The sequence below is a fragment of the Martes martes genome (genome assembly GCF_963455335.1).
Source record: "Martes martes genome assembly, chromosome: 3".
Lineage (NCBI taxonomy): Eukaryota > Metazoa > Chordata > Mammalia > Carnivora > Mustelidae > Martes > Martes martes.
The window spans coordinates 58,821,893-59,068,085 of NC_137890.1; the positions used below are offsets into that span (position 1 = coordinate 58,821,893).

Here is a 246,193-nt window from a genome sequence, read left to right on the forward strand (position 1 = left end):
TTCCTAAGAGATTTTTCAGATTATGACAATAGCTTAGCATGATGACAATGACCACAGGTCTTGGAATTAGACCATTTGACTTCAAATCCTGGATTCATCAATTAATTTCTAACCTCTCTATGCCTCAGTTTTCCATCTGTGACATGGAGTTCATAAGATACTTGCATAACTTTTATTTTAACTCTGCGTTAATACATAAGTATATATAAAAATTTTTAATTAAAAAACAAATAAGTACATAAGAGCAACACATATACTAAAATTGGAATGATAAGAGAAGATTAGCATGGCCCCTGCACAAGGATGAAATGCATTTCGTGACGCTTCCATATTTAAAAAAAAAAAAATGAGTATGTAAGAAAATAGAGCATTCGTGGCAAAGAGCATAGGCTGTAGAGTCAGACCTGGAATCAGAATCCTGATTCTGCCATTGAACTGCCTACCAATTATACTAGTTATCCCACACCATGTAACAAGTCACCCCAAAACTTTCTGGATTATGACAGCAATAATCATTTTTTACCTTCCACGGTTTCTGTAAGGTCAGAAATGTGAGAGTTTTATATTTGGCCAGGTCTCTGATGAGGCTGCAGTCAGATGTTGGGAAGGGTCACAGATGGCTAAAGACTAGACTGAGGCTGGGAAATCTACCTCTAAGACAGCTCCCTCAAATGACAAGTTGGTGCAGGCTATAGGCAGAAATATTCAGTTTCCTTCCATGTGGGCTCCTTAAGCTCCTTCAGTGTCCTGATGAATTTGCACCTGGCTTACTCCAGAATGAGTGATCCAAGAGAGCAAAGCAGAGGCTGCGAAGCCTTTATGACCTTGCCTTGCAAGTTACGTACCATCACCTCTGTTCCATTGGTCACACTGGCCGCCCTGACCTAACGTGAGAGGGGACTGCACAAGGGCACAGACATCAGGAGGTATCGATTGCTGGCAGTTATCTTGGAAAATAACTACTGCAAAGAACTCAGACCAAGGCTTTTTAAGCCTTAGTCTCTGATTTGTCTCCGGCAGTCAATATACTCCCCTCATAAGGTTGTACAAGAATTAGATGAGACGATGCATGTGAAGTACTTGGTATGAGCTTTGAGTAACGTAAAGAACTGTTGAATCACTATATTGCACATCTAAAACTAATGTAACACTGAATGATAAGTAAACTTGAATTTAAAAAATAAACTAGGGGTGCCTTGGTGGCTCAGTGGGTTAAAGCCTCTGCCTTTGGCTCAGGTCGTGATCCCAGGTCCTGGGATCGAGCCCCGCATCGGGATCTCTGCTCGGCAGGGATCCTGCTTCCTCCGCTCTCTTTCTGCCTGCTTCTCTGCCTACTTGTGATCTCTGTCTGTCAAATAAATAAAATCTTTAAAAAATAAACTAAAAATTTTTAAATAAAAAATATATATTTAAAGTACTTGGTACGTCAGTATTCAAAAACATTACTTAGTATTATTAAAAGCCAGTAGTAGTTATTAAAAGATTCCAGGGACAGTCCTGAGAAAGAAAATGTTATTCTGGAGAGCAGCTACAGCTATAAACTCCCTCCTTCGTCCCCCCATTCTTACTTCTTCTGGTGGACTTCATTTTCTCTCATATGTATTGGACCTCTTCATAAGATTTTCACTTGAAGCTTAAAAAAAACATAAAGCATTGCTGTAAGTCATATTTATTGCAAATATTAAGAACTGTAGGATAGATAAATATGTATATATGTATGAATATATGCACATATATGTATAGATGCATGTACAATAGATAAATATGTATACAAATATTTGCATATCTATATCTATATATAGAGAGAGATGTAGATAGAGAGATAAAATTTCCATATAGATAAAATTGCCTAGCTAATAGAGCTATAATGTGAAAGCAGAAAATGTCAAATTGAAAATCCCATAGGAGACCACCTTGTTAAAAGCCTTAAGATGGTGAAGCCACTCATTTTCCCCACAGCAATCACGTGGAAGTGCTGATTTAAGGCTCCCAGATGAACAGATGGAGTAAACTCCTGCACATCCAGATGGTTCGTCCCTTCACCATTGCATTTATACAAGCATGTGTTTTGGACATGCACTGTCCTAACTGCTGGGTATAAGCAGTGAACAAGATAGATAGAGTCCCACCTTCTCCTTTTGTGAAGGAGAAACATGGACTAAACAAGTAAATGAACACCACAATCTCAGGCACCAAGAAGTGCTATGATAGTAATCAAACACAGCAATGTGGTAAAGTGAGGAGTAAGGGGGCTGATTTAATAACAGTGGTCAAGAGTGTCTTCCTCAAGGAGATGATACTTGAACTGAGACAGAAGTACTGAGAAGAAACCAGCCATATCAGGAAATGAGAGAGGAATTCATAGAAATATACTAATATGGCAAGATGGAGCCATTAGACAGCCTCATTCCGATGAAATTCATTAAACTCATTCGCTGTTCATTAAAGTATTTGACATTTTGTTTGAAGACCTGTGTGCCTTTGATGCTTCATCTGCATAAGGACATTTGGCTAAAGTTACTGTCCAGAGCCAATCTTTCTGGCAAAAAAATCAATGGAATTGCCAATGATGATGGTGTGGCTGAAACTGACACCTCCAAGTTAAAAACGAGGCCTGAATTGGGGCCATTCTAAAAATATTCTAGACTATCTGGAAGATCAAATAAAACATATGAAAATAGAAGCAGTAGAATGAAGACCAAATTATTCAAAAGATAGCCTATATACTCTTGTCTACTTTCCCCCAAATCTTTCAACACTTATTTTTCACCACCGGCTGATACATTCAGATTGTTGGGTTGATTGAAAGAAATAAATGGGATGCATAAGTCTGAAAGAGAAAAGGAGTAGGTTACAAAGTAAAAATCAAACTATGTTGGAGTTGGAAGAGACCCAGACATGGTCCTGTCTATCCCCTCACGTTATTATACATGACCAAACTAAGCTTCAAAGAAATTAAGCAACTTCCCCAAAGTACATAGTCAATGGCTTTTGGCAATTTCCTCACATGCCAGTGGAGGTGGCAGGAGTGTGTTGGAGGGGCAGAGAGGGCGGGGAATCCCTTATTTCCCATACAGCCTCATCTTCATATAGGGTGAGCAAGGACCTCTCCATCCTGAATTCAGGGAGTGCTCCATCCCCAGATCCCCTTTCCCAGCAGGTAAGATGCCCTAATTTACAAGAATCTCCTTCTGGAACCTCTGGGGCCTGGAATGGCAATAATAATAGATTCTTTTACCAAGCACCTTTCTTATACCATTTTTAGTCAATTCTTGCCTTGCTCATTTCTTTTCTGTCTTCTTTTCTTCTTTCCACAGGTTGAGTGCCAGGGATATACTAATAAACAAAATGGCTACAGTCCCTATTTTAAAGAGCTAAGAGTGCAGGAGGAAAACAAGCAATCAAACAAGTCTCCAAAATAAGTACTTTACAGTGGTCCCCCCCTTATCTGCAGTTTTGCTCTCTGTGGTCTCAGGTCCCCGCAGTTTCAGTCACTGGCAGAAGATCCTCCTGACATACCGTCAGAAGGTCAGTAATAGCCTAACTCTATCACAATGCCTCACATTTCACCTCACTTCTTCTCAGCACATAGGCATTTTATCATCTCACACCATCACAAGAAGAAGGGTGAGTACAGCACAGTAAGCTATTTTGAGAGAAAAAGACCATATTTGCCAGTTTTTGTTATAGTTTATGTTCTAATTATTCTATTTTATTATTGGTGATTGCTGTTAATTTCTTACTCTGCTTAGTTCATAAACGTAGCATAGGTGTGTATGTATATATATGGGGTCTAGTACTATCTGTGGTTTCAGGCTTCCACTGGAAGTCTTGACACACATGCTCTGGGAATGGGGGTCAGGGAAACTCCTCTACTTGGGGAAGTATGGGGCATTATGGGACTGCTGGGCAGAAGCGGCTCACCTGGTTCAGAGGAGGGTGGGAAGGAGGAGAAAGTCCCAGCAGAAATGGCATTTAAGTAAAAGACAGTAAAGGGAACTGCTCTTTTAAAGCCTGAGTGGAAAGCAGGTCCATGGCACATCTCAAGCACTTAGAGCAGCTCAGTGACGTTGTGGTATAAGATACAATAGGGCAAGTAGCAGGAGATGAGAGGCCTAGATAGAAAGATATCGGTAGTGTGTCAAGAGCAAGGATGGCAAGACAGTTAGAGGTTGGCATTCCCAGAACATGGTGATAAACTGAAAATGCAGGGAGGCAGAAGGTAAAGTCAAGATACTGCTTAAGCTTCCAGCTTATGGTGTAACCAAGAGGGGCACTTATTATCCAGGAAAACTGCACAAAGAGTAATGTTTTGTTTATTGGAGGTAGGGGTGGAGATGGGTTTGGTTTGGGACCAAATGAATTTGAGTTGTCCATAAAACACCTCCATAGTGTCCAAGAGTAGTTGAACATAAGGATAGGGACCTCAGGAGAGAGAGCTGGACTGAAAGGTGGATTCATGAGTCATCAACATATTACCTCCTGCTTTTAGATGATGAATCTGAGACCCAGGGAAGTGAAGTAACATGCCTGGGGTCATACTAGCAGGTGCAGAGCAGAGATTTCAACCCTCGTCTTCCCAATACCCATATCTGTGCCCTTCCCATGGAGACCTGCAGCTGTAGTTATATGCTTAATGAGGAGTGGCAGAAAGGTGCTACAGCATAACCCATACTCTTTCATTTTCATTTCTAGAATATACAGGGAAATACAAATATATCTCGTGTGTGTGGCCATACATGTTCTTCAGCCGGTGCAGCCAGCAAGTTGCCTGCTGACAAGCAACCAGCTCGTCCTTTGGATACATTTCCAAGAAATATCTGTTGAACTGAGAGAAATCAAATCATGTCTTCCAAAAATTCCCTTTCTTGTCCCATAAGCTACCCAAAAGAGTATAAGGGGCCAGGTGTGTCCCCCTTTGACAGCTACCTCAGGCCCCCTGTTTTCTGTGCTCCCCGACGAGTCCATGTGGGATTCCTTTGACCCTGCTTTCTTGTGTCTAGAATTCATCTCCAATATCTGTTCTTCATCAATGCCTTCTCTGACTGCCTTCCCCCAATTGTCAGTGGTACCGTGCATGGACTTGCCCTTTGTGGTACTTCTCCCAGTTCATTATTTTACTATACAGTTCTATTACTTGGTTCATGCCTGCCTCCTCCTCTAAATATTCACCATTTTATCTAAGTGTTTATCCCAAGTTGCCAAGAGTGCCTGGACATCGTAGGAGGTAATTAATAGATAATTGTACATTGAATGAGTGGATTGCTATTCTCGGCCCCCAGATCCCCTAATTAAAAGAGAATCCCTACTTTACGCCTCTTTCTCTCTCATACTGACTATGGCCTTCTGAAAATGAAGGTGAGAAATTTTAAGCCACTTTGTTAAACAGGTCCTCTGTATGTAACAACAGCCATAATTCCATGTTCCAGCTTTAAAAAAAAATAATTAATGGATACAAAAACTGGCAACGAGAAGGAAAATGAAGGTGGATGTGAGAGAGGCTAAGGAAGGTACGTGTTTTGACTCCACAGTAGACAAAAGTAATTTATATGTCTTTTCTTCATCCACACACCATTTGGTTTCAGAAATTGGAGTCAAACTAAGCACTAATAAGTGTGATGTTCACAAGTCATAATGAAATTTTTAAAAGCGCTTCTCTCCCCTGCCCCCACCCCAGTCAATGAATTTATTTTAAAGCTCTTACTGAAAATGACTTACGCTAGGTTTTAAAAGTTCCCAAATCTATTTTACCTACGGCATTTCTGCGAAAACCAAAGATGGGAATGAGAGTGATCCTGAGCTGGGAAAAACATTCATAGCAAATACAAATGCACTGTCTGTCCTTACATTTGGCCCTACTGAGGGATGTGATCAAAAAGGGATTATCGACATTCCTGCTCAGTTGTATTGAATTCCTCTGATAGGAACTGAGGACAAGAGGCGGTATAGAGATCCAGAGATGGAGAGAACATTCGAGTAGGTGACAGAAGACCAGAATTCTAGTTTCCAGCTCCACCGTGTTAACAGTCATTTGACAAAGCGTTCACTCTTTCTGTGTCCAAGATTCAGAAACTATAAAATGACAATGATGGAGCTTTGGTTCAAGGGGACAGACTACGCACGTGGGCTTACCTCACTCCCCTCCCAGACATCCTATCAATCAACAGTAAAATATATGAGAGGGGACACACCCGTAACAGTACTCACAATTGTAGGCCTTGAAATGGCTCGTGTTGAGAAAGGAAGTCACAGTCCAGGACCCACATAGGAGACTGCAACACTGGCAGTGGATACCAGGGAGAGTAAATTTTTCCTTTTAATTTTGTAACCATAGGTATGGTTGGAGTGTTTTCTGTCCCCCACATGCATTGCTTTGTTTTTGTCATACCAGCAAAAATGGCAGTAAGAATACTTTCTGGCCCATTCCATCAAGTAATTAAGAGGATTAATTAAAATGATGTATAAGAACACCTTAAAAACTCTTAAGCGCTGAAATAAATGTGAAGTATTGTTAAGGGGGCAGTCTTAGGCAGTTGAAGATTGGGGAAGGAATGTAGTGCTTTCCTTGATCAAGCTCTATTTTTAAGGTGCCAAGATCCAAATTAAAAAGGAAGCTGTTTCTAAAACGCTGACTGTAAAGTATCTAAGGGAATAAATGTGCTGAGAGAAAGTGTTTGGAAGAATGACAAGAAGAAAATTTAAATAGTGAGTGATGCAATAGAACTATTGGGTTTCCATCAAATTCTTTCTCTAAACCAAAAACTCTGTGATGAACTGAATAGCAACAGAGGTACTAGCGTCTTAGAAAATTCCACAGCAAAAACATTTCTTGTGAAAATAGAGCCTTATCGTGTCCTTATGTCTGAAACCATTTCCACATGCTTTTGTAAACAGTCTTATAATTAGCATCCCAAACATTTTCGAGTACTGTGTTTTGTAACTTCTTAATTAGGCAGATAGATCTGATCAATAATCCTGTTAGGGTATTGAAATAAAATTGTTAGTTCATGCACCGGTCTCCTTTGCAGCTGTGGGTGCTCAATGAAGGTTTGCTAAATGAATAAATGGATGAAAGAACACTTTCCAAAAAGCTTTTTTTATTATCTAAAGCATACCCTTGGTTTGTCCATGATGAAGAGGACATACTCTTCAGATACTGTTGGGTGCCTGACTTCTCAGAGACTTATCTAGAAAATGAAAATAACGGTATGTACCTAAGAGAGTTGCGATAATGACTTACTGATATAATGTATGCAAAATTCTGGGCACATAGTGAATTTTCATTTAATGGTTGTTGTTGTTGTTGTTGTTGTTGTTGTTGTTAGCAACTGCTATGACTGAGAGCCCACTATGTGCAGACACCACCCACCGACCTGATCAATAAAGACAAGCAAGACTAGGACCTCACCGTCCAGTAGGGGAAGTAAACAAGCTACTGGGTCACCCTCCCATGTGTCACTCCCTCCCTGAGCCTCATGGACAAGCTCCTTGAAAAAACTATTCCTTTTGGGCAAATGTTCCCTCCTGGATACTTACTAGGCTGCTGGCCAGTAAGAGAGGATACACATGATAAGAGGCCAAGTTACAGAAGAACTTGCACTAAATTCTTTGCAAAATCCCATTTTTCCCCTTTAAATGTACTGAAGAACAACAACAACAACAAGAAAATGTCTTTTTATCTCTGTTCCTCCCAGTTCCCTAGCAGGCATGTCCCATGGAGAACTAAATGAATATCGGCTGCGTGGCCCCAAGTTAGTCACAGCAGTGGACTGAACAGTGGAGAACAATCTAGAGTCAGTAATTCACTGTGAAAATAGCATGGCGATCCCACAGGTTCGAGGGAGTCCTGGTCTTACCACAGGCACAGAAGTTCTGATTCTACCGGCCCCCAAACTGCCCCCTAACAAAGAGGCCAGGAGCAGGTCCTCACTTAAATGATCAGGCTTAGTATCATGTGATCCTTCCATCCTGGCTTCCACACACCAGACCTGAGGGTCGGTGACCAAGTCTGAGGATATGCAAATGAGCAAGGAAGTGACACTGTGGGCTAGGGCCTCTAGTAAAGACCCACTTTTGGGATCTCCAGGAAAAGATGAAGGAAAGACCCATCTCCACCCCCCACAGCTCGTACATTGCCTTCTGTCTGGGAGCCACAGCTTTACATTCCTTGGCATGTACGAAATGGCAGGAAGAGTGACCTCTTCCTTCTGGAATCTCTTCAGTTCTGCACTTCTGCTGATTGCATGGTAAATATTTTCTCTTTATTTTCTCCCGTCATTTTCCTGAACTCAAATTTTGTTTTTTTTAAGTGGGAGAAAAACACACACCAAAAAAATGGCAAGAGGTTGACATTTTATAACTAGATTCAGTTTCTTATATCACAAATGTTTCCATTGTAGAATGCTCTGTTTGGTGGGGGGAGAAAGATTTGAAAGACTGTGAGAAATTGAGTGGGCAAAAATTTTGTGACTCTGAAATACAGAGAGTGCCTCAGTATATCCTTTCTCTTGAGTTCGTTTTGCAGCTGGGCGTGGGATTGAATATGATCGCATTCTCCACACTTCTCGTTGGTATACTTCATTCAGACCCTTATCACACAGCGCAGTATCAATGTCTGCTGATTTTCCAGCACCCCCACTGATTAAACAGCTAGGATCATTTTTCCTGGCCCTGTAATGATTTTGCAGTAAAGGGCAGAATTGATTTCAGAGCTATGACTCAGGGCCTGGTAAAATATTGGCCAAGAAGTGGGTGTAAGCAGCCACTGGCGTTCTGGAGATTTCTGTACCTTGTTAGCAGCTAAAAATACTCACGTAACCAATTATGCTAATTTAAAGAAAACGTCTAAGTTATTTGACTATTTACAGCTTTCTTCTTAAGAATCTTCAAAAGATTTTGCTAATTTAGTTTGCTAAAGTAGTTTACTATTTTAATACTCTTCATTCAGCCATTTGGTGAGGAAGAAAGCAAGCTGGTATCATTAATAAGGCCTTTTGTTTTGCAAGCCTACTATGTATTTATCACCATATAGGGATAAACAAAGGAAACATAGTAATTAACTCAGGCCTTCCAGGATGTATAGTCCAGCTTAAGAGGCTGGAAGCAGCTTGTCCATTAGGCAAAACCTTCCAAAGAACGGTCAAAGTGGCCAATGCCACTGGGGCTCAAGAATGAAGGTTACTGTGTGTCCTGTTGTGTAGAAGGTGGAGAAGATGTTTCCACATCAGGTGAACACAGGCCAGGCTGGGTCACCCAGACCCCTGGGGCTTCAGCCATAGGCACTGTTACTGTGACCTCCCTGGATGACAGGGAAGCTGGAGAGAGCTTTTTGTGCAGAGCCCCTGGCTCGTGGCTCCCCCTTTCTTCAATCCCGTGGATGAAGCAAATGATTTTCAGCTTTGGGCTCCAACACTGGATATGATGCAGGAGCAATAAGTTGCCCCTCCCCCTCACCTCACTGCCCACCTGTGAAGCCCCAAGCATAGCACCAAAGAGCCTCAGTGACCAGCCCCAAGCCTGCCTATCCATATGGTCTTCCCAAGGACATCTCTCCATATCCTTGCATGCCTCCAAACCATCTTCTTCTTTTTTTTTTTTAAGATTTTATTTATTTATTTAATAGAGAAGTCACAAACAGGCAGAGAGGCAGACAGAGGGGGAGGGAGAAGCACGTTCCCTGCCAAGCAGAGAGCCCAATGCAGGGCTCGATTCCACGACCGTGAGACCATGACCTGAGCCGAAGGCAGAGGCTTAACCCACTGAGCCACCCAGGTGCCCCTCCAAACCATCTTCTTGACATCTGTCCTGTGTCTGCTCAACCCTATGCCTTCAGACTCACTGTTCTCTCTACCCGGAAGAGCCTTTCTTACCATCTTGCCCTGTTGAAATCATACCTATCCTCAAAACCCAGCTTCAGTACTCTTTGCTAACAAAAGTTTCCTTGGGCCTCTAAGCCCAGATCTCGAGCTGAAAATAATCTCACTCCAACTATTCCAATAGCATTTTGCTTGTAGCATTTATCACAGTCTTCACATTATACCTTGACCTGAATTCTCTGTGAACATCCTTCTCTCCCTACCAAAGTCTTTGGGGAGCAAGGAAATGCATTCTTCATCTCTGCCTACCCCCAATTTCCTTGCATGTTTCTCCCATTGAGTACTGAGTAAGTATCTGTTGCATGGCCCATTACATTAGTCGAGGCAAGAGCCTGAGCAATGTGGAACAATTCAGAAAGAGGTGGTAAAGGAGGCTCTGGCTTTCAGCAACGTGTTCAGAAGTGGTCCATGCCAAGGCTTTAATTATTCATTCTAATGTAAGATGTTGCTTGCCAGCATCTTTCCCATTAGCAATGATTCTTTTACATAAACAAATGGTAGTTAAGTATAAACATGACTTTGAAAATGCTTTAAATTTTCATTTGAAGCTAAACATAGAACTGTCTGGTTTAATGCAAGCCTTCCTCTTGAACGTGATTCCACTGTCCAGCAGCAGACCCCAGCTCAGCAATGTGCCCACTACAGCCCCGAGCTTGGAGATGGCTCAGATGGGCAGGAACGAGGCTCTGGGCCTGTATCTCTGTGGGTCCTGCTGGCTAACTGCTTGGGTTAAGAAGTAAAGATCATTAAAAGAGTTTTTAAAATACTATCTTTTAAAAAGGCAAAATGTAAGTAGTAATGATTTTCAATAATATTCAATAAAACCATAAAACCTGAATTAATAGAGCTGGATTGCAGCCTATTTGAGGTTACAACAGGATCTTTCAAAAAAAAAAAAAAAAAACCGTGTAGCTACTTTAGGTAGCAATCTTTCTAAAGTTAATTATAAACTGCTTTCTAAGAGCGCACGGAACTGAATTTAATCTCCTTTGTAAACAACCTGTTATCATCACCATGAACATCAATGCAGTTAGTTAACTGTGTAGAGCCGACCAAGGCATGCCAACTTCTTTGCATTTTCACTCACTGTTCCTGGACAGTTGTGACTGGAGCTGCTGAGCCACTGCTGGTTTTTCTGGCTCCTTCCATACTTCCAGCATACTAGAACTTTCTTACTATTCCTGCTAAGCCTACTTGAACAGCTTCTCGCTTCGCAGCCTTTCCTTACTCTCATTCCCGTATGACTGCCTCTGAGTTGCTTTGTTAGGACAATGTCCATAATACCTAGAAAGAAGCACTGAGTGATTCTTCAAAAAACAGAGAAACTTTGCAATAACATTTTTGACTACTCAGATTCCTTTGTTCACTGGTTCTTGGTGTTCAGATGACTGGAATCCAAGTGAACTGGAATCTGGATGGGAAGAGCTTACTTTGACATCATTAGTCAGGTTATATCTCATGATAAATGAGAAAGGAAATTCTTTCTTTGATAATTCTTGATAACGTTCGTTTAGTACTCGGAAATCTTTTTTAAGAAAAGAAAGTTTACGTGCTGTTGCCTCCGCCTGAAAGGTTTCTCTTTTTTCTAGCTGGCAAAATTCTACTTATCTTTTAAGGCCCGAGCCCGAGTGCCATCTCCTTTGGGATATCTTCCTTGATTCTCCTTGGCAAAATGAACTTTTCTACCCTTCATACTCTCAAAGAGTGGAAGTATTGACCAAGTAGACTGTGAGCTATTTGAGATATGGATGAATGTTTTATTCATCTTTGAACACCAAGGACCTGATATCAGCACTGCTTCTCAGTGCTTACAATATTTGTGAACAAATGTCTGTATTTTAGATTATTCCATTTTGTGGCCATTTTAAGGTGTGACAAAGATGTATAAATAGTTCAGAAGGGTACCAGGAAAAAATAGGTGTGAAAGGGAAATGGGCAAGAAAGTCAAGAAATAGAGAAGGAAAAAGATAACATGAATAAAGGGGCTGTGCTGAGGAGTACCAGATTTGAAGTTTCTAGACTGTTAGATTTCCCACTCTGAGTGACTTCCATTTGTTCAAGCCATCCATTTCTAACCTAGTTCCTTTCTTGCCTGTCCTTTGAGATGCTACTTTGCTTTCAAAACATTGTTCATAATCCGTCGTTTTTCCTAACCTTAATTCCTAAAGCTTCAAGGCTATTTACCCCTCACGTCTACTCTTGTGACTCAGAGTTCCAAGTCTTTTAACCCAGCTCTCCTGGGTTATCGCCAGAGTAGTATGTCGGACTGCAGGAAACATTTCTGTGCCTAGAATATTTCAGATGGGATGAGATGGAGAAGTTACTTAAGGACTTGCAGCTTATCCTTGATCAGAAGAAATTTGTTGTTACCATCACCAGAGGAAATAAGTCTCACATAATTCTTTGATATGTATTCAGTATTTAACAAGTTACCCCTTTGGGGTGCCCAGATGGCTCAGTCTGTTAAGCATCAGACTCTTGATTTCTGCTCAGGTCATGATCTCTGGGTGTGAGATCGAGCCCCAGGTCATGCTCTGTGTTGGGCATGGTGCCTGCTTGGGATTCTTCTCCTTCAACCTCTACCTCTTCCCCCATGCTCGCACCTTTCTCTTTTTCCCTTAAAAAAAAAAAAAAAATAAAAAAAAAAAAATAACATCTAGGAACCTTTTTTTTTTTGAAGATTTTATTTATTTATTTGACAGAGATTACAAATAGGTAGAGAGGCAGGCAGAGAGAGAGGAAGGGAAGCAGGCTCCCCGCTGAGCAGAGAGCCCGACGCGGGGCTTGATCCCAGGCCCCTAAGATCATGACCTGAGCCGAAAGCAGAGGCTTTAACCCTCTGAGCCACCCAGGTGCCCCAACATCTAGGAACCTTCTAAAAAAACAAAAACGAGTCACCCCTTTGCTTGAAGAGGAGGATAGAAAGGAAGGGGGGGGGATGAAGTATCAAAGAGCTTATTTCTATGATATAAATTCAAAAAGCAAACAGCAGGGAGTCACAGAGAGCAATCTGGGATTTAAAGAAAGAAAATATCAAACTTATGAATTCCATGGTTTCAAAACTAATTTATTCACCATGAGCCAATCTTACCATTCATTAGCTTCCCCCAGAGACAAGATTGAATGTCAACTATTTTCCTGACCTATAAATAATAGGTGCCACACGCTTGGAAATGAAACCTAGTTAGGGCATAATAGCAAAGTGAATCAATATGATTGTTACAACGCTAAAAAAAAAAAATAGCAGGCTAAGTCCTGAATCTTTGGGGAGAGAGAGATTCTCATTCCCTGCTCTTTAGGGAAAAAATTTTTTGACAGGAAAATTGAAAAATTATCCTTTAGTAGCACTAAGTTTGAACCAAAGAACAGTCCAAGAACGAACACTAAAAATTCATACTCAATCATTTGTTTAACCTGAATGAATAGCTGGGAGCAATGATATTACCTCATAAGTTAATTAATGATGATGGTGTGCAGGTGGGTATGGCAAGACTGAGTTCCTGACTATGGAATGTGAGTAGAATGTGTGCCCTTCAAGGCTCGACCCTGAAAAGCCTGCCGTGCATGTTCCTCCATGTCCTTTCTTCATTTCTGCTCATGGGGATGAAGATGACTGGTGACTTGGAAACCACTTGTTCACAATGGCAGAGCTTCCGTCAGCATGAGCCCCTGAATGACTGCATGGAGTAGAGCCCCCACCAACCAACCTGGAATCTGGATTCTGAGCTGTTACACGAGCAGCAGTTGACCTTCTAGTTCTCTATGTCATTGCATTCTGGAGTTTTATTTGTTAGAGAAGCCTACATTGATGTGTGTGTGTGTGTGTGTGTGTGTGCGCGCGCGTGCACACGCGCGTGCGTGTGTGTGTGTGTATTATTTCATCTTTTAAAATTTTTCAAATAAAAATAATACAGACTCATTAAAAATGTAAATACAGATAAGTCAAAACAGAGGAAATAAAAATCTGTAATTATCCAACATGAGATATACTATAACAAAACAGGGTTCACATTTTATTAACCATTTTGTAGGACACTTTTTTCACTTAAAAATATCATGAATGTCTTCCTTCTGTGTCATTAAGTAGTATTCTGCCACATAATTTTTAGTCAATGCATGATAAAAGTTACACAGCTCATTGGAAAGTAACAGTTGAATAAATAGCATTATTTCTGTTCACCAACCATGGAACCTAAAATATCTCTAGAAACAGTTGTTCTCAAGATGCTTAGATACTGGATTAATAGGTGACACTTAGAAAATCATATTTGGTTCTGGTACACAACTTTTGAAACATTTGGTATTATGGTAGAAGTTAAGGTACTATAACAACAACAAAAATCTTTGTCAGAATGCAGGAATTATTCCTGTCATCAAAATCCTTCAGATGGAGTAGGGGGGAGTAGTTATTTAAGGACCACAACTTATCCTTGTTGATAAGCTGAAATTGTGAATAAGTTGAAAAGCTACCAGAAGAAATTTGGTAGCTCTGTCTGGCAAATTCATGCTGGCTTGGCAGCTCTACGCTCCCCCACAGGAAGAAGGGAGATCCAGGGTAAGCAATTTTTGATAGAAGCTGCAGACATGCCTTCTGTTCATATGTCCTTGGTTAGAGTTCAGTTTCACGGCCGAATCTAGTTTCAAGGGCAGCTGGAAAATGAAGTCCAAGCAGAGTAGACCTAGAGTCACCAAAAACTCCATGATATGGAAGAAGGAGAGAACAAATTGGGGTGTTGGGGGTTGGGCAGCAGTCTGCCACATCCTCCAAAGTCAGCACAGAGCACGGTGTTTGAGAAGAGGAGCTCCGCCTCAGCGGCTTTCTAATAGCGACTCCCACCTTGGCTAATCATTAAACTGTCTGACCTAAGACTATTACTTAACCTTGGTTTGCAAAACAGAGATGTTAAAATTCACACATTGGTTACGGGGATTAAGTGATTTAGTTCATACAAAGTGCTTATAAAATGCTGCCTATAATTACTTTATATCCAGAACCAACAGAAAACGGACAGCACGTGGTCAGAAGAGAAAAGTGAACGTAACCCAGCAAGAAGCAACCGCTGAACCACACTGAGTATGGTGTGGCGGTTGAAGCCAGAATGCCCAGATCTGCCACCGTGCCTCAGTTTCTCCATCTGGAAAGTGGGAATTATCATTGGTATCCACCTCACAGGGCTGTTGTGACAATTACAGGAGTTAATGTGCGAAGTGGGTCACGCAGACCCTGGCACATAGCAAGCACTACATAAATGTTGGCTTCTACCTATCGTTAGTGTTGCCATAGAAAAGTGATACTCACATATTCACCTGAGTTCCTGCAGGTGACTTGCATCACCACACATGCTGACCATCACACTGTATATCACACCATTTTCAGTGCTCATTTCCAAGTACTAAGGTCTCTGTGCTTTCCAAAATCGGTGGACTGGTATTTTACAACTTGGGAGGTGGGAATACATCCATCAACCAAACTGGACAGGAATCACCTCTGCTCCCAACTTCTTTTCCTTCAAGAGAGTCATGCATGTTCCCATACATCTTCCTTGGCTCCATAATACAGGCTTCCGAGTGCATGAAAGTGTGCTTTCAGGTAATGCATTTTCTCAAAGAATGTCCCTGTTGATTCCAAGACATTAGGATTGAAAGTTATTTTCAGAATCCAGAATTGAATCAGGCTTTGTCTTTCTTTTCCATTATTTTTATTCACTGCATTCTTGAATAATGCCAGATAGGTGCTGGAAAAAGCTTCAGGATGGTGACTGTATTTTCGCGGCAATTAAACTTACCATTTAAATTAATGATGATTTATAATCAGAAAAAAAAATCAAGATGGCAAGAACACCTCCCTAAAAGTCAGATTCTTTCATCTATTTTGTCTTTGATAAATGTGATTAGTTTTGTTTGCTTTCGTGGAAGATTGCTTTTCTAGAAAAGGCATCATAAGTCAAAATTACATAAGCTGAAAATTATTTTTCCACAGACTTAAAGTCATATTAGGGTATTAAATTCCTAATCAAATGTTCAATGTCTACCTTTTTACTCAAACAGACCTAAAAACTGTATTTAGTCAATTAGGAGTTATATACCAAATACATGCTACAAAATGTCATGTGCCAAATTTTACCTTCTGCATAATTTCTGCCTTCCTTCATTGCGTAAATCTAAAGGTGAAGGAATACCTTCATTGAATTCACAAGGGCTGTTTCTTTTCTACGTTTTATTTTGAAACAATTTTAGACCTACAAAAAAGTTGCAAAAATACTACATGGAGTTCTAGATGCCTTTCATTCAATCTCTCCTGATTTTTTTTTTTTTTTTACATAACCACAGTACAATTGTTAAAACCAGAAAATTAATATTAACAAGTTAAGACTAAGTAACCTCCAGATCTTATTTTAATCTCACCTGTTCTACTACTGTTGTTTCTCTGGCCCAGGATTGAATTCAGGATCCCACATTATATTTGGTTGTCCTGTCTCCTAGTCTCTTTAGTTTGGAACAGCCATTCAGTTGTTTATGAACAGGACAGGCCAGTTATTTTGCAGAGTATCTCTGTTAGAATTTGTCTAATTTTTTTTTCTCATGATTAGCTGAGGTTATGCATTTTTGGTGAGAACCCCAAGGAAGTTCAACCACCTCAGTTCGTCACAGCAGGAGGTAGGTGATATCTGTTTTATTATGGTGAGGTTGATTTTGGTCCCTTGGTCACAGGGATGTCCACCAGGTTCCTATTCTATAAAGTTACTATTTTCCATTTTAATTAAGAATATCTTGAGGGGGATATATTTGAAAACTATACAAATACCTGTTTCTCACGACAGCTTCCACCACTAATTCTGGCATCCCTGGATGACATTGGTTACAACTCTTACAGTGGTGTTTGAGAAAGAGTGATCTATTTCCATCATTCATTCTACATTTTTAAATTGGTATTCCACTGTAAGGAAGTACAATCCTTTCTCTCTCCTTATTATCATTATTCAGTTACTTGTTTACAGGAATATAGACCCTTGGATATTTATTTTATTCTATGGGTCCTATACCTACTATTTTGTTGGTGGTGTCATTATTTATTTTGTCGTTCAGAGTGGCTCATTTTGGCCATAGGGAGCTCTAGAAGGGCTTAAGTGTTTCATGACTGTCTCGAAGGAGACTTGCAGAGGAAACCTAAAGTCACCTGAAGCCTTTTGAGAAAACTGCTCAGAGGATGTGTTTTGTCATTCTCTTATTCATTGTGAAAATTTCCCCTAGCAAGCTCTGTATTAAAGACGAAGCTTTGGACTCTGTTCAAAGCTGCCTAAAGGACATCCACTTACATGTTTATTGCCAGAGATCCAGGAAGTATTAATGTGGGTAAATATCCTTTGGAGCTTCTCCATTCTAACATACAAAATCACTTTCATCCCTTTTGGAAAATCAGAGTCTCCCGTAGATGAAGGAGTGTCCAATAACACTTCTTGTTCTTCTCTCCGAGGTATCATTATAAGCTCCTCCCCAAAGGGAAGGCGCACTGCCAATCTGATTAGAGACTGAATACTGATTGGGTTGTGTGTTACTACTGCGCAGGCTCACTGCGCCTCGTGAAAGACAGCTGCAGCCTGCTTCTTCCCTTGCTGTTACCTTGGTGTAAGCTAGGGTGCAAGGCTCGCCTCTGGAGCAGCCTAGCCAAGACCTCTCTCAGGTCTGTTCTAGATAACCACAGACTTGGCCTTTCGATTGTCGAGGAGAAATGAAACAAAAGCTTTGTTGGAGATTCCTAGCCTAAGCCACGTTCAAAGATGCAGCTTTTTACTGCAAACCCTTGGAGAGTATTTGGTGCTTGTTCCTCTGTTAATAATCAGTACTTTGTCTTTCTTTGGGCAATTGCCTGGGCAATGCAGGCTCTTGGGGAAGAAATGTGAAGAGTGGGGCGGGGGTGGGCGAGGAGGGAGGCGGAGTAAGCCCTAAATCCCAACATCCTTGAACAGACATGTAATCACCCTCTACCGCCCCATTCCATGCCTCCAGTTACTTGTTTATCCCAGATTACCACCCTGACAAGCCTCACCGACAGTGCAGATGCATTAGCCAATCGGAATGGAGAAGGAAAACTCACCGTGTGGTCTGTGGCCCAGCCATGTGGGAATCATCTGGCAAAAGTGCACATTTCCAGGCCTCATCCCAAATGGACTAATCAGGATGGTAAGTTCCAGGAGTCTACATTTTATAAGGATTTTATTCATTCATTCATTCATTCATTCGAGAGAGAGAGAGAGAGACAGCGCAAGTGAGGGGAGAGGCAAAGAGAGAATCTCAAGCAGACTCCACGTGCTGAGCACAGAGCCCAATGCAGGAATCAATCCCAGGACCTTGAGATCATGGCCTGAGCCGAAATCAAGAGCCAGCCCCTTAAATAACGGAGCCACCCAGGCGTTCCCAGGAGTTTATATTTTTTAAAAACAGATGCCCAAATGACTTCCATGTGCGTTAACTTTGAGAATCATAGCTCCATTGGGAGGGCTTCGATTTAAATCATCTTCTTGAGAACAGGTGGTCCAGTCAGTACTGGTCTCCCCAGCCTGTCTTCCTTCTTGCCAACCAGTCTGGGCTGGTCCCTGTTCTTTATGTAGTTTCTCAATGTGTAGTATTCCCTACCACCAGTGTAAATTTGTCTAGAAGACTAGATTTCCTAACCAAACCCCTTCCCTCTTAACTACCCCTTCTTGTCCTGCCTCATACTCTACCCAAGTCTAAGTTGAAGGCATGACATTAAAACACAAATCTCTTGGGGACCAGATCCTACCCCCTATCTGACATGCCACAGCCTATAAACAGATTTTCCTGAATCACACCATGCAGACTGCCTGACTTCCAAGCAGTCCACCATTTCATGAATTCTCCTGTGCTAACGCATACCCATAACTCAGTATTTCAGGGCACCACCTTCAGATCTGGAACTAGATCCCCTGAACCTTCCCAATGTACCTGGCCAATTCAGGGGCTCCCCTTCTAAAGGTAACTTCCCTGACTTCAGTTGCTCCAACTTTTCTTGCCCCTACTTCAACCTGCTCCCCACCAGATCCATTTAAAAGAAATCTCAATCTGCTCTCTGTTCTCCCTCCAACTGTATGTAGAAGAAAAAGACCAAACTCTGGCATAAAGGATTACTTTCCACCTACTTTTGACCAAGCTTGTTTAAAGCAGAGACCAAGTCACATTATATTTTTTTATAATCCCATGGTATAATCCCTATAGTCCCATAGTATAATCCTTATAATCCCCAGGCATCCTGCCTTGAAATTTATAATGCTAAACCATATTGAGAGGCTCCAGTTTCAGTTAAGATGGAGTAAACAACACTCTACCTGTATTTCCCACAAAATATAGCTATGGAATGCATGGGGCTGCAATTTGAGGCTTCTGTAACAGTAGCAGGCAGATTAGGGAAGAAGATAGACATGAAAATACCATCAGACCCACAGTGAGTTTCCTATATTTTATATTATATAAAATATTTTATATTTTTCTCCTCTGGCCTGGACTCAAGGCAGTCCCAAACCTGGATGTGGATATGGACGTGGACCAAGAGAGCTCCAGGAGAAGCCCCACAGTCCTGGCTCAGGAAAGGGTATGGGTCTCTGGACAGTGACAGCCGATATAGTGGGGGCTCATAATGCCTAGTATATAGTTGGTACTCAAGTGACTAATAATAATAATGAGTAATAAATTACTTAATGATAATAGCAATAGCTGGTATTTGTTTTTTGTCAAGAACTCTTTTCAGCACTCTGTTTATCCTTATAAAAATGCCATGAAGTAGATATTATTTTCCTAGTTCGAGGGTCTGCAAACTTTTCCTGTAAGGGTAAGATAGCAAATAATTTAGGCTTTGTGTCTGTTATAACTACTGTACTGTTGTAGTGTACTGTGATACATACCGTTGTACATGTTGCATAGATAACATGTAAACGAATGGCGTGGATGTGTTCCAATTAAACTTGACTTCTAAAAACAGACAGCAGGACAGGTTTGGCCCAAAGACCATAAATTGCCAACCTGTACATGAACAGACATTTCTGCAAGGAAGACATCCAGATGGCCAACAGACACATGAAAAAATGCTCCACATCACTCGGCATCAGGGAAATACAAATCAAAACCACAATGAGATACCACCTCACACCAGTCAGAATGGCTAAAATTAACAAGTCAAGAAATGACAGATGCTGGCGAGGATGTGGAGAGAGGGGAACCCTCCTACACTGTTGGTGGGAATGCAAGCTGGTGCAACCACTCTGGAAAACAGTGTGGCGGTTCCTCAAAAAACTGAAAATAGAGCTACCCTACGACCCAGCAATTGCACTCCTGGGTATATATCCTAAAGATACAAACGTGGTGCTCCGAAGGGGCACGTGCACCCGAATGTTTATAGCAGCAATGTCCACAATAGCCAAACTGTGGAAAGAGCCTAGATGTCCATCAACAGATGAATGGATAAAGAAGATGTGGTATATATACACAATGGAATACTATGCAGCCATCAAAAGACATGAAATCTTGCCATTTGCGACGACGTGGATGGAACTAGAGGGTATCATACTTAGCGAAATAAGTCAATCGGAGAAAGACAACTATCATATGATCTCTTTGATATGAGGAAGTGGAGATGCAAGGTGGGGGGGTTGGGGGGAGGTAGGAAAAGAAAAAATGAAAAGATGGGATTGGGAGGGAGACAAACCATAAAAGACTCAATCTCAAGAAACAGACTGAGGGTTGCGGGGGGGAGGGGGGACGGGAGAGGGTGGTGGGGATATGGACATTGGGGAGGGTATGGGCTATGATGAGTGCTGTGAAATGTGTAAACCTGGCTATTCACAGACCTGTACCCCTGGGGATAAAAATACATTATATGTTTATTAAAATAAAAAAATTTTAAAAAAATTGCCAACCTGTTTTGTAATTTGAAGATGGGAAATTAAATCCCAGGAAGGTTAAGTAACTTGCCCAAGACCACAGAGCTGATAAATGGCAGCATCGAGGTTCAGTCCTGGTTCTTGAGTCTCATTCTTAATTGCTATGGTACACTGGTATTTTTTAAATGAAATGATGACAGAGAATGACCCAAGCAGTATCTTTGGTATGAAAATTTTCAGAGTCTGTGGGTTGATGCTAAATATCCGAATGTGCCAAGGAAGATAAAACTACAATTCTGAATGAGAGTGTGTTAGTTTGCTATTGCTGCTGTAACACACTGCCACAAACTTAGTGGCTCAAAGCAACACAATTATCTTAAACTTCTGGAGGTCAGAGGTTAGGAAATCACTCTCATTATGCTGAAATCAAGGTGTTGGCAGGCCTGCATTCATTCTAGAGTATCTAGAAGAGAATCTCTTTCCTTGCCTTTTTCCTCTTTTTAGAGGTTCCCTGCATCCCTTGGCCATGGCCCCTTTCTCCATCCCCCAAATCAGCAGCTTTGCACCTTCCAATCTCTCTCTCCCTGACTGATCCTCCTGCTTCTCTCTAATAAATTCTTGATAATTACATTGGCCTACCTGGATAATCCAGGATAATCTCCCCAGCCCAGGATCCTTGACATGCTCACATCGATCTGTAAAGTCCCGCCTACCACGTAAAGTAACATTCACAGGTTTCAGGGATTAGGACAGGACCTCTTCGAGGGACTATTTTTTTTTCCTTCCTCCCTACCACGAAGGCTTTCAGGACAAATAGCACTGACCTGGCAGGTTTTCTCCACTCATGTCTGCTCCTAATTTCTCTTGCAAATGGAGTGGGAAAGCAGAACTGACACGGCACAGTGCCGTCATGCCTTTATGCAGGAGTGTACTCGGCACAAGCAATAGTCAGAGGAAAAATACACAAAACACTTGGGGACCTGAGATAAACCCTAAATAAAAGAGTGGATCATGGATCACATTATACAGATCTAACCACTAAAATAAATGAAAGCTTAAGCCTTTCTCTAAAAAAAAAAGAAAATGGTGATGTTAACATTTTCTTTTTCTCAGCAAAAATCTCAGCTCTGACATTGTGCTGACATCTGAAGACATCAGTTTGCAGGGAAGCAGATGTTACGACAGAATTGGAGGTGCAAGTATTTACTGGAGGAGATGCTTGCGAATGCTTGGGGGGCAAGAGAGCAAGAGGAGGCTGGGAGACACTATAAAAGGAGAGGAGGAAGGAGGGAGTATTGTGTAGACAGAACATTAGCTTCAGTACAGCTATGGGAAAGTCTCAGCTGGGCCAGCCAAGAGGGAGCTCCCAAGAAAAGACTGCTCTTGAGAACAATGGCCAGATTCTAATTCCCCAACTGTGCTTAGTCATCTGCTGGGAGCAACCCAGGGAGAACTTGGCCTTGGTGGGAAGGCTGCAGCAGATCCCAAACAGGTGGCAAAGCTGGAGCTCTCTGCTAATTACTTTTTTCCTAATAGGGTCTCTCTCAAAGAGAGAGACGGTATCCCTCCACAACCGCCATGTCTTCACAACCGCCATAGTACATCACCACCTTTGTGGCTATGATAACCGTGTGAGAAATTTTCCTACTGTCAACTCCAAACAGACTCACTGTCAAGTATATAATGGTAATGATATTGTAGCTTTTCGCCTTTAAATAGCTGGGTCTTTAAAAAATTCAATAAGCTGGTTCTTTTAGAAACTTCTTTGTTGGTTTCTTTGTGAGTGAATTTATTTCCTTCTTAAATGGTTTTGTCTCAGAATTTTCCTTTGACATTTGTTATGGTAATGAAGAGGGGTGTGGGTGGGAAAAGAAACGAAGAGGAAAATATGAAAATATTGCAACAGAAGGAAATTTTCACTTGTTTGAGCTGGGCTGCTTACAGTGTTGCTCCTTTAACGGCATCTGAACCATGAGGCCAAAGCGCACCCCTACAGATCTATGAGCTTCACGAACCGTCACCCTGACATCGTTCGAGGACTCCACGAGGCAGCAGGTTCCATAGGGGTGAATATGTATTTATGCGCCAGTTTTTTCTAAGGAGGATTTGAGGAGAGGACAAGATTTCAGGATATGAATAACTTCAAAATTGATACTGGTCTGTGAATGTAAGGTTTTACTGACAATCATTTTTAATTGGGGCACTTATGTAATGACCAATTTGGAAAGGTGGTTGGACAGAGGCACAGTCTGGGGGAAGGGAGAGGAGTGGTCTCTCCCACCCCACCGGGTATTCCCGAAGCATGACACAGTCCTCCCTTCACAACCTCACTTTGAACTTGGCAGAATGCCTTGTAGTGGCAGGTGCTTAATACCCATTCACCAAGCTGAGTACTGTAGGCAAGCTCCTGCTACCCTTAAGATGATGGGAAAATGTCAGACAACACAGTAAAGCACACAGTGAAACATCTGAAGAAAGATCAGGAAACTGAAAAGAAGTCAAAGGGTGGGTCTTTTCTGGGGACTTCTCTGTCGGTCCACAGCACAGCCTTGTCCCCTTCCCTGACCTCCTAGGCTCTGGGGGTTACTTTGGAAAATGAGACAAGCCAGAGTCAGGGAAGAGCGGTGACAGCAGTGAGAGAAGTGGATGCACAGAGACAAGTTCAGGTGGTCAGAGTAATTGGGAAGGAGGATAAATGAAGAAAGATGAAGAGAAAGATGGGGGAAAGGGAACAAAAGCAACTGCTGACTTGGCAGTTTTCCTTTATTTTTATTTGCAACTATCTCCTCTCCTGTTTTGACCTACCCTTTAAATGCGGCTCTGGACTCACCTGAGCAGCAGCACCTGGGTGCTTAATCTTATGGGTAAAACCAGAAGAGAGAGAAGAAGAAGAAGAAGAAAACGCCATGTCAGTCAGAGTCTAGCCAGGAAACAATTTGAAACAGAAGGAATTTAATGGATTAAATTGGTTAATAGGTGACGAAGGAGACTGGGAATTCAACCAAGGAAGAGTGAAGCAACCAGTGATTAGCAGCAATGAGAAGCTGCCACCAGCCCTAGCCTGGAGGCACAGAAGGAGGGGGAGCCAGTGGGAACTGCAACCACTCACAGGCCTGTCCTGTAGAGGCTGGAGAGATGCGGCCACTTGGGGAGACACTGTCAGGATAGAGAAGGGAGAAATATCCTGGGTTCTCCTTCCTCCTGCTCTTCTATCTCCCACCACTCCCTCCCATTGGCCAAACCCAACCAGAGTCCCGCTTACAAGAAAGCCTGGGAGATGCAGCCTTCAGGGATCACCCTCAATGATACAGAGCAGGACAGAGAAAGAGAAGGGCCAGCCAGTCTAGGACACATTCAAGCCATGTGTCCTGGTCAGTTCCTATGAGCCACCTAAATAGCTTGTAAGGGAAGAGACTATCCTGAAGACAGACAAGGACACACAGACTGGAAGCTTCTTATGTGATGTAGCATCATTTTTCAATAAACTGGCCTCAGATGGAATTATAAGCCTATGAGGGGACTTTTATAAACAATTTGTCTTCTCTAAATGTACAGATTATCTTTATCATACTTCTTTGAAAATCTGTTGTTGATTATTTCATATTATATAATGGTTCATTTGCCAAATAAATATGCAAGAGCCCTTTGAAACTATAAATTATAATAACCATATTTTCCAAAGCATGGGGTCCTTTTTTTTTAAGATTTTATTTATTTATTTGAGAGAGAGAGACTGAGAGAACGAGTGCAAGGAGGGGCAGAAGGAGAAACAGACTCCCTGCAGAACAGCCTCCCCCCACCCCCAACGCAGGACTCAATCCCAGGACTCTGGGATCATGACCTGAGCCAAAGTAAGATGCTTAACTGACTGGGCCACCCAGATACCCTGCATGGGGTCTTTCAAAGGAATTTTGTGCCTCTTCAGGATTTAAAATAATCTAGAATATTCAAAATATTAGAATCCTCAAGGGCAATGGAACAAAATATTTGAAATCATACAATTCTTGAAAATGTTAAAGATCTTGCTCCAATATTACATTTGCTCCCAACAAACGGAATGCATGATTATAGGAAAATGCACTGTAATCCAGCTCAAACACCAAAACACATTTCTATCCCCTACAAAACTTGCAGTGGGATTGCTTCACCAGTTTACAGGTTACTTTTAGAGCTGAAGATCCAAGTAGATAAGGAAATATTTACCTTAAACAAACACTATCTTCATCAATGTATGAGGAAATGGGCTAAAAATAGTACCATCATGTGAGTAGACCTGTCCTATGGTGTTGACTAACTCATGGTCCTTAAAAGGATACTCAAAAACCAGGTCAAAGCACTAACACTGGTCAAGTCATAACTTGGAGTACCATTAGAAGTATTCACTTTTGTGTCAACAGCCGCAGATTTTTAGACTTATGTCTAGATGGGCACTTCTCTCCTTTTCCCCTGGACCTGGATCCAACTCTGAACATTCAGGATCCCCTTAGCCATTGGAAGTTTTAAACTTCTCAGATTCCTGCTTAATTTATTTCCTCTGGTTTGGCCCCAGTCATGGATTCATATTCTTGATTCATTATACTGATTTCATATCCTCCTTCTCATTCTTACCAACCTTTGTCCCTGAGTGAGCTTGCAGCTCCCACCCCTCCTGGCTTGGCCCACCCTACCCCACTGTCCCCACAATCAGATGTCTTATATCTGCACAAGTTAATGTAACTTTCCAAACAAGGAATGACAATGGGCGCACTGTCATGTGACAAAGCCAACCACTTAGTAGTGACTGCTCAAAATCCACTTTTGGAAAGTATTCTGAGGCTAAAAACTGCGATGTCTATAAATTGAGTTCTGGACCCATTTCCACTTGATGATGGAGGAGGGGTCCCCACACTTCCAACAAGCAATGCTCCAGACACCTACAATTCAACTAAATTAGAAAACCATCTCCCCAGGGATAGCATTAGACCCCACAGGTTAAGGGTTCAGTCCTGTAAGACAGCTCTGCTCCCATGCACACCAGATGCCAGGTGCAAGCCTGGATTGTTACCAATGCTTCTGACTGACCAACTACAGGTTGGAAGTTCCCAAACCACCCCACCCCCCAGGTTCCATTAATTTACCAAAGCAGCTCATAGAACTCAGAGAAACATTTTGCTTCCTAGATTACTGGTTTATTATAAAAGGATACAACACAGGAACAGCCGGAAGGGGCAGATGCACAGGGAAGGTATAGGGAAAGAGGGAGGAACTTCCACACTCTGGATGCATCCTCTCCCAGCACCTCCACTTACATGTTCACCAACCTGGAAGCTCTTCAAACCCTGCCTTTTTGGGGTTTTATGGAGACTTCATTGCATAGCCTTGGTTGATGCAGACATTGCTGTCGGTGGTTGAACTCAATCCCTTTCCCCTCCCAGAAGGTTGGAGGTCAGAGACCTACAAGTTCCATCCCTAATCACATGGTTGTTTCTCTTGGTGATCAGTCCCCATAGCTAGGTGGGGTCCAAAAGTCACCTCATTAACATAAAAAATGACATCTTTGTTGCTCTTATCACTTAGGAAATTCCAAGCATTTTAGGAGGTCCATGCCAAAAATGGGGAGGAAGACCAAATACAAATTTCTCATTATAAATCACAGCATCATAGCATACCAGCATAGTTTTAGGAATAATGGTGATGCCAGCCATCATCTGAGCTTCTAAGGTTTGAAGCCTTGCTGTGCAGTAGGCCCTGGGTATAAGCATTTGCCTGCATTCTTACTTAATCCCCATAATGAAGAAAGTGAGGCTCTAGTTGCCTAACTAAGCAACTTCCAAAAGTCACACAGTAAGGGGCAAACCTGAGACTTGAATTCAAATCAAGAACCCTGGCTCTTAGGTCAAATACATCCTAGTATTCTGAGTAAGACTCTGAAGGGCATCTGTTCCTATGGATGGGCTTGGGAGGAGCCTTATCACTCATCTGGTATCCAGCCATCACAAATCCTGTGTGTATCAGTTGAAATCTACTTACTCAGGGTTATAAGGAAACTGAAGGGGGGAAAAATATCACAGGCTATAACTCTTAACCAATGTGGTGGAGCACTGAACGAGGGGGCACCCAGTGCCTCCGTGGGTTAAGCATCCGCCTCTTGATTTAGGCTCAAGTCATGATCTCAGGGTTGTGAGATTGAGTTCTGTGTGTGGATTCACACTCAGCGCAGAGCCAGATTCACATTATCTCTCTCCTTTTCCCCCTGCCCACCCACCCCACTCATGCTCTCTCTCTCTCTCTCTCTCTCTCTCTCTAGAAAAAAGAAAGAAAAGAGAGATGGCATAAGAAAGATTAAGAGGAGAGAATAGCTGATATCCTTATTGAAATACAAATGCAGAAAAATGGAATGGGAAAAAATCAGAGAGGGAGAAAAACCATGAGAGACTCTTAACTATGGGAAAGAAACTGAGGGTTGCTGGAGGCAAGGTGGGTCGGGAGCTGGGTTACCTAAGTGACAGACATTAAGGTGGGTCTGTGATGTGATGAGCACTGCGTGCTATATGCAACTGATGAGTTACTGAATTCTACGCCTGAAACTAATGATGTACTATATATCAGCTAATGAATTTAAATTAAAAATAATTAAATGCAAGTGCTGAGAACAAAACATTCATTTTACACCCTCAATCACTATATCATGTGTTGGACGCAGTGAGGCCCTAAAACTTGGGAAGTTTCCCCACTTCAGGTACAGGGTTCCCTAAGAGAGAAGTAAAGGAGCTTCAATTTGCAACTTACTATCTGCTTACCATCCAGAACTTTCTCTAGCTCTACTCAAACTCTCCAGCACCACATGAGGCCACCCAGCCAAGGGGATGTCAACAGAACCCAGAAAGAGTATAAAAGAGTACAAAATCCAGGTCTGGTTCTACACACTAAGCTGTGTGCTCTAGTGAGGGCTCTGTCAGTCTTGAAGGAAGGGTACCTTTTTTCTAATTGGCTCACCCTGGGGGCATATGTTTTTTTAATTCAGGTGATAGCTAGCTACTGCCCAGCTTCAACACTCGATTTTTTTTCTTTGCCTCACCAGATGAGATTTTTATCTATCCTTAAAACTTTCTGTGGAAACCCAAGGAGCTAGCCATGTGGCTTGTTTATGTTGTTACTTTGATTATTTATTAACAGCTTCAGGAAAGAAAGACCTTGGTAGAATCTCTAGAAATCCTCTTGATGTGTCTTAAAAACACATTAAATGGTTACCGATAGGTCCAAAAAAGTTGATAGATTCCTAACAAAATTAGGAAGAAACAAGAAAATTTTGAGTAATGATTTATCAACTCAAGATTACAAAATCCCAGAGAGAGAACCATTCTCCTCTGTAGAGATGCACTTCAATGTCTAACAACATTTTTAACAGCAGGGGGTACTACAAAATTTCACAAATAATTATGGAGTTTCTACCATAGAGAAGTGAGTGGAGATAACTCTGCCAAGTAACTGCTGAAAATGGGAGCAGAGAAATGCAATGATAGTTGGAGGGGCTGTGAAGATTGCAGGAAGATTATTTGTATGGAGGATATTCACATGCTGATGAGAATGATCCAGTGGAAAGGGGAAAATTAATGATGCATGAGGGAAGGGGAAGATTTCTGGAACAAAGTCCAGGAGTACGAATGAGGGGATGAGGGCTTTGTGCAGCTGAGAGGTTGGCCTTGATAGGAGTTCAAGCTGGGCTCTTATCTCCCCACTCTAAGAATAGATAGGAACCTCTTACTGATATACTTTGACCCTCTTTCTTCAGCCACCCAAGGCCAACCAGTTTCTTCCTACCTGCCCACAGCAACTCAGACTTGTAACCTCCCTTCCCCCCATTTCCAACTGCTGACCCTGTTGATTTTCCTTGATTTCAACCACTTTTCTCCATCATGATTCCCTTGCGTCACTGGTTCAATTCACTCAGCAAGTATTTAATGTGCCAAACGTTGAGCTGGTTGCTAAGAATACAAAGGCAAAAGACCCAGTTTCCACCTTCAAAATTCTCACCGCCTAGTTAGGGAAGAAAAACAGTGAATCAATAATGATGATAGAGAGTGATGTGTATTAAAATAGAGCCTGAAGCACAGTATAATGGGAGGAACATGGAATAGACCAGAGAAAGCAACAATGAATTCTATCTTCATGGAGGAGTCAAGCAAGAACTGACAGAGGAGGTGATATTTGGTGATTTGAGGAACACAGAGCTGAGTACTGGACCTCAGTCACAAGGAGATGAATTGATTGTTCCCATCAGATTATAACTCCTTTCTTGTTTTGCTTTCTCTCCTTTATTCCCATTAATTATTCCCACATTCTTCTCTCTCATGAGTATTTACTTTAAGGTATTTGATATTTGTTCTTGAATACATATGCATACCTATAAAATTGGAAGTATAATTTTGGGTGTATACATGCTTATAACTTACATAAATGGCATTATGCCATTGATCTATCCTGTTTTGTACTTTTTTTTACTCAACTATGTCTTTTTAAGACCTACCAGTAATACTGCATCGTACATCTAGGTCATTGCTTCTAATTGTTGTATGATATTCAGCCACTGAACTTTCATTTCCCTGTAGGACACAGTTTGCTTCCGGCTCCTCACTACCTCAAACAGCAGTGCCATAAATAGTCCCATACCTGTCCCTCACAGACTGCTACACGGATTTCTCTGGACTACACACCAAGAAGTGAACTGCAGTGTCAGAAGGCCCATGCATACTTATTTCACTAAAAACTGCCAAGTTGCTCTCCAGAATAGCTGAGTTTAACCCACCAAGAGAGCATAATGGTTCCCATGTCTCCACATCTTTGTCAACACTTGCTATTACTCATGTTTTCAATTTTTGCTAAAAAGGTGGTATTTCATTATTGTTTCAATTTATATTTTTGTGATTATTAATGAGATTGAACCCCTCTTCGTATACTTGTCATCCAGTTGCATTTCTATTTCTCTTCATATCCTTTGATCATTTTTCAATTGTCTTTCTTATTGGTTAGCAAATAATAATTCATTGATGGTTTTTGACATTGCAATTGCCTTCTCTTGGTTTGGCATCAGTTCTACTAAATCTATCAAAGTGGTCCTGTGTTAGATAATTTTTACACAGTTAAATCTATCATATTGCTTCACGGTTTAGGTGTGTTTGTATCACAAAGATAATCTCTTACATGTTCTTTTATTAAGTTAGTAGATTTTTCTTTTACATCTTTAATCCACCTGGAAGGCACCTTGTCTGTTGTATAAATTCAGGGTCCAAGAAGGTGACAACTGAGCCTGAAGAATATCTAATGTGCATTTGTAGCTCTCCAATTCCCACTATCCTTAAGTCACTGAAAATAACTACCATCCTGGAATTGAAGGCCTAGTTTAAATTATCTATCAAGAAGGAAGTCAAAGTGAAGACATCTTCATACAAACAAGCACAGAGAATTTGCCACCAGTTGGCCTTCATGGAAAGAAATCCTAAAGGATGTACTTCAGACCAAAAGAAAGTGATTGCAAATGGAAAAAATGAAGAGCACTAAAAATGGTATATGGTATCTATGGGGGTAAATATATCTGAGAATCATATAAAACAATAATAATATTATCATATAATGTTTAAAACAAAGCAAGAATTAAAATATTTAACAACTACATCATATGCCATCTCAAGGAGAAGTTTGAATTTTAATCTGAAAGCCATTGAGTAATAGTTCTTTGAAAAACAGCATTTATTCCACAGATACTGGAGCAGATATTGGAGCAGCTTCAATATACCAGGCAATCTGTGGCTGCCTTAGAACAAGACAGACACAGACCTCACCTTCCTGTTTCAATCAGAATCAGTTGGTGAGGGGAGGACATTGTGGGGGCGGGATGCTGGTATTTGGGTAGGGCCAATCAGCAGATAGCAGTGTGGGGGGACTGAGGTTACAAAAATGAAGCAATGTAAGTAAATGAAGTAAAAGACCCAACCAGTGGGAGAACTCCACAGCACGTTAATAAGGCCTGAACTAGAATGAGGCAAGCAAGGAATCAGGGGTCAAAGTGTAATGAGACACTTACTCTTAGGCTTATACAAGTGCAGGGTTCACACCTGAGAATGAAGCCTTCCTTAAATTTTTCTTATAAATAATAGCTTTCTTAAGACACAGTTTGCAAGCCTGGGTGGCTCAGTTGGTGAACCATCTGCCTTCAGCTCAGGTCATGATCTCAGGGTCCTGGGATCGAGCCCCAACATCCTGCTTCTCCCTCTCCTTCTGCTTGTGCTCTCTCGCTATCTCTCTCTCAAATAAACAAAATTTAAAAAATTTTTTAAAAAGACACAAGTTGTACACCATTAAGTTCATCCTTTTAAAGTGTGAATTTTGCTTTTTAGTATATTCAGAGTTGGGCCTCCATCACCACTAACTGCAGAGCACTTTCATTGCCCCCCGCCCAAGGAAACCCCATTCTCATCAGCAGTCACTCCCTTCTACCCACCTTCCCCCAAATCCCTGACAACCACTAATCTGTTTTCTGTCTCCATGGATTTGCTCAAGTGGGTATTTCATATATATGGAATCAGACAGGGTGTCTGGCCTCTTTCACTTAGCATGCGTTCCAGTTTCATCCATGTTGTGGCATGTATCATTCTCCTTTATTGCTAATTAATGTTTCATTGTATGGCTATAAATTTTGTTTATCTATTCATGGAAAATGGACATTTGGGTTGTTTCCACTCTTTGCCTATTATGAATAACGTTGCTATGAACATCCATGTACAAGTTTTCATGTGGACGTTTGTTTCCAGTTCTCTTGGGTATACACCTAGGGGCATGTGGTAACTATGTTTAACTTTTTGAAGAACTGCCAGAGTGTTCTCCAAAGCATCTGTACCACTTTGCATTCCTACCAGCAAATGAGGATTTCAATTTCTCTACATTTTTTACCAACACTTGTTATATTCCTTCCTTTTAATGACTTGGTGTGAAGTATTATCTTGTTATGGTTTGGGGTTTACATTTTCCCAATGACCAAGGACCTTGAGAATCTTTTCGTGTGCATCTTTTTAACCCACTTATCACCTCAACCATCACCTTGGAATTGAAAGAAATGAGGGAGTTAGAGCCTCTCCTCTTCAGTAATGTAGCAGACTCTGGGCATAACTGTCCCATGTCTCTCCCACACCCAGGAGGAGCTTAACTTCTCTTAACAGAAGTTCAGAATTTATTCATTTTTCCAATATGAAACCAAGCATTTTCAGGTTTTGGTCGTAGGCCCTGGCTTACATCAAAATCAGCCTGTAAGGGGTGCCTGGGTGGCTCAGTGGGTTAAGCCTCTGCCTTCGCTCAGGTCATGATCTCAGGGTCCTGAGATCGAGCCCCGCATTGGGCTCTCTGCTCAGCAGGGAGTCTGCTTCCCCTCTCTCTCTGCCTGCCTCTCTGCCTACTTGTGATCTCTCTCTGTCCAATAAATAAATCTTTTAAAAAAATCAACCTGTAATATCATTTATCACGATTTCTTTAAAAACAACTTGTCCCAAAAGACCGTTAGAAAGGATGCCTCTTTTAACCTCCTTATTTGGCATAGCAAAAACACCTTGTGTTCCCAAGAAGCCTTCAGACACAGGAGAACAAAACCAGGCTTTTGTGTATGTTTTCCTGAGTTGAGCTTGAATGTCAAATACTCTCCATACAGCAAAAATACTTGCCAGATTATCAGGCTAACACAGCTAAACTTAACGTTCACATGTGATTTATTTGGTAGTAGAGTAAATTATACAACTTGTTTATATCAGCCTTGTCAACAGCAAAATGAAGCCATTTACCCAAAAGCCATATTGCTAGAGGATGCTTCTATAGCACAGGACTGAATTCTGACTCAAAGATATCAAGAAACACCATCTGTGTTATGATTTATGACAATGCTAAAGAAAATGTCTGTTAGTCTACTTTGGAAATACTAAGCACATTAAGGCCTAAATTTGCTACTGTATTTGGTTATTTGAATGCATTTTAAGCATGTCTGCCTTCAAAATGCATTGCAGTTTCAGAGAAAAAAATATTTTTCTTAGGTCTGATTTGTTTTGAATGAGGACAATCATGGGAAAGTTAGACATCAGCCTATTAAAACTTAAGCCAACATTTAGAACAGTTTAATTACAGAGAATCCTTGCAATTAGACCCCATAGGAAACTTATCCCAACTAAAATGTTTCCATATTTTCTTCCTTATTTTTAAGGCCAACTTCATCAGCCATGAATCTATTATGAATCACTGAATTGGAACAAATGTTTGTTAAGTTAAAAAGAGAAAGAGCTTCTTTTAACCAGTGAGGTATCAATTAGATTTGAATTTTGTCTTTTAAAAGAATGTTCTCACAAGAACAGTCAAGAATTTTTAAGGAATCAATAGAATATCAAATGCCTACAAAGAAAAGAATAAGGACACAAGTACATTTTCTGTTTAAACTAAATTTCAAATTGTATTTTTTAAATTATTTTTCCCTTCTAGTTAAGTCATTCAGTCCTACCTTTTTCTGGCTTTCAGTGTTTCCATTACCGGGATATGAATTCCAATTCTTACAAGCAATAGACACAATCTTTTAAAGGCTTTTTTTTTTAATGTTGGACTTCTGAGTAAATAGCTACCCTTACCAAAGTCATAATTGTTTCTAATGGTTTGTAAATAAATGTTTCTTCAATTCTTTCATTGCTTTGTTTCCTCATATACTCAGAGTATTAAGAAAATTGGAGGAAACAGAGTCAATCAGGGGTCAAGTTATAGGACTGTCTTATAACTCTATACCCACAATGTCATTCTCTGCTTTGCGGTGCTGATGCCAGGACCCTGCAAACCCCATTTCTGCTTTGTTAGCTGCCTCCATGTCAGACTTTGCTATGAGGCAGCACTAGAGGGAGACTATAAGGCTGGTGGTTGAAGAGGGACTTTCACTTCTTGTTTGCTTCCACTGATTCTTGCCTGCTTATGTTCCTGTGAGTATCACCCTTCACCTTGGTCACTGCAGTCCCTCCCACAGCAGCACATGGAGCCAGTTTGCAATCTTCCCAACCCTTGAAGGATAAACAGAATTATACTTCCTCAGAGACACCAGCACCAACTGGCTATGTTCCTGCCTCAGAGATTGGGTTCCAGCCCCACAGGGTTTCCCCTTCAAGTTCAGAGATGACGGAGACAGTCAAGCTGTGCCCCGTACTCAGAGGTCTCCAGTTCCAGCTCTGGGGGAGTCTCTTCTCCAAACTTTTAAGTTTTGATAATTCCATCTAATTTCTTTTGTTTGATCTCATAGCCGTAAGGATGGTAACGGTTCCCACAGTTTCTATCTTCATGATATATTAGTGTTCTCTTTCTGCCTCTTCAGTTACCTAATCAGCAATTTAATACTCCATTAATAACTCTTCATGTTAAATTATCTCTGTGAAAATAACTGGTATGATTTCTGCCTCCTGAGTGGACACCAACTATGCATGAATTAATACCAGGAATATTTCATGGGGGGGAGTTTAAAAAATATGATTTGGGGGGCTGTTTTGGTTGTGTCCTTGTGCTTGAATGCAGTGCTGAACTCCTTGACAATGGAATACTAGTCACCCATGCATTGGCATTACAACTAATCAAATTATACCTGTGGTTGATTATGATGAAATTTTTAATGCATTAAGGACTTTGGGGAAACAAATGATTGCTTCACTTTACTGCTAATGAAGTAATGATGACTACAAGGATTGTGACATCGAATGGATTCCTCTGATTGCACATGAACACTTACCGAAAGAAAAGTACAAGCTCAGGTCTTTACACACTCAGTTTAAATGACAAATTACCATAGAATTTCTATTACATCTCTAAAATAATCTTTTTTTTTTGTATCCACAGGACAAGTATTATTGAAAACCAAACACAAAATTTAACTCTACAGGTTGCATAATTACAATGTAAATTGTTTTCATTACCTAAGTCTCTCATATAAAAGTTAGGACATTGATTGGGTAGGAGTTGGACTTGAAACTTGGAATAGGGGCATCCACTTGGGTTCAGAAGACATTAAATATCTTAATAGCCCCCACATTCAACTACCACCACCACCAAATCACTGAGCTACCCAGGCACCCCTTACAGGTTGATTTTGATGTAAGCCAGAGCCTACGACAAAAACCTGAAAATGCTTGGTTTCATATTGGAAAAATGTATAAATTCTGAACTTCTGTTAAGAGAAGTTAAGCTCCTTCTGGGTGTAGGAGAGACATGAGACAGTTACGCCCAGAGTCTGCTACATTACTGAAGAGGAGAGGCTCTCGCCAATGGAAAGAGTTTGTCGTGCATGTCTAAGGAGACTATACTATATATTCCTTGCTTGAATACCCTGTAATAACCTCATCTGAGTTATTGCCTTGGTTTATTGCCTTACAGGGAGGCACTCATTCTCCTGAAGACTTAGCCTGCATGTTCCTTGTTGCCACCAGGTTCATAATGAAGATCTCCTCTCAGCATGCTCAAAGAAGGAAAGAACACAGTCTGATTTGGGAGAAAAATGGCTTATAAACTAGAAGACAGTTGGGGTGCCTGGGTGGCTCAGTCGGTTAAGCATCTGCCTTCGGCTCAGGTCATGATCCCAGGATCCTGGAATCAAGCCCTGCATCGGGGCTCCCTGCTCGGCGGGAAGCCTGCTTCTCCCTCTCCCACTCCCCCTGCCTGTGTTTCTTCTCTTGCCGTGTCTCTCTTTGTCAAATAAATAAATAAAATCTTGAAGAAAAAAAAAAGAAGAAGAAGAAGAAATGCAAGGGTTGACCATTATATTGATACAGACCCGGCGAAAATGCAAATGAGAAGGTGGGAGATGAACTCCCTGAAACTTCAGGGACCCACCATCTCAGAAAAGTTTCTGGATTCCAATGATCTAGAACATGCCAAAATATCCCTCCCCTCTAAGAAGAAAAACATCAGTTTGGTTACAAAATACACATTACACTGTCAGTTCCAAATGCAGACCCTGGCAAAATAGCTCTAAATCCAGTCCAGGCTGATGTGCCTGCTACTCTCCCAATGGGGCTTTATAACGCAGCATATATAATAGTTTTCAACTAACAGACAAGAGAATATAAGGAAGTGAAATTACAGGCCAATTTTATTCAAAAGCATAGACACAGAAATTATAAACAAAATTTAGCAAACTCAATCCAGCTGTGTGTAAAACACTGGCATTATAAGCTCCATGCAGGTAGTAATCTCTGGTTGCTTTTTTTTTTCCCATTACTGTATCCCAACACCTTGAAAATCACCTGGAACACAAATAGGCATCAATATTATTTTGTAAATGAATGAATGACCAAAATAGGTGTACCCTAGGAACTCAAGATTGTTTAAGAAAGGCAAATCTGCAAATGTATTTCACCACATTAATTGATTATGGAAGTACACACATATGATCACCTTAATAGATGCAGTAAAAGACTTTGATAAAATCCATTATCCAGGGGCGCCTGGGTGGCTCAGTGGGTTAAAGCCTCTGCTTTTAGCTCATGTCATGATCCCAGGGTGCTGGGATCAAGCCCCGCATTGGGCTCTCTGTTCAGCGGGAAACCTGCTTCCCTCTCACTCTCTGCCTGCCTCACTACCTACTTGTGATCTCTGTCTGTCAAATAAATAAATAAACTCTTAAAAAAATCCATTATCCATTCGTTTAAAAAAAACTTCTTAGCAAACTAGAAAACATAAGTTAAAAATAGATGCAAGCTGTAATAACAAAGAAGCAGCAGCTTAGGAATAAATCTAATGCAAATCTACAAGAACTTAATGGAGAAATTTTCAACATGTTGTTAAGATGATTAAAAAATACTTATGTAAAGGAAGAAGTAGTTCCCCAAGCACAGTTCTGAGACTAAATATGTTGAAGGTTATTTGTCTTTTTTTTTTTCTCCTGCGTATCCTTGGCCCTGGAGGACTGCTGGGATTCCCATGAACTTGGAGAGACATAAATGACCCAATTCGGTAAAAGTGCATTAGCGTCTGTAAACCATATTTACAAGTCCTACTGCTTTTATCAAGTCTTCAAAAGCCCCTCAAGGAATGTATGCTACACTCTTGCCCTAGGGGCAGAGGTTCTGGGCTTCATATGATTTCTGCAACCACCCATATCAGGAGGGGCAATTTATCTGCATGATATTCCTTCTCTTTCCTTCTTCTTCCCCTTTTAAAGATAAAAAAAAAACTCCCAAGCAAAAAAAGACAAGGGAGGTTATTATGCAAGTAATCACAGTAGGGAAAAACTAGAAACTCAACCTGAACCAGAAGTACCTTAATAATAATTGCTAATACTTACTGACCTCTTACTGTGTGTCAGGTTTTGTGCTAACCACTTTACATATATTATCTTATTGAATCTTCACAATAATTCTATGAGTAGGTAGTGTTATCCTCTTCATTTTCCAGAGACAGAAACTAAGATACAGTTTAATCCAGATACAGGTTAATCCAATGTCACACAGCCAGTATATTAGTTTCCTAGGGCTATCATAACAACTTACCTCAAACTTGGTGGCTTAAAACACAAATTTATTCTTCCACAATTCTGGAAGCTAGCAGTCCAAAATCAAGTTGTCAGTAAAGTCCATTCCCTCGGGAGGATCTGAAGGAGAATCCATCCCATGCTACTCTCCTAGCTTCTTAGGGCTGCTGCATTCCTGGGTGTTCTTTGGCTTGCTACATAACTCCAGTCTCTGCCTCTATTTTCATGTGCCCTTCTTGTACATCGATGTCTTCTCTTTTTCTGTCTTTTGTAAGAATACTAGTCGTTAGATTTAGAGTTCACCCTAAAGCAGATAATCTCATCTCAAGAGCCTTACCTTAATTATATCTGCAAAGACTTATTCCAAATAAGGTCACCTTCTGAAGTTTCCAATGGACCTATCTTTTGGGGACCACACTTCAACCCACTACACTTAGTAAATGGTAGGACCAGGGATTCCAACACAGTTCTATTTGACTTTAAGTGCTCAGTATCTCATCCCTTATTCTATATGTCTCTTTTTACTGAGTCTTACATATAATAGATGCTCAATAAAAGGTTAATGGCCAAATAAGAATTAAAGAATAAATAAGGCACTTGGCCAGTCTTGGACTTCGTTGTACTGGAATTTATTCTGCAGTCATTTCTCAGAAGACCGCTTCTGAAGAATCACACTGTGTGTAGGTACTACTTCTTCTACAAAGATGTCACTAACGTGCCACTTCCTCCTTGTCATTATCCAGTTTCTCTTTGATCCCTCACAATCTGTTGTTTTAAAAGCAGAAACCAAAAGCAAATTACAAATACACTCAGGAAAGAATTAAAGGGAGAGGTGTGATCAGAGTGCTCCACTAATGAGGTTAAATGGTCAGTACCAAGCTTCACTCCCACTGATCAAAAGGCAGAATGAGTGGTCACAGGCCTTTTTCAGTGTCTCTGGTTTTACCTCTCAAGTAAACCTTGGACTGTAACATGAATCCACTTCTCATGTTTTCCAAGAACTCTCTAGCAGAATTCCTAGAATAAAAAGGTAGCAGGGTCATGGGTTTTCTTGGTCATTACTGTGATTTGAGCCCCAGGACGTTTCTGAGGTAGTTAATCTTTCAAGTCTATGTCCTGGAAGAATAGGGCATGGAAACAGAAGAAGGATGAAAAACAAGATTTCCATCCTAAGTATTTTTTAAGTGAAAAATGCGGTCATATGAATGAAGAATAAAATGTATGAGATAAGATTTGTAATGAATGCTATCAGCTTTCTTTCAAAAATTATGCCTAAAATTTTATGTAAAAAAATTATGTTTGAAACCATTAATCATGTGAGATTTCTTTAGTTCTATACATTGAGGATGAATGGTGTATTTCCATAGTCAAAAAAATAAAAACCTTTAGAAGTAAATTCAGTGAATATGTGTTATTGTAATCTACAATATGCCAAAAGCAATCATGTTCTTAAACGATGACAACAGGAAAGGATTTTTTTGGATATACTGCATAAAATCAAATTTTTCTCAAATTGTCTGATTGCCCTCTCACCCCTACAAAAGCAGGGATGTAACAGTCACTTCCGCACTGATGACTCCAAATCTAGCTATTGCACCTATCTCAGTGAGAGACCAGGAAGAAGCAAAGAGCAAATCCTGCAGGATCAATGTCAAAAATCAAGGAGCAGGCAGCGAGTTTAGTCCATGACCTAAAAAGCAAGGGTGAGGTTAAGCAACCAATGTCTGTACAAGGATGCCACTTGGAGTCACCCAGAAGACTCTCAGGTTTCTTTTTGACCCCTGAGTGATTGACAATCGTTACCTGAGGAAGGGAATACAGGTGGAGGAACAATTGTAACAAACATGAGAGGTGGCAAGAGAATGTGTTTGACTTTGGGATCTTTCCAGTTGTGTACCAACAGGACAGCAAGTTTCTGTCCAGAAAAGAGTCAAGCACACAAGACTGAAACTCAAGAGAGAAGCGTGAAGGTGCAGAATTCAGAGTTGGCACTGTTGACATAGGAGCTGAGTCCTAAACTAGGACTCAGCCAGCAGGCACGTGTCAAGTGTCCCTCAGCAACTCCAGATAAAGGAGGCCAAGGTAAGCTACTGTCTTCTTCATTGTGACACTAACTCACTAATTTGGTAAATGCTGTTGCTGCTTATGAAAGCAGATAAGTTAATCCACAGGAGACAGCAGAACTGTGCCCTACGTGCTCAGTGCTGGGAATCAAATGCTAAGACCTTTGTTCCTACAGTAGCTGCTGTGGTTTTAGCCAACTAACCTTGTAACTTTAGACAGTTTGATTGAAAGATAAGCAGCTCCCCAGTAAATGTAATCCAAGTCAACCACCAGTTTAAATAAATCTCAACATTCATTTTCAGTAACAAATTCTTTTATCTGAATTTCAAGAACAGCTGTTCTACGCCCACTAAATTTTTTCCATTAAATATTTTTTGTTGTTTTGGCAGATACAGTTACATTTCAATCAAATGCATTATTTATGTTTTCACTTAATGGATTTACTTCTTAAGTAAACTTTTTAATTTTGAAATAATTTTTGTGCATCCAGAAAAATTACAAAGATAGTACAGAATTCCCATATACCCCTCATGCAGTGAACCCTAATGTTAACATTTAACATGATAGCAGTGCCTTTGTCAAAACTAAGAAACCCGACATGGTACATTACTAATAACTACATTCCTAGACTTAATTTGGATGTTACCAGTTTCCCTACTAATGTCCTTTTTCTGGTCCAGAATCCCAAGCAAGACACTATGCTGCATTCACTCACCTCCCTTCTGTGACACTTTCTAGTCTTACCTTATCTTTCATAAGGTATTGATGAAAGTTTTGAAGAGTATTGATCAGGCATTTTGTAGCATGTCCTTCAATTTACATTTATATGATGTTTTCTCATGATTAAATTAGGCTTATGGATCTTGGGGAAGAAGACCACAGAGGTGAAGTGCCCTTCTCATCACATCATATCACGGGGCACACAATCTACATGATTTACTGCCAGTGATGTCAACCTTAATCATTTGGTTAAGGTAACATTGCCAGATTTCTCTGTGGCGTTATTATTCTCCTCCTTTCCTCTTCTATTCTTTGTCAGTGAGTCGCCATCAAGTCCACACTCAAGGGAAGTAAGCTCCACCCACTTTAGGGGCAGTAACTACTTATATTATTTGGAAATCTAGAAGAGAGATTTGTCTCTTCTCCCCCATTCGTTTCTTCAATCATTTATTTATATCAGTGTGGACTACTGCATGTTTATTCTATATTTGGGTTGTAACCCAATACAGTGTTGTTCTCTTTGTTATTCAGATTGTTCCGGGTTTGCTCCTTGGTAGCTACTTTAGGGTTGGCTCCCGTGTGTTGCCATCTTTTATATATTTAGCACCTCATTGCTTTCTTGCACGACAGACACCCCAAGCTCATCTTGCATCTTCTCTGCTAGAATCACCCATGTTTTAGCCATTTCAAATAAAGGAAACAGTTTGGCAGTTGCTTCAAGTGTTAAACATATGGTTATCACATGACCTAGCAATTTCCTTCCTAAGAGAATCAAAAATATATTCCTACACAAAAACTTGTACACAAATGCTCATAGAAGCATTACTCATGATAGCCAACAAGTGGAAATAATCCACATGTTTATCAGCTGACAAATGGATAAATCAAACATGGTATACCTATACAATGGAACATTATGCAGTCATGAAAAGGCACGAAGTACTGATAAATGCTATAACAAGAATAAACCTTGAAAACATTATACTAAGTGAAAGAAATCAATCACAAAAGGCCATGTATTGTCTGATGCTATTTATAAGAAATTTCCAGAATAGGTAAATCCACAAACACAGAAAGTGGTAAATCCACAAACACAGAAAGTGCAATGAGCTAGGGAAAGGAAGAACAGGGAGTGACTGCTAGTAGTTATAGGGTTTCTTTGGGCGATGTGAATTTCCAAAATTAGATAGTGGTGATAAGTGGCATACTTTTGTGAATATGCTAAAAACTACTGAACTGCACACTTTAAAATGATCAGTTTTAGGGATGCCTGGGTGGCCCAGTTGGTTAACTGTCTGACTCTTGATTTCAGTGCAGATCATGATCTCAGGGTCATGGTATTGAGCCCCACATTGGTATCTGCCCTCAGTGTGGAGCCTGCTTGAGATTCTCTCTCTCCCTCTGCCTTTTCCCCTCACAGTCTCTCTCTTTCTCGCTCATAAATGAGTAAACCTTAAAAAATAAAATAAAATAAAATAATCAATTTTATGAAATGTGAATTACATCTCAGAAAAGCTATTACAAAAAAAAAAGAATAAAGCACTTTTTATGATTGTCCTTTGGACACTTAAAGGTCTTCATCAGTATATAAATATTCTAATATATTCAGTAAGTAAATCTTTTAAATATTGATTGAACACAGCAATAATAATGGCTACTTTTAATTTATCATGCACTATATACCAATCTGGACCAAATAAAATTGTTGACATTTGGCTGTCTTTGAGATACAAAAATAGCAATTTCAAATGAGTGAACTAACTCAAGACCAAGCCTCTGAATGTTTATCATTTGAAACACCAGAAATGTCCTTGCCAGCTAGGAAACAGGCCCAACAAGATTAATTGAGTTGCCTAAGGTCAATGAGTACCTGGTAAACCAGAATTCGAATCCAAATCTGCCTATTGCAATGCTGAGCTCATTCTATTGGCCCAGTGGGATCTCATGGTAAATGGGGCTCTTGAATTTTACACATAATGATTCTAACTATTATCTTCATTAAAAATTAGCCATTCACATTATACTTGTTTTTAAAGGGGGCAGGGAGAATTGGACCACTCATTTTCAACTTGAAGTAGACTCCTGGTAGAGCTCAAATTAGAGCCCAGTTCCTTCTGGGTTAGACTTTTCCATTAAGGTGTTTCTGCAGCTCTTCTATTGTGAATAGTCCTGACACATTCAGGCCAGCAGGACTTCTTATTTTTAAATCTGTAACGGTTTTCTAGGACAAGAGAATGAAAGAGAGAATCCAGGAATTTTAGGCAAAACAGAGACAGCCAATGGTACACAAACTGGCTAAGACAGTCCAATCTGAAACAACAAACTGGTTTTAATTTTACTCGATTTCTTTCTAATTTCATCTCAGGATTTCTCTACCCAAATCTGGTCTTACCAAAAATTCCCGGTTTGGTGTATGAGTACAAGCTTTTAATGACAAGAATTTTTTCTCCTCTGTCTCTAGCCAGTTAGTTTCCTCTCATATTTGATATTCCTTATCTTTGTATTTCCTCCAATTTTCTCCATTTAAGAGTTAGCCTCAAGACTTCTGTTAGTATTGGTTATGTGAATGCTGTGAAAAAGTTTAGACCGCATCATTAAATGTTTATTTATGGGTTGTTGTTTTTTTTGTTTTCGTTTTTGTTTTTTGGCAGGGGGTGGGGAATTGGCATTTTTCAAGGGGAAGAATACATGGTCTTACAGAGTACAGAATCAGAACACGTGTGCAGCTGGGAAAAGACAGAAAATAATAGCTCTCCCACTCAATCCCACATTTCCAACCCTACCCTGTTTTGTTTGTCTCCTTAGAACTTAACCCCATCTGACATAATATTTGTTTATGTTTTTCTACCTCCACCTTCAGAGGAAAACTCTATGAGGACAGGGTTGTTTGTTCCCTGCTATGGCCCGAGTATCTAGAATGGAGCTTGGGCCATTGGAACCTCTCAATAAGGATTTGTCAGATTAAGAAATTAACAACATAGCCAAAGTAAACACAAAAGAAACAATTGTGTCAAGTAGAATGATAAACTCTTTTTTCTCTAAGATTTTCTTTAACATAATTATAATATGGAACTTAACAGCAAATAAAGATGAAAGAAAAGAATGCTTATTGTATTTTATTGTTATAACGCTAAATGCAGATGCTGACAGCCTTTATGAGACTGGCTGACTGGTTTGAAACTTGAGAGGAGGGTAGAGATTAAATGATTTATGTCGGGGAGAGGGGCGAGCATGGGAGCCCCTGGGCAGGAGGGCTGGTAATGAAACAAGTGGAAGAAAGAGAAGCTCATCTGATAAGAGTATGGAATCAAGTTTTCCTCCTCTCTTTCTTTCCTTGAAGCATAGCTGATGTCTTTGTCTTAAAATTAATTTCAATAGTTAGAGAAGACACTAATTAAGAGCAAATTCTGTTTCAAGCAGCGTGAGTACATTACAACCCTGTTTAAAGGAACCTGTGGCCTTTGGTTTGGGGAAGAGGTGATTCTGAATGGCCGAGGGTGTGAGGCCACAGGCTCACAGCCAATTAGATTTGCTGAATGTCCAAAATTTAGCAACCTATAGTTAAATAATAAGCTTTTTTTTTTAACTAAATGCCTAACCACCATTTAAAGACAAACTCCTTATTATAATGAGGATTTTTTTTTTAGTAACTATAACCTGTCATTCAGCAAAATGACACTTTAAAAAGTCAATTTCAAGAATCACCTTGGCTGTCATTCAATCTCATAAATCTTTCTAAATCCCCTTAGAGCCAGCCTGACAGCACAGCCTCACGCAATTTGGGATATAACTCAGCTACACCTGTTGCCTATAAAATGTGGTTTATTACAACAAATACAATTGTAAACCTATATAGCCCAATGCTGCTTTCATAACAAAAAGCAAGCACTCTTGCCTCTTGTATCTGATTCTGATTCTGTTGTTCTTGTCTAGAACAACACACAACATTCGAAAACTCTCAATAACTCTAGAACAACACACAACGTTCGATAACACACAGAATTCAATAATTCTGGTAGATCGTAAACTGTACTTTTATGAATTGTGGCTTCCCTAAGATAAACTGTATTGCCTATGAAATGATTAAAAAGTAAACAAGTCTGTCACATGATCTCTTAAAAAGCCTTGCATTTTTCTCAGATAAGAATACAGCATCTCTCTGATATAAGTTTCCTGACCAGATTACAAACCTAGTAATTATATCCTGACTCTATAAATCTACCCCCTCTCATTTCAAAGCAGTGAATTATACTCATCTCATCTTCAATGCCACGAAGATCTGCTCTGCACAGTTAAATTGCTGCCATCCTTCTCCCCAGATAGTAATAGTAATTTGCATTTGTTTAACTCCTCACAATTTGCAAATTCCCGGCTCACAAAATGTTTTCTTTTACTCCCTGATGGAATATCTATTATTAGCCCCAGTTTTACAGATGAGGGAATTGAGGCTAAGAAGAGTCAAGTAATTTGTAAAAAGTTAGACAATGACCATGCTCCTATCCATTTCAGCCTTGGGCAGTGCTATCTTTCACCAGTACTCAGCCCTGTCCGGTTTCTGAGCAAGGCAGAGAACATAACACCGCATGCGTTAGGAACCCTAGGCACTAGCTAGTAGGGCCTTGTAGCTGGTCTTACTGCAGATCTGAGTCAGCTAGATCTGAGCACGCCAATGCCCTTGGACCTACTGCTCATCCCTAACCTCTGCCTTAGCCCCAACCCCAAAAGTAGTTTATGTCTCAGTTCTGTCACAGGCACTGGAGCTATAGTGAAAGCCCATTTCTTCTTATCTTGGCTTAAGACCTGAAAACACACCTAGCCTGTTCCAGCTTCACATCTTTAGGAACCGGACCCAAAGCTCTCCCTTGGCTGTTGGCTGGAAACGCCCTAATCCATAGTATTCCTCTAAAACTATGACACAATAAGGCTAATGCTCACATGTACTGAACAAGACACTCTCTGGAGAATCCTGCTAGAGTATTCCAGATACCAGATGAGACATGGTCCAGGAGAAGCCTGGGGAAAAAGACTAACTATATCAATAGCTCCTAGAAAACAAGTTCTTACCACACAATATTGAACATATTCCTGTTGTTTAAGAGTTGATCGTGAAAACTGAAACTTGCTCTCAGTTGTTTCTTGGCAAATAATAGAATACCATGTTCTTGAGAGATTGCCATCTCTTACTGAGATCCTTCAGACATACATATATAGAGCAGGAAAACCCTCTGTATCTGTTCAGATTAGGTTCTGCCATAATATTAGAAAAATTAGTAGTAGCCAAAACACAAAACTTTTTTTTATATTAAAAGTTCATAATTGGCACTATAGAGTTGGTATGGAATCCATAAAGTTCTAAGGAACCTAAGTTCCTCCAGCTTTCTGTTCTGCCATCCCTAATGTATGGTCTTTGTCCACCTGGATCACAATGGCTGCTTGAGCTCCAGCCAACACTTCCATATTCCAGCTACTAGCTAGAAGGAAAAGATCAAGAAGGATCTACTTCAACTTCAGAGACTTCCCAGAAGTCACATATGACACTTCCACTTATATCCCACTGGCTAAAATGTAGTTACAAGACCACATCTAGCTGCAAGGGAGGCCAAGATTTAGTCTTTATTGTAGTTCCCTATGTTTCTCGCTGAAAGTTAGGTTCTGTTACTAATCAGAAAATGTATATGGATACTGGGAGGTGAATGAAAGGGTTTTTTTGTTTTTTGGGGGGTTTTTTTGCCTTATTTCCTTCCTCAAAAAACTATTAGAACTCCTCTCCAAACAGGAGGATTCCTTACTCTTCCTTTCTCCAGGATTCCACATCTTACCCTAAGATCTCTCTCCTATCCAATTCCTGCGTCCTGGGATCCACAGAGCCCTTTACAAGCCAGTGACTAGAACTGAGTCCCCACTTGGCTTCAAAAGAATCTCTTGAGGAAGCTATTTAAAATATAGATCCTGGGGCCTCAAAATTTGAGACTGATTCAGTGCATCTGAAAAAGCATCCTGAAAGCTGTATCTTAAAAGCAAAATCCAAAAACTCTCCAAATGATGCTGGTTAATGTGTGTGAGATCAGTTTGTGCAAATTAATCAAGTTTACACCTACAATATATGAATTTTTCATTATGTGTGTTATGCTTCAATTTTAAAAAGTGGGGTTTTCATGTTAAAAAATATTTCCAGATGATTCTCTTGCACATCAAGCTCTGGGAGCAGAAGAAAGAGATTTGACCAGAGCTTAATTCTACCCAGCTCCTGGAGTCAGAAACTTTCCATATATTATTTCCCCTGGCTAGACTGCCATAATTTTTTACACAAGTTTCACCAAAGGAAGCATTCATTTGCTCACCTGTTAACAACTGAATCTAGGTTTGGGACAGATGAGAAGAGGATATGAGATGAAATATTATCCTATCATTTTTTTTTGTAAAACCTAAATTTATCCCACTACTTTTCAGCATATCAGAAGCATTCCAGGATATGTTTTGTTTATATTTTCCTCTTGGTTTCCAATCATTTCCTTGCTTCCCTACTGGCTTCTCTTCTCTGTCTCTGGGTCCACTTATCGCTGGGAGAGAAACCAGCCATCATCACAAAAAGTGGTACAAGTAAGGGAAAGGTCAAATGGACAGGAAAATTAGAGCTGTGGAAAAAAAGACCCCATCCAACTAAACCAGTCTAGCTCTGCCTGGATGAGAGATTAACGCAGCTCTTCTTGCTACATGAAATAACAGGAAAATTGCCATGGCAAGGTCTTACATTAGGAATTCTGAGCTCTACTTCTACTTGAAATGGTAAAGAAGGCACTGTAAGAAGATACAACACAACATAGTGCTGTCTTGGAGGGAAAAATATGCATTAGAAAATCCCCTATAACAGCCAGCATCCTGAGCAAAGATAAAATTATCTCATATTCCGCCAAGCCTTGCTTTTCCCCCTTAAAAATTATGGGTGGAGATGTTTTGAAATATTTGCCTATCTTATCAACCACAAATAAAACATTCACGGCAGTCATAACGGTTTTTACCTTAGATCCATTTTGAAATGTTTGCTGATGGTGCAAATGTTCCTCCCAAAAATGTGCTTGCTTTTAAAACAATGCCAAATAAAACAATTTTCTGTGCATATAGAACATTTTATTTTGAAAATCCTTGCTGATGTATGCAGGGTCTGTTCAATGTCAAGAAACATATTTAATCAAACATCCCTGGGAGAACAGCTTAGTACCATTAACCTCATTATACAGATAAGAACACTGAGATCTAAATAGGTTAACTAGGGGTTGCAGAATGCTTCGTAACAGCAGAGTGCTCTAAAAATATTCTGTGTACAAGGAAGAAAAATGTGATCTCTTGTAGGAAAGGGACCGGAGAAAACAGGTCGGAGGAAGGAGAATTTATATTTCTGTTTTGAAAGCTTTCATGGCTAATGTCAAAAAATACATTGTTCTCCTGAGCCACGTACAATTTTCTCATGCAGTATTTTGGGGAATTATGCTACCTCAAGCCCAGAATTCTAGCAAAGTAGATGTATATCCATGGCTTTCCTGTGTGAAGCACAAAGTAGTAAGAAAATTCTGGTTATGTTATTGCTATAAATATCGTGAGCCGCCAGCACATTGCTGATGATGCCAATCTCACGTAAACCTAATAAATAAATTGCAGGTACTTATCAATTCTCATTTTTTCATTCACCAAACATTTATTGAGTAGTAATTCTGGATCAGTTGATGCGCTAAGCCTGTAGATATAATGATAAGTAAGACAGCCCCTACTTCCAGTAGCTTAATATGTAGAAGGAAAAAAACCAAATGTAACCAAATAAGAAGATAAAAAGGAAATTATTTATTTTCAAGAAGATAAAAAGGAAATATACAAAGTACCCTGGAAGCACAGAGAAAAGTACAACCTGCTCTGCCTGGAAAAAAAAAAAACAGCAAAATAATTAGAGGATATGATACTGGAATAGTGTCTTAAAGAAAGGCAAACAAGGTGAAAATCTTTCTATGCAGATAGAGTCATACATGGAAGGGCAAAGAAAGACAAAGGACATACTATGTGACCGGGGCATACAAAGTACAGATGGGAAATGAAGATGGAAGATAAAATGGAGGGCTACATCATCAGTGATGAAGGCTCTAAAACAGGGAAGGGACATGATCACACTTGTGTTTTGAAAGGATTCGTCTGTGCAGAGAATGGACTGAAGAGGGAGGCCCTGGAGGTAAATGGGGCTAGTTAGGAAATCGGAGTCAGCGCGGTGGTCCAGGCCAGAGGTAATAAAGACCAGGAGCCTCTTCAATGTCTGTGAGCAGCACACAGGTTGCAAAGATGTTTGGGTGCTGGGGTCAGTGTGATTTGGGGGTCAGTACTAGTGTGGTGACTTGGGTACCACATGTTCCTGGTGTCATTACCTAAGAATTATGCGGGAGAAGAGCAGGTTTGAGAGAAGATAGCAACTCAGGATTTTATGTGTATATGATTTTCTTTCTGAGTAAACAGGAAATATAACTGAATCCTTCATTGATTATCTCGCAATACTTTACACTCATTGACCTGAAATGAAGAGCTCTCCATTTCCATCAGTACATTGTAAGAATATGAATTCAGAGGCACTTGTTTTGAAGTCTCCTTTTGCTTGCCTTGAGAAAGAGGCTTCCCTCCTTAGGCCCAAACATAAGTCTTGCAGACTTATCTCTTCGTTGTGTAAAGCCTGTTGGGAAGTCGGGATAGCAAAGGGCTGGCAAAATGGAAATTGAAAGAAACAACTCAAGGCGTGCCTTTCCCTCTCTGGGTGCCCAGCTTCTTGTTGAAGAACTGTACACGGGCCATGCTTCATATTTAATAAATGAATAAAATTTAAATCTCATTATCTTCTGCAAAGATCTGTAGAAAGTCAGTATGGGAGGTCCTTGTTTTGACCACTGAAAGGAGTTAATGAATCAGATTTCGAGATGCTGTTTTTTGGGATATGGCTTCAAAAGGAAAGGTTCTAACATACTGACTTTGTGACTGACACTGGCCATGGACAAGTTTAAGCATAAATGTCCCTGGCTAATCACAACTGCATTTAATAATCTGACCCAGAAGTTACTGTGGCATCCTTGTTCCTGCCTAATGGAAGAACTGTTTTCAGTTCAGACCCCAATTAAGAAATTATTCTACCCATTCCCACAATGCAGCAGATCACAGCAGCTGGCCAGAACAATTTAAGACAGAAGAGGTAGAGAGCCACACAGAGACGATAACTATTCCCAGGTAATGACTAATAAGTAGTGAAAGGCGTTTTATAGATCATAGTGAAGGGAAGTAATTTCATTTGCTTATCATCAAAATAACATACTGAAACTCAGAGGAATCACATAAGCAAGAATTGAAGATTTCTGGCAAATAATAAGTTCAGTTTTTAAATAGAGTTATTTTAATTGTTAATTTGATTAAAGTTTTGAAATTAAACAGCACATGTAGCTGAAGACTTCTCTCAGAATTATTCAAAGCCTGCCCCAATTAGTGCACTGTGGTACTTACCTACCTGTTTCCCTCACTTACCTTTACAAGTATAATTTCATATATAAGGATGCAAATGTGTTCACTCTGTTCTTCAAAGGCAAAATTCTCTATTCCCATCAAAATTCCAATTTCTCAGTTCGTTGGACATTCTGTCAAAAACCTAGACCTGCAACCTTTCTCAAGCTTCAGATCGGTGTTTCTCAGTTCATTATTTTATTCTTGTTTGGGGGGTAAAAGGATTCATGTACAATTAGACATTTATTGATTATTGTCATATTATTTACCTCATGGAGAAATCTGTCAAGAACAATATAAATCTATAAACTTTTTTCTTGTCTTCATCTTGCCTTGGTTTGAGAAAACAAAGAGCTGGTTAAGGACCATGCAACATGAACACAATTCTGGTTATTGATCCTTATATACAGTCTGCATTTTAATATTACTAGTAACATGGAAAATCCCCTTAGAGTTTGCACAAGAGAATTTAACTTATATTTCAATTATTTGAATGGGTGGCCTCCACTGTCCTCCAATAATGCCTCCGATATTTTTATTTTGTTTTGCTTTATTCCACTTGTTTACTTACTTATTCTACTTAAATGTTTCTCATGTCTGATTACCTTCAGAAAAGCAGATTTCCTAGAAGTCTTTGAAATTAAAAAGCATCCTTAATACATCCTCTAAGAGGTAATTGACTTATATGTCCCAATTTCAAATGAAACATTAATCCATTTAGTAACTTGAATTATATGGTGAGTTCACCAGAAAGTATTTTGTTCAAAAAAAAAAAGAAAGAAAGAAAGAAATATTCCATGGGAGCGCTATTGAGATTTTTCTTAGCCAAAATTACTTCAGTCGTACTCAGTGGAGTAAAACTTCGGAATTCAATCCTATATTTGTTCATGGGCCAAAGAGGACACACTCCTTCTTGAAGAAAACATTTTCCCTGGAAGTTGCTTTTGATACTGAGTCATCGGCATCACCAACTTTTTCTGTCACTTGTTGGTCTCTCCTAACTAGAGTTCAACACATGCACTTGAGGTTAACTGATGTTTCTAGATAAGCTCTTACTCACATCAATGACTAATAATTTTTTGACATAGATTCCATTTATCAACTGTGACTTTAAATATGCCCCTTTAAAAATAGCCTGTCCCCTTTCAAATGAATAATGTCATTGCAGACCACCTCCAGAGCTGTGGCTACGAACTCAAGAGAGAAGCCACAAACATAAATGCTTCAGCCTTTTAGAAAGAGATCGTTATTTGGTTCACTGTTACATTCACTCACGTTTGTATCTGTTGTAGGCAAGGATCTAGCCTACCAGTTTGACTTTATGAATAAGCAAAATAGTTTTATATTTTTAGTGAGATATTTGATTTGAACAAAGAAGTAACTGTGGGGAGGTCTTCACAAGGATCAGTTAAAGAGCAAGTTACCTTTCTTGGAAAAGTCGTGTGTGGTAAAAGGAAATGGCTATCATCCTCACTTCAAACTATTCCTAGAAATGTTTTACTTGAGTATGCTAGTTAGTGGATTTAAGGGGGAAAAAAAAGATTGTTTCAAACTTTTCCAGGAGAAATAGGAGCCTGGTCATTCCATCTGGAAATGGAGTCGTTTTACAGTCATTTAGGCCCCTAGACGCAGAGGTGCTCTACGGTCCACATCTTTGTTCTCTACCACAAGGCAGGACCTTGTGCTCAACCAGAGGAGGGGGTGTCTGGATCCCCGTGAACAAAAAGAAGTCATTTATGGCTCAGAGTTTACATAATGCATGTAACCTACCAGTAGGTCTCTTTGCTTTCACTGAGCTATGACCTGTACTGAAATTACATGAAGTCTATTCTCTTGTAAGACAAGATGCTTATATCATTAACAATCAGGGATAAAAAGTACTATCTCAAAAATATCACTTCGATTCAGTCAACATAAAACCGTATCTATCTATTACTTCTTCTCAGAAAACATTGTGTTAAATCCCACATTTTAAAGGCTTTTGAAACCCATAGATTTAGGACCTTTGGGTCACTAATTTTTTTTTCTTTTCTAACTCAGTAATCTTTCCAGTTTATGTCTATCAGGTCATTTATTCATTCATTCGGCAGGTACTTATGGAACCTCTATTATGTGCTCAGTTCCGTGTTAGTACTATGCAGTGTTCAAAAGAGGTATGAGAAAAGGCATACTCTATTAAATATTTAAATGGAATAATACAAAATAAGATTTAGCACCAAAATCAGTAAGAAAAGGAGTTCAAGAGAGAAAACTATCTGCGTGGGCAGTAATCGTCTAGAGTAGCTTCATTTTTGAGTCATCTTAAAGCAAAAATTGTCAAGTAGCTCCCTCCCACTTCCTTCCTTTCAGCATCTCTGACTCTAGGTCCTCACTGTCTTCCCTTGACCTTCCTCATTCCTCCTTTAGGCACATAAAAATACAACACCAGTTAGTCCAGAAAACCAAGGCTAACTTGAACTTCTCCTACCAAGCAGGACACATAAGATCTTTTCTCCTTTCTCCTTTTCCCATTGCTCATCCGATCTTACCTATGCAGTAGACTGTCTTCTCCTTGGGGTCTTGTTTTCTGCTAGCAGACTCATATCTTAATAAAAGATGTACATTTACCCAGTATCATATGCTTTGGGGAATAATTCAAGGAAATGGTTCGATAAGGAAATAGTTTGAACACCAGCTTAGGTGAGATGGTGGTGGTAATATTTTTGACCAGAAGGACAATCCAGATAGCCACGTGTTCTAACAAGGCATAGCCCACTATGACGATTTCCGTGTCAAACTGGCTTTCCTGAAAGTAGGGATAGATGAGATGTTGATTGAAATAGATGAGGTATTGATTGCAAAGACCTCACTTGGAGCGTGCTCTCAGGAGATACACATGTAGGGCAGTGAAGAACTGATCGAGGACAAAGGAGCTGACTTCCACCTTTGCAGTTTGAGCCTCAGCCAATCCTTTGAGGGGCTGACCCCTCAGGATTGTCCCAAATTGAGGCATGGAGGGTGAACCTTTTATCCCCATATCATCCAGTCATTGGTCACAAGCTGCCCCTCAGAGGTAGGGGTTCCTCGGTCAAGTCTCCTACAATGGAGGGCAATTTCCTGGAAGAAACATAGGGTGAGCTGACAGCAGCCAATATGCCCAGCTGCTGGGGGATGGAAGTGTTATTCCTGAAGAATCTCAAAGGGGACCAAAGTATGAAGGCAAGATTGGGGGAGTATCTGTTAATATTAGGTTTCCCTTATCTCCCAAGTTATTTTTAAGATCAGATTTCTACACTAACAGAAAGGACATTTATGTTAATCCCTATACCTACCATCTGTTCCTCAAATGATTAGCAGTAAAACCAATATGTATATACACATATCTATTATGTATATTCTGTATATATGTATCTATACAGATATAAAAATAGATACATTCATTCTATGATCAATGAACTAAGTTTGGTAACTCAAGATAGTTGTCTTGATCACCTTAACAGAGCCCCCAGGTGATAAGAATATAGTGTAAGGGACTCCCTACTAGCCTAAAGGATGCCATCAAGTTCTTGATGACCTTCTTGAGGGATCCAGTAAACTCTTAATTGAGACTGCTATTAAGGCTGCAAAAATACTAGCGTACCATGAGTTCAGGTTTTTAAACTATACATTCAGAAGGAAATTATATTTTTATTATCCATGTACTGAGACAAGAAGCCCAGTCTTTATGGAATCTATACACTTACTCACATGGAAGCAAAACAGCCTTCTGAATAACCATGATTTTGCAAACCCTTGCTTCCTCAAGTAATTAAGGATGGAATTTCATGCTTTCAACTTAGTACATGGTCTCAATTTTAATTTATCACAATATGCCCCTAAAAGTAAATCTCAGAAAGAGCACAAAGGTCTGCATTTTAGAACAGGTAATTTAACATGATGCCATTTCATTTGAAATATTCAGACTCAACCGTCTACCAAAAATAACCAGTGTTGAATTCAAAACACATCCCACTGGGCCAAAAATAAATTATATCCTCTAATTATACAGTCTAAATTTGTGATGGTCTTAGTTGAGTCTCTAATCTGTTTAGACATATTCTTTTTCAAATCATTGTACTTGTGACAGATATTCAAAATTGTTGTTTGGGACTCCTTAACATCATTTTGAAATTCAATTTGTAACCCTCAAAATATCAATCATATCAACTTGCAAGCTCTTTGGCCAATTTAAAGCTAAATGAGTTTGGAATTCTTACTCAGGAAGTTGAAAAGTATGGAAGATGGCTGGAAAAGCATCAAGCATACAAGTCATAAAAATTGACTTCATGCACAGGGTCTGATAATTCAATTAATTCAACTGACAATTGTATTAAGACTGTTACTAATTCCCTGAAAAAGAATAAAAACTTCCCAGTAACTAAACTCTGATGGTATATTTGATGACTTTTCCTGGAATGGTTATTATACTCAGAGAAATTTACACCACCATATCACAGTTAAAGGACATGGCACAATGCTTTCTGAGGCCCCAAACTGAACAGCCCCATGTTCTTATAATATCCATTCAATTTGGGGGGAAGGTAGTGCTGCTTATGGGAATATTGTGAAACCCCATTAGCAGAAGCAAACTGGTTTCCCTAAGATTATGTGTACAAACAAACATGAAGAGAAGCCCTGTAATAAACGTGTTTATCAGAGCTAAAAGGAAAATTAGAGGTTGGACTCCTGTCTCTCTCTGCATGTAGATTCGACTGAAATGTAGTGGTGAGGGCAATGGGGACATGTAGGAAAGATTAGATGGTTTGGAAATAATTTATCCTTTCCAGTTTAATTGGAAATACTAATAAGGACAGGTCCCTTTGTCTTTCCCTTTGAGCTTTTAAAAGGCAGGATGTTCATAATAATGCTTAATACTTAAATAATACCTTTCTTCTTCAAAGAGTTTTAAATACAGTAACTACCTGCTAGATTCTGTTCCCAGCAGGCTAGAAGAGTGCCTTACCTCAAATCCAGCTAAACTGTTGAATGGCCCATTTTAAAGTACAGAAGTAGTGGAGTCAATAGGAAGAAAATAATTGATCCACAATCACCCATACCATAAGATCAAAGAGTGACAGGTTAAAATTCTGAGCCCTTTTATATCTTTTAAGACTGCCCACATTTTTCAATAAAATTTAATATTCTTTCTTTCCTTATTACAAAAGGAATGCATGTTCATCGCAAAAGGCCTGGAAAATATGAGCGGGGAGGGGGGGAAGCAGTTTAGTTAATTGATAATTCATTTCATAGGTTGTGATGGTGGCCCTCTAATCTTTATCAGTTCTTTGTTTTTACAGAGTGCAATGGGTCACAGTGAAATATTGGAAGTTTAAACCTGAAAGCAGTGCTAGCATAACTAGAGAACATGATGAATCTGCAAAGAAATGAAAAATAGCAAGGTACATTTAAATCAAGCAACTGGATTTTTTTGTCGTTGTTGTTATTTCAAATCATCTGTTCTTAAGAAGGTTTTGTTTCAATTTTAACAGCCAAAATATTTACCAAAATGTGCTAGTCAGGTTTTGCTTATTTTTTCTTCTAAATTATTCTTATTCTTTATTCATATATTTATTCATTCAGCAATTAAGTTTGAGAATATAATATCTGAACAGTTTTGCACTAGGAGCTAAAAAAAAGTATTTAATCAGAGAAAAGCCCGAGAACCTCACTTCTTGGTTTCTGAGTTGGATTCATCTGATTTCTAACGGTGTACGTAACTAATGCCAATATTTGAAAGACAGATTTAAACATGTACTTAGAAAATAAAACCCTTTAAGGATCTCAGATTTCTCTTATTTCATTTATAAATGTAGTATTTCACAACAGATTCTAGATCAAGCTAATTTAAGGATCTATTTTTCATACCACTTGAATCTTACCTGAACTACATAGACCTGCTTTTTCCCTTGAGAAGCTAATTACAATACCTCATATTTAATACCTCATATAATATAAATTTTACCCTGAAGAGAATCACTATATAAATATGGGGTACAGGGAAAAAAGTTGTGCATATTCTAGATAGAAAGGTGAAGATTGAGGGGAAAAGGGTAAACATGTTCCAACCAGCTAAGTCTGTCCTCCTTTTAAGGGTTTTCCTGGAGATCTTATCCAATAATTTCGGTTCACATCTCAGAAATAGGACAGGATTGACCTTGTCTGCAAGGACAACTGGCAAATTTTTATTCTGTTTTGTTTTTGTGCCATGTATGTAAGAAGAGGAGAATATGCGTTAGGTAGGTAACTATCTCTGCCAGAATAACTAATATGGGGCATTTTTGGTACATGCAAGTGTATGTATGTCACATTCCCAAGAAACTTGATCTAAGAGAGGAAAAGATAAAATGAGCAAAACTTTTTTAAAAGATTTTATTTTTTTATTTGTAAGACAGGGAGAGAGCAGAAGCAGGGGAGCAACAGGCAGAGGGAGAAGCAGACTCCCTGATGAACAGGGAACCCGAAGTGGGCCTCAATCCCAGGATCCTGGGATCATGACCTGAGCCAAAGCCCGATGCTTAACACACTGAGCCACCCAGGTGTCCCAAGTAAAACTTTTATACAGATCATGAGGTTCTCATCTACAAGTGATCGATTTTAGAATTAAGGCTATGAGAATTCTCAGTGAAAAGAGAACTTACTCATTTTCATTCCAAGTTAACAAGATTGTGGGTGGGATCCATGATAGATAGAAATAGTTCCTGCCCCCAAGGAATTCAGCCTAGTGATGCAGATGTTTAAATAAGTAATTTTAAAATAACATAAAATCCCAGTTGTGCCGAGAAAGCATAAAGGAGTATGAGAGGGACGGGAGAGCTTTGGGAAGGAGTAAAAGTAGAGGAGTCTACATGTGCTCTAGGCTTAACAGGTAAGTAAAAGTACATTAGGGGGATGAAACAAGGGAAGGACCTTTTAGAGCAATGGAGCAGTAAATTTCAACGTGTATCAGGAGATGACTGGCGAGAGGGGCATGCACAGCTCAGGTTGCTCAGAGTTTGGTCTATGAATCCATATGCATCCCAAATAAGATATTCCACCCCTACTAATTCTGATTCAGTTAAATCCGTGTTTCTGAATATGCTCTTCAGAATTCTTAGGCACACCAAAGTTTGAGAACCCCATGTTTAACTTGAGGCAAGAGAAACTGGGTCAAAGAGACTGACACCAAAGAGACTGTCAAAGAGACTGTCAAAGAGACTCTATCATTAGCTTCTGGCATTCCTGTTTTGTACCAGTTCAACTGTATTTCTCCAGAAATATAGTTTAACTGTATTTCTGAGTTACGTTGATTTGTGACTCTTTCTCAGACACTTCTCTTGGCCACACCCTCACTGAAGTTCTGGCTTTTTACCTATCCCATGAGGCCAAGTTAGAACAACACAAAGATGTTGAAGCCCTGGGTCTGAGATTTTATTCGTTATTTGTGTACAAGACCCCTTCAGTAATCTAGTGAAGCTATGGACTTCACTTCTAAAAATAATGTTTTTAATGCATAAAATAATATACATAAAACAAAGCAAACCAACTATATTGAAACACATTTATCAACATATTGAAAAAAAGAAATAAATTTGCACTACTATTACATGCTTCTTTCTTAATGCACTAAATAACAAGCAAATATATATATTATAGGCAGAGATATATTAATATGAGGTTTCTGTTGCTTAGCTTGAATATGAGCATTAAAAGCAACATGTTCATCATATCAAACATGGAAGCATATTTTTTTTCCATCCACATTCATGGACCTCCCCTCCTGAAGACATACGGGTTTCTGTGGACCCCACATTAAGAACCCCATCAGGGAGATTACCTTCAAATGGAACAGTTGTCCTTAAATGGAGCAGTACTGTGCATCTGGAGGCAATTTGAGTTATCACCATAACTGGGGGGGGGGGGGAGGTTGCTACTGGCCATTAGAGGGGAGGAGGGCTAGGAAAGCTAATGGCCTGCAATGTACTGGGGAATGCCCATAAAACAAACAGTGTTGTGACCTACATGACTCTCCAGTGTCTTGCCATATATACAGGTAGGTGAAAATCCTCTCCATAATCAATCATCTTAACCTAAAATCTGTCTCCGTTTTACATAGAACACAAAGTAATACAAGCCAAATTATCCAGGAATGCAACTCTGATGCAAATTGAGAGACAATTATAATTTGCTTTGTTTAAAACTTTACGAAGCACTGTTTGCCATTTTATTTTTTAAGGTTTTGTTTTATTATTTATTTTAGAGAGAGAGAATATGTGTGGGAAGAAGGGGCAGAAGGAGAGGGTGGGCAAGAGGGAGTCTGAAGCAGACTGCCCAACAGAGGGCTCAGTCTCAGGACCCTGAGATCAGGAACTGAAGCCAAGAGTCAGATGTTTAACCGACTGCACCACCCAGACACCCCGGTTCACCATTTTAGAAAATTATGTCACCAACAGCAAGGCCATGCAAGGAATTTGAGTCTCAAATAACAACACACCTGTACCTTGCATCTATTGTATTCATGGTGATTCTATGTACAGATGTGTGTATATGGGTGTGTATATACATATTTAGCCTCTTTAGAAAATGTCAAATATAAAGTAAAAATAAAATAAGTGGTTAAGTTAGATAAACAATAAAATATAAAGTAAAAATACTGATAATATAGAATATTGCTTTACTTCTCCTAAATCCAAACTTCAGCATTGTAAGTAGATGTACACGTGGCACTGCTTCACTGTGTCTTCTAGTGTGGTCATGTTCAAACATTTATTTACACATCAAAATGTACATTATTTTTGATAACTTAATTTCCTTTTACCGATACATTATATAGCAGCTATAGCATTGTATTGATTGCTTAGAAATTTTATATATTGTTATCATATATATAAAATGTGTATATACTTCATGATAAAACTTCATTACAAAATGTTTACCATGGAAAGATGTATCTGGGTCCAATATGGTTAGGAACCATTTAATCCAGTTTAAAATCTTCACAAACCTTCCCTAAAAAAGCTACTGGAGTATATGCTTCATTTCACAAAAAGAAAAGTGAACCTGGAAGGAAACTCTAGGAAAGGAGAAGTAACAAGGAACACAGAAATAGCTAAAAAGTATGTTAGTAAACATAAATGAGTATATATTATTAATATACATTTTTTATGTTTTTTTAAACATTTTATTTAAAAATACATTAACACTTCAGATGTAACACTTCAGTGCCTTTGAGGAAACAGTGGAGTTGTATATACAACAGAACAGAGTATGCCAAACTGATATTGTGTTCAGCAGGAGAACAGCAATAGAAACAAATAAATAAATAAATCCATTAAAAGAATAGAAAAATAATATATAATTTCTAGGCCAGCAGAGAAAATTATAGTGCAAGTAGAACTCTTTATTTAACCATTAGGAAGCAGAAATGGAAAGAAAATACAACTAAAAGTGTAGAAGTATGTCTAAATAGATGGGGAATCACAATAAATATAAGCAGATTATAGCTATAAAACAATAGAGATTATCAGAATGCATAAAAAACAAAGTCTAACTCTATGCTGCTTATATATGACCCATCTAAAATATAACCACACAGAAAGACTAAAAATAAAAAGATAAAACATGATAAATGCTGAATAAGATGGATAGAAAAAAATTGTAATTGCAAAAATAAAATGAACCAAAATAGAATTTAAGGCAAAAAGCATTAACAAGATAAAGAGAAACACCGAATAATACTAAGAATGATTCAGCAAGAAAATCTGCCCATCTTTGAAGTATATACTTAAAAACATAGCACCCCAAGACATAGAAAGCATTTACCTTACTGAATTACTAAGAGAAATGGACAAACTAACAATCTCAGTGAGAGATCTGAGACTGAGAGCTCAAAAAATCAACATAAAATAAACTGAAAGCTCAAATTGATTAATGATTAATAAGATGATTAATGATTAATAAGAATGATTACTATTGAAGAGTGGAACAACAAAATTAACCAGCTTGATCCAATAAATATGAATAGATTTGTGAACCAAATAGAAAATATACATTCTTTTCAGTATACATTCAATATACATTCTTTTAAAAACTTGACCACGTATTATATCACCAAAGAGAGCTCAACAACTTAAAAGAACAGCTATTCCATAAAACATGTTCCCTAACCATGATTTTTAAAAAAAATTGAAATTCAAGAGTGAAATGTAACTTTAGAATGTTTGGAAAGAAAAAAAAATGTACCTAAATAACTCTGTGGGTAATAGAGAAAAGCATAATAGAAATTAAAACACTTGTAGCGAATCGAACTGCAATAAATGCATTACACATAAGGCTCTCAGGAAGTACTTATTGAATGAGTAAACTAGCTTCCAGAGCTCTTGACTCCCAGGCTGATGGCTTTCAACTGTCATTATGAAGAATACCAAATTGAAGTACATGAAAAACTATAAAAATAAAAGACCAGGTAAACTCTAAATAAAAATAATAATTTTCAACCTGTCAGGCTAAAACTTCAAAAGATACTTAGGATGTCTAAAAGAAGAAATGTTTTTAAGGCCTCACTGTAAATGGTATTATTCCTACTAGCTATATGATAAATGGGCCAAGAAGAAATCTTGTTTATAAAATAAGCAAACAAACACAATTCCAGGAGTAAAATAATAAGGGACCCTTCGTTAAGAAAATCAGCACTCATTAGTTTACCTAGCTGACAGAAAACCAGAATTTTACATAATACAGAGTGCCTCCTGAACCTATCAGCTATGAGTTTAATGAGCTTAGCTAAAGTCTTCAATAAAGTATGAGATGATGGAAGAGAGAAGTATTTCTTATTTTGTTGTATCTATTTCTTGTTAAAGAGGAAAGAAGAAATTACTTGAAAGAGTAAAATTAACTGAAAATCCGATCAAATGTTTGATATCATTTTCCTGAGCGGCAGGCATTTTGTCTTTGTGAAAAGAGACAAATTTTAACACTAGGTATCGTTTAAAGGTCTTTGCCAGCATCTTTTTGTATACTGTCAATGGGAAATTACTGCAATAATCTTTATAATTCTAGTCTAGAAAAAATTTCACTTACAGTATACAAATGTCATTATTAAGGAAAGTTTAAGCAGGCATCTTAAGGATGTCGACTCAGTTCTTTACTTTGTGTTACCTTTGCATTGTAGAGACAAACTGTATGCAAAAGAAACAACAAATGCCATCTTCCATTATATAAATACATATTTTCTAGTTCATCATTTTACTCTTTCCTCTTGTAGACAAAATTTTGCCTCCTCATAATCAGGCCTTTCATGAGAAAAGTTATAGGATTTGCCTTTTCTTCACATCAGGTATGTTACTTTTTTTTGAAATCCCCTTTTCCCAAATAAGGTATTGGATTTGAAAGAAAGATAACTAATTTGAACTCCTCTAACTAATTTGGAATCCTTTGCGATTCAGTGGAATTAAAGCCCTGTTTATAATAGACAATCTACATTCAAAGCACAGGCAGTCCCCCAGTTGCAAATGGGTTATATTCCAAAAGTTAATTTCAAAGTCTGCTGTTTAGAACCTGCAAAGGCATTTTGCCATGGAAACAAAGTTATAAATGACAGTTGAATTTCCAGGCTAGCCCACAGAAGCCTATCTAACCCGTAATGTGTTTGAATCCAATTGCTTCAAGGAGAGGTTTGTAACAGAACATAATAGTCCACTGACAGGCTGATTGGTGGTCCACTTGTCCGTGTCTCTCGATTTAGTGTTGTTGGCTTGTCATTTTAATATTTCTTCATTTTATCCCCTAAAGATGTATTAGTCAAATAATAATACCTTTCTATAAAAAGTGTTTAATTCATTTCTTATGGCTATGTCGATTATTTTAGGAATTTGATTTATCTTAAAGCAAGGAACAAATAAGTATTCTTTTTTTCTCTGTGAGAAAAATCCTAGTTTCTTTCTTTAAAAGGTTTTTTTGTTTTTGGTTTTTTGGTTTTGGTTTTTTGCTTATCCTGAAATTTATGCAAAGTCAAAATTCCTTTCTAATCACTTGGTTTGATGGCAGTAATCCATAAAGGTTTTTCTCTTGTTTTGTTTTAATTTGCTGGTTATTTTAAAGATTTTACTTATTTATTCAACAGACAGAGATCACAAGCAGGCAGAGAGAGAGGGAGAAGCAGACTCCCTGCTGAGCAGAGAGCCTGATGCGGGGCTCCATTCCAGGACCCTGGGATCATGACTTGAGCGAAAGACAGAGGCTTTAACCCACCAAGCCAACCAGGTGCCCCGCTGGTTATTTTAAAAAGCCTTTGATAACAACACTTATCAAACAGCAGTGGCTTGACAAATATCAGTGATGAACTCCATTAATCAACAATACCAAACAGCATTTCACTTTTGCTGTTTCACATCTCTGACCCCTGATTAAAGATAAGTGGTGCCTGGGGTGCCTGGGTGGCTCAGTCAGTTAAGCATCTGACTCTTGATTTCAGCTCAGGTCTTGATCTCAGGGTTGCAAGTTCAAGCCCCATGTTTAATTCCAAGTCCAGCTCACTAACTCCCTCACATGTCAGCCAAGGTCCCTATTAATCTGGCTCCAGCCCACATATTCTGCCTTGTATCTCCGTACCTTCCAACTCAAACTTCTGCACAGGCTTATTTGTTACCCCCAGGCACACTTGGCATTTTCCCCATCTCAGCCTTTGTTAGCTATTGTTCCCATTAAAGTGCTCTCCTCTGACCATTTTATTTGAAGCCTATTCTTCAAGGTTCACCTCCTATTTCAACCCTCCTGAACTAACATGGACTAATAGAAAGACTGTGTTAGAGTCAAGCTATGAATCTCAGCTCTGCTGCTTTCTTAGCTGTATGTATGAGAATATATGTTCAGCCTCTCAGAACCAAAGTTTCTCATCTATAAAATGAAAGTAGTAGTAATTTGATCACAGTGTTGAAGATTTAATAAAAGAAGTGGAATTTAAAAATCATAATGCCTGGGGGCACCTGGGTGGCTCAGTTGTTAAGCCTGATCCCTGATCCCCTTGTCCTGGGATCCAGCCCCACATCCGGCTTCCTGCTCAGCGGGAAGCCTGCTTCTCCCTCTCCTGCTCCCCCTGCTTGTGTTCCCTCTCTCGCTGTGTCTCTCTCTGTCAAATAAATAAATAAAATCTTTAAAAAAAATTTTTTTTAAATCACAATGCCTATGTTTGATCATCCCATAACAACTGATTACTTGCCTTTTTGAACCCCTCTAGTAAATTTTATCTGAGCTATTCATTTCAAATGTTGTATCTCTGGATGTCTTTTTGCATGAGTATATTGTGTCTCCCTCACCAGGTATTTTAAATCTGGTTAAAATCCGTCAATCAAAAGCCAGGCAGGAAATCAGAAACCACATAGTTATTTAAAATAGAGGGATTTAATTCAAGGAATCAGTCACATAGACACTGAAAAACTGAAGGGGCAAATGGGGGATTCTGGAGGAAGTAGCTAACGTCTGCTGGGCTTCAGGGGACAGAGAACTAAATGAGAGAAACCTAGTTGTTTGGAGGAAGGGGGTCCTCATACAGTTAGTGCTCAAGTCTCTGAAGGAGGTGTTGCATGGCTAGTGGTTATGCTAATGAGGGGACACAGCCGGGTAGCACAGGTAGCCTTGAAGGGATGTGGCCCAACCACTGCTAAATATGCCAAAAGACTGAGGCTGTTTTGTAGCTTTTAGCTTTTGACAAGAATTACAAATAGGAAGAAAGTCCTGTCTCTCCTTTACCTGCCTTCCAGTCTCTCTAGTTACCACAGCCTCCATTGGCTGATCCTGACAGGAAGGCAGCTGATGAGGGAATATGGGGAATGTAGTCTCCAGACCTAGCCCTAGGATCCCAGAACACAGTATAAAAGGATGGACTTGGGGCTGAGAGCAAAAGAGAAATAATCAGCACAAAAAGTAAATTTGTTAGGGTCAGGTCACTTGTTCTTTGTACAGAGCCTTCTATATAAAAGGTAAGTCTATAAATGTTTCTTGATTTATTCTCTCCTTTGCTATGTACCCCTCTCTGAAGCATATTTGGATTATCACTTTAGATTCTTACAAGAAAGGAGTTTGCTCTTATTCTGTGTTGAGTAAGACATCTAGCCTAGTATTAATGTTCAGTAGTATTAAGAAAATTAATATAGTAAATAATTTCATTAACATCCAAGTCCCTCCTCTGAAATACTTGATTGTTTTTGTAGCTGGGGTCACAGCTTGAGCTCAAACCATTTTATTGCCCTAGGATTTGAGCATGTTTGGGCATGTCTGCAGAGCTGGTAGAGCAGGCCTATTTAGAGAGGAAGAAAAAAAATCTCATCCTAAGTGAAGAGATATATGAAAAGTTTGCTTCAAGTTCAATTACCCACTATTAGAGGAAAAGGCTTAGTGGAACATATTGCCTAGTCCATGAATTCATGCCTGAATCCTAGAGCTACAAACAAATTATATATTTATCTGGTTCACTATGATATACATGGGAATTTGGGAGCTGAAGGCAAGAGCAACAGGAGAATGTCCATGGAAAACTGTATCTTGGTACAGGAATGGATGCCCTTCAAGTCAGGCATTGGTAGTCTTAGCACAGATAGCATTGCAATCAGGGAAATTTGTTGGTTTTGGAAACAACAGAAGAAAACACCTCAATAAGCCAAAGGACAGAAGACAGTGAATGTCATGGAATTGCTCAGAGGACTAATTCTTGGAGTGCACCTATAAAGATCCCTGGGGATTCTTAGAATCATCTGGAAGAAATTTGATTATGGATGTGAGAAGAGTGTGAGGCTACTCTTTGAGCGCTCTACCACAACCCTATTTTTATTCTCAGTCTGCTGTAGCTTGGGAAAATGAATACATTTCAATTTCCCATGTTTTAAGTCATGAGTTTCTACAATCTAAAGCTGAGTATTTATTTGACAAAGGTCATCTTCTGTTATATATTTAAATAAAGCTTCTTTATTTTACTTTGTTCTAGCAATGGTAATCACTATTAGTAATTAATTTTAGTTTTTGTCTTTTCAATGCAATAGTCTGGGTTTATATCTTATATGTACAGTATAAAGAGAAAATAAGATCAAAGTTCAGAAGTGCCTTGGTTTTCAAGAATTTTATGCATAAAAATTTGAAATAAATAAAATTAGTATTTTATTTATTTCAAATTTTTATTTTATTTAAATTAGTATTCAAATACTAATTCAAATTAGTATTTTATTTACTTCACTAAAATTATTCAACTTATAAACAGTTTCTCTAGTGTTTCTTATTACTCTAAGTCATTTTCTTTATCTAAAAGATGCCTGGCTTTATTTGTATACTATGTGTGAAAGTTAAAGGCAACTTATATAAAGATATTCACATAGCATAGATAAATTGTCTACTAATTCTAAAATGCAATTTGGTTTGAATGTTTACTTCTGAAATTTGAGGAATAGCTTTAAGTTTGGTGACATGTTAGATTATCTGATTTCTCATTTTCTACTTCATTTAAATTTTATTTTTTCCAGATTAAAATCTCATTATTTTGTTGATAATGTATTGCTCTAGTTTTGAAATTTGCTTTTTTGAAGGAGAAAAAGACATGTAGTTTGGGAATAGCTTTTTCAAATCCCAAGTCATCTTCTGCCTCATTATCCTTATAGATGCCTATCTCCTTCTTCTGTCTTTAAAATTGATTCATATGTCAACTGGTTATGCTGGATAATGATCCTGGTGTGTTCAACCCCAGGGCTGCTCTCAGAGCCTCCTAAAGCTGTACAAAACATCAAAGAGCTGTTGACAGTCTAAAAGTCAGATATAGAAACCTTATTTTCTCAACCTAGAGAAAATCCTTATAATCTGTCTATTCTTGTAGAGCCCCTCCAGGTCAGGAACCTATTCAGTGAGTCCTGACCAGTAACCAGAGAAGACTTTCCCCTCTGTGGAAGTAAGACTGTCTCTATGAGCATTACTTTGAAACCGTATCATTAACACTGACAAATTTGAACTATTAGGATTATCATTTTGTGATTAAAGAATTCCTTAGTAACCTAATTGGTTACTAAGAACAAATAATATAAAAGACGTGAACCACAGATGAGCAGTTTTTTTGAAAAACTGAGTCAACCCTAATTTAACTCCATGTCACAGGGAAAGAAACCATCTATTTGTGAAAGTTGATGCTGTTTGAGCTGCTCTGAGATACTCAAAGTATGGCCCACAGACTACCCTCATCAGAATCTCTTGGAGTGTTTATAACTGCAGATTCCTGAATCCAAATCTTGGTGTGGGGGATACCTAGTAGAATCACTATATCTTAATTAAGTACCCTAGTTGGTTTTTATTCAAGCAAAGTTTAAGATCTACTTCTCTATAACAGAGTTCTTTTTTAGTATGGAAAGTCACTCAAATGGATCTTTTTTTATTTTGAAAAGAAAACTAAAGCTTCCAAGGAAAGAGCCAAATTGCTCTGAATAATAATAAATTCACAAGATTTTGGGAATTTTCCTCAGGTAGCTTTAAAGGGAGCTTTAAAGGGAGGTAGCTTTAAGGGGTCCCAGAAATTTAGAAAAATGTGGAGGAGATTCTTGTTAAAGTAAATCCATAGCAAAATAGTGACAGGGTGGTTTTTGAGGAGAATGATGACCAGTGGGAGAAATTCCCTCTAGTGGTAATGGCCAATGATCAGTGTCAAGTTGCTTTCTATTTTGTGCCTTGTTTCCTTTGCTCTTAGGGAAAGAACTGCTCCATCCATGGAGTAAAGCATGGCTGGGAAAGCACAGTGAGGAATGGAGATTACAACAGGATCAAGAATTTGGAGCAAGACTGACTGTAGCCAAGTTCCTTCCTGTGTATCTTAGGAAATATTGAGGAAGGTTCTGGACTTCCCTTACCTCACCAGGTCACAACTAGTCAGGACAACTAATTACATAGCTATCATTTATTTACTGGGCATCAGGCACATACCAGGCATTTTCGTGCATTATGCCATTTAATCCTGCAAAGTAGGCATTTTATCTTCATTTTTCAAGTGAGGACATGACTCAGAGAATAACGTGCCCAAGGATAACCAAACAGTCGGTAGTAGAGCTGAGATTCAAGCCCAGATATACCTGACTCTCCACACACACACACACACACACACACACACACACACTTTATACCGCACTCCTTCTCAGAGACAAAGGGTGAAAAACTTCTGACTACTTTAACTGGTCTATCTCCTGATCAATTGCTTTCACCTCCCTCTCTTCTACCGGATGTATAGCACTTCTCCATCTGGAAAGAAGAGCAACAGCAGTAGTCTTTTCTCTGACTCTGCCCAGAGTTAGAGCCCCAAACGTTGCTCAGAGGACTCAGTCGGCACAACACCTCCACCTCGATCTGCTTTCCTATCTCTCTTCCTCACCAAACTTCTCCCCCAGACTTCTTTAAAGGCAAGTTTCCACTTGCTCTTTGGCTTCTTTATCTCTTTCTTTCTCTTCAACCCACCGTATCTTGTCAAGTGTTGTGACATGTCTGAGATTTTATGTCCCTTGCAAGCTAATAATTTAGCCTGCTACAGTTTCTTGGGTGCTAGCAGAAGACCTGAGTCTTCTGGGTCAGAGGACTGTATTACATATGACACAGCAAGCAGCACCAGCTTCATGTTCACAGCATTTCCCTTGTCTCCCAGCTTTCACCTAGGGACAACATGGAGTGGACCAGGGGATGTCACATACGCAGTAGGTCTGCTTCACAGCTGAGGAAGGCAAGCTTAGAACTCCCCAATCTTTTACAATGGGTTGCAAACAAAGCTGTTCAACCTTCACCACAAAAAGGTGACATTTTCAGGCTAAATGGTTAAAAAAAAAAAAAAAAAAACCTCTATTGCAGCAGTAGGAGACACTATTTCTACCTTCCAAGGCTGTCTGTTTATACAAACATCCTGGAAAAGACAGATGATCTGGAACCAAAGCTGTTTCTGCCTCTGCTCGTGAAACATACAGAAACATGACAGTTCTATGGAGAATTGTCTCCTAACATGTTCTTGAATCTCTTCCCGTTAATCATACACAAGATGGCTGTCTTAAAAGTGCTCAGTAATCTCCTTCCTAATTATATGATTCAATAACCTTCTAGAATCCTTGAAGTGACCTCCAAGAACAAAGTCAACCATTCAGGAAGTATGTCCTCAGCACATGCCAGGCACTGGGTAAGCAAAAATAGGCACAGTCCTTCTCATCCTGAAGAGAGCAATGGAAATATACCCAGTATTCACACATACCAAAATGTTGCAAGCTATAGGGTCATTGAGGGAAAGTATACCCACTGTAGGGGAGCGGACGGACTTGAATAAGGGGTATTGAACTCCTCTGGGAAGTCAGAAATGTTTTTCCTTACTCCCATGAGTAAGAGATAAGATGGTTACAAGGGAAAAGACTGGGATGTGCAGAGAGCCTGTGGCTGCTGGAATCACAGCACATTTGAGAAAAGGAGGTCAGGAGTTTTCTATACAGGAAGCAGGGGGAGAGTGGTAGGGGATGAAACTGGAAAAAGCAAGACCTCATGCATCTGGTAGGCCACCTTAAGAATTCTAGTCATATCTTAGAATAAAAAGGTGTTTAAAGGTTTTAGATGGAAGTGACATAGTCGTACTTGCTTTTAGAAAGATCATTTTGGCTGCAGGGGCACCTGGGTAGCTCATCAGTTAAGTGCCCAACTCTGGATTTTGGCACAGATCATGATCTCAGGGTTGTGGAATTGAGCCCCACATCGGGCTCTGCGCTGGGCATGAAGCCAGCTTAGGATTCTCTCTTCCCTCTGCCCCTCCCCTCATTCTCCCTCTCATCCCCTCTCTTAAAAAGTAATAATAAAATAACCCCCCAAAAAGATCATTTTGGCTGCAAAGTGGAAAATGAATGAAAGGACTTAGATTGTATACAGTGAGGCCAGATTGCATTAGTGGCAATTGGTAAAAAGTGGACCAGTTTGAGAGTTTTGAAAGATAAAATTGCCAGGACTTGAAGCTACAATAAATATGGAAAATGAGGGTGAGGGAGATACCAGGGATGACTATTACATGTTTGATCTGCACAACTGGTTAGATGAGGAGAAAGGAATACAAGAAGAGTTTATAAACTCAGTTGAACCACTCTTTGTAGCTGTAAGACATTAAGTAAACATGTCAATAAAAGAGTTGGTATCAGATTTGAAATTTAGGGGAAGGGTCTGGGCTAGAGACACCTATGTCTCTAGTCCAGCATATATTATCAGCATATAGATAACTAAAGCCATTGATAAAGATAATGATGTTTAGGCCAAGAGGTTATAATGAAAACAAAAAGGAGAGGAGAAGGAAACTGCACAAGAATTAGAGACATAGTACTGAGAAGTGCAGGAAAAAATGCCAAGAGTATAGGGCCAAAGGAAGAAGTAATATCCAAAGAAATAATTGGTCAAAGTGTTGAGTATTGATGAGAGTTTAAGACAGATGATTGAAAATGACCCTTATTTTATTGAGAAGAAAAATGAAGTACTGAGAAGTGACTTGTTCAAAGCTGACGTAAATTCTTTTGCCTTTCTAGATTCCCAGAGAATTCATACTGGTGCCTGTGTTAGGGTTATTTATGTGTATGATTCATTCTCTCCACAGGACATAAATTCCCCAGTCCTCACTTGACTCAACCTTCCAGCGTTGCATATTGTTGACTACAATCTTTATATCTACTTCAGTGATATTCTGGAATTATGTCTTAGTCTCCTTCAAAATAGCTGTTCTTCTTTGTTGTGCCTATGCATGTAGGAATGCCCAGGATACTTTTTAAAAATACAGTGTTTTTAAAAAGGCCATTTCCTGCTCCCTCTCCCCTCCTCAGACAAAATCTTAAGGGGTAGATTACAAGATTCTAGCCTTTTAAAAAACTCCCAAGAAGGAAGCTTTGGAAATTACGAGCTTAGAATTAGGTTTGGAAACCACTAGCTTAGTCTCAAACCAAACAGAGCTAGGGTAGCAATATGGAGAAGCCACCCAACTTGGCCATACTCTGATAAATACTCATATTTTAAAACAATATACAGTTATGCTTCAGTTACTCAGAGATCAGCTTTCCAGCAATTTTGTCTGGAAGAGGGCCAAAACTGGAAGTTAAAGAAAGAAAACACCTCTCACAGGGAAAGAACTTTTGATAGTGAACAGCAATAAAAATATCTCAAAATATCACTTGATATAGAGTCACTGTCCTATTTACTGATGGGAAGAAAAGGATTCTCTCCTTAGTTGGCTGCGGATATAAATATCTGATCAATCATCACCTGGAGCCAGAGAAAGGCCATCAAGAAAAAAGAGTAAAAAGTAAACAGTAGAGTAGAAAGGATGAGGGGAAGTCTCAGAGTGGATAAAGAGACAGATGAGGAGATGAGAAGCAGTGACAGATTATTAGAAAAGGTGATGAGAACATTCCACAGAGAAAAAAAGAAGACATCACCAAAATGGGGATCCTATATACCTCAGCAATCCCCTGGGACTTCAGCATATGGCCAAGGTATCATTTTTGATGGTCAACCGTGAACAAAGGGTTTCATTAACCATTGTACTCTTTAAGAATGTAAGGAGTAAGATTTTAAGAGGATTTCTGTAGCAGGGTTAAAATAAAAATACTGCTATATTAAAATGCAGCACAATTAATAAAGTGAAATAAAGCTAGAACACGGAGCCTGGTTACATTCATCACTGTTTTTGAAGGGACAGTTACTGGAGTCGGACTCTTAGTCCCAAAGACTACCCTCTTCCCAAGACTTTTAGTGGAATCTGCAAAAGTAAGCAGCCCTGGCCAGCCCTCGGGAATTATTGCAGCGCCCCCAGTTGCTGGAGGTTTAAAGGAATCTCTGCTCCGTTCACTCGTAAGCTTCGCGCTGTTGTAGAAATTAAGGTAATGGGTTTTCATGCGATTTGGCTGGGGAACAGACCAGGAAACTAAGCCCCACGTTTTCAACTGAAGTAATTATCTCAATATTTTTGCTTGCCGTAGAGATCCGGGGCTCTAAGTGTTTAGGATGGAAAATATCCAACCCACTTCGCTTGGCTTCCTATTCCTTGGGGGAGTGTCTTTAAAAGCACCTGCCAGCGTTAAGTTCTTGTGCTTTCCGAAAGAGGCTGACCCGGCGCGTCTTAGAGGGAGCCTTTTACAATTTGGACTGAGAATTGCGTGAGTGGCCCTAGGAAGTCAATTAACTCCACATTTCCCGAGTGTTACTCGCAGGCTGGCCGCGGCAGATGCTAAGTCGAACCTGGCGCAGCCAGGCCTCAGGACAGAGCGTGCAGCCCCGGGAGGGCGGTGGGCGCCCTGGGAGCGGTAAGGGGGCGCTGGAACGCCCAGCGTTAGGGGCTCGGCGGGCGACTCGAACTCCCGGGAAAGACCCGCGGGGCAGCAGGCTCCGGAGCGGGGCGGGAACGCGGGGTCCGGGCCGGCCGGGGGCGCCGTCGGCGAGGCTCGCGCAGCCGCACTGGGCGCGCCGATTCGGGGCTCCTCCTCCCGGCTCCGTAGTAAGCATGGCGGCGGCGGCGTTCGTGGTCCCTCGGGTGAAACAGAAAGCGGGAGCTACGCGGAGAGGGAGCGAAGAGCGGGGCTGAGGCGGCGCCGTCACTGCCGGAAAACCACCCCAACAGTCAGTGCGCCGGCGGCCGCAGCGGCCCCGAGAGCTGGCTCTGCCCCTGAGGTAGAGCGAGAACGATCAGGAACCCGAAGAAGAGGCGCCAGGGTAGCCGCCTTCCTCCGCCTCAGAGCGGCGTGACTCGGAGGTGAGAGCGCGGGCGCTCCCATCGGGAAAGGCGGGGGAGACCGAGCCGTCCCATTCCCGTCGCGGAGCAGGCGCCACGGAAACCGTTAGGCTGGGTCTGAGGGGCCGCGGCGCCGAGCGGGGATCGGGCCCGTCGAGGGGCCCGGCCCACCCCGTCCTGTGGGCGCGCTGTGGGCAGGGGGGAGTGGGGCCGGGGACAGGACCCGTCAACTTGTCGGCCACCTGCCGGGTCCGAGTCTCGCCCAGGGGCGCTTGTGGGGGGCGCGACTGCGGCCCCGCCACCAGCCGGAGGAAGCGGCGCGGGGGCGCGGGCGGCCTTCCCTACGCCCCCCCCACCCCCCCAAGCCGGCGGTGAGCAGCGCCGCTCGCGGAGGCTCGGGGTCGAGTGCGCAGCCCGCCGGAGAAGATCGCCGAGCGGCCGCCGTGTCTTAGGCTTGGGCCGCCGGGCAGTCGCCGGACTTGAACGTTTTTTTCTGAAGAGACTTTCCCCCGTTCATCTTGGGGTTAAAACCTCGAAAACCCGCCCTGGTGTGTTTGATCCTGTTTGGCTGGTGCCAGTACCTGGCCGTTCCTCTACGCGGCTGAGTTAACCACCTGTTCAGTCAGGAGGTTGACTCGAGGCTGCGGTCCTCGCCCTGTTTAACAACCTGGATCTTTGAACTTTTGACACGGCTGTGGAGGGACGCCATGCGTTAGGTAAAGGAAAATGAACAAATAATTTTGTCATACAGTCGGGAGCACAGCGGGGGCTGTTGTAATTGAGGTAGTCGTTGATCGTTCCTTTATCAAACAGCGTTGAAAAAACCTTGGGATATTTGGGGGTGGGGGGGTAATGGTTGCTGAGGTGCTAGGGATCGTGAATTCAGAGATTTTCTTTTGTGAAATTTTGTGTAAGTTTCTTTGGCCACCTTTGTGTCTGAGCATCTTCTAACTAAGAATAATGAGGTGGTAAGATTTTTTTTTTTCTTTTTGCCTTGTAATCCTCATATGTGTTCGGTATGGACTTCTAAAACCGAGCAACGTAATTGTTTCTTATTGTGGTCTCAGTTTTTAGTTCTTGTAACCAAAGTTGGAGTGTTTTTCTGTATTATAAGAATGAAATAACTAAAGTTGAACTGTTACTGTACTATTTTACCACTGTGCTATTAACCAGCACCAGAGCTAAACATATGCCACTCAAGAAGTTGGAGCCATATGTTAGGCAGCAACTAATTGAGATTTGTGGTTGTGATCTTGTATTTGGATAAATATTTAGTTTTTGTGTATTTGCTAAATCTGTAATTCTTGCCATCATGTAAGTTTTGTTTGAATTACCTAAAAATATTCCAGAGGAATGATTCCTCTGCCTTTTTGGTATTTTCTTGGTTGAATTGATTTCTCTCGAGTAATGAGATAAAGTGCCTATTAAGACAGATGGTGGGCTTAACAGAAAACAGTGATAAAAGGATTTTTAACACATCTTTTGTAACGTAGGACCTAAAATTTCCTTTCAGCTTTTGGCCCACTGGTAGTTCTTGCCATCACTAATAATTCTAGTTACTGGGAAGAAAGGATAATTTAAGAGGAAAAAAATATCATTAAAATTTTTACAAATAACATTCTATTTAAAAATTTTAGCACTGTCCTGGTAAGTTTTACTGGTTTTTTTTTGTTTGTTTGTTTGTTTTCATTTTCTTCACAGATTATTTCTCAATTTTCTTATGTAAGTTGACAGAAAAATTGTTTTATCCCAGGCTGGTTGCCATTAGCCACCTGTATGCTTTTGAATTAACTCCCTCTTTTTCCCTTTTGTCTCTCCTTTCAAAACCTCAAAATCATTGAATGTTTAGTGAATATAAACATTCTGGTTATTACCCCTGGCCTCAGTCAGATGTAATCATAAAGGCAGTTTCCTTCTTCCAAATTAATGATATGCATTTGAAAAAACTGATGCTAGGATTATCATTTGGTGTCATCTGTGTCATCACTTCCCCTCATCATGTGAGTAATTGAGAGCTGATTCATTTTACCTTGCATTTAATAATTAATTTTTTATTGTAAAATTTCTACAGTATAATATTAGGCATATTTTATTACTAATTAAGAAAACGTTCCCTCTTCTCTGACCAGCCAGGCATAGGTCAGGACTGAGAGACTGTAAAACCCAGGACAAAAAGCAGGAATATATGATTAATATTCTCCTTGCCTTGTAGCTTTACTTAGGTAAAGAGCACTTAATTTATAATATGCAGTATTTTTAGTTTAAACTCATGGGTAATGTATATGATTGTTTTAAAACATTTGTTTTTTATGTTCATACATGCAAGTCTTGTTTACCTTATATTTAATAGTTTGATGAAGTACTAAAAATTTTTTTTTATATTCTTGGTGCATTTTTTGTATGAAAATGAGTCTAGGTGTTATCATTAAGAGTGATGTAGGGATGTGCCCATGCTTTCCAATTTTATTAGCCAGGTAATCAATTGATAGGTGATTTGTTTTTCTCGTTATCTCTAGCATACTTCAAATAAATTTAGAATATTGAAGAATCTAAAGAGTTAGAATATAGTGTATGTCTATCCCATTGAATCGTTCAGTGCTTCATTTATCACATTGCAAAAAAAAAAAAAGGTCCTTATGATATCAATGTCAAGAGCTGCTTGTTAAAAGGAAATTAATGGCCAGTAGTATTGAAAGGCAAATTTTGTTCTTTTAACTTATATTGTAAGCTTTTATAATTTTCTTAATATTCTGATCTCATTTCAAACTATTATTCAGTGATCTTTTAATCTCTTGATCCTTATCTCTCTGTCCTTCCAGTACTACAGTTTTGTTTGTCTTTCACATACACTTTCTAAGCTTGCAGTGTAACTTACCTTCTTCCATCAAGTTATTTTGTGGGTGTTATCTTTTGGTATTTCCAATCACTTATCACCTATTACCAGTCCTCCGGTTATTTTTTCTCCAAGATGGAGAGGTACAATTGGGAGATGACATGGGCTTAGAGGATGATCTATTATTAAAGGTAAAGATACCTTTCCTTCAAGTTGTTTAGAAAATAGTTATGAATACTAGACTAACACACAGAAAATCATTAGCAAAAATATAAGCTGTTATTATTAAATTGTGTGGAAAAGACTGTAATTCGAGAGAAGGTGAGGCCACTGAGGGCTGGAAGATCATAGAAGGCATTTGAAAGAAGTCAGACTTGAAGTTTGGGGAAAACTTAGCAAAAGGAAAGACATTCCAGAAAAGACTGACATCCAGGGCTGGAAGTAGGAACAGGGAGACCAGTCTGAGAGTGTCCAAGGGTAAGTATTAAGAGGAAGAAAGAGAGAAGGTTGCCCACAGATTTTGGCTAAGCTCCAGGGCATGATCAAAAGGAATAGGCAGGGCTGGAGAAGATAATTTGGCTGTATCCTTTTGAACTCATCACTGAAAGAACTGTGTCTACTTTGACATATTAATAGCTTAAGCTTTATGTGTAAGGGATAGCTATATATGTCTTATATGTGTGTGTTTTATTACAGCTTAGATCAAGAATAGCAGACTTTTTCTGCAGAGTGCCAGATAGTATTTTACACTTTGCAGTTTACTTGTAGTCTCTTCTGAGTATTCTTTTTTGTTTATTTTTTAAATGAGTTTTTATAAATAAAAGAATCATTTTTAACTCAAGGGCCAAACAAAAACAAGCTCTTTGTGGGCTGTATTTGGCCAGTGGACCTAGTTTGCTGACTTCTGGCTAATAATTGGACTAGGTAATTGTCCTTACAGCACATGAAGTGAGATGCCTTATATCATTTGTCTACATGGTTGTTTGGTGCTGTTTGTTATGACTGTCATTTATATTTGTTCCCTCTGTTATAGTAAAAATAAAGAAAATATGCAGAAATAACTATTACTGTAATTGTTATTTTGTGGCCAAACTTCTAGCAACAAACAACCACTAGGTCTCAGAACTAGGAAGTGAAAGAAGAAAAACCTTTGAGCCAGGCCTTAGAGCAGTGAAAATAGTTACATCATGGCTTGATTTAAAATTTTGTAAGGCTAAGTATATCAACTGCCTTTTCTGATTTTACATAGTTTAAACTGAAACTGGCATTTTACAAACTTTGGCCAGGGTACTGGTGGCTTTTAAGTGATAATAGGGACCTGGTGGTAGGAAACCTTGTCTTTAAAAGTAGTCTAGGATGAGTTAGTGAAGAGATAAACAGTTAAGTTAGACACCTTTCAATAACTCCAAGAAGAGTCACTGTGTTACAGAATAGGCTAATAATTGATATTTACATTGATGAGCTTGAGTCATCAAGAAAAGGTGTCATGTGCAGATTAAGGCAAAGAAGACCTAGAAATCGCTTTTAAAATATTTCCATTAAGGGATGCCCAGGTGGCTCAGTCAGTTAAGTGTCTGCCTTTGGCTCAGGTCATGGTCCCAGAGTCCTGGGATTGAGTCCCACATTGGGCTCCAACTCAGCGGGGAGTCTGCTTCTCCCTCTGCCTGCTGCTCCCCGTGTTTGTGCTGTCTCTCTCTCTCTCTCTCTCTGACAAATCTTAAAAAAAATTTCTTTTATTTTTTCCATTAAGATTATTTAAATATAAGTTATGGTAATTTAAAGGATAAGTATCAGTTATTTGGGAAAATTCATTTACATGGAATAGCTCTGTGAAGTTTCTAAATTTATAGATGTGTATTTCTGAAGCAATTATTTCCTTCACATTGTGTTTCATATGCCATTACCAGGTGAATAGTGGTGCCTCCTGGTTATGGTTGCATGAATGAATTGGCTAGTCATCAAGAGTAATGACATCATTTTGTGTCATCAGGAGAGGCATAATATGGCATAGAACATTTTTTGATCTGAAGGCATTAGTAAATATGTTCTATACATGAAGGATAGTATTAGGTGCTGGAAAAAGCAAAGATGAATAAGATGGAGAGTGGCCTAGGTAAAATCAGTGTGTTTTCTTTTTTCCCCCCTTAAAAACATTAAAACCAACCAAACAAAACTTAAAAACTTAAGTTAATTTTTGTAATTTATTTATATTAACTTTTTTTATACTTTGTAAATGTATATACTGTCTTATATTGTAGGGTAGTACAAACCTTTTGAACGAAATTTCAAACTAAATTTCCATCATGAATTGCTACGTAATAAAAATTTGACTTTTTAAATTTTGCTTTAGGGGCGCCTGGGTGGCCCAATGGTTCAACCTCTGCCTTCGGCTCAGGTCTTGATCTCAGGGTCCTGGGATCAAGCCCTGCATCAGGCTCTCCGCTCAACAGGGAGTCTTCTCCTCCCGCCCCCTGCCTGCCTCTCTACCTACTTGTGATCTCTCTCTCTGTCAAATAAATAAATAAAATCTTAAAAAAAATTTTTTTTTGCTTTAAAGAGAAATTAATAGTTCGGTCTCCAACCTCCCTTTTGCCAGAGCTTAAAACAGCTGGATCATTCCAGCTGTTTTGTTTTTTAGGAGATTACCATGGATCTTAGTTCCAGCTTTACCCTTATTAGCCATATGATCTCAGATTAGCTTTTTTTCATCTTAAATTCCCAGTCATTAAAATTGAGAATAATACCTATCCTGTTTTCCCCACAAAAATATTGTGAGCACCCAAAAAGATGTTGGAAACCATGTAAACAAAGTACCAAATAAGTGCTTATATTAATCCTGCTATATTGGAAGCAATGCAATTTAGTTTTTTGGTGTTTTTTGTTTGTTTGTTTTTGTTTTTTGTTTTCTTTTTTTTTTTTAATAAAGATTTTATTTATTTATTTGTCAGAGAGAGAAAGAGAGCGAGCTCGAGCACAGGCAGACAGAGTGGCAGGCAGAGACAGAGAGAGAAGCAGGCTCCCTGCCGAGCAAGGAGCCTGATGTGGGACTCGATCCCAGGACACTGGGAATCACGACCTGAGCCAAAGGCAGCCGCCCAACTAACTGAGCCACCCAGGCGTCCCTGTTTTTTGTTTTCTTAAGTAAGACCAGAATGAATTCAAGTTTTATCCTCCAAAGTTCTGCAGATGTGCTTCCACTAAACATTTAGTTCACTCAAAAGTTTTAACTGCTTTTTTGGCAAACAGAATGCATGTAAAAGCTTTCTTTCTATTCTCATTAATCTTTCATTGTGGTCCATATCCAATGCCTCTGTTCTTCTTGCAAGGGAGTACTGATCTTATATTCCAAACAACTTCAGCTAGTCTTTTCTGGAGTTGGATAAAAATATGCAAAAGGGAATTCCTTAAGGTTTTCTTTTTTTTTAAGTGGAAGAAAGACTATTCCTGTATGTGGGGTAATAATATCCACTTGTTGAACTCTCATTGGTGTTTAGGCCCTGTACTTGGTAATTTTTTAAATCCTATACAGACATGCTGGTTATGTGGTAATACTTTTATTTTACGGATGGAACTATTACTTCTGATTCACTTTCATATCTCTCTTCCTTTCTAGCTTTTTGAGATCTCTTCTATGCTTAGTCAGAAATAAAAAGTAAATTTGATATGTACTTTGAAATAAACCTTGATATAAAAGTTACCTAAGTTTGATAAATTAGATTGTATTAATCAGCCTCTAGCACAAATATCTAATAGATATTTTCTGTTTTCCTCCTTTAGAATCCACATTTCAATATACATTTGAACAGAATAAGTTAGAAAATTTAGGTGATTTCTTTATTATTTAATTCCTCAGAGAGAAAAAAAATCTTCCTACTTTGGGGATTCTATACAGGTGTTCACGTGCATTTTAAAGCACAGTTAAGACTTCTCTTTAAAAACTAATGATATGCTTTCTTTTGCAGAAATAGATGTTCTGTACAACAACTACTTTTGAGATCAAGCTTGAAGGAGTAGTCATTTACATCAAAATCAGTTTTTCTTAAGATTTGCTTACATTTTTAAAGTGAAAATATTTATAGTATGTGATTTCATTGTTTTCATTTTCTAGGTTTTTTTTTGTTTGCTTAAGATAGGCATTCTCAATTTGCAATTTTGTTGTTAAGACTTGATTTTTTTCCATATAATATTTTCATTTGCAGTATATGCTTTTTTCTTACACTTTTAGTTAATAGTTTTTTATTTCTTCTATCAGTGTTGGGACCAGCAATTTCTGATACTTCAGATCAGTAGGTGCATTACTATTCTTCAAATACCACTGTGTGCTTGCAATTATATTTTTTATAAACATTTATGTATTTATTTTAGCGGGGAGGGACTGGGGTAGAGGGAGAGGGAATTCAAGCAGACTCCATTCTGAGTGCTGAGCCTGACATGGAACTCCATCTCAGGATCCTAAAACCGGGACCTGAGATGAAGCCAAGAGTTGGATGCTTAACTGACTGTGCCACCCAGGAGTCCCTGCAGTTATAATTTTTAATCTGTTACTTGAACCTTGTTAAAATTGGCCTAATGTGTGTGGTAGAGTAGCCTTTGGAGAAAATGTAGGTGCAGTTTCCCTCTAATCCATCTTTCAGGCTGCTTCCGGGCTAGTATTTTCAAAAACATGAGTTTTATTCAAATCATTGCTCAATTTTAGATATTAAAATCATACCACAATTCTGTTGCATCAATTCTAATGTCTTTGGTCTCTATTTCAAAGTCCACTGATATACTGTGACTATATTTATTCCCAACTTTGTAGTAGAAAGAACATACGTTTTACAGTAGGCAGGTAGAGGTTTATTTGTTGGCTTCCTCCCTTATTGGCTGTATATAAACATGAACATGTTACTTACCTCTATGAGCCTTACTTTCTCACTTTAAAGAGGGGTAATAAGAGGCTCTAACACCTAGATAACCTGTTGTTCTTTTCCATTTATTCATCTATCATTTGTTAATTCTTGAAATGTCCTAGATACTATGAATGTCACAAAGATGAATACTGTACTCCCTTCCCTCTAGTAATTCACAAACTGGGATGAAAGGTAAAGACATATAAACAAATGCATATTTAAAAATAATTAAGGGTAAGTAAAATACCTCTTCTCTTGCCTTTTTTTCACTTGTATGAATCCTTCTTGCCATTTAATACTGAACTGCCATGTTTCTGTAATACCCTCAATATCATGATTGTGTACATATCATACTATAGCATATATATTTCTTATCTGTCTCAGCTATTAGATTATAAACTTCTTGAGTTGGAACAGTACTGCTGTCATTGGCATTTTTTTTTTTTTAATAAAGGGGCAGATAGTAAATATTTAAGGTGTTTGGCTGTATGGACTATTACAACTACTTAACTGTGTTGTAGGAGCATTAAAACAGCCATAGATAAGTTATAAACATGGAGTATGACTGTGTTCCAATAAAACTTTACAGAAACGGGACCAGATTTGGCTCACAGGCCTTCGTTTGGTGACCCCTGCCTGCCATGCTGCATACCCTATGCCTGGCAAATATAAGGCACTCAGTAAATAATAAATTAACATATATTAAATACTTTCTATGTTCTGACTGCTATTCCAAACAACTTTATGTATATCAGTTTACTTAATCCTTGAAACAACCCTCTGAGGTAGATAATATTGTCATCATTTTTTAAAAAAATGAGGAAACTGAAGTAGAAAGTAAAATAACATGACTAATATCACACAACTAGTTAGTGAAAGATTAGGGGTTTGAACCCAGGCACCTGACTCCAGAGTCTTGGCCAGTTCCAATGTATTAAATCCCAGGAGTATAATATTGATTCAGTATTAGGAAACATATTGACATAATTCACTATATTCATAGATGAAAGAATAAAACTATATGATTATCTCATTAGTGCTGAAACTATCATTTTCTAAAATCAGTGGTCCCTAATAACTGTTAATAGGAAATAACCTTGTAAAGGGTCTCTATCAGAAGCCTGTATTAAATGTCACAGTGAAATATTAGAAGGACTTCCATAAAAAGATAGAAACGTAACATTTGTCCTAAAGTCTCAGCCAGTTCATTAAGAAGCAAGAAAAATAATTAACCTCTAAATAAGGGGTGTATGTGGGATAAGGTGAGATATTATCACTGTTGGTATTTGCGGTTGGTATGATTACCTACTTAGAAAATACAAGATAGTCAACAGAAAATGATTTGAGTCACAAAGAGATTTCAGTAAACTAGCTGGCTATAACTTAGATTATTTAACTTTCTTATACACCAGCAGTAGCCAATTATGAAAACAAAAAAGTAGAAGCTAAAATTATAAAATACTTTAGAACCTTCTAAAATATGCAACAGCTACATAAAGAAAACTATAGGAAGATCTGAATGGATGGAGAGCATACTGTATTCCTGAATGTAACAACTTAATACCATAAAAATGGCAGTTCTCACCAAATTAGAAAATAGTCATTATAATCCTAATTAGATTATGGTAGGATTTTAGAATGGAATTTGACAAACTGATGTTTCAAGTTTTGAGAAGGTGAAATGCATAAGAATGGCCAAGTAAATTTCAAAAACAAACATAACAACAGTGAACATACCTATCAAAAGTCAAAACATACTATAAAATTAGTTTTTTAAAAAATAAAAATTTGGAGGAGGAATGAGCATGTTGATCATACGAACAGAATATAGAATTCAGGAGGAACTCCATGGATACAGGAGAATGTCTTATGTGATAAACTAGTAATGGAAGAGCTAGTCTATAAATGGTGTGGGACAATTGACTAACCAGTTGACGTAAAGATAATTAGGGACCTTCTTGTGGTGCTATCAAAACTAAAATCTAGATGGGTTAAATATAAGTAAATAAAGTGGCAAAGTTTTAGAAGTGAATTTTTTTAAACATTTTGGAGTAGAGAAGGCCTTTCGAGTGAGACATCAAACTTAGATGCCATTAAAAAAGGCAAGCAACTGAATTGCCAAATAACAGATTTGACATGTAATAGACAAAGCTAATATTCAGAGTATACAAGGTATGCTCTCAAATCAGTATGAAAAAAAAAAAAACCTGATAGAAAATAGAGAATGTAAGTAGGAAATTCATAGAAGTAGAAATAGAGATAGCCTATAAAGTTTTGAAGAGTTATTCAACCATGCTAGTATTCTGAGAAATTCAAAGGAAAACATCAGTGAGATAGGATTTTTTTAAAACCTTTGTAATAAAATTAACAAAAACTGGACAACCTTTATATTACTAAGTAAAATTGGAAAACAAAGTATAAATAGTCTCATCTTTTTTGAGGAGAAAAGTTCAACAGTACCTATGAACTTTAAAAGTGCTTTACTTCTGAACAAATTTTTTTTTTTTCTGTATAAAGATACTGTCAGGGTCATGTAGAATATTATATGGTTATTTCTTGCAGAGGGGGAAGTGTATGGAGAAAAATGGAAGCAGTTTCATTGTTCAACGTTAGAATAGTTAAGTTATGATATGCCCTTATACAGTAGAATATTAGGCAGCCTAGAAAAGAATGAAATAAATAACAAATGTACTTCTTTAAGAAAATATTACAGTACTTCACATGAAAAAGAAAGACACTGACTAAAACATGTCATTTGATTTACACAACAACCAAAAAAATCTAGAAAACCTTATATATACATAGGTAAGTGCAGAGAACAAGCCTGAAAGGGTACCTTCCACTGTGGGTAGCTGTAGAAATGGAAGTTGAAATTAGGGACAGGAAGAAGAATTTAAAATGATGACTATACTTATGTTCTTAAGTATAAAATGTACAACTTTTGTGAGGTAGCAAAAATAATAAAACATAAGAAAGTTTGGATTTGGCAGTTATGATTAGTCCTTGTTAGAGCCACACCTTGTTGGACAGTCTTGAATTATGTCTCTTTTTTCTGTGTAATTTTTAATAACACCCCCCTTCATCCATAAGCTTTCCATTTGATGTCTAAAATCATTGGTGCATTTAAAACTAGTACTTTCAGTATAGCACTGGGTCAGAAACTGTTACCATAGATTAAAGAAGCAAGAATTATAGATAAATGATTCTCAACCTTTATAACCTTACCTGCAAAACAAGACAATTTAGTGTACTTTATTTTCTGAATATCTATTATAAAAGCAATTTTTTCAAATGTAAAATTACAATATTGAATATCGTTTTCAATATTCAGTATAGTTTTCAAGTCTCATTTGTCTAGATATTTTTATTCCTCAACTCCTTTCAGTATTAGAACCTAATATTTTAAGAAAGTTGGTGGTAAATTCTAGGATTGATGTCATCATCTAGGATTGATGTCATGAGCTAAAGGTAGACTAAAAAGAAGGAAAATTAAAAAAAAAAAAAAGATGATTTTCCCCCTTCACTTTTCCCTTTGAGCCTGGTGGTGGGTTTAAGGAAGACATGTATTGCATGGAGCACTGGGTGTTATAGGTAAACAATGAATCATGGAACACTGCATCAAAAACTAATGATGTGTTGTGTGGTGACTAACATAACACAATAAAAATTTTAAAAATAAAAACATTTTAAAAAGATGAGGGAAGATGAGTGTGTTTAGAGGCAATAATATTTAACTCAGGCATAATAATAGATTTATAAACAAAGAATCTGTTACTTCAGAAAGGGCAGTGCTAAAACACTAGGTTCTACAGACAAATTTTTCTTATAAGAAATACAGAAATGTTTCTTGATTTTCTCATGATGTCTTATAAAATTCTCTATTTAAAGGAAATGTTAAATACGGTGAAATTACAGTCAAGCTACTTCAGTAGCTTTTACAGGGGAATACAAACCCTTCTGTTGTGGACCTAGATGCCAAGGCATTAATTCTGGTCAGAAAATATTCAGAAACAAGAGGCTTTAGTCTTTAATTCAAAGTCATTCTGATACCTGTAAGCAAGAATTTGAAATTTTAAAAAAGCAAAGTGAATATAATATATAAGCCAGCACATTTTAAAAGGGCAATGAAGTATTTGTAGATGAAAATAGAATTGCCCCAGATATAATTACCTTGGGCTCTAAAGGTAACCCAAGTGCTCTGAAAATATCAGCTGGAACTGTAAAATGGGATTTAAGACAAGGGCACTTAGAAAAAAAAATGTTGGTCTTAATTATGTGTACACTCTCTGTCCTTTAACAGATTGGGGTTGATTTCTTAGAAGCAACTCCTGCTCTCAGTTCCCATGGTTTCCTGACTGGATGCATCTTTTTTATGTCTTTTTCATCAGAAGTGCCTTTGAAGTCTATTTTAACCAGATTTTCATGTTAGTATTAAGATGTGATTTCCTAGTGAGGGGGATGGGAGCTATATCTCCTGATGGCCTAATTAAATTAAGTTATATATAATGTGTCTGGCATTGGAGAATAATGGTAGTGGCCATCAACTTCTCCTTCTTTTTTTAAACCTCTGTTCATTTATGTGGGATAAAAGACTGAGACCCACCCATCCTACACATTTTACTTCTTCCATCTTTCCAGTGGACAAGGAATTAGAAAATAAGTTATAGTAAATTTGTTGCTAATGATCTGTATAAATTACCACCTACCTTATAAGGAAATGTATTTTATATACAAGATAATGTATTTGCTTTTATTAGGTTAAACCATGTGAAATCATGTTATTTTAATATTTTTTACCTTAGAAATGACAATTTCATATGGTTCAATATATTACAGAAAAATGCCCTATAAACACTGCCCTATGTGTAAAAATAGGTTATTGCACTTGCATGAAAAATATGTTGTAAGTTACTTAAATAACATAAATTCATAAATAGCAGATCAGTGAACCATATATGCCAACTTAGATGGTTTATAAATACATCTACTTAAACAACAAGGTGAAGTTATAAGCCAAAAATATCACTAATATATATATGCATCATTGTACACTATTGGGTTAATCAACCTTCTCCAAAAACTGAATTGAATGGGAATAATAAAGCTAACCATATATTAATTTATAAATAAAAGCTCCTGGACTTGAGAACCATGACCCACTGAAGGCACTGCAAAAACCAGGGCAATTGAAGAGGGCACTGATGATAGATAAACTGATATTGAAATATCCTTCTGCAAATTGTGGGAATCCTAACTGTATTGCATGGCAGCTAAATGTCTTAGCAGTGAATTAGAGGCCCAAGTAATCTTTTGAAATGTGTTAATTTTACTTTATACATTCTATTAACAAATTTTATTAATAAGAGCTCATTCTGCAGGTTGCTAGTAAGTAACACTTAGTCTTATACAGAATGAAAGTCTAAAAAATTATGTGTCATTTGTCCAAAGTGTCTGTAAAAAGAACACTGATTTTTCTTTTAGTTCAGGACATATCAAGAGCACACTGCCATTGGTGAACCCTGGACCATACTTTTAAAAAATCATGCTTTAAAAGCATGGTCATTTGGTTTCTATTTATAATAAATTCACTCACCTTTCTAATGTCCACTGGGTACATTAAAAATTAGGAGTAGTGTGGGGCACCTGGGTGGCTCAGTCATTTAAGCGTCCAACTCTTGATTTCGGCTCAGGTCATGATCTCAGGGTTTAGAGATGGAGCCCCACATTAGTCTCTGACCTGGGCATAGAGCCTGCTTGGAGTCTTCTCTCTCCCTCTCCCTCCCTCAAGTACGTGTGCTAACTCTCTCAAAATAAAAAAGGAAAATTAAGAGTAGTGAATTTGTAATGATAGGTAATGATATGATAATATGTTGGCTAATTGGTGCCTGGGTGGCTCAGTGGCTTAAAACCTCTGCCTTTGACTCAGGTCATGATCCCAGGGACCTGCTCAGCGGGAAGCCTGCTTCCCTTCGTCTCTCTGCCTGCCTCTCTCTCTACTTGTGATCTCTGTCTGTCAAATAAATAAATAAAATCTTAAAAAAAAAAAAGGAAAGAATAGTGAATTTGATTCCCTGTCAAAAGTGAAAGGGACTGAATTTACTCTTCTGCCTGAAACAACTTAAAAAACTAGAAAAAAATGAAAGAGTGGCACTTAGGGTGTTAGAAATCAGGCAGTGTAAGGGGGTAAAGAAGGCAAGCCCTATCTTTGGAACTGATTATTGTCAGGAGAAAGTTTCCAGGGCATGGCACAGGGGAATCCCAAGTGGATAACAGCTGACTCTCTGAGTTGATGGAGCTTGCAGTCCCAGGAGACTAGACTATGCAGAACAGAGTACCAGAGAGCAGAAATCTACACAGAAAAAGGACCTCAAAGATCTGGATAGGGTCCACCTTGATCATTTAGCAGAGTATTGGTAAATGCATACAGGTAAGGAAACTACTCAGGATTAGAAAAAGAACCACCTAAAATGATTCTATAGAACAGTATCCAGGCTCACACAGGCCAGAAATAGTGCTGCTTTCTACCAGCTAGAGTAGAATGCCACATAATTCACAGGGTATTTGGTAGAGTACTCTGAAGGATCTTGGCTCAGTAGTGGAAAAAAATTAACCCTAGACTAAACACAGCTCTGTTCCTGTCTAATATAAAAACAGTTCTGTTGTTGCTTAAAGCACAACCCAAGTCACTTAACCACATCTCAGAACAAAACTCAAAAATACTTAGAGGAATGCAAAAATATCCAGTAGCCAACAAGGTAAAATTTATATCTGGCATTCAATCAAAACTACTAAGCCTGTGAAGAAGCAGGTAATAATAGGAGAAAAATCATTTACTTAAAACTGACTTCAAAGTGATATTGATGGTGAATCAGTGACCAAGAACATTAAAACAGTTAATGACTATATTTGATATGTTAGAGAAGGTAGAGGTAAAATTGAGCATGTTAAATGGAGGGATCTTCTAGACTAAAATTTCATTGTCAGAGATAAGACACCTGGGATGAGATTAATGGCATGCTGTACATTGCCAAAGAAAAGATGAAGACATAGCAATAGAACTTATCCAAAATGAGGGGCGCCTGGGTGGCTCAGTTGGTTAAGTGTCTGACTTTTGATCTCAGCTCATGTCTTAATCTCAGGGTTGTGAGTTCAAGCCCTATTTGCTCTATGCTGGGTGTGGAGCCTCTATTAAAAAAAAAAAAAAAAAGGAGGAAGGAAGGATCCAAAATGAGATACACAGAAATGAGAATAGTTTAGAAGATGAACTAAAAAAAATAAATAAGCACCAAAATTTTTCCAAATTTAATAAAATCTGTAAACCAAGAAACACCATGTAAGGACAATGAACCAAATGGCATCAAGGAACTTAGTAATCAAATCAGTTAAAAAATGTGACAAAGAGAAAAGAACTCTTAAAAGCCACCAAAGAAAAACAGATCAAAGGTAGGGGTAACAGCAGATTTCTCATCAGAAGCTATTTAAGGTAGAAGATAGTGGAGCAATATCTTTAAAACACTAAAAGAAAAAAAAAAATCATCACCTAGAACTCTTTACCAAGCAAAAATACCTTCAAAAACAGGCAAAATAAAGACTTCTCAAACATAAAAAAGATGAAAGAATGTTATTTTAAGTCCTGTACTAAAAGACATGTTAAGTGGAGTCCTTTAATCAGAAGGAAAATTAAACCATAAAGATACCTGGACCTACAGAAAGGAATGAAGAGCACTAGAAATGGTAGCTATTGGGTAAATATATATGATTTGTTAAAAATTTAAGTATCTTTAAAGGACAATTGACTGTGTAATGTAAAAATAATAATGATTGTAAGGTTTAAAACATGTAAAAGTGAAATATATGATATCAATAGCACAAAGCTCAGAAGGGGAGAAATTGCAGGTATGTTGTTGCAAGGGTCTGATACTTATACCTGAATTAGTATGTTACTTGAAGTTAGAGTATGATAAGTTAAAGATGCATGTTATAAGCCTTGAAGCAACCACTAAAGTGGCAAAGAATAATGGACTATAGGCCAATAAGGGAGATAAATGATGTAACAATAATTGAAATAAAGCAGATAAAGAAGAAAAAGAAAAAAACACAAGGAGCATATAAAAAACAAGATAGTACATTTAAACCCAGCCTAAGCACTGTAATTAAAAGGTAGAGATCAGTGGATTTTTTTTTTTTAATGAAGACCCAGGTATATCATATCTATAGGAAATCTACTTTAAATATAAAATGCATATGTTAAAAGTAAGAGGATGTAAAAGATATGGCATGTTGGGCCTTTACAAAAGAAAGCTGGGGTTCCTATATTAGGTCAGAAGTTAGATTTCAAGGGTGCTTGGGTGGCTCAGTCGTCATTAAGCATCTGCTTTCAGCTTAATGATCCCAGGAACCTGGGATCAAGCCCCACATCGGGCTCCCTGCTCAAGAGGGAAGCCTACTTCTCCCTCTCCCACTGCCCCTGCTTATGTTCCCTCTCTCACTGTCTCTCTGTTAAAAAAAAAAAAAAAAAAAAAATTCAGAGCAAAGACTGTTATTACCAGGGATAAAGAGGGTCATTTCATAATAATAAAGGGATTAAATCATGAGGACATAATCCAGAATTTTTATGCATGTAACAAAAGAGCTTTAAATTATGATGGAACTGCAAAGAAAAATATACAAATGGATATTTTAGTGGAGATTCCAGTACCCCTCAATATTGGATAGAACAAGCAGAATATAAAACTTAAAAATATAAAATTTCATGAAGAAAACATAGGAGAAAATCTTTGTAATCTTGGATTAGGCAAAGAACTCTGAGGTACAACACCAAAATCACCATCCATAAACCAAAACATTAAGTTGGACTTAGGAGTTGAAACTCATGTTCCTCAAAAGACATTGGTGAGATTTTTGCAGATGATGTGATACTTTATGTGCACGACCCAAAAGACTCCACTCCAAATCTGCTAGAACTTATACAGGAATTTAGTAAAGTGTCAGGATATAAAATCTGTGCGCAGAAATCAGTTGCATTTCTATACACCAACAACAAGACAGAAGAAAGAGAAATTAAGGAGTCAATCCCATTTACAGTTGCACCCAAAACCATAAGATACCTAGGAATAAACCTAACCAAAGAGGCAAAGAATCTGTACTCAGAAAACTATAAAGTACTCATGAAAGAAATTGAGGAAGACACAAAGAAATGGAAAAATGTTCCATGCTCATGGATTGGAAGAACAAATCTTGTGAAAATGTCTGTGCTACCTAAAGCAATCTACACTTTTGATGCAATCCCTATCAAAATACCATCCATTTTTTTCAAAGAAATGGAAAAAATAATCCTAAAATATGGAACCAGAAAAGACCTCAAATAACCAGAAGAATGTTGAAAAAGAAAGCCAAAGTTGGTGGCATCACAATTCCAGACTTCAAGCTCTATTACAAAGCTGTCATCATCAAGACAGCACAAAAACAGACACATAGATTGCTGGAAGAGAATAGAGAACCCAGAAATAGACCCTCAACTCTATGGTCAACTAATATTTGACAAAGCAGGAATGAATGTCCAATGGAAAAAAGACAGTCTCTTCAACAAGTGGTGTTGGGAAAATTGGACAGCCACATGCAGAAAAATGAAACTGGACCATTTCCTTACACCACACACAAGAACAGACTCCAAATGGATGAAGGACCTCAATGTGAGAAAGGAATCCATCAAAATCCTTGAGGAGAACACAGGCAGCAACCTCTTCAACCTCAGCCACAGCAACTTCTTCCTAGGAACATCACCAAAGGCAACAGAAGCAAGGGCAAAAATGAACTGTTGGGACTTCATCAAGATCAAAAGCTTTTGCATAGCAAAGGAAACAGTCAACCAAATCAAAAGACAACTGACAGAATGGGAGGAGATATTTGCAAACAACATATCAGATAAAGGGCTAGTATCCAAAATCTATAAAGAACTTATCAAACTCAATACCCAAAAAACAAATAATCCAATCAAGAAATGGGCAGAGGGCATGAACAGACATTTCTGCAAAGAAGACGTCCAGATGACCAACAGACACATGAAAAAGTGCTCCACACCACTCGGCCTCAGGGAAATACAAATCAAAACCGCAATGAGATACCACCTCACACCAGCCAGAATGGCTAAAATTAACAAGTCAGGAAATGACAGATGCTGGCAAGGATATGGAGAAAGGGGAAGCCTCCTACACTGTTGGTGGGAATGCAAGCTGGTACAACTACTCTGGAAAACAGCATGGAGGTTCCTCAAAAAAGTTGAAAATAGAGCTACCCTACAACCCAGCAATCGCACTACTGGGTATTTACCCTAAAGATACAAATGTAGTGATCCAAAGGGGCACGTTCACCCAAATGTTTATAGCAGCAATGTCCACAATAGCCAAACTATAGAAAGAGCCTAGATGCCCATCAACAGATGAGTGGATAAAGAAGATGTGGTGTATATATACAATGGAATACTATGCAGCAACCAAAAGAAATGAAATCTTGCCTTTTGCACTGATGTGGGTGGAACTAGAGGGTATTATGCGAGCAAAAAAGCCAGAGAAAGACAATTATCATATGATCTCCCTGATATGAAGAATTTGAGAGGCAACGTGGGGGGTGTGGGGGGTAGGGAAGGAAAAAATGAAACAAGATGGGATTGGGAAGGAGAAAAACCATAAGAGACTCTTATCTTACAAAACAAACAGGGTTTCTGGGGATGGGGGGGTAGGGAGAGGGTGGTTGGGTTATGGACATTGGGGAGGGTATGTGCTATGGTGAGTGCTGTGAAGTGTGTAAACCTGGTGCTTCACAGACCTGTACCCCTGGGGCTAATAATACATTATATGTTAATAAAAAATTAAAAAAATTTAAAGACATTGGTGAGAGAATGCAAAGACAACCCACAGACTGGGAGAAAAATCTTCAAATCACTTGACAAAGGACTGATATCCAAAATATATAAAGCATTATTAAAACAACAATAAACAAATTGAGTAACAAAATGGCCAAAAGTATTGAACACCTTCTTAACCAGAAAGCTATACAGATGGCAAATAAGCAGTTGTTGAACATCATTATTCATATGGAAATTCAAAGGCAGGATTAAAAACAGGAAGCTTTGGAGGGTGATGGATAGGTTCATTATCTGATAAAATAATGGTTTCATGGGTGTATTCATGTGTCAGTATTTATCAAATTGTGTACTTATAAACATGCCATTTGATAAATGTCTATTTTACCTAAGTTATTTTAAAAATCTAGTTGGCACACTGTATGTGCTTGATGTATGTTTGTTTAGTACATTTGACCATTACTCTCCCATTTCCCAAGAATATTTGAAAATTTCTTTTTTTGTTTAACCTTTAGGAAATACCAGTTTCAATCTGAGAGGAAAACTGATTTGGCTCCTAGTATATTGATTTGGCTGAACTATCCAAAGACAGTTTCAAACTTGTTACTTTACAAATATTTTCTCCTCCTCAAGGAAATTATTTTAATGTATTTCTTGTTTAAGAATATGAATGTATTCACATCTGGGATGGGGCCTTCAAAAATGAAGTAAACCTTAATGTGAACAGCTTGATATGTTCAATATCAGTTAATACTTATGTAAAAATTAGTGGAGCACCTGGCTGGCTCAGTCAAAGGAGCATGCCACTCTTGATCTTGGGGTCATTTGTTCGAGATTACTTAAATAAAAACTTAAAAAAATACGTAAGTAAAAACTAGTTTTGATCACTATGGTCTTGGGACTAGCAGCATTAGGTTAACCTAGGGACATACTAGAATGTGAATTTGGGGGTCTTACTCCATACCTGTTGAATCAGAAACTAGGTGTAAAGCTCAACAACCTGTTTAATAAGCCCTGCTGATGATTCTGATACATGCCAAAGTTTGAAAACCAGGGTCTTAGAGGAATGGGATTAGGAGTGGAATTTTAGATGCTTAGGTACTAGTAGTGGTAGAATTTGTTTCAAGATGACTCACACAATGGCATTCTTAAGATTTATATATTTCATCATATACACATTTAGCTTTCAAATAACTAAGTATCTTAAATAGTAGTTACTGAAACATGGCTGATGTATTTGGTGGTGAATATAATAGTATCTACACTTTGAAATGCATTTTTTAGTAAAAGATGAATAGAGAAATGCATGCAGTAAAGAAAAATTTTCATCTTGGAACCTACATAGCAAGTACATACATGATCATGATTTAATTATTTCAGCTTTCCTATGGATTTGGATATTTTCATAATAAAATATAAAATGCTCACATTACTCCTTTTAAAATTTTTGTGCAAGAGAATGAAAGATGCCTACATATGCTCTTAGACAAAGTAATGGTGGGTGGTAATGAAATTTTAATATCTTAACAATAATTATAGGTAGATATAAAAGACATTGTTTCAATATATAGTTGCTATATTCGTCTTAGAAATGGACCATTTGAGATTTTTCGAGTCATCTTAAAATTGTCATCTCACTAATGTTCTCTAGATTACCTTCATTGATTGACCCTTTTTTTTTTTTTCAAAATTTGAGGGGACACAAATACGCAATCCTTTGCATCCTGTTATGAGGCTGTTTGAGTTACTATTGCTGCATAACCAATTTGCTTCAAAACAGTTGCTTAAAACAACCATGTTAATATATTCATGGATTCTGTGGATCAGGAATACAGAAAGAGTACAGCAAGGATAGCTTATTTATGTTTCATGATGCTTGGGGCCTCAAGATTGAACAGCTGCAGGTGTTGTCAGTGTATTGATGACGTGGGACGGGGATCATATGAAAGCTTATTCACTCAAATGGCTAATCCCTGGAATAGAAGAGTAGCACTGCCCAGTAGAGTACCTATGTGTGGCTGCTCCATATGGCTCTACTTTCTTGCAGCGTGGCTGTCTGAGGGTAGTTTGACTTCTAACATGGTAGCTCAGGGCTCCAAAAGTATATGGTGGGTTTTACCAAACAGGTGGTAGCTAAATCACACTTTTTGATTCAGCTTTGGTAGTCACATAGAGTTACTTCCACTGCATTCTGTTACTTCTAAGCAAGTCACAAAACCACACAGATTCAAGGGAAGGGGAAATAGTTTGCCTCTCTTGATGAATAAGCAGCCAGATTCTAGAAGAGCATGTGGGATAGGAGATCTTACAGCCATGTTTGGAAAATACAGTCTGTCATAAGGGCTTTGGAGTCCTCTGAGTAAAAAGAGTTGAAGGATGGAATTGAGGTAATGATGCCAGAGATGGAGAGACATGCTTTGTAAGATATGCCATCTGTGTAATGGACAGAACTGAATATATCTCCTAAATTTTCCTTTTTGAGGACAGAGCTGTATAGTCAAAATGCTTACTCAGTAAAACTGTCTCAGTATTTTCATTTCTCTATTTAGCCAAGTGTTAAACAGTATTTTTTCACTCACTATGAGTAACATTGTAGATCTTCTAAAGAAAGAGAAGTTATCCCTTTACTAAAGATATGTAGAAACTGTTAAGAGATACAGCGCTCATACAAGGAAAGAAAATGTTAACATACAGACTCCTTTTAAAATTGGAATGTAGTTACAGCCTTTTAGAATGACATACAGTGATATGCCTCTTGAAATATCAGGATAAAAAGCTTCATCATTTATACCTATATAATCTAGTTATTGTCACCTTTAAGGACAGATACCATTTACTGATTTTTAAAACATTGCATTATAGAAGTCATAATCAAATGGAAAGAATTTAGATTACAAGAGCTTGTAAAAGACATGAAAACAAGCCAATAGTAATATCTACATTTAATAAGATTCCTGCTTCGAACGAATTTCAAGCAAAATGAGTTGATTTGGAATTTGAACACTGCGTATTTAATTTAAGGAATTACTGATTTTTATGTAGGATAATAGTTTTGTAATTATGTTAAAAAAGGGAGGGGGGAGTCCTTGTCTTTCAGAGATACATCCTGAAATATTTGCAGATGAAATTATATAATGTACTTCCAAATAATATATAAGACAGGGAGAAGTGGATGATGGTATAGATGAAACTGGGCTGGCCATGAGTTGAAGTGGTTGAAGCTAGGTGATGAGGACATGGGAGTTCATCCTACTAATATGTTTGCTTTGGTGTATGTTTGAAATTTTCCACAAACAGAAATATTTGTGAAAGATATATTTAGAGGTTAAATTGAACATTTGTAGCATGATTTTAGAATCTAACCACTACATATTAAAATACTTTCCCAAATATTTCTGACTTCTAAATGTAATGTTGGAAGGCAGCTTGTTTCTAAGTTGAGGACTACCTCCTTTTTTTTTTTTTAAACATAATACTCTTAGTTGCAGTCTTTTTTTGTGTGTGCCATATATTACACCAGTGTTCCTTTCATACTTTTAATAACCAAAAAATGAAAGAGTGAGCAAGAAGCCTGAATTAATCGTAGGTCTTTTGAATAATCAAGAATTGTTTTTTCCTATTTGATATCAGTCATTTAAAATCATTGGTAATTCTCTCTTTCCTTAGTATTCTTTCTCCCTCTTACTTTCTGTATGAATGTACATTTCTTTTATAACTAAAAAAAAAAAATACACCTGTCCTTTATGTCTTAGTGAGAGTTCACATTAAGACGTAGAAATTCAGGTGAAACAAAGTTAAATTTAACTAATAACCTATTTTTAAGGGCCATTTTTCTGGAGTACAGTTAACGTGGGTGTGGTTGAAACAATTAGTCTTGGGAAAAATACAAAATAACATCTCATTTTTAAATAAAATCTGTGAAATATTTGTTTTAAATTTCTCATAAGAAATGATAAGATGATTTCACAGAGTGATTCTCATGACTTTCAGGAAATTCCACCGCAGGTGACTTAAAGTGCTTTTTTTAAATATAGTCAAATTTAGAAAAATTTTTAAAAATCCAAAAATTTTTTTTAAAAATGAGGTCTAATTTGGAAAAATAACATGTTAGGATATCAGCTTGTAAGATGAATATTAATTTGGATAAAGTCCAAATTCAAGCAGAAGTTATTGAAATTTCCTAAAACATCATTTGGATGGTCAGTAAGCCAAATATGACTATAGTTGCCTAGGGCATTTCAAGCTGACTATTTTTAAATTGAAATTTTGATGAAAGTGGTGTAACCACTTTTTTTCCACTCTATTGGGGAAATAGAAAAAACCATAATTACATCATCTTAATACAGTTGCTACTATAATATTTTTCCTTAATGTTTTTTCATATGTATACTTTCAAGTACTCCTAAGTTCTGGATTTTAAATATGATACTAGAACTCTTTGGAGTATGTAGTAGATTTTAGATACAGTTTTAGAAACCTGTAATTAAGTTTCATTGGTTTAGACAAATCAAAAGACCAGAAAAAGACATTGGATTTTTAAAAAATCTAAATGTACATATTTCTCCTGTGGATCCCTCACTCATACTATATGGAATATAGTATAGTATAGTATATACTGTATAGTATAGTATAGTATAATGTATGTATGTATATATGTATGATCCTGCTATGCATTTTCCCATACACTTTTTAAACAACTAGAGCTGAAGCTTTAAACCCTAGGTGTAACTCATTATTATGTCTAGGGTATTGTCCTAATAGCAACATCCTTAGAATAAAACAAATTTAAGTAGAACGGATGGATATGAATGAGGAGTTTGAGTAAGAAAACCTGGCAGAATATTTGAGTAAAGAAACTAATATAGATTCAGAATTGTGGTAGTGACTGAGTAAGAAAGTACAGTACTGTATCTAAATCTAATAGTGTTATGGACAAAAGACTGAAACCCTAATCGCCAATGTGATCATGTTTGGGAGGTGGACCTTTGGAAGTTGCTGAGGTTTATGAGGTCATGAGGGTGGAACCCGCATTATGGATTAGTGCACTCAAAAGAAGAAGAGACTCAGCTTTCTCTCTCTGCCATGTGGGGATAAGCAAGAAGGTAGCCGTCTGCTGGCCAGGAAGAGAGCCCTTATCAAGAACCTGGCCATGCTGGCACCCTGGTCTTGGATTTACCAGCCTCCAGTACTGTGAGATATAATTGTATGTTGTTTGTTCTAGCAGTCCAAACTGACGGAGACCATATTAGTAAGTGAGGTAGTACTATAACATCTAAAAATGTGGAAGTAGCTTTGAAACTGGGTAATGGGTAGAGGCTGGAAAAGTTTTGAAGTGCATGCTGGAAAAAAGCCAAGATTACTTTTAAGGGATTAATAATGGCAGCTGGTGAGAGCTCAGAAAGGAAAGAAGAGAACTGGAGATAAAACCTCCATCTTCTTAGACAGTATAATCACGAATATTGGTAGAAATACAGATGATAAAGGCCGTTCTGATGAGGTCTCAGATGGGAATGAGGAACATTGTTATTGGACAGTAGAAAAAGATCATCCTTTTTATAAAAGAGCAATGAATTTGGCTGAGTTGTGTTCACGTTTTAATGTTTTATGGAAGGCAAAACTTGAAAGTGATAAAAGTGGATATTTAGCTGAGGATGTTTCTAAAGCAAAGTGTTGAAGGAGTAGCTTGGTTCCTTCTCATAATAAATGTGAAAGGAGAGAAATGTGCTTATAATAAAATGTGAGAGGAGAGAAATGAAGAAGGATTTGTTAAGCAAAAAGGGACCAGAATTTAAAGATTTGGAAAATGTTAGTCTATCCAGACTACAAAAAATAAGAAAGCACGCTCTGAAGAGAATACCAAGAGTATGTTTAACTAGCCAGTTGATACGGCTATCAATGTGGGTGTGCATCATGTACCTAATCAGCATCTCAGCAGAAGCCAGGAAGTTAGTTGGAATTATACCTGTGAAACAGTGCTGGCTGGGACTAAAGGAAACAGAAAATGGAAGGGAATGAAGGCAGGCTGTGAACATGTGTTGTCCTTCAGGAAAAGGGAAGGAGGACCCCAAAGGTGACTCCTATCATCAGGGCTGCTACTCCCAACACAGGTCCAGAGTATAGAGGCCTGAGGATCAGGGCTGCTCCCCTCAAAGGATGGGACCTCTGTTCAGTAGAGCCGCATGGGCAGGGCTCCACCAAGCTATGTGAATATCTGTGGGCATGATGCCACCACCGCGTTGGGTCTGGAGGACAGAGCGTGAAACCAAAGAGATTGTTCTTGAGCCTTAAGAAATTCGCCTTGCTAGGTGTTGGACTTGCTTGGGCTATGTTACCTCTTTCTTCCTTTGGAATGGAATAAATATCCTGTGCCTGTCTCACCATTGTATTTTGAAAACATTGTATTTCGGAAGCATGCAACATACCTGGTTCTACAGGTTACAGCTGTAGAGGAATTTGCTTCAGGATGAATTGTACTTTGAGTTTCAAACAAATCTTATTTGGATGAGATTTTAAAGTTTATGTTGAAACGAGTTAAGACTTTTGTGACTTTTGGGTCGGAATGAATGTATTTTGCATGCAAAAAAGACAGGGATTTTGGTAGGCCAGAGGCAGAATGTATGGACTCAGTGTTTGTATCCTTCCAAAATTCATGATGAAGCCCTACCCCTCAAATGGGATAGCATTAAGAGGTGGGGCCTTTGGGGGGGCGGGGAATTAGGCTTACTTGAGGTCAAGAGGGTAGAACCTACCCCATGATGAAATTAGTGCTCTTATAATTTAAGAAGAGTAAGAGAGACCCAAACTCCTTCTCTTTTTGGCCTTGAGAAGAGATAAGGCAAAAAGGCAGCCCTTTGCACCCAGATCTTGGGATTCCCAGCCTAGAGAACTGTGAGAAATAAATGTCTGTTGGTTAAGGCACCCAGTGTGTGGTATTTTGTAGCAGCCAGAGCTAAGTCGGCAAATATTTTTTCCCATTCTGTAGGTTGCAGTTTCACTCCACTGAATGTGTACTCTGATGCACTGAAATTTTCAAGTTTGTTGTAGTCCCATATGTCTATTTTTGCTTTTGTGGTCTTTGCTCTAGGTGTCATATCTAAGAAATCATTGTCATGTCCAGTCTTTTCCCCTGTTTTCTTGGAGCTGTATAGTTTTAGATCTTACACTTAGGTGTTTAATCCATTTTGAGTTAATTTTTGTATATCGTAAAAGAATCTAAGTTCATTATTTTGTATGTGGATTTGCAGTTTTCCTTTCACCATTTGTTAAACAGACTGTCCTTTCCTCATTAAGTTGGTACCCTTGTTGAAGATCATTTGACTAGACATGTGAAAGTTTATTTCTGGGCTTTCTGTTCTTTTCCATTGGTGTATTTGTCGGTTGTTATGCCAATACTACAGTTTTGATTACTGTTGCTTTGTAATGTTTTTTAAAATCAGGAAGTTTGAGTCTTCTAACTTTGTTCTTTTTAAAAATTGTTTTAGCTATTTGGGATCCCTTGAGATTCTGTAGGAAATTTAGAATGAATTTTTCTATTTCTTAAAAAAAAAATGCCATTGAGATTTTGATAGGGATTGCATTAAACCTGTGGATTGCATTGAGAAGTCTTGACTTTTTTTTTTTTTTTAAGATTTTATTTATTTATTTGACAGAGAGAGATCACAAGTAGGCAGAGAGGCAGGCAGAGAGAGAGGGGGAAGCAGGCTCCCTGCGGAGCAGAAAGCCCAATGCGGGGCTCGATCCCAGGATCCCGAGATCATGACCTGAGCCGAAGGCAGCGGCTTAACCCACTGAGCCACCCAGGCTCCCCGAAGTCTTGACTTCTTAACAATATTAAATCTTCTAATCTGTGAACACAGTATCTTTCCATTTATTTGTGTCTTTTAAAATTTCTATTAGCAATATTTTAGTTTTCAGTATACACATCTTCTACTTTGGGGGTTAAATTTATTCCTTAGTATTTTATTCTTTTTGGTGCTACGTTAAGTGGAATTATTTTCTTAATTTCTTTTTTTAGATTGTTCATTGTTAATATATAGAAATGCAACTGATTTTTCTGTGTTTGTTTCCTGTCATGCACTTTTACTGAATTTACTAGTTCTAACAGCTTTTTAATGGACTCTAGTTTTTTTTTACACACAAGATCATGTCATATGTGAACAGAGATGATTTTACTTCTTCCTTTCTGATTTGGATGTCTTTTATTTGTTTTTCATGCCTAATGGCTCTGGCTAGGATTTTCAGTATTATGTCCAGTACTGTGAGTGGATGCGGTTAGAGTCAGCATCCTTGCTTTGTTCCCAGTCTTAGAGGAAAAGCTGATAGTCTTTTACCACTGAGCATGATGTTAGCTGTGGGCTTTTCATCTGTGGCCTTTATTATGTTGAAGTAGTTTCCTACTATTCCTAGTTTGTTGAGGGTATTTTTAATCATCAAAGGATGGTGGATCTTGTAAAATGCTTTTTTCTGCATCAACTGAGGTGACCATGTGGTCATGTTAACTTCTAAAAATAATTTTCTTGAAGTAGACACAGAGAAGTATGTACATATCAACATACAACTCAATTCATAATGGCATTTGCACATAATTATGTAGTAAGAATGGTAATTATCACATAACAGCCTCCCAAGTCAAGACATAGAACTGTACCAGCACCCCAGAAACTGCCTTCCTGCCCCTCCAAGTTCCCGTCCTTCTTCAAAGACAGTCATCTATCCTGACTTTAAACACCACAGATTGGTTTTTATTCTATTTTGAACTTTCTATAAAGTGCTGTAAGTGTTTTGTCTGTTTTTCACTTAAACTGTATTTTTGAAATTTATCTGTGTTGTTTCCCGTTCACTAGTTCATTAATTTTCATTGCTGTATAGTAGCCCATTGGATGAATTAGATAAAATTTACCATTTACTATCCAGGGACATTTAAGTTGTTTACAGTTTAGGACTAGTGAAGAGTAATGCTGCTTTATACACCTTCATGTACTTTTTTTGGTGCATGTACGCATGCATTTCTTTTTGGTAGACTAGGAGTCCAGTAACTAGATCATAACTGGGTCATAGAATATTTATATGTTCAACTTTGGTAAAGAATATCAGGGACACCTGGGTGGCTCAGTGGGTTGAGCCTCTGCCTTCGTCTCGGGTCGTGATCTCAGGGTCCTGGGGTCAAGCCCCGCATTGGGCTCTCTGCTTGGCAGGGATTCTGCTTACCCCTGTCTGCCTGTCTCTCTGCCTACTTATGATCCCTGTCTGTCAAAGAAATAAATAAAAATTCTTTTAAAAAAAGAAAAGAATATCAAAGTACTTTCCAAAGTGATTTTATGAATTTCCACTCTCATTCCATTTGAGAGTGCCAGTTGCCCATAGCCGCCTTGATGCTTGATACTGTCCGTCTTTTTCATTTTTATGGTCCGAGGGAGTGTATGAAGACATTTCATTATGATTTTTAATTGACTTTCTCCTAGTAGTTAATGAATTTGAGAATCTCTTTGTATGTTTATTGGTCTCTTGAATTTCCACTTTTGTGAAGAGCATATTCAAGTCTTTTGGCATTTTTCAATTTTTTTTTAAAATCAATTTGTAGGAGGCCTGTATAAATGTGGAATATGTGCTGTTTTTTCAGTTATATATGTTGAAAATAGATTCTTTCATTGTATGGTGTGCCTTTTCATTTTCTTAAAGATGTTTCTAAATGAATAGTAGTTCTTGATTTTAATGAAGCTCAGTATTCATTTTTCTTTATGATTTAAGAAAGATAATTTGTACCCTGTCTAAAAACACTTTTTCTGTCTCATGGTTATGAAGATATTCTTGTATATTATCTTTTAGAAGCTTTTTTGTTTTACCCTTTTACATTCAGATCTGCATTCTACCTAGTGTTAGTTTTTTTTTTTATATTGTCTAATTTAACACTAATTAAAATTTCAGACTTAAAAGTTGTGAGAGTAATATAGAGATATTTAGCTTTTCTTCATCCAGATTTCCCAAATGTTAATATTTTGTTATAGTATTGCTCTATACATACTAAATATTGATATATAGATTTTAGATAAAAATAGTGATGTGATGGGGACGCCTGGGTGGCTCAGTCGGTTAAGCCGCTGCCTTCGGCTCAGGTCATGATCCCGGGGTCCTGGGATCAAGTCCCGCATCGGGCTCCTTGTCCAGCAGGAAGCCTGCTTCTCTCTTTGTCTCTGCCTGCCACTCTGCCTGCTTGTGCTCTCTCTCTGACAAATAAATAAATAAAATCTTAAAAAAAAAAATAGTGATGTGATGGAACCATCTTGTATACAAAAGTTGATTGTTAAAAATCAGGAATTTTCAGGACAGTTTTTAAACCACAGTAGCTTGAAATGAGCCATAGGGGGTATTATTCCATGAAAATTTACAGATGCATCAAGTGTATCAAATATTACATTATTAAAAACAAAATAGATACATAACTTAAAACAAGTGGTTGTAGTCACAAGATGAGAATGTAGGAATTAGAAATAACAATTAGAAGAAATTGATTTGAAGGAAAAGCTGACAGTGTTCTCTACACAGGACTAAAGGAATTTTTAGGTTTCTAAATGCATTATTTCAGTAGCATGACTGTAGTTTCTAATTTGCAGGCTTAAATAAAACCTTTGCACACAGTGTGGTGGATATATCGATGCAAGGAAGCAGTTCATAAGTGAAACTTCTGATGTGTTAGAGCTTTGAAAAGAGTAAAATTAGAGATAATGCCTTAAGTGGAATGATAATATTAAAACATAGCATGTGGCTTCAGATCCAATCTATAATAATACTGTTCTTGGAATTAACTAGAGGTTCAGAAAAAATTTGTGTATTTGTAAGCTTTCAGTTCACCTCTTGAAACCAAACTATGATTGTATCTTTAGCATTACTCTCTAAAATTCAAGGAATAGTGGTGGTTTGCAGTTTCAGCTAAAGACATTACATAAAATATTACAAATAATATAATGACAAAAAGCACTCAATGGTTGTTATTTTTTTTAATTTACTAATTTTACAAAGTGAATTATCTGTAAACTTTCTCTGGTTACTCCTGCTAGCTTCCCTAAATGTATGTTTGACAAGCAAAAGAGAAAATAATGTATTGACTCTTCCCTGTCTTACAGCTTTTACATACTCAGAGTGAAATTATTTGACATGATTTACTCACTGATTTTTTTTTTTACTTTTTTTCTTACTGATTTTTTCAGACTTTAAGAAATACAGCAATACAGATTAAGCCAGAAGTTAGATTTTGCCCCTTTATATATGTATGTATGTATCATGTGTTCATACGTATAATATATGTGTGTTAAAAACCAGTATAAATATATGTATATTCTATGTACATATAATATGTAATATGTTTAATGACATGCATTGTTATGAAGTAATATAAAATATTACATACTGTGGTCTTCAATATAAAATCTTGAGGTAGATAACTATCAAATTTTTTTTAAATCTATAACAATTTTTGTATATCTAAATAGAAATTTGTTTTTTAGGTTAAATCAACCTGTATGAGAGTTTCTGCAAAGATTCAAGACTTTAAAATAAATAACATGAATTTAATATCTTACAAAAGTTAAACATCTTGACACTGCTGAATTTCAGAATCCTACAAGCATCAAAAATGTTTGTAATTTTGCTTTTTTGTATGAATTTGGTAAAATTTATGATCGAGTTTAATTATGTTCAGCTTTTCTTGTAATTAGCTGACATTTTATTGGTTGATACTGTATATGGTAGCTATACCATAATTTGCTTACATCTAGTCTTTTACTTTTTTTTTTTAAAGATTTTATTTATTTATTTAATAGAGAGATCACAAGTAGGCAGATAGGCAGGCAGAGAGGGAGGGGGAAGCAGGCTCCCCTCCGAGCAGAGAGCCTGATGTGGGGCTTGATCCCAGGACCCTGAGACCATAACCTGAGCTGAAGGCAGAGGCCTAACTCACTGAGCCACCCACATGCCCCAAGTGTTTCACTTTTTATGTAAGTGGCCCTGTGTCTACAGTTAAAAATTTCTAAATGTATGTGTTTTTAATCACTGTAATGATTTGGTTTATTTTAAAATAGGTGTCACTTAGAAAAGAATAGTAAAACCAGAATTACGGAAGACCAGAATCAGAGCTTAAAACTTAAAACTTGAAGGTATTTATTCTAGCCCTGAGCAGATTTTTCTACCATACTGCTCTGTCTGAGAAATCAGTGACAAATCATAATTCTTGTGTAGTTTCTAGAGACTGATAAAGGTGATGGAGGAGGAAATTATGTCTTCATAATCATCTTCTCTGCTCATAGAAAAAAATTATTGGTAGAATTGCTCATTTAGTCTTTGCATTTTACTGCCTGTCCCATACTAAGAATTATCTAGTATTTAGCTAGAGTAGTGGTGGTTAAATAAATATTGCATAGAGATGGAAGGGATACAGAGACAGACATAGAATTTAATTGAAGATGCTCATATATTGTTTTATTTTTTTTTAAGATTTTATTTATTTACTCTAGAGGGAGAATGAGTGGGGAGGGGAGCAGTTGGGGAGAAGCAGAGAGGGAAGGCGAAAGAGGGGAAAAGAATCTCAAGCAGACTCCTTGCTGAGCGCAGAGCCCAACACAGGGCACATCCTCATGACCCTGAGATCCTGACCTGAGCTGAAACCAAGTCAGACACTTAACCCACTGAGCCACCCAGGCTTCCCCTATACTGGCTTTACTATTTCCTGTATACATTGACATACAGTTGGCTAAGTTGTAAGAAATGTATTTTCCTTAAACATTCTTTTGACAGACAAGACATAGTCAACAGAGTATTGTAAAATTTCCTTTCACAAGAATATCATTTTAGATATGAGACAAATCTTGAATGTATTATACTTTAATATATTTTTAAGGATGTACACACAGATGGGTATATATTTTTGTTTTCCAGAATTGGAAGATTATCCAGTATATTAATGTCTTATTGATAATGGCAGAACATCCACCACTACTGGATACAGCTCAGATTTTAAGTAGTGATATTTCTCTTCTGTCTGCCCCTATTGTAAGTGCAGATGGAACACAACAGGTAAGGAACCTGAAATTTTTATTTCTTTATGTCTCATACACATGTATTTCTTTCAGAAGAATGCAAATTTTTTTAAAAAGAATGAAACTTCACAATAGTGGGTTCCTGTTAATTCATCTTTTAAACTCCAGTTCAAAATGTTGTTTTGGTTTCATTAACAATGAAATAATGAGACTGTTTTTGAAGTTCCTTCTAAAATGTCTTGCTAATTAATGTTTACATTTCTTGTGTGTATCTTTAGTTGCCTCTAAAGTTGTTTTTGTTTTACTTTAGACAATGTATTAGTCCCTGATTGGTTTTTAAGTTTAACTCTGCATTTAATGCTTATTATAAATCATTACTTCAAATCATTATAAAATTATGATTGAATTATGTCATTAAATGACTGTCTACATTATACAATAATAAAACTGTGTCTTCTTTTTCTTCCTACTTTTCTCTTCTCACCAGACTCCCCCTCCCAAAAGCAAATGTGTAATTCCTGAGAGCTGGTATATTTTTTCTCCAACCCAGGGCTTTATAAAAGTAGTTTTATAGTTTTTTGATTCCTCATTCCCCCAGTAATGCTGACAGGATGGGAATGATGGGCTTTCATAAATATCTGTGATGCACCAAAAGTGTGTTTAATTCTCATAACTGCCCTATAGAGATTTTAATATTAGAAAGACTAAGGACATAATAAATAATAATGAGAAGAAGGCACATTTTGAGTACTCACTGTGTAAAAAACATTGTACTAGGAACTTCATGTTCTTATTCTTTCAATAATCCTATGAGGTAGATATACCTGTCCCTATTTTGCAGATGAAACAAAATGAGTTTTAGACAGTCTCGAGATCACACTCAAAGGCTTTGATCCTAAACATTATTCCCATCTCCTTGGGAAATTAAGAAAAATAAATCTTGTTAATTTACAAACTTAGTATCTATAGTGGACAATTAAATGGTTTGCATACAAGATTAAAGGCTACTTTGTTAACTTTTCTATTGAAAAATCAAGAGCAGTTGGCTCGGGTTCTGAATTTTGCTGGTTTGTATAAGCATGGCATGAAAAGTATATCTTGGTTTTAATTTTCACATATGCTGAAATAGCTTTTAGCAGCAAGCTCATTTCACTAAACTTGATTTTTGTAGTCCGAGCTAAGTTTGTTAAGATATTTTTTTTTTTCCCTGCCAAAAAATGGATGTGGCAGATATCTATTTACTTTGAAGCTCTGAGAGTGTCTTCAGTTATCAGTATTTCCTCAGGGCAGTCACTGGTTTCAAGGTTTTTATAACCTAATACATAAAAGAATCTATTAAGCAATTAATTACAGTTCATTCACATATTTACTATAGTTGATAGTCTATAAAGGGGAAGACAACAGGCTGAAACAAGACCATGATGCTCCTGACTTATTTCTCTCCTTTCCCCCAAAAGAAGATTCTATTGGTAGAATTTTTCTCGAAATATTGAGGGCACCAGAGCTAGCATGTTACGATGTAGTGGTGTAGATGGATATAGAGAAAAGAACTGGGAATAGAAGAATCCACTAGAATAGGATTTTGAAGATCAGAGGGTGGGGATATGGAGGGGGTGTCAGTGGATCTAGGGGATATGTTTTTAGGTAGGATTTGAAAAACAGGTTGGGAGGTGGAGTGAAGCCTTAGATTCTAATCACCAGAGTGTGTTGTAATTTGATAGAGAAAGATGAGTAAAAGGAGCAGTGGACTTTACTGATAGATTTAGATTTGATTGGGGTGACCTAACTTGTCTGAATATGTTTGCTTCTCTATAAAATAGAGTAATAATAGCTTCATAGAGTGGCTCCAGCTGTAAGGGTGAAATGAACCTGAAGGAACTCAGTAAATGTTTGTTGAATCTGAATTGAAGCAGTCAATAAATGTTTAAAAGACTGAGGAAACTTTATAGATATGCCAGTCAGGAGTCAGGTCTCAAATCAACAGATAGTTATAGTGGATACATCCTAAGAGAGAGTTATGAAAGATATATACTAAAGAGTGGACTGATAGCTCAGGTTGAATGTAAGAAACCGAACAAAAGTAGGTAATGGAGGTGGGAGGTTAATAAACTTGACAACAGGCAGTTATTTGTCTTAACTTAGGAAGTTACTGGTGTGCCAAGCATGGCCAAGTTAGAGCTTGTCTGTGGATATGTGATACCACCTGTTTGGTGATTGTAGTAGAGAAACAAACTAAAAGATCTTAACGGGGGAAGTGTCATGTACATGCATGATGTTAAAAATTCAGGATAACAGAATGTCCCATGTCTTGACTTTTTTGGGGGGAACATTATACTGTTTCTTGGGAATATATCATGGGATGATTTTTGTTCCACCTCTTGAGATTATCCCTTTAGATTATCACTTCATCAATATTTTCTGATTCTGTATTAGGTAATATGTCATATTATATACATGGGTCTTTTGGCTAATGAATCATACAAGAAGAATCCCACCTGACATCATTGCTACTCGTACTGCCTTTAGGAAAGTTGTAATAGACATTTATCATTCATTCTGAGTGGCAACATCTGAGCTGTTTTTTTGTGTTTGTAGAATCGTCATTCCTCCTCCCTTTTAATTAATAGAATTTATTTTTATAGCAGTTTTAGGTGTATAGAAAAATTGAATAAAGAAATTCTTTCATACCACATCTTCCACACAATTTTCTCTATTAACATTTTATATTGGTGTGGTACATTTGTTACAGTTAATGAGCCAACATTTATAAAAGTTCCACAGTTTATATTGAGGTTCATTCTTGGTATTTTATAGTTCTGTGGATTTTGACAAATGTATAATGTCTTTTATCACCAGTACATTATTATAATGAATATCTTCTCTACTCTAAAAATTCCCCTGTACTCTACCCATTCCTTTCTCCATACCCCTTTCCCCAACTGTGCCCCCTTCCCTTGACAACCACCAATACTTTTAGTGTTCCTGTACATTTCTCTTTTCCAGAATGTCATTTTGTTGGATTCATACAGTATGTAGTCTTTTCAGACCAACTTCTTTTCACTTAGCAATATGGTCTAGACAGTTTCTTTTTGTGGCTTAATATCTCTTTTTTATTATTGGATAATACTTCATTGATGAATATACCAGTTTGTTGATCCTTTCACCTGTTGAAGGACAGCTTAATTCTTTCCAGTTTTTAACAATTATAAAATAAAGCCACTTTAAACATTCATATGCAGGTTTTTGGATGGACATAAGTTTTCAACTCAATTGGGTAAATACCTAAGAGCATGATTGCTGGATTGTATGGTAAGGCTATGTTTAACTTTGGTAGAAATTGCCAGCCTGTTTTCCAAAACGGCTGTACTATTTCACATTCTCAAACATGTGCTTAATTTGAGATTATATCCTTTCCTGATAGAGAAGGTAAAGCATGTGTTAGTGCTTGTGCTGCCCTGTTAGAGCCTCCACATCTGTGTTAGGGAATTTGAGCTTCAAGCACCATGAAATTTTCCCAGCTCTGTGCATCGTTGTTCCCATCAAAAAGTAAAGTTCACATATTTTGGTTTCTTGTGTGGTTCAGCGTTTCCTAAGTTAAGGTATACCTTCTCTAATTTCTGCTTGCTTATCATCCAAAACGAATGAATGCATTTAAACTTTGAATTAAGATCTGTCAAAACTCAGCCTCTTAGCCTTTTTTTTTCCCCAGAATCTTCTCCATTTCATTAATCTTTTGTTACTTTATTTTGTAATTGTCTCACTTTACCTGCAGGCTTTTAATTTATGAAGGTGGCAGGGTAATAACATGGAGAGGCTAATACCATTGAAAGAATTTTTTTACTTCTGTTTCCTAAAGAAGGGGGCGCAAAATGCTATACCATACCACGGGGAAAGCTCCAGGTTTTGATCAGGAAGCAGAACAGGAGAAAAGCTTAGCCCAAAAGCCATTATTGTGTTTCCACAGAGATATAAAAAGCCTTACACACTAGGCACAGATCTGAAAATCTGCTTATATTATCACATTTTTTATAAGCGCATATTTTTAAAAACTATATTAAGCTATGCTGCACTAAAAAAATCAACTTATTCCTGTAGTATCTATATGCAAAATATTGTGCTGGTTCTTGTTGTAAGACATAATAAAATCAGACTTATAAATTGGATGTAAATTTTAAGGTAGTCTGTTTAAAGAAAAAAAAAAGCCTCATAAAATATCAATTAAAAAAGCCAAGAGTTCCAGAGTATTTAAATGAAGTAGAATTTATTTTTATATTTGGCAGAAAACAATAAAATAATATTCTTACTTGTACCAATATCATTTCATTTGTTCATTTTTAAAGTACATATCTCTTCCTGTTTTCAAGAAAATAAAATTGGTGGGGCGCCTGGGTAGCTCAGTTGGTTAAGTGTCTGCCTTCAGCATGGCACATTTCATAATCGCAGAGTCTTGCGATGGAGGCCCTGCATCGGGCTCCCTGCTCAGCAGGGGAGTCCTCTGCCTCTGCCCCTGATCATGCTGTCTCTCTCACTCTTTCAATAAATAAATAAATCTCTCAATAAATAAATACAGTCTTTAAAAAAAAAAAAGAAAAGAAATATTGGCAAATTATTTCATCTGAAAAGTAAATGTTTTCATATAATTAAAGCTAATATGACAAAATTACTACTCAGAATATTAAATATTTTGTACTTTAATGAAACATATTGTATATATTTAATTCTATTGTGAAAGGTAGGTCCTCAAATTCTAAAGGGAAGAATATCTTAAAGAAATGAAATATAATGGTCATGAAATTTTGGTGGATTCTGTTCTAAAAATAATATTCTCTTAGATCAACTACTAAATATTCCACAGTTAGAATAATTCCTAACCCTCTAGCCCTCTAGTTAAGTGACTATAGCTAGTCAACCCCTGTGCCTTAGAATCCTGTAGAATATGTTGCCTTTTTTTTTTTTTTTTTTTTTTTTTTTGAGAGAGAGAATGAGAGGAAGAGAGAGTGTGCATGCTCCTGGCGGAGGGGAGGGGCAGACTCCCTACTGAACAGGGATCCCAGTGTGAGGCTCCCAGGACCCTGAGATCATGGCCTGAGCCTAAGGCAGATGCTTAGAAAACATTGACTTAAATATAATTTGGGCTGAAGTGAGGAGGAAATAAAGAATAGTTTATAAGCAGCACTGAGTAAATAGGGACATTCAAATGAAACTTACCTACAGAATTTTGAAAATTCTTTAAAATGAATCTGACTATAAACTTCTATAATAAGAGAAATTAAATGAAAATCTTCTTACAAAGACAATTTTTCTCATAATCTTATATTAGCTTACTATAAAGCAAGATTTCTTTTAAAGGAAGGTTTTTTGGTCCAAAATTATAAATATGTACAAATAAAATTGTAGTCTGCATTTTCAACTCATAACATTTTTCTTTCATTGATAAACTATAGTGATTATATATTCAGAGTACTATGATATTATCTTAATCACCAGGTAGAATGCTCAAGATTCATATTCCTGAAATGCCACATTTCTGTGGTTTTTCAAAAAATAATATTTGAAAATGGGAGAAATACACACACATATAAACATACAACAGAGAAAATATACAGAATATTATAAACAGCGACTAACCCCAGAAAGAAGAGCTTACATTTTACATATACCCTTTGGTTTTGTTTGAATAATTTTGAATGTTATGAGTTTATTATTTTTTCAGTAAAAAACTCTAACAATTGAAAAAGAAAAAACCATGTGATTTAAAATGTACATATATATATATGTGTGTGTGTATATATATATATATATATATATATATATATATATATGTATCTCACAGGAAAAAAGCTCTGAACAGATACCCATCTGTTAAGTGGTTCTTTTCAGGAGAAAGGGATTAATTGAAAGAGGTGGAAAGAACAAATTTTGCTTTATCTGAAGTGTTTAAAATTTTAAGAATACTTAACTTATCCAGGGTTACACACTTAGTGTCAGAGTTGACCCTAGAATCTGTCTTCTGATCCGTAGTCTAAGTCACTTTGGGTTAAGAAAGGAAGTTGATTTTTAATTCAAAAATTGAAAACACTTGATTCCAGGTCAGTAGTGATTCAGTTGATCCTAATAAAGCAATTCAGAAATAGTTAGGAATGGCGTATAGAAATGGTTAATGAATGCTTTTTCAATGCTCTTTGCTTGCATTCAGTAAGTCTACTCACAAGACAGTAAATGAATCCATATGAAGTAAAGAACACCGGTAAAAGTAACTGCATAGGTGTGCTCAAAAGATAGTATAAATATATTTTATTTTTAATTCTTTTCTTCTTTTTTTTTGTTTTTTGTTTTTTATTTTCAGCATAACAGTATTCATTGTTTTTTCACCACACCCAGTGCTCCATGCAATCTGTGCCCTCCCTAATACCCACCACCTGGTTCCCCCAACCTCCCACCCCCCACTCCTTCAAAACCCTCAGGTTGTTTTTCAGAGTCTGTAGTCTCTCATGGTTCACCTCCCCTTCCAATTTCCCTCAACTCCCTTCTCCTCTCCATCTCCCCTTGTCCTCTATATTATTTGTTATGCTCCACAAATAAGTGAAACCATATGATACTTGACTCTCTCTGTTTGACTTATTTCACTCAGCATAATCTCTTCCAGTCCTGTCCATGTTGCTACAAAAGTTGGGTATTCGTCCTTTCTGATGGAGGCATAATACTCCATAGTGTATATGGACCACATCTTCCTTATCCATTCATCCGTTGAAGGGCATCTTGGTTCTTTCCATAGTTTGGCGACTGTGGCCATTGCTGCTATAAACATTGGGGTACAGATGGCCCTTCTTTTCACTACATCTGTATCTTTGGGGTAAATACCCAGTAGTGCAATTGCAGGGTCATAGGGAAGCTCTATTTTTAATTTCCTGAGGAATCTCCACACTGTTCTCCAAAGTTGCTGCACCAGTTTGCATTCCCACCAACAGTGTAAGAGGGTTCCCCTTTCTCCACATCCTCTCCAACACACGTTGTTTCCTGTCTTGCTAATTTTGGCCATTCTAACTGGTGTAAGGTGGTATCTCAATGTGGTTTTGATTTGAATCTCCCTGATGGCTAGTGATGATGAACATTTTTTCACGTGTCTGGTAGCCATTCGTATGTCTTCATTGGAGAAGTGTCTGTTCATATCTTCTGCCCATTTTTTAATATGATTGTCTGTTTTGTGTGTGTTGAGTTTGAGGAGTTCTTTATAGATCCTGGATATCAACCTTTTGTCTGTACTGTCATTTGCAAATATCTTCTCCCATTCCGTGGGTTGCCTCTTTGTTTTGTTGACTGTTTCTTTTGCTGTGCAGAAGCTTTTGATCTTGATGAAGTCCCAAAAGTTCATTTTCGCTTTTGTTTCCTTCGCCTGATTTCAAGCTTTACTACAAAGCTGTGATCACCAAGACAGCATGGTACTGGCATAAAAACAGACACATGGACCAGTGGAACAGAGTAGAGAGCCCAGATATGGACCCTCAACTCTATGGTCAAATAATCTTCGACAAAACAGGAAAAAATATCCAGTGGAAAAAAGACAGTCTCTTCAATAAATGGTGCTGGGAAAACTGGACAGCCATATGTAGAAGAATGAAACTCGACCATTCTCTTACACCGTACACAAAGATAAAGTCGAAATGGATAAAAGACCTCAACATGAGACAGGAATCCATCAGAATCCTTGAGGATAACATAGGCAGTAACCTCTTTGATATCAGCCACAGCAACTTCTTTCAAGATAATTCTTTTCTTCTGATTCAAAAGACATTTGTAGTAAATAATTATATACTACATTGATTGGCTTACAGTGTATAGGGATATAAATAGTATTAAAATAATAGCACAAAGGAGGGGGTAAAAACTGAACTATAGAGCAAAGTTTTTATATATAATATATATATTCAATTATATATATAATTGATTATATATATAATATATATTATATATATTGGGCCTTAACCCCCTGAGCCACCCAGGTACCCCCACAATTAACTTAATTCAATTTCAATTATATATAATTATATATAATCAATTATATATAATTGATTATATTTATATAATTAACTTCTTAATTCAATTTCAATTATATATAATTGATTATATATATAATTATATATTTATATATATAATTATATATTTCAATTATATAATTTCAATTATATATTATATATATTAATTGAATATAATGGAATATAATTGAATTGAATAATATATAATATATATTATATATAATTGATTATATATGTAATATATAATCAATTATATATAATTGAAATTGAATTAAGTTAATTATATAATTATATAAATTATATATTATATAAATTATATAATTATATAAATATAATCAATTATATATAATTGATTAGATATATAATTATATATAATTGAATTGAAATTGAATTAAGAAGTTAATTGTGGGGGTGCCTGGGTGGTTCAGTGGGTTAAGGCCTCTGCCTTCAGCTCAGGTCATGATCCCAGGGTCCTGGGGTCAAGCCCCGCGTCAGGCTTTCTGCTCAGCAGGGAGCCCGCTTCCTCCTCTCTCTCTGCCTACTTGTGATCCCTGTCTGTCAAATAAATGGGTAAAATCTTAAAACAACAACAACAAAAAAGAAGTTAATTGTGATCCCCAGGGCATCAACTAAGAAAATAAAAAAGAAAGAAATGTAGTAAAAGAATTAAAAGTAAGTAAAGTAAAGAAAGTAAAAGAATTAAAATGGAACGCTAGCAATGTTTAACACCAAAAAAAAAGGCAATATAGAATTGGACAACGAAAAAGGCATAATTGCATAGAGGACAAAGAGCAAAATGGCAGATGTAAACTCTACCTTATCAGAAATTCCATTAAATCTAATTGAATTAAACATGACAATGAATAGACAAGAGACTGATATAATGAATAAAAACCAATGATCTGTGTGCTGGATCTATAAGGGACACTCTTTAAATGAAAGACACAAATAGATTGAAATTTAAAAGATGGAAGAGGAGTTACAGTATATAGTAGTATATATATACACAGATATATAGTATATAGCTATAAACTACAGCAAGTTGAATGGTTGTACTTATATCAGACAAATAGACTTTTTTTTTTTTTTTAGGATTTTATGTATTTATTTGACAGAGAGAGAGAGAGCATGAGCAGGGGGTAGGAGCCAGGAGAGAGGTAGAAGCAGGCTCCCCAATGAGCAGGGAGCCTAATGCAGGACTTGATCCCAGGACCCTTGTATCATGACCTGAGCTGAAGGCAGACACTTAACCCATTGAGCCACCAAGGCACCCTAAACAGACTTTTTAAGACAAAAAGTGTTACTAGAGACAAGGACATTTTATAATGGTACAAGGGTCACTCTGTACCTAACAGCTGAGCCCTAAAATACCTGACTTAAAAATTGACAGAATTGAAGAGAGAAATAGACATTTGAACAATAGTAATTGGAGACTTCAGACTTTCAATGATGAATAGAGCAATGAGGCAGAAGATAAGTAAATAGAAAACTGGAACAACACTGTAAACCTTCCAGCTCTAACAGATATCTGTAGAACACTCCATCCAACAGCAGAATCTATAATCTTCTCAAGTGCACGTGGATTGCTGTTCACAATAGGTTATATGCTAGGCTATAAAACAAGTATCAGTAAATCTTAAATAATACAAAGTATATTCTCTAAGGAAAATGGAATAAAATTAGAAATCAATAACAGAATAGAATTGGGGAAATTAACAAATAAATGGAAATTAAACAGTACATTCCTAAATAACTTACAAAAGAAATCGCAAGGAAAATTAGAAAATACTTTGGGATGAATGAAAACAAAAGAGCAACCTACCAAAATTTATGGCTATAGCTAAAGCAGTATTAAGATGGAAATTTATGGGTTTGAAAGCCCGTGTTAACAAAAAAGAAAGATTTCAAATCAATAACCCAACCTTAAGAAACTAGAAAAAAAAGCAAACTACACCCAAAGCAAGCAAAAAGAAGTAAAGATTGAAGGAGGAATAAATGAGATAGAGACTAGAAATGAGATAGAGACTAGAAAAATAGAGAAAAATCAACAAAACCAAAAGTTAATTCTTGAGAAGATCACAAAATTGCCAGCCCTTTAGACAGACTGGAAAGAAGAAAAGACTCACTTTACTAAAATCAAGAATGAAAGCAGATTACTACATTTGTGGCTTTGGAGTATATACCCAGTAGTGCAATTGCTGGGTTGTAGGGTAGCTCTATTTTCAACTTTTTGAGGAACCTCCATACTGTTTCCAGAGTGGCTGCACTAGCTTGCATTCCCACCAACAGTGTAGGAGGCTTCCCCTTTCTCCGTATCCTTGCCAATATCTATAATTTCCTGACTTGTTAATTTTAGCCATTTTGACTGGTGTGAAGGTGGTATCTCATTGTGGTTTTGATTTGTATTTCCCTGATGCCGAGTGATGTTGAGCACTTTTTCATGTGTCTGTTGGCCATTTGGATATCTTCTTTGCAGAAATGTCTGTTCATGCCCTCTGCCCATTTCTTGATTGGATTATTTGTTCCTTGGGTGTTGAGTTTGTTAAGTTCTTTATAGATTTTGGATACTAGCCCTTTACTTAATGTGTCATTTGCAAATATCTTCTCCCATTCTGTCTGTTGTCTTTTGGTTTTGTTGATTGTTTCTTTTGCTGTGCAAAAGCTTTTGATCTTGATGAAGTCCCAATAGTTCATTTTTGCTCTTGCTTCCCTTTCCTTTGGTGATGTGTCCAGGAAGAAGTTGAGGCTGAGGTTAAAGAGGTGCTTTGATGGATTCCTTTCTCACATTGAGGTCTTTCATCCATTTGGAGTCTGTTTTTGTGTGTGGTGTAAGGAAATGGTCCAGTTTCATTTTTATGCATGTGGCTGTCCAGTTTTCTCAACACCATTTGTTGAAGAGACTCTTTTTTCTGTTGGATATTCTTTCCTGCTTTGTTGAAGATTAGTTGACCATAGAGTTGAGGGTCCATTTCTGAGTTCTGTATTCCATTCCATTAATCTGTGTGTCTGTTTTTGTGCCAGTACCATACTGTCTTGATGATTATGGCTTTGTAATAGAGCTTGAAGTCCAGAATTGTGATGCCACCAGCTTTGGTTTTTGTTTTTAACATTCCTCTGGCTATTCAGGGTCTTTTCTGGTTCCATACAAATTTTGGGATTATTTGTTCCAGCTCTGTGAAAAAAAGTTGATGCTATCTTGTTATGGATTATGTAGATTGCTCTAGGTAGCATAGACATTTTAACAATATTTTTCTTCCAATCCATAAGCATGGAATGTTTTACCATTTCTTTGTGTATTCCTCAATTTCTTTCATGATTATTCTATATACAGTTCCTTTGCCTCTTTGGTTAGATTTATTTGTACGTATCTTATGGTTTTTGGTGCAATTGTAAGCTCCTTAATTGCACTACTGGGTATTTACCCCAAAGATACAAATGTAGTCATCCAAAGGGGCAGTTGCACCCCAATGTTTATAGCAGCAATGTCCACAATAGTGAAACTATGGAAAGAACCCAGATGTCCATTGACAGAAGAATGGATAAAGAAGATGTGGGGTGGGTGTGTGTGTGTGTGTGTGTGTGTGTACGTACACAGACAGTGGAATATTATACAGCCATCAAGAAAATGACATCTTACCATTTGCAATAACGCAGATGGAACTAGAGGATATTATGCTAAGCGAAATGGTCAGTTATAGAAAGATAATTATATGATCTCACTGATAAGTGGAATTTGAGAAACAAGGCAGAGGATCATAGGGGAAAAGAGGAAAAATGAAACAAGAAGAAACCAGAGAGGGAGACAAGCCATAAAAGACTATTAATCTCAGAAAACAAACTGAGGGTGGTTGGGAGTGGAGAGGGGAGGGAGGCAAGTGGCTGGGTGATGGACATTGGGAGCATATGTGTTGTGGTGAGCGCTGTGTATTGTCTAAGACTGATGAATCACAGACCTGTACCCCTGAAACAAATAATACATTATATGTTAATAATAAAATTTTTTAAATTTCCATAAAATTAAAAAAGAAGAATAAAAAGAGATATAACTACAAATCTTATAGATACAAAAAGGATTATTAGGGAATACTGTGACCAATTATATGCAAACAAATAGGTAACCTATCTGAACTAGACAGATGCCTAGAAAGACACAACTACCAGATTGACTTAAGAAAAATACTAAAAATCTGAATAGAGCTATAGCAAGTAAAGAGATTGAATTGATAACCAGAAAAATTTCTGCAAAGGAAGGCCCAGACCCAGATGCCTCACTGATGAGTACCACTAAAGATTTAAAGGAGAATTAGTACCAAACTAAACCAGACGGAGACCTAAGAAAACTACAGATCAGTATTCCTTATGAGTATAGACACAAGATCTTCAAGGTACTAGCAACCTAAACCCAGCAAGGTATAGAATGGATTAGATACCACAGTGAAGTGGGTTTTATTCCAGGAGTGCAAAATGGGCTCGACGTACATAAAGTGGTCAGTCATCAGTAATAGAAAAGGGGCAAAAACTACATGGTCATCTATTTGATAGACTCAGAAGAAGAATTTGACAAAATTCAAACCCTTTTATAAAAATAAAAATTATCAGTAAACTAGAAACAGAAAGGAATTTCCTCAGTCTCATAAAGGGCATCTATTAAGAAAAAAAAAAACAAACAACAGCTAACATATTTAATGGTGAAAAACTGAATGCTTTTCCTGCAGATTGAGAATAAGACATGGATGTCCTGCTCTTACTACTTCTTTTCAACATTTTGCTGTAAATTCCAGCTAAGACAAATAAGCAAGCAAAGGAATTAAAGGCATCCAGATTAGAAAAGAATAAAACTTTCTTTATTCTCAAGTGACATGATCTTATAAAAGAAAATCCTAAAATCTGCTTAAAAATTACTAGAATTAATGAGTTCAGCAAGGTTGTAGGATACAACTCATTGTAGAAAAACTTATATTTCTAAACTAGCAATGACCAATATGAAAATGAAATTAAGAAAACATTTCCATTTATAAAAGTATCAAAAAGAATAAAATATGTAGGAAGACATTTAACAGAAGGTATATAAGACTTGTACACTGAAAATTGCAAAGCACCATTGAAAGGAAGACTTAAATGGAAAGAAATCTCATGATCATAGAATATTGTTAAGATTGTTAAGATGCCAGTTAATATGGTTAAGATGGCAGCACTATCTACATTGTCCAGATTCAACACATTACGTAGCAAAATCCCAGCTGAGTACTTGTAGAAATGGAAAAGTACCTCAGAAATTCATATGGAAATGCAAAGGACCCAGAATATCTGAACAGATTTTAAAAAGAAGAACAAAGTTGCAGGACTCAGCATTTTCTAATTTAAAACTTGCTATAAAACCACAATAATCAATCATTTTTCATCATTTTAATTCTAAATCTCAATATAAAAACTTGAGTGTTTGAGTTTTAATGGACACAGTGGATTGATTTCAGATTATTAATGTGATTTATTTAAGGAAATGTATTTTGTGAGGAGACTATCAGCACTTAAGGTAAACTTTTACTCTTTAGACTTTATTTTGAAAAGTAGTTCATTTTCAGATGTAGGCAGTTCACACTGAGAGTATGTATGTTAAAGGAATATATGTTATTGTTCAAGTATTACCAGTTTGAATAATTTATTCATATTTTAAACTCAGTCCTAAGATGAATAAAATAAGTGTTAAGTGTGAAAATGCTTTTGTTAACAAAGTACAACACAACTTTTAGCTAATGATGTTTAATTATCCCCCTTGGGCAATCGTGATACCGTGGATTTACTTTGTATTTTCTTTTTTTTAATAGTGTAATTGGCACTCACTGTTGCTTTAGTTTCAAGTGTACCAACATAGTGATTCAATAACTCTTGTTATACTACCTTGGACTTACTTTGAATGCCAGTTTTTAAAGAATAGGAGAATGATTAAAAATAATGGACATGCAAACCCAAACAACATCTGAATATTTGAATTGGCAGTGATAGTCTAATACTAGTAAGTTCATATACTCTTTCTTCAGAATAATTTTATTTAATATGGGAAGAATTTATAATACGACCTTTTAGTAAAACTGGCTTTAGAAGCTAAAGATTTAATTGTTGCCAACCTTCACATACACATTCAGTGGGATACACGGCATACTTGTGCAAGTATGATCCTTTGTACTAGGATTAATAAGAAAATAAAAGACATATCTTCTTACAAGCCATTCTGAAGTAGGGGAAGATACAAATCATTAGTTGCATGTGTACACATGGAGATGTGTATGTGTGTGTATGCACACACACATGTAAATACACATATGTGCATACATATATATATATATTTTAAAGATTTTATTTATTTATTTGACAGAGCGAGAGAGGGAACACAAGTTGGGGAGAGGGAGAGGAAGAAGCAGACTTCCCGCTGAGCAAGGAACCTGATAGGGGGCTCAATCCCAGGACTCTGAGATCATGACCTGAGCTGAAGCCAGACGCTTCACAACTGAGACACCCAGGCGCCCCTGTATATTTTTATATATGGGACGTAACCTGATTTTTTTTTAACCATTGTCAGGAAATGAAGTATTCCATATAGTCTAAATGATTAGTTAGAATTCTCTTTGTACTGGATTTGAAGGAAATACTTGTTTTTAAGGGTCTGCTGTGTGTCAGGCACTGTGCTGAGAGTTTTACATTAAGTGTTTCTCTTAATCTTTCAAAAGCACTGCATTTTAGAAAAGAAGGCACTAAGGTTCACAGAGTTTAAATAATTTGTCTAAAAACCCACACATTTATTAAGTCATAAAGTAGGATTTGAATGTATTGCTTGATGGTAAATCCACATTTGTTTTCTGTTACAGTACTTTTATTTCGAAAAAGCAATTATGAAGACAAATGAGCCTAAACAAAAAAAATTTTAAGTGTTTTCTAATTATCACATATTATTCCCTGTACTGTTCTACCTTAGCACTATAATTGCTGTACTGTCTTGCTTACGGATTCATCCTTGTCTCCCCAACTCCACAAACTAACATATACTAGTTGCTCATTAATTATTTGAATTAAATTAATTAAGTGGGTGGATGTTTGACAGATCTCAGTTGTCTATATGGTGGTGTCAAGCATATATTCTTAATTAAGTTTGCAAGTTATTATTCTTCAGAAGACTAAAAACTAAACTCACATTCAGTAATTTGATAATTGTCCTTTTGTTTCCAAACATTAGGCTCTATTTAGACTCTTGCTGAAATATGTTACATCAGCCAATGTATCTACAGATTGACAGGATCTAGTGAAATGTAGATAGCTTGATTTGAAGTTCTTATAATCAAGTCATTTTAATATCACTTTGATGTGTAAGTAAATCAGACATTTTTGTGAATTGATAATATATTTAGCTGATCAGATAATGCATTCTAATAAGATTGAGGTGCCTGCAATTTATCAAGGCAAATAAATCCAGAAAGTAGTCTGAAAAGTAATTTTGGAGCTTGGCAAATCTAGCATGGTACTGTCTGACATGATAGCCATTAATCACTAATTTAAATTAATTAAACTAATTAAAAGTAAATAAGATTACAAATTCAGTCTGTCATTTTCTCTGGTCACAATTTAAATGCGCAGTACCACTTACATACACACAGAGTCCATATGTAGCTAGAGGCTATCCTACCAGATCACGTATAAAACATTTCTGTCATTACAGAAAGTTATCAGCTAGCCCTGGTCTCAAGGCCAGAGGAAAAGATTTAGGAGTTATTTAGAGATGGACAGTAGTTAATTCAGCAAATATTTGTTAAACTTATGTAGACTCTGTAACTATATAAATGTTGGAAGTCTTATGAAGGGCTTATGTAGTGGAAGTGACAACATGTAAACAACCAATACAGTTATGTGCTAAGCATTATACTGGGAGGATGTCCCAATTGCTGTGGATTTTATTACAGGAATAATTTAACTCTGCTTTAGGGTTCAGCATCTTGAAGGAATAAGTAGAAGTTTTTTGTTTATAGACCGAAGTCCTCAAGTACAGAGGTTCAGCAAAGGAAAATGTTAGTTAGCAGAAGTCAAGTCTGAATCCAATACCATGCTAGAGAATAGTAAGTCATGAACCAGGAAATGAGAAGGAAACTCTTGACCATGGAACACTGTATTGAGAGGAGTAGAGTAGGCTAAAGGGTCATTATGAGAAAATATGGAGAGGTAGGCAGGTCCCAGACCAGTTCAGGAGAGATCTCTTAAACATTGTGTTCTGGGTATATTATCTCACTTATGTGTAAATTGATCAACTTCTAGGCTGGGGGCATATCTTTAAAGTGACAGATTTATACTATTAATAATAATACTAAGAGCTACGTACACGGTGCCTACAATAACAATAACTAACATGTACAGATAGTGCTTACTGTATGCCATTAACTGTCTTAAACACTTGACATATGTTCATTCACTTAGTCATCAAAACAACCCCATTAGTATTGAGTTACTTGAAAGCCTACAGTCATGGATTGAGAAATTACATTGCTAAGGTATCTTAACTATTATTCAAGGGTACAAAGCCCAAAAGATTTTCCCTTTTATTATTACTCTCAACCTCATTAAATTGGCACCCTCGAGTAAGCATGAAGAAGCAGTTGGTTTAAAAAAAAAAAAAAAACAGGGAAAGGTTTAGGCATTACAGAGAATTTTGCTCCTGTACTCTCTGTAATCTGAGGGTTGCTGTTTTGTGCTGAATTGTGTTTTCCTCAGTCCACCCCAAAATTCATATGTTCTAACCCCCAGTACTTTAGGATATTACTGTATTTGGAAATAGCATCTTTAAAGAGGTAATTAAGCTAAAATGAGACTATTAGGACAGGCCTTCATGCAGTAGAATTCTCCCTTTTGTCAGTATTCTTCTAATAAGAGGATATTAAGACAAATAACACCTAGAGGGGAGACAGTGTGAAAACACAGGAAGAATGTAGCCATCTGCAAGCCAAGGAGAGAGGCTTCAGAAGAAACCAACCCTGTCAACACCTTGATCTTGAACTTCTAGCCTCTAGAACTATGAAAGAACAAATCTTGGTTTAAGCATCACCCCTCTGCCCATCACCCCCCTTTGTTATGGCAAACTAAGATGATAGCCAAGATTATACATTCATAAATATTGGAAAGTGTGAATACATGTTTTTGACTTTTGGGTTGATTTTTTTGCTCTGCCTTCTAAACCCTCTACTGGGTTTCAGAAATAGAAATATGAGGTATGTCATTCTCAGACCTGACTTGTACAATGAAGATTGCAAGTTGGGTGTCCTTTGGAGTGGAGAGTTGAAGATTAAACTACATCTGCAAGATTGATTCCATACATAAACATTTTTCTCTTTATTTTTTTTCAGTGATTATATTTGGTTTTGTTGATTATTTCTTATGAAAATATAGGTGAACATTTTTAGAAATTAAATACATCCTTAAACATTTTATATTGGAGAGATATATATTTTTTTAAGGTTTTATTTATTTATTCATGAGAGACAGAGAGAGGAAGTCAGAGGCAGAAGGAGAAGCAGGCCCCCCCCAAACAGGGAGCCAGACGCAGGACCTGATCCCAGGGCCCCAGGGTCATGACCTGAGCCAAGGCAGACGCTTAACCATCTGAGCCACCTAGGTGCCCTGGGTATATATATATATTTTTCAAAATAAACAATTTAAACTGCTAGAGTTTTAGAGAAACAAACTTTAAAAGTACTTCTTAAATTCAGAAAGTTAAATGTTAACTTCACAGAACAAATCACGTATAACGCCTTGGGTGTTTTCCCTTTATTTCCTTTAGCGATTACAGAATATTACCACCAACCTTACTTATTTTATTTTTTTTTATGTTAGCTCTACAGCTAACATGTGTTTTGAACTCATGACCCTGAGATCAAGAGTTGCATGCTCTACTGCCAGAGCCAACCAACCTTGTATTTTTTACTGAATCCTTTAGGTTTTAAAGTAGTGATACTTTCTGGAAAATAAATAATAGCATGGTTTTCCTGATGGAAATCCCAGATTCCTCACCCTCTGCAGACAGACCTATCTATACAGTATTTTGAAAAGTTCCCAGGATGATGGTGAGTTGTCTTTCATCTAGTGCACATCATTTCATCTAATACACTTTACTTGTGCTGTGGAGCAGGTGTAAGATTGCTATTTTTCCTATTCTCATTTTACATGTAAAGAACTTAAACTGATAGCAGTTAGGTAAAATTGAAACAGATGATGATGGAGTTATGTATACATGTCTTTGAAATGCAAAAGAATGTTTTCAAAGTTATATTAAGCAATGAAATGATTAGTAACAGTTGAAAATTAAGATAGTAAAATATAGGGGCACCCGGGTGGCTCAGTCGTTAGACGTTTGCCTTTAGCTCAGGTCATAGTTCCAGGGTCCTGTGATCGAGCCCCACATCCGGCTCTGTGCTCGGCAGAAAGCCTGCTTCTCGCTCTCTCTCTGCTTGTGTTCCCTCTCTCTCTCTGTCTCTCTCTGTCAAATAAATAAAATCTTTTAAAAAATGTATAGTAAAATATAATTTATACCTAGTTGTTTTAACTTTTAAAATAGCGCTAAGGGTGCCTGGTGGCTCAGTGGGTTAAGTGGCTGACTTTTTATTTTGGCTTAGGTCATGATCTCAGGGTGGCAAGATCAAACCCCCGCATCAAGCTCCAGGCTTAGTGGGGAGTCTGCTTGATTCTCTCCCTCTTCCTCTGCTCCTACCCTGCACCCACTTGCTCTCTCTCAAAAAATAAGTCTTTAAAAATAAATAAATAAAATATCACTCATTTATTATTGTTTCTTTTAGAATATATGCAGATGTTATTAGTGTTTATTCCTGATATTTAAATTAAGTTTATTTGTATAATCAAAGCATAAATAAATGAATTTTTGCACTTTTATTCATTACTTCAGATCCCAAGGTGGTACCCAAGTGCTACATTTTTTATAACTGCTCATTTGAATTTGCCTCACTGTAAGTGTTTAATTGATAGAAATTGAATAAATACACTGGGAGTTTACTGTACAGTTGGTTGAATGTTTTTGTAAAATGAAGTAACTTTTTCAATAATATTAATAATCACTTCTTACTTTTTATAAAAATAAACCTGGATTGGACTAAATGATATCTTGGGTCTCCAGTTCCAACTTTTCCTGAGCTGTGTGCTGTTTTTTTAGAGGTGTTCATATCAGACTTGCAACTCTCTAGTGTCTGTGACCCTTCATCCTTCTCTTTCTTTTTTCACGCCAGAGATGTCTTTTCTGCTATTCTACTTTTTTTGAAATGTATTTCCTTCCCTAAGTAAATAATTTTATATTGGATCCTTTATAATTTTACTGCTCTTCTATAACTTCTTCCCCAAAACATTCTCTCTTTTTTATTATCAAGGAATTTAGGGAACATGAAATTTTTATTATGTTCTTATAGATTTTTATGGTCTTCATTAATGAATATACTAAGCATATTTAGACCTTTAATCAATGACATTTCCATATCTTTTTTGTTATGTTTTAATGTAACATTTTTGTAGAAATAATCCCATGTATCATCATAGCTTACTTATGAGATAATTTTAAAATACACATGGTGTGGGGCGCCTGGGTGGCTCAGTGGGTTAAAGCCTCTGCCTTTGGCTCAGGTCATGATCCCAGGGTCTTGGGATCAAGCCCCGCATCGGGCTCTCTGCTCAGCAGGGAGCCTGCTTCCTCCTCTCTCCCTGCCTGCCTCTTTGCCTACTTGTGATCTCTGTCTGTCAAATAAATAAATTTAAAAAGTCTTAAAAAATAAAAATAAAATACACATGGTATATGACATTATCTCCAGTCTTTTATCAATAAATCTGCCCTTTAGGTTAGGTATCTCAGCCAAAACATGTTTCAAGCATGTTTCTTATTTAAGAAGCCATGTAAATATTAGTAGTACTGAATGTTTAAGTTGAGAATATTCTTAAAATGGTCACTACTGTACATGTCTCCATTCACAGTACTGGAAATTGACCTTTGGTGGATGTTCAGATAATTGCTTTTATCAACTATCCATTCAGACACTGTTGACACTGTTAACTCAAACCAGGTGTTAGAAGTTCCCAGCATTTGCACTAAAGGATGGTAAAGGAAAACTGGCTGGCTGACATATTGTATCAGTAGAGTCTTGAACATGACATCAGATCTATTATTAAGGATATAATAAGAGGTGAGAGAAACTGATTAGAGAAGAGAAACATGTTTGAGTGTATTTTACAAAGAGTATAATGAACCTGTCAGGACTAAACTCTGAATTCTTAAAGGGGTTAGGGATCGACGGACTGGCAGTGCATTTGAGATAAGTATAAACCTAAGAGTATAAATCATTTTTTTCTGTGAAATTTAAAGATCTTGAAGAATTTCATTGTTAAAATCCAATAAAGTATTAGGTAATCATTTTATGATACTGCATTTATAACATTTAGCCTCGAACATATCCCTTTGCAAATTGAGCCATCAATGATACGAATCACAAAATGATGGATAATTTACCGGGTTTCCTCACCTGTCACACTTCTGAGAGTTACTTTGTAAGATTTCTGTGGTCACTAGTTACATGATCTGTGTTAAGAAGCTGTGCTGTTATGATTATGCAGTTTTGTGTGTGGCTATATTTTATCTCAGTTGGAATAGCTGTCATTCATAGTTCTTCTCCTTATTGTACTATTGTCTGTAATAAGATTATGGAAAATTTACACTGTGTTTGTGCAGATGAATATAAAATGATGTAGGAATCCACATAGTTTGAAGATATGTAAATTCTACATTTTGAAGCTGGACAAATCTTGATTAGGTGCCTGAAACCTATGAGTGTGCTTAGAATTCAGGCATGCACCTTTATTACAGAGTAGCTCCGGTTCTATGTGTGATGTTGGCAACAGTAAAGTGATCTTCAAAGGTGTGTGCATGTGAATTTCTCCTAGTCACCCCGCTTTTTTTTTTAAGACTTAAAAATAATTTTCTTGGGGCGCCTGGGTGGCTCAGTGGGTTAAAGCCTCTGCCTTCAGTTCAGGTCATGATCCTAGGATCCTGGGATCAAGCCCTGCATTGAGCTCTTTGCTCAGCGGGGAGCCTGCTTCCTCCTCTCTCTCTTGGCCTGCCTCTCTTCCTACTTGTAAACTCTGTTCATCAAATGAATAAAATAAATAAAGATTAAAAAAATAATTTTCTTAATTGGTGTTACTCAGTGGCATAACTTGAATCCTCTAACTTTCTTGCTCTGCACATGAAGGCAGATATTTTTGTCCATTTTGTTTACTACTCTATACCCATTACCTAGAGCAGAGCCTCACCTGTAATAAGACCTCAACAAATATTTGTGAAATGAATGAATGAACTCCCAGTGCTCACTGTTTATCTGTTTAATTCATTTAATGGAAGTTTATTGAAAACCTATTATGAGCCAAGCTCTAGGGTATAGCATTTTGTAAGACAAGATATTGGTTTTCAGGGGGCTTTTGTTCTAGTGGAATAGAAACTGCTCAGTAAAACACTAACCAAATAACTACACAAAATAATTTCAAATAGTGACAAGCGCTAGGTAAAAAAATAAAATAGATTGATATGGTAGAAAGTATGTGAACATACCCTAGAATTGGTCAGGGAAGGTTTCTCTGAAAAGATGACATTTGAGATAATTGAATAATAAGGAGCTAGTCCCCTAAATAAAACCAATGTAGAGAGATAAGTTTCCTAGATTTTATAAAATGCATTTTAAAGCCATCTACCTGCATAAAATCTCCCAAGGTTCAAGAATCTTCTTGGGGGAAAAAAATTACCTGGCCGGAAAAGGTTACTGACTACTTTTTTCTCTTGAATTTTTTTCTCTTGGTTATCCTTCGCTGTGATTTCTGTTAAAACTATTTGTTCATCCTCCAGCATTTCTTGTATTATGATTCATTATTTCTGTTCTTACTTTTGTTTCCTTTTTTGTTTTTTTAATTTTCTTTGAGTTAACCCTGCCTTTTCACACTTACTTGGACACATACTAATTTTCATTCTTTTCTGTTGTAAGTATTTAAAGGTCTGTGTTTTTTGGTCAATACAATTTTGCCTATATTCCAGAGTTTTAACGTACAATGTTTTGGTTATACTTCACTGCTATTTTCTGGTTTTTTTGTTATGATTCCCTAACCCACAAATTACTGAAGCTCTTTAAAATTTGCAAATATATTTTTATATTACTGATTCTCATTTAACTGAAATTTGTAGGACTTGATTTATGATGTTCTCAATAATAGTCCATTCTTTTCATTTTCATGTCAATTCCATATGTGCTTCAAAACAGTATGTATATTTTCTAATTACTAGGTGCAATATTCTTTACATGGCCATTAAACCAAGATTATTGGTGGTGGTGTTAAGATCATCCATATCCTTGATGATTTTTGTCTACTTGTTATGTTAATCACTGAGAAATAGACCATCAAAATAATGGGTTTGGCATTTTCTCTCTGTAACTTTTTTTTTTTTAAAAGATGTTATTTGTTCATTTGAGAGAGAGACAGAGAGAGAGACCATGAACAGGAGTGGGGGAGGGACAGAGGGAGAGGAAGAAGCATACTCCCCACTAAGTGGGTAGCTGGACCTGGGGCTTGAACCCAGAACCCCACAATCACAACCTTAGCCACCCAGGCATCCCTCTCAGTAACTTTTTTTTTTAGATTTTATTTATTTATTTGACAGAGAGAGACACAGTAGAGAGGGAACACAGGCAGGGGGAGTGGGAGAGGGAAGCAGGCTTCCCACTGAGCGGAGAGCCCGAGGCAGGCTGGGATCATGGCCCAGGGCCCTGGGATCATGACCTGAGCTGAAGATGCTTAATGACTGAGCCTCCCAGGTGCCCCTCTCGGTAACATTTTAAAATCTAATTTTATTTGCTCTCTTTTTAATAGGCAAGCTTAGTCCATTTATATTTATTTTATTAATATATTTGGATTATTTCTAACAATTTATTTTGTGTTTTCCATTACCCCTACTTCTTACCTATTTCCCTTGAAGTGAGGGTCTTTCAATTTTTGCCTGAAATATTAGCCAAGGAGGTGAAAGATTTCTACCCTAAAAACTATAAAACATTGATGAAAGAAATATAAGATGACACAAATAAATGGAAAGGTATCCCATGTTCATGGATTGGAAGAATTAATGTTATTAACATATCCATACTACCTAAAGCCATACTAAGATTCAGTGCAATCTCTATTAAAATTCCTATGGCATTTTTTACAGAAGTAGAAAAACTCCAGAAGTGTATATGGAACCGCAGAAGAACCCCAAATATCCAAAGCAATCCTGAAAAAGAATAAAAGTGGGAGGCATCACCACTTCCTGATTTCAAGCTGTATTATAAAGCTATAATAATCAAAACAGTATGGTTCTGCACAAACACAGAGACTTAGACCAATGGAAGAGAATTGAGAGCCCAGAAACAAACCAATGCATGTATGGTCAGCTAACATTTGACAAGGGAGACAAGAACACTCAATGCAAAAAGACAGTCTCTTCAATAAATGGTGCTGGGAAAATTGGATATTTACATGTAAAAGAATGAAATTAGGCCCCCACCACTTAAACACCACTCAAAAAAATTAACTGGTAATGGATTAAAGAGGAGAAACTACATAGAAATTGTTCCCTTCTGTGTTGATATTTATAGTAATGGAAAAATTGAAAGCTACCTAAATTCCTTATATTAAGAGAATGGTTAAGTAGTTTATGGTATGGTCATTTGCTGAAGTACTTTGAGTGATTAGTAGCATGGAAAAGTCTTTTTAAAGATATTAAACTTCAAAAGATACCAAACTGGAGAATATATATATATATATATATAAATATATATATATGTATATATATTTTTTAAAGATTTTATTTATCTATTTAACAGACAGAGGTTCACAAGTAGGCAGAGAAGCAGGCAGATATATATATATATATATATATATATATATATATTTTTTTTTTTAAGGGGCAAAATTAAGCCTATACATAGGGAACAAGACTAAGAAATTTATTAAAATATTAACAGAGTTTATTATAGGATAGAAGGACTTCGGATTTTTTTTTTAATAGGTTAATACAGCTTTTTTTTTTTTAAGATTTTATTTATTCATTTGACAGAGATCACAAGTAGGCAGAGAGGCAGGCAGAAAGAGAGGAGGAAGCAGGCTCCCCCCGCCAAGCAGAGCGCCCGATGCGGGGCTCAATCCCAGGACCCTGGATCATGACCCGAGCTGAAGGCAGAGGCTTTAACCCACTGAGCCATCCAGGCACCCCAAGGACTTCGGATTTTTTTCCATTTTTCTGTTTTTTTTAGCTGTCATAAAATTAGAATGTATAATCTATATAATGTATACTACTTAAAAGGGTGGGATTAATTTAACATATTCCCAGATATAATTTAAGATGTCCTACTAATTCAGGTATGCTCCTCTCAAGCTCTCCTTATCAATTTATACTTAATCTTAAAAAAAATGAAATACTTAGCAACAAATGAACTAAGCATAAATCTGCCAAATATTGTTTGACTCTATCTTTGTTTCAGAGTGAAGTTTATTAACTTTCCAAGAAAAGTGTGCCACTGTATTTTTTTATTCCCTTCCTTTTTTTGCTTAAGTCTGACCTCCAGGAAAGTGAAGTAATAACTTTTTTAACAAATGTGTAAAATGTGTAATCCCATTTTCCTTCTCGTTCTCATAAGGTTAAATAGCTCAAATGTATTCTAGAAACATTTAGTATTTTGTTACACTGATGTACCCTATTTTGATTGTTGTTTGCTCTATTATTTTTTTTGTTTTGTTTTAATACTTCTTTCTCTCATTTTAAGGTCATTCTGGTACAAGTTAACCCAGGAGAAGCATTTACAATAAGAAGAGAAGATGGACAGTTTCAGTGCATTACAGGTAAGAATGGTAATTTCTTATCCTTTGAGATGACAAAAATTTATGGTACATAAAAGTTTATACACTTACAGTTTCTTCCTTTCTTTCTCACTACCTCTGCCACACCAATGCACAGACTCTGAATTCCCTATGACTTAGTCTAGTAGCATCCTTGTTAGTCTCTTTTCCCTGGTTTCTTGATTAATCTTACATTCCCCTTCTCAAAAATCTTCAGTGAATTCAGTTCAGGTTCCTCTGTCTTTTAAGAAAATTATTGCATCTTGGGGCGCCTGGGTGGCTCAGTGGGTTAAAACCTCTGCCTTCAGCTCAGGACATGATTTCATGCTCCAGGGATCCAGCCTCGCATTGGGCTCTCTGCTCAGCAGGGAGCCTGCTTCCCCCTCTTTCTCTCTGCCTGCCTCTCTGCCTACCTGTATGTGATCTCTGTCAAATAAATAAATAAAATCTTTAACAAAAAAAAAGAAAATTATTGCATCTTCCTTGTCTTGCTTTCACTTTCCCTTTAATATTGTGTCCCTTTATCTTGCTAAGTTGGCTTATTCACTATCTTCTTGAATCTGTCTTGTACTTTCTGTACTATTCTTATCTGTAATCTGTCCTTACCTCCGCCATCCCTAGCCTATCCAAATTCTACCAATGCTTCAAGACTGAGTTCAGATCTTATCTGTAAAAAAATTTTTGTAAAGTCACTAGCCATCCCTCCCCCCCGACAGTTATGATGAACAAAAATGTTTCCAGGTATTACCGTATGTCTCTGGGGGTGGTGGGGGCAAAAGCACCCACAGTTGAGAACCACCACCCTATGTAAAGAGAAGAGCAGTAAAAAGATAGTCACTGACTTTGGTATTAGAGAACCTGGGTTTAAATCCCAACTCTGCTATTTAACCTCTATGAGATACATTTCTCATCAGTAAAATTCCCTTATGAATAGTATTATACCTCTTAGGATTGTAAGGGTTAACTAATATGCATGTAAGGCACTCTAAACCACATCTAGCACATACAAGGCATTCAGTAAATGGTATAAAGGATGTTGCGGTGTTGTTTAATAGAAAGTGACTGATTTCTTGTGAAACCCTTAACTAATTATTGTGCCATTCATTTAACAAGTAACTACAAACTTCCTTTTAATATTTGTTCCAGTTATATCTTTTAAGCCATTTAAATTTTGTGTGTTTAACTTGAAATGTTTATTCAGTTTCTCCAACTAAGTCCTAAGCACTTTGAGGGCAAATACCATTTCTTATATTTCTTTGTATTCCCTTCAGTATTTGGCCTTCTACATATTGGGTACCTAACTAGTAGTTGTTGCTTTAATTTGAAAGGAGCATGATAAGTAGGTTGACCATGTGCTTTCTCATCCAAACTGATACTTCTGAGAGTGTAGGAGGACCCTAGCAACTACTCCAAAACAACTTATCAGCCAAGATTGTCCCAGGTAAACCAAGATTTATGGTACCCCTCCATCTTATTGGCACAATCTAATCTCTTTTCTCAAAGAAGAAACAGACTTTACTCTTTCCAGAGAAGTAATTAGCTCAGTAATTAAAATTAAAATTTTTAGCCTGCTATCCAAATCTTACATGCCTTCAATTTCTCTAAGTCAACTTAAATCTGTGTATCAATTAAGGTAACTTCACACAGAAATATTATGAGCTTAAAAGAAACCAGGTAGTAGAATTTATAAGCTATATAGTGAACTTTGCCTGTCTTTACTTGTCAATTAGGCTTTTATAAAATAATTCCATTTTTATATTGGATAACTCTTAGAATGTATGTTTCTAATAGAGCACACATCTTAGGTTTATTTATATATTACTTAAAATTGTTTTCAATAAAAATTGTTCATGATGGGAAGCATTTTAACTAGTATAACATTGGTCTTCTCAAATACATCTGCAAATGAGGATCCTCATTACTCTTATAGTGTGACTTAAAATACAAGAAACATTAATTGCAGTTGGATAACCAGACTTTGAATTTTAAATAACTTCTGTTTTAAAAGTTAATTTGTGAGAGACTATGGATTCTGAGAAACAAACAGGGTTTTGGAAGGGAGGGGGAGGGGGTTAGGTGAGCCTGGTGGTGGGTATTAAGGAGGGCATGTATTGCATGGAGCATGGGTGTGGTGCATAAACAATGAATCTTGGAACACTGAAAAAATAAATAAAAGTTAATTTGTAACTAATTTTTGAATCTCCTTCCTTATAAAATATAGTAATCTGATTTTTATGTGGTAATTACCCCTTCAGTCAGGATTAAAAAAAAGACTATTTAATTTATAATGTGCCTGTAGTACTAACAGTCTCTTAATAGTAGGAACTGATTACCATGTGAAGATATTTTTAGACAGGGACACATTTCTCTGCTTCTGTAGGAAAAGGGGGACTCCTTTCTGAATGACAGAGTAGAAGAGTGGAGACGTTTTAAAATTACTAGGCAGAGTTTTTAAAAACACAGGATAGGATAAGGGGAACCTGAAAAAAAGTAAAAAGCCCTCTCCTTTTTATGTTTTTGTTTGTTTGTTTGTTTGTTTGTTTAATTAAAAGACAGGATGAAGGTGTAAGGAGTAGTAGTAAACAAGGGACTGGGGTAGAGTTTTTATTAAGACCAGTGTGCCCTCACTCCAAGCAAGAGAAGACAGGAGAGAAAAGACTAATGACTTCTCGAGCTCATCTTCTTCTTTTCTTCCCCTTTGCTATCACTAGTTTCTATTCTGTGGCAGACACCTTCCTGAACTAGTTCTAGAACTAGGTAAAAGTTAAGGAGAAATAAGCAGAGGCAACAGATAACAAAGAGAAAATCTTAAGGGAGGAAAATCATATGCTAGTGAAGCTCAAAGTAAAATAGGATCCCTGGCTCTAAGGCTCTCAAGTTAGGAAAACTTTTCTCTTCACAGCCACTAGACCGATAAAGAAAACCTCAGTAGTAAAACCTGAAAACTGAGATAAATCCAGTGTAAATTAGTAAACATTGGAATTAAAGACTGTTCTTTTTTAAAGTAGTTTTATTATCTGTCAAGAATTTATAAAACAAAAACTAGGTTAACAGAAATCACAGGGAAATTTAGAGATCTAGATAATCCCCTTATTTTATTGGAAGTTCATAATTTGTGAGTTATAGCTAGTTATGGGCAGAGCTCAATATAATTCTTTTTCTGCTATAGCATACTTACTGGAGAGACAAATTGTTAAATGCTTTTCTCCTTGAATTTACTAAGTGTCTCCTGAGGTATATACTCTGCCAGCTGTTGGAAATTCAAAGAAAACTAAGACACCATTCCTGCTTTTCAAGGGAAGAAAGGAGGAAAATTAACAATTGTATTACAGTATAAAAAGAACTATAAGAGACATGCACAGGGTGTTGTGGAAGCATAGGAGGATTACTGTGATGCAGAGTGATAGTCAGGAAGAAAATCTGTCAAGGAAAAATTGATTTGTGACCTGGCTTTAAGGACAATAGCAAATGATAAAAGGATCTCAAGGAAGCATTTTAGACAGGAAACATATACAAAAGCAACAGAAGGAAAGAATAGTTTGACTTTTTTGAATAACTGCAAAGAGATCGGAATTTCTTAAAAAGTTGTATAAAAGGTATATAGATGGAGATGAATCTGAAAATGTAGACAGATCTTGAAATGGCTTGACTGCCATATGAAGAACTTTAACTTTATTGCAAAGGTGAGGAAGAGCCATCGAAGGAGATTATGTTGGAGAGTTAACATCTAGTTCACAGTTTGGAATGATTGCCGATGTCTTTACGATGTACTATATGCTGGCTAACTGAACACAATAAAAAAATTAATAAAAAAAATTAGAAGATTGGCAGTGTCTTCCTTCCAATAAAATGGAACAAATATTCTTCTAAATGCAGTGTTGAGCTTCTCTCTCTCCCTTTCACCCCTAAAAAAGAAAAAAGAAGGAAATAAATGGTCAGGAGCCAGAAACAGGACTTTTCAATATTTGTTTTTCAAAATATGTTTCATATGTATAATGAAAAGAATATACTTTGTTCATTGGATTTGATCATTTTTTATTGTTCCATGCCATTTTTTCTGAGTCTTATCCAGGGTCTAATGTCTTATCTTCCTTTTACTCTTTATGTTATATCATGTCCTTTTAGATCCTACACCACTCTTAAATATCTAAAAGTGTAGTTCCCTGCCTTTTACAACTTTCCAGTTGCCATTCTCCTCATTGGTTAGGTTTATTTATACTGTATGATTCTGACCCATATGTCATTTTTGCCATCCTAAGCCATGATTGCTTTCAGTACAAATACATTATTTCTTTTGAAACCAGAGTATGATCTTGAATCTTTTTTCTTTTGAAAGGTATTTTGACACTGTTTTAGCAATTTGATGTTTTTATGTTTTCTTCATGAAGTGCTTTAATAGCATTTCAACAGATTGTTTTGTATAATGATAGATATTATGAAAAGTAATTCATTCTTGCCTGGTAATTGTATATAGGAAAGTAAAAATGTATTGAATGAGTAAATTTTCAGGTTTAGTATTAATAAATCTTTGTAATATGTGCTAAAGACTGCTCTTCTTAGTTTTGTTTTGTGGAGAAGTATGAAAAATAGAGAATTAGGCAAGGTTTCTGAATTTGATTTATTGGGAAGCATACTTCATAGAGAGTATATGGTAAACTTTCAAGATCCCTGTTGTAGAGCTGGCTTTTAATGGTGGTAAATTGGTACCTATCCATCAGACATCATCTATTCTATGAAGTGTTTGTAGAAAAGGCCTTTTTTTTTTCCCAGTTTCTCTCCTCTTCTACTTCTGGATGCCAATACAGAAATAAATGAGGACAGAAATTATGTTTTACGTATGTTTGTAGCCCTGGTGCCTTGCATAGCACTCAGCATATAGAGAGTAATTATGTTGAATGAGGAAGAGAAAAAACTAATGTTTCTTGACCATTTTCTACATGTCAAGCAAATGGAATATATATTGACAAGCACTTTGCTCTAAAAACACCCCTTCCTGAAAGACAGGTATGGCTCACTTTTTTTTTTTTCTTTCATGACTCCTCAAAAAGAATAAATAGGACTAGAGATTAAGAACTTTTTAATTAAATGTCTAGTGGCTTTGCACTGTTATGGAACTTCTGCTTTGGTGTGATTCCATGCTACTGTATGCAAAAGAAGTTACAAAAAAAGCCAAAAGAATATACAGGCCAGCTATGCCTAAATAGTTTTTATATGCCTTACCCTCTTCAAATTATATATTTTAGGAAGATAAGCAGTGATATTGATGATTGTTTAATTTTATTAACCTAATATAAGAGTAGTTAAGCACATGGTACTTGGATTTGAGTTCCAGCTCTATCATGTATTCTATCAGTCAGGTTATAGTAAGCAATTAGTGATTATTTTTACATCCTGTCTTACACGTGTTTGTTGTAAATATGGGGTGTGTGTGTGTGTGTGTGTATCCATCATGTAGAATTTGGAACATAATTAATCGTAGAGATTATTATTATGATACTATGCCTTTTTGGACATAGTTTATATCTGTGCAATCATAGAACCCAAGACCTACATCAGACACATAACCCCTAATTATGCTGATCATGAATTACCCAGATTTACATTTTAATGATATATTTTGCAACATTGCTTTCACAGTTACATTTCAACAACAATGAAGACCTTATATTCTTCATCCATTCATTCATTCAGTATTCAGTAAAAGAAGTATGTAAGCTGGGACTCTTTATTTCCTATAACTTATTTGACAGACTTTCTTATATATCTTTATATATCTTTTATATCTTGTGTGTCATTAAGATGAAATGAAATTTGGTGACTGGCCCATTGCCAGTCTAAAGCTTTGTCTTATGTTGTATTATCCAGGACTTTGTCCTCTAGGGCTCTCTTTGACTGACCTACCTTCCTTCCTTCCTTTTTTTATAAGTCCATTTTTAAGATTTTATTTATTATAGAAAGAGAGAACGAGCAGGGGGAGGGGCAGAGGGAGAGGAAGAAGCAGACTCCCCACCGAGCAGGGAGCCTGACTCAGGGCTCCACTCCAAGACCCCGGGATCATGACCTGAGCCAAAGATGGATGCTTAATTCACTGAGCCACTGAGGTAACCTAATCAATAGCTTTGACACAGTAAATGGCATGTTTATAGGATTTTCAGGTGTCAGAAAGTTACCAAGAACAACTAATAACAATAAATGTCAAGCTCAAGAGATCAGAATATATTGAAATGATAGGTCAAAACCAATAGGATAAAATGTAATAGGAATAAATAATAAGTTTTACATTTGGTTTGAAATTTGGCTGCACCAGCAACGTGCAGATGTGTATTAGTCAGAGTTCCTTTTAAATAGACTCTTGTATATTAAACACAAAAGGAATTTAAGATGATATTGAGAGTCTTCCTCTTCTTTCCTGCATGGTAGTTCAGACCTAAAGCCATTAGGTGATGGAGAACAATATAAATACCTGTCATGGTTCATAGGGTTGCCATAACACTATACCAGGCACTGGTGGCTTATAAATGACAGAAATTTATTTTTCACTATTCTGCAGGCTGGAAGTTCAAATCATGGTGCCAGCATGGTTGGATTCTGATGAGAGCCCTCTTTCAGGTTGCAGACTGCTGAATTCTCACTGTATCCTGGAGGAAGGGGCAAGGGAGCTCTCAGGGTTTTCTTTTATAAGAGCACTAATCCCATTTATGAGGGCTCCACTCTCATGATTCATCATCTCCCAATGGCCCTACCTCCTAATACCATCACATTGGGATTAGGATTTCAACATACGAATTTGGGGTGAATACATTTAGTTTATAGCAATACTGCATTGATAGGAGTGGGAGAGATTAGCTGCAGTGCCCCAGAGTGGGATGTCAGAGCCTAAACTGGGTAAGGAGTTCATCAGATAAGAGAAGAGCCTAATTCAGAGAGTCAGAGGAGAGAATTCACACAGCAAGGTGTCCTGGTATAGGGACTCAGAGTCCAAACAGGCTAATGAGAGTATCATCAGGAAGGGGTGGCCTGGGGTAAGGTGTAAGAATCTCAGCAGGATAAAGAAGTCATCAATACAGTTTGGCAGCCCAGTATAGGGAATCTGTGGCAGAATAAGGTGAGAGTATCTATATGTGAAGGCATCCTGATGTAAGGAGTCAGGGCCCAAAGAGAGTGAGGAGGTCATCTGTGTGGAGGGGTAGGCTGACGTGTTAGAGCCCCAGTAGGATCAGATTATTCATACATGCTGGAGTTGGTCCTTAGAGTCAAAGCCTGAGTCAGGGAAAACAAAACAAAACAAAAAAGTCCACAAAGAGGACAGTCTGCTGTTGAGTGTGGAGGACCTCCGCTAAGTGACAGCCTGACATGGGGTGTCATAGCCCCATCAGAGTGATGAAAATGTCCATACAGTGGAGGCAGTCAACGAGAAGAGTTGGAGCCCAAGCAGTGTGAGGGCATTTATGGGATAGGAGGTGACTTGGTTTGAGGTGTCAGAACCCAGATGAGGCAAGGAGGATATCTACATGGGAGACAGGGGGTGGGGTCCAGCAAAGAGAATTAGATCCGAACATGGTGAGGAGGGTATCCCTCTGTCATGGTAGGAGATACAAAGCCCAAGGAAGTCCCCATCTGCATGTGGGCAACAGCCTAGCATAGGAAATCAGAACCTGACTGGGGTGAGGTTGGCATCCCCATGGAAGAATAGCCTGGTGTGGATTATCAGAGCCCAAGCAGGGCAAGAAGGTAGTCCACATGGTGGACTGAGGGGTAGAAGGCCTGGTATGGGGAGTCAGAGGCCAAATGCGGTAAAAATATATAAATATATATAAATATATATATATAAATATATATATAAATATATATATAAATATATTATATATATTATATATTATAATATATATAATATATATGCATATATATTATATATTATAATATATATAATATATATGCATATATATTATATATATACACACACACACACACACACAAAATATATATATACACAAAAGTGGAGTGGGTAGTCCGGCATAGGGTGTTAGAGCTTGTGTGTGATGACATAGAGGCAAGGAGAGAAGGACATCTATGTAGAGGGTTGTAGGGGGTGGAGTAGGCTCAACAGGGGGAATCGGAGCCCGAGTAGGATAAGGCCATCCATGCTGGGAGACAGTGGAATTAGGACAAGTTCACCAGGACAGGAATGGTGGCAGAGATGGAAGATTGATTACATATACAGGGGACTAATTAAAGAAACAGTTAACATTAAAAATCATGAGATTTTTAATGGGTTTCTTACCATCTGAGGAGTTTTAGATGTGGAGAGAAAGGAAACTAGAATAAATAAATAATATAAATAAATAAATAAATAAATAAATAAGAATAAATAAACTAGAATAAATCCTGGTGGCAGCTGAGTCAGAAAAATCAGATATTCCTGACTCTGGTTCTGGGGCAGAGAAAGTACAAGAAGACTTAGACTACAAAAACAAAAATGTAAGTTCAAAATAGCATTGAATTCACCTTGACACTTTTTCTACACATAGGAATCAGATCATAATAAGCAGAAATCCAGGATGGTAAAATGATCAGATTCCCGACATTATCTTTGGATGGCATATTACTCTGGTTAGATGGTATCCTTTTAACATATTTGAAAGAAATATTGACAGAGATTGAACCTGGGAGGGTAATAGGATAGCATAGAGTCAAGTAATTATTCTTGTAAAAGACTGTTAATACTTGAAGAACGTTTAACCTAGAAGAGAGCTGTGACTTGAAGACATGGTTCTCTGCACCTTTAGAGGGCAAAATTTAGACTAAACAGGTAAGAGTTGCAGGGAAGCAAATTTTGACAGGGAACTATTCAACAATATGGCTCTATAAAAATGGAGTCATTACTTTATTATACCTGAGTCCCATCACTGTATGTGCTCATGCACTGGTTGAGTGGCATTATGAAAGTGTTGAACAGAAAAGAAGATTGATTAGGTAAACTCCAATATGTATTCTAACTAAAGATTCGTTGATTCCAAAATTACTTGTTAATCAAACTGAGATCGCTTTTGTTAATTCTGGGAATGAGTACACTGGCTGAGAGTCTTCAATTTAACAAGTATATCTGTGCATGAGCATATTTCATAAAATGAATGGTCATTGCTCAGAACAGACCTGTGAATAAGATCACAACTAGTTAATTTATTAATCCTCATTCCTAATGAAATAAACACTTGAAAAAGACACTTTAACTAACCTGAATTTTATAGGGACAGGAACAATGATGCTGTCTTTGTCTCGGTACATAAAACCTTACTTAACTCAAGTGTTCAGGGATTATTAGTTTCCTTCTATTTCGTTTCCTTAATAAGAAAAATTGTCTCTTTTTCATTTCTGATTCCCTGTACTAAAATAATACCTTTAAGTTATTAGGCATGCTGTCAATATTTATTGAAATTAACTGCTAAAATATTTTTAAGTATATTGGTATACTCATTTGCCTTCCAAGCTACTCTATACTAAAAATATACTTTAATACTTAGGTATATATGAATACTAGTTCATATTGAACTGGTCTTCAATATGAATACCAGTTAAGATTGTAGGGTAACGTAGACATGTTAACTTAAATATGTAAATAGTGAATCAAAGATAACGCTGGGAATCTGATCATTTTTACCATCCTGGATTTCTGCTTATGATCTGATTCCTATGTGTAGAAAAAGTGTCAAGGTGAATTCAATTTTGTTGAAAAGTATTAACCTTTACTTTCTCATATCTAACCTTACATAGGGAAGCCAAAAACATAACAGTCTCAGAGTGTGTTTATTCTGAGCCCCTTCACCAACTAGAGTTAGTATATGACACCAGGCTCCACCTCCAAGTCCTCCTGTTTTCCTTTTTGCTTCCAAGTGGCTGTGAGCTTCTCAGCAGTTACTGATGTTTTCTCACCATGTTGTTGCTGGTGTTGCTTTCCATTCTGCATGGGAAACTCCAGTGGGGATTTATTTGACTCTTGTTTCTTTTACTATCACCTCATTCAAGAAGTGATTAGCACTGTTGCCCCTGGGGCAGTTATTATTGACACTTTTGTTACCTTATTTCTTCTCTTCATGTTGCTGCTGTTCATCACTGCTTTTCTGTTTTCACCTGTCTCCTTATGCCCCTCATTCTGCCTCTTCTTGCCATTGTAGGGGTTTTTGAAGTTAAGGTAAGGTTAGTCCCAACCAGTAAGTACCACTTTGTCCTTCTCTGTGTGTTCTGGAATCATGGTAAGCATAACCAAGTGTCTGTCTTCCTTGCAGTTAATCTTCTCTTTCATATTTGTATCTCCTTTGCAAAGCATTTTTTAGCAAGTCTCCTGAACTGATCCAGATGACTTTTGAGGTCTTTAATAAATGTAGTATTTTATTAAATACCTATAAGCCCTGTATCCTGTTCATCCCAACTCTGTTACCTAAGAGTCAGTTCTCTGCCCCCTAAAAGTTGGAGTGCCTGGCCTTGTTCTTTGTGTTCTTGTCTGAATCCCTTATGTCCATCAGATCTAATCAAAGCCCAAAGCCCATCTCTCAGGATGTCTTTGTGGGGAAGGAAAGAGGAGGATGGAGTTGTCCTGCAAATAGGAAAGAGGAGGATGGAGTTGTCCTGCAAATAAGTTGTCTTAGTTGATCTGCTGTGATATCCTAGAATCCCCAAGACATGTGTACACACTATATCTCAGCCCCTATGACTCGTTGGATATGTCAGGCATATGATATTTAAAAATAACTGCAATTTATTAGAAGTTGGGTATTAGGGAAGGCACGTATTGCATGGAGCACTGGGTGTGGTGCAAAAACAATGATTACTGTTATGCTGAAAATAAAAAAAAATAAATAAAAATAAAAAGTTAAATGTCTATTGTTTTAGATATCATGGTACAGTTACTATAATTAGCATCATGAAATACTGTTCCTATAACTTTTCTTCCTCAAGTCACAATAACAGAACTTTAAAGAAATAACAAGGTATGTGGATCAATTAATGGTGCATTGTAAAGGGCAGAGGTCTGGGAGTAAATGAACCTGAGTTCTAGGAACATTGGGGTGGGAGTTACAGGAAAACAGATTTAACTCAGTCTGAGGAAGAACTTTGTAATAAACAGAACTATCAAAAAGGCTCAGGAGTGACAAGTTCCCATCTGTCTTTGTAGCTGGTAATGCATATGCTGGCTCTTCACTTGATGATGCTATTAGAGAGGAGGTTTAATTTCTATTGAATGGATGGAGTTGATGCCTTTTAAGGTTCTTCCCAAGTCTAAAATTTTGTGATTCTGTAGATTTGCCTGGATCACTTAAATTCTGATCATTATTTTGCACATATGGGAAATAAGGGTGGGCAAGTGCATTTTTTTTTTTTTTGGCAAGTTCAAATTTGATGTAATAAGTTTCCATCAGCTCTCAAGTTTTTAGGTATTTTTAACTCTGCTAATATGCCATATTTTAAATATATTTTAATAATAGGGAGATCAGTAGTCTAAGAGGTTTTTGTTTTTTTTTTTTAATAAGACCACTGATTATCTTTGGCCCACTGACTTTCCATCACTACAGATCTGACTGAACTTAACCAAGTTCTTTAGGTTCTATGTAAATTATAAATAACTCAAGTAAAAACCATATGTAGTAGATTCTTTCTACTTTAAGATTTTATTTATTTATTTATGAACGAGATCTCACAGAGGGAGGGGGACAGGGAGAAGTAGACTCCCTGATGAGCAGGAGCCCAATGTGGGGCTAGATCCTAGGACCCTGAGACCGTGACCTGAGCCACCCAGGCGCGACCCCCCCATATATAGTAGATTCTTATTCCTATATGAGTAGGCATTATTTTACAGTACAGCAGACTAAACCATGGAAAAGTTAGGTCCTTTCTGTATTACTTAGAAAATCTTAACCATCCAGGGTGCCTGGGTGGCTCAGTAGGTTAAGCCTCTGCCTTCACCCCAGGTCTTGATCCCAGAGTCCTGGGATCAAGCTCCTCATCGGACTCTTTCCTCAGCGGGGAGCCTGCTTCCCTCTCTCTCTGCTTGCCTCTCTGCCTACTTGTGGTCTCTGTCTGTCAAATAAATAAATAAATAAAATCTTTTTTAAAAATTAAAAAAAAAATCTTAACCATCCTTAGAAAATGCTCTAAAGCATAGGTGACTATTTTTCATTTTGGTGGAAAATCCCATTATTATGTTAAAGACTTTGCCCTTTATAATTCCTCCCCCAGGATGAAAAACATCAGTTCTAGTAGAGAGGCTTAAAATACTAGTTTTGAAACATTAATGAGTCTTGTTTGTGAAAATGAATCATGACAGATCATCCATTCATTTTAGATCATCAACCCATTTTAGGTTAAGTGAATAACTGTGACTCATCCTGAGTACATTGTGTAATAGTCCCAGGTTGTCCCTAAAACCTGTTAAGTGCTATATTTTGAGAGCAACTTTATTATATATGACTTAGTTAAGAGAAAATTGCAACATTTATTTCAAAAAGGAAAATATAGGCAAATTCAGTTGTCCTCAGTTGTGTATGTTCCTAATGAATAAAATATCACTGTTATAGTTATTCTTCTGGAAGTAGAAAAATCTAAACCAGTTTAGTGAGTTCTGTTAAAATAAGTGACAAAATCTTGATTAAAAATGTTTTAATGAGTAATAACAAAAGGAATTAAGACCCAGAAATACAAATAGCTTGTATTAACTTTTCAGTAAGTGTTTATAAACCTGTTGCATTCTGGTATTTTTTATATTGGTTAGTAACTAAAATGGACCTGTCAGGATCTATGCCTTCTCTAAACGGGTCTCACAAAATGGTATTTTATTAAATACACAGGAATATGGATGCAAAATGTTCATTTTGGGTGCAGTTCTCTTCTTCAAGTGACCCTGGTTTTCCTTTTAGGAAAGAAGCCACTTATTAAAGGTAGGTTATGAGGTGGAAAATGAGAATGATTAAAAAAAAAAAGATTTTTTTAAAAAGTGGCTTATGATGGAAAGTATAGAAAGATTAGACAATTTTAAAGACAAGAATAAAAAATGAATGCTTGAGTCAGAAGTAAAAGAGCTAAAGGATCATTAAGTGAATTTTAAACTCTTCAGAACAACACATCTAGAACAGTTTCTGTTTAAAAACAGTTTGATTTTTAAAGCTACCTTTTAATATATAAATGGTTGTAAAGTCAGTATGTCTAAGTAAAAGAAAATGGTAACCTGCTTTCATGAGGGAGAGGTTGTCGGTATTTAAGATTAAATGACCATTCTAGGTAATAGAAAATTAGATATACTGTGCTTTCTATAGAAGAAAAATTTTGCTGTCTTAATTTCTCAAATACTTGCTTCTCCCTAGATCATAGTATGATTGGATTTTTATTAGAATCAAATTTTCATTTAGAGGGGAGAGGGAGTGGGGGTATGGGTTAGCTCGGTAATGGGTATTAAGGAGGACACATACTGCATGGAGCACTAGGTGTTATACGCAAACAATGAATCATGGAATACTACATCCATAACATAATAAAAAAAAATTTTCATTGGCCTTTGATTAGAATTACCATCGTTACTTGTTTGCTTAGGTTAAGGTTAGCTGAACAGTCATACTTTCTTTACTGAACATTCAAATTTCTTTAATATCTTAACATTTTTTAACCTTTAATATTTGAAACAATTAAAGAAATGTGTAGTTATAATGAAGTCTATTCATGGCACTATGTAGGCACTCGGTAAATATTTATTAATTGAATAAATGACCTCAGTAGATAATTATGTGTATAGGTAATTGTGTGTATAGGTAATATCTTATTTTTTTGTCCCTAAAATACTTTTTTAAAATCCCATTTCATCATGAAATAACTTGAAAACTGAGGCCAATGGAATTGTGTTTGGGCTGTATTGATTTTGTTTAGCTTTGTACATCTTAGCTTCACTTCAGAATTCTCACAGCATGGGAAAATAATCCACAACAGGTAGTAACCATGGTGATTATAAAATACTACTACCTCTAGAGAATTACTGTGTCACACTTTTTTGAAGGTCACCAGCGACCTCTGACCTCTGTATTGCCAATACGAGTGGGCTTGGTTCTCTTCAAGCTTAACCTTTCCCTCAGGATTTGACCCAGTATATTATTCCCTTCTTCTTGGAACACTCTTCTCTTGACTTTTCCTTTTATAGTTTACATATTCTCTTGATTTTTCTCCTATTCTCTGCCAACTGTTCCTCAATCTTTTTTGATATATATAAAGATAGGAGTTCAAAAGTATGTAGCATATAAGTTAGCCAGTCACAAGAAGATAAATACTGTATAATTCCTCTTAGTCAGATTCATAGAGACAGAAAGTAGAATGATGATTGCTAGGGGACGGGGGTGGAGGGGGAGGCAAATGAGGAGTTACTGTTTAATAGGTACAAGGTTTCAGTTTTGAAAGATAACAGGTTCTGGAGATGGGTGGTGGTAATTATTTTTTCTCACCAGTGGTGGTTAACTATTGCACAGCAGTGTCCTTAAGGCCCCTAGGCTGTGCATTTGAAAACAGTTATCGTAGTTCATTTTATCTATATTTTAGCCACAAATTTAAAAAAATAAATATTAAAAATTTATTTTCATTTTTACCATACACACAAAAAAAGTCTACAGTAGAAGATAACCTGAAGGCAGAGTTTCATTGATGTGGTAGGCAGAATTCTAAGATAGTCCTTCAGGTCAGCGCCCCCTCTTAAACACGCCGTATGTAATCCCTGAGACCATGAATATGATTAATTTTACTTCCATAATTAGGTTATGTTATAGAGTGCAGTTGACTTTCAAGAAAAGAGAGATGATCTGGGCTGAACCCCACCTAATCAGGTGAGCCCTTCTAGAAGTAAGAGATTTGGGAAAGGGCCATGTACCAAGGAATGTCGGTGGCCTCAACCTGGGAGTGGCTGCCAGGTGACAGCCAGCAATGAAATGAGTGTCTTACTTCTACAGCCACAAGAATCTGATTCTGCCACAACTATGTGAGTTTGGAAGAGGACTCCAACCTGCAGATGAGGACATGTACATACATATCTATCTACTCATCTTTTGGGGAAGAAATCTTCATCACTTGGCTTTAAGATATTTTTGCTGAAGATGATATTAATAGATTGAATAACTGTAGGCATAAAAGTGTGTTTTAAACCTGAACCTAGCACAGGGTGTTCTTTAAAAAATACCTTTCTGATTAACTGAAAAGCAGCCTTTTTCCAAGTCATTTTACTGAAAATGTTTACAAAATAAACACATTTAACCTTAGTAAACAGATACAGAAAACCATTCAGAATCATCATAAACATTAATACTGATTATATGTGTTGTAGTGTGGATTATTTAGAAAATTGAGTTGATAAATTGCTTACCCTAGGTTGGAGTATAGTTTGGAGGTTTCTTTTTAAACTCATTCTTTTATTTAGCAAATTATTATGAGCTTAGTATGTACAGTCACTGTTGCAAAACTGAAGATTTAGTGATGAGTAAGATAGACATTATCCCTGCCCCTCGCAAAGTTTACAGTCTTCTAGGGAAAACAAACAGTTAAGGAATTCAATAAAATGAGAGAAGTGCTCTGATGGAAAAGAACAGGAAGGGGTTCTATGGAAACTCATAGCAAAAGCACCCAAATCAGTCCTGGAGTTAGGACACTCAAAGGATATATTTCGTTCTTTACTTATTACCTCCCCAAATGGAACATTAAAAATTCTTGTTAGGGCACCTGGGTGGCGCAGTGGATTAAGTCTCTGCCTTCAGCTCAGGTCATGATCTCGGGGTCCTGGGATCGAGTTCCGCATCTGGGTCTCTGCTCAGCAGGGAGCCTGCTTCCCCCTCTCTTTCTGCCTGCCTCTCTGCCTCTCTCTGTCAAATAAATAAATAAAATCTAAAAAAAAAAAAAAATTCTTGTTAGTTAGTGGCTTTATTTAATTAAGACTTGAATCTTGAAGGCCGTTTATTTGATTACACATTAAGGATATGAACAGAATTAGCTTTTTTGTAATTAGGAAAAATATTACTTTTAATGAATATATATATGCATCAAAAAAAATTTTGGCACATTTCCTTCAAGTGCCTGTCTCCCTGTATGGTTGGATTACAGGATTTTTTCTTCCTTATGCTTTCTATATAATTTGATAATTTTGATTATCAGTATCACCAATTATAATATTGATCATAATATTAATTGCTTAAATAATCATATAAATGATGTTTTAACCTCTTTTAAGTTATTTAGTCCAACTTTCAGTTTTAAAAATTCATAGATTGTTTTCTTTAAAGTTATGGCCTTGGGGCGCCTGAGTGGCTCAGTGGGTTAATCCTCTGCCTTTGGCTCAGGTCCTGATCCTAGGGTCCTGGGATCAAGCCCCACATCGGGCTCTGCTCAGCAGGAAGCCTGCTTCCCTCTCTCTCTCTGCCTGCCTACTTGTGATCTCTCTCTCTGTGTCAAATAAATAAATAAAAAATCTTTAAAGTTATGGCCTTATGCTCATTAAGGAAAATGTTGGACCGTATAATGTATTTTGGTGCAGATAAGAGGATGTTTTAATTAGTAAAAACTAAAACATGGGATGCGAAGCTTATAAGTACATAATAGTCTGACAGTTTTTGAAAGTTAAGGGGGGTAAGAAGAAATGTGTAAATGTAATATAATATAGAGCTGACTTTCAGAAGGACATATAAGAAACCCAGGGCAAAAAAACATTAGATGTTGAAGATTTTGTCACCCCCCAAAATGTGTCAGTATAAGCCAGACCATATTTATGGAAGAAGATGTATTTGCTTGGAATCTATTTATTAGCCAAACCATTCTGTGAGGGGATGCTAGAAAAAGAAACCAATATTACTTCAGACCTACTTTGTGTTCTGCATACATTTTCCTAACCCTATAAAACAATATCTTAGAAAGATTACCTTTCTTATTAAACAAAAACCAGACTCTCTAAGTTAGCTTCAGTAGAAAGATATCCTGATGAGAAGGGCAACTGAATTACAAATACAGAGATTTACCTTAATTTAACCTTGTAGTAGTTACAGCCACAATTTTGGACTCAGAGAAGTGTTAATTAAGCATTCTAACAAAGGCATAAACCATTCTCATTTTTGCCCAAAGCACAGCTGGGATAAGGCAAGGCTAGGATGTTCAGAGAACATTTATATATAAAGTTATAGAGATTACCTTGAATTTGCATAACCCTTGTACCATCAACTGCAGGGAGTATCCCAGGAAACAGAAAAGGTCTTTCCTGGTTCCTTTTCTTATACAACAACATGCTGAATGTAATTTTTACTACTTACCTAGATACAGAGAGATGGAAAAATCATTCTCTCTTTCAACTTATCTAGGACTCATCCTCACAATTCTCATTTCCTCTATTATAGCAATCAATACAATTTCATTTCTTAGAAAGCCCTTCCTATGTCTACAAAAGTATGGCTTGTGCCCTGACTGTGACGATGGTATTATATGAAGGCCCATCCAGACATGTCACCATTAACCATGAGAGTCATGCAATAACATAATAATTGTGGTGGTAGACTGTTTTCTTGCAGGTATGTATTAATTGCTCTAAGGCTCCAGAGGTTTGCCAGTGTGATAATTTAAATGTAGAATTCTGATCCCAGAATTTGTACATCAACATTTGAAAATGTTGATTGACTTTTAGAGATCAAGTTTTAGTCAAACCCTATTTTTATTCTCTTTGGATCAACGAAGTTTGTATTCCCCATCCCCTTCTGCTTCATTTTATCATACAAATCTTTCACCATTTGGGGGGAAATGCCTTCATTACACTGAAAGATCATTTCAATATTGTTACATTTTTAAGAATCTTAGTATGTTGGAATTCCTTACCCTTTTGTACTCAGTCTCCCATACTTAGACACTTGCCAGAACACAAAAGAGAAGAACTAAATGCATATTCTTTTCCTGGAAAAACAATTTTCCCTAAATCTCTTTTGCTGTCCTGAAGGACAGCTCAACTCTTGATAGCCATTTGAGAAACTTAGACCCTACCTCACAGCTGACTAAGGGAAACAGGCAAGTAATCCACAGTTAAAACAGAGCAAAATATATACTACAGTGGAATTAAGTATGCCCAAACTTATGTGGGAGGCCAGAGAAGGAATACCTAACACAGCTTGGAATAGTAATTGAGTGCTTCCAGGAAAAGTTGATGCTTAAAGAAATAGAAGATTTAGCCATGAGAAAAAAAAAAAAACAGAAATAACTTAGAGGCAGAAGAAGTCACCTGTGCAAAGGCATAGTGCACAGACATTAGAGGAAACTGAAAGGTATGATGAGAAAGAGAGATTAGAGAACATTATACATAGAGGGGTATCTGGAAATGTGACTAAAAATGGAAATATAAGCTATGTTACAAATGTCTTCATATGTCATGCCAAAAATTTTAGGTTTCAGAATGCCTGGTTGGCTCAGTTGGCTTAGCATCTGCCTTCAGCTCAGGTCGTGATCCCAGAGTCTTGAGATCGAGTCCCATATTGGGCTCCTTGCTCAACAGGAACCTGTTTCCCCTCTGCCTGCAACTCCCCTTGCTTATGTACATGTGTTCTCTCTGACAAGTAAATAAAACATCCTTAAAAAAATTTTTTTAGGTTTTATCCTAAAAGGAATGGGGAGCCACTGAGGATTTTAAACAGGGAAGTAACCAAAAAGAGTAGTAGTAATGATGAGTGTGGGGGTTCAATGTGGGGGATGAGAAGAGACTAGGATGATTTACAATTTTCCTAGTCAGTTGAACAGAAAGATAAATGAGAGTTACTATGCTAAATAATACAGAAGAAGAAAAGAATTGGTTTGGGTAGGAAGATGGAAATGATGAGCATGTAAGGTTCAAAATGCCTTTTGGTTTTATTGCTCTTGCTTATAAGAAAGGCTTAGAATGCATACCAGTCAGGACTGTCCAGAGAAACAGAAGCAATAGGATATACTTAGGATATATAAGGAGACATTTCTTATAGCAGTTAGCTTACATGTTTATGAAGGCCAAGAAGTCTCATGATCTGCCTTCTGCAAGCTGGAGAACCAGAAAAGTTGGTGGTAAAACTCAGTTCAAATCCAAAGGTCTGAGAATCAGTGGACTGATAGTAGTCCCAGATGACAGAAAAGGAAAAATAAATGGTTCTTTCTTAAATGTTTAATGTGGGTATTCAACCTAACTCATAAGAAAATACAAACTAAACTATATTGAGATGCTATTTTCACCTTTCACATTGGCAAATATCAAAAGTTTGATAACTACTTGTAAGGATGTGTTGAGGAGAACATATATTAGTACAAACTCTCAGATTTGGTAATGTGAAAATGTAAATTCTCTGATAGGGCAGTTCTACCTCTAATAATTTATCCTATAGATATACTGACATTTATGAAATGATATACAAAGATACTCATTCAGCATTGTTTATAATAGTAAAAGGTTGAAAATAACTTGAACGTCTATCAATAAGGGAATAGTTCAATAAATTATAGTATGTTGTTACAGTGAAATATTACACAGCCATCGGGAGGGAGACAAAGTAAGAGACTCTTAATCTCAACAAACTGAGGGTTGCTGGGGGGTGGAGGGAGGGATAGGGTGGCTGGGTTATGGACATTGGGAAGGGTATGTGCTATGGTGAGTGCTGTGAAATATATAAGCCTGATGATTCACAGACCTGTACCCCTGGGGCAAATAATACATTTATATGTTCATTTAAGTAAGTAAGTAATTTAAAAAGTGAAGCAGTGCTACATGTGCCAATATGGAAAGATCTCTAAACTATATTATTAAGGTGGAGAACAGTGTGTGTAGTACACCATCATTTGTATTTCTTTTTTGGAAAGATTTCATTTATTTGAGAGAGAGGGAGGGCGCTGAGTGGGGGAGAGGGGCTAAAGGGAGGGGGAGAAGCAGACTCCCCGCTGAGCAAGAAGCCTGATAGCAGGGCTCGATCCCTAGACCCTGAGATCATGACCTGAGCCAAAGGCAGATGCTTAACCAAGTGAGCCACCAGGCACCCCGTCATTTGTATTTTTAAGAGAATATACATGGAGTTGCTTTTATATGCATAGAATATAAAAAACTATTTAAAAAATCAATATTTTGATTTCAATAAAACTAAAAGTTGTGAAAGCCCAAAAAATATGACAATGTAAGAGACTCTGAGTAGCAGTAAATTGTGAGGGCACAGAATGTAATTTTGTGTAGCTCTGAATTTAAATGTAAATGTTATTTATCAGTCATGACATTTTATATAAAAAGCTTAACAAATGGTGGCATATTCTGCAGAAGACCAGTCTAAAGAGTGGCTACAGAAGCCATTTTCCAGAAAACTCATGTGGCTGGTAGAACCTTAAGACATGTTTTAAAAGGTCCAGACCTTAAATCACAGAAGCTGTGAGGAAACTTAAAGATAAATATAGAGTCAGTGATGTGGGAAGTCTACAATTAAAATTAAGAAGCTTAGCTATTATGTGAAAAGAACCTATTACAACCCTTTTTAACATCAGCAATAATGATTTAATGCAGTCTGTGCATGTTGGGTGACTGGTCTGCTCTGTCATGTGGACATTTTTTTTTCAACCCCTGTGGCCTTAATATTTCATCCTGACAGGATTTGCGTCATTGATCCATATCACTGCCAGTGTGATGTCAGCATGTGGGTGTGCAGTTATTGAGAGATAGTTAATCTAATGTGCTGCAGTAAAATCTAAGCACTATTTCCTACTAGAATAACAAAGAATGATTCATCATTGTTCATATTAGACTGATACTAAAAGAAGTATTCACAACCTACATCTATGCACATTAATATCACAGCCTTTGTAGTTTTCTAAACAAGAGCACTAAAAATAACTTCTTTAGAAACAGGTACTTAATAAATACATTTCCTTCTTCAAGTTTTTTTATCTGTATATAGTTCAGTTTAGTGCTAAAGATAAAGTCTAACCATGGTATGTTATTCTTCAAACTTTTTCTACTTGGTGTGCTTATCACTAATAAATCTAAATGCTTAGCAAATCTAATTATAGAAATTTTCAATTAGCTGTACACAGATAAATGAAATTATCCATAATTCTGAATCCTGCTCAGGCCCCTAATTTAAGCAGTCTACTTTATCCAGCCTTAAAAAAGAATAATATATTTTCATGGAAAAAGCCCTTAAACATCTAAGCAGTGAATAATGACCTTGATCTTTTCTCTTTCTTCTGTAACTGTCTGCCTTATTCTGTTCCCAAATTATGATCACCAATTTGTTAAATTACTAGACTCAAGGCGTGTACTAATTGTCTGCCTCAAGTGAATAAATGTTACCAGGTGTTTTGTAGACTTATCAAATAGGCATCCGCTATTAATAGGATGACTTTATTGGTCCCAGTTTGTTTGTCTAGGACAGTCCCAGTTTATACCTCTCATCTTGGTGTCTAGGCAGTATAACATTTGTTCCAGATTTTTCATTGTTTAACAGTATAATTAGTGGTTCCATTAAAATAAGCTGTGATGCATCTAGTCTGCCATTTTGTATTTCCAGATTCTGCCATGATTTCCTCTGGTAAGCAGTATATCCATCTCTTGTTTTCACTTTAACCTATGATTAAATCTTAAAGGCAACCAGAGTATGTTGTTTCTTTTTTCTGACCCTTACCAGAAACAAGTCAAGAATAGCAGTTAAGGTAGTTAGAAGTAAAATAAAATGTTCTTGGATATAGAGGGCTAGGATCTGCTAACATCTTCCAGTCTCCTGGTGGTGGTGGCTACTGGAGAAGTATGTGATGCTGCTACCCTCACTGGTCACTTGGCATTACAATGCTACTGTTTGGAGGTGACCAATGGGAAGCTTTTAGGTTAGATGAATATGAAATACATGCAGGAAATAAAATCTAAATATCCCTGCCACAGAATATGTGGGGGGAAAAGTTCTGAATGATTTTGTCATTTATTGTATAAATCTATAACTGCTTAATATTGGCAGTGTTTTTTTTTAATTTTGCAGTAAACCCTTTCGGCAACAGTGAGCTAAAAAAAAAAAACTAAACTTGTTGAAACATTCAGAAGAAGCATAGAGACAATTCAGTGAGTTGTGTTTGTTAAAATTTTGAAGGTATTATAGTTCCAGTGAAAGTATTTGGAGTGAAATATTTACACATTTCAGTAAGAAAAAAAATAGTATTATGAATATCCTCTACTTAGCAGAATTGGCTCCCAGCTTACCAGATGGCACCTAAGAATCGGAGTATTCTCTGAATATAAATATTGTAGTCTTAAAATATTACAGAAAAGAGTCAATTGACGGTATCAATAATTTCAAAGTTAATAACCATAAAATGTAACAGTTGCAGGCAGTTTTATGAAAAAATTAAAAATGAGACTGTATTGAAAAAAGAAAATTTTCAGTCATATACCAGAGATATGGCGTTAAGAGACAGATGCAGCTAACAGATTGACTAAAATACATGGATATGTGCTAAGAATAATTGTTCCATTAACACTACTCTAATGTCAAGATATTCAATATAAAGAAGTCCATAAAATATTCTTTAATATATTTGCATTTTAATAATAAATTTAATAAATTTAATAAAGCATTTTATTTTTTAATATTTTCAATAGAGCTTTTCATGTCCTTCAGTGTAATAAAAGCAGTTTGTCAATCAATAAAGAATTACTCCAAATTATGTAATTCTAATGATTTTTAGGCTGTTCTTTCACTTTCAGGAGTGTCCTAGGTTGGATGATGATAATATGGTTATCCTGCCTCTGCTATCTTTTCTCCCACTTGTATCACCAGAGCTTAACTAGACTCAAAAACAAATCCTATTTCTCCTACTCCTAAGAGTTATTCCCAAATCCTTGTCCATAGATTTAGGGGCATTTCACCAGTCTAAGAAATGGGGAAAATTAGGATAATGTAGTAGTTTTTCACTGGACTAAATTTATCTAATTTAAAGACTTTTTTTTTTTATTCTAAGTTAAGTCCCTTCTGTTTTGAGGTTAAATGTTCTTTATGAATGATGATGGTGTGCCTGGGTGACTCAGTTGGTTGAGCAACTGCTTTGGCTCAGGTCATGATCCCGGAATCCCAGGATGGAGTTCCACATCAGGCTCCCAGCCCCACAGGGAGTCTGCTTCTCCCTCTGACCTTCTCCCCTCTCACGCTCTCTCTCTCTCACTCTCTCTCTCAAGTGGATAAAAAAAATCTTTAAAAAAAAAATGTTCTTTATGAATGATGGAATAATATATAATAGATGTCCTTCTGTTCTTAATTTCTTTTTTCTTTCCCTTTAGTGTCATAATTTAGCCTTATAAAAAGCTGATTACCTTAATGAGTCCCCAGAATTTGTTTTAAAATTTTACTGCCGCATAAATCAAAACACCTGGGAAATACTGCATCAGAACACAGATAACTCTGTTCTATTGACCAGTCTCTAGCTAATATCTAGCCTCTTCATCCAGCTGCCCTCAACGCAAGTCAGTCCAAAAACATACCTGGTTTTAGGATGATCCTCACATTTGTTTTCCATTGGCATGAACCATGTAAAGTAAAACTTTTATTAAGTTGATACCTTAGTTTAATATACTAAAGAGGGAAATTATGAAATTATAGAAAAAGAAAATGCTACGATGTGGCCAGATCTGCAAGGTGACTGAGGCCCCTATATGGGAAAGAGGAAAAACATAGGCAAGCAAATCAGAGATTTAAAAGAAACAAAGTTTGACTTGTTCCTGCAAACAAAGTTATAGGTTCTGACTCTTTGCTCCCCTTTTCTTCCTGAGATTATTTGCATCTATCATTGTCCGGTACTCCCCAGCAAGGGAGTCTTCCCATAGAGGACTTGATTAGTTGCAGATGTCATTGACCTTTCCTAGGTCCCTTGACTACATGGACATGCATCAGTTACGGTCTAAGCTACATGAGCTTAACACATGTTATTTAGATGTTAATCCAGGACCTGTATGCCTAATACTACCTCAAGAGTCAGGATCACAATCATAGTCTTTTGAATAATTAGATATATATTTGTAGAGGAGTGGAATGAGATGTATTTCACATCCCCACTCTTAATGTCTTTTTTTTTTAAATTAATGTCTTAATGATTTGAAACCACTGAACTGAATGAGGCTGTGCCTTTAATTTTTTAACATGCAAATGACCCAGGCTGATTTCCATCTAAGAACAGCCTTAATAAACAACTGATCTTGTTTATATTACCAGAAAGATTTTTATAAAATGAAAGTTAACTTTTCCAACTTTAATTTGCCTCATAGCTAACAATCCCTTTCTGCAATCAGCTGATTTAGCTCTCTTGCTATCTTGGCTGTTTATTTTGCAACTGCTTTTTGGGATACATTGCTAAAAGTTAAGACATTTATTGATGCATTACTAAATTTTATTTATGGCAGAAGTCAGCATTGGGCTATACTTGCTTTAGGTTTTTTCAAGCCTAATAATTGGGGCTATGCTGTATGGCAGTTTGAGACACTTGATCAGCAGAAGACAAGGACTAGCTTGACAGTGTGGTCCTTGATGTCTTAATTTTAACCTTATTTCAATTCATACGAACCAGAGAGGTTTTATGGCCCACCTCTAGAGGGCATAAGACTAGCTTTAGTCCTCATTTATATTTTCTATATTAGTGTTCCCTTTTCTTTAGTTTGTCAGCTCTTTTGTTTTGGGTTTTGTTTTGTTCAGTTATGTTATTTTGAGGGGGGGTTTTAGCTTTTGTTTTTGTTGCTGCTTCTCTTAAATCTCCTTAAGTTACTTTTGGAACAGTTTTGGCTATTATGTTATTCACTGTTTTCCATATGATATCTCTCATTTAACTAAAAACTTTTAGAGTCTTCACAAGAGTTTCAGTGAGATATATTTAGGTGCATTTTGCTTTGTTATCATTATATGTAACTAGCAGATATTTGAGGTGTGTTGTGTGGGGTCTTTTATCCAAACATTTGGTGCTTTTCTATTTGTAGTTTACCTTCAGGTAAATTTTGGCATTATTATGCTGCAGTTCTCGCATTCATTTTATAATTTGTAATACAAGTTACATCCAAACAAGAGAGGCAGTATAATGTAGTGGTGAAAAACACAGATTTCAAAGCTAGAACACCCAATTCTTTTGACAGCTTACTAACTGTGAGACCTTGAAAGTTACTTAATCTCTTTGTATCTTAGTTTCCTTATAGAAAATGGAAATAATAGTTATCCCACTTCAGAGGAATATGATGCCGCTTAAATGAGATAATAATCTATAAACCACTTACACCAGTGCCTGGTACCCAATAAGTGCATATAAACATTGTCACCCAAATGCCACCTTGTGCTTGTATTGACAAATCTACCTGAAAATCAGTAGTTCAAGAATACTAATAGTTAATGTGTTAAAATGTTATCAGAAAGTCCAAACAATTGCTGTGACATGTCAGGCTGTTGATTTAAGAGAACCCTCTGCAAAATGTTTTGAGACAGTATTGTGAAAATAAAAACCAGGTGCATTTTAAGTTTGCTAGAATTCTCATATATTCAGGTAAGAAATGGAAAATGAAGAATATGCTCATCACTGCAGAATGCATTCCTATAATTGTAACATTATTGGCATCCTTTCTCTTTGCTTATTCTTGTTTCATGCACATTGTTGAATTAACAGGGTCTTTAGGAAATATGAAATATGTCTACTTTATATTGTCCTTATTATAACTGAAGAATTTTTGAAGGTGTGGACCATGTCACCAGTCCTGATCATTACAACTCTATGGCAACTGTAAGGATAATGAGGGCGGAGAACTAAAATCTTATTAGAAGGGTTGAAAATAGAGAATGGGACAGAAATAACAATAGAGCAAAGAGCTAGTCGAGGACCAAGTGGAAATCAGGTCAAGAATAAAGTGAGGAGATAGCTTTAACCTAGGGAAGAGACAGTGATTCTTCTGAGGATAGAAGAAAGAGGTGAGAAAAGTTTGTAAGTAATATTGAAATAGTTCAATTTCTTGCTGACATATGTGATTGAGGTCAGGTTGGGCAAGTCCTTAAAGGATGGTGGATTTCTTTGATAATCACTCTAGAAAACAGGATAAGCTATTAACCAAGGATAAATTTCTGAAAGGATTCCTAAACAATGCTGATGGCTAAGTTAAGGTTGGTGATAACTAAATTTTCAAACATGACAGTCTGAGTACCATTTGATTTCTACAGTTCAGATCTAAGAGAAGTTAATTATCTGGTTAAAATTGGGGACTTTGTGGGGAGGGGACATAAAAGGAAGACATCCATGGGAAAGGAAATCAGGCAGTGAAGGCAGTGTTCGATCAAGAGGAAAGGGAAATTATTATGAGAAAGAACAAATGTTCAAGAAAGAGAAAATGGAGAAATGAGAGATAGATGGTGGCCAGAGACTGAATGAAAGTCTAAGATTTCAAAGATGAGATAGTAGAATTCTAAATGATAAGTTCCAGGATGTGTCTTTGAACATGAGTTACTAAAAACAGAATGGAAGAGTTCCAGAAAGTTTGACGCTAAGTTTTTTGGACATTGAAGTCATTGTGCTTATGGAAAAAACTGTGAACATGGTGCCAAAGTTTTTAGTAAATGAGAACTGCATATGACAGCAGTGAAAAGAGGTAGAGGGTGATCTACTCGTATGACATGATCTCAAGGAAAAAGAAACTTGAGCATGAAACAGGAACAACAGTGGTAATGGGAAGCAGCCTTCGGGTGTCTGGAAACTGCCTCTGGAGAGAATGGGAAGCCTCTGCTCCCAGGGGCGGCTAGAAAAATTGTCCTGGGGGAAGCCAGATTTCATATAAAGGAAATATATCAATAAGTCTTCTGTGAAAAGGTTGAGGATGTGTAGGAATTTTTTTTATAATAGGGGAAAAGTTTCTAGTGGGCTCAATGGAAAGAATTGAGAAAGCTATCATCAATTAAAGAGTCAAGAAATGGAAACATAGCTGTGTGAGAACATGAATGAAAATGAGGAAGTGGGCTGCCAGGGATTGCTTTTTGTTTAAGGGCTGAAGATCAGAGGAATGGTTAGATTTGCTGAGAGGCTGAATTCAGCAGATTCTGTTGAGATCAGGACAATCTTTACTCTCAGGCCTTGTTCTTCAGGAGCCTTGCCTTTCTATAAGGACTTTGAAATTAACAATTACCCTTTGCCACTTTTGAGAATGGTCCTTTAGTGTCTTACCTCCTCTGAGGTGTCTGACATGTATTTACTGAAACCTGTTGCTCTAGGTTATATCTCTTGCTAGTTCTTTTCCACATTCTTGGGAGAGTGGGGCTTTGAACATTACACACACACACACACACACACAAACACACATTTTTTAACTATAGCCTTATTATTAGATAATCCTGGCTTGGTCTCTTTGTGTGCCCTTGGCAAGTTACTTAACTGCATGCATTCTGCTTCAGTTTCCCTACCTATCATTGATACCTCCCTTCAGTTATTGTAAAGACTGAGTTAACACATGAAAATCAGTCCTAATGGTGCCTGGGACATACTCTGCAATATGTAGTTATTATTTTTGAAAACACAGAGCAATCACACTTTTATTTATAATAACTGTAATTTATTGAGTCATGCCAACCAGCATACTTAGTACTTTAAATATATGTAATTTGATTCTCACAACAATGCTGTGAGGTTGATTATTTTAACCTTTCTACAGAAGGAAACAATCTCAAAGAAGAGCAGTAAATTGCCTTGCTAAAAAATATTGAAGCTTTTATTAAAACTTAAATCTTTTGACACCAAAATCTATTTTCTTTCCACTGTGCAACTTGTAAACAAATCGCAGTCATTATCATTACCTATACATTTGTATTAGCTACTAATAAATTTCCTTAGTTTACATAGCACCATAAAGTAATGAAAAGACCTCAGTCTTCTTCCCCTCACTTGTAACATCTTTAGTCTCTTTCCTGGTCTCCAGGGGAGCTTTGGTAGAGTGCCTTGATCCTGAAGTGTGGCCTGTCTTTTAAGATTTTGTGGACATGAGCAAGAATGCCATCCATCAAGTATCTGTATTAATGTCCATGTTAAATCTTAAAATAAACATATGACAACAAAACAAAATTAGAAGTAAAGTAAAAACAGCCCTTAAAGTGGTAAGCTTCATTAACTTGGAGGCAAAGGTCAGCCTGAGACATAAAACCCAGATTTGAGGAACACATTGATCAAGCCAATATTCTATAGACAATTGTGCTGTGGGCATTCTTTAATGGTTAAGCATGGAGAGTGGATCAAATTACAGAAGGACATTTCAGAGTGAATCCTCTAAATTAATAAATGTTACAAGTAACTTAAATTTTATAAATGAAAGCAGACTGGATAATAAAAACTGAATTAGAAGATAATGCCTATCATATAGGAGGGAAATGAAAACAAAAAACATGGTTTTACAGCAGATACGTATTTCTGTACATGTATTTTGATGAGCTTTTGGGTTAGTTCACGGGGAAGCCTGAATGATTTCAAAATTCAAGGCATTAGCAGTAGAAACCATTTAATCATTTACTATATCCCAAACGCTGACAGCGGGAATGTTTGCTTTTTTTCCCCTTTCTCTTTCCGCGGGTCACTGCAAGTCACGTGATGAGCATCACGTGACTCGGTCAAAGGATCTTTTCCTCTCACTGCTTTGCACACACACAAAAAAAAACAGCGGAACTGTTCTCCAATTAAAGCTGTTAACGTGTACTACGCTGTTTCCTTGTTGGATTTTGTTCTCTGCTGCTACTGTAAAAACAAAATGAGTGGTAAGATTTGCTGACTATTTCTGAACATTCTTCTTCTATTTTAAAACATAGAAAGCGTTGTATTAATCTAAAGTCATGCCGTGTGTGTTTTTTCAATAGATACCAAATCTATGGCAGTAAAAATATTTTAAATTGTGGCCGTGTAGTTATAAAAAGATTAGACTCTATTTGGAGATGGGCTGATTTTATATTCCATGGAGTATTCCTTTCCAGCGTTTTTATTTTACTAGGTTTTTCTTTTTACCACTAAAATCTGAATATTGGCATCAGATTATTTGGAAGCCATTGTGAAAGCTTGCTTATAAAGAGAATGTTTAGCGCGTCAGCAGCCCGTTGCATTTTAAGAATTTAAACTCAGATTTGTAGTCTCGTCAAAAAAAAAAACCCTCTTTAAATGTGAATGTATGCTAATGAAAAATAAAGAATTTAACTTACAGTAGATGAAATATCATCTTTGTTAAGTTATTGATGGCACTTTTTAAGGAATGGAGGTGAGGGGCTTCTCAAATTTCTTAAGACATTTGATGAATAAGCATTGTTTGCTCTTCTGCAAGGTTTTAGAATAGGAAATAATGTCCTTAAAATGATTTTAATAGCTTTATGTTTGGGGGTAGATTTTGCTTAGATCATGTAGATTATTAAGGAGCTACTGGGTGTATCTACAGTTGTTCAGATAAAGCTACTCTTGTTCCAGATGTGCATTTAATGGTACAATCTGTAACAGATTTGGCTTCTTTACTAGGACAGAATAACCTCCTCACCCCCCACCCCCCGCTTCACTGCATTTACAGGGTTTGTAGTTAATCTTTTAGTATTTTCAGTATTTTATGCCAACAATAAAAGTATTGGTGAAGCTAAGCAGGTAGATGAACATTTGCATCATTAAGCATGCAAGGTTTTAGGGGTTTGCTGCTGTAGGTAGAAATAGCAACTGAAGTGGTGCTCTAAAATATTGTAGTTCTAAACTGTATTTACTATGTTTATATAATGGGAGTTTTATGTGTTCAGTGTTGGATGTTATTTCACGCCAATATTTTAGAAATTAAATACAGTATCCATGAATTGTCTCTAAAAAAATTAACCATGTACCATTTCTGCCTCAGGATAAGAAAATTTACTTGCTAGAGTGAAATGATTACTTCTTAGGGAAATGAGTTAATTGTTATTCCTGGACTGCAACTCGTAATGGATTTACTGCTGGTTTATTTTAGGTTGGGTTTGTTCTGTTCTGTTTTCAGTATCACACTTAAATATATTTAAAGAATAGAGTAGAATTTTGTTCTACTAAAATGTAAACTATAAAGCAGCTTTCAAAGTATATGGTTTGAATTGTAATTATGTAGTATTTATGTATTTATATTTTTAGTAAAAGAAGGGCAATCTAAGCAGCTGTATAGTTTTGCAATTTTAAATATAATCAGCAATAACTAATTTTTTATTCTGGAGGCTGAAAAACAACAAAAACCTATTCTGATGACTTGCTGTAAGAATTAAATTTGACAACATTTGAAAGGAAGCACAGCCTGTGGCACATACTTAGTAGAAGCTCAAAAATACTGATTTCCTTTACTAAGATTACAAATAGGATTTTGATGAATTCTCTTTCTGGTTCCCAGCTAAATTTCACATATTATGAATAACATGTAAGCCAGTTTGAGGATTCATAAAGCTAGTTTACTGTAGGTTTATGTAAAATAGCTAATAGATGTAAACTAGGATTTTCTTAAAACTGTTCTCATTTTCTCTTGAGTCCAGCATAGAGAAGTTAAAAGTAAGTTTTGGATAAACCCTTTCTTGCCTAGAGGTATAAAGCACCTCACAAGTTTTATTTTGTAAGTTAATAGGTTAATGTTGGCTTAAATGTAGGAAAATTTTGTTCTGCCTTTCTTTTCTTTTCTTTTCTTTTTTTTTTTTTAAGATAACAAAGGCCTTAATTTTCCTTAGAAGCTTTGGAGCCTCAAATTACATCAGTTGCCAGTAATGCATAGTATCCTTAAATGAAACTGTCTGGTTTTGAATCCTCTCTCTACCACTAGGGCAAGCTTAACCTCTCTGCCTTAATTTCCACTTGTAGAAAATGGGAGTAATAATAATAATACTTACCTGCTGGTAGAATGATTATGAGGAGAAAAAAGAACACAAAAGGCCTAGCATATATAGTAAGTTAGTATTAACTATATATAATTAGCTATTTTAAGAAAATATTCCAAACAACTTCATGTATTTGGTGGGCTGTTTGGGATGGGAAGAATATTTTGTTGAAAAGTTATTTTTAGGGGCATCTGGGTGGCTCAGTCGGTTAAGCTGTGCCTTCAGCTCAGGTCATGATCCCAGAGTCCTGGGACTGAATCCCACATCGGGCTTCCTGCTTAGTGAGGAGTCTTTGTCTTCCTCTGCCCACCTCCCTGCCTCCCGTTCATGCTCACACTCTGCTAAATAAATAAATAAAATCTTCTTAAAAAAAGAAAAGATATTTTATAGTCATATATAGCATAATTTGGTAGTTGCCCCTACACAGACACACACGTAAGCTCCTTACTTCCTCATGCCCATTTGAGTCTTGAACCTATTCTCTCTCTTCCCCTCCCTATCTCTTCTTTCATTCCTCTCTCCCTCCCCTTTTCTCTCTTCCCCCTTCTCTTCCTCTGTTCTAGCCCTCCTCACTCACTCTTCTTCACCCTTCCCTTTCTCCAGTTACCTCTCCTCCTCTGTCCCTTCCCCTCCTTTCTTGCCTGTATTTTCTCCTCCTCTGTCCTTTTCTTCTTCCCTCACCACTGTTCAGCATTTACCCTCCCGCACCCACCTTTTCCTACATTCTCTTTTCTCTTTCCTTCTCTATGTCTCACCGTCTTTCCCCTGCCCCAACCACCAACTACTCTGTTGCTTGCTTGTCACTCCTCTCCTTCCCTGAAAAGAGGAGAGTGGCTGTATTCTGGTTTTGCTCTAACCTTCATGCTCTTCATTTCTGTTTTCCTGAAGTATGTGTAATATTACCAGTGAAATTTATTTCTTTTCTGCTCTATGATTTAGCTTTTCTTCTTTCTTTTCTTTTATAACTGATATCCATTATATGTACTCTGCAGATTGAAATTCCACATATAAAAAGAACTCTTCCCCCATTACATTCTTCATTAGACTCTTGGGTACATTTATTCCTAAAAAATGAGTGAGGCTCCTTGAGAAGGTTTAATTTCAAGCTACTAAAAACTAATGGGTGAGGGGACAGTGCAGTCTAAAGTTACAAAGTAAAAAGGATCTGAAGGTGAGATTCTTCTTTTTTAAAAGTACATAAAGCAAGTAAGATTTGTTACCAGAAAAAATAAAACACCACCTTCCCACAATGCCTATTTTATCCCACAAATGTTGAGAGAAGATAAATGAGATAATATTTATAAAAGTTATCTGGAAAGGACAACAGTAAAAGTGAAAGAAAATGTAGAATAAGATAAGCTGAACTTTCTCTTTTTGGGAGGAACTTTTTGGTTGAAGAAACAAAAATTGTTCCTTGGCTAAATATGCATGTATAGTATTTTTCTAATTTTGTTCTCAAGTCCCCACAAATATTACTTACATACTACACAAGAGGTTTTGAACACTAACAGAGAAGTCCCAAATTTCTAACTCTTCTTCCTCTTATTGCTTGTCCATCTTTACTTTTTTTTTCCTTTTGCTTTTTAGAATTTTGCTTTTTTGTATCTTTCATTGATTTTTATTTGCAAAGTTTAGGTTGATTCTCCTCTAGGTCAGTGTTTCTTAATTTGCATAATCATAAAATTTACCAGATATATTTGTAACTAAGTACAGTGACTCAAGACCCCTCTGTAAGTATAATAAAGAATCTCTAAGAGAGCCTGGAAATCTGTGTTTTAAAAAGCTCCCCAGGTGACTCTTTTGATGATCAGACAGTTTAAAAAAAAACACAACTGCAGGTAAAAAATAATCAGTGCACTTTACAAGATACATTCTTACGTTTTATAGCAGTTGAATCATCTGAATTTCGTTTCATAGTAATATAGTTACTGTTAAGTTGAGCATTCAGTTTATCTTTTTTTAATTTTTATTTTTTTAAAAGTTTTTATTTATTTGACAGAGAGGGAACAGAAGCAGGGAGTGTGGGAGAGGGAAAAGCAAGCTTCCCACCAAACAGGGAGCCTGACATGGGGCTGGATCCCAACCTGAGCTTAAGGCAGGCGCTTAATGCGTGAGCCGCCCAGGTGCCCCAAGCATGTAGTTTAGATGAGGTATTCAAAGTGGAATTCAAATTCTTTTCAATGTTAGCTTGCTGAGTAATCCTGGATTAACACATCATTTCTGTGATCCATTCAGGTCCTGCTCAGGTTCCAATGATGTCCCCAAATGGTTCTGTGCCTCCTATTTATGTGCCTCCTGGATACGCCCCACAGGTATGTGTTTGTGGTTTTTTTCTTTATATATCTATATAGTAGGGAACAAATATTACTGTTTAATTTAGATAAAAAATACCATTTCAGTACTGAAGCTTACCTCGTACAATATATCTTTTGGTATCTGTTTCACATTCTAGTACATTTAGTGTATTTGGAAAGGAGGAGAAATGAAATTGACAGCATTATCGTTTGGCCTTGGCTTTAGGTGTTGAATTATTATAGAAAATTAATTCTAGAGCTTTATTTCCCTGAATATGTGATAATGTAAATAATATCTTAAGGTTTAAAGGTGCTTGGAAGTCACCCTAGATAGTGTTCCATCTGTATTCATAAAATATCTCATGAACACCCATAATAATTATATGGCACATTGTGGTACATAGAAGAAAATTTAGACCTAGAGACCATCAGCCCTAAAGGCTAAGGGAATCGGTATCATCACACATTTACAGTCCTTTCCTATGCATCACTTGGGAAGCCCTGACTTAAAGAATAAAATACAGCTAACTTATTTGCACAGGCAAACTGAATTAAATGTAAGTATTCTGAGTATCATCTGGTACTAAGATTCTGTGTAGTCTGCACTCATTGCCTCATATCCTTTTTAGAAATAATTCAGTTTCTTTTTTTTAAGCACTGAAGTTACACTTGAAATTTTCTTCAGGTCCTCTCTTACTTCCTTCATGATTATGTCAGAATATTGGTGGGATATTGTGATAGATTAACTGCCCATACTATGAAGCCCACCACTTTGAATGACAGCAAAAGAAGACCATGTTGGTGAGAATAGAAGTCATATGAGAATTAGAGTCAGAAAAGCTGGATCCATTTCTTATTTCAAGCCCTTGCTGGCTCTGTGGCCTTAGACAAATCAACTTCCTTAAGTCTTCTGTGTCCTAACCAGAAGATGGGATGATAATATGTAAGATAACATTTCAAAGTATCTGTAAGCTTTTCAGAAGATATCTCTACTGTCATACTGACGGTTCTGTGTTATCCTACTAAATCTGCTCTCTGATATGGTCCAAACTCAAGGCCTTTTTTCCAGTCTTACCCTTTTTGTGGCCCCCTAAACATTTGACACTACTGATACAGTTTACCCCCAAATTTCCTTGACATAATACTGTCCTGATTCTTTCTACTTTACGTGGTTGCTCCTTCTCAGACCTTTCTCCACTAAGCTCTGTATTTGGTGCTACTGACAATTTATTTCAGTGCAACTAAAGAGTATCCAGCTTTTCTCACACCTAGCAGTACGTTTATTTTTATGGCAGATTCCTACCCTTCTCCTTTCATTCAGTCATAACCTTCTGGAAGTAGCTTTTCTTGAATGTTTCCAGGTGTCTCTCCTGTGGGTTCTCATGGCACACTAGGTATATCCTTTTAATGAGTTTCTCACAGTTTAATAATTTTTTTCTTCTGAGAAGATTTTGAACTCTTACAGTTCCTGTACTCAGCAGTGTTCAACAGATATGTATTGAGTGCTCATGTATGTCAGGCAGTCTTCTAGATGATTGTGATATATCTGTAAATAAAAGGCAAAAACATCTGTCTTTCTGTAGTTAACATTCTTGTGGGGAGAAGAAAACCATAAGCATATAACACATGGATAAATTATGTAGTACGTTAGGTAGTAAGCAGTGGGGGTGGAAAAGGAAAGAAAATAGACCTTGGTTACGTTTTAAAATAGGGTAGTCAAAATAGGCCTCTTTGGAAAAGTGACATTTGAACCAAGTCTTGAAGGTCAAGTAGGAGTCTACATGGCTTAATTTCAGTATTGTCGTGTCTTGGGAAATAGACCTGAGGAGATGGAAACAGATGGGGGAATAGCCATTTGATGGAGCAGTCAGAACACACACTTACTAGTTAAGTCCACCGTCTTATATGGGTGCAGTTTATAGCACCCAAAACAATACAGTAATAATATCACAGGTCACCTTAACAAATATAATAATAATGAAAATGTTTGAGGGACACCTGGCTGGCTCAGTTGGTAGAACTTGGGATTCAGTCTCAAGGTCATGAGTTCAAGCCCTACATTGAGCCTGCTTTAAAAAAAAAAAAGAAGGGGCACCTGGGTGGCTCAGTGGGTTAAAGCCTCTGCCTTCAGCTCAGGTCATGGTCCCAGGGTCCTGGGATCGAGCCCCACATCAGCCTCTCTGCTCTGCAGGGAGCCTGCTACCTCCTCTCTCTCTGCCTGCCTGTCTGCCTACTTGTGATCTCTGTCTGTCAAATAAATAAATAAAATCTTTTTTAAAAAAAAAAAAAGGGAGGGGAGGGGGGGAGTATTGTGAAGTATTGTGAGGATTACCAAAATGTGACACAGAAACACCAAATGAGCAAATGCTGTTGAAAAATGGCACCAGTAGACTTGCTCAACACAAGGTTGCCACAAACTTTGAATTTTTAAAAAATGCAGTATTTGCAAAGCTCAGTGAGGCAAAGCACAGTAGAATAAAGTAGGCCTGTATTCATATGCTCCCTTGATGTTTTCCTTTCTCCGTGGTTTTGTTAATGCTGTTATCTGGGGAACGTTACTCATTTGCTCATTTCTGCCTTTTAGAAAGTCTACCCATCCTTGAGGACCTAGACCAAGTTATTTGTACCATCTCTTGGTTATAAATTAAATGCCACCTCGTATTATAATTGTGGAATTTTACAGGATTTTAAGTTCCTTGAGGATAGGCACTGCCTTTTAATTTTTTTTATTCTATGGTAGCCCAAATACAGTAGATATTTCATAAATATTTGTCAAATAAGTGAATGAATTTTAATAGTAATCTTACTGGGAGGATTATGTGAGGCTAGTGGGCTACTATTACCTACCTTAATTTAAGATAAAGACTATCTGTAGGAAATGTATCATTTTCAGGTACACAGGAGTAATCAATAAACAAAAATGTATAGTCTCATCATAATTGAAATAATTTAAATACCCACTATGTAAGTGGGTATTCTAGCATTTTGACATCATTGTGGAAATAACCCACCATTTCTAGCATACACAATTTCTAATTTAGAAAATACTTAAGAATCAGGCTCTGGGCACAGCTAATCACTTAATCATTGTCCAAAACTTGACATACAAGGAAACATAATTATCTTAGCAAATCTAGAAACTGGGAGTTGAGCCAAATGCTAAGACATATAGGTGGCTATAATAAAGTACAGGTGGCATTTCTCTCAAAAGAGAGAAGACTTGGCTCAAGGTCATGAGTTCAACCCCTACATACATAGCACAAATACTAAACGCATGAATACCTATCATCCACAGTCTTCCTTTAGACTTTAATGTACTTATCTCCCCTTGTGGCTCTTCACCTCTTTCTCTTGCCATGATATGAATGTGTATCTTTTGGTGAAAAGCAGTGATCTAAGGGGCATAGGTGGAGGTCACATAATATTTTTGCCATATTATTATGTAATAAGTCCGTGCTGATAGAATTCAGCAAATTTATGCATCCTAAAAAGTTAGGTGAGGCAAGCAAATACGGGAGAAATAAAAATCCAGTTTTGGGACTGTTTAGCTCTATCACTGAGGAAATAGTAATATGTACCTAAGAGAATAGTGGGGCAGAAAAGTGAAAGATCCCAAAGATAGATCTTAATTTAAGATGCAGATCGAGATTTAATGAAAGTACTTTTGAGAGAAAAATATGAAAAAATCATGATTTACCTGAGATATATCAACCTTCAAATTTGTAATGTTTATACCAATGGCATGTCCCTATTAAGATTAGAACCATTTCAGATACTAACTCATCATTAACTCATAAATATACTTAACTTCATTTTAAGAGTAATATTAGACAAGGACAGGGTATCAGTAACTTTTTAAAGGAGTAATTGTTTTTCTTATTTAAGATTTGTAAAATCCAAATCCTCTGTTAATATTAAAATTGCTAGTATTGTATTATACTTCCTTTGTGAATTTATTCAGAGTTCTGCAATATTGTTTATTTTACAATATTTATACTTTATTGCTCTGTATTTTAGCGTTCTTGACAAAAGTAATGGGAGGGAACCTGGATGATTTTATTCTGTTGACCTTAAGTTTTGAAGAGAAGATTGCTTTGTAAAGATGTAAAATGCCCTTGCCATCAAAAGGGTAGAGTTCCTAAGGACAGTTGCCCCCCCTTTTCCACTAGTGTACAAAAATAGCTCTTAAAATAGACTTAATTTGGGGCGCCTGGGTGGCTCAGTGGGTTAAAGCCTCTGCCTTCGGCTCGGGTCATGATCCCAGGGTCCTGGGATCGAGCCCTGCGTTGGGCTCTCTGCTCAGCAGGGGAGCCTGCTTCCTCCTCTCTCTTTCTGCCTTCCTCTCTGCCTGCTTGGGATCTCTCTCTCTGTCAAATAAATAAAAAAATAATAATCTTAAAAAAAAATAGACTTAATTTTTTTGGTTACATAGCTTTTATTGTTGGATCAGAAAATGAATCATCATTTTTAGAAATCATTATTTTTTAAGAAGCAGTTTTTTTATTAACCATGAAACTCTGAAAGTTACTGTCCAGTATGATAGACTTAAAGCTAGTTTAAATGATACGCAGAAAGAAAAACTTGTTCATTAGATGCTTAAACATAAAGGAATACTAACTTTGCAAAAAATATTTTTGTGGTAAAGAACAAATATAGTTGTGTACTTTAAATATTGTATATTTTTCTAATCATGAGTATGTAGAAAATGTGGAAAGGGTAGGGAAAAAATTACATTGAATGTTTATAACCTAAAGATACTCTCTGTAAACATATAATAAATATCCCTGTAGCCTCTAACTACAAAATTACAAACATAATTTTAGACATGGCCTTAATGAGTTGTATTTTTGTAGTTTAAAAAGAAAGGGAGGTTTGTGAGAGATTGACTGCTTCAATAGAAGCAGGAATATGTACCAACTGAACTAAGATACCAAATGGGAAAACAAAAACTGTAAAACACAGAAAGCAAATGGTGATAGGAGTAGAAGAAATTTAATTTACTGGCAAATAATACTAACTTATAGTCTCTAAGAGCATTGCAGCACAGAATAACACTTATATTTTAGTGATGAAATTAATGACTTATCAAGAAAAGATTAGAGACTACCTGAATGAGACACCTAAAAAGCAGCATCAAAAGTTCTGTCCTTCTGCCTCTCTTTAATGGCTCCCCTGTTTTTTTATGGAATGTGGGTTGTTATGGTGATGAGAGGGTACCTAACAGGAAGGGGATTGTAGATCTCATAATGTGGGGAAGGAGCTATATCAACTTCAGGAAAAGCCTGAGATTACTCCTTTGAGCTGGACTTGGTATCTCACTTTGCCTTTATGTCAGCACACAGCAATGAGGTCAGTATGTTTTTCAGAGATTCTACATACCAGTCTGATCTCAGTCTTTTCTGTCAAAATTGCGGCAGCAATAATGCTGCCAAAAGACATGGGCATTATTGTGTGTGTATGTACAGTTGTAAATATAAAATAAATATCTGTTGAATGAATGGCTAGAAATACCTATATTATTATTTAGTAGCTTAAAGTGGGAATAGTTTTGGGTTTAGAGTAAGGCCATAGAAGTAGGTTGCTAAAAGTTAGGCAGAAGCAAAGGTTGTAAGAATTGAGGAAATCACAGAATTCTAATAATAAGGTGTTAAAACGGGGGAAATTATGTGGCATTCTAGTAGAACTAATGGAATACATTTATAACTGGTTGTGTCATTGATTCGGCAGTTTTCTTTGAGCATCTGCCCTATGCTAGGAGTTGTTTCAGGTGTTGGGAAGAAAATAGGAAGCAGAACAGATTTGTCATGGAATGTATATTCTGGTGGAGAACAGACACACAATAGAAAATATAAACACAAATTCCTCTTTCTGTAGCCCCTTTTAATTATGTCTGTGTTTAGTAAAGGAAAAAACAGGGCTTTGCCTAGCTAGAAATTGTGTGGCATATGTGGTTAGGTAGTCGGATCGATGCTGATAGCCCTATTTAATTCTATTTTACTGTCTTATCTTTGTTTTAATTTTTTTAACAGACTAATTTGGATTAAATTTTATCTTTCCTTTTCTTTTCTTTTCACAACTTACTGATTCTATTTTAATCATCACCATTGGTATACCCTGTTAGTATAAAATTCATTGTCTGCATGGTTAGCCATTTGTCAGCAACTAGACTTAGCGGATAGTTTTGAGGCCCCCAGCCTCACTCCTGGCTTCTCAGGAGGTTACTTGAAGTGGTACAGTTCTCCATACTTTCTTGGTCCTGATCTGTCTCTTTTTTTCTTTTTTATGTTTCCTAGCTTTCTTTTTTTTAATTGTGATAAAATATACATAACAAAAAATTTACCATTGTAACTTTATAAATGTACAGTTTAGTGTCATTAAATGTATTCACTGTTGCACTACCTTCACTACCATCCATCTACAGAACTCTATTTTTTGTAAAACTGAAACTCTGTACCTAATAAAAAATAACTTCCCATTCTTCCTTCTCCTGACTTATCTTTATATTTTAAATGTTCTTTTTCAGTAGAAAAGTGGTTTTAATTTCATAAATTAGCTGTTTCTTTTTAACCAGTGAGATCTTGCTTATGTTGTGACATTTAAAAAGACACTAAAATCTGGAGGGGATTATGCTGAGTGAAATAAGTCAAGCAGAGAAAGTCAGTTATCATACAGTTTCGTTTACTTGTGGAACATAAGGAATAACATGAAGGACATAGGAGAAGGACAGGAAAAATGAATTGGGGGAAACCGGAGGGGAAGATGAACCCTGAGAGACTGTGGACTCTGAGAAAACAAACTGAGGGTTTGGGAAGGGATGGGGTGGGGGGGATGGGTGAGCCTGGTGGTGGGTATTAAGGAGGGCACATATTGCATGGAGCACTGGATGTGGTACATTAAACAATGAATCTTGGAACACTGAAAAAATAAAATTAAATTTTTTTAAAAAGACACTAGAGAAACAGGTACCTATAGATAGACATGGAATTAAAGCCAAAGTGCAAGAGTTCAAATATTAGCTCCTCCATTTACTGCTTATGTGACCTTAGCAAGTTACTTAACATCTGCATGCCTCAGTTTCCCCATCTGAAAAATTGAGATAATAATGCTACCTATTTGTAATATTGTTATGAGGATTAAAAAGTTAATACATGTCCCTTTAGGAACTTAGAGTTAAGTTGTAGGGTAAGACCTATGCATTTAAAAGTTAACAAATACTACAGTGTTAAAAATACCTAACAAGCGATACAGAATAAATGTAATAGAAATGATAGGAAGGAGAGGACGTTAAGATTGCGGTGCCCAGAAGAGGGTTCACGGAAAGCAATCAAAAGAAACCTTCCATAGACCCTTAGCCCCAGAATCTCTACCAGCATCTGGGCTTACGTGCTTTGCCATCTCATGTCAACTCACCACTCTTCCTTTTCATCTAGAATGGAGACAGACTTTTCTGCTTCTCTCTAGACCCGGTCCTCCCAGTGGAGTCTTGGATCCCATTCCCTTTTGCCTGCATTTTTCTCTGTCTTCTACTTCATCAATTTCTTACTGTCTGATGGGTCGTTCTCATTCTATCAGCATGTTGTCATTGTTCTCACAAAAAAACAACACATTTTTTAGTTTCTTTACTCCACTGCTACCAGCCACCACCTTATTTCCGTATTCCCCTCTGCAGGAATACTTGCCCAAATTGGGCTTTTAGCTCTCTAATTCTGCTCCCCACTTTCCTCTCTAAACCCACTTCAGTTAGGGTTTGTCCCTATGATTACACCAAAACTGTTCTCATCAAAGTCACAGTAACTTCCACATTGCTAAATCCAGTGGTCAGTTCTTCATCTTCATCTTATTTGACCTTTCAGCAGTTTTTGACAAAGGCGATCCTTCTTCCTTGGTACACTTTACTGAACTTCCAGACTCCACATTCTTCTTAGTCTTCCTACTTTACTTGGTTGTCCTTTTCCAGTCTTTTCAGAACTTCAGGCTAGTATATCTAACTGCCTACTGAACGTTTCCACTTAGATGTCTTATAGACTTAACTAAATTCACATGTCTAAAACCTAAAACTTCAGGTCTTTCCCCCTGAAATAACTTATTCTGCCTTATTGCCCTCCCCCTTCACAGTTGATAGAACACCATCCTTCCATAACTTCTTTTTCTAACTTCTCCAGTGGCATCATCAGCTAATCTTGTTCTTCCTTTAAATATATGGAGAATGTGAACCTCTTTTTACCACCCTGGTCCAAGCCATCACCATTTCTTGCCTAGATACTGCAATAGCTTTCTGGTTTTCCTGTTGTTATTGTTGTTGTTGTTGTTGTTGTTCCCTTGTCCTACAAACTGTTCTCAACTCAGCAACCAAAGTAATCCTATTAAGTATAAGGTTATGTTAGGATTTCTCAACCTCAGCACTACAGACGTTTTAGGCCCAGTCATTTTTGTTGTAAGAAATTGTCCTCTGTGTTGTAGGTAGCTAGCAGCTTCCCTGACCTCTCTACCCACTAGATGCTGGTACTACCCACTCCCAGTTGTGACAACCAAAAATGTCCCTAGGTACTGCCAAATGTTTGACGGGGTGGAAATCATCCCTGGCTGGGCACCAGTGACACATCACTTTTCTGCCCAAAACTCTTTGGTGGTTCCTCCTTTCACTGATGTAAATGCTGAAGTTTAGGTGCTTATTAATAGCTCATATGGTCCTTCCTGATTGGCCACTCCCTTTATCTCTTTGACCTTATCTGCTTCTACCTACCCTTCTTCCTTATGCTGAACTAGGCACATTGGCTTCCTTCTAAAACTACTTTTATTTGTTAGGGACTTTGTTCTGTTTTCTCTGTCCAGAACACTCTTCCAGATTTTTACATGGCTAATTCATTCAGTTACTTTAAGTCTGCTCCAATTTCATTTTGCCAATAAGGCCTATCCTGGTCACTCTGTTTTACACTGCAACCTGTCACACTCCCACAATGCTTCTGATCCCGCTCACCTGTTGTTGTTGTTTTCCCCAAGATACTTATCTGCTGACAACATGCTAAATAATTGACTCTTCTTTTTGTATTCACTGCCCCTATTAGTATGTGTGCCCCACAAAGACATCACTAACATTTTTTCTCACCTAGATTACCAATGTTTTTGTCTTTTTTTAAATGAGCGGAGAAGGTAAAGTTACTAGATATGGAAGGATAGATGGTATTTGCATAGTTGTATATTAAGGGGAGGCAAAGTGAAAAGAAAGATGTCATAAACAGAAGTCCAGGATATGGAAATGTATGGGTTTATATGAAGACAGGTCTTTAGTATACCAGCCTGGCTGGAGTTAAGGGCTCAGGATTTGGTAAAGGAAAAAAATACATTTAAGAAGATAGTTTGGAACAAGACTGAAGGCCAGGTCAGAGAATATGGACTATAATCTTATCAGAAATGGGAGTCATTTAAGATTAGTGAGTTGGAGAGTTGATAAAGGTGAAAGTAGTATATTGTGTCAGACACTGTAGTTTGGCTTGCTAAAAATCCATTCCAGGCTCCTTCTCATGTCCCCTCTTTGGGTTAAAGGCTGAAAATCTATAGTTTCCAGACTTTCTCCAGCTAGGGCTCCAGATATTTCATTTCTGCCAATTACATGTACTTGTCTGAGGCTTGAATTCAGAACTGAATTAAATGGGAAGAAAGACAGAATATGATACATTTATTTTGCTGGAAGCAAGGCATTATACATTATAGCCCTAGAGCTAGTATATAAAAAACTGAATTCATTTGGTCTTCTAGTACAGATAGTTCGTCTCATACTCCCAACAGGTAAAGATAGTTTAATGGGGTGTTTAATAGTAACTATAATCTTTCTAAAGCAATAATCATTGATTTGTAATTTAGGCTTATCTGTTCCTAAATAAGTGTGTTTTCTAATATACCTACCAAGCATGTATATGTTTATATACAAAACTTGCTATTCCATTTTTTTAAGTTTATTTATTTATACAATCGCTGTCCCCAATATGGGGCTTGAACTCACAACTGTGAGATCAAGAGTTGCATGTTTTTCCAGCTGAGCCAGGTGGGCACCCCCAAATTTTGCTGTTCTTAAGAATAGTAAAACTTGTTCTTCCTGAAAATAGCAGGATTTGCCTTTAAGTTAGCACTTTATATTTTAATAATTTTCTTTTTCCTTAAGAGAAAGGTATTATTAGCCATTTATTATACCTTGATAGTAACCTTTTAAGTCTAAAAGTTTAAGGGCCCTATTTTAATAGAGGGATTCCTAATTTTGAGATAAAATCCTATATCCTATTGGGCTTTCCTTTATGTCCTGGCAGCTCCAGTGAAATTGAAAGGGAATAAATCTGTCATTTTGAAAATTCCTTTTCTTGGGACGCCTAGGTGGCTCAGTCAGTTAAGCGGCTGCCTTTGGCTCAGGTCATGATCCCAATGTCCTGGGATCGAGTCCCCCATTGGGCTCCTTGCTTGGCAGGGAGCCTGCTTCTCGCCTGCCGCTCTGCCTGCCTATGCGCGCACGCTCTCTCTCTCTCTCTCTCTCTCTCTCTGACAGATCAATAAAAATAAAATCTTTAAAAAGAAAAATTCCTTTTCTGCAGTGTAACCCCTTTTTAAAAATATATAATATCTAGGATTCAGTTCAGGGCTAGAATAACGGTTAGGTTTAGGGACTGTGTGAGGGTATGTGCCTATTACCCTGCAGTTCAGAGACCTCTCCAGAGGGATAATTTTAAGGTTAGGGTTAGGGGTTAGGGTTAAGCATATACCCTCACACGGTCCCTAACCCTAACTATTATTCTGTCCCAAACTGAACCCTAATCCTAGATCTGAGAGACAAAAAGATTTTATATATGTATACAATGGAATATTACTCAGCCATAAAAATGAATGAAATCTTGCCATTTGCAATGATGTGGATGGAACGGGAGTATTATACTGGGTAAAATAAGTCAGGGAAAGACAAATGCCATATGCCTTCACTCGTACGTGGAATTAAACAAATGAGCAAAGAAAAAAGGAACAGAGAGGCAAACCAAGAAACAGATAATTATAGAGAACACACTGATGGTTACCATAGGGGAGGTGGGTAAGGGGAATGGGTTAAACAAGTAGTGGGGTTAGGAGTACATGTGTTGTAGTGAGCATTGGATGTTGTATGGAAGTGTTGAATCACTATCATTTTACACCAGAATATAATATTACACTGTATGTTAACCAACTGGAATTAAAATAAAAACCTTTTAAAAATGTGTAATTTCTAAAATGGAAAGCCACAGATACTTAACTGGGAAGTAATATGTTAGGTGTTTGTCTCCCTTGAAAAGATCTTTAGCTGTTAAAATTGTCCTGGTAATGTTTGCAAGAATTTTGTTCCTAAATGCAATATATGGTTGATCTTAGGAATCTGGATCCAGTTTTTTCCCCATTTCTACTTCACAGTTTGTGTTCTTTCTGTAGCTTATATCCCCCAACCCCCATCCATAGTATGGGGAAGCAAATTAATTCCTGACCCTATTTGTGTGTGTGTGTGTGTGTGTGTGTGTGTTTAAGATTTTATTTATTTATTTGAGAGACAATGAGAGCATGAATGCAGAAACAGGGCAAGGGGCAGAGAGAGGGGAGAAGCAGACTCCCCACTGAGCAGGGAGCCAGACATATTGCAGGGCTCAATCCCAGGACTCTTGAGAATATGACCTGAGCCCAAGGCAGCTGCTTAACTGACTGAGCCACCCAGGCACCCCCCACATTGTGTTAAAACCAAAAATTCTTTGAATCTCCCTTCGTTTTTAATGCATCAGTAAATGCACATAACACAAAGAAGTAAATACCTAATATTGTGGCTCATTGTTTCTATTATTATTTAGCTAATCTCATCATTGATTTAAGATTTATGTTGCATTGTATAACAAAAACTACTTCATGTTGTTCAGTATTATGTATATGTACTTAGTGTATTAATTCATATTCTGTAAAATTTCTTAATTTAACTTCTAATGGTATAAAAATTCTTACTCTAACCTATATCAAAAGATTGCTTACATCTTATGGAAGAAATGTTTAATGTTCATTTTGTAGGTTATTGAAGACAATGGTGTTCGAAGAGTTGTTGTGGTTCCTCAGGCACCAGAGTTTCATCCGGGTAGTCACACAGTCATACACCGTTCCCCACATCCTCCTCTGCCTGGTTTCATTCCTGTCCCAACCATGATGCCCCCTCCCCCACGCCATATGTACTCACCAGTGACTGGAGCTGGAGACATGGCAACACAGTATTTGCCACAGTATCAGTCTTCACAAGTATATGGAGATGTAGGTAAGACATCTAAAAATATTCCTGTCTTGTGGAGTTAGTTCTTCTTTACTTGGATGTATAATAGATGCTTTCCTCCTATTATATAAAAGAAATGACCAAACAGTAACAATACCACAATCATGTTCTCTGACCCAAGCACTGTGTTAAGTATTTCATCCTCATGATTACCCCTCAAGGCAAAAAAGTAAACAAAATCAAAGAGGAAAAATAACTTACATCGTGCAGCAATATTTAGTGGGGACATGTCCAAACAAGAACTTTTCTTCTCTCTTCTGCCAGCTAGACTCTGAGGAACATTTTCAGCCAGGAACAATCATACTGTTGTTAAATATTTAAGGTTGTGATGCCACTTACCAAAGTTGCTGGGCTCTATAAAGGACTGGGAAGAGAGGTGGGGGAGGAAACAAGACCTAACCATGGACCCCAGGGAGTTAATAAATTGCTGGGAAGAATAGACAACCACACATACACCAAATAATTATCTTATTCTTCCCTATGTATTTAAATACCATTTGTATACTGACAGGTCTCACATTTGTGTCTCCAGCCACAACCTCACCTCTGAGCTTCAGACTTACATTTCTGACTTCTTAATAACCACTGAAATGCCTCATGCATATCAGTTACATTGTTTCTAAAACATAAATCTCAATTATGTAGCCTGCTTTCCTCTGTCATCTTCATCTTGATACATGTCTATTCAGTTTGCTCAAGTGAAAACCACATGATCAAATTTAGTCTTCCTTCTTTAACCCCCACATCAGTTGGTATCAGTTTTATTTGCAGAAGTTTCCAAATTTTATCTACTTTTTTCCACTGCTACTCAAATCTTGTCCACTCTCAGCTCTTGTCAGGATAACTGCAGTAGCAGCTACCTTCCAGTTGGTTTTCTGCTGTCATTCTTGCCCCCAGCCATCCAGGCTTAGCCTGAGTAATCATTTAAAATATAAGTCAAACCATTCTCATATTTAAAAGATTTCAGTAACTTCTCATTACATTTAGAATAAAATCCTGAACCTTCTACTAGACCAGGATTTTTCCATGTCTGCACTCTTGATATTTGAGAATGGGTAAGTGTATGTTTCACCGTACAAAACTGCATTGTAGGATATTCAGGAGAAGCCGTGCCCTACCAGATGCCAATAGCATACAACTCCTACCCCTCCCCCCAATCCTCAACCAGTTGTGACAACTAAAAATATCTCCAGATATTGCCGAATGACCATGGTGACCAAAATTGACCTTGCTTACAATGTACTGGCCTTGACAAGGCCATCCCCTGTGGCCTCTGACTGCTTTGTCCCACTTGTCCCACCCCACCCCCCTTCAGTTTTTCAAAACCTCCAAGTTCTTTTTGCCTCAGTGCCCTGCACATATGTTCTCTCTGCCAGGAATACTCTTTTGCTTTTCTGTGGAAGGCTCCTTTTTTCCCTTTAGATTTCAGCTTTCAGAGAGATCCTCTGTGACCTTACCTTATCAGTCTCTCACACTGAAACCTGTTTCTTTCACAGAACTTAACACAATTTGATTTTTTTTAATTCGTATGTCTTTCTCCCTTATTTGACTACGCATCTCCTCACAACTAAATGTCTTACCCATCACTCGTGCTTAGCAGTACCTATCATAATGTTTAGTAAACTTATAGAATATCTCTAAAACAATTTTGATTCTACAGCACAGCCTATAAGTAATAAATATATATTATGTCATATATCATATATATTTTTCAAACTTCTGTTGCCCAAGTAACACATTGATTCTGTAGGTCTGGATAGGGTCTGGGTTTTGCATCTCTGACAAATTCCCAGGTGAGGCTCATTGAGGTGGTCCAGTGAAAACCTGAGTAGCGAGAGTTTATATTACAAATCAATCTCATCCTTCTATTTTCTTTACTGTTAATTATGACTTGTTTTTAAAAAGGTATTTGAGAAAATTATTTTAAAAAGCTAGATGTTACAACTGTTGCTATTTCATGTTGTTAAAATCCTTTGTTATTTAGAAGGGGATATTAGAATACATGGATATGATTCACAGTGTTGTGAAGAAAAGTGAAAAATACAAATCCACAGGGGGTACAAATCTAAAAACTAGCTATCCAGTGCTGGAAGACAAGAGCCCTACTGTGTATGAGTTTATAAGCCAAAGTGTCTACTACTAGATCCTAATAATGATAGTTTTATAACTAGTAGCAGCCTTCATGAAAAGGAGATTCTGGCTCTTTCATATAAATATATGCACAATATATATATTTAATATAAATGTTCATACAATATGTTGGCTTTTATGTCTAGCTTTTTTTCACCTGGGCTATTTTTTTAAGGCTTAGTTCAAAAGTTTAGCATAATCAGTACTCCATTCCTCTGAATGGCTGAAAATATTACATTATAGGGATACAAATTTGTTTATCCATGTATTAATTGATGGACATTTGAATTGTTTCTACTTTTTATCCATTATGAAAAATGAATTATGATGCTTTGACAGTTGTATACAAGTTTTTATGTAGACATGTTTTCACTTCTCCTGTGAGATTCCTAAAAGTAGAATTACTGGCTTGTATAGTAATTCTATGTTTAACTTATTGAAAAGGCATAAAAACCGTTTTCCCTAGTGACTGAACCATTTTACATTCCTACAAGCAATGTGTGAGGGTTCTAAATTCTCCATATCCTTGCTAAAACTTGTTACTGTCTTTTGATTCTAACCATTCTGGTGAATGTGAACTTGTGTCTCATTGTGGTTTTGATTTGCTTATTTCTCATTACTGATGTTGAACATCTTTTCATTAGCTTTATTAGCTATTTGTGTATTTTCTTTGGAGAGATGTCTATTCAGATCCTGCACCCATTTTTTTTAGTTGGGTTATTTGCCTTTTTATTGTTAAGTTGTAAGAGTTTTGATAAAATACGGATTCAAGTCCCTTAGCAGATATATGATATACAGATATTTTCTCTTACATTGTCTTTTTACTTTCTCAAAGGTATCCTTTAATGCAGAAAAGAAAAATTTTGGTGAAATCTGATTTTTCTTGGATAGCTTATGCTTTTGGTCCTAAGAAACTATTACCTAAACCAAAGCAATATAAATTGACACCTATGTTTCCTTCTATGAACTTAATAGTCTTACCTCCTACATTTAGGTCTTCGATTTATCTTAATTTTTGTATATGGTTTGAGGTAGGTGTCCAGACTCATTCTTCTATATGTAGATACTCAAATTCCTGTGTTTTTTATTCTAGTAGTATTGTACATATCCTTCTAGTACTATTTCAAAAATACTGTATTAATTTTCTTAAAACACTGATAAGTTAAAACTTTATTGAGATTTTTGAGCCTTTTTAAAAAATATTTTTCTCATTACAGATTTTAAATTTAAAATAAAAATAAACTCTGGGACAGGTAACGGTATTTGTGAAGTGTATTGATTTTATTATAGTGCTGTGTGACTTTTATTAGAATAAATAACATTCTTCTAAATCACAACCTTGAGTTTTTGATATCCAGAGATGCAGTGTTTTGTACCTAGATTCTGTTCTAAGTAAACAATCCTACTTATTTCTTTTTATTAACTCCTATAACTATTTTTCAGTGATGATTCAGTTTGGTTTTTTGTGGGCTTTTTTGTTTTGTTTTGTTTTGTTTTGTTGAGTCATAAGAGAATTTAGGCAGGTAGTGGTTTTCTGTTTACCTCCTTTATTGTTTGAAGTTGAAAGAGATGCTAAAAGTGATGATTACAAAAGAGTAAAAGAAAAAGAACTGTGCACAGTTCATTTCAGTTCTTAACTCAATTATGATTATCATAACTTAATGATGTTGTAATCAGCTGCTTCTGTGGAGGTTAAGAGTTAATTGGAAAAAGATGAAGAAAAATGTCTCTGTAAATGTATTTGATATATATAATTATAATCAAAAAACTTGGTTCTGTCAGTAGATGGAGAACCAGAAATAGCTTTGTTTTGCAGAATTATTCTTTGAAATACTTTATAATAGTTTTTATGCAATATAATAGATTTATTTCCTATTCCTTTCTTATGTCATAAATGTATTTGGAGTAAATAATGTTTTAAAATGTTTTTATTTCTTCCTAGATGCTCACTCTACACATGGAAGGTCCAACTTTAGAGATGAAAGATCTAGTAAAACATATGAACGTTTGCAGAAAAAATTAAAGGATCGCCAAGGAACACAGAAAGATAAAATGAGCAGTCCACCATCTTCACCCCAGAAATGCCCTTCTCCCATAAATGAACATAACGGCCTCACAAAAGGGCAGAATGCTAGCAGTGTAAACGCAGGATCAGCAAAGAATAAGTCAGGAAAAGGGAAAGGTGGTGCACAAATTGATACAGAAGTAGAAGGTAACTATTTAAAATACTCATCTATTCCTGTTGGTACTTTTCATCATTAATTAATCAACTAAAAGTATATTCTTTCAATTATTTCATCATGCTCCAGATAAACTGTTTTTAACAACCCTTCCTAAATGTGAGAAGTTTTAGAACCTAAATTGTTACTAGGGTACTTCTTTTTACAATTTGGGAAAGTTCAATTAGTAATTTCATCTAAATGGCAAATTTTACTACCTAAGAGAAATTCGTTGAAAGAAAAACCCTGGTAAAGTTCATCCAGATTCATTTTCCTCTTTTTCTGGTCCCTTTGACATGGCTCTGCTGGTTTTTATCAAAACTCTTTATTTCTACTAACTTCTTTATTTATAAAGTCCCTGAGAGCAACTCATTATGTCATTCACTAATTGATCTATATACGCTATAGGAATGAGTATTCTTCATTACTTTCTTCAGAAGTCCTTTTTTCTTAAAATCCCCTTATTTTCCCTGGACCTTTCCCCTAACCTGTGACTTCTACCATATGAACTCTGAGCACTACTTCCTTTTCTTTATAATTTCCATTTCCCACCAATACATTTTAATGCTTTAATAGCCTCATGGTTATTACATTAACATTTATATTAAAGATTTTATTTTTATTGACAGAATTTGAGGTTCAGATATATATAGTGGCATTATAATTAGGGATCACAGTTAAAATGGAAATAGAAACTGAAGCAGAAGAATCTTGAAGAACTACAAACTGCTGAATATGAACTAAAGCAAAAATTAGGAAATAAAAATCTCAGATTACCAACATAGTTTCAGAAGACATATTGCAGAAAGAGAGGGATGATTGTATTTAAGTTCATTTTTTAAATAATCTTTTTTTTCTTTCTTTTTTTTAGAAAAAGACGAAGAAACTAAAGCTTTTGAAGCACTTCTTTCCAACATTGTCAAGCCAGTGGTAAGTATTGCATGTATTTTCTTGACATGTATTTTCTTGACATTTATATTAAGTATTATTCACATAGGATTTTGGTGTATTCTAGTTCAGTCCTTGCTTAAAACTTAATTATATCAGGGACACCTGACTGGCTCAGTTGGAAGAACACATGACTCTTGATCTTGTCGTCTTAAGTTTAAGCCCCACATGAGTGTAGGGATTACTTAAATAAAAAAAATAAAGAAAAGATAAACTGTAAAAATGTGATATCGATAATGGATCAATGTAGATTTGACATAAGAAAGAATTGTTAGTGAAACAAAATATTCAATCAGTTCATTTTTTAAACTAGGATTTAATATATGCTGAATGACATTGAAAATCATTGGAACAAACAAAGATGTAATAAGTCGTGTGGGTACAACTGATTATCAGTTTTTAAAAAATCCATCTATACGATTTCCATAAAAAATATATTCAGTTAACTCCAGATGCAAAAAGAGTTACTATAGAAGAGGTTTGTATTTCCCAGCCCTTTGTAAGTGTACATGTAATAGAAGAAATAAAATCAGCAAAAGGCAGGCAGCAAACCTGGCTATATAAAATTTTCTGCTTATTTTTTAAATAACCTAAATAAAGGCTAAGATCTTAATAGGAAAAATACTTGCATCAGATTTGACAAAAGATTAATTTTAAGAACTCATACAAATTGAACTTTTTTAAACCCATTAAGACCCCAAAGTGTTGTTTTTTTTTTTAAAGATTTTATTTATTTATTTGAGAGAGAATGAATGAGAGAGAGCATGAGAGAGGAGAAGGTCAGAGGGAGAAGCAGACTCCCAAGGAGCTGGGAGCCCGACGCAGGACTCGATCCTGGAAGTCTGGGATCATGACCTGAGCTGAAGGCAGTCGCTCAACCAACTGAGCCACCCAGGCACCCCCCAAAGTGTTTTTTACTAGTAATCAAAATTAAACTTCTCTGAAACCGTGAGGTCCCATTTCTTAATAAAAAGCTACACAAACAAAATGGTTTTTGCAGCACTAAATATTAATAAAAATAAAGAATTCATAAATTGGGATATTTTTATGGACAGAATATTTTAATCATTTAAAAATATGATTTTTGAAGACCAAAAACATTCAAAGATGCTATTGTAAGGAACAGTGCTAGTGATCAAATTATTTAGATACCATGATTACAGTCTTATAAAGGAAAGATTTTAGAAAAAGGAAAAAAACTAGAAGGAAAAACCAAAATGTCGCAGTTACTCAGATTAGTCATTTTTCTTTCTCTGCTTTAGGAGCTATAACTTCACTCCATTTTAAAAGTAAGCTAATAGATGTGCCAGGGATTAAGATTAAAATTTTATTAGTTATGTGTGAACTCCTTTATGGCGAAATATATAAGTAATACACAAATATAGGGAGTAGAAATAAAGTCCTGTTACCCACGCCTCTGATTTAGTCATACCTAACAGTTTGGGTTTCCAATTTCACTTTATTTGTATGTGTTCGTCCATCGGAATATATTTTTTCTATTGTCTTTTTATGAAAAAGGGATTGTACTGTACCCTTTTGTTCTGTGGCAGGCTTTTTTCATTGTGCTTTGCCTTAGCAATCTATGTCATCACATTATTCTTTCAGGAGCTACATAGTTGCTCATTCAGTCAGTCACAGTATTGCCATAATGACAACCAATCAAAATACTTATTGAGATCCTATTATATATCAATAAATAAAAAGCAAATATAAAACCAAATCAGATGTGATAGTAAAAAGAGCTTTTACAGATATAGGGTAATGTGATGCATTACTGAGGAGAGGGGAATTACATTAAATACAGCAATCAGGAAAACCTTCTCTGAGCCTCTGAAGAGTTAGAAAAGTTGAAAAAGTTGGAAGGAATGGAAGAGGGAAAGCAGGAATAATCCTGGCAAGTTTGCCAGATAGACCCAATAGACTATGTTTATTGGAACATAGTGCAGTGGAGGAGGGAGAAGTATGAGATACAGTGGAAGCAGATGACAGGGCTTTCTTGGGCAGGATAAGCCCATTTATTAAACATTGATAAAAATATTTCTTGATTTACAAAACAAAACCTTCTCTATCTCTTCTCTGCAAAAAAAAAAAAAAAACATGGTAAAATATCTTGTACTAAGTTACAAAAAAAAAATATTTTTGTATGGAAACAGATTAGAAAAGTTGTTGTTACTCTCTTACTACCCTCTCCACAAAAGCTTATTTTTTAATTTTATACCATGTTAGGAAATTGAAATAAGCCAGTCATTTACGTAATAAGTCTATCTAATAAGTACTTATCTAATAAGTATTATGGTCCTACTTTTTCAGACTACCCTAAATAGTTTTGGATGCTCTAGTTTTCTTTCATTCTAATCTGAGGTCTCTGAAAAAATTAAGCTTATACATGTAAATTAATGTAAACCTACACAGAATTATTTCATAACAATAGCTAATACAAGTTTACTTAGTGTCAGACTCTGTTCAGGGTACTTTGAAAACATATGCATTACTTAATTTCTAGAACAACCTTTTGTGTACTCTTTTCCCTATCTTACAGATGAGTAAACTGAAACAAGAGCAGGTTTGCTAAGAAATTCAGTCAATAGCTTTCCAAAATCTATGTCTATCCAAGTGTATATCACTAGATTAATAAAAAGAATTTTCAAGCCTTAATAGAATTGGTATTTGAATGAAATAATAGTTAATACTAGCAGCATTTACTTGTTACAGTCTATAATATCAAAAGCATTATTTTTCAGGCCATAAATCTTAAAACAGTTCTTTTAAATAATTTCTTGCCCAGTATTATGAGGAAGACGTAATTTTGTAAAATAAGTCCTGTGTCATAGAAAAAAGTCATGTTGTTGGTTTTGTTTTGCTTTTTTTTGTTCATTTTGGGGGTTTTTTGGGTTTTTTTTTAATATTCCTTTTTTTTTTTATTTCTTTTCAGCGTAACAGTATTCATTGTTTTTTCACCACACCTAGTGCTCCATGCAATCCGTGCCCTCCCTAATACCCACCACCTGGTTCCCCCAACCTCCCACCCCCTGCCCCTTCAAAACCCTCACATTGTTTTTCAGAGTCCATAGTCTCTCATGGTTTACCTCCCCTTCCAATTTCCCTCAACTCCCTTCTCCTCTCCATCTACCTTTGTCCTCCATATTATTTGTTATGCTCCACAAATAAGTGAAACCATATGATACTTGTTCATTTTGTTTTTATCTTTACTAAATTACTTGTGAACTGTGAAGTATAGGTTAGGGGGGTGTGTGCACAAGCGCGTACTTGTGTGTGTGTATATCTGTGTGTGTGTGTGTGTGTGTGTGTGTGTGTAGTTGTTTTTGCATGCTCTTGTTCATTTAGAGCACCAAACTAAATGTATCACTTACTCCATAAATATTTGACCACTAATAAAATGCCACATGCTGTGCCAAAAGCTGGAAATAGATAGGCATGGCCCCTGCTTTCAGAACTTTGGTTAGTAGATTAAGTCATGCAATAAATGTAAGATTATATCTGTGGAGTGCCAGAACAGAGATATAGTGCTATAAGAATATATAATAATAGGGGAACTAGGCCTTGACAGGATGTTAAAAGAAATTTCACTAAGGAAGGATGATGAACTGAAATTTATTTTTTATAAGATTATTTATTTATTTATTTATTTGAGAGAGAGAGAAAGTAAACAAGGGAACACAAGCAGGGAGAGTGGGATAGGGAGAAGCAGGCTTTCTGCAGAGCAGGGAGCGTGATGTGGGGCTCTGTCCCAGGACCCTGGCATCATGACCTGAGCCAAAGGCAGACACTTAGCGACTAAGCCACCCAGGTGCCCCAGTGAACTGAAATTCAAAGAAAAAGTAGTGGTTGGGCATTGTGAACTATGAGGGTTAGTGTAGGGACAGTATTGCAGAGACCAACATTTGAAAAGTACTGAACATAACACATTTGAGGAACCAAAAAAAAAAAAAAAAGGCAAATTTTATTTCTGAAGTAAGCATACAAATACTCATTTCAGATGATTTCCAAAATGTATTTTCTACCCTCATTATTCACCACTTTCTTTAGAACCGCATCTCCTAAGGCATCCTAAAGAATGTCCCAAGTTCAGGGTCGCCTGGATGGTTCAGTTGGTAGAGCATGCAACTCAATCTTGGGGTCATGAGCTCAAGCCCACAGTCATTGGCCATAGGGCTTACTTTAAAAAAAAAAAAAAATGGGGAAGAAAAGAATATCCAAATTTGTATGTTTTGCTAACAACTAGAACTTTATATAGAAAATCAGTTTCTTAATCTTTTCTAAATTATTTTCTCCATTGTTTCTCGAAACAAAAAAGGAATTGAATTAAATAGATCCCTTTTGTTTTCTGTTTCCTTTTAATATATCCATCAGTTATCACATACCTCTCCCAAGTTTTCCTGATCACAATATCAATATCATCTTACATTTCCTCTTTATCTTTAATGCCAAACTGAAATCCAAGCTTTATCAGTTCTTTTACTTTGAATTCCTAGGATCCACTCTTCCCCAGCTTCCCACATACACACAGAGGTACTACATCTTTACACAGGAATTCCACTGTAGCTTTATTGAAGTCCACCTCCCTTTTCTTTATAACCCTTTAATAATCCTTTGACACTGGCACTAGATAACGGCATTTTTACGCATTGTTCAGAGTGCATTTTTCTCCTTGGCTTCCCTGCACTGTTTGACACTGTCCCTCACTTACTATCTTAAAACCATTACCCTTGTCTTCAAGACTTGACTGTCTTCCTCTTTCCTCTTAATGGCCTTTGTGTTTCTCTTTTCCCCTTAATCTGTGGTTCCCATGGGAGTGAAATTACTAGAGTGCTTTTCAAAATACACACTCATACATGTTCTTTGGACACCAGCTTACAAGTATAAACTTAGGAAAACAAATTATTCATTCCTATAATAATTACCCATTTCTTTTCTACCAAATTATATCCCAAACCAAATCCTTTAAAATTTTATTTAAAGTTCACTTCTCATGAAGCTTTCCACAGCAACCCCAGTGTAATTACTCCTTTTTTGTGCCTTAACATTTATGTGCAAGTAATAAAATACCATTTTAATAGACTGAGTTGGGATCAAGACTTTTTCTGTAAAAGCAGATTCCTAGAAAAGTTGAAATTAGCAGTGTGTCTGAATTTTTTTAAGTATATTTTCTAAATTCAACAATATATCCTGAAAGTCTGTTTAGTTAAATGTTAGAAGTATAGATTAGTTAAAAATTTTGCTGATAGTATTCTATCAATGTTAATTTCTTAGTTTTCACAAAATTACATTATTATGTAAGATACTAATAGAGGAAGCTGGGCAACAGGTATACAAGCACTCTGTATACTTACTATCTTCCCAACTTTTCTGTAAATTTAGATTTATTCCAGAATGAAAGCCTTTTTAAAAATATTATATTTGATTAGTTATGGTAAATAAATCATCTCACTCAGCCACTCACTTTTATAGGTGAGACCTGGGACCCTAAAGTTTTGAGAGTTCAGTATCATCAAGCAAATTAGTGGCAAGTCTTTTGCCTTCCTCCTTAAGTTCCTCTCTACGACCTATACTTTTAAGTCAACTTCAAAAAGTAGATGCCAGTTTATGCTTTTGGCTGACCTACCTTCAGAGTATTGTTCACTTACTTATTCTCACAGTTTAATAGTTAGGATAATCTCATAAAATCAGATTCCAAGTACAGTATACTTGAAAGTACATACAAATTCAGTGTACTTGAAAGGTTGTACATATATGTATGTTAACAGTAGGTTTCTTTAAAAAAAAAAAAAAAAGCTACAGTAACCTGTAGTTACAGGTTAATAGCCAGATGGACATGGTTAAAACAAGGAATCATTTTAAGCACATTGTAAATGAAACATAGTACTAAGACATTTTTAAGGTAGTATGACAGTAAGTAAAATATATTTCTGTATTTTAACAGAAGCAGAATATATACAGTAATAGCCTTCTAAATTTATTCAGGCTTTAAGCACTTTGAGAAGGGGAAAATGTCATGCTTGTGTAGAGACTGCTTATACTGCCTAATTGAGATAGGGGTGGTCCTCATCCTAGTGGTTATTGGTTTTATGTTTAGAAACACTGGGATAGTCATTAAATATATATATTTTTTAAGATTTTATTTATTTGACAGAGAGAGAGACACAGCGAGAGAGGGAACACAAGCAGGGGCAGTGGGAGACAGTCTGCTCTGCTGAGCAGAGCCCGATGGGGGGCTCGTTCCCAGGACCCTGGGTTGATGACCTGAGCTGAAGGCAGACGCTTAATGACTGAGTCACCCAGGCACCCCTAAATATAGATAATTTTAAAGCAAGCTTTTACATTAGAGTCTAGGTGTCATCTGATAACTTTTCTTACCAATCTTTAGTTTAATCCTTAGGCTTTTTTCCCTCTTTATTACATTTTTATTATAAAAGAATACATATGCATAAATTATTTCAGTAATCCAGAATGTACAAAATACTACTAAGACCTTCTGTTTTTTTCTCACAACTCTACCTGTATCCCACCACGCATATGCACAAAATCCCCGAAGGTGAGAATTAGTACATTTGTACAGTATATTTCCAGATACTTGTGTGCATTTTTAAAATTTTTTTAACACAACTGAGATCATAGCATACATACTGCTTTGTAGCTTCCCTTTTCCCCCCATTACATAGCATCAGTATATTAAAGACATGTTTAAATGTCAGCACATAAATATTTTCCTCATTCTTTTTTGAACATCTGCATAGTAATGTGTTAAGAAACTGTACTCATACTTCCAATTTCTTGCCATTAGTAACAGTGCTGCAGTAAATATTCTTAAGTACATGTATTTATATGTATTTATATATGTACGTTCATAGGATATTTCCCTGAAAAAAGTTTATGGAATGGAATTATTGAACTATAAGCACATTGTAAATTTTTATAATGGTTCCTAAGTAGCTCTACACAGGGATCCTACCAGTATATACTCTTAACTGCATTTAAGAGAGTGCTCGTTTCTCCAAACCGTTAACACAGTGGCTATTACTAGCTCTTTAATCTTCCTAATGTGTTAGTTGAAAGGTGGTACCTTGTTTTAGTTTACATTTATTTAATTATGAGTATAGTTACTCAAAAATAAACTCAAAATGCATTAAAGACCTAAACTTGAAACCTAAAAACATAAAACTCCTAGAAGAAAACATGGGCAGAAATTTCTTTGACATCGGCTGTAGAACGTTTTTCTGCATCTGTCTTCTTAGGCGAGGGCAGCAAAAGCGAAATTAAAATGTTGAGACTACACCAATATGCGATATCTGAAAATTTACACCTCTCAGAATGGCTAAAATCAAAAAGACAGGAAATAACAAGCATTGGCAGGGATGTGGAGAAAAGGGAACCCTTATATACTTTTGGTGGGAATACAGATTGGTGTAGCCATTGTGGAAAACCATATGGAGGTTCCTCAAAAAAATCAACAGAACTACCATATCATCCAGTAATTCCATTACTGGGCATTTATCCAAAGAAAACAAAAACACTAATTCAAAAATATATATTCACTCATATGTTACATCATTATTTATAATAGTTAAGATATGGAAGCAGTCCAAGTAGCCATCCATAGATGAATGACTAAAGATGTGGTATGTATATTACCGTATATACAGTGGAATATTACTCAGTCATAAAAAATGAAATGTCACCATTTTCAACAACATGGATGGACCTAGATGGTATAATACTAAGTGAAATAAGTCAGAGAAAGACAGATATCATATGATTTCACTCATATGTGCAATTTAAGAAACAAAACCGATGAGCAAAGAAGTAAAGAGACCAAATAACAGACTCTGAAATACAGAGAACAAACTGGTGGTTGCCAGGGGGGATGTGAGTTTGGGGATGGTAAAGTAAATAAAGAGGATTAAGAATACACTTAACACTTAAAGGAGCACCTGGGTGGCTCTCGATTTGAGCATGAACCCTGCTTAAGATTCTTTCCCTCTCCCTCTGGCCCTCCCTCTCTGCTCTCTCTCTCTTTGTCCCTCTCTCCCTCCCTCCCTCTCCCTCTCTAAAAAAATAAATAAATAATAATAATAATAATACACATCATGATGAGCACTTAGAAATGTGTCAGATTGTTGAGTTACTATATTGCACATCTGAAAGGAATATAACACTGTATGTTGATTATACTTCAACCCATTTCTCTAAACCCTTACCTTAACACAATGGAGATGTTACTAGCTTTTTAATCTTCTAATCTGTTGGATGAAAAGTGATACCTTGTTTTAGTGTACCATTTATTTTTACGAATGCATTGACATATCATTTCTTATATTTATATTTCTTTGGTCAGTCCATGACCTTTGCTCATTTTTCTCTGTTCTTTTTCTTATTGTAAGACACTTTCTACATTGAGGAAATGAACCTTTTCAATACATTACAAGTGGACTTTTTTCTATTCTTTTTTAACTGTACATGGTGTTTACACTAATAGTTTTGAATGGCCCATAATGGTCTTTAAATTTTTATGGAACCCATCTGCCCTTTTATAACAGATTATATCTCATCTACAAATGGACAGGTTTCTATTTGTGGGCCATTTTATGTAAGTAGATACAGATATATTTTATTTAATCTTGAAACCTTATTAAATTTTCACTGTTCATTATTCACATTACAGTTGTTTCAAAGAGCTTTTAAATATTGTGTTTTTGCAGGCCTCAGACATCCAGGCAAGGACAGTAGTACTTACCTGGTCACCTCCTTCCAATTTCATTAATGGTGAAACAGATGAGACTACTGTACCAGAGCTCTATAGTTATGAAATTCTGGTCTCAAGTACTGGAAAAGATGGGAAATACAAAAGTGTTTATGCGTAAGTACTTGTTATGTTTTACTCCTCCCATTATGTAAGTTAGTGATTTATCATAAAGAGTTTAATACTAATTTTGTTCTGTTTTTCCCTCTCAGTGCTTTTATTTTGAATCTATAAATTGACAAGTGATACTGATTTCAATGTATATAGTCCAAATACCAGCTGATAAACGTCTGTCTCCTAGCGCTTGAAATAATTGCTTTCATTGGCTACATTCAGCGTTAGTATTTTTCAGTAGGCTCCCTAGTAGATATTTCACTATTCACATATTCCTGAGACATTAATATAAATTGCTGTATGTAGAAGCCCAGAATGGAAATGGGGAACCGTTAGATTGTGAACTCATGAAATATAATGCTCCTCTAAAGAGTTGGATTTAATTGTTAATATGTCAAGCTAATACCCTATTGTAAAATGAATTTAGTACCATTGTTCCTCATTTGTATGTTGGTATATTAATAATCATATTTTGAAAACCTGTCATAGTTCTCTTTCCTTGGCTGAAAAGTGTTTATAATACACCGAAAGCCTTAGAAAGAGTCAGTGGCTAAAACTGTGACATTTATGAGTGACAGTTGTAAAATAAATAATTTTTTGTCCTTATTCATATAGAAGTTGCTTATCTAATGAAAAAGTAAAGAGTAAAGTTGATTACTAATAATAATTTAAACACTGGGAATATTATAAAGGAAGTGATTAGTAATTTGAATGATCATAATTAACATAGAACACTGGACACATCAACCTTCTTGATATCTTTTCAAAAAATAGCTAATATAAGGAAGAAAGGAAAGTGAAACTGCTCCAGTATTTACTATCTAGTTACATAAGGTTAGAAAAATATCCTGTCTCCTCCTCTCTATTGACATTTCCTTGTATTTATTCTATTCATATATCTTAAAAGAGACAAAGCTACCTACAGGGTAAATAGGGGATAAAGGATCATCAACAGAAGGTTTCTTTCTGTGGTAATGGCCGTTTCTAGTTAGATGGCTGCTTGCTAGGAGGAAGCATTTACCTCCGTTTGCAGCCTGATTAGAGAGACAAGAGGGATATTAGTCACCTTCTTTACACCAATTAAGGTCTCTCTCTGAGGATGCTACTACAGCTGCCCAATTCTTTCCTCAGTGGGACCCGTTTTCTTATATTTATTGGTTTTGATTTGAGAAATCAAATCAAAAGGTCCATAAAGTGGAGAGGAAAGAAACTTGGCTAAAGGAAAAGGAACAGAGAACAGTGGTTTTTAAAAAAAGAAGTAGAAAATGGGCTGGTTTTTTTGGCCACATATATAAGTAATAGTTGTAACAAATGATTATTTTAAGAAAATGTGCTATTATATTTAAAAATGTGAAAATGTAATAGTACCCATTAGTGAAATGCTTTACTTCAAAATACTCACTTTTTAAATGATATGCTCATTAAACACTAATATTTTACATAAGATTCTACTTTATAGTCTAACAAAATGCAGAAGTGACACACTCCTTGTAAAAACTTGGTGCTTTTGATTTCAGTGATACACAGGTTATTTAGCATTTTAATTTTGAAAGATGAATTTTTAAATAACTGAAACTGGTTTCATTTCTTTAATAAGCTAAATACCTTCCCTGACTATACACACACACACACACACACACACACACACACAAGTCTGGCTTATACCATTGATTTGCTTAGGACACCTTTTGTTTTGGGTTTTTTTGGTGTTTGTTTTTTTTTTTAATTTTGTGATTCATCACTTATATGCAGCACCCAGTGCTAGACATAAAAGCTCACCTCCTTAATACTGATCATCCATTTAGCCCATCCCTGCACTTCCCTCCGTCAACCCTGTTTGTTCTCCATCCTTAAAAGTCTCTTAGAATACTGCTTCCCTCTCTTTCCCTTTTTGCCTTCCCAAATGTTCATCTGTTTTGTTTCTTAAATTCTACATATGAGTGAAATCATACGATATTTATCTTTCTCTGATTTATTTCACTTAGCATAATATACTCTAGTTCCATCCACGTCATTGCAAATGGTAAGGTTTCTTTTTGATGGCTGAGTAATATGCCTGTATGTGTATGTATGTGTGTGTGTCTGTCTGTCTAACATCTTCTTTATCCATCCATCAGTATATGGACATCTGGGCTCTTTCCATAATTTGGCTGTAGTTGATACTGCTGCCATAAACATTGGGATGCATGTACCCCTTTGAATCAGTATTTTTGTATCCTTTGGATAAATATATCCTAAGGATAAAAATATATCCTAAGGAAAAAAATATATCCTAAGGATAAAAATATCTTTGTTGTGCAATGGCTGGGTCATAGGGTTAGTTCTATTTTAACTTTTTGAGAAACCTCCGTAGGGTTCTCCAGAGTGGCTGCACCAGTTTGCATTCCCACCAACAGTATAAGAGGGTTTCCCTTTCTCCACATCTTCACCGACATCTGTTGTTTCCTGTGTTGTTAATTTTAGCCATTCTGACAGGTGTGTGATAGTATTTCATTGTGGTTATGATTTGTTTCCCTGATGATGAGTAATGTTAAGCATCTTTTCATGTGTCCATTAGCCATCTAGATGTCTTCTTTGGAAAAGTATATATTCACATCTGCCCATTTCTTAACTGGATTATTTGTTTTGGGGATGTTGAGTTTGATAAGCTCTTGATAGATTGTGGATAATAATCCTTTATCAAATATGTCATTTGTAAATATCTTCTCCCATTCCATAGGCTACCTTTTCGTTCTGTTGATTGTTTCCTTCACTGTGCAAGAGCTTTTTATCTTGAAGTCCCAGTAGTTCATGCTTGCTTTTATTTCCCTTGCCTTCAGTGACATGTCTAGTAAGAAATTGCTGTGGCTGAGGTCAGAGGTTGCTGCCTGTTTTCTCCTCTATTCCTATCTCATGTTTAGGTCTTTCATCCATTTCTAATTTTGTGTGTGGCATAAGAAAGTGATCCCGTTTCATTCTTATGCATGTGGCTGTCCAGTTTTCCCAACACCATTTGTTGACGAGATTATCTTTTTTCCATTGGATATTCTTTCCTGCTTTATCAAAGATGAGTTGAGCATATAGTTGTGGGTCCATTTCTGGGTTTTCTCTTCTGTTCCATTGATCTATGTGCCTGTTTTTCTATTAGTACCGTACTATCTTAATGACAACAGCTTTGTAGTAGAGCTTCAAGTCCAGAATCGTGATGCTTCCAGCTTTGCTTTTCTTTTTCAGGATTGCTTTAGCTATTTGATGTCTTTTGTGCTTCCATACAAATTTTAGGGTTGGTTGTTCTAGTTCTGTGAAAAATGCTGGAGGTACTTTGATAGGAATTGCATTAAATGTATAGATTGCTTTGGGCAGTATAGACATTTTAACAATGTTTGTTCTTCCAGTCTATGAGTGTGGAATGTTTTTCCATTTCTTTGCATCCCTGTCAATTTCTTTCAAAGTTTTCAGAGTACAGCTCTTTTACCTCTTTGGTTAAGTTTATTCCTAGGTATCATACAGTTTTTGGTGCAGTTGTAAATGGGATCAATTCCTTGATTGTTTTTTCTGCTGATTCATTATTGGCAAATAAAAATGCAAAAAATTTCTGTACCTTGGTTTTATATTCTGCAACTTTGCTGAATTAATTTTCAATTTTTTGGTGGAGTCTTTTGGGTTTTCTACATAAGAGTCTTGCATCGTATGCAAATAGTGAAAGTTTGACTTCTTCCTTGCCAATTTGGGCACCTTTTCTTTCTTTTTGTTGTCTGATTGCTGAAGCTAAGACTTCCAGTACTATTTTAAATAATAATGGTGAGAGTGGACATCTCTGTCTTGTTCCTGACTGTAGGGGAAAAGCTCTCAGTTTTTCCCCACTGAGGATATTAGCTGTGGGTCTTCCGTATATGGCCTTTATGGTGTTGAGGTATGTTCCATCTATACCTATTTTGTTTTGAGGGTTTTTATCAAGAACAGATGCTGTAAAATTTTGTCAAATGCTTTTTCGGCATCTTTTGAGAGGATCATATGGTTCTTAACCTTTATTAATGTGGTATATCACCCTGATTAGTTTGCAAATATTGAACCACCACTGCAGCCCAGGAATAAATCCCACTTGATTGTGGCAAATAATTCTTTTACTGTACTATTGGGTTTCTCTTGTTGAGATTTTTTGCATCCATGTTCATGAGGGATATTGGCCTGTAATTCTCCTTTTTGGTGGGCTCCTTGTCTGGTTTTGGAATCAAGGTAATGCTAACCTCATAGAATGAGTTTAGAAGTTTTCCTTCTACTTATGTTTTTTGGAACAGTTTGCGAGAAGTATAGGTATTAACTCCTTTAAATGTCTGGGAGATTTCCCTTGGAAAGCCATCTGGCCCTGGGCTTTTGTTTGTTGGGAGATTTTTAACTACTGATTCAATTTCCTTACTGGTTATGGGTCCATTCAAACTTGTATTTCTTCCTCTTTCAGTTTTGGTAGTTTGTGTGTTTCTAGGAATTGTCTCTTTCTTCACTTGCCTAGCTTGATGGCATATAATTTTTCATAATATTCTCTTAAAATTGTTTGTATGTCTGTGCTGTTGGTTGTGATCACTCCTGTTTCATTCATGATTTTATTGAGTCCTTTCTCTTTTCTTTTTGATAAGTCTGGCCTAGCAGTTTATCAATTTTATTAATTATTTCAGAGAACCAGCTGTTAGTCTCATTGATCTGTTCTACTGGGGTTTTTTATTTTTTTTCTGTATTGCTTATTTCTGCTCTAATTATTATTTTCCTTCTTCTGCAGGCTTTAGGCTTTATCTGCTATTCCCTTTCTAGCTCTTTTAGGTATAAGGTTAGGTTGTGTATCTGAGACTTTTCTTGCTTTTTGAGATAGGCTTATATTGCAAGGACCTCTTAGGTCCTCTTAGGATCACCTTGTTTTAGACTGTCATGTTTTCATTTTCATTTCATTTCATTGAAGTTTTTTTATTTCTTTTTTGATTTCCTGGTTAACCCATTCATTCTTTCATTGGATGTTCTTTAACCTCCATGTATCTGTATTCTTTCAAAATTTTTTCTTATGGTTGACTTCAAGTTTCATAGCATGGTGGTCTGAAAATACGTATGGTATGATCCTAGTCTTTTTGTACCAGTTGAGGCCTGATTTATGATCCAGTATGTGATCTTTTCTGAAGAACGTTCCATGTGTACTTGAATGCGTGTTCTGCTGCGTCAGGATGAAATGCTCTGAATGTGTCTGTTAAGTCCATCTCGTCCAGTGTGTTATTCAAAGCCCTTGTTTCCTTGTTGATCTTCTGCTTAGATGATGTGTTCATTTGTAAGTGGGGTGTTAAAGTCTCCTACTGTTATTATATTATCAATGAGTTTCTTTAAGTTTGTTATTGATTTATATATTTGGGTGCTCCCAAGTTGGGGGCATAAGTCTTTACAGTGTTAGATCTTCTTGATGAATAGACCCCTTAATTATGGTATAATCCCTTCTTCACCTCTTATTACAGTCTTTCGTTCAAAATCTAGTTTGATATAAATTTGGGTACTCCAGCTTTCTTTTGGTGTCCATTAGCATGATAGATGATTCTCCATCCCTCACTTTCCATCTGCAGCTGTCTTTAGGTTTAAAATGAGTGTCTTGTAGGCAGCATATAGATGCGTCTTACTTTTTTATCCATTCTGGTACTGTGTCTTTTGATTGGAGCATTATTCCATTTACATTCAGAGTAATTATTGATAGAAAGGAATTTAGGTGCTGTTGCGTTACTTGTAAAGGTATGTTTCTGATGATGGCCTCTGTTGCTTTCTAGACTTTGTTGTTTTTGGTCTTTTTCTCCCTATTCAAAGAGTTTCCTTTAATACCTCTTGCAGGGCTGGTTTAGTGGTCATGAACTCCTTTTGTTTTTGTTTGTCTGGGAAATCCTTCTATTGTGGATAGACAGCCTTGCTGGATAAAGTATTCTTGGCTTCATTTTTTCCCATTCAGCATGTTGAATATATGCTGCCGTTCTCTTCTGCCTGCTAAGTTTCTGTGAACAGGTCTGCTGCAACCCTGTATTCCCTTGTAGGTTAAGGACTTTTTTTTCTCTTGCTGCTTTCAGCGTTCTTTCCTTGTCTGTGTTTTTGTGTGTGTGTGAATTTGACTATGATGTGTCTTAGTCATGGCCGGCTGTTGTTGAATTTAATGGGAGTACTCTGTGCTTCTTGGGTTTCAATGTTTCCTTCCTCCAGATTAAGGAAGTTTTCAGCTATAATTTGCTCAAATAAAACCTTCTGCCCTTTTCTTCTTCTTCTTCTTCTGGGACTCTTCTATGATCAAATATTACTGTGTTTGAAGGAGTCACCAAATACCCTAACTCAACATTCATGATCCTATACCTTTATTTCCTCCTCCTTTTCAGCTTCATTATTTTCCATAATTTTATTTTCTATATCTGTATTCTCTGCTTCATCCATCCTCATTATCATTGCATCCAGTGGATTTTGCCTTTTGGTTATACCATTTTTTATTTCGGCCTGACAAGTTTTTAGTTCTTTTATCTTTGTAATAAAGGATTCTCTAGTATCTTCCGTGCTTTTCTCAAGCCCAGCTAGTATCCTTATAATTGCTGTTTTAAATTCTTATTCAGGCATCTTATTTATATCTGTATTGATTAAGTCCCTGACTGTTACTTCTTCCTGTTCTTTCTTTTGGGGTGAATTCCTCTGTCTTACAAATTTTGGGGGTGATTCTTAGGAAAGCCTCTTGTACTCCTGCTCCTGAGAGTTAATTGGCTATATTAAGAAGAGGTTAAAAAAAAAAGAAGAAGAAAGAAAGAAAAAAAAAAATAAGGTTTTATACTCTCTTGGGCCTGGTGATTCAGGAGGTGTTTCAGAGTGTGCACTCTGCAGTTTTGTTTTGGCTGCTTCTTCCTACATGTCAGTCCTCTACAGAATTCTCTTTGCCTGCAGTGGGTGGTATTTGGACCTTGTCTACCAAATGGCAAGCTTTAACTAGGTGTGTTTTGGTCTGCTTGTTGAAAGAAGCTAGATCCATCCAAAAAAAAAAAGAAAGAAAGAAAGAAATGAGATCCTAGATCCTATTTCCCCTAGAGCTGAAGCTTTGCAGCACTCTATGATCAGTAGACTTGGTGCATGTTAGGGGTTTGTGCTAGTCTTCTGGGAGATGGGCCTGCTGCACTGATTCTCAGGCGGGCTTGCCCTAGTGGAGATGTACTTGCAGGGTACTGGGGCCTGGTGCAGGGGGGCGGTGCTTGGTTTAAGTAGCTCCAGCCTCTACTAGGAGGGTGGGGGGTGGTGCTGTGTTGCTCACTGAAGTTGGTTAGTGCTAATGGGTATGGGGGAAATGGTGTTGCCCTGCTTTCTGACCCACATTGGGGAGTTTGTGCCTGCCACTCTTCAGGAACCCCTCTCAGAAGAGCAGTCACCCCTCTTGTGTTCCAGCTTCTGTCAGATCCCTGCCTTCATCCTGTCTCTCCCAGGTGGCACAGTACTTCCTATGTTTTATCTCAGGCAGGGGGCTGGGTTTCAAAACTCCCAATTTTATGGACTCATGCTGATCCTCTGGGGGAGGGTCTTGGCCATGATGTGGCCAATGCCAGTTTGCCCCAGAAAAGCAGTCCCACAACTGCGCAGTGGCTCCGAATTTATGGTAAAGTGCAGCAAAAAGCATCACCAAGGTTTGCTGCCCTCAGCCAGTGTCTGTATTCCCATGCTAGTGAACAGGGATGGACATTGGTGCTGCCAGTTCTTTTGCCCCCAGAGAGGCCATCCACCATTCCCAAATGCACTCCAAAAAAGGGAACTGTTCTTCCCTGTGTGACCCAGGGCATCCTCAGACCACACTGCCCACTCCCAGGTCTCTGTCCTTCTTCCCCACCAGAGCACTGCAAAGTCTGCCAGGCACAACCCCACCAATGGCACAGACTTATAAAACTTAAGACTTTGAGCTCTGCTGCTTATAAAAATTTGCCATAGTCCCTCTTCTTTTGTTAGTCACTGGTTTGGGGGAAGATTTTCTTCTTGTGCAGTCTCCTGCCTGCTGCTTCACTTTTTCGTTCTCTCTCTCTCTCACTCCTCTTTCCATGATCAGGGCTCCTGCCCTTCCACAGCACCTACAACTGTTCTCTCCCCAGATGAACTCTCCACAGCTCTTACCTTCCACAAGGTGGCCATTTTGTTCTCTTGGTCCTCAGATTGATTTCTTGTGTGTTTAGAATGATTTGATATTTATCTAGCCATATTGGAGGGAATAGGCAACCTTAGGAGCCCCTACTCCTCCACCATCTTAACTCCTCTCTGCACCCACTGTTTGGACACCTTTCTGTTTTAAAGTGGTATGCAGGTATATAACTTAAGTTTGATATATAGTCTTATTACACAAATTCTATATTGATGGAATGTGAATATGGTTACAACTGGTAAAGTAAGAAACAGTGTAATTTCATAAACTGCCACAAACTGAAGTGTATATAATGTAAATCCTCTGGAAATTCTTCTTTATCAGACTGTTAAATGTTCCTTTTTTTCCCCCAGAGGAGAAGAAACAAGTGTCACTTTAAATGATCTCAAACCAGCTACAGATTACCATGCAAAGTAAGGAATTTCTACATGTTGTCTTAGTATGATAGAGCATAGGTAATTTTTTAAATAATTCCATTAAAAGCCTGGAATATAATATAATTATTATCTTTGGATTAAAAACATGAATTTGTGGACTTTGGTTTTTCTTTTGGTACAGTTATCAACACATTTCCCAAAAAAACAAAAACAAAAACATTTAACTGAAATGTTATGTTGAAGGGTTAGTCATCCTGTTTGTAGGACCTTGGGATTGGAGTGAATATACAGATAATAGGTATAATATGTCTGCATATTATATGCACATGGAAAATTCCCCGCTTTTGAAATTTTTGCAGAACAGAAGCATTAATAATTGTTGATTTGTACTTACTGTATTTTTACTACATCATGTTTTAGAAAGAGTTGGGGATATTAAATTAAAATTTTCACAGCACTTAGGTGTGCCTGGCTGGCTCAGTCAGTGCAGCATGCAGCTCTTGATCTTGGGGTTGTGAGTTCAAGTCCCACATTGGGTATAGAGATTACTTAAAAATAAAATCGTCTTAGAAAATTCACAACATTTAACTGAGAGGTAACTTAAATACTGTTTTATTCTGCATAGTTCTATTATAATTTACCAACATTTTACATACTAAAGCCTCCCCAGCTAGGACTCATTAATCTATATTTGGTTAGTCACCCCATTTGTGGTTGGGATTATTCCTATTAAACTATTAAATTAAGTCTTCAATTATACTTTCTGTGGATAAAGCCCAAGTACTGTCCAACTTAACACTTTCAAACTGTAGGCTGCAACCATTATTAAATCATGAAATTTGGGGGTTATAGTCAGCATTTTTTAATTAAATAATCAAATAAAATAGAAGGTATCTGTAAATATCCCTTAGGGATAGTTGCAGGACACTTTTCTTTCTTGTGTGTGTGTATGAGCAAGTACATATCATTTAGTTGTGATATGTTGTCACAACTTAAGATGTATTTCTTACTTTGTGTTACAGTCAAGAAATTGGATGAAGCCTCTGGTCTATCCTGTATTTCTTTTTTAAAGAGCCGTCTTTTACTTTGACACGCATTTTTTTTTCCTTTTAAAGACTTTAAGTAATCCCTACACCCAATGTGGGGCTTGAAACCCAGCCTGGAGATCGAGAGTCACATATTTTACCAACTGAGCTAGCCAGGCGCCCACCCTTGTTTTCTTGATAGAACATTTGAAAGACACCTTACTGATTTGCAAGTACTTAAAGGTTGATGCCTATTGAAGGTAGGATACAATGATTCTACTGTTCAAAACTATTTATTTTTATCGCCACAGAGTCCAGGCAGAATACAATTCTATGAAGGGAACTCCTTCAGAAGCTGAAAGCTTTACCACCTTAAGCTGTGAACCTGACATACCTAATCCACCCAGGATAGCCAATCGGACCAAAAATTCACTCACTTTGCAATGGAAGGTAAGAATATTGTTTAGAGTACTTTCCAACTGGACATTTACTCCTTCCTCCCCCCTCCACAATTTCAGTTGTTCTTGTCTGGAGACAAAAAAGAACTTTAAGGTAACTTGTTCTTCTTCTTTACATATACTAAATCTTGAAATAATACTCTTAATGGTTTTTTCTTACTATGTGTAAATAAAGCGGAAAAGACTGATATATAATTAGCAGTCCTTATAACGCTGAACATGGGATGGCATTGAGAGTCTCAGCAGTGCTTCTGAAGTTCATTACAATGCCTTTATATCCTAAATTTTATCATAAAATGAAGTTCATAATAACTAGACTCATAGTTTTAAAAATACAGGGGGAGAGGAGTCAAGATGGCAGAAGAATAGCAGGCTGAGATGACATCAGGTTGCAGGAATTCAGTTATATAGTTATCAAACCATTCCAAACACCTACAAATCGAACAGGAGATCGAAGAGAAGAAGAGCAGCAATTGTAGAAACAGAAAATCAACCACTGTCTGAAAGGAAGGACGTGTGGAGAAGTGAATCCAAACCGACTGGAAGATAGACCACGAAGGGAGGGGCCGGCTCCCATCAAGTGGTGCAGCAGTGGAGCACAAAATCAGAACTTTTAAAAGTGCTCCACTGAGGGACATCACTCCAGAGGCTAAATGGGTCTGGAGCCCTCATGGAGACAGTGTGGTCTCAGGTACCATGGGGTCACAGAAGGATTGGGGTGTCTGAGTGTAGCAGAGCTCACAGGTATTAGAGCGGGGAAGCTGGCTACAGAGATGGAGCCAAGGAGTGAGCTCTCTACCTTAAACTATGATCTGTGGCACAGTCAGGCCACTGCTCTTTAAGTAGGGACCCCACAAGTGGCAGATCCAGGGAGAACCTCCTGGAAGAGCAGAGCAGCAGGAATCTGCTGGGTTTGGAGACTCCAAACAGGGCCTTGAGCCAGAGACAGAAACGCTCAATCACAGGCCAGGTGAGCTCGGAGTGCGGCCAGAGACCAGGGTGACAGGAGTGATTGAGCACTTTTCTCTAAGAGCGCACTGAGGAGTGGGGACCCGAGCTCTCAGCTCCTCCATGCTCGAGATTGGGAGGCCGCCATTTTCATTCCCTTCCTCCAAAGCTCTACGGAAACCGGAAACCCTTCAGAGAACAAAAGCTCCTGAGAGCAAACCGGAGCAGATTACTTAGCCCAGCCCCTGGCAAGGGCGGTGCAATTCCGCCTTGGGCAAAGACACTTGAGAATCACTACAGCAGGCCCCTCCCCCAGAAGATCTGCAAGAACATCCTTCCGAGACCAAGCTCACTGATCAAGAAGAGCAGAACTCCAGAGGAGGTGAAAGCAAAGCATGGAATTCATGGCTTTCACCCCGTGATTCTTTAGTCTTGCATAGTTAATTAAGTTTTTTAAATTTTTTTTCTTATCCTAATTTGTTTAACTTTTACTCTTTCCTCTTTTAACATTTTTTAACTAGTTTATCTTAACAGTACCTTTCTTTAAAGAAAATCTTCTGGAACCTTCATTATTATAGTCATATTTTATCCTTTGTTGTATCTTACTTTATTTTTTGTATACATATAGGGTTTTTTCTTCTAATAAATTTTGGTATACAACTTCTTCTAATAAATCAGAATATACCCTGAATCTAGCACAGGACTTTGTTCTAGTCTCCAGCCTAAGCAGAAGGTACAGCAGATTCTCTGTACCTTCTTTTTCTTTCTTTTCCCAACCAACTTACCTTATCAACTCATTTTGTAGAATTTTTATTAAATTTATTAAATAAATTTTATTTATTAAATTTTCATTTGGGATTTTTTATTAAATTTTCATCTTTACAGTCGTATTCCATCCCTTCATCGTGTTTACCCTTATTTGTGTGTGGGGGGGTATATATATATATTAAGATTTTGGGAGGTAGTTTCATCTAAGAGACCAAAACACACCCAAAATCAAGTGGGTGGCTCTGTTTTATTCACCAGTCTAATATATATATTTTTTTTTAATTTTTTTAACTTCTTTTTACCTGCTCTTCTCCCCATGATTTGGGGTCTCTTCTGATTTGGTTAACACATTTTTCTGGGGTCTTCGTGACCCTTTTAGTATTTTATTCTCTCGTTCATACATTCTTATCTGGATAAAATGACAAGGTGGAAAAACTCACCACAAAAAAAGAGAACATGAGGCAGTACCAAAGGCTAGGGACCTAATCAGTACGGACACTGGTAATATGTCAGATCTAGAGTTGAGAATGATGACTCTCAAGGTGCTAGCTGGGCTCAAAAAAGTCATGGAGGATATTAGAAAAACCCTGTCTGGAGAAATAAAAACCTTTTCTGGAGAAATAAAAGAACTAAAATCTAACCAAACTGAAATCAAAAAAGCCATAAATGAGGTGCAGTCAAAAATGGAGGCTCTTACTGCTAGGATAAATGAGGCAGAAGAGAGAATTAGTGATATAGAAGACCAAATCACAGAGAAAAAAGAAGCTGAGCAGAAGAGAGACAAACAACTACTGGACCACGAGGGGAGAAATCGAGAGATAAGTGATACCGTAAGATGAAACAATATTAGAATAACTGGGATTCCAGAAGAAGAAGAAAGAGGGAGGCAGAAGGTATATTGGAGCGAATTATAGTAGGGAATTTCTGTAATATGGCAAAGGGAAGAAGCATCAAAATCCAGGAGGCAGAGAGAACTCCCCTCAAAAATCAGTAAGAATAGGTCCATACCCCGTCATCTAATAGTAAAACTTACAAGTCTTAGTGACAAGGAGAAAATCCTGAAAGCAGCCCAGGACAAGAAGTCTGTAACATACAATGGTAAAAATATTAGATTGGCAGCAGACTTATCCACAGAGAGCTGGCAGGCCAGAAAGAACTGGCATAATATATTCAGAGCACTAAATGAGAACATGCAGTCAAGAATACTATATATAGCGAGGCTAGAATTGAAAATAGGAGAGATGAAAAGCTTCCAGAAAAAAACAAAAACTAAAAGAATTTGTAAACACCAAATCAGGTCTATAGGAAATATTGAAAGGGGTCCTCTAAGCAAAGAGAGAGCCTAAAAGTAGTAGACCAGAAAGGAACAGAGACAATATGCAGTAACAGTCACCTTAGGGCAATACAATGGCACTAAATTCATATCTTTCAATAGTTACCCTGAATGTAAATGGGCTAAATGTCCCAGTCAAAAGACACAGGGTATCAGAATGTATAAAAAAACAAAACCCATCAATATGCTGTCTACAAGAAACTCATTTTAGACCCAAAGACACCTCCAGATTTAAAGTGAGGGGGTGGAAAACAATTTACCATGCTAATGGACACCAAAAGAAAACTGGGGTGGTAATCCTTTTATCAGATAAATTAGATTTTAAGCCAAAGACTATAATAAGAGATGAGGAAGGACACTACATCATATTTAAAGGGTCTGTCCAACAAGAAGATCTCTCAATTTTAAATATCTGTGCCCCTAACATTGGAGCAGCCAACTATATAAACCCATTAATAACAAAATCAAAGAAATGTATTGACAATAATACAATAATAGTAGGGGACTTTAACACCCCCCTCACTGAAATGGACAGATCATCCAAGCAAAAGATCAACAAGGAAATAAGGGCCTTAAATGACGCACTGGACCAGATGGACATCACAGATATATTCAGAATATTCCATCCCAAAGCAACAGAATACACATTCTTCTGTAGTGCACATGGAACATTCTCCAGAATGTTCTCCTATTCTCCTGAAACTGTTCCAAAAATAGAAATGGAAGGAAAACTTCCAAACTCATTTAATGAGGCCAGCATTACCTTGATCCCAAAACCAAAGACCCCATCAAAAAAGAGAATTACAGACCAATATCCTTGATGAACACAGATGCAAAAATTCTCACCAAAATACTAGCCAGTCAGATCCAACAGTACATTAAAAGGATTATTCACCATGATCAAGTGGGATTTATCCCTGGGCTGCAAGGTTGGTTCAACATCTGCAAATGAATCAACGTGGTACAATACATTAATAAAAGAAAAAGTAAGAACCATAGGATACTCTCTGTAGATGCTGAAAAAGCATTTGACAAAATACAACATCCTTTCTTGATCAAAACTCTTCAAAGTGTAGGGATAGAGGGTACATACCTCAATATCATCAGAACCATCTATGAAAAACCCACAGCAAGTATCATTCTCAGTGGAGAAAAACTGAGAGCTTTTCCGCTAAGGTCAGGAACACGGCAGGGATGTCCATTATCACCACTGCTATTCAACATAGTACTAGAAATCCTAGCCTCAGCAATCAGACAACAAAAAGAAATTAAAGGCATCCAAATCAGCAAAGAAGAAGTCTAACTATCACTCTTTGCAGATGATATGATACTTTACATGTAAAATGCAAAAGACTCCACTCCAAATCTGCTAGAACTTGAACAGGAATTCAGTAAAGTGTCAGGATATAAAATCCGTGCACAGAAATCCATTGCATTTCTACACACCAACAACAAGACAGAAGAAAGAGAATTAAGGAGTCAGTCCCATTTACAGTTGCACCCAAAACCATAAGATACCTAGGAATAAACCCAGCCAAAGAGGCAAAGAATCTGTACTCAGAAAACTATAAAGTACTCATGCAAGAAATTGAGGAAGACACAAAGAAATGGAAAAATGTTCCATGCTCATGGATTGGAAGAACAAATCTTGTGAAAATGTCTATGCTACCTAAAGCAATCTACACATTTAATGGAATCCCTACAAAATCCCATCCTTTTTTTTTTTTTTCAAAGAAATGGAACAAATAATCCTAAAATGTATATGCAACCAGAAAAGACCTCGAATAGCCAGAGGAATATTGAAAAAGAAAGCCAAAGTTGGTGGCATCACAATTACAGACTTCAAGCTCTATTACAAAGCTGTCATCATCAAGACAGTATGATACTGGCACAAAAACAGACACATAGATCAGTGGAACAGAATAGAGAGCCCAGAAATAAACCCTCAACTCTGTGGTCAACTAATCTTTGACAAAGCAGGGAAGAATGTCCAATGGAAAAAGACAGTCTCTTCAACAATGATGTTGGGAAAATTGGGACAGCCACATGCAGAAAAATGAAACTGGATCATTCCCTTACACCACACACAAAAATAGACTCCAAATGCATAAAGAACCTCAGTGAAAGGAATCCATCAAAATCCTTGAGGAGAACACAGGCAGCAACCTCTTCCACCTCAGCCGCAGCAACTTCTTCCTAGAAGCATCGCCAAAGGCAAGGGAAGCAAGGGCAAAAATGAACTATTGGGACTATCCAAAATCTATAAAGAACTTATCAAACTCAATACCCAAAAAACAAATAATCCAATCAAGGAATGGGCAGAGGGCATAAACAGACATTTCTGCAAAAAAGACATCCAGATGGCCAACAGACACATGAAAAAGTGCTCCATACCACTTGGCATCAGGGAAATACAAATCAAAACCACAATGAGATACCACCTCACACCAGTCAGAATGGCTAAAATGAACAAGTCACAGAATGACAGATGCTGGCGAGGATGCGGAGAAAGAGGAACCCTCCTGCACTGTTGGTGGGAATGCAAGCTGGTGCAACCACTCTGGAAAACAGCATGGAGGTTCCTCAAAAAGTTGAAAATAGAGCTACCCTATGATCCAGCAATCGCACTACTGGGTATTTACCCTAAAGATACAAATGTAGTGATCCAAAGGGGCACGTGCACCTGAATGTTTATAGCAGCAATATCCACAATAGCCAAACTATGGAGAGAACCTAGATGTCCATCAACAGATGAATGGATAAAGAAGAAGTGGTATATATATACAATGGAATAGTATGCAGCCATCAAAAGAAATGAAATCTTGCCCTTTGCGACGACATGGATGGAACTAGAGGGTACTATGCTGAGTGAAATAAGTCAATCAGAGAAAGACAATTATCATGTGATCTCCCTGATATGAAGAATTTGAGAGGCAATGTGGGGGATTTGGAAGGTAAGGAAAAAAGGAAACAAGATGGGATCGGGACAAACCATAAGAGACTCTTAATCTCACAAAACAAACTGAGGGTTGCTCGGGGGAGGTGGGTAGGGAGAGGGTGGTTGGGTTATGGACATTGGGGAGGGTATGTGCTATGGTGAATGCTGTGAAGTATGTAAACCTGGCGATTTGCAGACCTGTATCCCTAGGGCTAATAATACATTATATGTTAATTTTATTTTTATATATATATAAAATATATATATATATGAAATATTTTAAGGAATATCCCATTAAATACTCTATTGTATAATAATATAATTTAATAATACTCTCTATTTTAATAGAATAATAGAATAGAATAATAGATTTGCTAACATGTAAATTTTTTGTGCCCAGCTGCACAAGAAGATATGATGAAATGGACAGACACCACAGATAGAATTGATAATTCACATAGCACAGACAGCATTGTCATAGGGAGACATGAATTACTGAAATGATATATGAGTCTTGGTAGATTTCTGAACAAATGAAATACAGCCTTTCTCAGATTGCAGAGTAGTTACATTTTGGGAAAATCCAGTAACTTAAAACTATAGAAAAAATACCTTGTAAAATGGAATTAGGTTCTAGACTCTGATAATTATAAACAGATATATCACCTACATGGATGTCCAAGAGGACATTCAAAAGTTCTAGAGAAAGAAAAAAATTCTTCATTTGTATTGCTTGTCCCACACTGTGCAGAATTGATAGCATCCTTGATCCCCACTTGTAAAAATCAGCCTTTACTCCCCCTGCCATTATTGTGATGGTCAGAAACACCCCCAACAAAATTTCTAAACATGCCCTAGAAGGGAGTACCACCCCTCCTAGCAAATGTTGATTTATAGTAAGAAAATAACTACTAGTCTTGATTTAATTATCTCCTCTTACTCCAAGAGCAAAACTCAGGGCTAGCTAGCTTTCTGAAAACTTGTTTGGGGCTTATTAGTCCCTTGTTAGATGCTTTATGCAGTTAAAAAGTACTGTTAGCACATGTAAATCAGATAAGTATGTACATACATACATTTTTGTTTGTGATAAGTATGACTAATTTTATTTCATGTCACTTAGAGTAGCATTTTATTGGTAGGGCAGTTAGGGTAGCAGCCTGGTGCCTTTCATGTAGGTTTGGACTTCAGTAGGGTACTGCTATTTATTCTGAAGATAAAATAACATTGAATTTTAAAATTTGTTTTTAACAGTAGCCCAGCAAGTCTGCGTAAGATGTAAAAAGTGCCCTTATGCCCTAGGTCTCTTAGTTGCCCACTCAGGTTACCCAGGCTTATACTCTTCAAGAAATAGTCCTATATGTGCATAGTAATAGCACGATTGGGGAAAGAGAGAATCATTTGTACTGGTAGTGGGGATAGTATTGTATACCCGGAGTTGTTGGGAGGATTATCAGATAATACCTATATAGCCCATAGCATAGTGCCTGGAACATAATAAACATAATACCTATTGTTGCTATGTAATGTTAAAATTGAAGAAAACTGGCTTAGTGTAGTTTATGACTTAAATATCAGATCTTTTGACTCTGTTGCCTCATATAATCTGAAAATATTACTTGGGGGTTAACATGGCATCAGAATCATGGCGTGGGTGACACATGAGGTAGCAGCTTGAGAGAAGTATTATATCAGAAGTATTGTTTAGAGTTGCCAGTGCATGGTGATGATAAAAAGCTAACTGAAGTTGGTCTTCTACTCTCTTATAATTACTAATACCTACCAGACCTCCTGTTGCTCAGCTTCTGGAATATTGCTGAGTAGGAACACTGGTTTTGTGTCTGAGCAAATTCAGCTCTGTTCTCTTAATGACTGAGTGATCTGGGGCAACTTATTCGGGTTCTTTAAAGCCTCCATTTCCTCTTTTGTATAGTTTGGATAATAATACTACAAAGAGTTGGTTTGAGGATTAAATGAGATAAGGTAAAAACACTTACACCTAATAGTTTCCCCTCTAACTTGGAGAAATGGTCACAGGTTGTTGAAGGTGTAACCATAGCCATGCTTCTTCCAGGGAGTTGAAGAGAATCCATTTCCTTGACTTGGAAAGCCTCACAAAATAAAGTAGAAAAAATTAAGGAAAATAAATGTGCAACCTTAGAAACTGGACTAGCGCAATCTGGGGGCATTAATTATGGGGAAATATATATATATATTTTAAAAGATTTTATTTATTTATTTGACAGACAGAGATCACCAGTAGGCAGAGAGGCAGACAGAGAGAGGAGGAAGCAGGCCCCCCGCTGAGCAGAGAGCCAGATGCGGAGCTCGATCCCAGAACCCTGGGATCATGATCTGAGCTGAAGGCAGAGGCTTTAACCCACTGAGCCACCCAGGTGCATGGGGAAATATATTTTTATACCACACACTTCTTGCTGAGATTTGCAATCTTTTCTGCCTTAGGATTCTCTTCCTTTGCTGTGTAAGAGTTGAATTTCCCAAGGTTTTTTTTTCTGCCCCATCCATAATATAGTTACTTTGAACTGCCACACCTGTAACTTGCATAGCAAATCCCGGTCATATTCACCACTTAAAAATTATAATTTAAAAAAATTTTTAAATACAAGATCTGTGTTAATGGTCAACAAATAATTTGGACCTCCATGTTATAAAAAGTTCTTTATTAAAAAGTTGACCATTCTTGATTGCTCTTAACATGGTTCGTAATGGGGGCGCCTAGGTGGCTCAGTCAGTTAAACATCTGCCTTCACTTAAGGCATCTTAAGGCCATGATCCTAGAGTCCAAGGATTGAGACCCACATCAGGATCCCTGCTCAGTGGGGAGTCTGCTTCCCCCTCTCCTCTGCCCTTCTTCCCCACTCATGCTCACTCACTCTCTGTCACTCCTTTTCTCAAATAAATAAATAAAATCTTTTTAAAAATACATGGTTGGCAATATTGTATAAAAACCAAATAGAGTCCAGAGAATTACAGGAATTCTCTGGAGAACAATTTTAAAAGTTAAGATTATTTAATTTTGATAAAAGGAGTCTTAAAGTCAGTTGTCTTCAAATGGATGAAGCTATTAAAAGGAGAGTAATGATCCATTTTTCTGCATCTAAAGTGAGAATAAAGAGGAAGCAAGTTGAAATGGTAGAAAATTCAAGTAGAAATAAGGTTGAAATTCTTGAGTTCTAGAGTGATTAAATCCTAGAATAAAATGTTAAGGAAGACAAATTTTCACCACTGAAGATTAACAGATTGTTGAATGAGCAGTATTAGGTAATGGGCACATGGTATCTAGAAGCAAAGATCCAGACAGTGTGACATCTTGAAGTTCTTCTAAGCTCCCTGATTCTTTCCTTCTCTGGTGTATCACACAGTATTACTTATAGATTGTAAAGTGAGTTTTAATGAAAATGACAGGCTCAATCCTAGGAACTTAAAGCTGATAAAACCTTCTGACAAAAGGCAAAGTGATTTTTTAAATGGATTAAAAAGTTAAGATGGTTCTTGCTACAGGAAGTTGTTCAGTGTTCAGAAAAACTTGAATAGACTCTGCTTCGTTTTCTTACCTTGCATTTAAAGGGATTGTAGGGTTATATAATACATATATATCTGTATTGCCTGTGCAATTTTTCCAGAGGTAAGCCACAGAGAACATCTGCAACACAATAGATTCCTCAGATTAGATTCTCACAGTATCTTTTACAAAAGTTCTAACAATTTGTGCTCTTTCTTTTAGGCACCTAGTGACAATGGTTCTAAAATCCAAAGCTTTATTTTAGAATGGGATGAGGTAAGTAAATTGGATCTTTTAAATTAGGGGGAATTTATGTGTATATATCCTCAAGCAGAAATACTTTGTTTTAATAGTTTATTCCTCTTTAAAAAACATTATGAATGCTTTTGGTGGTGCATGAGCGAATTAATGGTGTTCCTAGAAAACATTACTGACTGGACCTCCCTATGTTTTGTTTTGTTTTATTTTTTGTTTTTGACTTAAACCCCTCAAAGTTCTCACTTGGGTAATTACCTTGATGAAGGAAATTTTTTTTTCACATCAGCCTTAAAAGCAAGTATAATTTTTTACTATGGCTACTTTAACACATTGCTACAAACCTGATGGTTCAAAACAACACACACTCATTCTCCTATATTTCCGGAAGCCAGAAATCCAGTGTGACTCTCACTGGGCCAAAATCAAGATGTCGCTATAGCCATGCTTCTTCTAGGGACTCTAGAGGAGAATCCCTTCTCCTAACTTTTCCAGCTTCTGGAGGCTCTCTTCATTACTGTGTCATTACCATGAACCCACGGCCTCATCAGATAGCCTTTTCTGCCCCTGCTGCCATTATCACATGGCCTTTTTCCTCTTCTGTCTTCACCTCTTTTTTGCTCTAAAAAGGACATTTGTAATTCCATTTAAGGTCCACCTAGATAATACAGGATAATCTCTCCATCTCAAGAGCTTTAACTTAATAACATCTGTACAGTCCCTGAATAGAGTAACATTCACAGGTTCCACGGTTTAGGACTTGGATATCTTTGCAGGCCATTATTCAGCAAGCACACTGAGCTCTGTTATGTAGTACTTCGTTTTACTGTCATTTATTACGTTCTCTCTTTTCCTACTGCTTATACCACAGCTAAGAGGAGTGAGTGGCCAGAGGGTATAGAAGAAATTCCATTGATAATTTGGGAATTAAGCAGTATGTAGGCATACCTTGAAGATGTTGCAGGTTTGGTTCCAGCCAACCACAATAAAACAAATATCTCAAAGCAAGCCACATGAATTTTTTTGGTTTCCCAATGCATATAAAAGTTATATACCACACAATATTTGTAGTCTGTTAAAGGTACGATGGCATTGTCTTTTTAAAAAAAAATGTGCATACCTTATTTTAAAAATACTTTGTTGCTAAAAAATGCTAACCATCATCTGAGCTTTCAGTGAGTCATAATCTTTTTGCTAGTGGAGGGTTTTACCTCGATGTTGATGGCTGCAGGCTGATGAGGGTGTAGTGCTTGCTGAAAGTTGGGGTGCCTTCAGCAATTTCTTGAAAAAATAAGACAACGGTGAAGTTTGCTGCATCAGTTGACTCTTCCTTTCATGAACCATTTCTCTGTAACATGCGATGCTGTTTGATAACATTTTATCAACACTGAAACTTCTTTCACAACCAGAATCAGTCCCCTCAAACCCCGCTGCTACCCTATCAACTAAGTTTATGTAAAATTCTAAATCCTTTGTTGTCATTTCAACAGTCTTCACAGCATCTTCACCAGGAGTAGATTCCCTCTCAAGAAACCACTTTCTTTGCTCATCCTTAAGAAGCAACTCTTCATCCACTTAAGTTTTGTCATGAGATTGCAGCAATTCAGTCACATCTTCAGGCTTCACTTCTAATTCTAGTTCTCTTGCTGTTTCCACCACATCTGCTGTTATTTCCTCTGTTGAAGTCTTGGAACCCACAAAATCATCCGTGAGGGTTGGAATCCGCTTCTGCTGAACTCCTGTTAATGTTGATATGTTGGCCTCTTCCATGAATCACCATAACAAATACAATAATATGAAAAAAATTTGAAATATTATAAGAACTACCAAAACATGATACAGAGTCGCAAAGTTAGGAAATGCTGTTGGAGAAATGGCACCAGTAGAACTGTTTGATGCAGGGTTGCCACAAAACAGACTTTGTAAAAAACACTATCAGCAAAGCACAGTAAAATGAAGTGCAATAAAACAAGGTATGCCTATATTAAAAGAGTAATGAGGCACAAACAAGTAGGTTTTATGCCAGAAGTTTTAAGAGAATTTAGAATTAGGAAATCTATCATAGTAATTTAGAAGAAAAGAACATATGTTGATAAATTATGAAAAGATATTTGATAAAATTTAACACTTAGTTAAAACTCAAATTAGGAAAGGAAGATAATTCCTTATCTGATAGTTATTTTTGTATTAAGTGAAGTACCATCACTAAACAATAAAAGCATTTCTAGTCAAAGCTGAAACAAGTCAAAGTTGTTAGTCATTCCCACCTTTACGTAACGTTAATGAAGTATGTTTTGGAACATACAGGTACAGCCAAGTAATGGCTGGGCTGAGGGGCAAAATTATTATTATTTAGAGATGATACAATTTTCTATTTAGACAACTCAATAGAATCAACTGTAAACACCATTAAAACAGGAAAGTGTAGTAAAGCAGCCAGATAGAGATTGAAGGTTTTCTTTGAAGAAGTCACCCTAAAACCACAGTTTACCTCTACCAACGCAGTAGAGAAGAGTGGATGGAGAAACGTGTCTATTTTATGTAGCATCCTAAACTTCTAACACTCTTTAGTTGTCCTGAGCTGCAGACTTTTCTCTCTACCATTCTCTTTGCCTATAATTGGGGTTTTCTCTCTGCTTATATTCTGTTACTGTTAAACCTACGCAGTTGTGTTTCCAGAATCTATTTTATAGAATGTTAGCAGCTGTTAAGGTGGAGGTTTGAGAATCACTTAGGGACCTTAAAACTGTGTAGAACTTTTCATAGATTGAGGAACACTGCTAGTTGTGTATATCAAAGATCACCCTATTTCTGCTACTACCAGTCCCCCCATAGAGATTGTGGGGTCCATACATCGAAAGAATTTCTTTCACTAAACCCAGACATTTAGCATCAGTTAAAACAGGGTACTTAGTTCAAGAAGGTAAATACAGAGATACCTACTTTCTAGTTTGTAAATTCTGCATTTAATGAACAGTAAGTACCATTTAAAAGATATAGGTTATCTCTACTTTCTCTTGAGATCCATGATTCATGTAACAAAATGACTTTTAATGTATACCAGCTCATATGTCATTATTCATCAAGGAGGAATTTTGTGGATTTATCTTTTTACAGTAATGTACATGATATATAATAATCAGCCAATTTTTTTTTAGGGAAAAGGAAATGGAGAATTTTGTCAGTGTTATATGGGCTTACAGAAGCAATTTAAAATTACTAAACTGTCACCAGCAATGGGTTGTAAATTTAGACTGTCAGCCAAAAATGAGTATGGCACAAGGTAAGATACATTTTAATGCAAATATATTATTTAGTCAACTTCACTTAATATAAATTATGCAGAATCCAAATTATCCACTAAAAATTCTGCTTTAGTTTATGTTGGTATAGTAAAGATGTATTAACTATCATAGCAAAAGCTATAAGAGAAGATGTTACTTACATAAACTACAGTTTTAAAAGTGTATTAGTAAATACACTTTTAGGTTCTGATCTGGTAACCATGAAAATATTATCAACTCCAAGACACATTATTTGGATTATAATTAGTTATCAAAAATTGTCACTTTCAGAAAATGTCATTTATCACATTGAATTCTTTAGCTATAAAAATAGCTCTTTTCCATTCATTCTTAAAAACGATTTGTTTCAACAGTGGTTTTAGTGAAGAAGTCTTATATTACACTTCAGGCTGTGCCCCTTCTATGCCAGCAAGTCCTGTATTAACTAAGGCTGGTGTTACTTGGTTATCTTTACAATGGAGTAAGCCCTCGGGAACACCATCAGATGAAGGAATTTCTTACATTTTAGAGATGGAGGAAGAAACTTCAGTAAGTATAAATATGTATTTTAAGTAGTGTTTAAAACCTATTTCAGGTAACATCAGTCCTTATAAGTAAATAGTGCCACAGTAGTTAGATCCTTTCCCAGATCCTTAAGTCCTTGGTGTTGGTTATTATTTAGGAGGAATTGGGAATGAGGAAGAACTCAGTCTTGTCTTTTCTTGATGTGTGGGAGGGGGTTTTGTTTTTTTATGTTTGTTTGTATATATTTGCGCCTAGGAACAGCATAGACTGCATTTTTAAATATATGTGTTTTAGGGAAAATAAAGAGGGGGAAGCTTAGCCTTTCAGCCTAAGCAACTCTAAAAAATAAGGAAATAATATGTCCACCTTTTCCAGCTGTGTTCATACACTGCTTTCCCAAGCACCACAGAAGATATGAAGAGCATCACATGACATTATATAGTGCCACCAGAATCAGGTTTCCAGTGGTTTGTCTTCTATGAGCTAAAACGTAGCTAACATGAGTTAGGGTGTCTTCTATTAGTTCTACATAGTTTCATAGCTTTTCAGAGCTACTTTAAAGCAATTTGAGTGAAAAATACATTGGTCCACTCCCAGCTATATACCCAAGAGAACTTGAAAACACATGTTTATACAGAAATTTGTACATGAATGTTCATAGCATTATTCATAATACCCAAAAAGTGGGAACAACCCAGATGTCCATTAATTGTTGAATGGATAAACAAAGTGTGATATATCCATACAGTGGAGTATCATTGAACCATATAAAGGAATGGAACTAGTCATGACATGAATGAACATGAATACACAGAAAGTGTATTAGTTTATTAGAAAGTATATTAGTGGATGAGAAAAGAGGGGAAGTAACTGCTAACCAAAAAGTAAAGTACAGGCTTCATTGTAGAATTAGGATTCAATGATAATTGTATAGTGAATACACTATAAATTATTGAATTTCATACTTTAAGTGGGAATTTTACAGTATGTGAATTATATATCAACTTTTAAAAATAACAGTGGGAAAGTAGTGAGGCATTGTCCCTGGAGCTATAAATAGCAATCCAATACCTAAGTGACATGCCTTCCTGCCAGCACAGCCAACTGTTTATTTATTTACTTAAACACAGGGCAAGGTAAGTATGTCAAATGGTTATAACTCTGTTTAGCTCTTACAACATCTGTGTAGGAAAGTCTATTTTAGAGATACGCTTACTGATGGTGATATTACCATTGACTGACTTTACCTTCAACACAAAGATCTTCTCTTGGTTACTATATTTATGGAGGAGTTCTCCATCCCCCTACAAACATTCATTAGCATTTCTGGATCTGTCCATTCAAGATAGAAGTATCAAGGTGAGTATTACACTTAAGAGAGCATTAATCACCTTGTACACAGTAGAAGATGATGAAGACCTGGGTCTTTTTGCATGTTTGTTATTCCCCATATTTCTGCTGTTAGACATCTAAGAAAGGCTTATTTTCACTTTCCAGGGATATGGTTTTAAGCCTAAATATGATGGAGAAGATCTTGCTTACACAGTAAAGAATCTCAGACGTAGTACAAAGTATAAATTTAAGGTAAGCTTTGAAAGCCCATATAAAATTTATTTGTCATTCTTGTTGTTCCTGTTGTCTTAAAGTTAAGTATACACCTCACTCCTTGGTTTTAAATCCAAAATAGTTTCGGGCTTGGGGAGCCTGGGTGGCTCAGTCAGTTGGGCATCCAAATCTTGATTTTGGCTCAGGTCATGATAACGGGATTGTGAGATCAAGCCCCGCATCAGGCTCCTCACACTGGATGTGGAGCCTTCTTAGGATTCTCACTCTCCCTCTGCCTCTCCCCACTCATGGTCAGTAACTCGCTTGCTTGCTCGCACTCAAAAAAACATAAAAAGTTAAAATAGTTTTGACTTTTCTAATGAGCATTACTGCTTTCTTACTATGTAACATTGTCAATATATTTATATTATATATTTATATTTTATTTATATATAATTTTTATTTTATTTATATATTATAATATATAATATATCATATTATATATTATATAATATAATAATAAATATTTCATTTATATATAATTATATATAATATTTATATATTACATAAATATATTTATATTTATTTATATATATTTAAATTCAAATCAATTTTAATGTTTTATGGGACTTTTATTTGTATAATGTGAGCAAACACCTTCTAAAATGTGGATGTTGTTAAACACATTCAGAATGTGCTTTTTTGTTAGCAATATCTGAAAAAGTAATGCTTTTATTTTCTAAGTACATTATATCAAGTGGTACACAATTTCATTTTGTCTCATTACTGGTATTCACTTGATGAAGGTTATTTTTACCATGTTTCTTCACCGTAAGGTTTTCCTTTTCCCTTTCTAATAATAGCATTTTCTAAATACTATGTAAACATCTTGGTTTTTGTCAGATTTTCATGTGCTGGTTTTAACATCCATTGATAATTCTTGCCTGAGTCCATTATTACTGATCAATAGTTGTCAAGTGGCAACTAAAATAAAATAAAATAAAAATAAAAATTTTCAATTTTATTATGCCTTCTACATTTATTATTTGGCATTATACTATAAAGAAAAGCTTCCTTTTCTCATTTATGTTAATATGAACTCACGGATTCCTGTTTACTGAGTGGGTTATTTTTGTTAGTATGATTGTCAGTTGTGAGACTCAAATTGTTTCAGATTTAGGAACCCCTTCAGGCTGGCTTTCAGATCCTTTTGAAATGTGCCCCCCATCATTCTTTGAACCTTTCCTTTCTGGCACATGATATTCCAGTCTCATCTTGTACTTTCCCTTCTTCAGCCTTGAGATTGTTTTGTTTTTCAAAGCACTTGGGTCCTTTCAATAGACAATGGTATTTATAAGCCAAAATCTGGGAAGCAAATATTACTTATTGCTGTAACAGTTTTGCTACTCCTGGACACCCTCTCAATGGACAGAGCTATGAGCTATATGTATGTATGTGCACACACAAAATTTATATGCACAAACACATTTACATCTGTATTTCTACATATATATCTATCTTTTTAAACCATGAGTTTACACACGTACCTCCAATTTTAATCCAATACCACAGGTTAATTCTGGTTTTCTCCTTTTTCTTATTTCTAGCTCCCTTCATCATCAGAAAGAAACTTTGCCCCAGTTATGTCCATTATATTTAGTTTGTGGAACAAATTCCTCCCCCTCCCATAAAGTTCTGTACGGGGTGCTTGAGTCCCTACTAGGCAAATGCTGCTGCCTCCAGCCAACCCACCTATCCCCCAGCAGAGATACTTCCCTTGTTTAGCTCACCTGTTGGCCTTTACACTGAATTATTTCTGGTGTAAAGCAGACAGACTCTACATGTCATTTGCTTGCTTGCTTGAGGCATGGAAACTATATGTATCATTCTTGCTCACTTGAAGCACTAGCAAGCTTTGAAAATTCATCCGCTGTGGAGATTCCAGAAATTCTTTCTTTCATAGTATAGCATCCATTCTCAGGGTATTTTTAACTCTGACTTGATCGGGGATATACATTGCTATTTCTTGGAGACAGTGCTTGAAATATACCAATTAATATAAGCCAGCCTACATTTTTGTGCCCAAGTTTTTCTAAAAATACAAGATGCTTATTAGTTGATACATTCAACATTTGAATTTTCTTCTCAGTACTTGTTTAATCGAATCATTTCAAATAAATGATAGAAGCTACTGTAAATTGTTTTCACTATTAAAAAGCAAAGATAAATTTTATCCCTTGAGAACCTTAGAAAATTTTTAAGCATGAGATTTGATTGTGAAGAGCATAATAATTCTATTTATTATGCTTTGTCTTATATATCAGCTTCATTTTTAAAACTTATGATAACACTGAGTGATTTTAATTTTTTCCAAATAGAGTTTTCATATTTTTACAAGATTTATAAAATACTTAAGAAGTAGGTACGTTCATTCAGTTTTCCTCTTAGGATGATGTTGGATTGTATTTTGCTTCAGTAATGATTATTGTTATGATTATTCAGTAATGATTAAAAAATGATCAATATTTTCTAAGGGAAAATGTTAAGATCTTTATAATTTGGTAAGTTTATTAAAATTCTTAGAATTCTGCTATCCTGGGGGCACCTAGGTGGCTCAGTGGGTTAAGCCTCTGCCTTCAGTTCAGGTCATGATCCCGGGGTTCTGGGATCGAGTCCCACATCGGGCTCTCTGCTCCTCGGAGAGCCTGCATCCCCCCCCTCTCTCTCTCTGACTGTCTCCCTGCCTACTTGTGATCTCTGTCTGTCAAATAAATAAATAAAATCTTTTTAAAAAAAAAAAAAGAATTGGGCGCCTGGGTGGCTCAGTGGGTTGGGCCTCTGCCTTCGGCTCAGGTCATGATCTCAGGGTTATGGGATCGAGTCCCGCATTGGGCTCCCTGCCGAGCGGGGAGCCTGCTTCCTCCTCTCTCTCTCTCTCTGCCTGCCCCTCTGCCTGCTTGTGATCTCTGTCTGTCAAAAAAAAAAAAAAAAAAAAAAAAGAATTCTGCTATCCTGTAACACCATGGTGTTATTTCCACATAGAGATAAAAATGTTATATATACATATAAGGGAGTAAATTTCTTATGATCCACTATTTTAAAAAATTACAGATTTTTATTTAAAATTGTTTCACTGTGGCAGTCACATTCAGATTGCAGGGTATACAGTCAGAATCTCCAAGGAGGCAATAGACTTTTTTACAAAAAGTACCCCCAAGTAACTAGAGAGGGAATAGGAAAACAATGTCTCTAAATAAACTCTTAACAAATCACTGGCTTATAGGAAGGGATTATATAAAAGCTTATTAAATAATCAATTGTAATAGTGATAACCAAGAATAGTAGTTCCCCAAGTGTGATCACCAGACCATTGTATCAGCATGGGAACTTGTTAGAAATGTAAATTTTCTGGCCCCCTCAGTTCTGTTGAATCAAAAATTCTGGGATAAGACTTAGCAATCTGTGTTTCAGCACTGTCCAAGTGATTCTGAGGCTTACTGAAATTTGAGAACCACTGATCTAAAGGGGGAAAAAAAAAGAAAATGATGACTATGTAGTCTTCTAGAAGCTTGGACATTTTGAATCTGTTTGTGCTGGGTGCCAGCTGACAGGCTTTTGAATCATTAAATCCTATTGCTGTCTCAGACTTTCTTTTCTATTTTGACATTGCAAACTCCTCTTTCAAGCAAACCATATCAAAATAAAGTCTTAACACTAAAGAAATCTTAGAATACTAAGCAAAAGCAGCAAAATACTATAATCCAGAAAGCAATGACTAGATAGTTAGTATATTACTGATTGTAAAGAAATAATGATATAATTAACATAAAATTGTAATATGACCAAGTTTACTAAATGCCAAGAGTTCTAGTTTCTACACTACAGACAATCCTAGGACACTCAAAATACTAAAACAAAATAGGAACAATGAAAAAATGTAAAGGACAAAAGAAAAATGAAAATAAAAACTTAAAGCATAAGAAAGCAGCCAAAATTCTTAAAATCAGTTAAAATTCAGAGTGGTTAACAAGTGTACAATGCTGACTCTATCAAATGGTTCATTAGAAGCTGGCTGAGACCTGTTGTCCAAATTTAAAATGATAATAATTATTAATAATTATAATATTTCTTATTATTAAAGGCTTCAGAAGCTAGTGGCCACTCCCTATGACTCTGGGCCAGTAGGAGGCTGATTTCTTATTTCCTAAAGTTCCTGAAAAATAGTTTTTTAAGCAGCAAACCTTCTAAAGATCAAGTTCTGAGTACCTTGAGCTGAGAACCCTTAAATACTACACTGCAGCTTATTACTTATTTTTGAAGTTTTTTTTCAGATGGAGAGAAATCAGTCAGTTAGTATCTGGGATCCATCAGCTTCTCCTATCTTCCATCTTTGAAATTCACTTACACACTTACATGTCAGCATCAGTGACAGTACATAAACATGTTGCCTTCCTCCTCCTCATCTTGTCCAGTGTCATTTTATGAGGTCTTCCTTTCTCCTTTGCCCTAATCTAAGTGTGCCCAAGTTTATTCCTAACTTACTATGCCCCTTTCTCCCTTGGATACATCATCTCTTTGCTTTCTGTCAGCTGTCATTTTTTATTCTGAAGAATACTAAATCTCCAAACCTGTTCTGTGCTGTTATCAAGCTATTCTTTCTAATTATCATTTTATACCTAGATTAATCTTTCCGAAATACAGCTTTCCCTTTAAAAAAAAAAAACAAAAAACAAAAAAACAATTCCCTTAGTTTCATATAAGATTTTTTATATTCTGACACATTCAGTTTTTAAAATGCACTGTCTTTCACTCCTTACTTGAACTGCCTATCTCACCAGATTGATTACTTATTCTTCCTTGATCAGAGCTCACTATTTACTATTATTTCTGCTCTATACCCAGGGCTTTCTGTTCTCTCTCTCACCCAGTTTTGCCCTTTTACTGCTCTGGCCCATGAAGACCTCATATCACTTCTGTTTACCTTTTCAGAAGCCTTTATGGACCATTTTATGCCTTAGTAATCTTTCTCCTATTGCCTAAATCTTTTCATATACATCTTGCTTGTCTTCTGCTTAAAGATTCTAAACTTGTTGAAGATACAGAGTGCACCAAACCTTGAGTTCCCAGCACAGTGCTCCCTCTATGGTGGGGAACTGAATGAATGTTTTTGATTATTTGTAAAATTGTGGGGGTGGGGAGATAAGTATATGGCTTTATAACATTTAATACCTTCATGGCTAACTGAAGTAAAAGGAGGCAGTGCCAAAATATATAGTCTTAAAAATATAATTAGTGGATCTTTCTCGTTTTGGGGGAGTCTCTTCTTACTTTAATAGTTTCTTCTAGTTCTAGGTTTGAGTAAACACTGTGTACCATATTGTTTTGACTCTCTTTGTGGTCCAGTTTGTAAAGCAGCAAATAAAATGCATTGTCGTGTATGGGAGGACTGAGGAAGCCTGAGCAAAATTGAACAATTGAACCGAATTTTACTGCATTCTCATGAGCTGCATGATTTATTTGGGGGTAGCTTTATTTACATCCATGTGTATATTATCATGTCATATCATAATGGAGCTTGTCTTGAGTCATCCATTCATCCTATAATTATTGAGCATCTATTCTATAATAAAGCACTGTTCTAAACACTAAGAATATAACAGTAATTAAAATAACTAATACTCTAGTTAGGGGAATAGACAGTAAACAAGCAAATAGCAGATGGTGATAAGTGCTACGTGGATTAATCAAATTAGGGAGAGGTGACAGAATGATTGGGTAGTCGGGGTGCCTGGGTGGCTCAGTGGGTTAAAGCCTCTGCCTTCGGCTCAGGTCATGATCCCAGGGTCCTGGGATCGAGCCCCACATCGGGCTCTCTGCTCCTCGGAGAGCCTGCTTCCTCCTCTCTCTGCCTGCCTCCCTGCCTACTTGTGATCTCTCTCTCTCTCTCTGTCAAATAAATAAATAAAATCTTTAAAAAAAAAAAAAAAAAAAAAAAAAGAATGATTGGGTAGTCAAGGAAGTACTTTTGGAAATGACACTTGAATCTGAATAACCAGAAGAAGTTAGCATGTCAAGAACAAAAAGAACATTTTGGGCAGGGAAAATAACTGCTAATGCAAAAGACTGTAAAGTGGAGGTAGGCAGGGGTGAAATCATATAGGGTGTTGTAGGCCATAGAGAATTTAGATTTTATTTTGAGTAAAATGAGAAGCTGTTGGAAGGTTCTAAGCTAAGAAGTAAGTCCCTTTGGCAGTTGTGTAGAAAATAGAATTGAGAGGAATGGAAGCTAGGAAACTAGTTAGTAATATATTGTAGTCATTCAGAAAAGATAGAATAAAAGAAGCCTTGACTAAGGTGGTAGTAGTAGCAGAAAACAGAAAAGTAGAGGTAGAGTTGACAGGATTTGCTAATAGATTTAAGTTGTAGGTTTAGAGAAGGAAGAATCAAGGATGTTTCTTAGATTTTTGACTTGAGCAACTAGGTAGATGATGGTACTTTTTGCTGATGAGAAAGAGCAAAGATGAGAAAGAGCAGGTTTAGAAAAGAGAAAATCATATCAAGTTGGATATTTGACTTCAGGAGCTTTAAGTTCAATAGAAAAGGTAAAAATATATATTGAATTTCTAAAGTCAGATATAAAAATACTTAGATATGAATTATGTTTATTGCTGTGCCACTTAATAGCTTGAAAAAAACAAGTATTGGGTCTGCGTGTCAGGAATTCAGGACCAGCTTAGCTGAGTGGGTCTCATGAAGGTTTTATGTGAGGTTAGAGTCAAGATGCCAGCTAGGGCTACAGTCATCTGAAGACTTGACTGGGGCTGGAGGATTTGCTCCCAAGTTCACTCAAGTTGGTTGTTAGCCCTCAGTTCCTCTCTGACTTTTGGTCAAAAGCTTTAGTTCGTCACCAAATGGATTTTTGTGTAGGGAAGTTACACAGTCTCATTTCTGTTACATTATACTGGAAGCAGGTTATTAAGAACAATTCAAAGGTAAGAGGAATTTGCCTTTACATGAATAAAGGAAATTCAAAGAATTTGTGGACATCTTTTTAAAACTCAAAGAATAGTAAAAGAATAAGTAAATCAAGCCCAAAGCCTATCAAGTATCATCAGATTATAGCTTATTCCTATGATGATTCTTGGTTAGTAATTTTAGACTTAAACTTACATTCCCAGAACTGACTCTAAAAGGGGATTATACCTAAATATTCTTCATATATGCTGAGTCCCTGTTGAAGACAAGCAGTTCTCACATACCAAGCCATCACAGTCTGAAAATTTATCTTTATAATTTGATTGAGCTCATTTATCTCTCAACACTTTGTTCATTAAGTCATTATCATTAGGTATCAAATACTGTTTTAAATCTTTGGTTTTTTTATGTCACAGGTTATTGCTTACAACTCAGAAGGTAAAAGTAATCCAAGTGAAGTAGTAGAATTTACTACATGCCCTGATAAACCAGGAGTACCTGTGAAGCCTTCAGTTAAAGGAAAGATACATTCACACAGTTTTAAAATAACTTGGGGTAAGATATGCATATTTGTACATCATTACTTTTATATTTGATTAAAATGATTTGAATATTAAGATAATTCTTAGGATAGTTGGGTACCTTTGTTAGCTCAAGCAAGTTCAATAGGAAATGTGAGAATCATTCATTGTTTGGGTATCTTTTTTTTTTTTTGGAAAACTTTGCACTCACACAAATACAGAGTTCATATTTGTTATAGGAAGAACTTGGAACCTGCAGTAAGACTATGAGCAGAGGTAGCACTGTGTGAAATGAATGATTACTGAAATTATAGCTTAAAAAGTCACTTGGGTCATCCTGGCTCTCATGAAAAATGAAAATCACTTATTCACTTAAAACAAACATTTGTTAGAGTGCCTGTCTGGCTCAGAGCATGCAAGTCTTGATCTCACACGGTCCTGAATTCAAGCTCCAAACGAGCCCCACAGTTGGGTGTGGAGATTGTTAAATAAATAAAACTTGAAAAAAAAAAATAAAACATTTTTTGCACATCTGTTTATACACTACTTAAAATGCTGGTACTAATTAAAAAAGCATTACAGGTGATTCTTTTTTTTTTTTTTTTTAACAGTCTGAGGTTTGGTATTCTGTTTATTAAGATTTCTGTCACTGTTTAATTATATGTACTTTGCCTAATACCACTTTTTACTTTTTTGGCTAGACCCACCAAAAGACAATGGAGGTGCAGCCATCAATAAATATGTAGTGGAGATGGCAGAAGGTTCTAATGGTAAGAATAACTACTAAAAATTAATAGATTTAGGGATACCTGTGTGGCTCAGTCAGTTAAGCATCTGCCTTCAGCTTGGGTCATGATCCCAGGGTCCTGGGATCAAGTCCTGCATTGAGCTCCTTGCTCCGCAGGGAACCTGCTTCTCCCTCTCCCTCTGCCTGTTGCTCTCCTGCTTGTCGGCACGTGCGTTCTCTCTCTCTGTCTCTGACAAATAAATAAAATCTTAAAAAAATATATTAATAGATTTATTCTATTTATACCAGTCTGCCTCTGCTCTTTATGACTTTGCATTTTATATGATCTCTTTTCTTTCACTTTTTATTTTTCCTTTGTTTATAGCAGTTAGTATTTTGCCGTTATGATCCACTTTAAGTTATAATCTCTTAAGACTGCTGTACACCTATATTATTAAATTTACATTTACATTTTATTTCCTTTCTCATTTGTTTGCTTTGCTCAGTCCCAGTATATCTGAACTAAAAAGTCTTCTGAAGGTTTATTCAGTTAGATTTATAACCAGACATATCAGAGAAAAATTATCTTGTAAAATTTAACTTACATTGTTCTAGTTTTAGTAATATTTTCTGTGCCTCGTGAACTTTATTTTTGAATGATACATTTAACAGTCTTTATTTCTATGCAATGAACTGTTTCCTGCAAAATAATGTCTTAATTAAGGCTAAACTTCCTATGTTATTTGTTCTTTCTACTCTTTGTGTGTTATAATGTCATTACTGGACCAGTAAACACATTTAAAATGCTTAATTAAAAGCAAATTATGAACGTAAGCCAAAGTTTGTACAGAGTTACAGAGATATTTCATTTCAACAAAGCCATGCAGATTTGTCTAGGAAGCTGTAAAATAAAGAAAATTAGATCATCTCCAGGAAATTCGAAACAAGCTTAAATAGTTTCTGACAAATTACATAAACACTTAACTTAGTGAAGCTAGGATACCTGCTGTGTCTGTGATACCAGAGTGTTAAACATTACCTTGTGGCTGACTGAACATAATTCTTCACCTTACAGGAAACAAATGGGATATGATATACAGTGGAGCTACTAGAGAACATCTTTGTGATCGACTGAATCCAGGTTGTTTCTATCGTTTACGAGTTTACTGCATCAGCGATGGAGGACAGAGTGCGGTAATGCTTACATGTAGATTTTTTTTCAAGTTTGGGTCACATAAGATGGGATCACCAGATGCCGCCTCAAAATTTGAAATGTATCCAGAGTAATTTCTGTAGCCCAGGTGATTAATTTTATAGTGACCAGGATTTCTAAAAATAGTACTTGGCTGATAATCCATATTCAGTGAATATGTATTGACTGGTTAGTGTTTAGTTTTGGGAAAACAAATACACAAAAATGTTGCAGAAAAATTTATAAAGATAAATTTTAGGATGATGCTTAATAACCATACCTAACAGAGATAGAAATAATTGTAGAGTGATTGCTTCATAAATTATGTGTATCAGGACAAATCATAAAATATAATTTACTGTTTAAATACAGATTCTGATATTTACTTATTGCAAAAAAGTTCTTAGTTATTATTAGAGATCCACTAACCAAAATGGACTCAATGTGCCATTGATTATATATGAGATATTTGTAATGTTCTGGAGAGGTATGTTTTTTAATAGGAGTGATTTTTTTTTTTAATGAATTTAACCAAGAATGTGTTCGTGGAGCACACATATTAATATTTTTCAAATGGAATTTGATGCAATAAAGGTACCTCTTTTTTTTGAAGGTACCTTTTTTAAAAATAAATTTGTAAGTATTGTGTTGAAAATGTGAATATTATGAAACTGAGTGCAAGTCCTGCCCACAGGCCCTGGGATCCAATTGCTTCATTTTATCTAATAAAATCTTCTTGGATTAAAAAAAGGAAATTCACTGTACCCCAAAAGAGCCTCTAATTTTCTGATTCAGCATTATAGCATTCTATATAAGAAACCTTTCTGATTAAGGTAATGATCAGATATTTTTTATGCTTAGAAAGAAAATTAATACAGTGCAGATAAGGAATATGGCACTGTGTGTCAGTATTTTTAAGAGAAGTCTTTTAAAATAAAACTTAATATATATTTTTTAGATAGTATAGAAACTAAAATAATACTAAATACCTGGAGATACCAAATACTTGGAAAATCTTACCTAATTTTTTAATTATTTTTAGGAGGAAAGGAAATAGGAAAGATTATATATACATACTAGTATTTAAGTTAAAAATACAGTATATGGTAAAGTAAGCAAAACAGTCTAAACCTCCTGAAAACATAGCAAACAGTATTTACAGAATGTTAAAACAACCTTCTTTAGAAGAGATTTGTGAATCCATTTGGACAGAGTCATAAATAATGTCCGTTAGGATTGTTGAAGGTTGTTTTGCTGTTGTTGTTTAATTATGAAAAGACGAAAAGGAAGAGTTTTGAGGGGGGTTTTCTGGTATCTTTGTTTGTGTATAATAGTCACACAGAATGTGTCTTTATGTCTATAAAGTTAGAGTTTTAATGATTTAATTGGGTTTTTATTTTACTTAGAACTTTATTTCTTTTCAGTTGAAAGTCAAGTAGAATTTCAAATTATTGGTGCAGTCTTTGTGTTCACGTTATTTTCCTTTAACAAAAGCAGTCTGATTATTTGGTTGGGGCATTTTTGTTTTGTTATTGCTTTTGTTTTGGCAGGTATCTGAATCTTTACTTGTGCAGACTCCAGCTGTGCCTCCTGGCCCATGCCTCCCTCCCAGATTACAGGGTAGACCCAAAGCAAAAGAAATACAGTTACGATGGGGTAATTTCCATTTTGGTAATAAATTTTTATTAAGTTAGTACTAAATATACTCCTTTTGTTAAACTACATAAATCTTTCCACCTTTAGGACCCCCTCTGGTCGATGGTGGATCACCCATTTTCTGCTATGGTGTAGAAATGTCTTCTGTAGAAAAAGATGAACCAAGAGAAGTTTACCAAGGTTCTGAAGTAGAATGTACAGTGAGCAACCTTCTTCCTGGAAAGACTTACAGCTTCAGATTGCATGCAGCTAACAAAATGGGGGTAGGAAGACTGTTGATTGAATTATAATCACAGTAGTATTTCATATGACATATATGATTGCACCCATTAGTTAGCCATTTTGCTTTCAATATGTGATTCCAAAGTTTACAGTTATTTTTTGTTTTGGGGTTTTTTTTTTAGTTTTTTTAAGATTTATTTATCTATTTTAGAGAGAGAGAGAGAGCACGGGGGAAGGGGGCAGAGGAAGATAGAGAGCGGGGGAAGGCAGAGGGAGAAGGACAAACAGAGCCTGCTGAGCACAGAGCGAGATCTCAGGACCCTGAGTTCATGACCTGAGCCAAAATCAAGAGTTGGCCACTCTACCAACTGAGCCACCCAGGTGCCCCCAAATTTTACAGTTTTTAATAAGCCTATATCAATAAGAGAGAGGTCAGTGTATACAGTAACTTAGTTGTTCTAGAATCTCCATATTTTCAAACCCCACTTATAATTCGTGACACTCTGGACTTCAGCTGGACTGAAGTTTGCCTTTCCAGTGGTGCTAGTAGGTTTTACTTTCAGTAAGTTTAAGAGTAGAAACAAGACCATAAGATGAAATACTTAGAATAATAATTAAGTTTTTTGAGACTGATTATATCAGCATTTACTTTCAGGTGATTTTTACCTAAGGGGGAAAAAAAAAACATTAAGCATTCTTGTTTTATGAGGCTTTTTAAAGAGTATTAGCTATGTATTTGTACAACTGCATAAAGTGGACAAAATAGGTGATATCTACATTTTACAGCTAAGGAGGTTAGGGCTCAGAAAAGCTAAATACCTTGCCCACAGTCACACAAATAAGAAGTGACAGAAGTAAGCCACAGGCTCAGGGCTGTCAGACTCCAGAGCCAAAGCCCTTTCCACTCAACCAGGACATATCTCATCTCTGCATTAAAGCAGGTTCTCTAAGGACAAAGCAGTAGTTTGTTGTCTCAAATGAGCAACATTCTGTTTTCTTATTCTGTAGTTACAGTTCCACAAAATTAAACTGACAAGTCTCTCCCATTATTTCATATTTTAGTGAACTGTATTTTCGTCCCATTCTCCAACTGATTTCAGTATCTGTTATCTGTAAACTTATTTTAAAATTTCTTATGTCAATACTTTGTTGGCAGTTCTAACATAAGTCATTGTTTCCTGTCTGAAGCCATCATCTTGTCAGCCTCAACAAGGCTATAGTACACTGGGATAGCATCTTTAATACTAGTGTACTTAATCTGTATTTTCAGGATTCAGATAATATGTCAAAATCATCTTAAATAAATATTTATTTCTGCATTTCCAGAGAATATATATTTTAGACTCTTTTTAAAACTGTTCTAAATTTTGGGGCACCTGGGTGGCTCAGTTGGTTAATCATCTGCCTTAGGCTCAGGTCATGATCCCAGGTTCCTGGGACCAAGCCCCACATCTGGCTCCCTGCTCAGCGGAGGGCCTGCCTCCTCCTCTCCCTCTGCCGTTCCCCCTGCTGCGCTCCTAGTGTACTCTCTCTCTCTCTCTCTCAAATAAATAAAATCTTAAAAAAAAAAAAAAAAAAACTGTTCTAAATTTTAAGATGTAATTTATGCCTACCATCTCTCATACTTTAATTGGCATCCTTGTCTTCACTCATATAATTTCTTCTGACTCATTCCACATTCCTAATTCCCTGATACCCTGTCCTTCTTACAGAAACAGTTCATGAAGGAAAAAGAGCAGAAGAAAACAGTAAATATCAAAACTTTAAAACACCCCACAGTGACTTACATGATCATTAAATCTTTTTCTTTTCTGTGAATGCTTTTAGAGTTATGACCAGTTAGTCTTAAAGAAGATGGATAGGGGCACCTGGGTGGCTCAGTGGGTTAAAGCCTCTGCCTTCGGCTCAGGTCATGATCCCAGGGTCCTGGGATTGAGCCCCACATCGGGCTCTCTGCTCAGCAGCGAGCCTGCTTCCCCCCCCTTCTCTGCCTGTCTCTCTGCCTACTTGTGATCTCTGTCTGTCAAATAAATAAATAAATAAAATCTTTAAAAAAAAAAAAAAGAACATGGATAATGTACTTATTTATTTTTATGAATATTTATGGAGACCTGTGCAATCAGTGTGTAAAAAATGAAAACACTGGCTGTATTTGTTTTTCTAGTTTGGACCATTTTCAGAAAAATGTGATATTACTACAGCCCCTGGACCACCAGATCAGTGCAAGCCTCCTCAGGTTACATGCAGATCTGCAACTTGTGCACAAGTAAATTGGGAGGTATTGTAATTCCCATTGACTTACTTTAAATGATTAGAATAGTTCATATAAAAGAATAGAGGTCCTCTTCATTTTATTTCCTAAATTATGCAAACAGTTAAGTCCTATAAAATTCATGTGGTAAAAAGTGGATTTTTTTTTCTCTTCAAAGCATTTAAGTAAGGTATATATGCATTACAAGTATATAGTTTCTTGTTCATGATGTGCTTCATATTTTTTTCAAAGGCTGTGTCTCATTACTGAGATATTTAGCCACTGGTGAGTTTAATGTTAAGAACAAACATTTGTAGGTATCAGTATAATACTATTTCTCTTATATTTATTATCTCCACTTGTTTATTGTATATAGTAATCATCAGTAATGATAATTACATTTTCAGTTTCCTTTGAAATTTAACAAAGAAAATGTCCTTACGTGATTTAACATTTATATTACTTGATAGGATTATTTTGAAGAATGTTTACTTTACAATTCTCTTTCTGAAGTGATTCAGCCATATTTTGACTTCTAATTGAAAACAGTTTTATTTTGTTGGCCAATATATATATTTTTTGGCCAATCTTACATTCAGGTGACCTTAATGAATAAAAATGTAATATTGAACAGTTTTAATTCTACTTAAACATTTTAAAGAAATTCAAAAGCAGTTCGATTTTTTGTATGCTCAGGCAAAGAACATTTTTGCCCAAAACCCATTTAATCAATGTCAAGACTTAAGACCTTTTCCCTTTCTTAATTTAAAGGTCCCTTTGAGTAACGGAACTGATGTCACTGAATATCGATTGGAGTGGGGAGGCGTGGAAGGAAGTATGCAGATGTGTTACTGTGGGCCCAGTCTCAGTTATGAATTAAAAGGACTTTCACCAGCAACTACCTATTATTGCAGAGTCCAGGTAAAGGTGGTCAGGGCCTTTCTACTCTAGCCGGAGTTTTGTGTTCTGTGAGCATTTTGTTGGTCATGTTTTTGTTAATCTATGGGCTCTGTTTATTTGTAGGCTTTGAGTATTGTGGGTGCAGGGCCTTTCAGTGATGTAGTAGCCTGTGTGACTCCACCATCAGTTCCTGCTATTGTGACTTGTCTTCAAGAAATAAATGATGATGATATAGAAAATCCCCATTATTCACCTTCTACATGCCTTGCAATAAGCTGGGAAAAGCCTTGTGACCATGGTTCGGAAATCCTTGCCTACAGCATAGACTTGGGAGATAAACAGCCCTTAGCAGTTGGAAAGGTTACAAGCTATATTATAGACAATTTGCAACCAGATACAACATACAGGTATACTCTACAAACTATGTTAATTTTTGCCTAATCCAGAGAGAAACTTTAAATAGAATAATCATAAATTGATTTCTTTTTTCTTAATGTGGCACTTAGAATACGAATTCAAGCCTTGAATAGCCTTGGAGCTGGTCCTTTCAGCCACATGATAAAATTAAAAACTAAGCCCCTCCCTCCTGATCCACCTCGTCTGGAATGTGTTGCCTTCAGCCACCAGAACCTTAAGCTGAAATGGGGAGAAGGAACCCCCAAAACACTGTCAACAGATTCTATTCAGTACCACCTTCAGATGGAGGATAAGAATGGAAGGTAGGTGTTCTTAATTGCTTCTTTATATAGTTTCTTAGGCATATCAGTTTTAACAGTAGAAGTAAATAAAATTAGTTTTCAAAAACAAGATTAGAATTCTGATAAGAAATAATTTTAAATGTGCTGTTTTCAAAACACCAAAAGATATGGTGACAATTTCCTGTTCATAACTTGTGAGTAGGATGCCAAGAGAAAAATTAAGTGGGCTATTCTTTGGCTCTCTTCTCTAACCCATTTACTCTCTTCATGCAGGTAAAAGAAACATAATCTTTGCTACAACAAAGTTCTTCAACCCTTATTTCCGGCAGAGGCAGTTTTGTTAGTAAATGACTGATTGGTTTAAGGCCTCTGAGATCCTTGAGGGTAGGGATTGTGTCTCACTTTCCACCACACCCTGTCACAGGGCCTGCATACAGTAAATATAGTTCAGTTCCTCACTGTCAGATCTTGTTTACTCTCTGATTATTAGCCAGTCCCCTTGCTACTCAGGTTCTTGTCTTTGCTGCCATCTTTTACATTTTCATTACATCCATGCCATATATTATCCCACTAAATCATTTTTAATTATAAATCAAAATATGTGTAATATAAGTTATTCAGATGCAAATCTGAGGCCCTTTACTGACATTATATCCCATGTAAACAATGCCATATACCCTCCACAGGTGTTATTCTTCTAATATTTTAAGAATTCAAATTTTACTTTTCTACTTTTCATTCAGCTTATGAGAAACAATTTGTATATCTTATGGATTCAGAGTGCTATTAGCAGTTCTTCCCTAAGTTTTACCACTTTGTTTTTTGTGTTGTGTTTGCATCTTAGCCAAATATTCAGTAATAGAATATTCATGGTACTTGTACATAAGTACTCTCAGAGGTACTTACATATTTAAAATAACATACAGAATTAAGCATACTATATCACCAGTAAGAGCATTATGCAGAGCAAACAATATTGATCATTTTCTGAAATCTGTGCCTCTATGAATATTAGCCTTTGCCTTTGGCAGAATTTTATGTTCACTTTGTAAAGTCTTATTTCTAGAAGGAGGTGCTTTGCCTTGCTACTGATTTTTGGTATAGCCATTTATCTTTAATATATGTTATTATCACTGAGTGAGTGAATTCTGTAAATTATTTTCATCCCCTTTGTAGCATTTACATTTGGGGTAATGCAAGAAGGTTTACTGGAAATGGGTTTAATTGGTGTTTGATTGAAATGTAATAGAATAAAGATTCTATTAAATATAGATTATATTAATAGGCTAGAACATTAAGCTTAATTAGTGTTTAGCTATCATCTAGAGAATGGTAAGGTACTGGCTGTGGAAAATAAAGAAATTAAAACCTATGATATTATAAGTTTGCTGTCTAAAGTTAACAAATCAAGGTAATACCTGTAGTTACACTCTTTTCCTTTGATTTTTCACAACTGTTTACATTTGCTGTGGGATAGTATCTTAATACTATTTTTTTTAAAGATTTTATTTATTTATTTGACAGAGATCACAAGTAGGCTGAGAGGCAGGCAGAGAGAGAGGGGGGAAGCAGACTCCCTGCAGAGCAGAGAGCCCAATGCAGGACTCGATCCCAGGACCCTGGGATCATGACCTGAGCCAAAGGCAGAGGCTTTAACCCACTGAGCCACCCAGGTGCCCCAATATCTTAATACTGTTTCAGCTTTCTCTTGACCACAGGTTTTGTCATTATTTAGCTTTTTCAGTAGTGGTTGTTTTTTCCTCCTATCCTTTAAAAAAAAAAAAAATGAGATTAAAAAGGCAAGACTTATCTAATTACTGCTTCTTGGAAATATTGTTACTGCAGGTCATTAACTTTTTTTTTTCTTTTTTTTTTTTTTCATTTTTAACCTGACTACAGTTTTCAGACCATTAGAACTATGAGAGCATTCATTCCGTTACTCATTCCCCAACTTCCAAAAACTTTAAAATAGCCAATCAAAAGTATTGGGGAACAATTGAACTTACGGGTGACATATATGAAGTCAAACTTTCCATTGAACAGTTCAGGTGGATAATTTATGGCAAATTATACATTCTTTCATACTACTGTGTAAATCTCTAGAAGACATCACCAAATCAGCTAAAATTATGCCTAGGAATTGAGGGTTCTCTTTTTAAATATAACAAATTATATGCCTAAGACTAATGAAAATTGTGGTATTCTGAGTGTCTTTAAAAATGTATGAACATTAAAAGATAGCAGCCCGAAACAAAGCTTTACCAGAAGCATGAAAAGTTACTATGATCGGACACAAAATTCAGCAATAATTTTTCAGAAAACCATGACAAATTAGGAAATTTACCAGTCCTGTGATTTTAATCATCTGATTAAAAAAATAGACTTATTTGGAGTGACAAAGCATTCCTGGCATTGAATTCTAAGAATAATTTATATTGCTAAGTAATGTCCAAACTGTACTTTTTAAATAGTTTTTTAATATTTTTCATAAGATAGTTAAGGTTTATTTTTAACAAGAGCCATTTCCATTTTAGGTTTGTATCCTTATACAGAGGTCCATGTCATACATACAAAGTACAAAGACTTAATGAGTCAACATCCTACAAATTCTGTATTCAAGCTTGTAATGAAGCAGGGGAAGGTCCTCTCTCCCAAGAATATATTTTTACTACTCCAAAATCTGTCCCAGCTGCCTTGAAAGGTAAGTTACACATCCTTAAGTTATGTTCTTTAATAATAATTTAATTTTAAATGCATCTTCATAAATAGCTTTATGTGCTGTTATTTATCATCCAGTATGTGTACAACATTTAAATTATAAAAAAGAAATTATATAGACAAACCCATCTACTGAGAGTTTCACTCAATAATAAAAGCTATTTTATCTAGCTCATTGATACTCAGACAAGTGCTGGATTTTGTCACTAATCTTTTTAATCTAATATAAAAATACTAAATTGAATAGATGATGCTGGTTTTCTAATAGGGTCACTTGCAGTTTCTGCTATTGTTACTTAAAGAATAAAATCATAAACTTGAATTGTTTTGAGTTGTTAATATTTCATTCATTCAGATTTCAGGGAGAAAGCCAGGTCGCCTGTTAAGGAAAACATAAGTACTTTCTTACTTAACTTGAAATTTTTAATCAAATTTGCACACACATTCACACATTTGTATATACAGATATCTTTAAAATTAATTTTAGAGCGGTTCTTATTTTAAAATGACCCTGGCAAGGATTGCAATTTGTATGTTTAGCCAAAATCACTGACATTCCTCACACTGAAGACAAATCAAAGAGACTTCTATTTAGTACAGTGTCCTGGATTGTGTACTTAAAATGTGTCATTTGTTAAGCAGATCCACACTTAGCAGGACTGTTCTTGAATACTTTTCTAATAATGTTGATGGTTACTGAGTCTTGTTTCTGTTTTATCGTCCAGTTTAATGTCTCTTAGCCTTATGATTATTGCTGATTTTAACCCTTGATACCCCACTATTGAGTAAAGCAGTTTTATATCAAGCAACGAGGGGTATTTTTCAACTTCCTTTTCAATTTAGGAGATTTCTTAAATTATAAAATTTCATATTTTAGGTATACTCTTAGAAGCACCATTAATGTTGTTTTAGTACTGAGATAACTCCTTTTGGCTTTCTAACTCAATGAAAACAGTGCTTACCTTGGCAGATCTTTTAGTCAATCTGGCCATTGTAGCACCTGTAGATTATATGGTCTGTAGATAGTAAGAGTGAACCATTAATCATGTCTCTGCAATTTCAAAAATCCAGGTATTTAACTGAGTTTTAAAGGTTTGTTGAAACAGAAGGTCTATGTGATGTGCCAAGTTAAAAGTCAAGTATTTGTATTTGTTCTTTACAGCCCCCAAAATAGAGAAAATAAATGACCACATTTGTGAAATTACATGGGAATGTTTACAGCCAATGAAAGGTGATCCAGTTATTTACAGTCTTCAAGTTATGTTGGGAAAAGATTCAGAATTTAAACAGGTATGTGCAAAGATGTAATTCTGTGGATACTTATTTTTATCTTTCTCATTTTTATGTTTTTGCAGTGCAAGATTTGACTGTCTTTATCTTCCTAATTCAAAAACATTTATTCAGTACTTACTGTGTTCCAAAGATTAGTAACTACACAGTATCTCAGGATTCAAAATCTTTTTAAGTATGAGCTATATATTTAACAGATGATTCATTCATTTGACAAGAATTTATTAAACTGTGTGCCAGGCACTCAGGAGATATAACACTGAATGAAAAGTTCTTGCCTCTATGGCTTTTATATTCAGTAGAAAAAAGTACTGCAAATAAATACATTAGTATATCATATGATAGTGATAAGTACAGTGGAGAATAAATAAAACTGGGTAAAAGGAATAAGCAGTCTTGGGAGTAGAGAAAGCTAGTGCTGTCTCATATAGGACAGTGAGGTGACAGTCAGAGACCCAAAGGAGATGAATATGAGGAGAATAGTGTTCTAAGAAGAGAAAGTAATGGGTGCAAAGGCCCAGAGGTAGGAACATGCTTGTTAAACTTAATGAACAACAAGGAGGCCAATATGGGGTTGTGCGAGCAATGGGGAAAATAGCAGATGAAGTCAAGTGGTTAATTGTGAAGAAGATCTATGAATGGTATGAAGGTCACATAGAGCATTATAGGCCACACTGTAACTTTTTTACTCCATGTAAAATGAGAAACCAGTAGAGGATTTTTACCAGAGTAGTCACAGGATCAGACACAAGGTCATTTTGGCCAGAATGGGACACGGGTAGAAGCAGAGAGCATGAAGGGGGATTTCACAATACTAGTAGTGATCATAATTATAAGGTAGTGTTGTAAATATGATAATAGTCATTATGGAAGCCTAGCAGAAGTTCACCTACCTGGCCAAAAAGTTTCAGAGAAGGCTTTCTGGTAGAGGGTGAACAGCAGTGAGATGAAGCAGGAAGCTGCCAGTATTCACTGTATCTTTTATAAAGAAGTCATTTTTATCCAACTCAAAAGCCTACTTTCTATAAACATTTCATCTGATTCTCCCTTTTTTTCTGTCAACCTTCTTGATCTTGAGTGCTTTTAAGCTGGGTGGTTTTCATTTGAGCATCTTGTATTTTCTTTTCCCACTAGGAAATCAATCATTCATCTGTTTTATTGTACTCTCATGCTGTTACAGCTATTAAGAATAGAATATTTTTCAATATAATTTTTTCTTTCAAGTTTTAAGTATGAAAGTGTTTTTTCTTTTTTTCTCTTTCCTTTTCTTTTTTAAGATTTCATTTATTTGTCAGAGAGAGCACAAGCAGGGGGAGAAGCAGGCAAGGAGCAAGGAGGCCAGTGTGGGACTGGATCCCAGGACCCTGGGATCATGACCCAAGCCGAAGGGAGTCACTTAACCAACTGAGCCACCCAGGCGTCCCTCGAAGTGTTATTTCTTAAGTGAAATTACAAAAAGCCCCAAAGAGTCAGAGGCATGTGGTTGTTTTTCTTTATTAAGCCATCTGCAAATTGACATAATCAAATTTGAATATAATTTACAGATAAGCAGGCTTCCTTCCAAGGAGGAAGCAAAATTAATATTAAAAAAGTGTAATTGCATTACATGTTTAAAGGAAATAGGGACCCCACATTTGAGTAGTGTATGAATTTTAATAAACGTATCACTACATGAAATAGCAATGCTAATTCTAATTTAACTTAAAAGCTAAATTAACCCTGTCATCACTTTCACTTAAGATTGTAAGCATGCCATAAAACTTAAAATACTGATTTCCTTAGACCCTCATAGTATATTTGCTCATCTAAAGCTCTTAAATGTTTGTAAGATTTTACAGTTTATTGGCAAGTTATACTCCAAAAGTTTGAAGGTTGTTTTTTTAAGAGTTCAGTTTCATTCATGGAATTTAATATTTTACTTAAAATTTATTTAATACTCAGCACACATCTATTAAACACCATATATAAAGAATTATAGGGGCTACAATATTAATAAGTTACTGTTCTGATTTCAAAAAGTTGTTTAGAATTTTACAAGCAAGCAGAAATTTTATAATCGTGACACTTTACATTGCCAAACAAAAGGTCATAATAAAGATAAAACCTACTTTATGAAAAGGAAGTATTTATTCCAGCTGGACCTTGGAATGTTTTCTAAAAGGAGTGCCATTTAAGTGAGGGCAGGCAGAGGGGAATATGGTGGCACTGGTGAGCTTAAAAGGAGCCATGAACTCTGAAGTGTGACTTGAGTAAGCCTCACGAATGGAGTGTGTAGTTAAGGAAGCCAGGTCCTGTGGTCTGTATTCCATAGCAGTAGGAATGGCTGATGTTTTTAAGACAGGATTAGTTCTTTTAAGTTGGTGGTTGAGTTTCTAAACTAGCCTATAAAAACCCATTTAACCTATAATGTTGCTGGTTTTAGGGATCTGGAAACAAATTCCCCTGGCAGCAGCAAGTACTCATGACCCTGGGCCAAAGTTGGAGGGACATAGAAGGAAAAAATAGAAACAAATTGATTTCTTTATATTCGTCCTTTCTTTGTCCCTTTTTGATCCGCTTTGAGAAAATTCTTTGCTGCCTTCTCGCTGCCCCTTGCACCATTCTGTAGAACCTCATCTAAAATTGCCCACATTCTCTAAAATCACACTCTCCCTTTGACTCTTGCCTCCCTATCTGACACATCATAGCTCCCGTATACAAAGTATAGCTGACCTTATTGGCATTAGGAGAAAGACTATTTGCATGGGAAAATTCATACCAAAGGTAAGCATCTACTGGCTCTATAATTCCCTGGGGGAAGTGTATACATTTTAAAAAGCAAGTCCTTTTTTCCAAAATGGCATTTCAAGTAGTACAGAAAGGTGAAGTAAAAATACTGGTGGACAGTAAAGCCATTATCAACGCATATAACCCCATCTGGGAATCTGTACCTAAGGCACTTCTGTGTCACAGCTCAATATGTTGCAAGTACCAAAAAAACCAACTCAGACTAGCACAATTAAGTGTAAATCCTCTTAGGGAGAAGCCTGAAGATAAGCATGCTTCAGGATTGCTTGATTCCAGAAGCTCTGAAGTCTTCAGGGACTTGGTTTTTCTCAGCAGTCTTCAGTCACTCCCCTTAGCCAGGAGGAACTTACTCTACCTCATTCACTTTCAGAGAAGAGAAAGCACTTAGATTGCAAACCCATCCCTGAACCAATGATTATTTCAGGATTTAAGCCAACCAGAGCAGAGGCCTCTTCTGCAGTATAATAACGAGGCAAGCTTTTCCAAGTATAAGAATTGGATAAGGGAGAGTTTGATACCCCATCAAAAATCAGTACTCTTGACAGTGTCAGAGAATGGGTACTGGGACAGTGGCTTGTTGGGCTCTCTACAACTTTTTTTTTTTTTTTCTTAAACTTCTGAACTTAGATTTCCAAAAACAGTGCCCCTCTGAGTGGCCTGCAGACCTAATGAACCTGAATGTCTAAGAAGAGGGCCCATGATTGTTTCTTTTTTTTCAAGTTCTAAGTGGTGCTTATGCACAATAAACCTAAGAACTGCTCTAAAATTCCAAGTTCATATATAACTCCCTTAGCAGTAATTGAAAAGAATGGTATAGACAAGAGCCATGCAGCTATTTGTCTATATTCCATTGTTTTCATGGGTTTTTTTTATGTATTGATCACTACAAAATAAGTATTTGCAATAATATATTTACAAATTACAGGAGGATATATGACCATATGTGCCATGTTATGTACATATATGTGACCATATGTGTCATATTATGTATATGTGTCATATTATGTATATATATTATGTGACAAGATACGCCTTATTATATATCATAATGAATCATTACTTTTAAATGTAATCAATGCAAAATAAACCTTAAGGTATAAACAAGTCTGCACTTAGTCTAAAAGTAACATATTGTTAAAATCATTCTTATACTAACTGCTATAAATAATATATACGGTGCATATTACTCATTGTAAAATTAGATGTGGATGTGAAACATACACTGAAAGTAGAAATAGTTAAAAGGAATTTGTTCTTTTGTAATGACAACTTCAAAGTGGTTATGTTTGATAGTAAACATGTTTCACTTATCCTTAAAGGATAAAAATGGACTGTTTTGCTTTTTTGTATGAGTACTTGGTAAATTAATCTAGCCAACCAAATAGATTTCTAGAATGTGTGGATATGGAGAGAGATAAGTAGGTAAGTTACTGGTTTCATTTTTATTGGCCCCTCTTCTACACTTGTTATTTTTTTCATGCTGTAACATATTCACAAAGTTTAAATAAGGACGAGGGACTTGGGTGGCTCAGTCGGTTAAGCGTCTGCCTTCTGCTCAGGTCATGATCCCAAGGTCCTGAGATTGAGCCCCATGTCAGGCAAATACCAATGTATAAAAATCTAAACTTTCTTTAAAAGTTTTCCGATAAAATTCTGTTGCAGTTGGCATACTGTTTCAAAGTTCTTAGCCAGCTAAGCATGCACAAACTTGACAAGCTTAAGTTTAGTCTGCATTTCTCTACTAAAATGCAAAGTGAAAATTGTCATCTCTTATCTGCCATTTTCTTAACTGTAAATCTGCCTTACTTAGTATTTGCTATACCCTGCCTATAAATGGATAGTTGATTGGCAGCAAATATAAAGAGCTGTTTTATTTTTTGTTTTGTTTTAATTATATGTAATTCTAAGTTATCTGTGAGCAATAGCTACAAGCCAAAAAATTATGAATTTATTAGAGTTTTATTTGCCCTTTTCTGTTTACTAAGATCGCAACAATTTTATCTTGTCAGTATGAAATGGAGGAGTGGAAATGGTGTTATTTCTTAGTCTTAGACCAAATCCACCTTATGTCAAGCTTGAGGCTTGTTTTGAATACCTTCACTTAGATATATGGACATTTTTATAAATTAGCTTTAGCAAGTTTATCTGTTTTCTTCAGTCCTGTACCTACAGTTATCTAAGATGTCTCCCTGTTTGCCTTCCGACATCTGAAACACAAACTGAAAGCCTGACCTCATTATCTTCCCTCCCAATCTCTCCTCTCCAAACTCTTCATTTTATCAGTTTCATAAATACTAACATCGTTTTGGTCCCCAAGCTTTGAACTTTTAAAAGATTTTTTTTTTTTTTGCCTGCCTACTTATTCGAATAAAAATCATTTCTAAAAATGATCCATAAAACCTATACCAAAACCTCATATCCTTGTGCTTTCATACAGCAGGAGCCCCTATTGTACCCAACTTCCTCAGTCGCTCATTCAGCTTTATGATCAGGATTCCTTAAACACTGTTGTAAATATCACACACCTAAAGTGGCCCCTGTGGAGTAAGACCTAAATTTCCAACCAGTATTATGAACATATTCGTCCCCTCTGTCAGATCTCTTCACCTATCATCCTCATACCATTTGTTGAGGTTACCATGCCCATTTGGAGGTAAACGGAAAGTGAAGAAAATTTTAAAGACAAATATCACCTATTACATCCATATGACAAATACATTTTTTTTATTTTTCTATTTTTGGTTAATTGTATGTATACTCTTTCACGCTGCTTTCTACTACAGCCTTCTGATTACTGACATCACTGCTTTTACCATCTTCCAGATGTCAACATTACTACATTCCCACTCCCCAGATTGCTCATTTGCATCCTCAGAACTAATGCATATTTACCATTTTCTGCTCCACTATAAGTTTTACTTCCTTCAGTAAAAGCTTCTTTATATATTCTCAGCACCCACTGACATACATTTTGACATATACATAGTCAATAATTCACTAATTTAGTGGCTTTAAGTACCAATTATATGCTGGATCCTGAAGACAAAAAATGAGATAAAGCTCTTAACCTTGCTCCTTCAGGAGCAAACAGTATATAAAAATTCAGATGTACAACACAGTTGTACAGGTAAAAGCAGGTAAAATTGCTTGAAAGAAGACTAGCCCAGGTTTGGGTTATCTCACTTATAGCCCACCAACTAGCTGGAAGAACTCAATTGAACAGTCACTATGAGCCTTCATTTTCTTATTTGTAGAATTGGGGTTGGGGGGAGCTCATTAACAGAAATTATGGCTTCCATATACTGAACAGTTACCATGTGCTGGGGACTATGTTAAGTCCTTCAACAAGTATTAGTTTATTTCAGTCTCATAATTACCATACAACATAACTATTATTTTCATTGTACTAAGGTAATTGGCCTAAAATAAATGAAGTGTGAACTGGCAGAGTAGTGCTTGGACCCAGGAGTGACCAGTCCCAATACATATCCCCTTAATTGCTAGCACTCTTGAAAATTCATGGAATTCCATTCTTGTTATTTCCTTTCTAAGGGATGGGCAGAGGACTTGGGTTTAAAATCCAGTTCTGTGATTCTAAGTGATTTTTTTAAAGTTTATAAAATAATTTGCCATAGACAGCTGTAGAAAGCTCCCCTTATTCATTCATTCATTGTTTTCAGCAGATGTTTGAAATGGTACAGAAGCCAGTTTCACATAGATTTATATATAATGTGGAAACATAATTAGATGTAGTTTCTCTTTTCACAGAATGATTTCCCAGAAGTTTGACTTATTACATTTGAGAAAACCAAGGAAATGCCTGTGGGCTGATTTTGCTTGCTCTGTGACCATATATCTCACATCCTCACTTTTCCAATTTCTCCTGTCCTTATATAGCAGATAAGCTCTTTAATGTAAAGATAGGTATTTTTTAAATGTCATTTAAAAGATGAAAGCAGGGGCACCTGGGTGGCTCAGTGGGTTAAGCCTCTGCCTTCGGCTCAGGTCACAATCTCAGGGTGCTGGGATCAAGCCTCGAATCAGGCTCTCTGCTCAGCAGGGAGCCTGCTTCCCCCTCTCTATCTCTGCCTGTTTCTCTGCTAACTTGTGATCTCTCTCCCTCTGTCAGATAAATAAATAAAATCTTTTTAAAAAATAATAATAAAAGCAATGGCACTCACTAGCTTCCATGTCAAAAATAATTCTAAAACTAGCCAGTTGTAAAATATTTTCTGCCTGTCCTTCATACGTAATTCTTTTTCCACTCTCTTATTAATAGATTTACAAAGGTCCTGACTCTTCATTCCGGTATTCAAGTCTTCAGCTGAACTGTGAATATCGTTTCCGTGTGTGTGCCATTCGCCAGTGCCAAGACCCTGTGGGGCATCAGGACCTAGTAGGTCCCTACAGCACAACAGTGCTCTTCATCTCTCAGAGGACTGACCCACCAGCCAGCACCAACAGAGACACTGTGGAAAGCACAAGGACCCGGCGCGCACTAAGTGATGAGCAGTGTGCTGCCGTCATCCTTGTGCTGTTTGCTTTCTTTTCCATTTTGATTGCCTTTATCATTCAGTACTTTGTAATCAAGTGAAAATATAACTTTATTTTTAATACTGTATTACATTTTATTTTGTCATGTACTAAAATTATTTCTGTATTGCTTTTACAAAAACAGTGGCATTTAGCACTGGCATTGAGACTATAATACATCATTTTTGCCATTTTCAATGCTTATATCATTAGGTAGAGGCTGGCACCTTATTAGAATGCAAGCCACAGAAATAGCAATTTTTGGGTTTTTGTTTGGTTGGGACTTTATTCTTTCCTTCTTTGCCCTTTTTTTTCCTTTTTTTTTTCTTTTTTTTTTTTTAATATGCCTTCTTGTAAAACAAACTTTCAAAGAGGCAACAGTATATAATTGATATTTTGACCAGTCAGCATGAGTGTAACAGTGACAACCTGATCTGTTCTAAAGATATTACCTAGTGAAAAAGTCAGAATGATTAAAATTTACACTAACATGCTATTAAAAAAATGTTAAAGTCTGATGCTGTGAAAGCAATCTAGTGCTATATTTCTACCTCCTCATTTGTCTTAATTATTTGGTAAGTGGGATTATGATGAATAACTGGAGGGGCTTAGCAGACAAAAACTGGATGAAAGAATATGCATGAAAAAAGAAACTTCTTGTTTGATAAATGTGGAGTTCTTCATTACAAGTATATATTCATGAATTCACAGATAAATCACTTAAAGAAAGCACAGACAGTTTACTTGGCCTAAAAATATTTTAATGTTTACTCAAAAAGCACTTCTTCAGGTCTTGAGAAAAGAACAGAGGGATTATACTTTTTAAAAGTAGTCATATTCAACTCTGAATTTCTAACCTATTTAATTTGGTTTTTGTGAGCCTCTGAACTATATGTATGTGTATAAGGACACACATATACATATATGGCATATATATAAACTATACCTACCAAGTGTAGAAATATACACACACACACACACACACACTCACTCCATCTATCTGGAATAGACTGATTTTGAAGAACTCCCATAAGTTTTGCTGCTTCTCCCATAACTGCCATCACCATCAGAATTCATAATCAAACCTAACCTTTTTGTTTGGGGCACCAAATCTGAAGACAAAATTAATTTGCACCAGTAAACTTCAAGCTGCTTTCTTTCTTGAAAAACTAATGTTTAATGTAATGTCTGTCTGGATACTGTTCCAAATTGTTGATTGCATGTGGTTAATGTTGCATTAGAGCACTTTGCAATTGCATAATTCATTAATGTTTTGTGAGCTTGCATTTGTGAGTTATTGGATGATCAGATTGAATTTTGTCAAGTATCACATTGTACATCTTGCATAGATGTCAATGACTGCCAGTAATAATACAGTTTGTAATGAAACTATCTAAAATTCTTGTTTTATCACATCTGTTATCTGTAAAACACTTGTAACTAGCCTTTTTAATTTATTATTTGAATTTTAGGATAGTGAATCACTAATTTTTAGTTGCTGAAGTTAGCATTTTAGTGATTACTAAGCACTTCTGTCAGTCTTTGAAAAAAGGACATATGTTTTGTGCTTTGAAGATCTCTGAAGAATTTCTCTTATATTAGAATGGGCATGTATTGTAATTGTTTTATGTCAAATGATCTGTGCTGTAGAAAAAACATTAACCTTTGTTCAAAAAAGAAACGGATAAACTTGGCCTTTCCAAGTGGTAAGAATGATCTGTCACTATAATATACTGTATGTTTACATTTTATTTAAATTTAATCTCTTATGTATAGGCTAACTTTCCCCCAAAACAACAGTGATTACGATTATTTTCTAGAAACTTCTTAAAAGTGCCACATTTGGCAGTACAAATGAGTTTGAGTGTAATAGCCCAGAGATTTCTATATAGTTGAATGTCTAAAATGGTAAAATATTGCCGCTGTGGCAGTTACAGTGGCTTATGTTTTTCATAGTAACTCAAATGAACTCCTATTTTTGATAGTAAATGTCATTTAATAGTGTACTTGCCATTTGAGCCTCACTGCAAAATCAATGCAGAGGAGAAAACAATTTTTAATGTAATCTTGATTTTACCTCATATACTGTACATTCCAAAAACTCTAAACTTTTTAAAGATTATAGATACACTACCAAACATATCACCTTAAAATTGTATAAGGCTGAACTTCATACAAATGAAAAAATATAATCTCATAAAAATACATAACTATGTAGCAAAAGTATCTTTAAAATCCATGGAAAATAAAAGTTGTATCATTCTTTTTTGAGATATGTTTATTGTATTCCTATACACTCATTATTTGCTGCCTCTTAGAGAATGAAATGTTAAGGTCTCCCTTCTTGCGGTGGGCTTAGAACAGGTTTTTTTAGCAGTATTCAAATCTTCAGTGTGAGAGGACCCATTTTCAAGAAGGTAATATCCAGTAGATTAAAGAATGAAATAAGTTTTATCCTAGTGACTTGATTTTATGCAGTTCTCTAGATATCTTGCTGCTTTCACATATATGAAGAATAAGGATGGCTCTGAGGTGAAGTTTTCATTGGAAAGGAAATCTGACCTCCGTACCTACATTCATGTTTCCTAGTACCTTCCTTCTCCCACCTTCAGGGACCTAGAACCTTCCTGCTATCTGCCACCGGTCAGCCCTCCACCAGGAGGTTTAACTTGTCCACCTACAGTACCATGCCAGAAAGTTCAGCCTATGCCTGAAAATTCTCACATGTACCAGAAAATTCAATGTTCCCTCTCACCCCTTGCTAAAATTTCCATCCACAGATCTCAAATGGGGATACATTGCCTTTTTTTTTTTTAAGATTTTATTTATTTATTTGACAGACAGAGATCACAAGTAGGCAGAGAGGCAGGCAGAGAGAGAGGAAGCAGCAGGCTCCCTGCCGGCCAGAGTGCCTGATGTGGAGCTCGATCCCAGGACCCTGGGATCATGACAGCTGAAGGCAGAGGCTTTAACCCACTGAGCCACCCAGGCGCCCCTTTTAAGATTTATTTATTTGAGGTGCGCCTGGGTGGCTCAGTGGGTTAAAGCCTCTGCCTTCGGCTCAGGTCATGATCCCAGGGTCCTGGGATTGAGCCCCACATCAGGCTCTCTGGCCGGCAGGGAGCTTGCTTCTTCCTCTCTCTCTGCCTGCCTCTCTGCCTACTTGTGATCTCTGTCAAATAAATAAATAAAATCTTAAAAAAAAAAAAGATTTATTTATTTGAGAGAGAGAAAGACTATGAGAGTGGGGAGGGTCAGAGGGAGAAGCAGACTCCCTAATGAGCAGGGAGCCAGATGCGGGACTGGATCCTGGGACTCCAGGATCTTGACCTGAGCTGAAGGCAGTCGCTTAACCAACTGAACCACCCAGGCGCCCTTTTTTTAAGTTTTTATTTAAATTCCAGTTAATGTACAGTGTAATACTAGTTTTAGGTGTACAACATAGTGACTCAACACTTCAGTACATCACCTGCTGCTCATCACAAGTGCACTCTTTAATCCCTATCACCTTTTAACCCATCCTCACACCCACCACCCCTCTGGTAACCATCAGTTCTCTAGCTGAGAGTGTCTTTCTTGGTTTGCTTCTCTGTTCCCCCCTTCCACCCTTTGCTTGTTTTTCTTAAATTCCACATAGGATTGAAATCATATGGTATTTGTCTTTTTCTGACTGATTCTGCTCAGCATAGTCATCTCTGGTTCTATCCGTGTTGTTGCTAATGGCAAGATTTCATTCTTTTTTATGGCTGAGTAATAGTCCACCATATGTATTTATATTTGTTTTTCTTTTGTATTCTTTAGGTTAATACCTAGTAGTTTGATTGCTGAAGTGTAGGGTAGTTCTATTTTTAACATTGTGAGGAAACTCCGTACTATTTTCCAGAATGGTTGCACCAGTTTGCATTCCCACCAACAGTCCAAAAGGGTTCCTTTTTCTCCACTTCCTCACCAACACATTTTGTTGGTTGTGTTGTTGATTTTAGCCATTCTGACAGGTGTGGAGTGGTATCTCAGTGTAGCTTTGATTTGCGTTTCCCTGATGATCAGTGATATTGAGCATCTTCTCATGTTTCTGTAGCCATCTCTATGCTCTATGCTGCCCTTGGAAAAATGTCTATTCATGTCTTCTGCCCATTTTTTAATTGGATTGTTAACTTTTGGGGTGTTGTGTTTTATAAGTTCTTGTGTATATTAAGTGCTAACTCTATCAGCTAGGTCATTTGCCAGTAGCTTATCCCATTCGGTAAGCTGCCTTTAGTTTTGTTTCCTTTGCTGTGCAGAAACTTTTTTATTTTTACATAGTCCCAATGTTTATTTTTGCTTTTTTTTCCCTTGCCTCAGGAGACATACCTAGAAAGAAGTTGCTATGGCCAGTGTCAGAGAAGTTATTGCCTGTGTTCTTTTCTAGGATTTTTATGGTTTCAGTTCTCACATTTAAGTCTTTAATCCATTTTGAATTTATTTTTGTGTATGGTGTAAGAAAGTGGTCTAGTTTCATTCTTTTGCATGTTGCTCTCCTGTTTCCCCAACACCATGGATACCTTGCTTTTTAAAAATCCAGGTACATCCCTAAGTGTCACAACTGCCACTACCACAATAAAGCTTAAAATGTTTGGCTGGGGAAAAGGAGATACTTTGAATATAGGGGCATCACTTCACAGAAGCAATGAAGTAAGAATCCAGCCTCGAGAAGAATAGAATACTGACTCACAGTGTTGCATGTCACTGTTTTTTTCTGTAGTTTGGAAAATAAATTTTGTATGTCCTGTTTGAACTCCGTGATTGCATGATGGTCCTCACCATCATGAACATTCTCTCTGGAAAGATCCCATGTGGGTGGTGGCTTAATCAGGCAGATAGATGACAAAAGAAAATGATTCTCCAAAACCTAAAACCAGTCATGACACTGCAACCTAGCCATCTACCATCAATATAGGTGGTGATAATGCCTCATATTTTTAAAGAACTTTTTAAATATTCTATTTTCATATATACTTTTGAAGATAGTATATATACCCTCGAGAGTATCCCTTTAATTATTCATTTTTCTCTCCCTGACACCCTTAAAAGGGAGAAAATAACAAAAGAGAAAGTTGACAGAACTAAGATTTTAATAGTTATGGTCATCAAATCTTCCATGAACAGAGTGGCACATTCAGATGTTTAGATGCTGTAAGGATTGTCTTTCATCTTATATAATAAAAAGGATACTTCCTATGGGAGATTTGCCAAGGATAAGATCTTTGGAACCAAAAGATTTTGAAGCCACGTGACTTACTCAAATCATAATGGTTTGCATCTATTCACCAAACAATGTGTGCTAGGCATGGTGTTCAGTGCTTTACTTTAGTTATATAATCCTCTTAATTGCTGCATTAGACATCAGCTGAAGCATGGAGGAGTTAAGCACCTGCCAAAAGTCACATGATGGAGCTAACAAATGATGGAGCTGAGATTTGAATCCAGGTGACTGGTCTAGTGCCCCCACACTTGACCACTGTCCTCTGCTGTCTCTCCCACAAATCCTAAATTCAATAAGGATATCAAGTTAATAATAATGCATTTATAATAGTATTTATTGAGTACTTTCTGCATGCCAGGCATTGTACTAAACACTTCCCCCTATCCAAAACAATCCACAGCCCTCTAAGGATTGAACAGAAATCAGACAAGGATGATCTGATACAAGGATCAAATAAATGAGCAGCTCTAATTTCTTTACAGTTTCATCCTTTGATACTTTGACTCCCATTTTGAGCTTACAATCAGCCCCAGAAGTAACTATCTTTTACTTACCCATCCAAGGATGACAGTACCTTTACTGCCCCTTCCACCCACGAGACAAGTTAACATGTTCAAAAGGGGAATGTGTGTGGATGAACTGAGAAACATGCTAAATGAAAGAAACCAGACACAAAACATCACATGTATGATTCCATTTATACAAATTACCTAGAATAGGTAAATCCACAAAGACTAAGGATTAGTGGCTGCCAGGGGCTGGAGGGAGGAGGAAATGGAGAGTAATTGCTTAATGGGCATGGGGTTTTATCTTGGAGAGGTTTTGGAACTCTACAGAGGTTGTGGTTGCACAACATTGTGAACATACTAAATGCCATTGCACTGTTCTCTTTAAAATGGTTAATTTTGGGGCGCCCGGGTGGCTCAGTGGGTTAGGGCCTCTGCCTTCAGCTCAGGTCGTGGTCCCGGGGTCCTGGGATCGGGCCCCGCATCGGGCTCTCTGCTCAGCAGGGAGCCTGCTTTCTCCTCTCTCTCTGCCTGTCTCTCTGCCTACTTGTGATCTCTGTCTGTCAAATAAAAAAAAAAAAGGTTAATTTTATGTTATATAAATTTCACCTCAATTTTTTGAAAAGGGACTGTAAGATGAACCTAAAGACTAGTGTACAGACAGCACAGGACTAGAGAACCCTGGACATCATCAAATCAGTAAAATAAACCAACCTAATCATAAAGTCCATTTTGCTAAGGACACAGGCCAACTTCTCACTTTCTGATTTTCAAACTTCCCAGACTTCCTTGGATGTCCCTATTCCTTTCAGTGAGTGGGTTGAATTCTTTATGAATGTCCATGATAGTTATCAAATGATTTGGCCTGCCAAGGCCGAAGTTATCAACTCTGACACTCATATTTCTAGGATGATTCGGTGGTCTTAGAGATAAGAATACGTTTTGCAGTTAAACAGTTCACCAATGATAACTGCTGTGCAGTAAGAATGTCCATATATAGTAGTATAAGACCTTGTTTCTCACAGCCTGTGTTCTGAAAAGTAACCGAGAAAATCACATTTGAGAAAAATTCATGTATTCGGTGCTCCAGTAATACTTATAATTAATTTATGTCTCTAACTTTGATTCAGATCTACCTAAACCAGCATGAAATCTAATGTCCAGTCATGCTGAGGGACATTTGGCATCCAGTCCCTGTGAATCTGGTTCAGAATGACCCCCAAAGGGTGAAGAGGGTAAAAGTGCAAAGAGCTGTGGGAGTACACACATTTCCAGCCAGGGTGTACACAGTTTATGACAATATAATTAAGAATTTTTTTTAAAGAGACACCAAGTTTTAC

The 246,193-nt window shown here is 36.7% G+C and overlaps 1 protein-coding gene across 1 annotated transcript; it reads left to right on the plus strand.

The window, feature by feature from the left end:
• Nucleotides 1-71,050: 71,050 nt before the first annotated feature.
• On the plus strand, nucleotides 71,051-241,382 carry FNDC3A (fibronectin type III domain containing 3A). Its single transcript, XM_080797998.1, has 26 exons — nucleotides 71,051-71,319; nucleotides 102,812-102,949; nucleotides 127,811-127,886; nucleotides 160,979-161,055; nucleotides 173,095-173,332; nucleotides 177,420-177,689; nucleotides 178,568-178,626; nucleotides 187,362-187,519; nucleotides 196,013-196,072; nucleotides 197,373-197,511; nucleotides 207,249-207,302; nucleotides 210,440-210,564; nucleotides 210,940-211,114; nucleotides 212,588-212,674; nucleotides 220,027-220,165; nucleotides 220,833-220,901; nucleotides 221,934-222,052; nucleotides 223,601-223,706; nucleotides 223,794-223,969; nucleotides 226,093-226,206; nucleotides 226,951-227,100; nucleotides 227,203-227,486; nucleotides 227,586-227,798; nucleotides 230,312-230,478; nucleotides 231,658-231,785; nucleotides 238,852-241,382. The coding sequence occupies exons 2-26, from the start codon at nucleotides 102,851-102,853 to the stop codon at nucleotides 239,164-239,166; spliced, it is 3,597 nt and encodes a 1,198-aa protein (XP_080654124.1). The 5' UTR covers nucleotides 71,051-71,319; nucleotides 102,812-102,850; the 3' UTR covers nucleotides 239,167-241,382.
• The last annotated feature ends 4,811 nt before the right edge of the window (nucleotides 241,383-246,193 follow it).

Bases quoted from the DNA above. Each gene is read 5' to 3' on its own strand.
- FNDC3A (XM_080797998.1), top strand. From the start codon at position 102,851: ATGGCAGAACATCCACCACTACTGGATACAGCTCAGATTTTAAGTAGT. The intron at 210,565-210,939 runs GTAAGATACATT...TTGTTTCAACAG, and splicing joins AAAAATGAGTATGGCACAAG to TGGTTTTAGTGAAGAAGTCT. The intron at 220,166-220,832 runs GTAAGATATGCA...TTTTTTGGCTAG, and splicing joins CAGTTTTAAAATAACTTGGG to ACCCACCAAAAGACAATGGA.